Here is a 237,385-nt window from a genome sequence, read left to right on the forward strand (position 1 = left end):
ACAGCTCACGAGGAGGGTACATGGTGACTTTGATCAAACCAAAGTACTGTCCGATTTCGAGAAAGTCACGATAAACAATGGTTGGATGCCCCACCGGGTACATTTTGGTCTTGTTGACATAAGGGTACAGACTGGTGAAATCATAGTAATCTACTCTCTCACCCTCCTTTACCTCATAATGTAAACAGAGGGCGTTGGTACGACCCCCAAATAACGCATCCCTGGGCTCTAGACGTTCAGGAAAGTCCAAGGTTTCCATAAACCGTTGTACCCCCACATCCTGTTGCTTCAGGGTCGTCCACGCGTGTTCCCAAATCACCAGTACATTCAAACCATAGGTGTTTTTTAAAGTTTCAATTCGTTCCTGGAAATCATAGTACATATCACCGCAGAGTTTTTGTGTTACGGGGTTAAAGGTGTTTGGGTCGAAGCACTGAGGACAGCCATGGTAAATACAACCAGCAAACTCATAAGCGGTACGCCGCCCGGACACGTCGCTAAAACCGTCTAAGTAGTAAGGACCCATTTTGACTTCCCCTTGATTTAAAGCATGTCTGATGAAGATGTTATCCCGGGCACTCAGATATTCCAGCCACTGTATGGAGACAGTCGAAAAGTTCTTTTGTCTAGCACGATAGTTGTCAGAAGTGGTGTCCGCTATAGTGTTTTTCTGCAAGAAATTGGATCGATACATTTTCATGCAGAGAGACGCTATGGTCACACTTTGCAAAGGGTCGAGACCCGACGTGTTGATAACCTCGGTGCGGAAACGCAAACAGGCTTCTATAAGGATCACCACATCATTTTTACAATAAGCGGCCATCTCTTCTCGGAAATCAAAAACACCCCCCTTAACCGTATTGTACCATTTAAAGAATTCCTCCCTCTCATGAGACATCATAGTATCAACCCCATAATAAGAGGCGGGCGGGTAGGACCCTCGATAATTTTGAGTGTCCTTAGTATTAAAAAAATGGCAGAACCAACCTTTCTTCTGAGCCTCAAAACCCAGAGCTTTAGGCAAAGCGCTCAATTTCATGGGGAGGAAATTTAACAAGTCTATGTAACGTTGGTTGAAAGCCTCGTCGGTGAAACACATGATCTTGCTACCCTGAGCTATTATTTTTGGGGTCACCCCATTTTCCACCAGATACTTCATCAATATGTAAGAATCATAACCCTTAGCATTGTGGGCAATAAATGTGTAATTGAGGTATTTTGGACCGCGATACCGCGTAAAGAAATCCCTGACACAACTCTCACCGCTAGCTGACCACTCACAATCCAACATGTCAATACAGTGTATATAATTAGCAACATGGACCCCGTTTTCTTGCCGGCATTCAAAATCAAAAAAGACATACCGGTTGTGCGGCGGCTCCTTTTTAACCGGCTGAATAAAGCACTGGTGTTCAGACCCCGGGGTTAAATCCGCATTACAGATCCTACATCTCGGTTCCAGACATTTGTGTGGTTTTACCTCATGAAAACGGTACTGGAGGCAACACTGCGGGCAATATTTAGTTTGATCACAATAACTCCGTTTTTTAACCCCCTCAGCAGCGGCCCTCTGCACCTTATGTTCGGAAAAACAGAACGCGGAGAGACAAATCCTTAAGCAATCTTTACATCGGATGGTAGGGGCCAAACCCTTACGACATTGCGGATTGAAACAGACGTTACAGTAACCGTCACAGCGGTGCTTAAGCTTATCATTGAAGGCCTTATAACACCAATGACAAACATACGAACAACCCAAAAAAGCCGTCAAACTCTTTATTCCAAAGTAATGACTATCACTTAGGAAGAGAAACAGTGTCTGTGTATGGGTTTCAGGATGTGTCTGAAATTTCACAAATACTTCCTTTACCTCACAACGGTACCACACAACAATTTTTAAAGACAACAACTCCTCAAACATGGCAATGTCTGAAAAGGCAACCATCTGTTGAGAGTTTAAGCCGGCCCTCTGATGAAGCATTAAAGCCTCTTGCATAGCTTGGGGTTCAGGCATGTCGGGGGTGAGTAGTTTTATTAAACTGTAAGCAAAACAGAGCTTATTGTCCCCATTGGAACTCACCACTAATTGCCTGAGCTTGTTCCTAATTATGTCGTTCTTCAAGCATTTCGACAGTCTTCTAAGCGCCCCACCCTCAGGGTTAGGAACCACATTCATTACCAGAGACAGACTTTCATCAGCTAAGATGGATGCGTTACTTTGCAATAACGCTTCGATTTTAGCCAGAAATTCATCAACATCTAAATTATCTCCACTCAGCATTACAGATAGGTTGCTAAACAAATCATCCCCTCTGAGTTCTAACTGTACAACATCTCGAGGTCTGACCCTTTCAGCAACCTGTTCAAGCATGTTTTGCAAGGCCTCGTGTATGTTGACAAATATTTCTGCATAATTGTCACAATTTAAAAGTTCTGCAAAATTAAAACGCTGAATCATTTCAAAATTGTTATAGGCCGGTCTATCTATAATCACGGGATCACTGGTACTTTTGGACACATCATCATTTTGAACAAAGCCTTCAACCCCTACATTCTCACAGAGCATGTCATCCACAGCCTTATCAGTCTCAGAACCCTCCACATTCCGAACACCCCCACCGCTGACATCTACAAAACCCCCTTTTTGAGGAGGCTCATTTAAAGCCTGTAAAAGTCCTTCAAAGATATCCACCCGGTTAATGTCAAGACCCTCCTCTATAGTGACGGCTGCTTCTGCCGCCGTACTGTGTTCTAATTGTCTCAAATCATTTATAATAGGGGCAGAATTTGGTCGGGGTAGCGTCTCCAAAGCCTCCACCATTTCAAACAAATCGGGGTGAACTAGGGGTTGAACCTCTATAAGCGCTACCGTTGGGAGGTGGTTATTTAGATCATTGACCATCTGTAACAGGTCGGGGTTCACGGTAAGTCTGGTAATTCACATTCTATCGGTGGTGATTGGGGGTTATTTAAATCATTTATCATTTGTAATAGTTCCTGGTTCATTGGGACATCAGAGGAGTTCACAACAGGGCCGAGGGTGTTCTCTCGGGAAGGTCTTTTTGGGGCCCTAACTTGTTCATAATCCTTTAGTTTGTGAGTTCTTTTACCAAGTCCGGACATTTTTTTTATTTTTTATTTTTCCAACAACCCACAATAGTAAGGCGTTTTGTATCTATTAAAACATTAAATACGGTACAATTCGTTAGTAAGGGTATTAATAAGGGTGTTTTGGCTCTCTATCACAAGGTTTTGCCCCACTAACACAAGTCTTTGATTTAGTAACAAGGTATGTAGCAACTCATGCCGACCTTCAGGAAGTAGCTCCGGGGGATGGTGTCCTGGCTCAGCTGCAAAGGATGGTCGCTCCGGTAAATCTCGGTCGAAGGAGGCAGGGAGCGAGCGTATACTCACGGACGGAGACCAAGAAGGCCTTTGCGGTGACACCCTGGCCAATCGCGGTGTACTGTTCAGCGTTTCTGTAGCCAAGAAACGGGGCTGGGGGGACGATGTTGAAACCAGTCCGTCGTTGGGTGGTGTGTCAACCCTGACTGACGGCGACCCCTGAGGTTGTTGGTTGCCTGTATTTGTTCCGCCCGACAATGCGGCGGGCTGAATCTGGATTGTTGAATTACCCCCAGAAGGCTGTGGCCTGAGTAGATGTTGGGGGATCTCCAAGACCACCGTGGGGGATCCTCTCGGTGATCTCTCCGGGGAAGATGTTTGATCCCACTTAGACGGGGTAATTGTCCTCAATAGCTCATCCACAGAATGACTATCCCAAGAGTCTTGGGAAGAATAAAAATATACATTACATTTACATCTTTAAACGGCGACAGAAATCAAACTTAAAACAACATGTCCAGGACCTTCAAAACCTTTAGCTTTTTTAGACCTTTGAAAATAGGCTTAGACATTCACTACAACGCCTTATTATTTACAGACAATATATTTATTAGGACTTGATAATAAATGTAAAACAGAGAAGCCTCTGTAAATAAACTGTTTCTTAAATGTAATATTGTTAATAAAACACTTTTTATACACACACACACCACATTTCATTTTTAAACGAACCTTCCAAGTGTAAACGCTTCCTGATCCCGGGACTTCCTGTTTCACAAACGTTTTCACGATCTGTTTAAATATTAAATACAATGAACACCTTCAAGCCTTTTCCTACAGCCACTTTAAAACAGAAGTATAATTGCGGGAGATAAGCCAAACAACTTACTAAAACCTTTCGGACAGCTTTACTTCCTAACCAGACGGTCGGGCAATCGGTCATTTCTAAACACATGCCCCAGAAACAAGCCTAGACCTGTCCGGACTTCTAAAGATCTTTCCCAGAACCCCCAAGACCTACAGGAAATGGGCACCCCTCGCTTAAATATTAGCCCTCAACGGGCAAACAAAACCCTTTTAAAAACATTAAAGTTTGAAAGATCTTACTTACCTCCAAAGAATAATCGTTTCTTATGTTTTTCAGCTGGTTTAGCTTTTTGCACTTCTGTGAAGGTAAGAGACATGTTTAACCTTTAACCACCCCGCTTTATAAAAAGCTTTAACCTCTTACAAGCGGCAGATATATACTCACCGCTATCAGATACAGGGGCTGACGGCCTTTCAGATTCTTGAAAGGTTACGGTTCTCGAAGGTAAAACTAAACAAGCCCTCGCTGTGGAAGGCCTTTCGTTGTCTCGAACCACGTTTCTTAATACTGTTAGAAAGGATATTTTTTTAAATTAACAAGACGGGCCTCAAACATCTTACAGAAACGTTATACAAACAAACAGGGGTTTAGTTCTTACCCGGTCGGCAGACAGCCTGTCTAGGGACAACCACTTCTCTTGGTTGATCCTCGGAGACATTAATCACAGGCCTTTCGATAGTTTCTGTGTAATTAAAGAGACCGCCATTAATATATATTAAAACGTTTTCATAACTCTAATGAGCCGCTTCAAAACACAACCACACACCCATACATAAGAACCCTTGAGCGCAAACACAAAAATCTTACCGTCGTTGTTCCAGATGATCTCCTCAGCGTTGGGAATTAACTCCTGTTGACTGGCTGAAAAATAATTTTACAGAACTTAAAACAGATGTTATAACCTTATTTACAATACATGCCCACAACCCGCTCTGAGTTAATGAAAATAATCTGAAGACTTACCTAAAAACTCGTTTAAATCGAAGTCGTTGATGTTGTTTCCGGACATTGTTGATCTTTAGGCTTAAATCGAAAGGTCAGTATGAGTCTGTCGAGCTGAAGACCAGACCTTCATACTTATACTGATGGCCGGATGCCGGATCTGCTTGTAAGGCATTGTTCTGGGCTGGCCTTTGTGCCGTCCTGTTACCAATTAACATATCAAAACCAACCAATAAAATGACCCTGCATCAATTTCAAATAGAAACCAAGATGGCGACGATCTCTCTCCTCTCTACTCTAAACTTTTATTAGAACCTTTTGGTCTCTCAAAAAAACATTTTTAAGCATCAAGACCTATAGTCAATAAACACTAAGAATATTTCAGGCCTTTATACGCGCTAAAAAACAACCTGAGCCAAGAAAATAACTATAAAGATCTAAAATAAGTAGCGCTTTTACAGTGATTTTTTTTTTTTTTTAATAGCGATGCTTTGTTTGGTATTAAACAAGTCACAAACTACTCAGAACAGCGTTTATCCCCACAAAAGAGATATTTGGGTTTATTTTACAAAGCTTATAAATTATATAGTTTAAAAGTATTCTGAATGTTTTGAGACCACACGCCATGCCTACGTTTGTCTGAGCCCACCCCCGTCCCCCGTGGTGTGAGTGATTTAGCCTTGAGTGTTGTGATCTATTTAGCATTGAGTGATCAGTTGTTTTTATTTTTTAAATGATTCCTTATCATCAGGGATTGAGCCTGCTAAAATACCTTAAAAACATATCCTTATCTTAAGTCTAACTCTTATGAGCTTTAAGACCCTAGAATGTATTTAAGTAAAACGAATGAACACATTATGTGTGAGATAAAATATAACCACAGCTTTTTTTTTTTTTTTTTTTTTTTTACAAAAACAATTAACCTATACCGACAAACACCCACACACACACACACTCTCTTTTTTTAAATTTTATTTTTAATTAAATTTGAGGGGAGAGACAGAGCCATATACATTGGGGTTAACATAAGTACCCTATGCAAAACAGGAATTGTTAGGACCTGTGACCATTACAGACAACAGAACTTGTTGATCTTATAAAATGATTGGGCGAGAGAGAGAGATATAGAGACAGACAGAGACAGAGCCAGTGTGAATATGATAAACGCACTATTCAAAATGGCATTGTTAAGACCTGGGACCATTACAGACAACAGAACTTGTTGATCTTATAAAATGCTTGGGCGAGAGAGACAGAGAGAGAGAGACAGACAGAGACAGAGACAGAGATAGTGTGAATATGATAAACGCACTATTCAAAATGGCATTGTTAAGACCTGGGCCCCTTACATGTATATTTAAAAAAGACCCCCAACCACTACAGGAAGAGCCGACCCATTCACACTCTACAGTTGACCAACAAGAACAACAAGAACAACCGGTTATGGGTGGCCTTGTTGATCAGGGTTTTAGGGGTGTACACTTTCTGACGGATATGACGTAGGAATAATTAAGGAAATAACTCTAAAATCACGCCCCCCAATTATGACGTAGGAATATTAATAAGCTTAGGGCATACGTCATAACAAAATAGGCCGCGCCCAAAAAACCCTACTATCTACTCCTGTGTGGTGCATTTTCTCTCTCTCTATCTGTGATTAAATCCTTACTTATATACATATGTCCATGAACGTTTCTGGAGCTCATGTGAATCACATCACATGACGGGCCGTGATCTTTTCGGTCACTTTGAAAGTTTTGCTCATGACAATCCTTTTCTATTGCGGCACGATGGCTGCCACCGAGGAAGGAAAGTCGTCCGCAGTTGGCTGCAAGCTTGCCTGAAGCGCAGGAAAGGACTTACTCGCGACGTGCCACTTAAAGACTGAAGAAGTGGGGGTCGGCCTCACTGAGAGCCCTGAGGATTAGCTCACGTGGTAGAGCGCTCGCTTAGCATTGTAGCATTATGTTGGGTGTATTTGGATAAGAGCATTTGGGCTCTGAGCTGAAGCACTGATCTAAAGAAAACCTCTCCCCCCCAAAGTTATCAGATTCCCTTAGCTCATCAGCTTGGAACTGGTTTGCATCAAAGTGACAGTTTTGGGGAGGATGGCACCAAGAAGAGGCCAAATAGTTTGGAATTCTGCTATGAGATGTCTGGAGAAAGGGGCCTGTAGGTGATAAAAACTCTTTGAAGTGGACAAGAGCCGAAATCCCGACATAGAGCTACGAACCCAGGCCAACCGGCATTTCCAAAAGATGGCATGGATTGACATCAGTCATAAATCAAGCCCCCCTCCAATAGGACACTGGGGGCTGAAACCGAAATCCAATCTCAAAAACTCAAGAACCAATCACCTCTTGATCTGACAGACTATAAGGAACAGCGGACAGTCTTTCTCGCTCTCTCTCACCTGAACCAGTAACTCGCTGCCACAGCTCAACCTGTAGCTCTGTTGCCAGAACCGGAACCAGAAACTAACTAAGTCTTTGCCGGCAACAGAAGAGTTAAACTGGGAGAAGGAGATTGAGCCGTACGAAGAATTCTTTTAAAGGACTTTATTAAATAAAGAACTTTACAGACTGCGCTGCCCGCCTGTGCCCACCTGATCAGTGGAGTTTTACAGCTGGACAATTGACTAAGTCGACTGTATACGAAAGTGTCAGTCATTTAAATAGCTATTTGAGTCTTAAGAAACTTGACCCTTGGAACAAACACGGCCCTGCTTTCCTCAAAGACTTTGTCTTCAAATAAGTACGGTGAGAGACCCTGCTTGCCAAGAAGATTTTGTGCACAACCTTGGAGCCTTCAAACCAGTGGAAAATCTGTTTGGAAACGACTCTACTTTCGCGAAACCCCAACTTCCAGGTGTATCGACTGAGTGGAAGTTCTTGGACAAAGCCGAACCGGACTGCCTTTGTTCCAAACCACACGGACCTCGTGCCGTGTGCTGTTATCTGAGCCCGAAGCCAGAGAGGCCTCTCTGCGACGAAGTTCCGATAAGTTTAACCGTTTGGAGTTCATGATTCATGACATTTGAGAAATCAATTAGAAATGTTAATCTGTGATTCATAACTCTAGAATGTGTAATATCATTTAGTTTTCTTAAATATAAATGTGTGTTGCATTAAACTGTTTTGCTGATAATTTTAGAAATAAAATCTGTCAACGCCGAGAAATATCTTCTCATTCCTGTTTAACTGTTTAGTCTGAAATTGACACAAGTTAATAGACATTAGATTATTGGTGGCCCTGCCTATCCTTAATCATTGAATAATAATCAGTTAAGGGAAATTGTGGTAACAAGTAATGATAGGATCTTTCTCGGCACCTAAACGTGAATGAGACTGATATATATATAACGAGAAGTTACCTGACATAAATACTAACCTGCGTAGTTATTTAATGTCTGACTAATAATACTAACGAGAGACTCACCTTCGTCTTACTAACCGGTATTGTAGTCAATGTGTTTATAACCTTTTTTGTTTAACGATTTGTGTTATCATATGAGATCCCATGGTCTTTGTTTTGGTCACGGAAGTGATTTGTCTTCGATTTGTTGATCTAGAGTTGAATTGTAATTAGTTTTTCCCTTTTGTATAATTAGTGTAGTGCTACATTTAGTCTTTGTTTTGAATACATTTGACAATTTATATCTTTGGAATTGGTGTCTGCGTCCAATTATTACAGAAATTGAGTTCTGGGAAGACAGACCGCAATCGGACTCGGGCTTGCACCTTTTGATTGGATGAACGGCCGCAAACATTCTATGTCATTTTCTTTTAAAGCTTCACTCGTGCTTGTAAAAAACCGAGGTCTCACTGAAAGAATGCCCTGACGTGGTTGCTTCCAAGCTAGCTGGTTTACAAAGTTCCTTTTCGCTTTAACGATGATTTCCAAGAAGGGAAATAATCTATCTGTAATCTGTCAACACAGGCACCTTCTTCTCCGTTAAGCCATGCGGTCACCACCAGGAAGATGAACGCACCAGGCCGACCCGGAGTTTTCGCCAATTCGTCTCCAAGCCTCCCAAGAGGGAACATAAACAGGCCTTATTCGCAGACACAGGCCCTCACGCAGGGAGACCACCGCTTCACCGCCGCTGCCCCTGCCAAGGGCCCCAGGTCCCACCGAGACTTGAACTCGGATCGCTGGATTCAGAGTCCAGAGTGCTAACCATTACACCATGGAACCAAGCCGGCTGCCCACCGCTTGCCCGTGACGAAGGTTTCTGCTCTACGCACACGTCTCGCTCTGTCGCACGGCCAAGTCCAGAGTGAGCCAAGTTGCGCCCAGAGTGCTGCGTGTGGCGGGTCACTTCCGGAGCCGTCCCTGGTGGTCTAGTGGTCAGGATTCGGCGCTCTCACCGCCGCGGCCAGGGTTCGATTCCCGGTCAGGGAAGGTGGATCTGTTGCTCTTCCCCTGGGACCTGTGAGTAGATAATAGGGTTTTTTGGGCGCGGCCTATTTTGTTATGACGTATGCCCTAAGCTTATTAATATTCCTACGTCATAATTGGGGGGCGTGATTTTAGAGTTATTTCCTTAATTATTCCTACGTCATATTCATCAGAAAGTGTACACCCCTAAAACCCTGAACAACAAGGCCACCCATAAAGACCCCCCCCCCCCCCTGAAGGCAACGCCCCGAAACTCTCCTCTCTATTTAAGACCCCGCGCTGCTTTTAGGCAATACCTCTTTAATTCTCAGCATCTGAAACATCCCGCTTCTTCAACATGTCCAGCGACATCAACATGAAACCCCGCAAGAAACAATCCCGGGCAAGGGTTCCTGTACTCACCAATTTGAAGATTGAACGCTCCTGGGTGTTGTTCTGGGGGGGTCGACGGGGTTACCGCTTTAAAAGGGATCCCAGCTATGTTGGAGTGGAGCTTTTTGCTTTGGGAGAGAAGGAGGGTACGTTGGAACCTTTTGAGACGGTGATTGAATACTCTTTTGTGGACTGGTTGAAGGTGATGGCATGGAGAGACCTGGGGCTTGTGGATAAGACTCTAGAAGGCTTGCAAGAGGGTCCAAGAGAAGGCGAAACGGAGTCTCCGACTCAGAGTTTTGAAAGGTGTGAATGGGAAAGCTTGCAGAACTACGGTACAGTGGTGAAGAGTCTATCTCTAACTACTGATCGTAAGGTTTTGTTTAGCAGTACCCTGATTACAAACCCTATTGAAGGGGTTGTGGAGGATCCAGAAAAACAGGTTACTGAAATTATGTTTGACGCCGTGGACTGGCCGTTCTTGAAGGAGGTCATAAACTGTATAAATGATGGTTTTGACATCTTGACCAAATGTTCACAACTGGATTCTGTTAGAAGGAGAATATGCTGGATTATGGATTATATATCCCCCTTGAATGACGACGACGATGATAAAACAGACGACCTGTGGGGGGTTGGAGGGGGGTCTGACGGCTCAGGGTCTACTCTCTTCTAAGAGGGCGGTGTGTCGTGACGTAGTGAAGAGATAGGATAAAAGGCGCAACAATTCATTCATGGTTTAAAATTAAAGAGAATGTCTTACCCGAAAGCTGCGGACATCGACAGGCTCTACAGGCCTCTTCAAACCCGGGATCACCCCTGGTTCTATTCCCCAGATTTTGTATACACTCCGGAACCCTCTGACTGCGGTTACCCTCCAAGACCTCAGACCCCGGTCCCTCAGGACGAAACAACATGCGGAGCGATGGATGTCCAAATGAGTCTCGGGGATCCCCAGCCTCTGGAGCTCATGGAGGGCCTCGATTTTGCCGAACTGTCTACCGTCTGTGCGTCTCAGGAGGGGGTCAGTCCAATGGATGTAGAAACACCCCACAAACCACCAGGCGACCCAATGAGCATCGGACGGTCTCGGGGGCGTGATGAAGACGCAGGATTTATGCCCGGGGTAGGTGTCCAAGTAAGCAGAGTGGTTAAAAGCACCCTGGTGTATATTCTGAGTGCTCTCATCGACCGAGCTCTGAAAGAAGTCTGTCGGGGGTGTGAAGTGAATCACCCCAGTCAGTTGAGACACAGTTGTTTGTTTGAACCAGACCGTTACTATTTCCTGTTCTATTTCAACGTGTTTTACAGAAGACTGAACAAACCGTGGCTGAAACTGGCACTAATCAAGGCTCTGTCTTACTCCCACATACATGTCACTGCTGGACAAGTCCAGAAAATCATAGATGAGATTTTGCTGGAGCTGAAAAAGGAGCCGTTTATAATAGAGAAACTTGGGCAGCTGCTCAATGACCTGGATGAGCCAAGTAGAAAAACCGCTGGCAAGCTAAAAGCTTATTTCTTCCGTAAAGAAGTTAAAGCTGGGGGCAGCGACGAAGAATTCGACATCTACGCCACTGATTCAGACTCTGACCTGAACTAAGGGACTTTGAACATGGGGAATGTTCTGGACTGCTGCTGCAACTGGTTCTGTCATCAACACTCTGCAGCTAACCTGAGAGCGCTATTACACCATGTGCTTGACAGAAAAGTAGCCAACGCGAGCCTTTTCTCTACAGATTTAACCATCGATGAGGATCAACTTTCAAACCTGGAAAAGTTAATGGTTGCTGTAACAAAGACCGGGGGGTACGAACACTGGGATGAAGCGCTCAAGGGGGCCAAGAATGATATTAGGCCATTTCATCAACATCTGTATGACCTTTTACTGAGCATGTTTAATACCCCTCTGTTTACTTTTAAAATAGGTCATATTGTTGTTTTATTTACATATGTAACTGAGGTGTGTGCCTACAAGATAAAGAAACAGGTATTTGTTGATATAGATCAAGTAACCAATCATCTGATTTCTTTTTGTCTGGACCGTAGAAAAAATTGTTGTGTATGTTATACTTTTCTCAAATGTCTAAAAAGGGGTATCTGCTCTCCTGAAGTTGAATAAAAAACCTTGTATAAAAACTTTGCGCATAGTGTGGGTCTGTGTGTTTATTTGGCAGAATGACTCGGCAAGCTCCCCAAATGCATGAACTATACTACAACCCAGCCAAGATTGGGGGTTTGGCGGGTAAGAAGGGTTTTCAAAGAGGACTCGCTGAGGCCGGCGTGAAGGTTAATGATGTGGTTGTTTCAGAATGGTTACGGGAACAAGACGCCTATACCTTACATAAACCTCTCAGGATTAACTTTAAAAGAAACCGTGTATATGCAACTGACATAGACTCACAATGGCAAATGGATCTAGTCGATATGTCAAATTTATCAAAACATAACAATGGTCACAAATTTATGTTGATGTGTATCGATGTGTTATCAAAATATGCCTGGGCTCGCATTCTACATAATAAAACAGGTCGGTATGATAAAGGAAGACTGATAAAGGAAAAGAGTTTCTCAACAGAGAATTTCAGAATCTACTGAAGAGACACAAAATACATCATTTCACCACCGGTAATGAGCTTAAGGCATCGGTGGTGGAGAGGTTTAACCGCACCATAAAGACCAAAATGTGGAGATATTTTACAGCGGTCAACACGTTCAAGTATTTTGATAAAGTTCAGGATTTTATCGATGCTTACAACCAAGGGTATCACGCCAGTATTAAAATGAAGCCTATAGATGTTGATCAAAGTAATTCTTTTAAGGTCTATAAAAAATTATACGGCCCATTTATTAAGAAGGGGAAAACTACTTATAAGTTCAACATCGGTGATGTGGTTCGCGTTTCAAAGCTAAGGAGTACTTTTGCCAAAGGTTATGAACAAACATTTTCTGACGAATATTTTACAGTTACCGAACAGGTGGCTAGAGACCCCCCCGTGTACCGGTTAAAAGACTATGACGGGGAGGATATAGAAGGAACGTTTTACGAAGCCGAGTTACAAAAAATTATTGTGGGTAAAGACATTGTATACAGAGTTGAAAAGATATTAGCTGAGAAAACCCAGAACCGGAAAAAATATGTGTCGGTGAAATGGCTTGGATGGCCTGAAAAGTTCAATAGTTGGGTCCTGGAACAACAGGTTTGTGATATTCAAGCCTTATAACAACATGCCCGCTGGTGTGATGGGGTCATTACTTTCGATACTCAAGATGGAATCAGGAGGCTTCTACGTGACTCTAACCAGTAACGCCTCTCTCGATATATACCCTAAAAATGAAATATCCAGTTACACGGTACAATTTGGAAAATCTATAGATCTAAGGGGGTCGTGGGAAGTGGGGTTGGCGGAAATACAGTATCCTTACACTTGGGCTGTTTTACAAGATAAGGATGCCACCTTCGCCATTTTTGACGATGTTAAAAAGAGTCAATGGACATTCACGATGCAAGGAGGTTATTATGACAATGTGGATACAATATTAGATGAGATGCATAAACAGTTCTCAGAAGGCACCCCCAACATCAAGCTATATTACAACCCTATTAAAAACAGAGTGTACAAGGTGTCAAAACCTGGTATTAGCATTCAAACCAAAGGACAACTGGGGCGTATATTAGGGTTCTATTCTGACACAGAGAGCAGGTTCTCAGAAGTGGTGGCACCCTTCCCGGCTGACATCAGTGGCGGCTTTTACACTCTTTATGTGTATACGGATATCATAACACACCAGAGGGTCGGGGATAGCTATGTCCCCCTTTTGAGAAATGTACTTATTAAAGGTAAAAGCAATGACATGGTCACAATTACTTATGACAAGCCACACTACGTACCAGTCTCAAAGACCCACTTTGACCATGTTTTCACAGGTGGATGTGACCCTGGGAGATCGGCTCATTAGTCAAAGCAGCAATACTTACCCCTATAGGGCCATGATGGAGTGTATCCTTAATTATAGTGAGGAGACCCTAAGCAAACAGTTCAGCCCCGGCCTTTTCTTCAAAGACACCCCGGAAGCTATGGACGACCAGGATCCAGAGGGACTCAATAAGGGTTTGCAAAAAAGAACGGCCTTTTCAACAGAAGGGAGGACCTTTGAGCTAATGGGACATATTCATGCAGACATATTTTTCCAAGAAAAACTCATGCTCAACCGGGTAGACATTAAAATTAAAATGATCCGTAGTAAAAGTGCTTTTTGTCTGATGACCCCTGATACTGAAAAATATAAACTGACCATATTATCGGCCTCGCTGTTTGTGAAAAAAGTATCCGTCTCCCCGGCGGTTAAACTAGGACATGCGCAGGCTTTAATGACGGCAAACGCCAAGTACCCGATCGAAAGAGTCTATATGAAAGTCCACAGTATCCCCGCAGGGACACGGGTGATGAACCAGGAAAATCTGTTTCTAGGCCAGCTCCCAAAACAGGTTATTATAGGTCTCGTGGATAATGATGCATTTACCGGGGTTTACAACAAGAACCCCTTTAACTTTAAACATTATAACGCGGAATTTATAGCACTGTACGTCGATGGTGTGCAGGTTCCATCCAGACCTTTTCAACCTGACTTTGAAAACGGCAACGCGGTTCGTGAATATTACAGTCTAGTACTGGCTACGGGTCGCCATCTCAAGGATCAACCTCTGCTGATCGATCGCCGGGAATACTGCAGCGGTTACACCCTGTACGGTTTCAACCTGACCCCTGACGAAGAGTGTGGACAACATTTTTCACTGATGAAGACGGGCAATATGCGTTTGGAGATGCGTTTCAAGCAGCCTCTACCACGCACTGTAAATATGGTCGTGTATGCTGTGTTTGACAACATTATTGAGGTGAATCAGAGGAGAAACGTTCTGTATGATTATTATTAAAATGAACACTAGAGAGCTCAACCACATCATGAATGCCCTGGACGGCTCACGGAAAGTGTTTCAAGGAGTCTACGCCTGCGACCAGCTGCCTAAATTTAAGATCAAGAATTTACCTGCAATGTACATAATCAACACACACCCTAAAAATATGCCCGGAGAACATTGGCTGGCTATTTATCTAAGGGAGGACCGCCGTGGGGAATTTTTTGATTCCTATGGAAACCCCCCGGATTTCAGACCTTTCCCTCGGAAGATCAATAACTTTCTGCTCAACAACTGTCAAGAAACCATTTACAGCGGTCGTCAAGTACAAAGTCTTCAGACCTTCACTTGTGGTCAACACTGTGTGTTTTTCTTATATCATAGATCTAAAGGAAGGTCATACCCCGATATTATGTCCTTGTACAGTGAGGATTTAGGCCAAAATGATAAAAATGTGGCAGAGTTTGTCAGGACACTGTGGACCCCCCCTTATAACACAATTACTTACGACCCTAGCCAGCCATGTATACAGATGGGGTGTTCTTGTGAGGATTTTAAAAGATATCATGCGTGTTAAAGTGAAAAAATAATGAAAACAGCCTTTGAATCATTAGTTTTGTTTTTATTCAACACAAATCTTATACAAAGCAGGGTTATGTTATAAATAAATGTACAACATTTGAAAATAAAAATAAAAAATAAAAAAATTGTTTGTCGGTTCCTTATTTACAGGGGAGACAAATAAAAACATGAGATTAATAAGCTTCCCAACGATGGATAGATCCTGAGGAGGGTTGCTCAACACGGTCAGAGTAATGAGATATCGGCGTCAGATCAGTCACCACCTCTTTACACAGACGGATTTTTTGTCGCATTTCCTGGTTAGGGACTGTTGATTGGGGCATGTTCAGACAGGCCATCGCCTGTAGGAAAGCATTCCAGCCTACAGGTCGGCGACTATCGGGTACCTTATTAGTGCTAGTGACACTCTTCAACAAATCAAACATGTGTGAACCTTTGATCAGTTGTCCTTTAAAAACAAATTCACCCTGTTCATTCCAAGTCGTTACCCGCGGTTTCTGAACCATTTTGTGCAGAATATATTCTGCATGTCTTTTGCTTCTGGCCGGCATGTTTCTCAAAACATCCGTTACAACATCTCCCTCTGAACTCTCAACAGGTTCGGGCACCGCAACATCTTTATCAACCGTACCCCCCGCATCAGTCCCAGAACCATTTTCTTGAGAGGCCATGGTTAAAGTTAAAATGTTTTGATCTTTTTCACCCTGTCTAACCAGACGGAGGTAGCGCTGTAACGTGTTGCTATACATCTGGGCTTTGGAATACTGATTTAAATCGGCCCTGGCCAGTATAGCTTTCATTTCAGAGTCCAGGTTGTTTTCGGCCATTTGTCTAATGGGCTCTGGCCCGACAACATTTTTTCTCAGTTTCTCAAGCTGCTCCTGAGGGATCAAAAACATTTTCTGAGCATATTCCATTATTAACCCACTCTGGAAGCTAGAAGACTGGTTAGGAAAGGCACGGCTATGCTCAACAGCGGTCCTATAAAACCTCCGGTTTGATTAATCTTCTTTCTTTTTCTTTTAATAGAATACTTCTTATTAGCGATGATCTTGATAACCGCTTTTTGTTTTTTGAGTTTAGAATGTTGAGAAGGGGTTAGGGGTATATTACCGCGTAAGATGTTAAAAGCTATTTCACACAGGGTCTCGATCAAATCCGAGGGGGCCCCTGCCAGCACAGCTTTCCTATGGCGCGGGCTCCCCTCAAATAACATTTGCAAAAGCGGCAGATTTCTTTTAATCCGAACAGACATTCTTATTTATTTCCTTTTCTTTAGCACATACACTGCCGGCCAATCGGGCGGGCACAAACCTGTTCTGAGGCGAAAGTCTTCTGGGGTTTGTGCTTTTAAGTCCACAATCAAGTACCCGTAGGGTTTTTTGGTGGCATCCTCAAATGCCTCCAAAAAGAATTTGGTCTGGTTAGGGTACATTTGACGAGCCAAGACGGTGACCTGTAGTTTATCTCTGGGGTTTTTAAAAAGAATTATATAATTGGCATTTAAATTAATAGTGCGGCTTTTTTTACCTTGAAAAAATAGATTTTGAACTAAATAAATAATACTTAAATTCCTATGATGAGTGTACTTTGTGAAAGCTTTTTCCACTTCACTGTTGTCACCGGCCTGCTCCATCAGGTCATCAAGGATCACTAGATTAGTTTGTCCGGGCGGGAACAGGTCATCGTCACACAACGAGGCGGGGAGACCTTGCACAAATTTCAGATTATTTTTTTTTGATGCCAAATCATCGTAGAGAGGTTGCCAGCAAGAGTAACACCACACTATGTTGTCAAGAGCTTGGGACACGGTTGCGTCCACATCTTCTATGATGTTCTTTATAAGATAGCTCTTACTCGAATTGGAGGGACCGGCTATAATACAGGAGAAAGGGTGTTGAAGTCTGTTATCAAAACCACTGCTAATATCCATAAGGCAGAGTGGTATAATCAGTCTTCAACACTCTTTTATTGTACACCACCCTGAACCGTTTGTTTAGTGATCTATTTTCCAATGTGTACCCCTTTTTATTGTGATAGATCTGATTTCCGGCTGTAATAATCTCGCGAGGAGGCGCGTCTTTCTCGGTTACAAAACTTTGTACCAGGGTCGTCAGAGACTTGATGTTAATGAGCTTGTTGTTACAATGGTTCAGAGTGAAACCCTTAACTTTCATACAGGTCTTACCCGCAGCCGTTCTGTATGCGTAAGTCTTAGGACCCCCTGAAACAAACTCCACTATGTGGTCCTGAGGATCTAGCTCGCTCGTTAACTCCCCAAGGTAGTCCCCGAGGGGAGGGACCCAATCCCCTGGCCTGGTGACAAAGATTACAGAGTCAGTATCATGATAGAGCGTGCGTTCCTGCAGCTGATCCATTAAGTTGTACAGATCAAGCCGGGCGTAAGCCGTGGTAAAAACCGCTATGAAAACATTAACGTTTCCCTGTTTGGTGGGGAAATCTTTAGGGGCCCTCCACTGGACCTGTGCCACGTGGTCATTTAAGAATTGAAAGTGTGATACTGCATGTTGTTTGGAAAAGATAAATTCTATAAACTGTTCAGGGGTTTTAATAAAGGTTGTGTTTAGACTGTTATTTCTTTCCCCAAACTTACCCCACAGACTGTTTAAAATCAGTTTGGACATTTGTCTCTTGGCGGGGTTTACAGTTATGTTCCCCGGCTCTAGACGGATCCCTTCCTTTTCAAAATATTGCTGAACGTACCGCTCTTTGGCAGCGGAGTCAACACACCATGAGGGATAGCCCGATGCCTCCTGTTTCCCTTTCAGATGGGTCATAATGTACTCAGCAAAAAGAGTATCAGATTTTTCAGAAAAATGCCAAACCTCATACACCTTACCGACTCTGTAACCTTTCTCCACCGCCTTGTCAAGCTCAATGCTACACCAGACACCCGTCAGCGCTCTCTCGTCATCACTGTGCAGACAAGAGGTATTTTGATTTTCAGTTTCCACACACGTTCTACACAGAGGGAACATCAATTTTCCCGAACACCTGTAAGGCAACACGGGTAGGAACAGCTCACGAGGAGGGTACATGGTGACTTTGATCAAACCAAAGTACTGTCCGATTTCGAGAAAGTCACGATAAACAATTGTTGGATGCCCCACCGGGTACATTTTGGTCTTGTTGACATAAGGGTACAGACTGGTGAAATCATAGTAATCTACTCTCTCACCCTCCTTTACCTCATAATGTAAACAGAGGGCGTTGGTACGACCCCCAAATAACGCATCCCTGGGCTCTAGACGTTCAGGAAAGTCCAAGGTTTCCATAAGCCGTTGTACCCCCACATCCTGTTGCTTCAGGGTCGTCCACGCGTGTTCCCAAATCACCAGTACATTCAAACCATAGGTGTTTTTTAAAGTTTCAATTCGTTCCTGGAAATCATAGTACATATCACCGCAGAGTTTTTGTGTTACGGGGTTAAAGGTGTTTGGGTCGAAGCACTGAGGACAGCCATGGTAAATACAACCAGCAAACTCATAAGCGGTACGCCGCCCGGACACGTCGCTAAAACCGTCTAAGTAGTAAGGACCCATTTTGACTTCCCCTTGATTTAAAGCATGTCTGATGAAGATGTTATCCCGGGCACTCAGATATTCCAGCCACTGTATGGAGACAGTCGAAAAGTTCTTTTGTCTAGCACGATAGTTGTCAGAAGTGGTGTCCGCTATAGTGTTTTTCTGCAAGAAATTGGATCGATACATTTTCATGCAGAGAGACGCTATGGTCACACTTTGCAAAGGGTCGAGACCCGACGTGTTGATAACCTCGGTGCGGAAACGCAAACAGGCTTCTATAAGGATCACCACATCATTTTTACAATAAGCGGCCATCTCTTCTCGGAAATCAAAAACACCCCCCTTAACCGTATTGTACCATTTAAAGAATTCCTCCCTCTCATGAGACATCATAGTATCAACCCCATAATAAGAGGCGGGCGGGTAGGACCCTCGATAATTTTGAGTGTCCTTAGTATTAAAAAAATGGCAGAACCAACCTTTCTTCTGAGCCTCAAAACCCAGAGCTTTAGGCAAAGCGCTCAATTTCATGGGGAGGAAATTTAACGAGTCTATGTAACGTTGGTTGAAAGCCTCGTCGGTGAAACACATGATCTTGCTACCCTGAGCTATTATTTTTGGGGTCACCCCATTTTCCACCAGATACTTCATCAATATGTAAGAATCATAACCCTTAGCATTGTGGGCAATAAATGTGTAATTGAGGTATTTTGGACCGCGATACCGCGTAAAGAAATCCCTGACACAACTCTCACCGCTAGCTGACCACTCACAATCCAACATGTCAATACAGTGTATATAATTAGCAACATGGACCCCGTTTTCTTGCCGGCATTCAAAATCAAAAAAGACATACCGGTTGTGCGGCGGCTCCTTTTTAACCGGCTGAATAAAGCACTGGTGTTCAGACCCCGGGGTTAAATCCGCATTACAGATCCTACATCTCGGTTCCAGACATTTGTGTGGTTTTACCTCATGAAAACAGTACTGGAGGCAACACTGCGGGCAATATTTAGTTTGATCACAATAACTCCGTTTTTTAACCCCCTCAGCAGCGGCCCTCTGCACCTTATGTTCGGAAAAACAGAACGCGGAGAGACAAATCCTTAAGCAATCTTTACATCGGATGGTAGGGGCCAAACCCTTACGACATTGCGGATTGAAACAGACGTTACAGTAACCGTCACAGCGGTGCTTAAGCTTATCATTGAAGGCCTTATAACACCAATGACAAACATACGAACAACCCAAAAAAGCCGTCAAACTCTTTATTCCAAAGTAATGACTATCACTTAGGAAGAGAAACAGTGTCTGTGTATGGGTTTCAGGATGTGTCTGAAATTTCACAAATACTTCCTTTACCTCACAACGGTACCACACAACAATTTTTAAAGACAACAACTCCTCAAACATGGCAATGTCTGAAAAGGCAACCATCTGTTGAGAGTTTAAGCCGGCCCTCTGATGAAGCATTAAAGCCTCTTGCATAGCTTGGGGTTCAGGCATGTCGGGGGTGAGTAGTTTTATTAAACTGTAAGCAAAACAGAGCTTATTGTCCCCATTGGAACTCACCACTAATTGCCTGAGCTTGTTCCTAATTATGTCGTTCTTCAAGCATTTCGACAGTCTTCTAAGCGCCCCACCCTCAGGGTTAGGAACCACATTCATTACCAGAGACAGACTTTCATCAGCTAAGATGGATGCGTTACTTTGCAATAACGCTTCGATTTTAGCCAGAAATTCATCAACATCTAAATTATCTCCACTCAGCATTACAGATAGGTTGCTAAACAAATCATCCCCTCTGAGTTCTAACTGTACAACATCTCGAGGTCTGACCCTTTCAGCAACCTGTTCAAGCATGTTTTGCAAGGCCTCGTGTATGTTGACAAATATTTCTGCATAATTGTCACAATTTAAAAGTTCTGCAAAATTAAAACGCTGAATCATTTCAAAATTGTTATAGGCCGGTCTATCTATAATCACGGGATCACTGGTACTTTTGGACACATCATCATTTTGAACAAAGCCTTCAACCCCTACATTCTCACAGAGCATGTCATCCACAGCCTTATCAGTCTCAGAACCCTCCACATTCCGAACACCCCCACCGCTGACATCTACAAAACCCCCTTTTTGAGGAGGCTCATTTAAAGCCTGTAAAAGTCCTTCAAAGACATCCACCCGGTTAATGTCAAGACCCTCCTCTATAGTGACGGCTGCTTCTGCCGCCGTACTGTGTTCTAATTGTCTCAAATCATTTATAATAGGGGCAGAATTTGGTCGGGGTAGCGTCTCCAAAGCCTCCACCATTTCAAACAAATCGGGGTGAACTAGGGGTTGAACCTCTATAAGCGCTACCGTTGGGAGGTGGTTATTTAGATCATTGACCATCTGTAACAGGTCGGGGTTCACGGTAAGTCTGGTAATTCACATTCTATCGGTGGTGATTGGGGGTTATTTAAATCATTTATCATTTGTAATAGTTCCTGGTTCATTGGGACATCAGAGGAGTTCACAACAGGGCCGAGGGTGTTCTCTCGGGAAGGTCTTTTTGGGGCCCTAACTTGTTCATAATCTTTTAGTTTGTGAGTTCTTTTACCAAGTCCGGACATTTTTTTTATTTTTTATTTTTCCAACAACCCACAATAGTAAGGCGTTTTGTATCTATTAAAACATTAAATACGGTACAATTCGTTAGTAAGGGTATTAATAAGGGTGTTTTGGCTCTCTATCACAAGGTTTTGCCCCACTAACACAAGTCTTTGATTTAGTAACAAGGTATGTAGCAACTCATGCCGACCTTCAGGAAGTAGCTCCGGGGGATGGTGTCCTGGCTCAGCTGCAAAGGATGGTCGCTCCGGTAAATCTCGGTCGAAGGAGGCAGGGAGCGAGCGTATACTCACGGACGGAGACCAAGAAGGCCTTTGCGGTGACACCCTGGCCAATCGCGGTGTACTGTTCAGCGTTTCTGTAGCCAAGAAACGGGGCTGGGGGGACGATGTTGAAACCAGTCCGTCGTTGGGTGGTGTGTCAACCCTGACTGATGGCGACCCCTGAGGTTGTTGGTTGCCTGTATTTGTTCCGCCCGACAATGCGGCGGGCTGAATCTGGATTGTTGAATTACCCCCAGAAGGCTGTGGCCTGAGTAGATGTTGGGGGGTCTCCAAGACCACCGTGGGGGATCCTCTCGGTGATCTCTCCGGGGAAGATGTTTGATCCCACTTAGACGGGGTAATTGTCCTCAATAGCTCATCCACAGAATGACTATCCCAAGAGTCTTGGGAAGAATAAAAATATACATTACATTTACATCTTTAAACGGCGACAGAAATCAAACTTAAAACAACATGCCCAGGACCTTCAAAACCTTTAGCTTTTTTAGACCTTTGAAAATAGGCTTAGACATTCACTACAACGCCTTATTATTTACAGACAATATATTTATTAGGACTTGATAATAAATGTAAAACAGAGAAGCCTCTGTAAATAAACTGTTTCTTAAATGTAATATTGTTAATAAAACACTTTTTATACACACACACACCACATTTCATTTTTAAACGAACCTTCCAAGTGTAAACGCTTCCTGATCCCGGGACTTCCTGTTTCACAAACGTTTTCACGATCTGTTTAAATATTAAATACAATGAACACCTTCAAGCCTTTTCCTACAGCCACTTTAAAACAGAAGTATAATTGCGGGAGATAAGCCAAACAACTTACTAAAACCTTTCGGACAGCTTTACTTCCTAACCAGACGGTCGGGCAATCGGTCATTTCTAAACACATGCCCCAGAAACAAGCCTAGACCTGTCCGGACTTCTAAAGATCTTTCCCAGAACCCCCAAGACCTACAGGAAATGGGCACCCCTCGCTTAAATATTAGCCCTCAACGGGCAAACAAAACCCTTTTAAAAACATTAAAGTTTGAAAGATCTTACTTACCTCCAAAGAATAATCGTTTCTTATGTTTTTCAGCTGGTTTAGCTTTTTGCACTTCTGTGAAGGTAAGAGACATGTTTAACCTTTAACCACCCCGCTTTATAAAAAGCTTTAACCTCTTACAAGCGGCAGATATATACTCACCGCTATCAGATACAGGGGCTGACGGCCTTTCAGATTCTTGAAAGGTTACGGTTCTCGAAGGTAAAACTAAACAAGCCCTCGATGTGGAAGGCCTTTCGTTGTCTCGAACCACGTTTCTTAATACTGTTAGAAAGGATATTTTTTAAAATTAACAAAACGGGCCTCAAACATCTTACAGAAACGTTATACAAACAAACAGGGGTTTAGTTCTTACCCGGTCGGCAGACAGCCTGTCTAGGGACAACCACTTCTCTTGGTTGATCCTCGGAGACATTAATCACAGGCCTTTCGATAGTTTCTGTGTAATTAAAGAGACCGCCATTAATATATATTAAAACGTTTTCATAACTCTAATGAGCCGCTTCAAAACACAACCACACACCCATACATAAGAACCCTTGAGCGCAAACACAAAAATCTTACCGTCGTTGTTCCAGATGATCTCCTCAGCGTTGGGAATTAACTCCTGTTGACTGGCTGAAAAATAATTTTACAGAACTTAAAACAGATGTTATAACCTTATTTACAATACATGCCCACAACCCGCTCTGAGTCAATGAAAATAATCTGAAGACTTACCTAAAAACTCGTTTAAATCGAAGTCGTTGATGTTGTTTCCGGACATTGTTGATCTTTAGGCTTAAATCGAAAGGTCAGTATGAGTCTGTCGAGCTGAAGACCAGACCTTCATACTTATACTGATGGCCGGATGCCGGATCTGCTTGTAAGGCATTGTTCTGGGCTGGCCTTTGTGCCGTCCTGTTACCAATTAACATATCAAAACCAACCAATAAAATGACCCTGCATCAATTTCAAATAGAAACCAAGATGGCGACGATCTCTCTCCTCTCTACTCTAAACTTTTATTAGAACCTTTTGGTCTCTCAAAAAAACATTTTTAAGCATCAAGACCTATAGTCAATAAACACTAAGAATATTTCAGGCCTTTATACGCGCTAAAAAACAACCTGAGCCAAGAAAATAACTATAAAGATCTAAAATAAGTAGCGCTTTTACAGTGATTTTTTTTTTTTTTTTAATAGCGATGCTTTCTTTGGTATTAAACAAGTCACAAACTACTCAGAACAGCGTTTATCCCCACAAAAGAGATATTTGGGTTTATTTTACAAAGCTTATAAATTATATAGTTTAAAAGTATTCTGAATGTTTTGAGACCACACGCCATGCCTACGTTTGTCTGAGCCCACCCCCGTCCCCCGTGGTGTGAGTGATTTAGCCTTGAGTGTTGTGATCTATTTAGCATTGAGTGATCAGTTGTTTTTATTTTTTAAATGATTCCTTATCATCAGGGATTGAGCCTGCTAAAATACCTTAAAAACATATCCTTATCTTAAGTCTAACTCTTATGAGCTTTAAGACCCTAGAATGTATTTAAGTAAAACGAATGAACACATTATGTGTGAGATAAAATATAACCACAGCTTTTTTTTTTTTTTTTTTTTTTTACAAAAACAATTAACCTATACCGACAAACACCCACACACACACACACCCTCTTTTTTTAAATTTTATTTTTAATTAAATTTGAGGGGAGAGACAGAGCCATATACATTGGGGTTAACATAAGTACCCTATGCAAAACAGGAATTGTTAGGACCTGTGACCATTACAGACAACAGAACTTGTTGATCTTATAAAATGATTGGGCGAGAGAGAGAGAGATATAGAGACAGACAGAGACAGAGCCAGTGTGAATATGATAAACGCACTATTCAAAATGGCATTGTTAAGACCTGGGACCATTACAGACAACAGAACTTGTTGATCTTATAAAATGCTTGGGCGAGAGAGACAGAGAGAGAGAGACAGACAGAGACAGAGACAGAGACAGTGTGAATATGATAAACGCACTATTTAAAATGGCATTGTTAAGACCTGGGCCCCTTACATGTATATTTAAAAAAGACCCCCAACCACTACAGGAAGAGCCGACCCATTCACACTCTACAGTTGACCAACAAGAACAACAAGAACAACCGGTTATGGGTGGCCTTGTTGTTCAGGGTTTTAGGGGTGTACACTTTCTGACGGATATGACGTAGGAATAATTAAGGAAATAACTCTAAAATCACGCCCCCCAATTATGACGTAGGAATATTAATAAGCTTAGGGCATACGTCATAACAAAATAGGCCGCGCCCAAAAAACCCTACTATCTACTCCTGTGTGGTGCATTTTCTCTCTCTCTATCTGTGATTAAATCCTTACTTATATACATATGTCCAAGAACGTTTCTAAAGCTCATGTAAATCACATCACACGACGGGCCATCATCTTTTCGGTCACTTTGAAAGTTTTGCTCATGACAATCCTTTTCTATTGCGGCACGATGGCTGCCACCGAGGAAGGAAAGTCGTCCGCAGTTGGCTGCAAGCTTGCCTGAAGCGCAGGAAAGGACTTACTCGCGACGTGCCACTTAAAGACTGAAGAAGTGGGGGTCGGCCTCACCGAGAGCCCTGAGGATTATCTCACGTGGTAGAGCGCTCGCTTAGCATTGTAGTGTTATGTTGGGTGTATATGGATAAGAGCATTTGGGCTCTGAGCTGATGCACTGATCTAAAGAAAACCTCTCCCCCCCAAAGTTATCAGATTCCCTTAGCTCATCAGCTTGGAACTGGTTTGCATCAAAGTGACAGTTTTGGGGAGGATGGCACCAAGAAGAGGCCACATAGTTTGGAATTCTGCTATGAGATGTCTGGAGAAAGGGGCCTGTAGGTGATAAAAACTCTTTGAAGTGGACGAGAGCCAAAATCCCGACATAGAGCTATGAACCCAGGCCAACCGGCATTTCCAAAAGATGGCATGGATTGACATCAGTCATAAATCAAGCCCCCCTCCAATAGGACACTGGGGGCTGAAACCGAAATCCAATCTCAAAAACTCAAGAACCAATCACCTCTTGATCTGACAGACTATAAGGAACAGCGGGCAGTCTTTCTCGCTCTCTCTCACCTGAACCAGTAACTCGCTGCCACAGCTCAACCTGTAGCTCTGTTGCCAGAACCGGAACCAGAAACCAACTAAGTCTTTGCCGGCAACAGAAGAGTTAAACTGGGAGAAGGAGATTGAGCCGTACGAAGAATTGTTTTAAAGGACTTTATTAAATAAAGAACTTTACAGACTGCGCTGCCCGCCTGTGCCCACCTGATCAGTGGAGTTTTACAGCTGGACAATTGACTAAGTCGACTGTATACGAAAGTGTCAGTCATTTAAATAGCTATTTGAGTCTTAAGAAACTTGACCCTTGGAACAAACACGGCCCTGCTTTCCTCAAAGACTTTGTCTTCAAATAAGTACGGTGAGAGACCCTGCTTGCCAAGAAGATTTTGTGCACAACCTTGGAGCCTTCAAACCAGTGGAAAATCTGTTTGGAAACGACTCTACTTTCGCGAAACCCCAACTTCCAGGTGTATCGACTGAGTGGAAGTTCTTGGACAAAGCCGAACCGGACTGCCTTTGTTCCAAACCACACGGACCTCGTGCCGTGTGCTGTTATCTGAGCCCGAAGCCAGAGAGGCCTCTCTGCGACGAAGTTCAGATAAGTTTAACAGTTTGGAGTTCATGATTCATGACATTTGAGAAATCAATTAGAAATGTTAATCTGTGATTCATAACTCTAGAATGTGTAATATCATTTAGTTTTCTTAAATATAAATGTGTGTTGCATTAAACTGTTTTGTTGATCATTTTAGAAATAAAATCTGTCAACGCCGAGAAATATCTTCTCATTCCTGTTTAACTGTTTAGTCTGAAATTGACACAAGTTAATAGACATTAGATTATTGGTGGCCCTGCCTATCCTTTATCATTGAATAATAATCAGTTAAGGGAAATTGTGGTAACAAGTAATGATAGGATCTTTCTCGGCACCTAAACGTGAATGAGACTGATATATATATATAACGTGAAGTTACCTGACATAAATACTAACCTGCGTAGTTATTTAATGTCTGACTAATAATACTAACGAGAGACTCACCTTCGTCTTACTAACCGGTATTGTAGTCAATGTGTTTATAACCTTTTTTGTTTAACGATTTGTGTTATCATATGTGATCCCATGGTCTTTGATTTTGTCACGGAAGTGATTTGTCTTCGATTTGTTGATCTAGAGTTGAATTGTAATTAGTTTTTCCCTTTTGTATAATTAGTGTAGTGCTACATTTAGTCTTTGTTTTGAATACATTTGACAATTTATATCTTTGGAATTGGTGTCTGCGTCCAATTATTACAGAAATTGAGTTCTACAAGATTCCAGGATTCGTGATAAGGTGATACTATGAATTCACTTCTTTAATTGAAATGTATAAGTGTACCTTACGCTACAGCATGCGAGAGGCAGCGGGATCGATGCCCGCATTCTCCAAGGCCTCAGGCGCTCGTGCCCCGGTATCGGGGGAGAGTCGCTCACTTTTCTTGCCGCAGACACAGGCGCAAGGCATTGCCTGTTTGCCGTAAGGTTATCAGACACAACGCGCCGGCGACGGCTGCAGCATTAGCACGCCGGCTGGCCCTTCCGAAGTTCCCCAAAAACGACCGAGATGCCGCTTCGACGTCGTAACCCCAGGAACGACCGCAAAGGCACTCCAACCCTCAATCTTCCGATCCGAAGTCAGACCGAAGAGACTGTATGATGTTTTAGATTAAAGATAGTATGCAGACCGAGCAAGTTAGATTTATCGAGCTAGCAAACAGCAATTGAGGCACCTGTTCGGGACGTACCCTGTTGAAATTCCTGTCAACGATAAAAGGATCAAACGGTGGAGAAAAAGCCCGCAGGATGTTTGTCAAAACTCTGTTTGTGGACTGAATGGCTTTCCCAGATTGGCAGGGACTGTTTTTGGTATTGACTGAGGGACAGTTGTAAAAGACAACCTCTCACCAGACCTCAGGCATACACCAAAGAAAGCCACCTCACCTCTCCCCCGGATCTCACAAAACACAATCCCCCCCGCCCCCAGGGAAGACAGACCGCAATCGGACTCGGGCTTGATTGGATGAACGGCCGCAAACATTCTATGTCATTTTCTTTTAAAGCTTCACTCGTGCTTGTAAAAAACCGAGGTCTCACTGAAAGAATGCCCTGACGTGGTTGCTTCCAAGCTAGCTGGTTTACAAAGTTCCTTTTCGCTTTAACGATGATTTCCAAGAAGGGAAATAATCTATCTGTAATCTGTCAACACAGGCACCTTCTTCTCCGTTAAGCCACGCGGTCACCACCAGGAAGGTTAACGCACCAGGCCGACCCGGAGTTTTCGCCAATTCGTCTCCAAGCCTCCCAAGAGGGAACATAAACAGGCCTTATTCGCAGACACAGGCCCTCACGCAGGGAGACCACCGCTTCACCGCCTCTGCCCCTGCCAAGGGCCCCAGGTCCCACCGAGACTTGAACTCGGATCGCTGGATTCAGAGTCCAGAGTGCTAACCATTACACCATGGAACCAAGCCCGCTGCCCACCTCTTGCCCGTGACAAAAGTTTCTGCTCTACGCACACGTCTCGCTCTGTCGCACGGCCAAGTCCAGAGTGAGCCAAGTTGCACCCAGAGTGCTGCGTGTGGCGGGTCACTTCCGGAGCCGTCCCTGGTGGTCTAGTGGTCAGGATTCGGCGCTCTCACCGCCGCGGCCCGGGTTCGATTCCCGGTCAGGGAAGGTGGATTTGTTGCTCTTCCCCTAGGACCTGTGTGGTGCATTTTCTCTCTCTCCATCTGTGATTAAATCCTTACTTATATACATATGTCCATGAACGTTTCTGGAGCTCATTGTACATCACATCACACGACGGGCCGTGATCTTTTCGGTCACTTTGAAAGTTTTGCTCATGACAATCCTTTTCTATTGCGGCACGATGTTGCCACCGAGGAAGGAAAGTCGTCCGCAGTTGCCTGCAAGCTTGCCTGAAGCGCAGGAAAGGACTTACTCGCGACGTGCCACTTAAAGACTGAAGAAGTGGGGGTCGGCCTCACCGAGAGCCCTGAGGATTAGCTCACGTGGTAGAGCGCTCGCTTAGCATTATAGCGTTATGTTGGGTGTATTTGGATAAGAGCATTTGGGCTCTGAGCTGAAGCACTGATCTAAAGAAAACCTCTCCCCCCCAAAGTTATCAGATTCCCTTAGCTCATCAGCTTGGAAGTGGTTTGCATCAAAGTGACAGTTTTGGGGAGGATGGCACCAAGAAGAGGCCAAATAGTTTGGAATTCTGCTATGAGATGTCTGGAGAAAGGGGCCTGTAGGTGATAAAAACTCTTTGAAGTGGACGAGAGCCGAAATCCCGACATAGAGCTACGAACCCAGGCCAACCGGCATTTCCAAAAGATGGCATGGATTGACATCAGTCATAAATCAAACCCCCTCCAATAGGACACTGGGGGCTGAAACCGAAATCCAATCTCAAAAACTCAAGAACCAATCACCTCTTGATCTGACAGACTATAAGGAACAGCGGACAGTCTTTCTCGCTCTCTCTCACCTGAACCAGTAACTCGCTGCCACAGTTCAACCTGTAGGTCTGTTGCCAGAACCGGAACCAGAAACCAACTAAGTCTTTGCCGGCAACAGAAGAGTTAAACTGGGAGAAGGAGATTGAGCTGTACGAAGAATTGTTTTAAAGGACTTTATTAAATAAAGAACTTTACAGACTGCGCTGCCCGCCTGTGCCCACCTGATCAGTGGAGTTTTACAGCTGGACAATTGACTAAGTCGACTGTATACAAAAATGTCAGTCATTTAAATAGCTATTTGAGTCTTAAGAAACTTGACCCTTGGAACAAACACGGCCCTGCTTTCCTCAAAGACTTTGTCTTCAAATAAGTACGGTGAGAGACCCTGCTTGCCAAGAAGTTTTTGTGCACAACCTTGGAGCCTTCAAACCAGTGGAAAATCTGTTTGGAAACGACTCTACTTTCGCGAAACCCCAACTTCCAGGTGTATCGACTGAGTGGAAGTTCTTGGACAAAGCCGAACCGGACTGCCTTTGTTCCAAACCACACGGACCTCATGCCGTGTGCTGTTATCTGAGCCCGAAGCCACAGAGGCCTCTCTGCGACGAAGTTCAGATAAGTTTAACAGTTTGGAGTTCATGATTCATGACATTTGAGAAATCAATTAGAAATGTTAATCTGTGATTCATAACTCTAGAATGTGTAATATCATTTAGTTTTCTTAAATATAAATGTGTGTTGCATTAAACTGTTTTGTTGATAATTTTAGAAATAAAATCTGTCAACGCCGAGAAATATCTTCTCATTCCTGTTTAACTGTTTAGTCTGAAATTGACACAAGTTAATAGACATTAGATTATTGGTGGCCCTGCCTATCCTTAATCATTGAATAATAATCAGTTAAGGGAAATTGTGGTAACAAGTAATGATAGGATCTTTCTCGGCACCTAAACGTGAATGAGACTGATATATATATAACGAGAAGTTACCTGACATAAATACTAACTTGCGTAGTTATTTAATGTCTGACTAATAATACTAACGAGAGACTCACCTTCGTCTTACTAACCGGTATTGTAGTCAATGTGTTTATAACCTTTTTTGTTTAACGATTTGTGTTATCATATGTGATCCCATGCTCTTTGATTTGGTCACGGAAGTGATTTGTCTTCGATTTGTTGATCTAGATTTGAATTGTAATTAGTTTTTCCCTTTTGTATAATTAGTGTAGTGCTACATTTAGTCTTTGTTTTGAATACATTTGACAATTTATATCTTTGGAATTGGTGTCTGCGTCCAATTATTACAGAAATTGAGTTCTACAAGATTCCAGGATTCGTGATAAGGTGATACTCTAAATTCACTTCTTTAATTGAAATGTATAAGTGTACCTTACGCTACAGCATGCGAGAGGCAGCGGGATCGATGCCCGCATTCTCCAAGGCCTCAGGCGCTCGTGCCCCGGTTTCGGGGGAGAGTCGCTCACTTTTCTTGCCGCAGACACAGGCGCAATGCATTGCCTGTTTGCCGTAAGGTTATCAGACACAACGCGCCGGCGACGGCTGCAGCATTAGCACGCCGGCTGGCCCTTCCGAAGTTCCCCAAAAACGACCGAGATGCCGCTTCGACGTCGTAACCCCAGGAACGACCGCAAAGACACTCCAACCCTCAATCTTCCGATCCGAAGTCAGACCGAAGAGACTGTATGATGTTTTAGATTAAAGATAGTATGCAGACCGAGCAAGATTCCCTTAGCTCATCATCTTGGAAGTGGTTTGCATCAAAGTGACAGTTTTGGGGAGGATGGAACCAAGAAGAGGCCAAATAGTTTGGAATTCTGCTATGAGATGTCTGGAGAAAGGGGCCTGTAGGTGATAAAAACTCTTTGAAGTGGACGAGAGCCGAAATCCCGACATAGAGCTACGAACCCAGGCCAACCGGCATTTCCAAAAGATGGCATGGATTGACATCAGTCATAAATCAAGCCCCCCTCCAATAGGACACTGGGGGCTGAAACCGAAATCCAATCTCAAAAACTCAAGAACCAATCACCTCTTGATCTGACAGACTATAAGGAACAGCGGACAGTCTTTCTCGCTCTCTCTCACCTGAACCAGTAACTCGCTGCCACAGCTCAACCTGTAGCTCTGTTGCCAGAACCGGAACCAGAAACCAACTAAGTCTTTGCCGGCAACAGAAGAGTTAAACTGGGAGAAGGAGATTGAGCCGTACGAAGAATTCTTTTAAAGGACTTTATTAAATAAAGAACTTTACAGACTGCGCTGCCCGCCTGTGCCCACCTGATCAGTGGAGTTTTACAGCTGGACAATTGACTAAGTCGACTGTATACAAAAATGTCAGTCATTTAAATAGCTATTTGAGTCTTAAGAAACTTGACCCTTGGAACAAACACGGCCCTGCTTTCCTCAAAGACTTTGTCTCCAAATAAGTACGGTGAGAGACCCTGCTTGCCAAGAAGATTTTGTGCACAACCTTGGAGCCTTCAAACCAGTGGAAAATCTGTTTGGAAACGACTCTACTTTCGCGAAACCCCAACTTCCAGGTGTATCGACTGAGTGGAAGTTCTTGGACAAAGCCGAACCGGACTGCCTTTGTTCCAAACCACACGGACCTCGTGCCGTGTGCTGTTATCTGAGCCCGAAGCCACAGAGGCCTCTCTGCGACGAAGTTCAGATAAGTTTAACAGTTTGGAGTTCATGATTCATGACATTTGAGAAATCAATTAGAAATGTTAATCTGTGATTCATAACTCTAGAATGTGTAATATCATTTAGTTTTCTTAAATATAAATGTGTGTTGCATTAAACTGTTTTGTTGATAATTTTAGAAATAAAATCTGTCAACGCCGAGAAATATCTTCTCATTCCTGTTTAACTGTTTAGTCTGAAATTGACACAAGTTAATAGACATTAGATTATTGGTGGCCCTGCCTATCCTTAATCATTGAATAATAATCAGTTAAGGGAAATTGTGGTAACAAGTAATGATAGGATCTTTCTCGGCACCTAAACGTGAATGAGACTGATATATATATATAACGAGAAGTTACCTGACATAAATACTAACCTGCGTAGTTATTTAATGTCTGACTAATAATACTAACGAGAGACTCACCTTCGTCTTACTAACCGGTATTGTAGTCAATGTGTTTATAACCTTTTTTGTTTAACGATTTGTGTTATCATATGTGATCCCAAGGTCTTTGATTTGGTCACGGAAGTGATTTGTCATCGATTTGTTGATCTAGAGTTGAATTGTAATTAGTTTTTCCCTTTTGTATAATTAGTGTAGTGCTACATTTAGTCTTTGTTTTGAATACATTTGACAATTTATATCTTTGGAATTGGTGTCTGCGTCCAATTATTACAGAAATTGAGTTCTACAAGATTCCAGGATTCGTGATAAGGTGATACTATGAATTCACTTCTTTAATTGAAATGTATAAGTGTACCTTACGCTACAGCATGCGAGAGGCAGCGGGATCGATGCCCGCATTCTCCAAGGCCTCAGGCGCTCGTGCCCCGGTTTCGGGGGAGAGTCGCTCACTTTTCTTGCCGCAGACACAGGCGCAAGGCATTGCCTGTTTGCCGTAAGGTTATCAGACACAACGCGCCGGCGACGGCTGCAGCATTAGCACGCCGGCTGGCCCTTCCGAAGTTCCCCAAAAACAACCGAGATGCCGCTTCGACGTCGTAACCCCAGGAACGACCGCAAAGGCACTCCAACCCTCAATCTTCCGATCCGAAGTCAGACCGAAGAGACTGTATGATGTTTTAGATTAAAGATAGTATGCAGACCGAGCAAGTTAGATTTATCGAGCTAGCAAACAGCCATTGAGGCACCTGTTCGGGACGTACCCTGTAGAAATTCCTGTCAACGATAAAAGGATCAAACGGTGGAGAAAAAGCCCGCAGGATGTTTGTCAAAACTCTGTTTGTGGACTGAATGGCTTTCCCAGATTGGCAGGGACTGTTTTTGGTATTGACTGAGGGACAGTTGTAAAAGACAACCTCTCACCGGACCTCTGGCATACACCAAAGAAAGCCACCTCACCTCTCCCCCGGATCTCACAAAACACAATCCCCCCCGCCCCCAAGGAAGACAGACCGCAATCGGACTCGGGCTTGCACCTTTTGATTGGATGAACGGCCGCAAACATTCTATGTCATTTTCTTTAAAAGCTTCACTCGTGCTTGTAAGAAACCGAGGTCTCACTGAAAGAATGCCCTGACGTGGTTGCTTCCAAGCTAGCTGGTTTACAAAGTCCCTTCACGCTTTAAGGGAAATAGGGGAATAATCTATCTGTAATCTGTCAACACAGGCACCTTCTTCTCCGTTAAGCCACGCGGTCACCACCAGGAAGGTGAACGCACCAGGCCGACCCGGAGTTTTCGCCAATTCGTCTCCAAGCCTCCCAAGAGGGAACATAAACAGGCCTTATTCGCAGACACAGGCCCTCACGCAGGGAGACCACCGCTTCACTGCTGCTGCCCCTGCCAAGGGCCCCAGGTCCCACCGAGACTTAAACTCGGATCGCTGGATTCAGAGTCCAGAGTGCTAACCATTACACCATGGAACCAAGCCCGCAGCCCTACTCTTGCCCGTGACGAAGGTTTCTTCTCTACGCACACGTCTCGCTCTGTCGCACGGCCAATTCCAGAGTGAGCCAAGTTGTGCCCAGAGTGCTGCGTGTGGCGGGTCACTTCCGGAGCCGTCCCTGGTGGTCTAGTGGTCAGGATTCGGCGCTCTCACCGCCGCGGCCTGGGTTCGATTCCCGGTCAGGGAAAGTGGATGTGTTGCTCTTCCCCTAGGACCTGTATGGTGCATTTTTTCTCTCTCTCTATCTGTGATTAAATCCTTACTTATATACATATGTCCATGAACGTTTCTGGAGCTCATGTAAATCACATCACACGACGGGCCGTGATCTTTTCGGTCACTTTGAAAGTTTTGCTCATGACATTCCTTTTCTATTGTGGCACGATGGCTGCCACCGAGGAAGGAAAGTCGTCCGCAGTTGGCTGCAAGCTTGCCTGAAGCGCAGGAAAGGACTTACTCGCGACGTGCCACTTAAAGACTGAAGAAGTGGGGGTCGGCCTCACCGAGAGCCCTGAGGATTAGCTCACGTGGTAGAGCGCTCGCTTAGCATTGTAGCGTTATGTTTGGTGTATTTGGATAAGAGCATTTGGGCTCTGAGCTGAAGCACTGATCTAAAGAAAACCTCTCCCCCCCAAAGTTATCAGATTCCCTTAGCTCATCAGCTTCGAACTGGTTTGCATCAAAGTGACAGTTTTGGTGAGGATGGCACCAAGAAGAGGCCAAATAGTTTGGAATTCTGCTATGAGATGTCTGGAGAAAGGGGCCTGTAGGTGATAAAAACTCTTTGAAGTGGACGAGAGCCAAAATCCCGACATAGAGCTATGAACCCAGGCCAACCGGCATTTCCAAAAGATGGCATGGATTGACATCAGTCATAAATCAAGCCCCCCTCCAATAGGACACTGGGGGCTGAAACCGAAATCCAATCTCAAAAACTCAAGAACCAATCACCTCTTGATCTGACAGACTATAAGGAACAGCGGACAGTCTTTCTCGCTCTCTCTCACCTGAACCAGTAACTCGCTGCCACAGCTCAACCTGTAGCTCTGTTGCCAGAACCGGAACCAGAAACCAACTAAGTCTTTGCCGGCAACAGAAGAGTTAAACTGGGAGAAGGAGATTGAGCCGTACGAAGAATTCTTTTAAAGGACTTTATTAAATAAAGAACTTTACAGACTGCGCTGCCCGCCTGTGCCCACCTGATCAGTGGAGTTTTACAGCTGGACAAATGACTAAGTCGACTGTATACAAAAGTGTCAGTCATTTAAATAGCTATTTGAGTCTTAAGAAACTTGACCCTTGGAACAAACACGGCCCTGCTTTCCTCAAAGACGTCTTCAAATAAGTACGGTGAGAGACCCTGCTTGCCAAGAAGTTTTTGTGCACAACCTTGGAGCCTTCAAACCAGTGGAAAATCTGTTTGGAAACGACTCTACTTTCGCGAAACCCCAACTTCCAGGTGTATCGACTGAGTGGAAGTTCTTTGACAAAGCCGAACCAGACTGCCTTTGTTCCAAACCACACGGACCTCGTGCCGTGTGCTGTTATCTGAGCCCGAAGCCAGAGAGGCCTCTCTGCGACGAAGTTCAGATAAGTTTAACAGTTAGGAGTTCATGATTCATGACATTTGAGAAATCAATTAGAAATGTTAATCTGTGATTCATAACTCTAGAATGTGTAATATCATTTAGTTTTCTTAAATATAAATGTGTGTTGCATTAAACTGTTTTGTTGATAATTTTAGAAATAAAATCTGTCAACGCCGAGAAATATCTTCTTATTCCTGTTTAACTGTTTAGTCTGAAATTGACACAAGTTAATAGACATTAGATTATTGGTGGCCCTGCCTATCCTTAATCATTGAATAATAATCAGTTAAGGGAAATTGTGGTAACAAGTAATGATAGGATCTTTCTCGGCACCTAAACGTGAATGAGACTGATATATATATAACGAGAAGTTACCTGACATAAATACTAACCTGCGTAGTTATTTAATGTCTGACTAATAATACTAACGAGAGACTCACCTTCGTCTTACTAACCGGTATTGTAGTCAATGTGTTTATAACCTTTTTTGTTTAACGATTTGTGTTATCATATGTGATCCCATGGTCTTTGATTTGGTCACGGAAGTGATTTGTCTTCGATTTGTTGATCTAGAGTTGAATTGTAATTAGTTTTTCCCTTTTGTATAATTAGTGTAGTGCTACATTTAGTTTTTGTTTTGAATACATTTGACAATTTATATCTTTGGAATTGGTGTCTGCGTCCAATTATTACAGAAATTGAGTTCTACAAGATTCCAGGATTCGTGATAAGGTGATACTATAAATTCACTTCTTTAATTGAAATGTATAAGTGTACCTTACGCTACAGCATGCGAGAGGCAGCGGGATCGATGCCCGCATTCTCCAAGGCCTCAGGCGCTCGTGCCCCGGTTTCGGGGGAGAGTCGCTCACTTTTCTTGCCGCAGACACAGGCGCAAGGCATTGCCTGTTTGCCGTAAGGTTATCAGACACAACGCGCCGGCGACGGCTGCAGCATTAGCACGCCGGCTGGCCCTTCCGAAGTTCCCCAAAAACGACCGAGATGCCGCTTCGACGTCGTAACCCCAGGAACGACCGCAAAGGCACTCCAACCCTCAATCTTCCGATCCGAAGTCAGACCGAATAGACTGTATGATGTTTTAGATTAAAGATAGTATGCAGACCGAGCAAGTTAGATTTATCGAGCTAGCAAACAGCAATTGAGGCACCTGTTCGGGACGTACCCTGTAGAAATTCCTGTCAACGATAAAAGGATCAAACGGTGGAGAAAAAGCCCGCAGGATGTTTGTCAAAACTCTGTTTGTGGACTGAATGGCTTTCCCAGATTGGCAGGGACTGTTTTTGGTATTGACTGAGGGACAGTTGTAAAAGACAACCTCTCACCGGACCTCTGGCATACACCAAAGAAAGCCACCTCACCTCTCCCCCGGATCTCACAAAACACAATCCCCCCCGCCCCCAGGGAAGACAGACCGCAATCGGACTCGGGCTTGCACCTTTTGATTGGATGAACAGCCGCAAACATTCTATGTCATTTTCTTTTAAAGCTTCACTCGTGCTTGTAAAAAACCGAGGTCTCACTGAAAGAATGCCCTGACGTGGTTGCTTCCAAGCTAGCTGGTTTACAAAGTTCCTTTTCGCTTTAACGATGATTTCCAAGAAGGGAAATAATCTATCTGTAATCTGTCAACACAGGCACCTTCTTCTCCGTTAAGCCACGCGGTCACCACCAGGAAGGTGAACGCACCAGGCCGACCCGGAGTTTTCGCCAATTCGTCTCCAAGCCTCCCAAGAGGGAACATAAACAGGCCTTATTCGCAGACACAGGCCCTCACGCAGGGAGACCACCGCTTCAACGCCGCTGCCCCTGCCAAAGACCCCAGGTCCCACCGAGACTTGAACTCAGATCGCTGGATTCAGAGTCCAGAGTGCTAACCATTACACCATGGAACCAAGCCCCCTACTCTCCTCTTGCCCGTGACGAAGGTTTCTGCTCTACGCACACGTCTCGCTCTGTCGCACGGCCAAGTCCAGAGTGAGCCAAGTTGCGCCCAGAGTGCTGCGTGTGGCGGGTCACTTCCGGAGCCGTCCCTGGTGGTCTAGTGGTCAGGATTCGGCGCTCTCACCGCCGCAGCCCGGGTTCGATTCCCGGTCAGGGAAAGTGGATCTGTTGCTCTTCCCATAGGATCTGTGTGGTGCATTTTCTCTCTCTCTATCTGTGATTAAATCCTTACTTAAATACATATGTCCATGAACGTTTCTGAAGCTCATGTAAATCACATCACACGACGGGCCGTGATCTTTTCGGTCACTTTGAAAGTTTTGCTCATGACAATCCTTTTCTATTGCGGCACGATGGCTGCCACCGAGGAAGGAAAGTCGTCCGCAGTTGGCTGCAAGCTTGCCTGAAGCGCAGGAAAGGACTTACTCGCGACGTGCCACTTAAAGACTGAAGAAGTGGGGGTCGGCCTCACCGAGAGCCCTGAGGATTAGCTCACGTGGTAGAGCGCTCGCTTAGCATTGTAGCGTTATGTTGGGTGTATTTGGATAAGAGCATTTGGGCTCTGAGCTGAGGCACTGATCTGAAGAAAACCTCAACCCCCCAAAGTTATCAGATTCCCTTAGCTCATCAGCTTGGAACAGGTTTGCATCAAAGTGACAGTTTTGGGGAGGATGGCACCAAGAAGAGGCCAAATGGTTTGGAATTCTGCTATGAGATGTCTGGAGAAAGGGGCCTGTAGGTGATAAAAACTCTTTGAAGTGGACGAGAGCCGAAATCCCGACATAGAGCTACGAACCCAGGCCAACCGGCATTTCCAAAAGATGGCATGGATTGACATCAGTCATAAATCAAGCCCCCCTCCAATAGGACACTGGGGGCTGAAACCGAAATCCAATCTCAAAAACTCAAGAACCAATCACCTCTTGATCTGACAGACTATAAGGAACAGCGGACAGTCTTTCTCGCTCTCTCTCACCTGAACCAGTAACTCGCTGCCACAGCTCAACCTGTAGCTCTGTTGCCAGAACCGGAACCAGAAACCAACTAAGTCTTTGCCGGCAACAGAAGAGTTAAACTGGGAGAAGGAGATTGAGCCGTACGAAGAATTCTTTTAAAGGACTTTATTAAATAAAGAACTTTACAGACTGCGCTGCCCGCCTGTGCCCACCTGATCAGTGGAGTTTTACAGCTGGACAATTGACTAAGTCGACTGTATACGAAAGTGTCAGTCATTTAAATAGCTATTTGAGTCTTAAGAAACTTGACCCTTGGAACAAACACGGCCCTGCTTTCCTCAAAGACTTTGTCTTCAAACAAGTACGGTGAGAGACCCTGCTTGCCAAGAAGATTTTGTGCACAACCTTGGAGCCTTCAAACCAGTGGATAATCTGTTTGGAAACGACTCTACTTTCGCGAAACCCCAACTTCCAGGTGTATCGACAGAGTGGAAGTTCTTGGACAAAGCCGAACCGGACTAACTTTGTTCCAAACCACACGGACCTCGTGCCGTGTGCTGTTATCTGAGCCCGAAGCCAGAGAGGCCTCTCTGTGACGAAGTTCAGATAAGTTTAACAGTTTGGAGTTCATGATTCATGACATTTGAGAAATCAATTAGAAATGTTAATCTGTGATTCATAACTCTAGAATGTGTAATATCATTTAGTTTTCTTAAATATAAATGTGTGTTGCATTAAACTGTTTTGTTGATAATTTTAGAAATAAAATCTGTCAACGCCGAGAAATATCTTCTCATTCCTGTTTAACTGTTTAGTCTGAAATTGACACAAGTTAATAGACATTAGATTATTGGTGGCCCTGCCTATCCTTAATCATTGAATAATAATCAGTTAAGGGAAATTGTGGTAACAAGTAATGATAGGATCTTTCTCGGCACCTAAACGTGAATGAGACTGATATATATATAACGAGAAGTTACCTGACATAAATACTAACCTGCGTAGTTATTTAATGTCTGACTAATAATACTAACGAGAGACTCACCTTCGTCTTACTAACCGGTATTGTAGTCAATGTGTTTATAACCTTTTTTGTTTAACGATTTGTGTTATCATATGTGATCCCATGGTCTTTGATTTGGTCACGGAAGTGATTTGTCTTCGATTTGTTGATCTAGAGTTGAATTGTAATTAGTTTTTCCCTTTTGTATAATTAGTGTAGTGCTACATTTAGTTTTTGTTTTGAATACATTTGACAATTTATATCTTTGGAATTGGTGTCTGCGTCCAATTATTACAGAAATTGAGTTCTACAAGATTCCAGGATTCGTGATAAGGTGATACTATAAATTCACTTCTTTAATTGAAATGTATAAGTGTACCTTACGCTACAGCATGCGAGAGGCAGCGGGATCGATGCCCGCATTCTCCAAGGCCTCAGGCGCTCGTGCCCCGGTTTCGGGGGAGAGTCGCTCACTTTTCTTGCCGCAGACACAGGCGCAAGGCATTGCCTGTTTGCCGTAAGGTTATCAGACACAACGCGCCGGCGACGGCTGCAGCATTAGCACGCCGGCTGGCCCTTCCGAAGTTCCCCAAAAACGACCGAGATGCCGCTTCGACGTCGTAACCCCAGGAACGACCGCAAAGGCACTCCAACCCTCAATCTTCCGATCCGAAGTCAGACCGAATAGACTGTATGATGTTTTAGATTAAAGATAGTATGCAGACCGAGCAAGTTAGATTTATCGAGCTAGCAAACAGCAATTGAGGCACCTGTTCGGGACGTACCCTGTAGAAATTCCTGTCAACGATAAAAGGATCAAACGGTGGAGAAAAAGCCCGCAGGATGTTTGTCAAAACTCTGTTTGTGGACTGAATGGCTTTCCCAGATTGGCAGGGACTGTTTTTGGTATTGACTGAGGGACAGTTGTAAAAGACAACCTCTCACCGGACCTCTGGCATACACCAAAGAAAGCCACCTCACCTCTCCCCCGGATCTCACAAAACACAATCCCCCCCGCCCCCAGGGAAGACAGACCGCAATCGGACTCGGGCTTGCACCTTTTGATTGGATGAACAGCCGCAAACATTCTATGTCATTTTCTTTTAAAGCTTCACTCGTGCTTGTAAAAAACCGAGGTCTCACTGAAAGAATGCCCTGACGTGGTTGCTTCCAAGCTAGCTGGTTTACAAAGTTCCTTTTCGCTTTAACGATGATTTCCAAGAAGGGAAATAATCTATCTGTAATCTGTCAACACAGGCACCTTCTTCTCCGTTAAGCCACGCGGTCACCACCAGGAAGATGAACACATCAGGCCGACCCGGAGTTTTCGCCAATTCGTCTCCAAGCCTCCCAAGAGGGAACATAAACAGGCCTTATTCGCAGACACAGGCCCTCACGCAGGGAGACCACCGGGTCACCACTGCTGCCCCTGCCAAGGGCCCCAGGTCCCACCGAGACTTGAACTCGGATCGCTGGATTCAGAGTCCAGAGTGCTAACCATTACACCTTGGAACCAAGCCCGCTGCCCACCTCTTGCCCGTGACGAAGGTTTCTGCTCTACGCACACGTCTCGCTCTGTCGCACGGCCAAGTCCAGAGTGAGCCAAGTTGCGCCCAGAGTGCTGCGTGTGGCGGGTCACTTCGGGAGCCGTCCCTGGTGGTCTAGTGGTCAGGATTCGGTGCTCTCACCGCTGCGGCCCGGGTTCGATTCCCGGTCAGGGAAGGTGGATCTGTTGCTCTTCCCCTAGGACCTGTGAGTAGATAGTAGGGTTTTTTGGGGCGCGGCCTATTTTGTTATGACGTATGCCCTAAGCTTATTAATATTCCTACGTCATAATTGGGGGGCGTGATTTTAGAGTTATTTCCTTAATTATTCCTACGTCATATTCGTCAGAAAGTGTACACCCCTAAAACCCTGAACAACAAGGCCACCCATAAAGACCCCCCCCCCCCCTGAAGGCAACGCCCCGAAACTCTCCTCTCTATTTAAGACCCCGCGCTGCTTTTAGGCAATACCTCTTTAATTCTCAGCATCTGAAACATCCCGCTTCTTCAACATGTCCAGCGACATCAACATGAAACCCCGCAAGAAACAATCCCGGGCAAGGGTTCCTGTACTCACCAATTTGAAGATTGAACGCTCCTGGGTGTTGTTCTGGGGGGGTCGACGGGGTTACCGCTTTAAAAGGGATCCCAGCTATGTTGGAGTGGAGCTTTTTGCTTTGGGAGAGAAGGAGGGTACGTTGGAACCTTTTGAGACGGTGATTGAATACTCTTTTGAGGACTGGTTGAAGGTGATGGCATGGAGAGACCTGGGGCTTGTGGATAAGACTCTAGAAGGCTTGCAAGAGGGTCCAAGAGAAGGCGAAACGGAGTCTCCGACTCAGAGTTTTGAAAGGTGTGAATGGGAAAGCTTGCAGAACTACGGTACAGTGGTGAAGAGTCTATCTCTAACTACTGATCGTAAGGTTTTGTTTAGCAGTACCCTGATTACAAACCCTATTGAAGGGGTTGTGGAGGATCCAGAAAAACAGGTTACTGAAATTATGTTTGACGCCGTGGACTGGCCGTTCTTGAAGGAGGTCATAAACTGTATAAATGATGGTTTTGACATCTTGACCAAATGTTCACAACTGGATTCTGTTAGAAGGAGAATATGCTGGATTATGGATTATATATCCCCCTTGAATGACGACGACGATGATAAAACAGATGACCTGTGGGGGGTTGGAGGGGGGTCTGACGGCTCAGGGTCTACTCTCTTCTAAGAGGGCGGTGTGTCGTGACGTAGTGAAGAGATAGGATAAAAGGCGCAACAATTCATTCATGGTTTAAAATTAAAGAGAATGTCTTACCCGAAAGCTGCGGACGTCGACAGGCTCTACAGGCCTCTTCAAACCCGGGATCACCCCTGGTTCTATTCCCCAGATTTTGTATACACTCCGGAACCCTCTGACTGCGGTTACCCTCCAAGACCTCAGACCCCGGTCCCTCAGGACGAAACAACATGCGGAGCGATGGATGTCCAAATGAGTCTCGGGGATCCCCAGCCTCTGGAGCTCATGGAGGGCCTCGATTTTGCCGAACTGTCTACCGTCTGTGCGTCTCAGGAGGGGGTCAGTCCAATGGATGTAGAAACACCCCACAAACCACCAGGCGACCCAATGAGCATCGGACGGTCTCGGGGGCGTGATGAAGACGCAGGATTTATGCCCGGGGTAGGTGTCCAAGTAAGCAGAGTGGTTAAAAGCACCCTGGTGTATATTCTGAGTGCTCTCATCGACCGAGCTCTGAAAGAAGTCTGTCGGGGGTGTGAAGTGAATCACCCCAGTCAGTTGAGACACAGTTGTTTGTTTGAACCAGACCGTTACTATTTCCTGTTCTATTTCAACGTGTTTTACAGAAGACTGAACAAACCGTGGCTGAAACCGGCACTAATCAAGGCTCTGTCTTACTCCCACATACATGTCACTGCTGGACAAGTCCAGAAAATCATAGATGAGATTTTGCTGGAGCTGAAAAAGGAGCCGTTTATAATAGAGAAACTTGGGCAGCTGCTCAATGACCTGGATGAGCCAAGTAGAAAAACCGCTGGCAAGCTAAAAGCTTATTTCTTCCGTAAAGAAGTTAAAGCTGGGGGCAGCGACGAAGAATTCGACATCTACGCCACTGATTCAGACTCTGACCTGAACTAAGGGACTTTGAACATGGGGAATGTTCTGGACTGCTGCTGCAACTGGTTCTGTCATCAACACTCTGCAGCTAACCTGAGAGCGCTATTACACCATGTGCTTGACAGAAAAGTAGCCAACGCGAGCCTTTTCTCTACAGATTTAACCATCGATGAGGATCAACTTTCAAACCTGGAAAAGTTAATGGTTGCTGTAACAAAGACCGGGGGGTACGAACACTGGGATGAAGCGCTCAAGGGGGCCAAGAATGATATTAGGCCATTTCATCAACATCTGTATGACCTTTTACTGAGCATGTTTAATACCCCTCTGTTTACTTTTAAAATAGGTCATATTGTTGTTTTATTTACATATGTAACTGAGGTGTGTGCCTACAAGATAAAGAAACAGGTATTTGTTGATATAGATCAAGTAACCAATCATCTGATTTCTTTTTGTCTGGACCGTAGAAAAAATTGTTGTGTATGTTATACTTTTCTCAAATGTCTAAAAAGGGGTATCTGCTCTCCTGAAGTTGAATAAAAAACCTTGTATAAAAACTTTGCGCATAGTGTGGGTCTGTGTGTTTATTTGGCAGAATGACTCGGCAAGCTCCCCAAATGCATGAACTATACTACAACCCAGCCAAGATTGGGGGTTTGGCGGGTAAGAAGGGTTTTCAAAGAGGACTCGCTGAGGCCGGCGTGAAGGTTAATGATGTGGTTGTTTCAGAATGGTTACGGGAACAAGACGCCTATACCTTACATAAACCTCTCAGGATTAACTTTAAAAGAAACCGTGTATATGCAACTGACATAGACTCACAATGGCAAATGGATCTAGTCGATATGTCAAATTTATCAAAACATAACAATGGTCACAAATTTATGTTGATGTGTATCGATGTGTTATCAAAATATGCCTGGGCTCGCATTCTACATAATAAAACAGGTCGGGCGGTGACAAGGGCCTTTGAGGATATATTGTCCCAGGGACGATGTCCTAAAAAACTGCAGACTGATAAAGGAAAAGAGTTTCTCAACAGAGAATTTCAGAATCTACTGAAGAGACACAAAATACATCATTTCACCACCGGTAATGAGCTTAAGGCATCGGTGGTGGAGAGGTTTAACCGCACCATAAAGACCAAAATGTGGAGATATTTTACAGCGGTCAACACGTTCAAGTATTTTGATAAAGTTCAGGATTTTATCGATGCTTACAACCAAGGGTATCACGCCAGTATTAAAATGAAGCCTATAGATGTTGATCAAAGTAATTCTTTTAAGGTCTATAAAAAATTATACGGCCCATTTATTAAGAAGGGGAAAACTACTTATAAGTTCAACATCGGTGATGTGGTTCGCGTTTCAAAGCTAAGGAGTACTTTTGCCAAAGGTTATGAACAAACATTTTCTGACGAATATTTTACAGTTACCGAACAGGTGGCTAGAGACCCCCCCGTGTACCGGTTAAAAGACTATGACGGGGAGGATATAGAAGGAACGTTTTACGAAGCCGAGATACAAAAAATTATTGTGGGTAAAGACATTGTATACAGAGTTGAAAAGATATTAGCTGAGAAAACCCAGAACCGGAAAAAATATGTGTTGGTGAAATGGCTTGGATGGCCTGAAAAGTTCAATAGTTGGGTCCCGGAACAACAGGTTTGTGATATTCAAGCCTTATAACAACATGCCCGCTGGTGTGATGGGGTCATTACTTTCGATACTCAAGATGGAATCAGGAGGCTTCTACGTGACTCTACCCAGTAACGCCTCTCTCGATATATACCCTAAAAATGAAATATCCAGTTACACGGTACAATTTGGAAAATCTATAGATCTAAGGGGGTCGTGGGAAGTGGGGTTGGCGGAAATACAGTATCCTTACACTTGGGCTGTTTTACAAGATAAGGATGCCACCTTCGCCATTTTTGACGATGTTAAAAAGAGTCAATGGACATTCACGATGCAAGGAGGTTATTATGACAATGTGGATACAATATTAGATGAGATGCATAAACAGTTCTCAGAAGGCACCCCCAACATCAAGCTATATTACAACCCTATTAAAAACAGAGTGTACAAGGTGTCAAAACCTGGTATTAGCATTCAAACCAAAGGACAACTGGGGCGTATATTAGGGTTCTATTCTGACACAGAGAGCAGGTTCTCAGAAGTGGTGGCACCCTTCCCGGCTGACATCAGTGGCGGCATTTACACTCTTTATGTGTATACGGATATCATAACACACCAGAGGGTCGGGGATAGCTATGTCCCCCTTTTGAGAAATGTACTTATTAAAGGTAAAAGCAATGACATGGTCACAATTACTTATGACAAGCCACACTACGTACCAGTCTCAAAGACCCACTTTGACAACATCACGATCGAAGTAAAATCGGATCAGAATATCAACGTACCCTTCCGCTTCGGTAAAGTTATTGTCAAACTACATTTTCGACCCCTGAAACAGTGTGTACATTATTAAAATGGCTACCTCGAGGGGTTATGTAGATCCTAGCGCCTATGTGGATTATTACAAGATGCAAGCCGTGAACGGCTTGCCCGGTTTTGTAGGAGCCCCCACAATGTATGGAGCCGGTCTAGGAGGACTCTTTCGTGGTCTCTTTAGAATGGCCGTACCCCTGCTTAAGAGAGGCTCTGCTATAGCCAGACCCCACTTGAAATCAGCGGCTAAAAATATTGTTAGTGACGTGTTCACCAATGTTATGAACCGGGCAGCTAGCCATGAGCAGCAGGAGGGTTCGGGTCTCATGGTAATGGCGAGGAGGGGGGGTAAAAGAAGAAACAGTATGTGTCCACCAGGGCGACGAAGATCCGTGGCTAACAAAAAACGAAGAAGCTCTCATTCTCCAACATATCGTGGAAACACTCGGAGAAGGAAGCAGCACAAGAAAAAACCTGCAAAAAGAAAGTCTCAAAGAAAGACAAATAGAGCCTCAGGATACATCTTTTAAAAATGTCTTTTGTCCACAGTCTATCGGAAGAATGCGTCAAATCAGAACTGGATCTGTTTACAGTTCCATACACTCAAACGAGTATAGATAAGAGCATATATGTAGAGATACCCCCTCTTTCCGCAATTTCAGATACGGCCCCTCTGGAGTTTTTTATTGCTGGCAATGGCGAGGATTATATTGATTTGAATAACACATTTATTTTAATGAACTGTAAAGTGACTGATGAGGATGGCGATGCAATTGAGAAGACGGCCAACGCTGGGGTCATCAATTACCCGGTGGCCACCATGTTTTCACAGGTGGATGTGACCCTGGGAGATCGGCTCATTAGTCAAAGCAGCAATACTTACCCCTATAGGGCCATGATGGAGTGTATCCTTAATTATAGTGAGGAGACCCTAAGCAAACAGTTCAGCCCCAGCCTTTTCTTCAAAGACACCCCGGAAGCTATGGACGACCAGGATCCAGAGGGACTCAATAAGGGTTTGCAAAAAAGAACGGCCTTTTCAACAGAAGGGAGGACCTTTGAGCTAATGGGACATATTCATGCAGACATATTTTTCCAAGAAAAACTCATGCTCAACCGGGTAGACATTAAAATTAAAATGATCCGTAGTAAAAGTGCTTTTTGTCTGATGACCCCTGATACTGAAAAATATAAACTGACCATATTATCGGCCTCGCTGTTTGTGAAAAAAGTATCCGTCTCCCCGGCGGTTAAACTAGGACATGCGCAGGCTTTAATGACGGCAAACGCCAAGTACCCGATCGAAAGAGTCTATATGAAAGTCCACAGTATCCCCGCAGGGACACGGGTGATGAACCAGGAAAATCTGTTTCTAGGCCAGCTCCCAAAACAGGTTATTATAGGTCTCGTGGATAATGATGCATTTACCGGGGTTTACAACAAGAACCCCTTTAACTTTAAACATTATAACGCGGAATTTATAGCACTGTACGTCGATGGTGTGCAGGTTCCATCCAGACCTTTTCAACCTGACTTTGAAAACGGCAACGCGGTTCGTGAATATTACAGTCTAGTACTGGCTACGGGTCGCCATCTCAAGGATCAACCTCTGCTGATCGATCGCCGGGAATACTGCAGCGGTTACACCCTGTACGGTTTCAACCTGACCCCTGACGAAGAGTGTGGACAACATTTTTCACTGATGAAGACGGGCAATATGCGTTTGGAGATGCGTTTCAAGCAGCCTCTACCACGCACTGTAAATATGGTCGTGTATGCTGTGTTTGACAACATTATTGAGGTGAATCAGAGGAGAAACGTTCTGTATGATTATTATTAAAATGAACACCAGAGAGCTCAACCACATCATGAATGCCCTGGACGGCTCACGGAAAGTGTTTCAAGGAGTCTATGCCTGCGACCAGCTGCCTAAATTTAAGATCAAGAATTTACCTGCAATGTACATAATCAACACACACCCTAAAAATATGCCCGGAGAACATTGGCTGGCTATTTATCTAAGGGAGGACCGCCGTGGGGAATTTTTTGATTCCTATGGAAACCCCCCGGATTTCAGACCTTTCCCTCGGAAGATCAATAACTTTCTGCTCAACAACTGTCAAGAAACCATTTACAGCGGTCATCAAGTACAAAGTCTTCAGACCTTCACTTGTGGTCAACACTGTGTGTTTTTCTTATATCATAGATCTAAAGGAAGGTCATACCCCGATATTATGTCCTTGTACAGTGAGGATTTAGGCCAAAATGATAAAAAAGTGGCAGAGTTTGTCAGGACACTGTGGACCCCCCCTTATAACACAATTACTTACGACCCTAGCCAGCCATGTATACAGATGGGGTGTTCTTGTGAGGATTTTAAAAGATGTCATGCGTGTTAAAGTGAAAAAATAATGAAAACAGCCTTTGAATCATTAGTTTTGTTTTTATTCAACACAAATCTTATACAAAGCAGGGTTATGTTATAAATAAATGTACAACATTTGAAAATAAAAATAAAAAATAAAAAAATTGTTTGTCGGTTCCTTATTTACAGGGGAGACAAATAAAAACATGAGATTAATAAGCTTCCCAACGATGGATAGATCCTGAGGAGGGTTGCTCAACACGGTCAGAGTAATGAGATATCGGCGTCAGATCAGTCACCACCTCTTTACACAGACGGATTTTTTGTCGCGTTTCCTGGTTAGGGACTGTTGATTGGGGCATGTTCAGACAGGCCATCGCCTGTAGGAAAGCATTCCAGCCTACAGGTCGGCGACTATCGGGTACCTTATTAGTGCTAGTGACACTCTTCAACAAATCAAACATGTGTGAACCTTTGATCAGTTGTCCTTTAAAAACAAATTCACCCTGTTCATTCCAAGTCGTTACCCGCGGTTTCTGAACCATTTTGTGCAGAATATATTCTGCATGTCTTTTGCTTCTGGCCGGCATGTTTCTCAAAACATCCGTTACAACATCTCCCTCTGAACTCTCAACAGGTTCGGGCACCGCAACATCTTTATCAACCGTACCCCCCGCATCAGTCCCAGAACCATTTTCTTGAGAGGCCATGGTTAAAGTTAAAATGTTTTGATCTTTTTCACCCTGTCTAACCAGACGGAGGTAGCGCTGTAACGTGTTGCTATACATCTGGGCTTTGGAATACTGATTTAAATCGGCCCTGGCCAGTATAGCTTTCATTTCAGAGTCCAGGTTGTTTTCGGCCGTTTGTCTAATGGGCTCTGGCCCGACAACATTTTTTCTCAGTTTCTCAAGCTGCTCCTGAGGGATCAAAAACATTTTCTGAGCATATTCCATTATTAACCCACTCTGGAAGCTAGAAGACTGGTTAGGAAAGGCACGGCTATGCTCAACAGCGGTCCTATAAAACCTCCGGTTTGATTAATCTTCTTTCTTTTTCTTTTAATAGAATACTTCTTATTAGCGATGATCTTGATAACCGCTTTTTGTTTTTTGAGTTTAGAATGTTGAGAAGGGGTTAGGGGTATATTACCGCGTAAGATGTTAAAAGCTATTTCACACAGGGTCTCGATCAAATCCGAGGGGGCCCCTGCCAGCACAGCTTTCCTATGGCGCGGGCTCCCCTCAAATAACATTTGCAAAAGCGGCAGATTTCTTTTAATCCGAACAGACATTCTTATTTATTTCCTTTTCTTTAGCACATACACTGCCGGCCAATCGGGCGGGCACAAACCTGTTCTGAGGCGAAAGTCTTCTGGGGTTTGTGCTTTTAAGTCCACAATCAAGTACCCGTAGGGTTTTTTGGTGGCATCCTCAAATGCCTCCAAAAAGAATTTGGTCTGGTTAGGGTACATTTGACGAGCCAAGACGGTGACCTGTAGTTTATCTCTGGGGTTTTTAAAAAGAATTATATAATTGGCATTTAAATTAATAGTGCGGCTTTTTTTACCTTGAAAAAATAGATTTTGAACTAAATAAATAATACTTAAATTCCTATGATGAGTGTACTTTGTGAAAGCTTTTTCCACTTCACTGATGTCACCGGCCTGCTCCATCAGGTCATCAAGGATCACTAGATTAGTTTGTCCGGGCGGGAACAGGTCATCGTCACACAACGAGGCGGGGAGACCTTGCACAAATTTCAGATTATTTTTTTTTGATGCCAAATCATCGTAGAGAGGTTGCCAGCAAGAGTAACACCACACTATGTTGTCAAGAGCTTGGGACACGGTTGCGTCCACATCTTCTATGATGTTCTTTATAAGATAGCTCTTACCCGAATTGGAGGGACCGGCTATAATACAGGAGAAAGGGTGTTGAAGTCTGTTATCAAAACCACTGCTAATATCCATAAGGCAGAGTGGTATAATCAGTCTTCAAAACTCTTTTATTGTACACCACCCTGAACCGTTTGTTTAGTGATCTATTTTCCAATGTGTACCCCTTTTTATTGTGATAGATCTGATTTCCGGCTGTAATAATCTCGCGAGGAGGCGCGTCTTTCTCGGTTACAAAACTTTGTACCAGGGTCGTCAGAGACTTGATGTTAATGAGCTTGTTGTTACAATGGTTCAGAGTGAAACCCTTAACTTTCATACAGGTCTTACCCGCAGCCGTTCTGTATGCGTAAGTCTTAGGACCCCCTGAAACAAACTCCACTATGTGGTCCTGAGGATCTAGCTCGCTCGTTAACTCCCCAAGGTAGTCCCCGAGGGGAGGGACCCAATCCCCTGGCCTGGTGACAAAGATTACAGAGTCAGTATCATGATAGAGCGTGCGTTCCTGCAGCTGATCCATTAAGTTGTACAGTTCAAGCCGGGCGTAAGCCGTGGTAAAAACCGCTATGAAAACATTAACGTTTCCCTGTTTGGTGGGGAAATCTTTAGGGGCCCTCCACTGGACCTGTGCCACGTGGTCATTTAAGAATTGAAAGTGTGATACTGCATGTTGTTTGGAAAAGATAAATTCTATAAACTGTTCAGGGGTTTTAATCAAGGTTGTGTTTAGACGGTTATTTCTTTCCCCAAACTTACCCCACAGACTGTTTAAAATCAGTTTGGACATTTGTCTCTTGGCGGGGTTTACAGTTATGTTCCCCGGCTCTAGACGGATCCCTTCCTTTTCAAAATATTGCTGAACGTACCGCTCTTTGGCAGCGGAGTCAACACACCATGAGGGATAGCCCGATGCCTCCTGTTTCCCTTTCAGATGGGTCATAATGTACTCAGCAAAAAGAGTATCAGATTTTTCAGAAAAATGCCAAACCTCATACACCTTACCGACTCTGTAACCTTTCTCCACCGCCTTGTCAAGCTCAATGCTACACCAGACACCCGTCAGCGCTCTCTCGTCATCACTGTGCAGACAAGAGGTATTTTGATTTTCAGTTTCCACACACGTTCTACACAGAGGGAACATCAATTTTCCCGAACACCTGTAAGGCAACACGGGTAGGAACAGCTCACGAGGAGGGTACATGGTGACTTTGATCAAACCAAAGTACTGTCCGATTTCGAGAAAGTCACGATAAACAATGGTTGGATGCCCCACCGGGTACATTTTGGTCTTGTTGACATAAGGGTACAGACTGGTGAAATCATAGTAATCTACTCTCTCACCCTCCTTTACCTCATAATGTAAACAGAGGGCGTTGGTACGACCCCCAAATAACGCATCCCTGGGCTCTAGACGTTCAGGAAAGTCCAAGGTTTCCATAAACCGTTGTACCTCCACATCCTGTTGCTTCAGGGTCGTCCACGCGTGTTCCCAAATCACCAGTACATTCAAACCATAGGTGTTTTTTAAAGTTTCAATTCGTTCCTGGAAATCATAGTACATATCACCGCAGAGTTTTTGTGTTACGGGGTTAAAGGTGTTTGGGTCGAAGCACTGAGGACAGCCATGGTAAATACAACCAGCAAACTCATAAGCGGTACGCCGCCCGGACACGTCGCTAAAACCGTCTAAGTAGTAAGGACCCATTTTGACTTCCCCTTGATTTAAAGCATGTCTGATGAAGATGTTATCCCGGGCACTCAGATATTCCAGCCACTGTATGGAGACAGTCGAAAAGTTCTTTTGTCTAGCACGATAGTTGTCAGAAGTGGTGTCCGCTATAGTGTTTTTCTGCAAGAAATTGGATCGATACATTTTCATGCAGAGAGACGCTATGGTCACACTTTGCAAAGGGTCGAGACCCGACGTGTTGATAACCTCGGTGCGGAAACGCAAACAGGCTTCTTTAAGGATCTCCACATCATTTTTACAATAAGCGGCCATCTCTTCTCGGAAATCAAAAACACCCCCCTTAACCGTATTGTACCATTTAAAGAATTCCTCCCTCTCATCAGACATCATAGTATCAACCCCATAATAAGAGGCGGGCGGGTAGGACCCTCGATAATTTTGAGTGTCCTTAGTATTAAAAAAATGGCAGAACCAACCTTTCTTCTGAGCCTCAAAACCCAGAGCTTTAGGCAAAGCGCTCAATTTCATGGGGAGGAAATTTAACGAGTCTATGTAACGTTGGTTGAAAGCCTCGTCGGTGAAACACATGATCTTGCTACCCTGAGCTATTATTTTTGGGGTCACCCCATTTTCCACCAGATACTTCATCAATATGTAAGAATCATAACCCTTAGCATTGTGGGCAATAAATGTGTAATTGAGGTATTTTGGACCGCGATACCGCGTAAAGAAATCCCTGACACAACTCTCACCGCTAGCTGACCACTCACAATCCAACATGTCAATACAGTGTATATAATTAGCAACATGGACCCCGTTTTCTTGCCGGCATTCAAAATCAAAAAAGACATACCGGTTGTGCGGCGGCTCCTTTTTAACCGGCTGAATAAAGCACTGGTGTTCAGACCCCGGGGTTAAATCCGCATTACAGATCCTACATCTCGGTTCCAGACATTTGTGTGGTTTTACCTCATGAAAACGGTACTGGAGGCAACACTGCGGGCAATATTTAGTTTGATCACAATAACTCCGTTTTTTAACCCCCTCAGCAGCGGCCCTCTGCACCTTATGTTCGGAAAAACAGAACGCGGAGAGACAAATCCTTAAGCAATCTTTACATCGGATGGTAGGGGCCAAACCCTTACGACATTGCGGATTGAAACAGACGTTACAGTAACCGTCACAGCGGTGCTTAAGCTTATCATTGAAGGCCTTATAACACCAATGACAAACATACGAACAACCCAAAAAAGCCGTCAAACTCTTTATTCCAAAGTAATGACTATCACTTAGGAAGAGAAACAGTGTCTGTGTATGGGTTTCAGGATGTGTCTGAAATTTCACAAATACTTCCTTTACCTCACAACGGTACCACACAACAATTTTTAAAGACAACAACTCCTCAAACATGGCAATGTCTGAAAAGGCAACCATCTGTTGAGAGTTTAAGCCGGCCCTCTGATGAAGCATTAAAGCCTCTTGCATAGCTTGGGGTTCAGGCATGTCGGGGGTGAGTAGTTTTATTAAACTGTAAGCAAAACAGAGCTTATTGTCCCCATTGGAACTCACCACTAATTGCCTGAGCTTGTTCCTAATTATGTCGTTCTTCAAGCATTTCGACAGTCTTCTAAGCGCCCCACCCTCAGGGTTAGGAACCACATTCATTACCAGAGACAGACTTTCATCAGCTAAGATGGATGCGTTACTTTGCAATAACGCTTCGATTTTAGCCAGAAATTCATCAACATCTAAATTATCTCCACTCAGCATTACAGATAGGTTGCTAAACAAATCATCCCCTCTGAGTTCTAACTGTACAACATCTCGAGGTCTGACCCTTTCAGCAACCTGTTCAAGCATGTTTTGCAAGGCCTCGTGTATGTTGACAAATATTTCTGCATAATTGTCACAATTTAAAAGTTCTGCAAAATTAAAACGCTGAATCATTTCAAAATTGTTATAGGCCGGTCTATCTATAATCACGGGATCACTGGTACTTTTGGACACATCATCATTTTGAACAAAGCCTTCAACCCCTACATTCTCACAGAGCATGTCATCCACAGCCTTATCAGTCTCAGAACCCTCCACATTCCGAACACCCCCACCGCTGACATCTACAAAACCCCCTTTTTGAGGAGGCTCATTTAAAGCCTGTAAAAGTCCTTCAAAGATATCCACCCGGTTAATGTCAAGACCCTCCTCTATAGTGACGGCTGCTTCTGCCGCCGTACTGTGTTCTAATTGTCTCAAATCATTTATAATAGGGGCAGAATTTGGTCGGGGTAGCGTCTCCAAAGCCTCCACCATTTCAAACAAATCGGGGTGAACTAGGGGTTGAACCTCTATAAGCGCTACCGTTGGGAGGTGGTTATTTAGATCATTGACCATCTGTAACAGGTCGGGGTTCACGGTAAGTCTGGTAATTCACATTCTATCGGTGGTGATTGGGGGTTATTTAAATCATTTATCATTTGTAATAGTTCCTGGTTCATTGGGACATCAGAGGAGTTCACAACAGGGCCGAGGGTGTTCTCTCGGGAAGGTCTTTTTGGGGCCCTAACTTGTTCATAATCCTTTAGTTTGTGAGTTCTTTTACCAAGTCCGGACATTTTTTTTATTTTTTATTTTTCCAACAACCCACAATAGTAAGGCGTTTTGTATCTATTAAAACATTAAATACGGTACAATTCGTTAGTAAGGGTATTAATAAGGGTGTTTTGGCTCTCTATCACAAGGTTTTGCCCCACTAACACAAGTCTTTGATTTAGTAACAAGGTATGTAGCAACTCATGCCGACCTTCAGGAAGTAGCTCCGGGGGATGGTGTCCTGGCTCAGCTGCAAAGGATGGTCGCTCCGGTAAATCTCGGTCGAAGGAGGCAGGGAGCGAGCGTATACTCACGGACGGAGACCAAGAAGGCCTTTGCGGTGACACCCTGGCCAATCGCGGTGTACTGTTCAGCGTTTCTGTAGCCAAGAAACGGGGCTGGGGGGACGATGTTGAAACCAGTCCGTCGTTGGGTGGTGTGTCAACCCTGACTGATGGCGACCCCTGAGGTTGTTGGTTGCCTGTATTTGTTCCGCCCGACAATGCGGCGGGCTGAATCTGGATTGTTGAATTACCCCCAGAAGGCTGTGGCCTGAGTAGATGTTGGGGGATCTCCAAGACCACCGTGGGGGATCCTCTCGGTGATCTCTCCGGGGAAGATGTTTGATCCCACTTAGACGGGGTAATTGTCCTCAATAGCTCATCCACAGAATGACTATCCCAAGAGTCTTGGGAAGAATAAAAATATACATTACATTTACATCTTTAAACGGCGACAGAAATCAAACTTAAAACAACATGTCCAGGACCTTCAAAACCTTTAGCTTTTTTAGACCTTTGAAAATAGGCTTAGACATTCACTACAACGCCTTATTATTTACAGACAATATATTTATTAGGACTTGATAATAAATGTAAAACAGAGAAGCCTCTGTAAATAAACTGTTTCTTAAATGTAATATTGTTAATAAAACACTTTTTATACACACACACACCACATTTCATTTTTAAACGAACCTTCCAAGTGTAAACGCTTCCTGATCCCGGGACTTCCTGTTTCACAAACGTTTTCACGATCTGTTTAAATATTAAATACAATGAACACCTTCAAGCCTTTTCCTACAGCCACTTTAAAACAGAAGTATAATTGCGGGAGATAAGCCAAACAACTTACTAAAACCTTTCGGACAGCTTTACTTCCTAACCAGACGGTCGGGCAATCGGTCATTTCTAAACACATGCCCCAGAAACAAGCCTAGACCTGTCCGGACTTCTAAAGATCTTTCCCAGAACCCCCAAGACCTACAGGAAATGGGCACCCCTCGCTTAAATATTAGCCCTCAACGGGCAAACAAAACCCTTTTAAAAACATTAAAGTTTGAAAGATCTTACTTACCTCCAAAGAATAATCGTTTCTTATGTTTTTCAGCTGGTTTAGCTTTTTGCACTTCTGTGAAGGTAAGAGACATGTTTAACCTTTAACCACCCCGCTTTATAAAAAGCTTTAACCTCTTACAAGCGGCAGATATATACTCACCGCTATCAGATACAGGGGCTGACGGCCTTTCAGATTCTTGAAAGGTTACGGTTCTCGAAGGTAAAACTAAACAAGCCCTCGCTGTGGAAGGCCTTTCGTTGTCTCGAACCACGTTTCTTAATACTGTTAGAAAGGATATTTTTTTAAATTAACAAGACGGGCCTCAAACATCTTACAGAAACGTTATACAAACAAACAGGGGTTTAGTTCTTACCCGGTCGGCAGACAGCCTGTCTAGGGACAACCACTTCTCTTGGTTGATCCTCGGAGACATTAATCACAGGCCTTTCGATAGTTTCTGTGTAATTAAAGAGACCGCCATTAATATATATTAAAACGTTTTCATAACTCTAATGAGCCGCTTCAAAACACAACCACACACCCATACATAAGAACCCTTGAGCGCAAACACAAAAATCTTACCGTCGTTGTTCCAGATGATCTCCTCAGCGTTGGGAATTAACTCCTGTTGACTGGCTGAAAAATAATTTTACAGAACTTAAAACAGATGTTATAACCTTATTTACAATACATGCCCACAACCCGCTCTGAGTTAATGAAAATAATCTGAAGACTTACCTAAAAACTCGTTTAAATCGAAGTCGTTGATGTTGTTTCCGGACATTGTTGATCTTTAGGCTTAAATCGAAAGGTCAGTATGAGTCTGTCGAGCTGAAGACCAGACCTTCATACTTATACTGATGGCCGGATGCCGGATCTGCTTGTAAGGCATTGTTCTGGGCTGGCCTTTGTGCCGTCCTGTTACCAATTAACATATCAAAACCAACCAATAAAATGACCCTGCATCAATTTCAAATAGAAACCAAGATGGCGACGATCTCTCTCCTCTCTACTCTAAACTTTTATTAGAACCTTTTGGTCTCTCAAAAAAACATTTTTAAGCATCAAGACCTATAGTCAATAAACACTAAGAATATTTCAGGCCTTTATACGCGCTAAAAAACAACCTGAGCCAAGAAAATAACTATAAAGATCTAAAATAAGTAGCGCTTTTACAGTGATTTTTTTTTTTTTTTAATAGCGATGCTTTGTTTGGTATTAAACAAGTCACAAACTACTCAGAACAGCGTTTATCCCCACAAAAGAGATATTTGGGTTTATTTTACAAAGCTTATAAATTATATAGTTTAAAAGTATTCTGAATGTTTTGAGACCACACGCCATGCCTACGTTTGTCTGAGCCCACCCCCGTCCCCCGTGGTGTGAGTGATTTAGCCTTGAGTGTTGTGATCTATTTAGCATTGAGTGATCAGTTGTTTTTATTTTTTAAATGATTCCTTATCATCAGGGATTGAGCCTGCTAAAATACCTTAAAAACATATCCTTATCTTAAGTCTAACTCTTATGAGCTTTAAGACCCTAGAATGTATTTAAGTAAAACGAATGAACACATTATGTGTGAGATAAAATATAACCACAGCTTTTTTTTTTTTTTTTTTTTTTTTACAAAAACAATTAACCTATACCGACAAACACCCACACACACACACACTCTCTTTTTTTAAATTTTATTTTTAATTAAATTTGAGGGGAGAGACAGAGCCATATACATTGGGGTTAACATAAGTACCCTATGCAAAACAGGAATTGTTAGGACCTGTGACCATTACAGACAACAGAACTTGTTGATCTTATAAAATGATTGGGCGAGAGAGAGAGATATAGAGACAGACAGAGACAGAGCCAGTGTGAATATGATAAACGCACTATTCAAAATGGCATTGTTAAGACCTGGGACCATTACAGACAACAGAACTTGTTGATCTTATAAAATGCTTGGGCGAGAGAGACAGAGAGAGAGAGACAGACAGAGACAGAGACAGAGACAGTGTGAATATGATAAACGCACTATTCAAAATGGCATTGTTAAGACCTGGGCCCCTTACATGTATATTTAAAAAAGACCCCCAACCACTACAGGAAGACCCGACCCATTCACACTCTACAGTTGACCAACAAGAACAACAAGAACAACCGATTATGGGTGGCCTTGTTGTTCAGGGTTTTAGGGGTGTACACTTTCTGACGGATATGACGTAGGAATAATTAAGGAAATAACTCTAAAATCACGCCCCCCAATAATGACGTAGGAATATTAATAAGCTTAGGGCATACGTCATAACAAAATAGGCCGCGCCCAAAAAACCCTACTATCTACTCCTGTGTGGTGCATTTTCTCTCTCTCTATCTGTGATTAAATCCTTACTTATATACATATGTCCATGAACGTTTCTGGAGCTCATGTACATCACATCACACGACGGGCCGTGATCTTTTCGGTCACTTTGAAAGTTTTGCTCATGACAATCCTTTTCTATTGCGGCACGATGGCTGCCACCGAGGAAGGAAAGTCGTCCGCAGTTGGCTGCAAGCTTGCCTGAAGCGCAGGAAAGGACTTACTCGCGACGTGCCACTTAAAGACTGAAGAAGTGGGGGTCGGCCTCACCGAGAGCCCTGAGGATTAGCTCACGTGGTAGAGCGCTCGCTTAGCATTGTAGCGTTATGTTGGGTGTATTTGGATAAGAGCATTTGGGCTCTGAGCTGAAGCACTGATCTAAAGAAAACCTCTCCCCCCCAAAGTTATCAGATTCCCTTAGCTCATCAGCTTGGAACTGGTTTGCATCAAAGTGACAGTTTTGGGGAGGATGGCACCAAGAAGAGGCCAAATAGTTTGGAATTCTGCTATGAGATGTCTGGACAAAGGGGCCTGTAGGTGATAAAAACTCTTTGAAGTGGACGAGAGCCGAAATCCCGACATAGAGCTACGAACCCAGGCCAACCGGCATTTCCAAAAGATGGCATGGATTGACATCAGTCATAAATCAAGCCCCCCTCCAATAGGACACTGGGGGCTGAAACCGAAATCCAATCTCAAAAACTCAAGAACCAATCACCTCTTGATCTGACAGACTATAAGGAACAGCGGACAGTCTTTATCGCTCTCTCTCACCTGAACCAGTAACTCGCTGCCACAGCTCAACCTGTAGCTCTGTTGCCAGAACCGGAACCAGAAACCAACTAAGTCTTTGCCGGCAACAGAAGAGTTAAACTGGGAGAAGGAGATTGAGCCGTACGAAGAATTCTTTTAAAGGACTTTATTAAATAAAGAACTTTACAGACTGCGCTGCCCGCCTGTGCCCACCTGATCAGTGGAGTTTTACAGCTGGACAATTGACTAAGTCGACTGTATACGAAAGTGTCAGTCATTTAAATAGCTATTTGAGTCTTAAGAAACTTGACCCTTGGAACAAACACAGCCCTGCTTTCCTCAAAGACTTTGTCTTCAAATAAGTACGGTGAGAGACCCTGCTTGCCAAGAAGATTTTGTGCACAACCTTGGAGCCTTCAAACCAGTGGAAAATCTGTTTGGAAACGACTCTACTTTCGCGAAACCCCAACTTCCAGGTGTATCGACTGAGTGGAAGTTCTTGGACAACGCCGAACCGGACTGCCTTTGTTCCAAACCACACGGACCTCGTGCCGTGTGCTGTTATCTGAGCCCGAAGCCAGAGAGGCCTCTCTGCGACGAAGTTCAGATAAGTTTAACAGTTTGGAGTTCATGATTCATGACATTTGAGAAATCAATTAGAAATGTTAATCTGTGATTCATAACTGTAGAATGTGTAATATCATTTAGTTTTCTTAAATATAAATGTGTGTTGCATTAAACTGTTTTGTTGATAATTTTAGAAATAAAATCTGTCAACGCCGAGAAATATCTTCTCATTCCTGTTTAACTGTTTAGTCTGAAATTGACACAAGTTAATAGACATTAGATTATTGGTGGCCCTGCCTATCCTTAATCATTGAATAATAATCAGTTAAGGGAAATTGTGGTAACAAGTAATGATAGGATCTTTCTCGGCACCTAAACGTGAATGAGACTGATATATATATAACGAGAAGTTACCTGACATAAATACTAACCTGCGTAGTTATTTAATGTCTGACTAATAATACTAACGAGAGACTCACCTTCGTCTTACTAACCGGTATTGTAGTCAATGTGTTTATAACCTTTTTTATTTAACGATTTGTGTTATCATATGTGATCCCATGGTCTTTGATTTGGTCACGGAAGTGATTTGTCTTCGATTTGTTGATCTAGAGTTGAATTGTAATTAGTTTTTCCCTTTTGTATAATTAGTGTAGTGCTACATTTAGTCTTTGTTTTGAATACATTTGACAATTTATATCTTTGGAATTGGTGTCTGCGTCCAATTATTACAGAAATTGAGTTCTACAAGATTCCAGGATTCGTGATAAGGTGATACTATAAATTCACTTCTTTAATTGAAATGTATAAGTGTACCTTACGCTACAGCATGCGAGAGGCAGCGGGATCGATGCCCGCATTCTCCAAGGCCTCAGGCGCTCGTGCCCCGGTTTCGGGGGAGAGTCGCTCACTTTTCTTGCCGCAGACACAGGCGCAAGGCATTGCCTGTTTGCCGTAAGGTTATCAGACACAACGCGCCGGCGACGGCTGCAGCATTAGCACGCCGGCTGGCCCTTCCGAAGTTCCCCAAAAACGACCGAGATGCCGCTTCGACGTCGTAACCCCAGGAACGACCGCAAAGGCACTCCAACCCTCAATCTTCCGATCCGAAGTCAGACCGAAGAGACTGTATGATGTTTTAGATTAAAGATAGTATGCAGACCGAGCAAGTTAGATTTATCGAGCTAGCAAACCGCCATTGAGGCACCTGTTCGGGACGTACCCTGTAGACATTCCTGTCAACGATAAAAGGATCAAACGGTGGAGAAAAAGCCCGCAGGATGTTTGTCAAAACTCTGTTTGTGGACTGAATGGCTTTCCCAGATTGGCAGGGACTGTTTTTGGTATTGACTGAGGGACAGTTGTAAAAGACAACCTCTCACCGGACCTCTGGCATACACCAAAGAAAGCCACCCCACCTCTCCCCCGGATCTCACAAAACACAATCCCCCCCGCCCCCAGGGAAGACAGACCGCAATCGGACTCGGGCTTGCACCTTTTGATTGGATGAACGGCCGCAAACATTCTATGTCATTTTCTTTTAAAGCTTCACTCGTGCTTGTAAAAAACCGAGGTCTCACTGAAAGAATGCCCTGACGTGGTTGCTTCCAAGCTAGCTGGTTTACAAAGTTCCTTTTCGCTTTAACGATGATTTCCAAGAAGGGAAATAATCTATCTGTAATCTGTCAACACAGGCACCTTCTTCTCCGTTAAGCCACGCGGTCACCACCAGGAAGATGAACGTACCAGGCCGACCCGGAGTTTTCGCCAATTCGTCTCCAAGCCTCCCAAGAGGGAACATAAACAGGCCTTATTCGCAGACACAGGCCCTCAGGCAGGGAGACCACCGCTTCACCGCCGCTGCCCCTGCCAAGGGCCCCAGGTCCCACCGAGACTTGAACTCGGATCGCTGGATTCAGAGTCCAGAGTGCTAACCATTACACCATGGAACCAAGCCCACTGCCCACCTCTTGCCCGTGATGAAGGTTTGTGTTGTACGCACACGTCTCGCTCTGTCGCACGGCCAAGTCCAGAGTGAGCCAAGTTGCGCCCAGAGTGCTGCGTGTGGCGGGTCACTTCCGGAGCTGTCCCTGGTGGTCTAGTGGTCAGGATTCGACGCTCTCACCGCCGCGGCCCGGGTTCGATTCCCGGTCAGGGAAGGTGGATCTGTTGCTCTTCCCCTAGGACCTGTATGGTGCATTTTCTCTCTCTCTATCTGTGATTAAATCCTTACCTATATACATATGTCCATGAACGTTTCTGGTAACTCATGTAAATCACATCACACGACGGGCAGTCATCTTTTCGGTCACTTTGAAAGTTTTGCTCATGACAATCCTTTTCTATTGCGGCACGATGGCTGCCACCGATGAAGGAAAGTCGTCCGCAGTTGGCTGCAAGCTTGCCTGAAGCGCAGGAAAGGACTTACTCGCGACGTGCCACTTAAAGACTGAAGAAGTGGGGGTCGGCCTCACCGAGAGCCCTGAGGATTAGCTCACGTGGTAGAGCGCTCGCTTAGCATTGTAGCGTTATGTTGGGTGTATTTGGATAAGAATATCTGGGCTCTGAGCTGAAGCACTGATCTAAAGAAAACCTCTCCCCCCGAAAGTTATCAGATTCCCTTAGCTCATCAGCTTGGAACTGGTTTGCATCAAAGTGACAGTTTTGGGGAGGATGGCACCAAGAAGAGGCCAAATAGTTTGGAATTCTGCTATGAGATGTCTGGAGAAAGGGGCCTGTAGGTGATAAAAACTCATTGAAGTGGACGAGAGCTGAAATCCCGACATAGAGCTACGAACCCAGGCCAACCGGCATTTCCAAAAGATGGCATGGATTGACATCAGTCATAAATCAAGCCCCCCTCCAATAGGACACTGGGGGCTGAAACCGAAATCCAATCTCAAAAACTCAAGAACCAATCACCTCTTGATCTGACAGACTATAAGGAACAGCGGGCAGTCTTTCTCGCTCTCTCTCACCTGAACCAGTAACTCGCTGCCACAGCTCAACCTGTAGCTCTGTTGCCAGAACCGGAACCAGAAACCAACTAAGTCTTTTCCGGCAACAGAAGAGTTAAACTTGGAGAAGGAGATTGAGCCGTACGAAGAATTCTTTTAAAGGACTTTATTAAATAAAGAACTTTACAGACTGCGCTGCCCGCCTGTGCCCACCTGATCAGTGGAGTTTTACAGCTGGACAATTGACTAAGTCGACTGTATACGAAAGTGTCAGTCATTTAAATAGCTATTTGAGTCTTAAGAAACTTGACCCTTGGAACAAACATGGCCCTGCTTTCCTCAAAGACTTTGTCTTCAAATAAGTACGGTGAGAGACCCTGCTTGCCAAGAAGATTTTGTGCACAACCTTGGAGCCTTCAAACCAGTGGAAAATCTGTTTGGAAACGACTCTACTTTCGCGAAACCCCAACTTCCAGGTGTATCGACTGAGTGGAAGTTCTTGGACAAAGCCGAACCAGACTGCCTTTGTTCCAAACCACACGGACCTCGTGCCGTGTGCTGTTATCTGAGCCCGAAGCCAGAGAGGCCTCTCTGCGACGAAGTTCAGATAAGTTTAACAGTTTGGAGTTCATGATTCATGACATTTGAGAAATCAATTAGAAATGTTAATCTGTGATTCATAACTCTAGAATGTGTAATATCATTTAGTTTTCTTAAATATAAATGTGTGTTGCATTAAACTGTTTTGTTGATCATTTTAGAAATAAAATCTGTCAACGCCGAGAAATATCTTCTCATTCCTGTTTAACTGTTTAGTCTGAAATTGACACAAGTTAATAGACATTAGATTATTGGTGGCCCTGCCTATCCTTAATCATTGAATAATAATCAGTTAAGGGAAATTGTGGTAACAAGTAATGATAGGATCTTTCTCGGCACCTAAACGTGAATGAGACTGATATATATATAACGATAAGTTACCTGACATAAATACTAACCTGCGTAGTTATTTAATGTCTGACTAATAATACTAACGAGAGACTCACCTTCGTCTTACTAACCGGTATTGTAGTCAATGTGTTTATAACCTTTTTTGTTTAACGATTTGTGTTATCATATGTGATCCCATGGTCTTTGATTTGGTCACGGAAGTGATTTGTCTTCGATTTGTTGATCTAGAGTTGAATTGTAATTAGTTTTTCCCTTTTGTATAATTAGTGTAGTGCTACATTTAGTCTTTGTTTTGAATACATTTGACAATTTATATCTTTGGAATTGGTGTCTGCGTCCAATTATTACAGAAATTGAGTTCTACAAGATTCCAGGATTCGTGATAAGGTGATACTATAAATTCACTTCTTTAATTGAAATGTATAAGTGTACCTTACGCTACAGCATGCGAGAGGCAGCGGGATCGATGCCCGCATTCTCCAAGGCCTCAGGCGCTCGTGCCCCGGTTTCGGGGGAGAGTCGCTCACTTTTCTTGCCGCAGACACAGGCGCAAGGCATTGCCTGTTTGCCGTAAGGTTATCAGACACAACGCGCCGGCGACGGCTGCAGCATTAGCACGCCGGCTGGCCCTTCCGAAGTTCCCCAAAAACGACCGAGATGCCGCTTCGACGTCGTAACCCCTGGAACGACCGCAATGGCACTCCAACCCTCAATCTTCCGATCCGAAGTCAGACCGAAGAGACTGTATGATGTTTTAGATTAAAGATAGTATGCAGACCGAGCAAGTTAGATTTATCGAGCTAGCAAACAGCCATTGAGGCACCTTTCCCAGATTGGCAGGGACTGTTTTTGGTATTGACTGAGGGACAGTTGTAAAAGACAACCTCTCACCGGACCTCTGGCATACACCAAAGAAAGCCACCTCACCTCTCCCCCGGATCTCACAAAACACAATCCCCCCCGCCCCCAGGGAAGACAGACCGCAATCGGACTCGGGCTTGCACCTTTTGATTGGATGAACGGCCGCAAACATTCTATGTCATTTTCTTTTAAAGCTTCACTCGTGCTTGTAAAAAACCGAGGTCTCACTGAAAGAATGCCCTGACGTGGTTGCTTCCAAGCTAGCTGGTTTACAAAGTTCCTTTAACAATGATTTCCAAGAAGGGAAATAATCTATCTGTAATCTGTCAACACAGGCACCTTCTTCTCCATTAAGCCACGCGGTCACCACCAGGAAGATGAACGCACCAGGCCGACCCGGAGTTTTCGCCAATTCGTCTCCAAGCCTCCCAAGAGGGAACATAAACAGGCCTTATTCGCAGACACAGGCCCTCACACAGGGAGACCACCGCTTCACCGCCGCTGCCCCTGCCAAGGGCCCCAGGTCCCACCGAGACTTGAACTCGGATCGCTGGATTCAGAGTCCAGAGTGCTAACCATTACACCATGGAACCAAGCCCGCTGCCCACCTCTTGCCCGTGACGAAGGTTTCTGCTCTACGCACACGTCTCGCTCTGTCGCACGGCCAAGTCCAGAGTGAGCCAAGTTGCGCCCAGAGTGCTGCGTGTGGCGCATCACTTCCGGAGCCGTCCCTGGTGGTCTAGTGGTCAGGATTCGGCGCTCTCACCGCCGCGGCCCGGGTTCGATTCCCGGTCAGGGAAAGTGGATCTGTTGCTCTTCCCCTAGGACCTGTGTGGTGCATTTTCTCTCTCTCTATCTGTGATTAAAACCTTACTCATATACATATGTCCATGAACGTTTCTGGTGCTCATGTAAATCACATCACACGACGGGCCGTGATCTTTTCGGTCACTTTGAAAGTTTTGCTCATGACAATCCTTTTCTATTGCGGCACGATGGCTGCCACCGAGGAAGGAAAGTCGTCCGCAGTTGGCTGCAAGCTTGCCTGAAGCGCAGGAAAGGACTTACTCGCGACGTGCCACTTAAAGACTGAAGAAGTGGGGGTCGGCCTCACCGAGAGCCCTGAGGATTAGCTCACGTGGTAGAGCGCTCGCTTAGCATTGTAGCGTTATGTTGGGTGTATTTGGATAAGAGCATTTGGGCTCTGAGCTGAAGCACTGATCTAAAGAAAACCTCTCCCCCCGAAAGTTATCAGATTCCCTTAGCTCATCAGCTTGGAACTGGTTTGCATCAAAGTGACAGTTTTGGGGAGGATGGCACCAAGAAGAGGCCAAATAGTTTGGAATTCTGCTATGAGATGTCTGGAGAAAGGGGCCTGTAGGTGATAAAAACTCTTTGAAGTGGACGAGAGCCGAAATCCCGACATAGAGCTACGAACCCAGGCCAACCGGCATTTCCAAAAGATGGCATGGATTGACATCAGTCATAAATCAAGCCCCCCTCCAATAGGACACTGGGGGCTGAAACCGAAATCCAATCTCAAAAACTCAAGAACCAATCACCTCTTGATCTGACAGACTATAAGGAACAGCGGACAGTGTTTCTCGCTCTCTCTCACCTGAACCAGTAACTCGCTGCCACAGCTCAACCTGTAGCTCTGTTGCCAGAACCGGAACCAGAAACCAACTAAGTCTTTGCCGGCAACAGAAGAGTTAAACTGGGAGAAGGAGATTGAGCCGTACGAAGAATTCTTTTAAAGGACTTTATTAAATAAAGAACTTTACAGACTGCGCTGCCCGCCTGTGCCCACCTGATCAGTGGAGTTTAACAGCTGGACAATTGACTAAGTCGACTGTATACGAAAGTGTCAGTCATTTAAATAGCTATTTGAGTCTTAAGAAACTTGACCCTTGGAACAAACACGGCCCTGCTTTCCTCAAAGACTTTGTCTTCAAATAAGTACGGTGAGAGACCCTGCTTGCCAAGAAGATTTTGTGCACAACCTTGGAGCCTTCAAACCAGTGGAAAATCTGTTTGGAAACGACTCTACTTTCGCGAAACCCCAACTTCCAGGTGTATCGACTGAGTGGAAGTTCTTGGACAAAGCCGAACCGGACTGCCTTTGTTCCAAACCACACGGACCTCGTGCCGTGTGCTGTTATCTGAGCCCGAAGCCAGAGAGGCCTCTCTGCGACGAAGTTCAGATAAGTTTAACAGTTTGGAGTTCATGATTCATGACATTTGAGAAATCAATTAGAAATGTTAATCTGTGATTCATAACTCTAGAATGTGTAATATCATTTAGTTTTCTTAAATATAAATGTGTGTTGCATTAAACTGTTTTGTTGATAATTTTAGAAATAAAATCTGTCAACGCCGAGAAATATCTTCTCATTCCTGTTTAACTGTTTAGTCTGAAATTGACACAAGTTAATAGACATAAGATTATTGGTGGCCCTGCCTATCCTTAATCATTGAATAATAATCAGTTAAGGGAAATTGTGGTAACAAGTAATGATAGGATCTTTCTCGGCACCAAAACGTGAATGAGACTGATATATATATAACGAGAAGTTACCTGACATAAATACTAACCTGCGTAGTTATTTAATGTCTGACTAATAATACTAACGAGAGACTCACCTTCGTCTTACTAACCGGTATTGTAGTCAATGTGTTTATAACCTTTTTTGTTTAACGATTTGTGTTATCATATGTGATCCCATGGTCTTTGATTTGGTCACGGAAGTGATTTGTCTTCGATTTGTTGATCTAGAGTTGAATTGTAATTAGTTTTTCCCTTTTGTATAATTAGTGTAGTGCTACATTTAGTCTTTGTTTTGAATACATTTGACAATTTATATCTTTGGAATTGGTGTCTGCGTCCAATTATTACAGAAATTGAGTTCTACAAGATTCCAGGATTCGTGATAAGGTGATACTATAAATTCACTTCTTTAATTGAAATGTATAAATGTACCTTACGCTACAGCATGCGAGAGGCGGCGGGATCGATGCCCGCATTCTCCAAGGCCTCAGGCGCTCGTGCCCCGGTTTCGGGGGAGAGTCGCTCACTTTTCTTGCCGCAGACACAGGCGCAAGGCATTGCCTGTTTGCCGTAAGGTTATCAGACACAACGCGCCGGCGACGGCTGCAGCATTAGCACGCCGGCTGGCCCTTCCGAAGTTCCCCAAAAACGACCGAGATGCCGCTTCGACGTCGTAACCCCAGGAACGACCGCAAAGGCACTCCAACCCTCAATCTTCCGATCCGAAGTCAGACCGAAGAGACTGTATGATGTTTTAGATTAAAGATAGTATGCAGACCGAGCAAGTTAGATTTATCGAGCTAGCAAACATCCATTGAGGCACCTGTTCGGGACGTACCCTGTAGAAATTCCTGTCAACGATAAAAGGATCAAACGGTGGAGAAAAAGCCCGCAGGATGTTTGTCAAAACTCTGTTTGTGGACTGAATGGCTTTCCCAGATTGGCAGGGACTGTTTTTGGTATTGACTGAGGGACAGTTGTAAAAGACAACCTCTCACCGGACCTCTGGCATACACCAAAGAAAGCCACCTCACCTCTCCCCCGGATCTCACAAAACACAATCCCCCCCGCCCCCAGGGAAGACAGACCGCAATCGGACTCGGGCTTGCACCTTTTGATTGGATGAACGGCCGCAAACATTCTATGTCATTTTCTTTTAAAGCTTCACTCGTGCTTGTAAAAAACCGAGGTCTCACTGAAAGAATGCCCTGACGTGGTTGCTTCCAAGCTAGCTGGTTTACAAAGTTCCTTTTCGCTTTAACGATGATTTCCAAGAAGGATCTGTAATCTGTCAACACAGGCACCTTCTTCTACGTTAAGCCACGCGGTCACCACCAGGAAGATGAACGCACCAGGCCGACCCGGAGTTCTCGCCAATTCGTCTCCAAGCCTCCCAAGAGGGAACATAAATAGGCCTTATTCGCAGACACAGGCCCTCACGCAGGGAGACCACCGCTTCACCGCCGCTGCCCCTGCCAAGGGCCCCAGGTCCCACCGAGACTTGAACTCGGATCGCTGGATTCAGAGTCCAGAGTGCTAACCATTACTCCATGGGACCAAGCCCGCTGCCCTCCTTTTGCCCGTGACGAAGGTTTCTGCTCTACGCACACGTCTCATCTGTTGCACGGCCAAGTCCATATTGAGCCAAGTTGCGCCCAGAGTGCTGCGTGTGGCGGGTCACTTCCGGAGCTGTCCCTGGTGGTCTAGTGGTCAGGATTCGGCGCTCTCACTGCCGCGGCCCGGGTTCGATTCCCGGCCAGGGAAGGTGCATCTGTTGCTCTTCCCATAGGACCTGTGTGGTGCATTTTCTCTCTCTCTATCTGTGATTAAATCCTTACTTATATACATATGTCCATGAACGTTTCTGGAGCTCATGTAAATCACATCACACGACGGGCCGTGATCTTTTCGGTCACTTTGAAAGTTTTGCTCATGACAATCCTTTTCTATTGCGGCACGATGGCTGCCACCGAGGAAGGAAAGTCGTCCGCAGTTGGCTGCAAGCTTGCCTGAAGCGCAGGAAAGGACTTACTCGCGACGTGCCACTTAAAGACTGAAGAAGTGGGGGTCGGCCTCACCGAGAGCCCTGAGGATCAGCTCACGTGGTAGAGTGCTCGCTTAGCATTGTAGCGTTATGTTGGGTGTATTTGGATAAGAGCATTTGGGCTCTGAGCTGAAGCACTGATCTAAAGAAAACCTCTCCCCCCCAAAGTTATCAGATTCCCTTAGCTCATCCGCTTGGAACTGGTTTGCATCAAAGTGACAGTTTTGGGGAGCATGGCACCAAGAAGAGGCCAAATAGTTTGGAATTCTGCTATGAGATGTCTGGAGAAAGGGGCCTGTAGGTGATAAAAACTCTTTGAAGTGGACGAGAGCCGAAATCCCGACATAGAGCTACGAACCCAGGCCAACCGGCATTTCCAAAAGATGGCATGGATTGACATCAGTCATAAATCAAGCCCCCCCCAATAGGACACTGGGGGCTGAAACCGAAATCCAATCTCAAAAACTCAAGAACCAATCACCTCTTGATCTGACAGACTATAAGGAACAGCGGACAGTCTTTCTCGCTCTCTCTCACCTGAACCAGTAACTCGCTGCCACAGCTCAACCTGTAGCTCTGTTGCCAGAACCGGAACCAGAAACCAACTAAGTCTTTGCCGGCAACAGAAGAGTTAAACTGGGAGAAGGAGATTGAGCCGTACGAAGAATTCTTTTAAAGGACTTTATTAAATAAAGAACTTTACAGACTGCGCTGCCCGCCTGTGCCCACCTGATCAGTGGAGTTTTACAGCTGGACAATTGACTAAGTCGACTGTATACGAAAGTGTCAGTCATTTAAATAGCTATTTGAGTCTTAAGAAACTTGACCCTTGGAACAAACACGGCCCTGCTTTCCCCAAAGACTTTGTCTTCAAATAAGTACGGTGAGAGACCCTGCTTGCCAAGAAGATTTTGTGCACAACCTTGGAGCCTTCAAACCAGTGGAAAATCTGTTTGGAAACGACTCTACTTTCGCGAAACCCCAACTTCCAGGTGTATCGACTGAGTGGAAGTTCTTTGACAAAGCCGAACCAGACTGCCTTTGTTCCAAACCACACGTACCTCGTGCCGTGTGCTGTTATCTGAGCCCGAAGCCAGAGAGGCCTCTCTGCGACGAAGTTCAGATAAGTTTAACAGTTTGGAGTTCATGATTCATGACATTTGAGAAATCAATTAGAAATGTTAATCTGTGATTCATAACTCTAGAATGTGTAATATCATTTAGTTTTCTTAAATATAAATGTGTGTTGCATTAAACTGTTTTGTTGATAATTTTAGAAATAAAATCTGTCAACGCCGAGAAATATCTTCTCATTCCTGTTTAACTGTTTAGTCTGAAATTGACACAAAATAATAGACATTAGATTATTGGTGGCCCTGCCTATCCTTAATCATTGAATAATAATCAGTTAAGGGAAATTGTGGTAACAAGTAATGATAGGATCTTTCTCGGCACCTAAACGTGAATGAGACTGATATATATATAACGAGAAGTTACCTGACATAAATACTAACCTGCGTAGTTATTTAATGTCTGACTAATAATACTAACGAGAGACTCACCTTCGTCTTACTAACCGGTATTGTAGTCAATGTGTTGATAACCTTTTTTGTTTAACGATTTGTGTTATCATATGTGATCCCATGGTCTTTGATTTGGTCACGGAAGTGATTTGTCTTCGATTTGTTGATCTAGAGTTGAATTGTAATTCGTTTTTCCCTTTTGTATAATTAGTGTAGTGCTACATTTAGTCTTTGTTTTGAATACACTTGACAATTTATATCTTTGGAATTGGTGTCTGCGTCCAATTATTACAGAAATTGAGTTCTACAAGATTCCAGGATTCGTGATAAGGTGATACTATAAATTCACTTCTTTAATTGAAATGTGTAAGTGTACCTTACGCTACAGCATGCGAGAGGCAGCGGGATCGATGCCCGCATTCTCCAAGGCCTCAGGCGCTCGTGCCCCGGTTTCGGGGGAGAGTCGCTCACTTTTCTTGCCGCAGACACAGGCGCAAGGCATTGCCTGTTTGCCGTAAGGTTATCAGACACAACGCGCCGGCGACGGCTGCAGCATTAGCACGCCGGCTGGCCCTTCCGAAGTTTCCCAAAAACGACCGAGATGCCGCTTCGACGTCGTAACCCCAGGAACGACCGCAAATGCACTCCAACCCTCAATCTTCCGATCCGAAGTCAGACCGAAGAGACTGTATGATGTTTTAGATTAAAGATAGTATGCAGACCGAGCAAGTTAGATTTATCGAGCTAGCAAACAGCCATTGAGGCACCTGTTCGGGACGTACCCTGTAGAAATTCCTGTCAACGATAAAAGGATCAAACAGTGGAGAAAAAGCCCGCAGGATGTTTGTCAAAACTCTGTTTGTGGACTGAATGGCTTTCCCAGATTGGCAGGGACTGTTTTTGGTATTGACTGAGGGACAGTTGTAAAAGACAACCTCTCACCGGACCTCTGGCATACACCAAAGAAAGCCACCTCACCTCTCCCCCGGATCTCACAAAACACAATCCCCCCCGCCCCCAGGGAAGACAGACCGCAATCGGACTCGGGCTTGCACCTTTTGATTGGATGAACGGCCGCAAACATTCTATGTCATTTTCTTTTAAAGCTTCACTCGTGCTTGTAAAAAACCGAGGTCTCACTGAAAGAATGCCCTGACGTGGTTGCTTCCAAGCTAGCTGGTTTATAAAGTTCCTTTTCGCTTTAACGATGATTTCCAAGAAGGGAAATAATCTATCTGTAATCTGTCAACACAGGAACCTTCTTCTCCGTTAAGCCACGCGGTCACCACCAGGAATATGAACGCACCAGGCCGACCCGGAGTTTTCGCCAATTCGTCTCCAAGCCTCCCAAGAGGGAACATAAACAGGCCTTATTCGCAGACACAGGCCCTCACGCAGGGAGACCACCGCTTCACCGCCGCTGCCCCTGCCAAGGGCCCCAGGTCCCACCGAGACTTGAACTCGGATCGCTGGATTCAGAGTCCAGAGTGCTAACCATTAAACCATGGAACCAAGCCGGCTGCCCACCTCTTGCCCGTGATGAAGGTTTCTGCTCTACGCACACGTCTCGCTCTGTCGCACGGCCAAGTCCAGAGTGAGCCAAGTTGCGCCCAGAGTGCAGCGTGTGGCGGGTCACTTCCGGAGCCGTCCCTGGTGGTCTAGTGGTCAGGATTCGGCGCTCTCACCGCCGCGGCCCGGGTTCGATTCCCGGTCAGGAAAGGTGGATCTGTTGCTCTTCCCCTAGGACCTGTGAGTAGATAGTAGGGTTTTTTGGGCGCGGCCAATTTTGTTATGACGTATGCCCTAAGCTTATTAATATTCCTACGTCATAATTGGGGGGCGTGATTTTAGAGTTATTTCCTTAATTATTCCTACGTCATATCCGTCAGAAAGTGTACACCCCTAAAACCCTGAACAACAAGGCCACCCATAAAGACCCCCCCCCCCCCCCTGAAGGCAACGCCCCAAAACTCTCCTCTCTATTTAAGACCCCGCGCTGCTTTTAGGCAATACCTCTTTAATTCTCAGCATCTGAAACATCCCGCTTCTTCAACATGTCCAGCGACATCAACATGAAGCCCCGCAAGAAACAATCCCGGGCAAGGGTTCCTGTACTCACCAATTTGAAGATTGAACGCTCCTGGGTGTTGTTCTGGGGGGGTCGACGGGGTTACCGCTTTAAAAGGGATCCCAGCTATGTTGGAGTGGAGCTTTTTGCTTTGGGAGAGAAGGAGGGTACGTTGGAACCTTTTGAGACGGTGATTGAATACTCTTTTGAGGACTGGTTGAAGGTGATGGCATGGAGAGACCTGGGGCTTGTGGATAAGACTCTAGAAGGCTTGCAAGAGGGTCCAAGAGAAGGCGAAACGGAGTCTCCGACTCAGAGTTTTGAAAGGTGTGAATGGGAAAGCTTGCAGAACTACGGTACAGTGGTGAAGAGTCTATCTCTAACTACTGATCGTAAGGTTTTGTTTAGCAGTACCCTGATTACAAACCCTATTGAAGGGGTTGTGGAGGATCCAGAAAAACAGGTTACTGAAATTATGTTTGACGCCGTGGACTGGCCGTTCTTGAAAGAGGTCATAAACTGTATAAATGATGGTTTTGACATCTTGACCAAATGTTCACAACTGGATTCTGTTAGAAGGAGAATATGCTGGATTATGGATTATATATCCCCCTTGAATGACGACGACGATGATAAAACAGACGACCTGTGGGGGGTTGGAGGGGGGTCTGACGGCTCAGGGTCTACTCTCTTCTAAGAGGGCGGTGTGTCGTGACGTAGTGAAGAGATAGGATAAAAGGCGCAACAATTCATTCATGGTTTAAAATTAAAGAGAATGTCTTACCCGAAAGCTGCGGACGTCGACAGGCTCTACAGGCCTCTTCAAACCCGGGATCACCCCTGGTTCTATTCCCCAGATTTTGTATACACTCCGGAACCCTCTGACTGCGGTTACCCTCCAAGACCTCAGACCCCGGTCCCTCAGGACGAAACAACATGCGGAGCGATGGATGTCCAAATGAGTCTCGGGGATCCCCAGCCTCTGGAGCTCATGGAGGGCCTCGATTTTGCCGAACTGTCTACCGTCTGTGCGTCTCAGGAGGGGGTCAGTCCAATGGATGTAGAAACACCCCACAAACCACCAGGCGACCCAATGAGCATCGGACGGTCTCGGGGGCGTGATGAAGACGCAGGATTTATGCCCGGGGTAGGTGTCCAAGTAAGCAGAGTGGTTAAAAGCACCCTGGTGTATATTCTGAGTGCTCTCATCGACCGAGCTCTGAAAGAAGTCTGTCGGGGGTGTGAAGTGAATCACCCCAGTCAGTTGAGATACAGTTGTTTGTTTGAACCAGACCGTTACTATTTCCTGTTCTATTTCAACGTGTTTTACAGAAGACTGAACAAACCGTGGCTGAAACCGGCACTAATCAAGGCTCTGTCTTACTCCCACATACATGTCATTGCTGGACAAGTCCAGAAAATCATAGATGAGATTTTGCTGGAGCTGAAAAAGGAGCCGTTTATAATAGAGAAACTTGGGCAGCTGCTCAATGACCTGGATGAGCCAAGTAGAAAAACCGCTGGCAAGCTAAAAGCTTATTTCTTCCGTAAAGAAGTTAAAGCTGGGGGCAGCGACGAAGAATTCGACATCTACGCCACTGATTCAGACTCTGACCTGAACTAAGGGACTTTGAACATGGGGAATGTTCTGGACTGCTGCTGCAACTGGTTCTGTCATCAACACTCTGCAGCTAACCTGAGAGCGCTATTACACCATGTGCTTGACAGAAAAGTAGCCAACGCGAGCCTTTTCTCTACAGATTTAACCATCGATGAGGATCAACTTTCAAACCTGGAAAAGTTAATGGTTGCTGTAACAAAGACCGGGGGGTACGAACACTGGGATGAAGCGCTCAAGGGGGCCAAGAATGATATTAGGCCATTTCATCAACATCTGTATGACCTTTTACTGAGCATGTTTAATACCCCTCTGTTTACTTTTAAAATAGGTCATATTGTTGTTTTATTTACATATGTAACTGAGGTGTGTGCCTACAAGATAAAGAAACAGGTATTTGTTGATATAGATCAAGTAACCAATCATCTGATTTCTTTTTGTCTGGACCGTAGAAAAAATTGTTGTGTATGTTATACTTTTCTCAAATGTCTAAAAAGGGGTATCTGCTCTCCTGAAGTTGAATAAAAAACCTTGTATAAAAACTTTGCGCATAGTGTGGGTCTGTGTGTTTATTTGGCAGAATGACTCGGCAAGCTCCCCAAATGCATGAACTATACTACAACCCAGCCAAGATTGGGGGTTTGGCGGGTAAGAAGGGTTTTCAAAGAGGACTCGCTGAGGCCGGCGTGAAGGTTAATGATGTGGTTGTTTCAGAATGGTTACGGGAACAAGACGCCTATACCTTACATAAACCTCTCAGGATTAACTTTAAAAGAAACCGTGTATATGCAACTGACATAGACTCACAATGGCAAATGGATCTAGTCGATATGTCAAATTTATCAAAACATAACAATGGTCACAAATTTATGTTGATGTGTATCGATGTGTTATCAAAATATGCCTGGGCTCGCATTCTACATAACAAAACAGGTCGGGCGGTGACAAGGGCCTTTGAGGATATATTGTCCCAGGGACGATGTCCTAAAAAACTGCAGACTGATAAAGGAAAAGAGTTTCTCAACAGAGAATTTCAGAATCTACTGAAGAGACACAAAATACATCATTTCACCACCGGTAATGAGCTTAAGGCATCGGTGGTGGAGAGGTTTAACCGCACCATAAAGACCAAAATGTGGAGATATTTTACAGCGGTCAACACGTTCAAGTATTTTGATAAAGTTCAGGATTTTATCGATGCTTACAACCAAGGGTATCACGCCAGTATTAAAATGAAGCCTATAGATGTTGATCAAAGTAATTCTTTTAAGGTCTATAAAAAATTATACGGCCCATTTATTAAGAAGGGGAAAACTACTTATAAGTTCAACATCGGTGATGTGGTTCGCGTTTCAAAGCTAAGGAGTACTTTTGCCAAAGGTTATGAACAAACATTTTCTGACGAATATTTTACAGTTACCGAACAGGTGGCTAGAGACCCCCCCGTGTACCGGTTAAAAGACTATGACGGGGAGGATATAGAAGGAACGTTTTACGAAGCCGAGTTACAAAAAATTATTGTGGGTAAAGACATTGTATACAGAGTTGAAAAGATATTAGCTGAGAAAACCCAGAACCGGAAAAAATATGTGTTGGTGAAATGGCTTGGATGGCCTGAAAAGTTCAATAGTTGGGTCCCGGAACAACAGGTTTGTGATATTCAAGCCTTATAACAACATGCCCGCTGGTGTGATGGGGTCATTACTTTCGATACTCAAGATGGAATCAGGAGGCTTCTACGTGACTCTACCCAGTAACGCCTCTCTCGATATATACCCTTAAAATGAAATATCCAGTTACACGGTACAATTTGGAAAATCTATAGATCTAAGGGGGTCGTGGGAAGTGGGGTTGGCGGAAATACAGTATCCTTACACTTGGGCTGTTTTACAAGATAAGGATGCCACCTTCGCCATTTTTGACGATGTTAAAAAGAGTCAATGGACATTCACGATGCAAGGAGGTTATTATGACAATGTGGATACAATATTAGATGAGATGCATAAACAGTTCTCAGAAGGCACCCCCAACATCAAGCTATATTACAACCCTATTAAAAACAGAGTGTACAAGGTGTCAAAACCTGGTATTAGCATTCAAACCAAAGGACAACTGGGGCGTATATTAGGGTTCTATTCTGACACAGAGAGCAGGTTCTCAGAAGTGGTGGCACCCTTCCCGGCTGACATCAGTGGCGGCTTTTACACTCTTTATGTGTATACGGATATCATAACACACCAGAGGGTCGGGGATAGCTATGTCCCCCTTTTGAGAAATGTACTTATTAAAGGTAAAAGCAATGACATGGTCACAATTACTTATGACAAGCCACACTACGTACCAGTCTCAAAGACCCACTTTGACAACATCACGATCGAAGTAAAATCGGATCAGAATATCAACGTACCCTTCCGCTTCGGTAAAGTTATTGTCAAACTACATTTTCGACCCCTGAAACAGTGTGTACATTATTAAAATGGCTACCTCGAGGGGTTATGTAGATCCTAGCGCCTATGTGGATTATTACAAGATGCAAGCCGTGAACGGCTTGCCCGGTTTTGTAGGAGCCCCCACAATGTATGGAGCCGGTCTAGGAGGACTCTTTCGTGGTCTCTTTAGAATGGCCGTACCCCTGCTTAAGAGAGGCTCTGCTATAGCCAGACCCCACTTGAAAACAGCGGCTAAAAATATTGTTAGTGACGTGTTCACCAATGTTATGAACCGGGCAGCTAGCCATGAGCAGCAGGAGGGTTCGGGTCTCATGGTAATGGCGAGGAGGGGGGGTAAAAGAAGAAACAGTATGTGTCCACCAGGGCGACGAAGATCCGTGGCTAACAAAAAACGAAGAAGCTCTCATTCTCCAACATATCGTGGAAACACTCGGAGAAGGAAGCAGCACAAGAAAAAACCTGCAAAAAGAAAGTCTCAAAGAAAGACAAATAGAGCCTCAGGATACATCTTTTAAAAATGTCTTTTGTCCACAGTCTATCGGAAGAATGCGTCAAATCAGAACTGGATCTGTTTACAGTTCCATACACTCAAACGAGTATAGATAAGAGCATATATGTAGAGATACCCCCTCTTTCCGCAATTTCAGATACGGCCCCTCTGGAGTTTTTTATTGCTGGCAATGGCGAGGATTATATTGATTTGAATAACACATTTATTTTAATGAACTGTAAAGTGACTGATGAGGATGACGATGCAATCGAGAAGACGGCCAACGCTGGGGTCATCAATTACCCGGTGGCCACCATGTTTTCACAGGTGGATGTGACCCTGGGAGATCGGCTCATTAGTCAAAGCAGCAATACTTACCCCTATAGGGCCATGATGGAGTGTATCCTTAATTATAGTGAGGAGACCCTAAGCAAACAGTTCAGCCCCGGCCTTTTCTTCAAAGACACCCCGGAAGCTATGGACGACCAGGATCCAGAGGGACTCAATAAGGGTTTGCAAAAAAGAACGGCCTTTTCAACAGAAGGGAGGACCTTTGAGCTAATGGGACATATTCATGCAGACATATTTTTCCAAGAAAAACTCATGCTCAACGGGGTAGACATTAAAATTAAAATGATCCGTAGTAAAAGTGCTTTTTGTCTGATGACCCCTGATACTGAAAAATATAAACTGACCATATTATCGGCCTCGCTGTTTGTGAAAAAAGTATCCGTCTCCCCGGCGGTTAAACTAGGACATGCGCAGGCTTTAATGACGGCAAACGCCAAGTACCCGATCGAAAGAGTCTATATGAAAGTCCACAGTATCCCCGCAGGGACACGGGTGATGAACCAGGAAAATCTGTTTCTAGGCCAGCTCCCAAAACAGGTTATTATAGGTCTCGTGGATAATGATGCATTTACCGGGGTTTACAACAAGAACCCCTTTAACTTTAAACATTATAACGCGGAATTTATAGCACTGTACGTCGATGGTGTGCAGGTTCCATCCAGACCTTTTCAACCTGACTTTGAAAACGGCAACGCGGTTCGTGAATATTACAGTCTAGTACTGGCTACGGGTCGCCATCTCAAGGATCAACCTCTGCTGATCGATCGCCGGGAATACTGCAGCGGTTACACCCTGTACGGTTTCAACCTGACCCCTGACGAAGAGTGTGGACAACATTTTTCACTGATGAAGACGGGCAATATGCGTTTGGAGATGCGTTTCAAGCAGCCTCTACCACGCACTGTAAATATGGTCGTGTATGCTGTGTTTGACAACATTATTGAGGTGAATCAGAGGAGAAACGTTCTGTATGATTATTATTAAAATGAACACCAGAGAGCTCAACCACATCATGAATGCCCTGGACGGCTCACGGAAAGTGTTTCAAGGAGTCTACGCCTGCGACCAGCTGCCTAAATTTAAGATCAAGAATTTACCTGCAATGTACATAATCAACACACACCCTAAAAATATGCCCGGAGAACATTGGCTGGCTATTTATCTAAGGGAGGACCGCCGTGGGGAATTTTTTGATTCCTATGGAAACCCCCCGGATTTCAGACCTTTCCCTCGGAAGATCAATAACTTTCTGCTCAACAACTGTCAAGAAACCATTTACAGCGGTCGTCAAGTACAAAGTCTTCAGACCTTCACTTGTGGTCAACACTGTGTGTTTTTCTTATATCATAGATCTAAAGGAAGGTCATACCCCGATATTATGTCCTTGTACAGTGAGGATTTAGGCCAAAATGATAAAAAAGTGGCAGAGTTTGTCAGGACACTGTGGACCCCCCCTTATAACACAATTACTTACGACCCTAGCCAGCCATGTATACAGATGGGGTGTTCTTGTGAGGATTTTAAAAGATGTCATGCGTGTTAAAGTGAAAAAATAATGAAAACAGCCTTTGAATCATTAGTTTTGTTTTTATTCAACACAAATCTTATACAAAGCAGGGTTATGTTATAAATAAATGTACAACATTTGAAAATAAAAATAAAAAATAAAAAAATTGTTTGTCGGTTCCTTATTTACAGGGGAGACAAATAAAAACATGAGATTAATAAGCTTCCCAACGATGGATAGATCCTGAGGAGGGTTGCTCAACACGGTCAGAGTAATGAGATATCGGCGTCAGATCAGTCACCACCTCTTTACACAGACGGATTTTTTGTCGCGTTTCCTGGTTAGGGACTGTTGATTGGGGCATGTTCAGACAGGCCATCGCCTGTAGGAAAGCATTCCAGCCTACAGGTCGGCGACTATCGGGTACCTTATTAGTCGTTACCCGCGGTTTCTGAACCATTTTGTGCAGAATATATTCTGCATGTCTTTTGCTTCTGGCCGGCATGTTTCTCAAAACATCCGTTACAACATCTCCCTCTGAACTCTCAACAGGTTCGGGCACCGCAACATCTTTATCAACCGTACCCCCCGCATCAGTCCCAGAACCATTTTCTTGAGAGGCCATGGTTAAAGTTAAAATGTTTTGATCTTTTTCACCCTGTCTAACCAGACGGAGGTAGCGCTGTAACGTGTTGCTATACATCTGGGCTTTGGAATACTGATTTAAATCGGCCCTGGCCAGTATAGCTTTCATTTCAGAGTCCAGGTTGTTTTCGGCCGTTTGTCTAATGGGCTCTGGCCCGACAACATTTTTTCTCAGTTTCTCAAGCTGCTCCTGAGGGATCAAAAACATTTTCTGAGCATATTCCATTATTAACCCACTCTGGAAGCTAGAAGACTGGTTAGGAAAGGCACGGCTATGCTCAACAGCGGTCCTATAAAACCTCCGGTTTGATTAATCTTCTTTCTTTTTCTTTTAATAGAATACTTCTTATTAGCGATGATCTTGATAACCGCTTTTTGTTTTTTGAGTTTAGAATGTTGAGAAGGGGTTAGGGGTATATTACCGCGTAAGATGTTAAAAGCTATTTCACACAGGGTCTCGATCAAATCCGAGGGGGCCCCTGCCAGCACAGCTTTCCTATGGCGCGGGCTCCCCTCAAATAACATTTGCAAAAGCGGCAGATTTCTTTTAATCCGAACAGACATTCTTATTTATTTCCTTTTCTTTAGCACATACACTGCCGGCCAATCGGGCGGGCACAAACCTGTTCTGAGGCGAAAGTCTTCTGGGGTTTGTGCTTTTAAGTCCACAATCAAGTACCCGTAGGGTTTTTTGGTGGCATCCTCAAATGCCTCCAAAAAGAATTTGGTCTGGTTAGGGTACATTTGACGAGCCAAGACGGTGACCTGTAGTTTATCTCTGGGGTTTTTAAAAAGAATTATATAATTGGCATTTAAATTAATAGTGCGGCTTTTTTTACCTTGAAAAAATAGATTTTGAACTAAATAAATAATACTTAAATTCCTATGATGAGTGTACTTTGTGAAAGCTTTTTCCACTTCACTGTTGTCACCGGCCTGCTCCATCAGGTCATCAAGGATCACTAGATTAGTTTGTCCGGGCGGGAACAGGTCATCGTCACACAACGAGGCGGGGAGACCTTGCACAAATTTCAGATTATTTTTTTTTGATGCCAAATCATCGTAGAGAGGTTGCCAGCAAGAGTAACACCACACTATGTTGTCAAGAGCTTGGGACACGGTTGCGTCCACATCTTCTATGATGTTCTTTATAAGATAGCTCTTACCCGAATTGGAGGGACCGGCTATAATACAGGAGAAAGGGTGTTGAAGTCTGTTATCAAAACCACTGCTAATATCCATAAGGCAGAGTGGTATAATCAGTCTTCAACACTCTTTTATTGTACACCACCCTTAACCGTTTGTTTAGTGATCTATTTTCCAATGTGTACCCCTTTTTATTGTGATAGATCTGATTTCCGGCTGTAATAATCTCGCGAGGAGGCGCGTCTTTCTCGGTTACAAAACTTTGTACCAGGGTCGTCAGAGACTTGATGTTAATGAGCTTGTTGTTACAATGGTTCAGAGTGAAACCCTTAACTTTCATACAGGTCTTACCCGCAGCCGTTCTGTATGCGTAAGTCTTAGGACCCCCTGAAACAAACTCCACTATGTGGTCCTGAGGATCTAGCTCGCTCGTTAACTCCCCAAGGTAGTCCCCGAGGGGAGGGACCCAATCCCCTGGCCTGGTGACAAAGATTACAGAGTCAGTATCATGATAGAGCGTGCGTTCCTGCAGCTGATCCATTAAGTTGTACAGTTCAAGCCGGGCGTAAGCCGTGGTAAAAACCGCTATGAAAACATTAACGTTTCCCTGTTTGGTGGGGAAATCTTTAGGGGCCCTCCACTGGACCTGTGCCACGTGGTCATTTAAGAATTGAAAGTGTGATACTGCATGTTGTTTGGAAAAGATAAATTCTATAAACTGTTCAGGGGTTTTAATCAAGGTTGTGTTTAGACGGTTATTTCTTTCCCCAAACTTACCCCACAGACTGTTTAAAATCAGTTTGGACATTTGTCTCTTGGCGGGGTTTACAGTTATGTTCCCCGGCTCTAGACGGATCCCTTCCTTTTCAAAATATTGCTGAACGTACCGCTCTTTGGCAGCGGAGTCAACACACCATGAGGGATAGCCTGATGCCTCCTGTTTCCCTTTCAGATGGGTCATAATGTACTCAGCAAAAAGAGTATCAGATTTTTCAGAAAAATGCCAAACCTCATACACCTTACCGACTCTGTAACCTTTCTCCACCGCCTTGTCAAGCTCAATGCTACACCAGACACCCGTCAGCGCTCTCTCGTCATCACTGTGCAGACAAGAGGTATTTTGATTTTCAGTTTCCACACACGTTCTACACAGAGGGAACATCAATTTTCCCGAACACCTGTAAGGCAACACGGGTAGGAACAGCTCACGAGGAGGGTACATGGTGACTTTGATCAAACCAAAGTACTGTCCGATTTCGAGAAAGTCACGATAAACAATGGTTGGATGCCCCACCGGGTACATTTTGGTCTTGTTGACATAAGGGTACAGACTGGTGAAATCATAGTAATCTACTCTCTCACCCTCCTTTACCTCATAATGTAAACAGAGGGCGTTGGTACGACCCCCAAATAACGCATCCCTGGGCTCTAGACGTTCAGGAAAGTCCAAGGTTTCCATAAACCGTTGTACCTCCACATCCTGTTGCTTCAGGGTCGTCCACGCGTGTTCCCAAATCACCAGTACATTCAAACCATAGGTGTTTTTTAAAGTTTCAATTCGTTCCTGGAAATCATAGTACATATCACCGCAGAGTTTTTGTGTTACGGGGTTAAAGGTGTTTGGGTCGAAGCACTGAGGACAGCCATGGTAAATACAACCAGCAAACTCATAAGCGGTACGCCGCCCGGACACGTCGCTAAAACCGTCTAAGTAGTAAGGACCCATTTTGACTTCCCCTTGATTTAAAGCATGTCTGATGAAGATGTTATCCCGGGCACTCAGATATTCCAGCCACTGTATGGAGACAGTCGAAAAGTTCTTTTGTCTAGCACGATAGTTGTCAGAAGTGGTGTCCGCTATAGTGTTTTTCTGCAAGAAATTGGATCGATACATTTTCATGCAGAGAGACGCTATGGTCACACTTTGCAAAGGGTCGAGACCCGACGTGTTGATAACCTCGGTGCGGAAACGCAAACAGGCTTCTTTAAGGATCTCCACATCATTTTTACAATAAGCGGCCATCTCTTCTCGGAAATCAAAAACACCCCCCTTAACCGTATTGTACCATTTAAAGAATTCCTCCCTCTCATGAGACATCATAGTATCAACCCCATAATAAGAGGCGGGCGGGTAGGACCCTCGATAATTTTGAGTGTCCTTAGTATTAAAAAAATGGCAGAACCAACCTTTCTTCTGAGCCTCAAAACCCAGAGCTTTAGGCAAAGCGCTCAATTTCATGGGGAGGAAATTTAACGAGTCTATGTAACGTTGGTTGAAAGCCTCGTTGGTGAAACACATGATCTTGCTACCCTGAGCTATTATTTTTGGGGTCACCCCATTTTCCACCAGATACTTCATCAATATGTAAGAATCATAACCCTTAGCATTGTGGGCAATAAATGTGTAATTGAGGTATTTTGGACCGCGATACCGCGTAAAGAAATCCCTGACACAACTCTCACCGCTAGCTGACCACTCACAATCCAACATGTCAATACAGTGTATATAATTAGCAACATGGACCCCGTTTTCTTGCCGGCATTCAAAATCAAAAAAGACATACCGGTTGTGCGGCGGCTCCTTTTTAACCGGCTGAATAAAGCACTGGTGTTCAGACCCCGGGGTTAAATCCGCATTACAGATCCTACATCTCGGTTCCAGACATTTGTGTGGTTTAACCTCATGAAAACGGTACTGGAGGCAACACTGCGGGCAATATTTAGTTTGATCACAATAACTCCGTTTTTTAACCCCCTCAGCAGCGGCCCTCTGCACCTTATGTTCGGAAAAACAGAACGCGGAGAGACAAATCCTTAAGCAATCTTTACATCGGATGGTAGGGGCCAAACCCTTACGACATTGCGGATTGAAACAGACGTTACAGTAACCGTCACAGCGGTGCTTAAGCTTATCATTGAAGGCCTTATAACACCAATGACAAACATACGAACAACCCAAAAAAGCCGTCAAACTCTTTATTCCAAAGTAATGACTATCACTTAGGAAGAGAAACAGTGTCTGTGTATGGGTTTCAGGATGTGTCTGAAATTTCACAAATACTTCCTTTACCTCACAACGGTACCACACAACAATTTTTAAAGACAACAACTCCTCAAACATGGCAATGTCTGAAAAGGCAACCATCTGTTGAGAGTTTAAGCCGGCCCTCTGATGAAGCATTAAAGCCTCTTGCATAGCTTGGGGTTCAGGCATGTCGGGGGTGAGTAGTTTTATTAAACTGTAAGCAAAACAGAGCTTATTGTCCCCATTGGAACTCACCACTAATTGCCTGAGCTTGTTCCTAATTATGTCGTTCTTCAAGCATTTCGACAGTCTTCTAAGCGCCCCACCCTCAGGGTTAGGAACCACATTCATTACCAGAGACAGACTTTCATCAGCTAAGATGGATGCGTTACTTTGCAATAACGCTTCGATTTTAGCCAGAAATTCATCAACATCTAAATTATCTCCACTCAGCATTACAGATAGGTTGCTAAACAAATCATCCCCTCTGAGTTCTAACTGTACAACATCTCGAGGTCTGACCCTTTCAGCAACCTGTTCAAGCATGTTTTGCAAGGCCTCGTGTATGTTGACAAATATTTCTGCATAATTGTCACAATTTAAAAGTTCTGCAAAATTAAAACGCTGAATCATTTCAAAATTGTTATAGGCCGGTCTATCTATAATCACGGGATCACTGGTACTTTTGGACACATCATCATTTTGAACAAAGCCTTCAACCCCTACATTCTCACAGAGCATGTCATCCACAGCCTTATCAGTCTCAGAACCCTCCACATTCCGAACACCCCCACCGCTGACATCTACAAAACCCCCTTTTTGAGGAGGCTCATTTAAAGCCTGTAAAAGTCCTTCAAAGATATCCACCCGGTTAATGTCAAGACCCTCCTCTATAGTGACGGCTGCTTCTGCCGCCGTACTGTGTTCTAATTGTCTCAAATCATTTATAATAGGGGCAGAATTTGGTCGGGGTAGCGTCTCCAAAGCCTCCACCATTTCAAACAAATCGGGGTGAACTAGGGGTTGAACCTCTATAAGCGCTACCGTTGGGAGGTGGTTATTTAGATCATTGACCATCTGTAACAGGTCGGGGTTCACGGTAAGTCTGGTAATTCACATTCTATCGGTGGTGATTGGGGGTTATTTAAATCATTTATCATTTGTAATAGTTCCTGGTTCATTGGGACATCAGAGGAGTTCACAACAGGGCCGAGGGTGTTCTCTCGGGAAGGTCTTTTTGGGGCCCTAACTTGTTCATAATCCTTTAGTTTGTGAGTTCTTTTACCAAGTCCGGACATTTTTTTTATTTTTTATTTTTCCAACAACCCACAATAGTAAGGCGTTTTGTATCTATTAAAACATTAAATACGGTACAATTCGTTAGTAAGGGTATTAATAAGGGTGTTTTGGCTCTCTATCACAAGGTTTTGCCCCACTAACACAAGTCTTTGATTTAGTAACAAGGTATGTAGCAACTCATGCCGACCTTCAGGAAGTAGCTCCGGGGGATGGTGTCCTGGCTCAGCTGCAAAGGATGGTCGCTCCGGTAAATCTCGGTCGAAGGAGGCAGGGAGCGAGCGTATACTCACGGACGGAGACCAAGAAGGCCTTTGCGGTGACACCCTGGCCAATCGCGGTGTACTGTTCAGCGTTTCTGTAGCCAAGAAACGGGGCTGGGGGGACGATGTTGAAACCAGTCCGTCGTTGGGTGGTGTGTCAACCCTGACTGACGGCGACCCCTGAGGTTGTTGGTTGCCTGTATTTGTTCCGCCCGACAATGCGGCGGGCTGAATCTGGATTGTTGAATTACCCCCAGAAGGCTGTGGCCTGAGTAGATGTTGGGGGGTCTCCAAGACCACCGTGGGGGATCCTCTCGGTGATCTCTCCGGGGAAGATGTTTGATCCCACTTAGACGGGGTAATTGTCCTCAATAGCTCATCCACAGAATGACTATCCCAAGAGTCTTGGGAAGAATAAAAATATACATTACATTTACATCTTTAAACGGCGACAGAAATCAAACTTAAAACAACATGTCCAGGACCTTCAAAACCTTTAGCTTTTTTAGACCTTTGAAAATAGGCTTAGACATTCACTACAACGCCTTATTATTTACAGACAATATATTTATTAGGACTTGATAATAAATGTAAAACAGAGAAGCCTCTGTAAATAAACTGTTTCTTAAATGTAATATTGTTAATAAAACACTTTTTATACACACACACACACCACATTTCATTTTTAAACGAACCTTCCAAGTGTAAACGCTTCCTGATCCCGGGACTTCCTGTTTCACAAACGTTTTCACGATCTGTTTAAATATTAAATACAATGAACACCTTCAAGCCTTTTCCTACAGCCACTTTAAAACAGAAGTATAATTGCGGGAGATAAGCCAAACAACTTACTAAAACCTTTCGGACAGCTTTACTTCCTAACCAGACGGTCGGGCAATCGGTCATTTCTAAACACATGCCCCAGAAACAAGCCTAGACCTGTCCGGACTTCTAAAGATCTTTCCCAGAACCCCCAAGACCTACAGGAAATGGGCACCCCTCGCTTAAATATTAGCCCTCAACGGGCAAACAAAACCCTTTTAAAAACATTAAAGTTTGAAAGATCTTACTTACCTCCAAAGAATAATCGTTTCTTATGTTTTTCAGCTGGTTTAGCTTTTTGCACTTCTGTGAAGGTAAGAGACATGTTTAACCTTTAACCACCCCGCTTTATAAAAAGCTTTAACCTCTTACAAGCGGCAGATATATACTCACCGCTATCAGATACAGGGGCTGACGGCCTTTCAGATTCTTGAAAGGTTACGGTTCTCGAAGGTAAAACTAAACAAGCCCTCGCTGTGGAAGGCCTTTCGTTGTCTCGAACCACGTTTCTTAATACTGTTAGAAAGGATATTTTTTTAAATTAACAAGACGGGCCTCAAACATCTTACAGAAACGTTATACAAACAAACAGGGGTTTAGTTCTTACCCGGTCGGCAGACAGCCTGTCTAGGGACAACCACTTCTCTTGGTTGATCCTCGGAGACATTAATCACAGGCCTTTCGATAGTTTCTGTGTAATTAAAGAGACCGCCATTAATATATATTAAAACGTTTTCATAACTCTAATGAGCCGCTTCAAAACACAACCACACACCCATACATAAGAACCCTTGAGCGCAAACACAAAAATCTTACCGTCGTTGTTCCAGATGATCTCCTCAGCGTTGGGAATTAACTCCTGTTGACTGGCTGAAAAATAATTTTACAGAACTTAAAACAGATGTTATAACCTTATTTACAATACATGCCCACAACCCGCTCTGAGTCAATGAAAATAATCTGAAGACTTACCTAAAAACTCGTTTAAATCGAAGTCGTTGATGTTGTTTCCGGACATTGTTGATCTTTAGGCTTAAATCGAAAGGTCAGTATGAGTCTGTCGAGCTGAAGACCAGACCTTCATACTTATACTGATGGCCGGATGCCGGATCTGCTTGTAAGGCATTGTTCTGGGCTGGCCTTTGTGCCGTCCTGTTACCAATTAACATATCAAAACCAACCAATAAAATGACCCTGCATCAATTTCAAATAGAAACCAAGATGGCGACGATCTCTCTCCTCTCTACTCTAAACTTTTATTAGAACCTTTTGGTCTCTCAAAAAAACATTTTTAAGCATCAAGACCTATAGTCAATAAACACTAAGAATATTTCAGGCCTTTATACGCGCTAAAAAACAACCTGAGCCAAGAAAATAACTATAAAGATCTAAAATAAGTAGCGCTTTTCCAGTGATTTTTTTTTTTTTTTAATAGCGATGCTTTGTTTGGTATTAAACAAGTCACAAACTACTCAGAACAGCGTTTATCCCCACAAAAGAGATATTTGGGTTTATTTTACAAAGCTTATAAATTATATAGTTTAAAAGTATTCTGAATGTTTTGAGACCACACGCCATGCCTACGTTTGTCTGAGCCCACCCCCGTCCCCCGTGGTGTGAGTGATTTAGCCTTGAGTGTTGTGATCTATTTAGCATTGAGTGATCAGTTGTTTTTATTTTTTAAATGATTCCTTATCATCAGGGATTGAGCCTGCTAAAATACCTTAAAAACATATCCTTATCTTAAGTCTAACTCTTATGAGCTTTAAGACCCTAGAATGTATTTAAGTAAAACGAATGAACACATTATGTGTGAGATAAAATATAACCACAGCTTTTTTTTTTTTTTTTTTTTTTTTACAAAAACAATTAACCTATACCGACAAACACCCACACACACACACACTCTCTTTTTTTAAATTTTATTTTTAATTAAATTTGAGGGGAGAGACAGAGCCATATACATTGGGGTTAACATAAGTACCCTATGCAAAACAGGAATTGTTAGGACCTGTGACCATTACAGACAACAGAACTTGTTGATCTTATAAAATGATTGGGCGAGAGAGAGAGATATAGAGACAGACAGAGACAGAGCCAGTGTGAATATGATAAACGCACTATTCAAAATGGCATTGTTAAGACCTGGGACCATTACAGACAACAGAACTTGTTGATCTTATAAAATGCTTGGGCGAGAGAGACAGAGAGAGAGAGACAGACAGAGACAGAGACAGAGACAGTGTGAATATGATAAACGCACTATTCAAAATGGCATTGTTAAGACCTGGGCCCCTTACATGTATATTTAAAAAAGACCCCCAACCACTACAGGAAGAGCCGACCCATTCACACTCTACAGTTGACCAACAAGAACAACAAGAACAACCGGTTATGGGTGGCCTTGTTGTTCAGGGTTTTAGGGGTGTACACTTTCTGACGGATATGACGTAGGAATAATTAAGGAAATAACTCTAAAATCACGCCCCCCAATTATGACGTAGGAATATTAATAAGCTTAGGGCATACGTCATAACAAAATAGGCCGCGCCCAAAAAACCCTACTATCTACTCCTGTATGGTGCATTTTCTCTCTCTCTATCTGTGATTAAATCCTTACTTATATACATATGTCCATGAACGTTTCTGGTAACTCATGTAAATCACATCACACGACGGGCAGTGATCTTTTCGGTCACTTTGAAAGTTTTGCTCATGACAATCCTTTTCTATTGCGGCACGATGGCTGCCACCGATGAAGGAAAGTCGTCCGCAGTTGGCTGCAAGCTTGCCTGAAGCGCAGGAAAGGACTTACTCGCGACGTGCCACTTAAAGACTGAAGAAGTGGGGGTCGGCCTCACCGAGAGCCCTGAGGATTAGCTCACGTGGTAGAGCGCTCGCTTAGCATTGTAGCGTTATGTTGGGTGTATTTGGATAAGAGTATTTGGGCTCTGAGCTGAAGCACTGATCTAAAGAAAACCTCTCCCCCCGAAAGTTATCAGATTCCCTTAGCTCATCAGCTTGGAAGTGGTTTGCATCAAAGTGACAGTTTTGGGGAGGATGGCACCAAGAAGAGGCCAAATAGTTTGGAATTCTGCTATGAGATGTCTGGAGAAAGGGGCCTGTAGGTGATAAAAACTCTTTGAAGTGGACGAGAGCCGAAATCCCGACATAGAGCTACGAACCCAGGCCAACCGGCATTTCCAAAAGATGGCATGGATTGACATCAGTCATAAATCAAGCCCCCCTCCAATAGGACACTGGGGGCTGAAACCGAAATCCAATCTCAAAAACTCAAGAACCAATCACCTCTTGATCTGACAGACTATAAGGAACAGCGGACAGTCTTTCTCGCTCTCTCTCACCTGAACCAGTAACTCGCTGCCACAGCTCAACCTGTAGCTCTGTTGCCAGAACCGGAACCAGAAACCAACTAAGTCTTTGCCGGCAACAGAAGAGTTAAACTGGGAGAAGGAGATTGAGCCGTACGAAGAATTCTTTTAAAGGACTTTATTAAATAAAGAACTTTACAGACTGCGCTGCCCACCTGTGCCCACCTGATCAGTGGAGTTTTACAGCTGGACAATTGACTAAGTCGACTGTATACGAAAGTGTCAGTCATTTAAATAGCTATTTGAGTCTTAAGAAACTTGACCCTTGGAACAAACACGGCCCTGCTTTCCTCAAAGACTTTGTCTTCAAATAAGTACGGTGAGAGACCCTGCTTGCCAAGAAGATTTTGTGCACAACCTTGGAGCCTTCAAACCAGTGGAAAATCTGTTTGGAAACGACTCTACTTTCGCGAAACCCCAACTTCCAGGTGTATTGACTGAGTGGAAGTTCTTGGACAAAGCCGAACCAGACTGCCTTTGTTCCAAACCACACGGACCTCATGCCGTGTGCTGTTATCTGAGCCCGAAGCCAGAGAGGCCTCTCTGCGACGAAGTTCAGATAAGTTTAACAGTTTGGAGTTCATGATTCATGACATTTGAGAAATCAATTAGAAATGTTAATCTGTGATTCATAACTCTAGAATGTGTAATATCATTTAGTTTTCTGAAATATAAATGTGTGTTGCATTAAACTGTTTTGTTGATAATTTTAGAAATAAAATCTGTCAACGCCGAGAAATATCTTCTCATTCCTGTTTAACTGTTTAGTCTGAAATTGACACAAGTTAATAGACATTAGATTATTGGTGGCCCTGCATATCCTTAACCATTGAATAATAATCAGTTAAGGGAAATTGTGGTAACAAGTAATGATAGGATCTTTCTCGGCACCTAAACGTGAATGAGACTGATATATATATAACGAGAAGTTACCTGACATAAATACTAACCTGCGTAGTTATTTAATGTCTGACTAATAATACTAACGAGAGACTCACCTTCGTCTTACTAACCGGTATTGTAGTCAATGTGTTTATAACCTTTTTTGTTTAACGATTTGTGTTATCATATGTGATCCCACGGTCTTTGATTTGGTCACGGAAGTGATTTGTCTTCGATTTGGTCACGGAAGTGATTTGTCTTCGATTTGTTGATCTAGAGTTGAATTGTAATTAGTTTTTCCCTTTTGTATAATTAGTGTAGTGCTACATTTAGTCTTTGTTTTGAATACATTTGACAATTTATATCTTTGGAATTGGTGTCTGCGTCCAATTATTACAGAAATTGAGTTCTACAAGATTCCAGGATTCGTGATAAGGTGATACTTTAAATTCACTTCTTTAATTGAAATGTATAAGTGTACCTTACGCTACAGCATGCGAGAGGCAGCGGGATCGATGCCCGCATTCTCCAAGGCCTCAGGCGCTCGTGCCCCGGTTTCGGGGGAGAGTCGCTCACTTTTCTTGCCGCAGACACAGGCGCAAGGCATTGCCTGTTTGCCGTAAGGTTATCAGACACAACGCGCCGGCGATGGCTGCAGCATTAGCACGCCGGCTGGCCCTTCCGAAGTTCCCCAAAAACGACCGAGATGCCGCTTCGACGTCGTAACCCCAGGAACGACCGCAAAGGCACTCCAACCCTCAATCTTCCGATCCGAAGTCAGACCGAAGAGACTGTATGATGTTTTAGATTAAAGATAGTATGCAGACTGAGCAAGTTAGATTTATCGAGCTAGCAAACAGCCATTGAGGCACCTGTTCGGGACGTACCCTGTAGAAATTCCTGTCAACGATAAAAGGATCAAACGGTGGAGAAAAAGCCCGCAGGATGTTTGTCAAAACTCTGTTTGTGGACTGAATGGCTTTCCCAGATTGGCAGGGACTGTTTTTGGTATTGACTGAGGGACAGTTGTAAAAGACAACCTCTCACCGGACCTCTGGCATACACCAAAGAAAGCCACCTCACCTCTCCCCCGGATCTCACAAAACACAATCCCCCCCGCCCCCAGGGAAGACAGACCGCAATCGGACTCGGGCTTGCACCTTTTGATTGGATGAACGGCCGCAAACATTCTATGTCATTTTCTTTTAAAGCTTCACTCGTGCTTGTAAAAAACCGAGGTCTCACTGAAAGAATGCCCTGACGTGGTTGCTTCCAAGCTAGCTGGTTTACAAAGTTCCTTTAACGATGATTTCCAAGAAGGGAAATAATCTATCTGTAATCTGTCAACACAGGCACCTTCTTCTCCATTAAGCCACACGGTCACCACCAGGAAGGTGAACGCACCAGGCCGACCCGGAGTTTTCGCCAATTCGTCTCCAAGCCTCCCAAGAGGGAACATAAACAGGCCTTATTCGCAGACACAAGCCCTCACGCAGGGAGACCACCGCTTCACCGCCGCTGCCCCTGCCAAGGGCCCCAGGTCCCACCGAGACTTGAACTCAGATCGCTGGATTCAGAGTCCAGAGTGCTAACCATTACACCATGGAACCAAGCCGGCTGCCCACCTCTTGCCCGTGACGAAGGTTTCTGCTCTACGCACACGTCTCGCTCTGTCGCACGGCCAAGTCCAGAGTGAGCCAAGTTGCGCCCAGAGTGCTGCGTGTGGCGGGTCACTTCCGGAGCCTTCCCTGGTGGTCTAGTGGTCAGGATTCGGCGCTCTCACCGCCGCGGCCCGGGTTCGATTCCCGGTCAGGGAAGGTGGATCTGATGCTCTTCCCCTAGGACCTGTGTGGTGCATTTTCTCTCTCTCTATCTGTGATTAAATCCTTACTTATATACATATGTCCATGAACGTTTCTGGAGCTCATGTAAATCACATCACACGACGGGCCGTGATCTTTTCGGTCACTTTGAAAGTCTTGCTCATGACAATCCTTTTCTATTGCGGCACGATGGCTGCCACCGAGGATGGAATGTCGTCCGCAGTTGGCTGCAAGCTTGCCTGAAGCGCAGGAAAGGACTTACTTGCGACGTGCCACTTAAAGAATGAAGAAGTGGGGGTCGGCCTCACCGAGAGCCCTGAGGATTAGCTCACGTGGTAGAGCGCTCGCTTAGCATTGTAGCGTTATGTTGGGTGTATTTGGATAAGAGCATTTGGGCTCTGAGCTGAAGCACTGATCTAAAGAAAACCACTCCCCCCCAAAGTTATCAGATTCCCTTAGCTCATCAGCTTGGAACTGGTTTGCATCAAAGTGACAGTTTTGGGGAGGATGGCACCAAGAAGAGGCCAAAAAGTTTGGAATTCTGCTATGAGATGTCTGGAGAAAGGGGCCTGTAGGTGATAAAAACTCTTTGAAGTGGACGAGAGCCGAAATCCCGACATAGAGCTACGAACCCAGGCCAACCGGCATTTCCAAAAGATGGCATGGATTGACATCAGTCATAAATCAAGCCCCCCTCCAATAGGACACTGGGGGCTGAAACCGAAATCCAATCTCAAAAACTCAAGAACCAATCACCTCTTGATCTGACAGACTATAAGGAACAGCGGACAGTCTTTCTCGCTCTCTCTCACCTGAACCAGTAACTCGCTGCCACAGCTCAACCTGTAGCTCTGTTGCCAGAACCGGAACCAGAAACCAACTAAGTCTTTGCCGGCAACAGAAGAGTTAAACTGGGAGAAGGAGATTGAGCCGTACGAAGAATTCTTTTAAAGGACTTTATTAAATAAAGAACTTTACAGACTGCGCTGCCCGCCTGTGCCCACCTGATCAGTGGAGTTTTACAGCTGGACAAATGACTAAGTCGACTGTATACAAAAGTGTCAGTCATTTAAATAGCTATTTGAGTCTTAAGAAACTTGACCCTTGGAACAAACACGGCCCTGCTTTCCTCAAAGACGTCTTCAAATAAGTACGGTGAGAGACCCTGCTTGCCAAGAAGTTTTTGTGCACAACCTTGGAGCCTTCAAACCAGTGGAAAATCTGTTTGGAAACGACTCTACTTTCGCGAAACCCCAACTTCCAGGTGTATCGACTGAGTGGAAGTTCTTTGACAAAGCCGAACCAGACTGCCTTTGTTCCAAACCACACGGACCTCGTGCCGTGTGCTGTTATCTGAGCCCGAAGCCAGAGAGGCCTCTCTGCGACGAAGTTCAGATAAGTTTAACAGTTAGGAGTTCATGATTCATGACATTTGAGAAATCAATTAGAAATGTTAATCTGTGATTCATAACTCTAGAATGTGTAATATCATTTAGTTTTCTTAAATATAAATGTGTGTTGCATTAAACTGTTTTGTTGATAATTTTAGAAATAAAATCTGTCAACGCCGAGAAATATCTTCTTATTCCTGTTTAACTGTTTAGTCTGAAATTGACACAAGTTAATAGACATTAGATTATTGGTGGCCCTGCCTATCCTTAATCATTGAATAATAATCAGTTAAGGGAAATTGTGGTAACAAGTAATGATAGGATCTTTCTCGGCACCTAAACGTGAATGAGACTGATATATATATAACGAGAAGTTACCTGACATAAATACTAACCTGCGTAGTTATTTAATGTCTGACTAATAATACTAACGAGAGACTCACCTTCGTCTTACTAACCGGTATTGTAGTCAATGTGTTTATAACCTTTTTTGTTTAACGATTTGTGTTATCATATGTGATCCCATGGTCTTTGATTTGGTCACGGAAGTGATTTGTCTTCGATTTGTTGATCTAGAGTTGAATTGTAATTAGTTTTTCCCTTTTGTATAATTAGTGTAGTGCTACATTTAGTTTTTGTTTTGAATACATTTGACAATTTATATCTTTGGAATTGGTGTCTGCGTCCAATTATTACAGAAATTGAGTTCTACAAGATTCCAGGATTCGTGATAAGGTGATACTATAAATTCACTTCTTTAATTGAAATGTATAAGTGTACCTTACGCTACAGCATGCGAGAGGCAGCGGGATCGATGCCCGCATTCTCCAAGGCCTCAGGCGCTCGTGCCCCGGTTTCGGGGGAGAGTCGCTCACTTTTCTTGCCGCAGACACAGGCGCAAGGCATTGCCTGTTTGCCGTAAGGTTATCAGACACAACGCGCCGGCGACGGCTGCAGCATTAGCACGCCGGCTGGCCCTTCCGAAGTTCCCCAAAAACGACCGAGATGCCGCTTCGACGTCGTAACCCCAGGAACGACCGCAAAGGCACTCCAACCCTCAATCTTCCGATCCGAAGTCAGACCGAATAGACTGTATGATGTTTTAGATTAAAGATAGTATGCAGACCGAGCAAGTTAGATTTATCGAGCTAGCAAACAGCAATTGAGGCACCTGTTCGGGACGTACCCTGTAGAAATTCCTGTCAACGATAAAAGGATCAAACGGTGGAGAAAAAGCCCGCAGGATGTTTGTCAAAACTCTGTTTGTGGACTGAATGGCTTTCCCAGATTGGCAGGGACTGTTTTTGGTATTGACTGAGGGACAGTTGTAAAAGACAACCTCTCACCGGACCTCTGGCATACACCAAAGAAAGCCACCTCACCTCTCCCCCGGATCTCACAAAACACAATCCCCCCCGCCCCCAGGGAAGACAGACCGCAATTGGACTCGGGCTTGCACCTTTTGATTGGATGAACGGCCGCAAGCATTCTATGTCATTTTCTTTTAAAGCTTCACTCGTGCTTGTAAAAAACCGAGGTCTCACTGAAAGAATGCCCTGACGTGGTTGCTTCCAAGCTAGCTGGTTTACAAAGTTCCTTTTCGCTTTAACGATGATTTCCAAGAAGGGAAATAATCTATCTGTAATCTGTCAACACAGGCACCTTCTTCTCCGTTAAGCCACGCGGTCACCACCAGGAAGGTGAACGCACCAGGCCGACCCGGAGTTCTCGCCAATTCGTCTCCAAGCCTCCCAAGAGGGAACATAAACAGGCCTTATTCGCAGACACAGGCCCTCACGCAGGGAGACCACCGCTCCACCGCCGCTGCCCCTGCCAAGGGCCCCAGGTCCCACCAAGACTTGAACTCGGATCGCTGGATTCAGAGTCCAGAGTGCTAACCATTACACCATGGAACCAAGCCGGCTGCCCACCTCTTGCCCGTGACGAAGGTTTCTGCTCTACGCACACGTCTCGCTCTGTCGCACGGCCAAGTCCAGAGTGAGCCAAGTTGCGCCCAGAGTGCTGCGTGTGGCGGGTCACTTCCGGAGCCTTCCCTGGTGGTCTAGTGGTCAGGATTCGGCGCTCTCACCGCCGCGGCCCGGGTTCAATTCCCGGTCAGGGAAGGTGGATCTGATGCTCTTCCCCTAGGACCTGTGTGGTGAATTTTCTCTCTCTCTATCTGTGATTAAATCCTTACTTATATACATATGTCCATGAACGTTTCTGGAGCTCATGTAAATCACATCACACGACGGGCCGTGATCTTTTCGGTCACTTTGAAAGTTTTGCTCATGACAATCCTTTTCTATTGCGGCACGATGGCTGCCACCGAGGAAGGAAAGTCGTCCGCAGTTGGCTGCAAGCTTGCCTGAAGCGCAGGAAAGGACTTACTCGCGACGTGCCACTTAAAGACTGAAGAAGTGGGGGTCGGCCTCACCGAGAGCCCAGAGGATTAGCTCACGTGGTAGAGCGCTCGCTTAGCATTGTAGCGTTATGTTGGGTGTATTTGGATAAGAGCATTTGGGCTCTGAGCTGAAGCACTGATCTAAAGAAAACCTCTCCCCCCCAAAGTTATCAGATTCCCTTAGCTCATCAGCTTGGAACTGGTTTGCATCAAAGTGACAGTTTTGGGGAGGATGGCACCAAGAAGAGGCCACATAGTTTGGAATTCTGCTATGAGATGTCTGGAGAAAGGGGCCTGTAGGTGATAAAAACTCTTTGAAGTGGACGAGAGCCGAAATCCCGACATAGAGCTACGAACCCAGGCCAACCGGCATTTCCAAAAGATGGCATGGATTGACATCAGTCATAAATCAAGCCCCCCTCCAATAGGACACTGGGGGCTGAAACCGAAATCCAATCTCAAAAACTCAAGAACCAATCACCTCTTGATCTGACAGACTATAAGGAACAGCGGGCAGTCTTTCTCGCTCTCTCTCACCTGAACCAGTAACTCGCTGCCACAGCTCAACCTGTAGCTCTGTTGCCAGAACCGGAACCAGAAACCAACTAAGTCTTTGCCGGCAACAGAAGAGTTAAACTGGGAGAAGGAGATTGAGCCGTACGAAGAATTCTTTTAAAGGACTTTATTAAATAAAGAACTTTACAGACTGCGCTGCCCGCCTGTGCCCACCTGATCAGTGGAGTTTTACAGCTGGACAATTGACTAAGTCGACTGTATACGAAAGTGTCAGTCATTTAAATAGCTATTTGAGTCTTAAGAAACTTGACCCTTGGAACAAACACGGCCCTGCTTTCCTCAAAGACTTTGTCTCCAAATAAGTACGGTGAGAGACCCTGCTTGCCAAGAAGATTTTGTGCACAACCTTGGAGCCTTCAAACCAGTGGAAAATCTGTTTGGAAACGACTCTACTTTCGCGAAACCCCAACTTCCAGGTGTATCGACTGAGTGGAAGTTCTTGGACAAAGCCGAACCGGACTGCCTTTGTTCCAAACCACACGGACCTCGTGCCGTGTGCTGTTATCTGAGCCCGAAGCCAGAGAGGCCTCTCTGCGACGAAGTTCAGATAAGTTTAACAGTTTGGAGTTCATGATTCATGACATTTGAGAAATCAATTAGAAATGTTAATCTGTGATTCATAACTCTAGAATGTGTAATATCATTTAGTTTTCTTAAATATAAATGTGTGTTGCATTAAACTGTTTTGTTGATCATTTTAGAAATAAAATCTGTCAACGCCGAGAAATATCTTCTCATTCCTGTTTAACTGTTTAGTCTGAAATTGACACAAGTTAATAGACATTAGATTATTGGTGGCCCTGCCTATCCTTAATCATTGAATAATAATCAGTTAAGGGAAATTGTGGTAACAAGTAATGATAGGATCTTTCTCGGCACCTAAACGTGAATGAGACTGATATATATATATAACGAGAAGTTACCTGACATAAATACTAACCTGCGTAGTTATTTAATGTCTGACTAATAATACTAACGAGAGACTCACCTTCGTCTTACTAACCGGTATTGTAGTCAATGTGTTTATAACCTTTTTTGTTTAACGATTTGTGTTATCATATGTGATCCCATGGTCTTTGATTTGGTCACGGAAGTGATTTGTCTTCGATTTGTTGATCTAGAGTTGAATTGTAATTAGTTTTTCCCTTTTGTATAATTAGTGTAGTGCTACATTTAGTCTTTGTTTTGAATTCATTTGACAATTTATATCTTTGGAATTGGTGTCTTCGTCCAATTATTACAGAAATTGAGTTCTACAAGATTCCAGGATTCGTGATAAGGTGATACTATAAATTCACTTCTTTAATTGAAATGTATAAGTGTACCTTACGCTACAGCATGCGAGAGGCAGCAGGATCGATGCCCGCATTCTCCAAGGCCTCAGGCGCTCGTGCCCCGGTTTCGGGGGAGAGTCGCTCACTTTTCTTGCCGCAGACACAGGCGCAAGGCATTTACTGTTTGCCGTAAGGTTATCAGACACAACGCGCCGGCGACGGCTGCAGCATTAGCACGCCGGCTGGCCCTTCCGAAGTTCCCCAAAAACGACCGAGATGCCGCTTCGACGTCGTAACCCCAGGAACGACCGCAAAGGCACTCCAACCCTCAATCTTCCGATCCGAAGTCAGACCGAAGAGACTGTATGATGTTTTAGATTAAAGATAGTATGCAGACCGAGCAAGTTAGATTTATCGAGCTAGCAAACAGCCATTGAGGCACCTGTTCGGGACGTACCCTGTAGAAATTCCTGTCAACGATAAAAGGATCAAACGGTGGAGAAAAAGCCCGCAGGATGTTTGTCAAAACTCTGTTTGTGGACTGAATGGCTTTCCCAGATTGGCAGGGACTGTTTTTGGTATTGACTGAGGGACAGTTGTAAAAGACAACCTCTCACCGGACCTCTGGCATACACCAAAGAAAGCCACCTCACCTCTCCCCCGGATCTCACAAAACACAATCCCCCCCGCCCCCAGGGAAGACAGACCGCAATCGGACTCGGGCTTGCACCTTTTGATTGGATGAACGGCCGCAAGCATTCTATGTCATTTTCTTTTAAAGCTTCACTCGTGCTTGTAAAAAACCGAGGTCTCACTGAAAGAATGCCCTGACGTGGTTGCTTCCAAGCTAGCTGGTTTACAAAGTTCCTTTTCGCTTTAACGATGATTTCCAAGAAGGGAAATAATCTATCTGTAATCTGTCAACACAGGCACCTTCTTCTCCGTTAAGCCACGCGGTCACCACCAGGAAGGTGAACGCACCAGGCCGACCCGGAGTTCTCGCCAATTCGTCTCCAAGCCTCCCAAGAGGGAACATAAACAGGCCTTATTCGCAGACACAGGCCCTCACGCAGGGGGACCACCGCTCCACCGCCGCTGTCCCTGACAAGGGCCCCAGGTCCCACCAAGACTTGAACTCGGATCGCTGGATTCAGAGTCCAGAGTGCTAACCATTACACCATGGAACCAAGCCGGCTGCCCACCTCTTGCCCGTGACGAAGGTTTCTGCTCTACGCACACGTCTCGCTCTGTCGCACGGCCAAGTCCAGAGTGAGCCAAGTTGCGCCCAGAGTGCTGCGTGTGGCGGGTCACTTCCGGAGCCTTCCCTGGTGGTCTAGTGGTCAGGATTCGGCGCTCTCACCACCGCGGCCCGGGTTCAATTCCCGGTCAGGGAAGGTGGATCTGATGCTCTTCCCCTAGGACCTGTGTGGTGAATTTTCTCTCTCTCTATCTGTGATTAAATCCTTACTTATATACATATGTCCATGAACGTTTCTGGAGCTCATGTAAATCACATCACACGACGGGCCGTGATCTTTTCGGTCACTTTGAAAGTTTTGCTCATGACAATCCTTTTCTATTGCGGCACGATGGCTGCCACCGAGGAAGGAAAGTCGTCCGCAGTTGGCTGCAAGCTTGCCTGAAGCGCAGGAAAGGACTTACTCGCGACGTGCCACTTAAAGACTGAAGAAGTGGGGGTCGGCCTCACCGAGAGCCCAGAGGATTAGCTCACGTGGTAGAGCGCTCGCTTAGCATTGTAGCGTTATGTTGGGTGTATTTGGATAAGAGCATTTGGGCTCTGAGCTGAAGCACTGATCTAAAGAAAACCTCTCCCCCCCAAAGTTATCAGATTCCCTTAGCTCATCAGCTTGGAACTGGTTTGCATCAAAGTGACAGTTTTGGGGAGGATGGCACCAAGAAGAGGCCACATAGTTTGGAATTCTGCTATGAGATGTCTGGAGAAAGGGGCCTGTAGGTGATAAAAACTCTTTGAAGTGGACGAGAGCCGAAATCCCGACATAGAGCTACGAACCCAGGCCAACCGGCATTTCCAAAAGATGGCATGGATTGACATCAGTCATAAATCAAGCCCCCCTCCAATAGGACACTGGGGGCTGAAACCGAAATCCAATCTCAAAAACTCAAGAACCAATCACCTCTTGATCTGACAGACTATAAGGAACAGCGGGCAGTCTTTCTCGCTCTCTCTCACCTGAACCAGTAACTCGCTGCCACAGCTCAACCTGTAGCTCTGTTGCCAGAACCGGAACCAGAAACCAACTAAGTCTTTGCCGGCAACAGAAGAGTTAAACTGGGAGAAGGAGATTGAGCCGTACGAAGAATTCTTTTAAAGGACTTTATTAAATAAAGAACTTTACAGACTGCGCTGCCCGCCTGTGCCCACCTGATCAGTGGAGTTTTACAGCTGGACAATTGACTAAGTCGACTGTATACGAAAGTGTCAGTCATTTAAATAGCTATTTGAGTCTTAAGAAACTTGACCCTTGGAACAAACACGGCCCTGCTTTCCTCAAAGACTTTGTCTCCAAATAAGTACGGTGAGAGACCCTGCTTGCCAAGAAGATTTTGTGCACAACCTTGGAGCCTTCAAACCAGTGGAAAATCTGTTTGGAAACGACTCTACTTTCGCGAAACCCCAACTTCCAGGTGTATCGACTGAGTGGAAGTTCTTGGACAAAGCCGAACCGGACTGCCTTTGTTCCAAACCACACGGACCTCGTGCCGTGTGCTGTTATCTGAGCCCGAAGCCAGAGAGGCCTCTCTGCGACGAAGTTCAGATAAGTTTAACAGTTTGGAGTTCATGATTCATGACATTTGAGAAATCAATTAGAAATGTTAATCTGTGATTCATAACTCTAGAATGTGTAATATCATTTAGTTTTCTTAAATATAAATGTGTGTTGCATTAAACTGTTTTGTTGATCATTTTAGAAATAAAATCTGTCAACGCCGAGAAATATCTTCTCATTCCTGTTTAACTGTTTAGTCTGAAATTGACACAAGTTAATAGACATTAGATTATTGGTGGCCCTGCCTATCCTTAATCATTGAATAATAATCAGTTAAGGGAAATTGTGGTAACAAGTAATGATAGGATCTTTCTCGGCACCTAAACGTGAATGAGACTGATATATATATATAACGAGAAGTTACCTGACATAAATACTAACCTGCGTAGTTATTTAATGTCTGACTAATAATACTAACGAGAGACTCACCTTCATCTTACTAACCGGTATTGTAGTCAATGTGTTTATAACCTTTTTTGTTTAACGATTTGTGTTATCATATGTGATCCCACGGTCTTTGATTTTGTCACGGAAGTGATTTGTCTTCGATTTGTTGATCTAGAGTTTAATTGTAATTAGTTTTTCCCTTTTGTATAATTAGTGTAGTGCTACATTTAGTCTTTGTTTTGAATACATTTGACAATTTATATCTTTGGAATTGGTGTCTGCGTCCAATTATTACAGAAATTGAGTTCTACAAGATTCCAGGATTCGTGATAAGGTGATACTATAAATTCACTTCTTTAATTGAAATGTATAAGTGTATCTTACGCTACAGCATGCGAGAGGCGGCGGGATCGATGCCCGCATTCTGCAAGGCCTCAGGCGCTCGTGCCCCGGTTTCGGGGGAGAGTCGCTCACTTTTCTTGCCGCAGACACAGGCGCAAGGCATTGCCTGTTTGCCGTAAGGTTATCAGACACAACGCGCCGGCGACGGCTGCAGCATTAGCACGCCGGCTGGCCCTTCCGAAGTTCCCCAAAAACGACCGAGATGCCGCTTCGACGTCGTAACCCCAGGAACGACCGCAAAGGCACTCCAACCCTCAATCTTCCGATCCGAAGTCAGACCGAGACTGTATGATGTTTTAGATTAAAGATAGTATGCAGACCGAGCAAGTTAGATTTATCGAGCTAGCAAACAGCCATTGAGGCACCTGTTCGGGACGTACCCTGTAGAAATTCCTGTCAACGATAAAAGGATCAAACGGTGGAGAAAAAGCCCGCAGGATGTTTGTCAAAACTCTGTTTGTGGACTGAATGGCTTTCCCAGATTGGCAGGGACTGTTTTTGGTATTGACTGAGGGACAGTTGTAAAAGACAACCTCTCACCGGACCTCTGGCATACACCAAAGAAAGCCACCTCACCTCTCCCCCGGATCTCACAAAACACAATCCCCCCCGCCCCCAGGGAAGACAGACCGCAATCGGACTCGGGCATGCACCTTTTGATTGGATGAACGGCCGCAAACATTCTATGTCATTTTCTTTTAAAGCTTCACTCGTGCTTGTAAAAAACCGAGGTCTCACTGAAAGAATGCCCTGACGTGGTTGCTTCCAAGCTAGCTGGTTTACAAAGTTCCTTTTCGCTTTAACGATGATTTCCAAGAAGGGAAATAATCTATCTGTAATCTGTCAACACAGGCACCTTCTTCTCCGTTAAGCCACGCGGTCACCACCAGGAAGGTGAACGCACCAGGCCGACCCGGAGTTTTCGCCAATTCGTCTCCAAGCCTCCCAAGAGGGAACATAAACAGGCCTTATTCGCAGACACAGGCCCTCACGCAGGGAGACCACCGCTTCACCGCCACTGCCCCTGCCAAGGGCCCCAGGTCCCACCGAGACTTGAACTCGGATCGCTGGATTCAGAGTCCAGAGTGCTAACCATTACACCATGGAACCAAGCCAGCTGCCCACCTCTTGCCCGTGATGAAGTTTTCTGCTCTACGCACACGTCTCGCTCTGTCGCACGGCCAAGTCCAGAGTGAGCCAAGTTGCGCCCAGAGTGCTGCGTGTGGCGGGTCACTTCCGGAGCCGTCCCTGGTGGTCTAGTGGTCAGGATTCGGCGCTCTCACCGCCGCGGCCCGGGTTCGATTCCCGTTCAGGGAAGGTGGATCTGTTGCTCTTCCCCTAGGACCTGTGAGTAGATAGTAGGGTTTTTTGGGCGCGGCCTATTTTGTTATGACGTATGCCCTAAGCTTATTAATATTCCTACGTCATAATTGGGGGGCGTGATTTTAGAGTTATTTCCTTAATTATTCCTACGTCATATCCGTCAGAAAGTGTACACCCCTAAAACCCTGAACAACAAGGCCACCCATAAAGACCCCCCCCCCCCCCCTGAAGGCAACGCCCCGAAACTCTCCTCTCTATTTAAGACCCCGCGCTGCTTTTAGGCAATACCTCTTTAATTCTCAGCATCTGAAACATCCCGCTTCTTCAACATGTCTAGCGACATCAACATGAAACCCCGCAAGAAACAATCCCGGGCAAGGGTTCCTGTACTCACCAATTTGAAGATTGAACGCTCCTGGGTGTTGTTCTGGGGGGGTCGACGGGGTTACCGCTTTAAAAGGGATCCCAGCTATGTTGGAGTGGAGCTTTTTGCTTTGGGAGAGAAGGAGGGTACGTTGGAACCTTTTGAGACGGTGATTGAATACTCTTTTGAGGACTGGTTGAAGGTGATGGCATGGAGAGACCTGGGGCTTGTGGATAAGACTCTAGAAGGCTTGCAAGAGGGTCCAAGAGAAGGCGAAACGGAGTCTCCGACTCAGAGTTTTGAAAGGTGTGAATGGGAAAGCTTGCAGAACTACGGTACAGTGGTGAAGAGTCTATCTCTAACTACTGATCGTAAGGTTTTGTTTAGCAGTACCCTGATTACAAATCCTATTGAAGGGGTTGTGGAGGATCCAGAAAAACAGGTTACTGAAATTATGTTTGACGCCGTGGACTGGCCGTTCTTGAAAGAGGTCATAAACTGTATAAATGATGGTTTTGACATCTTGACCAAATGTTCACAACTGGATTCTGTTAGAAGGAGAATATGCTGGATTATGGATTATATATCCCCCTTGAATGACGACGACGATGATAAAACAGACGACCTGTGGGGGGTTGGAGGGGGGTCTGACGGCTCAGGGTCTACTCTCTTCTAAGAGGGCGGTGTGTCGTGACGTAGTGAAGAGATAGGATAAAAGGCGCAACAATTCATTCATGGTTTAAAATTAAAGAGAATGTCTTACCCGAAAGCTGCGGACGTCGACAGGCTCTACAGGCCTCTTCAAACCCGGGATCACCCCTGGTTCTATTCCCCAGATTTTGTATACACTCTGGAACCCTCTGACTGCGGTTACCCTCCAAGACCTCAGACCCCGGTCCCTCAGGACGAAACAACATGCGGAGCGATGGATGTCCAAATGAGTCTCGGGGATCCCCAGCCTCTGGTGCTCATGGAGGGCCTCGATTTTGCCGAACTGTCTACCGTCTGTGCGTCTCAGGAGGGGGTCAGTCCAATGGATGTAGAAACACCCCACAAACCACCAGGCGACCCAATGAGCATCGGACGGTCTCGGGGGCGTGATGAAGACGCAGGATTTATGCCCGGGGTAGGTGTCCAAGTAAGCAGAGTGGTTAAAAGCACCCTGGTGTATATTCTGAGTGCTCTCATCGACCGAGCTCTGAAAGAAGTCTGTCGGGGGTGTGAAGTGAATCACCCCAGTCAGTTGAGACACAGTTGTTTGTTTGAACCAGACCGTTACTATTTCCTGTTCTATTTCAACGTGTTTTACAGAAGACTGAACAAACCGTGGCTGAAACCGGCACTAATCAAGGCTCTGTCTTACTCCCACATACATGTCACTGCTGGACAAGTCCAGAAAATCATAGATGAGATTTTGCTGGAGCTGAAAAAGGAGCCGTTTATAATAGAGAAACTTGGGCAGCTGCTCAATGACCTGGATGAGCCAAGTAGAAAAACCGCTGGCAAGCTAAAAGCTTATTTCTTCCGTAAAGAAGTTAAAGCTGGGGGCAGCGACGAAGAATTCGACATCTACGCCACTGATTCAGACTCTGACCTGAACTAAGGGACTTTGAACATGGGGAATGTTCTGGACTGCTGCTGCAACTGGTTCTGTCATCAACACTCTGCAGCTAACCTGAGAGCGCTATTACACCATGTGCTTGACAGAAAAGTAGCCAACGCGAGCCTTTTCTCTACAGATTTAACCATCGATGAGGATCAACTTTCAAACCTGGAAAAGTTAATGGTTGCTGTAACAAAGACCGGGGGGTACGAACACTGGGATGAAGCGCTCAAGGGGGCCAAGAATGATATTAGGCCATTTCATCAACATCTGTATGACCTTTTACTGAGCATGTTTAATACCCCTCTGTTTACTTTTAAAATAGGTCATATTGTTGTTTTATTTACATATGTAACTGAGGTGTGTGCCTACAAGATAAAGAAACAGGTATTTGTTGATATAGATCAAGTAACCAATCATCTGATTTCTTTTTGTCTGGACCGTAGAAAAAATTGTTGTGTATGTTATACTTTTCTCAAATGTCTAAAAAGGGGTATCTGCTCTCCTGAAGTTGAATAAAAAACCTTGTATAAAAACTTTGCGCATAGTGTGGGTCTGTGTGTTTATTTGGCAGAATGACTCGGCAAGCTCCCCAAATGCATGAACTATACTACAACCCAGCCAAGATTGGGGGTTTGGCGGGTAAGAAGGGTTTTCAAAGAGGACTCGCTGAGGCCGGCGTGAAGGTTAATGATGTGGTTGTTTCAGAATGGTTACGGGAACAAGACGCCTATACCTTACATAAACCTCTCAGGATTAACTTTAAAAGAAACCGTGTATATGCAACTGACATAGACTCACAATGGCAAATGGATCTAGTCGATATGTCAAATTTATCAAAACATAACAATGGTCACAAATTTATGTTGATGTGTATCGATGTGTTATCAAAATATGCCTGGGCTCGCATTCTACATAATAAAACAGGTCGGGCGGTGACAAGGGCCTTTGAGGATATATTGTCCCAGGGACGATGTCCTAAAAAACTGCAGACTGATAAAGGAAAAGAGTTTCTCAACAGAGAATTTCAGAATCTACTGAAGAGACACAAAATACATCATTTCACCACCGGTAATGAGCTTAAGGCATCGGTGGTGGAGAGGTTTAACCGCACCATAAAGACCAAAATGTGGAGATATTTTACAGCGGTCAACACGTTCAAGTATTTTGATAAAGTTCAGGATTTTATCGATGCTTACAACCAAGGGTATCACGCCAGTATTAAAATGAAGCCTATAGATGTTGATCAAAGTAATTCTTTTAAGGTCTATAAAAAATTATACGGCCCATTTATTAAGAAGGGGAAAACTACTTATAAGTTCAACATCGGTGATGTGGTTCGCGTTTCAAAGCTAAGGAGTACTTTTGCCAAAGGTTATGAACAAACATTTTCTGACGAATATTTTACAGTTACCGAACAGGTGGCTAGAGACCCCCCCGTGTACCGGTTAAAAGACTATGACGGGGAGGATATAGAAGGAACGTTTTACGAAGCCGAGTTACAAAAAATTATTGTGGGTAAAGACATTGTATACAGAGTTGAAAAGATATTAGCTGAGAAAACCCAGAACCGGAAAAAATATGTGTCGGTGAAATGGCTTGGATGGCCTGAAAAGTTCAATAGTTGGGTCCCGGAACAACAGGTTTGTGATATTCAAGCCTTATAACAACATGCCCGCTGGTGTGATGGGGTCATTACTTTCGATACTCAAGATGGAATCAGGAGGCTTCTACGTGACTCTACCCAGTAACGCCTCTCTCGATATATACCCTAAAAATGAAATATCCAGTTACACGGTACAATTTGGAAAATCTATAGATCTAAGGGGGTCGTGGGAAGTGGGGTTGGCGGAAATACAGTATCCTTACACTTGGGCTGTTTTACAAGATAAGGATGCCACCTTCGCCATTTTTGACGATGTTAAAAAGAGTCAATGGACATTCACGATGCAAGGAGGTTATTATGACAATGTGGATACAATATTAGATGAGATGCATAAACAGTTCTCAGAAGGCACCCCCAACATCAAGCTATATTACAACCCTATTAAAAACAGAGTGTACAAGGTGTCAAAACCTGGTATTAGCATTCAAACCAAAGGACAACTGGGGCGTATATTAGGGTTCTATTCTGACACAGAGAGCAGGTTCTCAGAAGTGGTGGCACCCTTCCCGGCTGACATCAGTGGCGGCTTTTACACTCTTTATGTGTATACGGATATCATAACACACCAGAGGGTCGGGGATAGCTATGTCCCCCTTTTGAGAAATGTACTTATTAAAGGTAAAAGCAATGACATGGTCACAATTACTTATGACAAGCCACACTACGTACCAGTCTCAAAGACCCACTTTGACCATGTTTTCACAGGTGGATGTGACCCTGGGAGATCGGCTCATTAGTCAAAGCAGCAATACTTACCCCTATAGGGCCATGATGGAGTGTATCCTTAATTATAGTGAGGAGACCCTAAGCAAACAGTTCAGCCCCGGCCTTTTCTTCAAAGACACCCCGGAAGCTATGGACGACCAGGATCCAGAGGGACTCAATAAGGGTTTGCAAAAAAGAACGGCCTTTTCAACAGAAGGGAGGACCTTTGAGCTAATGGGACATATTCATGCAGACATATTTTTCCAAGAAAAACTCATGCTCAACGGGGTAGACATTAAAATTAAAATGATCCGTAGTAAAAGTGCTTTTTGTCTGATGACCCCTGATACTGAAAAATATAAACTGACCATATTATCGGCCTCGCTGTTTGTGAAAAAAGTATCCGTCTCCCCGGCGGTTAAACTAGGACATGCGCAGGCTTTAATGACGGCAAACGCCAAGTACCCGATCGAAAGAGTCTATATGAAAGTCCACAGTATCCCCGCAGGGACACGGGTGATGAACCAGGAAAATCTGTTTCTAGGCCAGCTCCCAAAACAGGTTATTATAGGTCTCGTGGATAATGATGCATTTACCGGGGTTTACAACAAGAACCCCTTTAACTTTAAACATTATAACGCGGAATTTATAGCACTGTACGTCGATGGTGTGCAGGTTCCATCCAGACCTTTTCAACCTGACTTTGAAAACGGCAACGCGGTTCGTGAATATTACAGTCTAGTACTGGCTACAGGTCGCCATCTCAAGGATCAACCTCTGCTGATCGATCGCCGGGAATACTGCAGCGGTTACACCCTGTACGGTTTCAACCTGACCCCTGACGAAGAGTGTGGACAACATTTTTCACTGATGAAGACGGGCAATATGCGTTTGGAGATGCGTTTCAAGCAGCCTCTACCACGCACTGTAAATATGGTCGTGTATGCTGTGTTTGACAACATTATTGAGGTGAATCAGAGGAGAAACGTTCTGTATGATTATTATTAAAATGAACACCAGAGAGCTCAACCACATCATGAATGCCCTGGACGGCTCACGGAAAGTGTTTCAAGGAGTCTACGCCTGCGACCAGCTGCCTAAATTTAAGATCAAGAATTTACCTGCAATGTACATAATCAACACACACCCTAAAAATATGCCCGGAGAACATTGGCTGGCTATTTATCTAAGGGAGGACCGCCGTGGGGAATTTTTTGATTCCTATGGAAACCCCCCGGATTTCAGACCTTTCCCTCGGAAGATCAATAACTTTCTGCTCAACAACTGTCAAGAAACCATTTACAGCGGTTGTCAAGTACAAAGTCTTCAGACCTTCACTTGTGGTCAACACTGTGTGTTTTTCTTATATCATAGATCTAAAGGAAGGTCATACCCCGATATTATGTCCTTGTACAGTGAGGATTTAGGCCAAAATGATAAAAAAGTGGCAGAGTTTGTCAGGACACTGTGGACCCCCCCTTATAACACAATTACTTACGACCCTAGCCAGCCATGTATACAGATGGGGTGTTCTTGTGAGGATTTTAAAAGATGTCATGCGTGTTAAAGTGAAAAAATAATGAAAACAGCCTTTGAATCATTAGTTTTGTTTTTATTCAACACAAATCTTATACAAAGCAGGGTTATGTTATAAATAAATGTACAACATTTGAAAATAAAAAAAAATAATAAAAAAATTGTTTGTCGGTTCCTTATTTACAGGGGAGACAAATAAAAACATGAGATTAATAAGCTTCCCAACGATGGATAGATCCTGAGGAGGGTTGCTCAACACGGTCAGAGTAATGAGATATCGGCGTCAGATCAGTCACCACCTCTTTACACAGACGGATTTTTTGTCGCGTTTCCTGGTTAGGGACTGTTGATTGGGGCATGTTCAGACAGGCCATCGCCTGTAGGAAAGCATTCCAGCCTACAGGTCGGCGACTATCGGGTACCTTATTAGTGCTAGTGACACTCTTCAACAAATCAAACATGTGTGAACCTTTGATCAGTTGTCCTTTAAAAACAAATTCACCCTGTTCATTCCAAGTCGTTACCCGCGGTTTCTGAACCATTTTGTGCAGAATATATTCTGCATGTCTTTTGCTTCTGGCCGGCATGTTTCTCAAAACAAGACGTGTTGATAACCTCGGTGCGGAAACGCAAACAGGCTTCTTTAAGGATCACCACATCATTTTTACAATAAGCGGCCATCTCTTCTCGGAAATCAAAAACACCCCCCTTAACCGTATTGTACCATTTAAAGAATTCCTCCCTCTCATGAGACATCATAGTATCAACCCCATAATAAGAGGCGGGCGGGTAGGACCCTCGATAATTTTGAGTGTCCTTAGTATTAAAAAAATGGCAGAACCAACCTTTCTTCTGAGCCTCAAAACCCAGAGCTTTAGGCAAAGCGCTCAATTTCATGGGGAGGAAATTTAACGAGTCTATGTAACGTTGGTTGAAAGCCTCGTCGGTGAAACACATGATCTTGCTACCCTGAGCTATTATTTTTGGGGTCACCCCATTTTCCACCAGATACTTCATCAATATGTAAGAATCATAACCTTTAGCATTGTGGGCAATAAATGTGTAATTGAGGTATTTTGGACCGCGATACCGCGTAAAGAAATCCCTGACACAACTCTCACCGCTAGCTGACCACTCACAATCCAACATGTCAATACAGTGTATATAATTAGCAACATGGACCCCGTTTTCTTGCCGGCATTCAAAATCGAAAAAGACATACCGGTTGTGCGGCGGCTCCTTTTTAACCGGCTGAATAAAGCACTGGTGTTCAGACCCCGGGGTTAAATCCGCATTACAGATCCTACATCTCGGTTCCAGACATTTGTGTGGTTTAACCTCATGAAAACGGTACTGGAGGCAACACTGCGGGCAATATTTAGTTTGATCACAATAACTCAGTTTTTTAACCCCCTCAGCAGCGGCCCTCTGCACCTTATGTTCGGAAAAACAGAACGCGGAGAGACAAATCCTTAAGCAATCTTTACATCGGATGGTAGGGGCCAAACCCTTACGACATTGCGGATTGAAACAGACGTTACAGTAACCGTCACAGCGGTGCTTAAGCTTATCATTGAAGGCCTTATAACACCAATGACAAACATACGAACAACCCAAAAAAGCCGTCAAACTCTTTATTCCAAAGTAATGACTATCACTTAGGAAGAGAAACAGTGTCTGTGTATGGGTTTCAGGATGTGTCTGAAATTTCACAAATACTTCCTTTACCTCACAACGGTACCACACAACAATTTTTAAAGACAACAACTCCTCAAACATGGCAATGTCTGAAAAGGCAACCATCTGTTGAGAGTTTAAGCCGGCCCTCTGATGAAGCATTAAAGCCTCTTGCATAGCTTGGGGTTCAGGCATGTCGGGGGTGAGTAGTTTTATTAAACTGTAAGCAAAACAGAGCTTATTGTCCCCATTGGAACTCACCACTAATTGCCTGAGCTTGTTCCTAATTATGTCGTTCTTCAAGCATTTCGACAGTCTTCTAAGCGCCCCACCCTCAGGGTTAGGAACCACATTCATTACCAGAGACAGACTTTCATCAGCTAAGATGGATGCGTTACTTTGCAATAACGCTTCGATTTTAGCCAGAAATTCATCAACATCTAAATTATCTCCACTCAGCATTACAGATAGGTTGCTAAACAAATCATCCCCTCTGAGTTCTAACTGTACAACATCTCGAGGTCTGACCCTTTCAGCAACCTGTTCAAGCATGTTTTGCAAGGCCTCGTGTATGTTGACAAATATTTCTGCATAATTGTCACAATTTAAAAGTTCTGCAAAATTAAAACGCTGAATCATTTCAAAATTGTTATAGGCCGGTCTATCTATAATCACGGGATCACTGGTACTTTTGGACACATCATCATTTTGAACAAAGCCTTCAACCCCTACATTCTCACAGAGCATGTCATCCACAGCCTTATCAGTCTCAGAACCCTCCACATTCCGAACACCCCCACCGCTGACATCTACAAAACCCCCTTTTTGAGGAGGCTCATTTAAAGCCTGTAAAAGTCCTTCAAAGATATCCACCCGGTTAATGTCAAGACCCTCCTCTATAGTGACGGCTGCTTCTGCCGCCGTACTGTGTTCTAATTGTCTCAAATCATTTATAATAGGGGCAGAATTTGGTCGGGGTAGCGTCTCCAAAGCCTCCACCATTTCAAACAAATCGGGGTGAACTAGGGGTTGAACCTCTATAAGCGCTACCATTGGGAGGTGGTTATTTAGATCATTGACCATCTGTAACAGGTCGGGGTTCACGGTAAGTCTGGTAATTCACATTCTATCGGTGGTGATTGGGGGTTATTTAAATCATTTATCATTTGTAATAGTTCCTGGTTCATTGGGACATCAGAGGAGTTCACAACAGGGCCGAGGGTGTTCTCTCGGGAAGGTCTTTTTGGGGCCCTAACTTGTTCATAATCCTTTAGTTTGTGAGTTCTTTTACCAAGTCCGGACATTTTTTTTATTTTTTATTTTTCCAACAACCCACAATAGTAAGGCGTTTTGTATCTATTAAAACATTAAATACGGTACAATTCGTTAGTAAGGGTATTAATAAGGGTGTTTTGGCTCTCTATCACAAGGTTTTGCCCCACTAACACAAGTCTTTGATTTAGTAACAAGGTATGTAGCAACTCATGCCGACCTTCAGGAAGTAGCTCCGGGGGATGGTGTCCTGGCTCAGCTGCAAAGGATGGTCGCTCCGGTAAATCTCGGTCGAAGGAGGCAGGGAGCGAGCGTATACTCACGGACGGAGACCAAGAAGGCCTTTGCGGTGACACCCTGGCCAATCGCGGTGTACTGTTCAGCGTTTCTGTAGCCAAGAAACGGGGCTGGGGGGACGATGTTGAAACCAGTCCGTCGTTGGGTGGTGTGTCAACCCTGACTGACGGCGACCCCTGAGGTTGTTGGTTGCCTGTATTTGTTCCGCCCGACAATGCGGCGGGCTGAATCTGGATTGTTGAATTACCCCCAGAAGGCTGTGGCCTGAGTAGATGTTGGGGGGTCTCCAAGACCACCGTGGGGGATCCTCTCGGTGATCTCTCCGGGGAAGATGTTTGATCCCACTTAGACGGGGTAATTGTCCTCAATAGCTCATCCACAGAATGACTATCCCAAGAGTCTTGGGAAGAATAAAAATATACATTACATTTACATCTTTAAACGGCGACAGAAATCAAACTTAAAACAACATGTCCAGGACCTTCAAAACCTTTAGCTTTTTTAGACCTTTGAAAATAGGCTTAGACATTCACTACAACGCCTTATTATTTACAGACAATATATTTATTAGGACTTGATAATAAATGTAAAACAGAGAAGCCTCTGTAAATAAACTGTTTCTTAAATGTAATATTGTTAATAAAACACTTTTTATACACACACACACACCACATTTCATTTTTAAACGAACCTTCCAAGTGTAAACGCTTCCTGATCCCGGGACTTCCTGTTTCACAAACGTTTTCACGATCTGTTTAAATATTAAATACAATGAACACCTTCAAGCCTTTTCCTACAGCCACTTTAAAACAGAAGTATAATTGCGGGAGATAAGCCAAACAACTTACTAAAACCTTTCGGACAGCTTTACTTCCTAACCAGACGGTCGGGCAATCGGTCATTTCTAAACACATGCCCCAGAAACAAGCCTAGACCTGTCCGGACTTCTAAAGATCTTTCCCAGAACCCCCAAGACCTACAGGAAATGGGCACCCCTCGCTTAAATATTAGCCCTCAACGGGCAAACAAAACCCTTTTAAAAACATTAAAGTTTGAAAGATCTTACTTACCTCCAAAGAATAATCGTTTCTTATGTTTTTCAGCTGGTTTAGCTTTTTGCACTTCTGTGAAGGTAAGAGACATGTTTAACCTTTAACCACCCCGCTTTATAAAAAGCTTTAACCTCTTACAAGCGGCAGATATATACTCACCGCTATCAGATACAGGGGCTGACGGCCTTTCAGATTCTTGAAAGGTTACGGTTCTCGAAGGTAAAACTAAACAAGCCCTCGATGTGGAAGGCCTTTCGTTGTCTCGAACCACGTTTCTTAATACTGTTAGAAAGGATATTTTTTAAAATTAACAAAACGGGCCTCAAACATCTTACAGAAACGTTATACAAACAAACAGGGGTTTAGTTCTTACCCGGTCAGCAGACAGCCTGTCTAGGGACAACCACTTCTCTTGGTTGATCCTCGGAGACATTAATCACAGGCCTTTCGATAGTTTCTGTGTAATTAAAGAGACCGCCATTAATATATATTAAAACGTTTTCATAACTCTAATGAGCCGCTTCAAAACACAACCACACACCCATACATAAGAACCCTTGAGCGCAAACACAAAAATCTTACCGTCGTTGTTCCAGATGATCTCCTCAGCGTTGGGAATTAACTCCTGTTGACTGGCTGAAAAATAATTTTACAGAACTTAAAACAGATGTTATAACCTTATTTACAATACATGCCCACAACCCGCTCTGAGTCAATGAAAATAATCTGAAGACTTACCTAAAAACTCGTTTAAATCGAAGTCGTTGATGTTGTTTCCGGACATTGTTGACCTTTAGGCTTAAATCGAAAGGTCAGTATGAGTCTGTCGAGCTGAAGACCAGACCTTCATACTTATACTGATGGCCGGATGCCGGATCTGCTTGTAAGGCATTGTTCTGGGCTGGCCTTTGTGCCGTCCTGTTACCAATTAACATATCAAAACCAACCAATAAAATGACCCTGCATCAATTTCAAATAGAAACCAGATGGCGACGATCTCTCTCCTCTCTACTCTAAACTTTTATTAGAACCTTTTGGTCTCTCAAAAAAACATTTTTAAGCATCAAGACCTATAGTCAATAAACACTAAGAATATTTCAGGCCTTTATACGCGCTAAAAAACAACCTGAGCCAAGAAAATAACTATAAAGATCTAAAATAAGTAGCGCTTTTACAGTGATTTTTTTTTTTTTTTTAATAGCGATGCTTTCTTTGGTATTAAACAAGTCACAAACTACTCAGAACAGCGTTTATCCCCACAAAAGAGATATTTGGGTTTATTTTACAAAGCTTATAAATTATATAGTTTAAAAGTATTCTGAATGTTTTGAGACCACACGCCATGCCTACGTTTGTCTGAGCCCACCCCCGTCCCCCGTGGTGTGAGTGATTTAGCCTTGAGTGTTGTGATCTATTTAGCATTGAGTGATCAGTTGTTTTTATTTTTTAAATGATTCCTTATCATCAGGGATTGAGCCTGCTAAAATACCTTAAAAACATATCCTTATCTTAAGTCTAACTCTTATGAGCTTTAAGACCCTAGAATGTATTTAAGTAAAACGAATGAACACATTATGTGTGAGATAAAATATAACCACAGCTTTTTTTTTTTTTTTTTTTTTTTACAAAAACAATTAACCTATACCGACAAACACCCACACACACACACACCCTCTTTTTTTAAATTTTATTTTTAATTAAATTTGAGGGGAGAGACAGAGCCATATACATTGGGGTTAACATAAGTACCCTATGCAAAACAGGAATTGTTAGGACCTGTGACCATTACAGACAACAGAACTTGTTGATCTTATAAAATGATTGGGCGAGAGAGAGAGATATAGAGACAGACAGAGACAGAGCCAGTGTGAATATGATAAACGCACTATTCAAAATGGCATTGTTAAGACCTGGGACCATTACAGACAACAGAACTTGTTGATCTTATAAAATGCTTGGGCGAGAGAGACAGAGAGAGAGAGACAGACAGAGACAGAGACAGAGACAGTGTGAATATGATAAACGCACTATTCAAAATGGCATTGTTAAGACCTGGGCCCCTTACATGTATATTTAAAAAAGACCCCCAACCACTACAGGAAGAGCCGACCCATTCACACTCTACAGTTGACCAACAAGAACAACAAGAACAACCGGTTATGGGTGGCCTTGTTGTTCAGGGTTTTAGGGGTGTACACTTTCTGACGGATATGACGTAGGAATAATTAAGGAAATAACTCTAAAATCACGCCCCCCAATTATGACGTAGGAATATTAATAAGCTTAGGGCATACGTCATAACAAAATAGGCCGCGCCCAAAAAACCCTACTATCTACTCCTGTGTGGTGCATTTTCTCTCTCTCTATCTGTGATTAAATCCTTACTTATATACATATGTCCATGAACGTTTCTGGAGCTCATGTACATCACATCACACGACGGGCCGTGTTCTTTTCGGTCACTTTGAAAGTTTTGCTCATGACAATCCTTTTCTATTGCGGCACGATGGCTGCCACCGAGGAAGGAAAGTCGTCCGCAGTTGGCTGCAAGCTTGCCTGAAGCGCAGGAAAGGACTTACTCGCGACGTGCCACTTAAAGACTGAAGAAGTCGGGGTCGGCCTCACCGAGAGCCCTGAGGATTAGCTCACGTGGTAGAGCGCTCGCTTAGCATTGTAGCGTTATGTTGGGTGTATTTGGATAAGAGCATTTGGGCTCTGAGCTGAAGCACTGATCTAAAGAAAACCTCTCCCCCCCAAAGTTATCAGATTCCCTTAGCTCATCAGCTTGGAACTGGTTTGCATCAAAGTGACAGTTTTGGGGAGGATGGCACCAAGAAGAGGCCAAATAGTTTGGAATTCTGCTATGAGATGTCTGGAGAAAGGGGCCTGTAGGTGATAAAAACTCTTTGAAGTGGACGAGAGCCGAAATCCCGACATAGAGCTACGAACCCAGGCCAACCGGCATTTCCAAAAGATGGCATGGATTGACATCAGTCATAAATCAAGCCCCCCTCCAATAGGACACTGGGGGCTGAAACCGAAATCCAATCTCAAAAACTCAAGAACCAATCACCTCTTGATCTGACAGACTATAAGGAACAGCGGACAGTCTTTCTCGCTCTCTCTCACCTGAACCAGTAACTCGCTGCCACAGCTCAACCTGTAGCTCTGTTGCCAGGACCGGAACCAGAAACCAACTAAGTCTTTGCCGGCAACAGAAGAGTTAAACTGGGAGAAGGAGATTGAGCCGTACGAAGAATTCTTTTAAAGGACTTTATTAAATAAAGAACTTTACAGACTGCGCTGCCCGCCTGTGCCCACCTGATCAGTGGAGTTTTACAGCTGGACAATTGACTAAGTCGACTGTATACGAAAGTGTCAGTCATTTAAATAGCTATTTGAGTCTTAAGAAACTTGACCCTTGGAACAAACACGGCCCTGCTTTCCTCAAAGACTTTGTCTTCAAATAAGTACGGTGAGAGACCCTGCTTGCCAAGAAGATTTTGTGCACAACCTTGGAGCCTTCAAACCAGTGGAAAATCTGTTTGGAAACGACTCTACTTTCGCGAAACCCCAACTTCCAGGTGTATCGACTGAGTGGAAGTTCTTGGACAAAGCCGAACCGGACTGCCTTTGTTCCAAACCACACGGACCTCGTGCCGTGTGCTGTTATCTGAGCCCGAAGCCAGAGAGGCCTCTCTGCGACGAAGTTCAGATAAGTTTAACAGTTTGGAGTTCATGATTCATGACATTTGAGAAATCAATTAGAAATGTTAATCTGTGATTCATAACTCTAGAATGTGTAATATCATTTAGTTTTCTTAAATATAAATGTGTGTTGCATTAAACTGTTTTGTTGATCATTTTAGAAATAAAATCTGTCAACGCCGAAAAATATCTTCTCATTCCTCTTTAACTGTTTAGTCTGAAATTGACACAAGTTAATAGACATTAGATTATTGGTGGCCCTGCCTATCCTTAATCATTGAATAATAATCAGTTAAGGGAAATTGTGGTAACAAGTAATGATAGGATCTTTCTCGGCACCTAAACGTGAATGAGACTGATATATATGTAACGAGAAGTTACCTGACATAAATACTAACCTGCGTAGTTATTTAATGTCTGACTAATAATACTAACGAGAGACTCACCTTCGTCTTACTAACCGGTATTGTAGTCAATGTGTTTATAACCTTTTTTGTTTAACGATTTGTGTTATCATATGTGATCCCATGCTCTTTGATTTGGTCACGGAAGTGATTTGTCTTCGATTTGTTGATCTAGAGTTGAATTGTAATTAGTTTTTCCCTTTTGTATAATTAGTGTAGTGCTACATTTAGTCTTTGTTTTGAATACATTTGACAATTTATATCTTTGGAATTGGTGTCTGCGTCCAATTATTACAGAAATTGAGTTCTACAAGATTCCAGGATTCGTGATAAGGTGATACTCTAAATTCACTTCTTTAATTGAAATGTATAAGTGTACCTTACGCTACAGCATGCGAGAGGCAGCGGGATCGATGCCCGCATTCTCCAAGGCCTCAGGCGCTCGTGCCCCGGTTTCGGGGGAGAGTCGCTCACTTTTCTTGCCGCAGACACAGGCGCAAGGCATTGCCTGTTTGCCGTAAGGTTATCAGACACAACGCGCCGGCGACGGCTGCAGCATTAGCACGCCGGCTGGCCCTTCCGAAGTTCCCCAAAAACGACCGAGATGCCGCTTCGACGTCGTAACCCCAGGAACGACCGCAAAGACACTCCAACCCTCAATCTTCCGATCCGAAGTCAGACCGAAGAGACTGTATGATGTTTTAGATTAAAGATATTATGCAGACCGAGCAAGTTAGATTTATCGAGCTAGCAAACAGCCATTGAGGCACCTGTTCGGGACGTACCCTGTAGAAATTCCTGTCAACGATAAAAGGATCAAACGGTGGAGAAAAAGCCCGCAGGATGTTTGTCAAAACTCTGTTTGTGGACTGAATGGCTTTCCCAGATTGGCAGGGACTGTTTTTGGTATTGACTGAGGGACAGTTGTAAAAGACAACCTCTCACCGGACCTCTGGCATACACCAAAGAAAGCCACCTCACCTCTCCCCCGAATCTCACAAAACACAATCCCCCCCGCCCCCAGGGAAGACAGACCGCAATCGGACTCGGGCTTGCACCTTTTGATTGGATGAACGGCCGCAAACATTCTATGTCATTTTCTTTTAAAGCTTCACTCGTGCTTGTAAAAAACCGAGGTCTCACTGAAAGAATGCCCTGACGTGGTTGCTTCCAAGCTAGCTGGTTTACAAAGTTCCTTTTCGCTTTAACGATGATTTCCAAGAAGGGAAATAATCTATCTGTAATCTGTCAACACAGGAACCTTCTTCTCCGTTAAGCCACGCGGTCACCACCAGGAAGATGAACGCACCAGGCCGACCCGGAGTTTTCGCCAATTCGTCTCCAAGCCTCCCAAGAGGGAACATAAACAGGCCTTATTCGCAGACACAGGCCCTCACGCAGGGAGACCACCGCTGCACCGCCGCTGCACCGCCGCTGCCCCTGCCAAGGGCCCCAGGTCCCACTTGACTTGAACTCGGATCACTGGATTCAGGGTCCAGAGTGCTAACCATTACACCATGGAACCAAGCCCGCTGCCCACCTCTTGCCCGTGATGAAGGTTTGTGTTCTACGCACACGTCTCGCTCTGTCGCACGGCCAAGTCCAGAGTGAGCCAAGTTGCGCCCAGAGTGCTGCGTGTGGCGGGTCACTTCCGGAGCCGTCCCTGGTGGTCTAGTGGTCAGGATTCGACGCTCTCACCGCCGCGGCCCGGGTTCGATTCCCGGTCAGGGAAGGTGGATCTGTTGCTCTTCCCCTAGGACCTGTGTGGTGCATTTTCTCTCTCTCTATCTGTGATTAAATCCTTACTTATATACATATGTCCATGAACGTTTCTGGAGCTCATGTACATCACATCAAACGACGGGCCGTGATCTTTTCGGTCACTTTGAAAGTTTTGCTCATGACAATCCTTTTCTATTGCGGCACGATGGCTGCCACCGAGGAAGGAAAGTCGTCCGCAGTTGGCTGCAAGCTTGCCTGAAGCGCAGGAAAGGACTTACTCGCGACGTGCCACTTAAAGACTGAAGAAGTGGGGGTCGGCCTCACCGAGAGCCCTGAGGATTAGCTCACGTGGTAGAGCGCTCGCTTAGCATTGTAGCATTATGTTGGGTGTATTTGGATAAGAGCATTTGGGCTCTGAGCTGAAGCACTGATCTAAAGAAAACCTCTCCCCCCCAAAGTTATCAGATTCCCTTAGCTCATCAGCTTGGAACTGGTTTGCATCAAAGTGACAGTTTTGGGGAGGATGGCACCAAGAAGAGGCCAAATAGTTTGGAATTCTGCTATGAGATGTCTGGAGAAAGGGGCCTGTAGGTGATAAAAACTCTTTGAAGTGGACAAGAGCCGAAATCCCGACATAGAGCTACGAACCCAGGCCAACCGGCATTTCCAAAAGATGGCATGGATTGACATCAGTCATAAATCAAGCCCCCCTCCAATAGGACACTGGGGGCTGAAACCGAAATCCAATCTCAAAAACTCAAGAACCAATCACCTCTTGATCTGACAGACTATAAGGAACAGCGGACAGTCTTTCTCGCTCTCTCTCACCTGAACCAGTAACTCGCTGCCACAGCTCAACCTGTAGCTCTGTTGCCAGAACCGGAACCAGAAACCAACTAAGTCTTTGCCGGCAACAGAAGAGTTAAACTGGGAGAAGGAGATTGAGCCGTACGAAGAATTCTTTTAAAGGACTTTATTAAATAAAGAACTTTACAGACTGCGCTGCCCGCCTGTGCCCACCTGATCAGTGGAGTTTTACAGCTGGACAATTGACTAAGTCGACTGTATACGAAAGTGTCAGTCATTTAAATAGCTATTTGAGTCTTAAGAAACTTGACCCTTGGAACAAACACGGCCCTGCTTTCCTCAAAGACTTTGTCTTCAAATAAGTACGGTGAGAGACCCTGCTTGCCAAGAAGATTTTGTGCACAACCTTGGAGCCTTCAAACCAGTGGAAAATCTGTTTGGAAACGACTCTACTTTCGCGAAACCCCAACTTCCAGGTGTATCGACTGAGTGGAAGTTCTTGGACAAAGCCGAACCGGACTGCCTTTGTTCCAAACCACACGGACCTCGTGCCGTGTGCTGTTATCTGAGCCCGAAGCCAGAGAGGCCTCTCTGCGACGAAGTTCCGATAAGTTTAACCGTTTGGAGTTCATGATTCATGACATTTGAGAAATCAATTAGAAATGTTAATCTGTGATTCATAACTCTAGAATGTGTAATATCATTTAGTTTTCTTAAATATAAATGTGTGTTGCATTAAACTGTTTTGCTGATAATTTTAGAAATAAAATCTGTCAACGCCGAGAAATATCTTCTCATTCCTGTTTAACTGTTTAGTCTGAAATTGACACAAGTTAATAGACATTAGATTATTGGTGGCCCTGCCTATCCTTAATCATTGAATAATAATCAGTTAAGGGAAATTGTGGTAACAAGTAATGATAGGATCTTTCTCGGCACCTAAACGTGAATGAGACTGATATATATATAACGAGAAGTTACCTGACATAAATACTAACCTGCGTAGTTATTTAATGTCTGACTAATAATACTAACGAGAGACTCACCTTCGTCTTACTAACCGGTATTGTAGTCAATGTGTTTATAACCTTTTTTGTTTAACGATTTGTGTTATCATATGAGATCCCATGGTCTTTGTTTTGGTCACGGAAGTGATTTGTCTTCGATTTGTTGATCTAGAGTTGAATTGTAATTAGTTTTTCCCTTTTGTATAATTAGTGTAGTGCTACATTTAGTCTTTGTTTTGAATACATTTGACAATTTATATCTTTGGAATTGGTGTCTGCGTCCAATTATTACAGAAATTGAGTTCTACAAGATTCCAGGATTCGTGATAAGGTGATACTATAAATTCACTTCTTTAATTGAAATGTATAAGTGTACCTTACGCTACAGCATGCGAGAGGCAGCGGGATCGATGCCCGCATTCTCCAAGGCCTCAGGCGCTCGTGCCCCGGTTTCGGGGGAGAGTCGCTCACTTTTCTTGCCGCAGACACAGGCGCAAGGCATTGCCTGTTTGCCGTAAGGTTATCAGACACAACGCGCCGGCGACGGCTGCAGCATTAGCACGCCGGCTGGCCCTTCCGAAGTTCCCCAAAAACGACCGAGATGCCGCTTCGACGTCGTAACCCCAGGAACGACCGCAAAGGCACTCCAACCCTCAATCTTCCGATCCGAAGTCAGACCGAAGAGACTGTATGATGTTTTAGATTAAAGATAGTATGCAGACCGAGCAAGTTAGATTTATCGGGCTAGCAAACAGCCATTGAGGCACCTGTTCGGGACGTACCCTGTAGAAATTCCTGTCAACGATAAAAGGATCAAACGGTGGAGAAAAAGCCCGCAGGATGTTTGTCAAAACTCTGTTTGTGGACTGAATGGCTTTCCCAGATTGGCAGGGACTGTTTTTGGTATTGACTGAGGGACAGTTGTAAAAGACAACCTCTCACCGGACCTCTGGCATACACCAAAGAAAGCCACCTCACCTCTCCCCCGGATCTCACAAAACACAATCCCCCCCGCCCCCAGGGAAGACAGACCGCAATCGGACTCGGGCTTGCACCTTTTGATTGGATGAACGGCCGCAAACATTCTATGTCATTTTCTTTTAAAGCTTCACTCGTGCTTGTAAAAAACCGAGGTCTCACTGAAAGAATGCCCTGACGTGGTTGCTTCCAAGCTAGCTGGTTTACAAAGTTCCTTTTCGCTTTAACGATGATTTCCAAGAAGGGAAATAATCTATCTGTAATCTGTCAACACAGGCACCTTCTTCTCTATTAAGCCACGCGGTCACCACCAGGAAGATGAACACACCAGGCCGACCCGGAGTTTTCGCCAATTCGTCTCCAAGCCTCCCAAGAGGGAACATAAACAGGCCTTATTCGCAGACACAGGCCCTCACACAGGGAGACCACCGCTTCACCGCCGCTGCCTCTGCCAAGGGCCCAAGGTCCCACCGAGACTTGAACTTGGATCGCTGGATTCAGAGTCCAGAGTGCTAACCATTACACCATGGAACCAAGCCCGCTGCCCACCTCTTGCCCGTGATGAAGGTTTCTGCTCTACGCACACGTCTCGCTCTGTCGCACGGCCAAGTCCAGAGTGAGCCAAGTTGCGCCCAGAGTGCTGCGTGTGGCGGGTCACTTCCGGAGCCGTCCCTGGTGGTCTAGTGGTCAGGATTCGGCGCTCTCACCGCTGCGGCCCGGCTTCGATTCCCGGTCAGGGAAGGTGGATCTGTTGCTCTTCCCCTAGGACCTGTATGGTGTGTTTTCTCTCTCTCTGTCTGTGATTTAATCCTTACTTATATACATATGTCCATGAACGTTTCTGGAGCTCATGTAAATCACATCACACGACGGGCCGTGATCTTTTCGGTCACTTTGAAAGTTTTGCTCATGACAATCCTTTTCTATTGCGGCACGATGGCTGCCACCGAGGATGGAATGTCGTCCGCAGTTGGCTGCAAGCTTGCCTGAAGCGCAGGAAAGGACTTACTCGCGACGTGCCACTTAAAGACTGAAGAAGTGGGGGTCGGCCTCACCGAGAGCCCTGAGGATTAGCTCACGTGGTAGAGCGCTCGCTTAGCATTGTAGCGTTATGTTGGGTGTATTTGGATAAGAGCATTTGGGCTCTGAGCTGAAGCACTGATCTAAAGAAAACCTCTCCCCCCCAAAGTTATCAGATTCCCTTAGCTCATCAGCTTGGAAGTGGTTTGCATCAAAGTGACAGTTTTGGGGAGGATGGCACCAAGAAGAGGCCAAAAAGTTTGGAATTCTGCTATGAGATGTCTGGAGAAAGGGGCCTGTAGGTGATAAAAACTCTTTGAAGTGGACGAGAGCCGAAATCCCGACATAGAGCTACGAACCCAGGCCAACCGGCATTTCCAAAAGATGGCATGGATTGACATCAGTCATAAATCAAGCCCCCCTCCAATAGGACACTGGGGGCTGAAACCGAAATCCAATCTCAAAAACTCAAGAACCAATCACCTCTTGATCTGACAGACTATAAGGAACAGCGGACAGTCTTTCTCGCTCTCTCTCACCTGAACCAGTAACTCGCTGCCACAGCTCAACCTGTAGCTCTGTTGCCAGAACCGGAACCAGAAACCAACTAAGTCTTTGCCGGCAACAGAAGAGTTGAACTGGGAGAAGGAGATTGAGCCGTACGAAGAATTCTTTTAAAGGACTTTATTAAATAAAGAACTTTACAGACTGCGCTGCCCGCCTGTGCCCACCTGATCAGTGGAGTTTTACAGCTGGACAAATGACTAAGTCGACTGTATACAAAAGTGTCAGTCATTTAAATAGCTATTTGAGTCTTAAGAAACTTGACCCTTGGAACAAACACGGCCCTGCTTTCCTCAAAGACGTTGTCTTCAAATAAGTACGGTGAGAGACCCTGCTTGCCAAGAAGTTTTTGTGCACAACCTTGGAGCCTTCGAACCAGTGGAAAATCTGTTTGGAAACGACTCTACTTTCGCGAAACCCCAACTTCCAGGTGTATCGACTGAGTGGAAGTTCTTTGACAAAGCCGAACCAGACTGCCTTTGTTCCAAACCACACGGACCTCGTGCCGTGTGCTGTTATCTGAGCCCGAAGCCAGAGAGGCCTCTCTGCGACGAAGTTCAGATAAGTTTAACAGTTTGGAGTTCATGATTCATGACATTTGAGAAATCAATTAGAAATGTTAATCTGTGATTCATAACTCTAGAATGTGTAATATCATTTAGTTTTCTTAAATATAAATGTGTGTTGCATTAAACTGTTTTGTTGATAATTTTAGAAATAAAATCTGTCAACGCCGAGAAATTTCTTCTCATTCCTGTTTAACTGTTTAGTCTGAAATTGACACAAGTTAATAGACATTAGATTATTGGTGGCTCTGCCTATCCTTAATCATTGAATAATAATCAGTTAAGGGAAATTGTGGTAACAAGTAATGATAGGATCTTTCTCGGCACCTAAACGTGAATGAGACTGATATATATATAACGAGAAGTTACCTGACATAAATTCTAACCTGCGTAGTTATTTAATGTCTGACTAATAATACTAACGAGAGACTCACCTTCGTCTTACTAACCGGTATTGTAGTCAATGTGTTTATAACCTTTTCTGTTTAATGATTTGTGTTATCATATGTGATCCCATGGTCTTTGATTTGGTCACGGAAGTGATTTGTCTTCGATTTGTTGATCTAGAGTTGAATTGTAATTAGTTTTTCCCTTTTGTATAATTAGTGTAGTGCTACATTTAGTCTTTGTTTTGAATACATTTGACAATTTATATCTTTGGAATTGGTGTCTGCGTCCAATTATTACAGAAATTGAGTTCTACAAGATTCCAGGATTCGTGATAAGGTGATACTATAAATTCACTTCTTTAATTGAAATGTATAAGTGTACCTTACGCTACAGCATGCGAGAGGCAGCGGGATCGATGCCCGCATTCTCCAAGGCCTCAGGCGCTCGTGCCCCTGTTTCGGGGGAGAGTCGCTCACTTATCTTGCCGCAGACACAGGCGCAAGGCATTGCCTGTTTGCCGTAAGGTTATCAGACACAACGCGCCGGCGACGGCTGCAGCATTAGCACGCCGGCTGGCCCTTCCGAAGTTCCCCAAAAACGACCGAGATGCCGCTTCGACGTCGTAACCCCAGGAACGACCGCAAAGGCACTCCAACCCTCAATCTTCCGATCCGAAGTCAGACCGAAGAGACTGTATGATGTTTTAGATTAAAGATAGTATGCAGACCGAGCAAGTTAGATTTATCGAGCTAGCAAACAGCCATTGAGGCACCTGTTCGGGACGTACCCTGTAGAAATTCCTGTCAACGATAAAAGGATCAAACGGTGGAGAAAAAGCCCGCAGGATGTTTGTCAAAACTCTGTTTGTGGACTGAATGGCTTTCCCAGATTGGCAGGGACTGTTTTTGGTATTGACTGAGGGACAGTTGTAAAAGACAACCTCTCACCGGACCTCTGGCATACACCAAAGAAAGCCACCTCACCTCTCCCCCGGATCTCACAAAACACAATCCCCCCCGCCCCCAGGGAAGACAGACCGCAATCGGACTCGGGCTTGCACCTTTTGATTGGATGAACGGCCGCAAACATTCTATGTCATTTTCTTTTAAAGCTTCACTCGTGCTTGTAAAAAACCGAGGTCTCACTGAAAGGAATGCCCTGACGTGGTTGCTTCCAAGCTAGCTGGTTTACAAAGTTCCTTTTCGCTTTAACGATGATTTCCAAGAAGGGAAATAATCTATCTGTAATCTGTCAACACAGGCACCTTCTTCTCCATTAAGCCACGCGGTCACCACCAGGAAGGTGAACGCACCAGGCCGACCCGGAGTTTTCGCCAATTCGTCTCCAAGCCTCCCAAGAGGGAACATAAACAGGCCTTATTCGCAGACACAGGCCCTCACGCAGGGAGACCACCGCTTCACCGCCGCTGCCCCTGCCAAGGGCCCCAGGTCCCACCGAGACTTGAACTCGGATCGCTGGATTCAGAGTCCAGAGTGCTAACCATTACACCATGGAACCAAGCCGGCTGCCCACCTCTTGCCCGTGACGAAGGTTTCTGCTCTACGCACACGTCTCGCTCTGTCGCACGGCCAAGTCCAGAGTGAGCCAAGTTGCGCCCAGAGTGCTGCGTGTGGCGGGTCACTTCCGGAGCCGTCCCTGGTGGTCTAGTGGTCAGGATTCTGCGCTCTCACCGCCGCGGCCCGGGTTCGATTCCCGTTCAGGGAAGGTGGATCTGTTGCTCTTCCCCTAAGACCTGTGTGGTGCATTTTCTCTCTCTCTATCTGTGATTAAATCCTTACTTATATACATATGTCCATGAACGTTTCTGGAGCTCATGTACATCACATCACACGACGGGCCGTGATCGTTTCGGTCACTTTGAAAGTTTTGCTCATGACAATCCTTTTCTATTGCGGCACGATGGCTGCCACCGAGGAAGGAAAGTCGTCCGCAGTTGGCTGCAAGCTTGCCTGAAGCGCAGGAAAGGACTTACTCGCGACGTGCCACTTAAAGACTGAAGAAGTGGGGGTCGGCCTCACCGAGAGCCCTGAGGATTAGCTCACGTGGTAGAGCGCTCGCTTAGCATTGTAGCGTTATGTTGGGTGTATTTGGATAAGAGCATTTGGGCTCTGAGCTGAAGCACTGATCTAAAGAAAACCTCTCCCCCCCAAAGTTATCAGATTCCCTTAGCTCATCAGCTTGGAAGTGGTTTGCATCAAAGTGACAGTTTTGGGGAGGATGGCACCAAGAAGAGGCCAAATAGTTTGGAATTCTGCTATGAGATGTCTGGAGAAAGGGGCCTGTAGGTGATAAAAACTCTTTGAAGTGGACGAGAGCCGAAATCCCGACATAGAGCTACGAACCCAGGCCAACCGGCATTTCCAAAAGATGGCATGGATTGACATCAGTCATAAATCAAGCCCCCCTCCAATAGGACACTGGGGGCTGAAACCGAAATCCAATCTCAAAAACTCAAGAACCAATCACCTCTTGATCTGACAGACTATAAGGAACAGCGGACAGTCTTTCTCGCTCTCTCTCACCTGAACCAGTAACTCGCTGCCACAGCTCAACCTGTAGCTCTGTTGCCAGAACCGGAACCAGAAACCAACTAAGTCTTTGCCGGCAACAGAAGAGTTAAACTGGGAGAAGGAGATTGAGCTGTACGAAGAATTCTTTTAAAGGACTTTATTAAATAAAGAACTTTACAGACTGCGCTGCCCGCCTGTGCCCACCTGATCAGTGGAGTTTTACAGCTGGACAATTGACTAAGTCGACTGTATACGAAAGTGTCAGTCATTTAAATAGCTATTTGAGTCTTAAGAAACTTGACCCTTGGAACAAACACGGCCCTGCTTTCCTCAAAGACTTTGTCTTCAAATAAGTACGGTGAGAGACCCTGCTTGCCAAGAAGTTTCTGTGCACAACCTTGGAGCCTTCAAACCAGTGGAAAATCTGTTTGGAAACGACTCTACTTTCGCGAAACCCCAACTTCCAGGTGTATCGACTGAGTGGAAGTTCTTGGACAAAGCCGAACCGGACTGCCTTTGTTCCAAACCACACGGACCTCGTGCCGTGTGCTGTTATCTGAGCCCGAAGCCAGAGAGGCCTCTCTGCGACGAAGTTCAGATAAGTTTAACAGTTTGGAGTTCATGATTCATGACATTTGAGAAATCAATTAGAAATGTTAATCTGTGATTTATAACTCTAGAATGTGTAATATCATTTAGTTTTCTTAAATATAAATGTGTGTTGCATTAAACTGTTTTGTTGATAATTTTAGAAATAAAATCTGTCAACGCCGAGAAATATCTTCTCATTCCTGTTTAACTGTTTAGTCTGAAATTGACACAAGTTAATAGACATTAGATTATTGGTGGCCCTGCCTATCCTTAATCATTGAATAATAATCAGTTAAGGGAAATTGTGGTAACAAGTAATGATAGGATCTTTCTCGGCACCTAAACGTGAATGAGACTGATATATATATAACGAGAAGTTACCTGACATAAATACTAACCTGCGTAGTTATTTAATGTCTGACTAATAATACTAACGAGAGACTCACCTTCGTCTTACTAACCGGTATTGTAGTCAATGTGTTTATAACCTTTTTTGTTTAACGATTTGTGTTATCATATGTGATCCCATGGTCTTTGATTTGGTCACGGAAGTGATTTGTCTTCGATTTGTTGATCTAGAGTTGAATTGTAATTCGTTTTTCCCTTTTGTATAATTAGTGTAGTGCTACATTTAGTCTTTGTTTTGAATACATTTGACAATTTATATCTTTGGAATTGGTGTCTGCGTCCAATTATTACAGAAATTGAGTTCTGGGAAGACAGACCGCAATCGGACGCGGGCTTGCACCTTTTGATTGGATGAACGGCCGCAAACATTCTATGTCATTTTCTTTTAAAGCTTCACTCGTGCTTGTAAAAAACCGAGGTCTCACTGAAAGAATGCCCTGACGTGGTTGCTTCCAAGCTAGCTGGTTTACAAAGTTCCTTTTCGCTTTAACGATGATTTCCAAGAAGGGAAATAATCTATCTGTAATCTGTCAACACAGGCACCTTCTTCTCCGTTAAGCCATGCGGTCACCACCAGGAAGATGAACGCACCAGGCCGACCCGGAGTTTTCGCCAATTCGTCTCCAAGCCTCCCAAGAGGGAACACAAACAGGCCTTATTCGCAGACACAGGCCCTCACGCAGGGAGACCACCGCTTCACCGCCGCTGCCCCTGCCAAGGGCCCCAGGTCCCACCGAGACTTGAACTCGGATCGCTGGATTCAGAGTCCAGAGTGCTAACCATTACACCATGGAACCAAGCCTGCTGCCCTCCTCTTGCCCGTGACGAAGGTTTCTGCTCTACGCACACGTCTCGCTCTGTCGCACGGCCAAGTCCAGAGTGAGCCAAGTTGCGCCCAGAGTGCTGCGTGTGGCGGGTCACTTCCGGAGCCGTCCCTGGTGGTCTAGTGGTCAGGATTCGGCGCTCTCACCGCCGCGGCCAGGGTTCGATTCCCGGTCAGGGAAGGTGGATCTGTTGCTCTTCCCCTGGGACCTGTGAGTAGATAGTAGGGTTTTTTGGGCGCGGCCTATTTTGTTATGACGTATGCCCTAAGCTTATTAATATTCCTACGTCATAATTGGGGGGCGTGATTTTAGAGTTATTTCCTTAATTATTCCTACGTCATATTCGTCAGAAAGTGTACACCCCTAAAACCCTGAACAACAACGCCACCCATAAAGACCCCCCCCCCCCCCGAAGGCAACGCCCCGAAACTCTCCTCTCTATTTAAGACCCCGCGCTGCTTTTAGGCAATACCTCTTTAATTCTCAGCATCTGAAACATCCCGCTTCTTCAACATGTCCAGCGACATCAACATGAAACCCCGCAAGAAACAATCCCGGGCAAGGGTTCCTGTACTCACCAATTTGAAGATTGAACGCTCCTGGGTGTTGTTCTGGGGTGGTCGACGGGGTTACCGCTTTAAAAGGGATCCCAGCTATGTTGGAGTGGAGCTTTTTGCTTTGGGAGAGAAGGAGGGTACGTTGGAACCTTTTGAGACGGTGATTGAATACTCTTTTGAGGACTGGTTGAAGGTGATGGCATGGAGAGACCTGGGGCTTGTGGATAAGACTCTAGAAGGCTTGCAAGAGGGTCCAAGAGAAGGCGAAACGGAGTCTCCGACTCAGAGTTTTGAAAGGTGTGAATGGGAAAGCTTGCAGAACTACGGTACAGTGGTGAAGAGTCTATCTCTAACTACTGATCGTAAGGTTTTGTTTAGCAGTACCCTGATTACAAACCCTATTGAAGGGGTTGTGGAGGATCCAGAAAAACAGGTTACTGAAATTATGTTTGACGCCGTGGACTGGCCGTTCTTGAAGGAGGTCATAAACTGTATAAATGATGGTTTTGACATCTTGACCAAATGTTCACAACTGGATTCTGTTAGAAGGAGAATATGCTGGATTATGGATTATATATCCCCCTTGAATGACGACGACGATGATAAAACAGACGACCTGTGGGGGGTTGGAGGGGGGTCTGACGGCTCAGGGTCTACTCTCTTCTAAGAGGGCGGTGTGTCGTGACGTAGTGAAGAGATAGGATAAAAGGCGCAACAATTCATTCATGGTTTAAAATTAAAGAGAATGTCTTACCCGAAAGCTGCGGACGTCGACAGGCTCTACAGGCCTCTTCAAACCCGGGATCACCCCTGGTTCTATTCCCCAGATTTTGTATACACTCCGGAACCCTCTGACTGCGGTTACCCTCCAAGACCTCAGACCCCGGTCCCTCAGGACGAAACAACATGCGGAGCGATGGATGTCCAAATGAGTCTCGGGGATCCCCAGCCTCTGGAGCTCATGGAGGGCCTCGATTTTGCCGAACTGTCTACCGTCTGTGCGTCTCAGGAGGGGGTCAGTCCAATGGATGTAGAAACACCCCACAAACCACCAGGCGACCCAATGAGCATCGGACGGTCTCGGGGGCGTGATGAAGACGCAGGATTTATGCCCGGGGTAGGTGTCCAAGTAAGCAGAGTGGTTAAAAGCACCCTGGTGTATATTCTGAGTGCTCTCATCGACCGAGCTCTGAAAGAAGTCTGTCGAGGGTGTGAAGTGAATCACCCCAGTCAGTTGAGACACAGTTGTTTGTTTGAACCAGACCATTACTATTTCCTGTTCTATTTCAACGTGTTTTACAGAAGACTGAACAAACCGTGGCTGAAACCGGCACTAATCAAGGCTCTGTCTTACTCCCACATACATGTCACTGCTGGACAAGTCCAGAAAATCATAGATGAGATTTTGCTGGAGCTGAAAAAGGAGCCGTTTATAATAGAGAAACTTGGGCAGCTGCTCAATGACCTGGATGAGCCAAGTAGAAAAACCGCTGGCAAGCTAAAAGCTTATTTCTTCCGTAAAGAAGTTAAAGCTGGGGGCAGCGACGAAGAATTCGACATCTACGCCACTGATTCAGACTCTGACCTGAACTAAGGGACTTTGAACATGGGGAATGTTCTGGACTGCTGCTGCAACTGGTTCTGTCATCAACACTCTGCAGCTAACCTGAGAGCGCTATTACACCATGTGCTTGACAGAAAAGTAGCCAACGCGAGCCTTTTCTCTACAGATTTAACCATCGATGAGGATCAACTTTCAAACCTGGAAAAGTTAATGGTTGCTGTAACAAAGACCGGGGGGTACGAACACTGGGATGAAGCGCTCAAGGGGGCCAAGAATGATATTAGGCCATTTCATCAACATCTGTATGACCTTTTACTGAGCATGTTTAATACCCCTCTGTTTACTTTTAAAATAGGTCATATTGTTGTTTTATTTACATATGTAACTGAGGTGTGTGCCTACAAGATAAAGAAACAGGTATTTGTTGATATAGATCAAGTAACCAATCATCTGATTTCTTTTTGTCTGGACCGTAGAAAAAATTGTTGTGTATGTTATACTTTTCTCAAATGTCTAAAAAGGGGTATCTGCTCTCCTGAAGTTGAATAAAAAACCTTGTATAAAAACTTTGCGCATAGTGTGGGTCTGTGTGTTTATTTGGCAGAATGACTCGGCAAGCTCCCCAAATGCATGAACTATACTACAACCCAGCCAAGATTGGGGGTTTGGCGGGTAAGAAGGGTTTTCAAAGAGGACTCGCTGAGGCCGGCGTGAAGGTTAATGATGTGGTTGTTTCAGAATGGTTACGGGAACAAGACGCCTATACCTTACATAAACCTCTCAGGATTAACTTTAAAAGAAACCGTGTATATGCAACTGACATAGACTCACAATGGCAAATGGATCTAGTCGATATGTCAAATTTATCAAAACATAACAATGGTCACAAATTTATGTTGATGTGTATCGATGTGTTATCAAAATATGCCTGGGCTCGCATTCTACATAATAAAACAGGTCGGGCGGTGACAAGGGCCTTTGAGGATATATTGTCCCAGGGACGATGTCCTAAAAAACTGCAGACTGATAAAGGAAAAGAGTTTCTCAACAGAGAATTTCAGAATCTACTGAAGAGACACAAAATACATCATTTCACCACCGGTAATGAGCTTAAGGCATCGGTGGTGGAGAGGTTTAACCGCACCATAAAGACCAAAATGTGGAGATATTTTACAGCGGTCAACACGTTCAAGTATTTTGATAAAGTTCAGGATTTTATCGATGCTTACAACCAAGGGTATCACGCCAGTATTAAAATGAAGCCTATAGATGTTGATCAAAGTAATTCTTTTAAGGTCTATAAAAAATTATACGGCCCATTTATTAAGAAGGGGAAAACTACTTATAAGTTCAACATCGGTGATGTGGTTCGCGTTTCAAAGCTAAGGAGTACTTTTGCCAAAGGTTATGAACAAACATTTTCTGACGAATATTTTACAGTTACCGAACAGGTGGCTAGAGACCCCCCCGTGTACCGGTTAAAAGACTATGACGGGGAGGATATAGAAGGAACGTTTTACGAAGCCGAGTTACAAAAAATTATTGTGGGTAAAGACATTGTATACAGAGTTGAAAAGATATTAGCTGAGAAAACCCAGAACCGGAAAAAATATGTGTCGGTGAAATGGCTTGGATGGCCTGAAAAGTTCAATAGTTGGGTCCCGGAACAACAGGTTTGTGATATTCAAGCCTTATAACAACATGCCCGCTGGTGTGATGGGGTCATTACTTTCGATACTCAAGATGGAATCAGGAGGCTTCTACGTGACTCTACCCAGTAACGCCTCTCTCGATAAATACCCTAAAAATGAAATATCCAGTTACACGGTACAATTTGGAAAATCTATAGATCTAAGGGGGTCGTGGGAAGTGGGGTTGGCGGAAATACAGTATCCTTACACTTGGGCTGTTTTACAAGATAAGGATGCCACCTTCGCCATTCTTGACGATGTTAAAAAGAGTCAATGGACATTCACGATGCAAGGAGGTTATTATGACAATGTGGATACAATATTAGATGAGATGCATAAACAGTTCTCAGAAGGCACCCCCAACATCAAGCTATATTACAACCCTATTAAAAACAGAGTGTACAAGGTGTCAAAACCTGGTATTAGCATTCAAACCAAAGGACAACTGGGGCGTATATTAGGGTTCTATTCTGACACAGAGAGCAGGTTCTCAGAAGTGGTGGCACCCTTCCCGGCTGACATCAGTGGCGGCTTTTACACTGTTTATGTGTATACGGATATCATAACACACCAGAGGGTCGGGGATAGCTATGTCCCCCTTTTGAGAAATGTACTTATTAAAGGTAAAAGCAATGACATGGTCACAATTACTTATGACAAGCCACACTACGTACCAGTCTCAAAGACCCACTTTGACCATGTTTTCACAGGTGGATGTGACCCTGGGAGATCGGCTCATTAGTCAAAGCAGCAATACTTACCCCTATAGGGCCATGATGGAGTGTATCCTTAATTATAGTGAGGAGACCCTAAGCAAACAGTTCAGCCCCGGCCTTTTCTTCAAAGACACCCCGGAAGCTATGGACGACCAGGATCCAGAGGGACTCAATAAGGGTTTGCAAAAAAGAACGGCCTTTTCAACAGAAGGGAGGACCTTTGAGCTAATGGGACATATTCATGCAGACATATTTTTCCAAGAAAAACTCATGCTCAACGGGGTAGACATTAAAATTAAAATGATCCGTAGTAAAAGTGCTTTTTGTCTGATGACCCCTGATACTGAAAAATATAAACTGACCATATTATCGGCCTCGCTGTTTGTGAAAAAAGTATCCGTCTCCCCGGCGGTTAAACTAGGACATGCGCAGGCTTTAATGACGGCAAACGCCAAGTACCCGATCGAAAGAGTCTATATGAAAGTCCACAGTATCCCCGCAGGGACACGGGTGATGAACCAGGAAAATCTGTTTCTAGGCCAGCTCCCAAAACAGGTTATTATAGGTCTCGTGGATAATGATGCATTTACCGGGGTTTACAACAAGAACCCCTTTAACTTTAAACATTATAACGCGGAATTTATAGCACTGTACGTCGATGGTGTGCAGGTTCCATCCAGACCTTTTCAACCTGACTTTGAAAACGGCAACGCGGTTCGTGAATATTACAGTCTAGTACTGGCTACGGGTCGCCATCTCAAGGATCAACCTCTGCTGATCGATCGCCGGGAATACTGCAGCGGTTACACCCTGTACGGTTTCAACCTGACCCCTGACGAAGAGTGTGGACAACATTTTTCACTGATGAAGACGGGCAATATGCGTTTGGAGATGCGTTTCAAGCAGCCTCTACCACGCACTGTAAATATGGTCGTGTATGCTGTGTTTGACAACATTATTGAGGTGAATCAGAGGAGAAACGTTCTGTATGATTATTATTAAAATGAACACCAGAGAGCTCAACCACATCATGAATGCCCTGGACGGCTCACGGAAAGTGTTTCAAGGAGTCTACGCCTGCGACCAGCTGCCTAAATTTAAGATCAAGAATTTACCTGCAATGTACATAATCAACACACACCCTAAAAATATGCCCGGAGAACATTGGCTGGCTATTTATCTAAGGGAGGACCACCGTCGTGAATTTTTTGATTCCTATGGAAACCCCCCGGATTTCAGACCTTTCCCTCGGAAGATCAATAACTTTCTTCTCAACAACTGTCAAGAAACCATTTACAGCGGTTGTCAAGTAAAAAGTCTACAGACCTTCACTTGTGGTCAACACTGTGTGTTTTTCTTATATCATAGATCTTAAAGAAGGCCATACCCCGATATTATGGCCTTGTACAGTGAGGATTTAGGCCAAAATGATAAAAAAGTGGCAGAGTTTGTCAGGACACTGTGGACCCCCCCTTATAACACAATTACTTACGACCCTAGCCAGCCATGTATACAGATGGGGTGTTCTTGTGAGGATTTTAAAAGATGTCATGCGTGTTAAAGTGAAAAAATAATGAAAACAGCCTTTGAATCATTAGTTTTGTTTTTATTCAACACAAATCTTATACAAAGCAGGGTTATGTTATAAATAAATGTACAACATTTGAAAATAAAAATAAAAAATAAAAAAATTGTTTGTCGGTTCCTTATTTACAGGGGAGACAAATAAAAACATGAGATTAATAAGCTTCCCAACGATGGATAGATCCTGAGGAGGGTTGCTCAACACGGTCAGAGTAATGAGATATCGGCGTCAGATCAGTCACCACCTCTTTACACAGACGGATTTTTTGTCGCGTTTCCTGGTTAGGGACTGTTGATTGGGGCATGTTCAGACAGGCCATCGCCTGTAGGAAAGCATTCCAGCCTACAGGTCGGCGACTATCGGGTACCTTATTAGTGCTAGTGACACTCTTCAACAAATCAAACATGTGTGAACCTTTGATCAGTTGTCCTTTAAAAACAAATTCACCCTGTTCATTCCAAGTCGTTACCCGCGGTTTCTGAACCATTTTGTGCAGAATATATTCTGCATGTCTTTTGCTTCTGGCCGGCATGTTTCTCAAAACATCCGTTACAACATCTCCCTCTGAACTCTCAACAGGTTCGGGCACCGCAACATCTTTATCAACCGTACCCCCCGCATCAGTCCCAGAACCATTTTCTTGAGAGGCCATGGTTAAAGTTAAAATGTTTTGATCTTTTTCACCCTGTCTAACCAGACGGAGGTAGCGCTGTAACGTGTTGCTATACATCTGGGCTTTGGAATACTGATTTAAATCGGCCCTGGCCAGTATAGCTTTCATTTCAGAGTCCAGGTTGTTTTCGGCCATTTGTCTAATGGGCTCTGGCCCGACAACATTTTTTCTCAGTTTCTCAAGCTGCTCCTGAGGGATCAAAAACATTTTCTGAGCATATTCCATTATTAACCCACTCTGGAAGCTAGAAGACTGGTTAGGAAAGGCACGGCTATGCTCAACAGCGGTCCTATAAAACCTCCGGTTTGATTAATCTTCTTTCTTTTTCTTTTAATAGAATACTTCTTATTAGCGATGATCTTGATAACCGCTTTTTGTTTTTTGAGTTTAGAATGTTGAGAAGGGGTTAGGGGTATATTACCGCGTAAGATGTTAAAAGCTATTTCACACAGGGTCTCGATCAAATCCGAGGGGGCCCCTGCCAGCACAGCTTTCCTATGGCGCGGGCTCCCCTCAAATAACATTTGCAAAAGCGGCAGATTTCTTTTAATCCGAACAGACATTCTTATTTATTTCCTTTTCTTTAGCACATACACTGCCGGCCAATCGGGCGGGCACAAACCTGTTCTGAGGCGAAAGTCTTCTGGGGTTTGTGCTTTTAAGTCCACAATCAAGTACCCGTAGGGTTTTTTGGTGGCATCCTCAAATGCCTCCAAAAAGAATTTGGTCTGGTTAGGGTACATTTGACGAGCCAAGACGGTGACCTGTAGTTTATCTCTGGGGTTTTTAAAAAGAATTATATAATTGGCATTTAAATTAATAGTGCGGCTTTTTTTACCTTGAAAAAATAGATTTTGAACTAAATAAATAATACTTAAATTCCTATGATGAGTGTACTTTGTGAAAGCTTTTTCCACTTCACTGTTGTCACCGGCCTGCTCCATCAGGTCATCAAGGATCACTAGATTAGTTTGTCCGGGCGGGAACAGGTCATCGTCACACAACGAGGGGAGACCTTGCACAAATTTCAGATTATTTTTTTTTGATGCCAAATCATCGTAGAGAGGTTGCCAGCAAGAGTAACACCACACTATGTTGTCAAGAGCTTGGGACACGGTTGCGTCCACATCTTCTATGATGTTCTTTATAAGATAGCTCTTACTCGAATTGGAGGGACCGGCTATAATACAGGAGAAAGGGTGTTGAAGTCTGTTATCAAAACCACTGCTAATATCCATAAGGCAGAGTGGTATAATCAGTCTTCAACACTCTTTTATTGTACACCACCCTGAACCGTTTGTTTAGTGATCTATTTTCCAATGTGTACCCCTTTTTATTGTGATAGATCTGATTTCCGGCTGTAATAATCTCGCGAGGAGGCGCGTCTTTCTCGGTTACAAAACTTTGTACCAGGGTCGTCAGAGACTTGATGTTAATGAGCTTGTTGTTACAATGGTTCAGAGTGAAACCCTTAACTTTCATACAGGTCTTACCCGCAGCCGTTCTGTATGCGTAAGTCTTAGGACCCCCTGAAACAAACTCCACTATGTGGTCCTGAGGATCTAGCTCGCTCGTTAACTCCCCAAGGTAGTCCCCGAGGGGAGGGACCCAATCCCCTGGCCTGGTGACAAAGATTACAGAGTCAGTATCATGATAGAGCGTGCGTTCCTGCAGCTGATCCATTAAGTTGTACAGATCAAGCCGGGCGTAAGCCGTGGTAAAAACCGCTATGAAAACATTAACGTTTCCCTGTTTGGTGGGGAAATCTTTAGGGGCCCTCCACTGGACCTGTGCCACGTGGTCATTTAAGAATTGAAAGTGTGATACTGCATGTTGTTTGGAAAAGATAAATTCTATAAACTGTTCAGGGGTTTTAATCAAGGTTGTGTTTAGACTGTTATTTCTTTCCCCAAACTTACCCCACAGACTGTTTAAAATCAGTTTGGACATTTGTCTCTTGGCGGGGTTTACAGTTATGTTCCCCGGCTCTAGACGGATCCCTTCCTTTTCAAAATATTGCTGAACGTACCGCTCTTTGGCAGCGGAGTCAACACACCATGAGGGATAGCCCGATGCCTCCTGTTTCCCTTTCAGATGGGTCATAATGTACTCAGCAAAAAGAGTATCAGATTTTTCAGAAAAATGCCAAACCTCATACACCTTACCGACTCTGTAACCTTTCTCCACCGCCTTGTCAAGCTCAATGCTACACCAGACACCCGTCAGCGCTCTCTCGTCATCACTGTGCAGACAAGAGGTATTTTGATTTTCAGTTTCCACACACGTTCTACACAGAGGGAACATCAATTTTCCCGAACACCTGTAAGGCAACACGGGTAGGAACAGCTCACGAGGAGGGTACATGGTGACTTTGATCAAACCAAAGTACTGTCCGATTTCGAGAAAGTCACGATAAACAATGGTTGGATGCCCCACCGGGTACATTTTGGTCTTGTTGACATAAGGGTACAGACTGGTGAAATCATAGTAATCTACTCTCTCACCCTCCTTTACCTCATAATGTAAACAGAGGGCGTTGGTACGACCCCCAAATAACGCATCCCTGGGCTCTAGACGTTCAGGAAAGTCCAAGGTTTCCATAAGCCGTTGTACCCCCACATCCTGTTGCTTCAGGGTCGTCCACGCGTGTTCCCAAATCACCAGTACATTCAAACCATAGGTGTTTTTTAAAGTTTCAATTCGTTCCTGGAAATCATAGTACATATCACCGCAGAGTTTTTGTGTTACGGGGTTAAAGGTGTTTGGGTCGAAGCACTGAGGACAGCCATGGTAAATACAACCAGCAAACTCATAAGCGGTACGCCGCCCGGACACGTCGCTAAAACCGTCTAAGTAGTAAGGACCCATTTTGACTTCCCCTTGATTTAAAGCATGTCTGATGAAGATGTTATCCCGGGCACTCAGATATTCCAGCCACTGTATGGAGACAGTCGAAAAGTTCTTTTGTCTAGCACGATAGTTGTCAGAAGTGGTGTCCGCTATAGTGTTTTTCTGCAAGAAATTGGATCGATACATTTTCATGCAGAGAGACGCTATGGTCACACTTTGCAAAGGGTCGAGACCCGACGTGTTGATAACCTCGGTGCGGAAACGCAAACAGGCTTCTATAAGGATCACCACATCATTTTTACAATAAGCGGCCATCTCTTCTCGGAAATCAAAAACACCCCCCTTAACCGTATTGTACCATTTAAAGAATTCCTCCCTCTCATGAGACATCATAGTATCAACCCCATAATAAGAGGCGGGCGGGTAGGACCCTCGATAATTTTGAGTGTCCTTAGTATTAAAAAAATGGCAGAACCAACCTTTCTTCTGAGCCTCAAAACCCAGAGCTTTAGGCAAAGCGCTCAATTTCATGGGGAGGAAATTTAACAAGTCTATGTAACGTTGGTTGAAAGCCTCGTCGGTGAAACACATGATCTTGCTACCCTGAGCTATTATTTTTGGGGTCACCCCATTTTCCACCAGATACTTCATCAATATGTAAGAATCATAACCCTTAGCATTGTGGGCAATAAATGTGTAATTGAGGTATTTTGGACCGCGATACCGCGTAAAGAAATCCCTGACACAACTCTCACCGCTAGCTGACCACTCACAATCCAACATGTCAATACAGTGTATATAATTAGCAACATGGACCCCGTTTTCTTGCCGGCATTCAAAATCAAAAAAGACATACCGGTTGTGCGGCGGCTCCTTTTTAACCGGCTGAATAAAGCACTGGTGTTCAGACCCCGGGGTTAAATCCGCATTACAGATCCTACATCTCGGTTCCAGACATTTGTGTGGTTTTACCTCATGAAAACGGTACTGGAGGCAACACTGCGGGCAATATTTAGTTTGATCACAATAACTCCGTTTTTTAACCCCCTCAGCAGCGGCCCTCTGCACCTTATGTTCGGAAAAACAGAACGCGGAGAGACAAATCCTTAAGCAATCTTTACATCGGATGGTAGGGGCCAAACCCTTACGACATTGCGGATTGAAACAGACGTTACAGTAACCGTCACAGCGGTGCTTAAGCTTATCATTGAAGGCCTTATAACACCAATGACAAACATACGAACAACCCAAAAAAGCCGTCAAACTCTTTATTCCAAAGTAATGACTATCACTTAGGAAGAGAAACAGTGTCTGTGTATGGGTTTCAGGATGTGTCTGAAATTTCACAAATACTTCCTTTACCTCACAACGGTACCACACAACAATTTTTAAAGACAACAACTCCTCAAACATGGCAATGTCTGAAAAGGCAACCATCTGTTGAGAGTTTAAGCCGGCCCTCTGATGAAGCATTAAAGCCTCTTGCATAGCTTGGGGTTCAGGCATGTCGGGGGTGAGTAGTTTTATTAAACTGTAAGCAAAACAGAGCTTATTGTCCCCATTGGAACTCACCACTAATTGCCTGAGCTTGTTCCTAATTATGTCGTTCTTCAAGCATTTCGACAGTCTTCTAAGCGCCCCACCCTCAGGGTTAGGAACCACATTCATTACCAGAGACAGACTTTCATCAGCTAAGATGGATGCGTTACTTTGCAATAACGCTTCGATTTTAGCCAGAAATTCATCAACATCTAAATTATCTCCACTCAGCATTACAGATAGGTTGCTAAACAAATCATCCCCTCTGAGTTCTAACTGTACAACATCTCGAGGTCTGACCCTTTCAGCAACCTGTTCAAGCATGTTTTGCAAGGCCTCGTGTATGTTGACAAATATTTCTGCATAATTGTCACAATTTAAAAGTTCTGCAAAATTAAAACGCTGAATCATTTCAAAATTGTTATAGGCCGGTCTATCTATAATCACGGGATCACTGGTACTTTTGGACACATCATCATTTTGAACAAAGCCTTCAACCCCTACATTCTCACAGAGCATGTCATCCACAGCCTTATCAGTCTCAGAACCCTCCACATTCCGAACACCCCCACCGCTGACATCTACAAAACCCCCTTTTTGAGGAGGCTCATTTAAAGCCTGTAAAAGTCCTTCAAAGATATCCACCCGGTTAATGTCAAGACCCTCCTCTATAGTGACGGCTGCTTCTGCCGCCGTACTGTGTTCTAATTGTCTCAAATCATTTATAATAGGGGCAGAATTTGGTCGGGGTAGCGTCTCCAAAGCCTCCACCATTTCAAACAAATCGGGGTGAACTAGGGGTTGAACCTCTATAAGCGCTACCGTTGGGAGGTGGTTATTTAGATCATTGACCATCTGTAACAGGTCGGGGTTCACGGTAAGTCTGGTAATTCACATTCTATCGGTGGTGATTGGGGGTTATTTAAATCATTTATCATTTGTAATAGTTCCTGGTTCATTGGGACATCAGAGGAGTTCACAACAGGGCCGAGGGTGTTCTCTCGGGAAGGTCTTTTTGGGGCCCTAACTTGTTCATAATCCTTTAGTTTGTGAGTTCTTTTACCAAGTCCGGACATTTTTTTTATTTTTTATTTTTCCAACAACCCACAATAGTAAGGCGTTTTGTATCTATTAAAACATTAAATACGGTACAATTCGTTAGTAAGGGTATTAATAAGGGTGTTTTGGCTCTCTATCACAAGGTTTTGCCCCACTAACACAAGTCTTTGATTTAGTAACAAGGTATGTAGCAACTCATGCCGACCTTCAGGAAGTAGCTCCGGGGGATGGTGTCCTGGCTCAGCTGCAAAGGATGGTCGCTCCGGTAAATCTCGGTCGAAGGAGGCAGGGAGCGAGCGTATACTCACGGACGGAGACCAAGAAGGCCTTTGCGGTGACACCCTGGCCAATCGCGGTGTACTGTTCAGCGTTTCTGTAGCCAAGAAACGGGGCTGGGGGGACGATGTTGAAACCAGTCCGTCGTTGGGTGGTGTGTCAACCCTGACTGACGGCGACCCCTGAGGTTGTTGGTTGCCTGTATTTGTTCCGCCCGACAATGCGGCGGGCTGAATCTGGATTGTTGAATTACCCCCAGAAGGCTGTGGCCTGAGTAGATGTTGGGGGGTCTCCAAGACCACCGTGGGGGATCCTCTCGGTGATCTCTCCGGGGAAGATGTTTGATCCCACTTAGACGGGGTAATTGTCCTCAATAGCTCATCCACAGAATGACTATCCCAAGAGTCTTGGGAAGAATAAAAATATACATTACATTTACATCTTTAAACGGCGACAGAAATCAAACTTAAAACAACATGTCCAGGACCTTCAAAACCTTTAGCTTTTTTAGACCTTTGAAAATAGGCTTAGACATTCACTACAACGCCTTATTATTTACAGACAATATATTTATTAGGACTTGATAATAAATGTAAAACAGAGAAGCCTCTGTAAATAAACTGTTTCTTAAATGTAATATTGTTAATAAAACACTTTTTATACACACACACACACCACATTTCATTTTTAAACGAACCTTCCAAGTGTAAACGCTTCCTGATCCCGGGACTTCCTGTTTCACAAACGTTTTCACGATCTGTTTAAATATTAAATACAATGAACACCTTCAAGCCTTTTCCTACAGCCACTTTAAAACAGAAGTATAATTGCGGGAGATAAGCCAAACAACTTACTAAAACCTTTCGGACAGCTTTACTTCCTAACCAGACGGTCGGGCAATCGGTCATTTCTAAACACATGCCCCAGAAACAAGCCTAGACCTGTCCGGACTTCTAAAGATCTTTCCCAGAACCCCCAAGACCTACAGGAAATGGGCACCCCTCGCTTAAATATTAGCCCTCAACGGGCAAACAAAACCCTTTTAAAAACATTAAAGTTTGAAAGATCTTACTTACCTCCAAAGAATAATCGTTTCTTATGTTTTTCAGCTGGTTTAGCTTTTTGCACTTCTGTGAAGGTAAGAGACATGTTTAACCTTTAACCACCCCGCTTTATAAAAAGCTTTAACCTCTTACAAGCGGCAGATATATACTCACCGCTATCAGATACAGGGGCTGACGGCCTTTCAGATTCTTGAAAGGTTACGGTTCTCGAAGGTAAAACTAAACAAGCCCTCGATGTGGAAGGCCTTTCGTTGTCTCGAACCACGTTTCTTAATACTGTTAGAAAGGATATTTTTTTAAATTAACAAAACGGGCCTCAAACATCTTACAGAAACGTTATACAAACAAACAGGGGTTTAGTTCTTACCCGGTCGGCAGACAGCCTGTCTAGGGACAACCACTTCTCTTGGTTGATCCTCGGAGACATTAATCACAGGCCTTTCGATAGTTTCTGTGTAATTAAAGAGACCGCCATTAATATATATTAAAACGTTTTCATAACTCTAATGAGCCGCTTCAAAACACAACCACACACCCATACATAAGAACCCTTGAGCGCAAACACAAAAATCTTACCGTCGTTGTTCCAGATGATCTCCTCAGCGTTGGGAATTAACTCCTGTTGACTGGCTGAAAAATAATTTTACAGAACTTAAAACAGATGTTATAACCTTATTTACAATACATGCCCACAACCCGCTCTGAGTCAATGAAAATAATCTGAAGACTTACCTAAAAACTCGTTTAAATCGAAGTCGTTGATGTTGTTTCCGGACATTGTTGATCTTTAGGCTTAAATCGAAAGGTCAGTATGAGTCTGTCGAGCTGAAGACCAGACCTTCATACTTATACTGATGGCCGGATGCCGGATCTGCTTGTAAGGCATTGTTCTGGGCTGGCCTTTGTGCCGTCCTGTTACCAATTAACATATCAAAACCAACCAATAAAATGACCCTGCATCAATTTCAAATAGAAACCAAGATGGCGACGATCTCTCTCCTCTCTACTCTAAACTTTTATTAGAACCTTTTGGTCTCTCAAAAAAACATTTTTAAGCATCAAGACCTATAGTCAATAAACACTAAGAATATTTCAGGCCTTTATACGCGCTAAAAAACATCCTGAGCCAAGAAAATAACTATAAAGATCTAAAATAAGTAGCGCTTTTACAGTGATTTTTTTTTTTTTTTTAATAGCGATGCTTTCTTTGGTATTAAACAAGTCACAAACTACTCAGAACAGCGTTTATCCCCACAAAAGAGATATTTGGGTTTATTTTACAAAGCTTATAAATTATATAGTTTAAAAGTATTCTGAATGTTTTGAGACCACACGCCATGCCTACGTTTGTCTGAGCCCACCCCCGTCCCCCGTGGTGTGAGTGATTTAGCCTTGAGTGTTGTGATCTATTTAGCATTGAGTGATCAGTTGTTTTTATTTTTTAAATGATTCCTTATCATCAGGGATTGAGCCTGCTAAAATACCTTAAAAACATATCCTTATCTTAAGTCTAACTCTTATGAGCTTTAAGACCCTAGAATGTATTTAAGTAAAACGAATGAACACATTATGTGTGAGATAAAATATAACCACAGCTTTTTTTTTTTTTTTTTTTTTTTACAAAAACAATTAACCTATACCGACAAACACCCACACACACACACACCCTCTTTTTTTAAATTTTATTTTTAATTAAATTTGAGGGGAGAGACAGAGCCATATACATTGGGGTTAACATAAGTACCCTATGCAAAACAGGAATTGTTAGGACCTGTGACCATTACAGACAACAGAACTTGTTGATCTTATAAAATGATTGGGCGAGAGAGAGAGAGATATAGAGACAGACAGAGACAGAGCCAGTGTGAATATGATAAACGCACTATTCAAAATGGCATTGTTAAGACCTGGGACCATTACAGACAACAGAACTTGTTGATCTTATAAAATGCTTGGGCGAGAGAGACAGAGAGAGAGAGACAGACAGAGACAGAGACAGAGACAGTGTGAATATGATAAACGCACTATTCAAAATGGCATTGTTAAGACCTGGGCCCCTTACATGTATATTTAAAAAAGACCCCCAACCACTACAGGAAGAGCCGACCCATTCACACTCTACAGTTGACCAACAAGAACAACAAGAACAACCGGTTATGGGTGGCCTTGTTGTTCAGGGTTTTAGGGGTGTACACTTTCTGACGGATATGACGTAGGAATAATTAAGGAAATAACTCTAAAATCACGCCCCCCAATTATGACGTAGGAATATTAATAAGCTTAGGGCATACGTCATAACAAAATAGGCCGCGCCCAAAAAACCCTACTATCTACTCCTGTGTGGTGCATTTTCTCTCTCTCTATCTGTGATTAAATCCTTACTTATATACATATGTCCAAGAACGTTTCTAAAGCTCATGTAAATCACATCACACGACGGGCCATCATCTTTTCGGTCACTTTGAAAGTTTTGCTCATGACAATCCTTTTCTATTGCGGCACGATGGCTGCCACCGAGGAAGGAAAGTCGTCCGCAGTTGGCTGCAAGCTTGCCTGAAGCGCAGGAAAGGACTTACTCGCGACGTGCCACTTAAAGACTGAAGAAGTGGGGGTCGGCCTCACCGAGAGCCCTGAGGATTATCTCACGTGGTAGAGCGCTCGCTTAGCATTGTAGTGTTATGTTGGGTGTATATGGATAAGAGCATTTGGGCTCTGAGCTGATGCACTGATCTAAAGAAAACCTCTCCCCCCCAAAGTTATCAGATTCCCTTAGCTCATCAGCTTGGAACTGGTTTGCATCAAAGTGACAGTTTTGGGGAGGATGGCACCAAGAAGAGGCCACATAGTTTGGAATTCTGCTATGAGATGTCTGGAGAAAGGGGCCTGTAGGTGATAAAAACTCTTTGAAGTGGACGAGAGCCAAAATCCCGACATAGAGCTATGAACCCAGGCCAACCGGCATTTCCAAAAGATGGCATGGATTGACATCAGTCATAAATCAAGCCCCCCTCCAATAGGACACTGGGGGCTGAAACCGAAATCCAATCTCAAAAACTCAAGAACCAATCACCTCTTGATCTGACAGACTATAAGGAACAGCGGGCAGTCTTTCTCGCTCTCTCTCACCTGAACCAGTAACTCGCTGCCACAGCTCAACCTGTAGCTCTGTTGCCAGAACCGGAACCAGAAACCAACTAAGTCTTTGCCGGCAACAGAAGAGTTAAACTGGGAGAAGGAGATTGAGCCGTACGAAGAATTCTTTTAAAGGACTTTATTAAATAAAGAACTTTACAGACTGCGCTGCCCGCCTGTGCCCACCTGATCAGTGGAGTTTTACAGCTGGACAATTGACTAAGTCGATTGTTGATAATTTTAGAAATAAAATCTGTCAACGCCGAGAAATATCTTCTCATTCCTGTTTAACTGTTTAGTCTGAAATTGACACAAGTTAATAGACATTAGATTATTGGTGGCTAATGATAGTAATGATAGGATCTTTCTCGGCACCTAAACGTGAATGAGACTGATATATATATATAACGTGAAGTTACCTGACATAAATACTAACCTGCGTAGTTATTTAATGTCTGACTAATAATACTAACGAGAGACTCACCTTCGTCTTACTAACCGGTATTGTAGTCAATGTGTTTATAACCTTTTTTGTTTAACGATTTGTGTTATCATATGTGATCCCATGGTCTTTGATTTTGTCACGGAAGTGATTTGTCTTCGATTTGTTGATCTAGAGTTGAATTGTAATTAGTTTTTCCCTTTTGTATAATTAGTGTAGTGCTACATTTAGTCTTTGTTTTGAATACATTTGACAATTTATATCTTTGGAATTGGTGTCTGCGTCCAATTATTACAGAAATTGAGTTCTACAAGATTCCAGGATTCGTGATAAGGTGATACTATGAATTCACTTCTTTAATTGAAATGTATAAGTGTACCTTACGTTACAGCATGCGAGAGGCAGCGGGATCGATGCCCGCATTCTCCAAGGCCTCAGGCGCTCGTGCCCCGGTATCGGGGGAGAGTCGCTCACTTTTCTTGCCGCAGACACAGGCGCAAGGCATTGCCTGTTTGCCGTAAGGTTATCAGACACAACGCGCCGGCGACGGCTGCAGCATTAGCACGCCGGCTGGCCCTTCCGAAGTTCCCCAAAAACGACCGAGATGCCGCTTCGACGTCGTAACCCCAGGAACGACCGCAAAGGCACTCCAACCCTCAATCTTCCGATCCGAAGTCAGACCGAAGAGACTGTATGATGTTTTAGATTAAAGATAGTATGCAGACCGAGCAAGTTAGATTTATCGAGCTAGCAAACAGCAATTGAGGCACCTGTTCGGGACGTACCCTGTTGAAATTCCTGTCAACGATAAAAGGATCAAACGGTGGAGAAAAAGCCCGCAGGATGTTTGTCAAAACTCTGTTTGTGGACTGAATGGCTTTCCCAGATTGGCAGGGACTGTTTTTGGTATTGACTGAGGGACAGTTGTAAAAGACAACCTCTCACCAGACCTCTGGCATACACCAAAGAAAGCCACCTCACCTCTCCCCCGGATCTCACAAAACACAATCCCCCCCGCCCCCAGGGAAGACAGACCGCAATCGGACTCGGGCTTGATTGGATGAACGGCCACAAACATTCTGTCATTTTCTTTTAAAGCTTCACTCGTGCTTGTAAAAAACCGAGGTCTCACTGAAAGAATGCCCTGACGTGGTTGCTTCCAAGCTAGCTGGTTTACAAAGTTCCTTTTCGCTTTAACGATGATTTCCAAGAAGGGAAATAATCTATCTGTAATCTGTCAACACAGGCACCTTCTTCTCCGTTAAGCCACGCGGTCACCACCAGGAAGATGAACGCACCAGGCCGACCCGGAGTTTTCGCCAATTCGTCTCCAAGCCTCCCAAGAGGGAACATAAACAGGCCTTATTCGCAGACACAGGCCCTCACGCAGGGAGACCACCGCTTCACCGCCACTGCCCCTGCCAAGGGCCCCAGGTCCCACCGAGACTTGAACTCGGATCGCTGGATTCAGAGTCCAGAGTGCTAACCATTACACCATGGAACCAAGCCCGCTGCCCACCTCTTGCCCGTGACAAAAGTTTCTGCTCTACGCACACGTCTCGCTCTGTCGCACGGCCAAGTCCAGAGTGAGCCAAGTTGCACCCAGAGTGCTGCGTGTGGCGGGTCACTTCTGGAGCCGTCCCTGGTGGTCTAGTGGTCAGGATTCGGTGCTCTCACCGCCGCGGCCCGGGTTCGATTCCCGGTCAGGGAAGGTGTATTTGTTGCTCTTCCCCTAGGACCTGTGTGGTGCATTTTCTCTCTCTCCATCTGTGATTAAATCCTTACTTATATACATATGTCCATGAACGTTTCTGGAGCTCATTGTACATCACATCACACGACGGGCCGTGATCTTTTCGGTCACTTTGAAAGTTTTGCTCATGACAATCCTTTTCTATTGCGGCACGATGGCTGCCACCGAGGAAGGAAAGTCGTCCGCAGTTGCCTGCAAGCTTGCCTGAAGCGCAGGAAAGGACTTACTCGCGACGTGCCACTTAAAGACTGAAGAAGTGGGGGTCGGCCTCACCGAGAGCCCTGAGGATTAGCTCACGTGGTAGAGCGCTCGCTTAGCATTGTAGCGTTATGTTGGGTGTATTTGGATAAGAGCATTTGGGCTCTGAGCTGAAGCACTGATCTAAAGAAAACCTCTCCCCCCCAAAGTTATCAGATTCCCTTAGCTCATCAGCTTGGAAGTGGTTTGCATCAAAGTGACAGTTTTGGGGAGGATGGCACCAAGAAGAGGCCAAATAGTTTGGAATTCTGCTATGAGATGTCTGGAGAAAGGGGCCTGTAGGTGATAAAAACTCTTTGAAGTGGACGAGAGCCGAAATCCCGACATAGAGCTACGAACCCAGGCCAACCGGCATTTCCAAAAGATGGCATGGATTGACATCAGTCATAAATCAAGCCCCCCTCCAATAGGACACTGGGGGCTGAAACCGAAATCCAATCTCAAAAACTCAAGAACCAATCACCTCTTGATCTGACAGACTATAAGGAACAGCGGACAGTCTTTCTCGCTCTCTCTCACCTGAACCAGTAACTCGCTGCCACAGCTCAACCTGTAGCTCTGTTGCCAGAACCGGAACCAGAAACCAACTAAGTCTTTGCCGGCAACAGAAGAGTTAAACTGGGAGAAGGAGATTGAGCCGTACGAAGAATTCTTTTAAAGGACTTTATTAAATAAAGAACTTTACAGACTGCGCTGCCCGCCTGTGCCCACCTGATCAGTGGAGTTTTACAGCTGGACAATTGACTAAGTCGACTGTATACGAAAGTGTCAGTCATTTAAATAGCTATTTGAGTCTTAAGAAACTTGACCCTTGGAACAAACACGGCCCTGCTTTCCTCAAAGACTTTGTCTCCAAATAAGTATGGTGAGAGACCCTGCTTGCCAAGAAGATTTTGTGCACAACCTTGGAGCCTTCAAACCAGTGGAAAATCTGTTTGGAAACGACTCTACTTTCGCGAAACCCCAACTTCCAGGTGTATCGACTGAGTGGAAGTTCTTGGACAAAGCCGAACCGGACTGCCTTTGTTCCAAACCACACGGACCTCGTGCCGTGTGCTGTTATCTGAGCCCGAAGCCAGAGAGGCCTCTCTGCGACGAAGTTCAGATAAGTTTAACAGTTTGGAGTTCATGATTCATGACATTTGAGAAATCAATTAGAAATGTTAATCTGTGATTCATAACTCTAGAATGTGTAATATCATTTAGTTTTCTTAAATATAAATGTGTGTTGCATTAAACTGTTTTGTTGATAATTTTAGAAATAAAATCTGTCAACGCCGAGAAATATCTTCTCATTCCTGTTTAACTGTTTAGTCTGAAATTGACACAAGTTAATAGACATTAGATTATTGGTGGCTCTGCCTATCCTTAATCATTGAATAATAATCAGTTAAGAGAAATTGTGGTAACAAGTAATGATAGGATCTTTCTCGGCACCTAAACGTGAATGAGACTGATATATATATAACGAGAAGTTACCTGACATAAATACTAACCTGCGTAGTTATTTAATGTCTGACTAATAATACTAACGAGAGACTCACCTTCGTCTTACTAACCGGTATTGTAGTCAATGTGTTTATAACCTTTTTTGTTTAACGATTTGTGTTATCATATGTGATCCCATGGTCTTTGATTTGGTCACGGAAGTGATTTGTCTTCGATTTGTTGATCTAGAGTTGAATTGTAATTAGTTTTTCCCTTTTGTATAATTAGTGTAGTGCTACATTTAGTCTTTGTTTTGAATACATTTGACAATTTATATCATTGGAATTGGTGTCTGCGTCCAATTATTACAGAAATTGAGTTCTACAAGATTCCAGGATTCGTGATAAGGTGATACTATAAATTCACTTCTTTAATTGAAATGTATAAGTGTACCTTACGCTACAGCATGCGAGAGGCAGCGAGATCGATGCCCGCATTCTCCAAGGCCTCAGGCGCTCGTGCCCCAGTTTCGGGGGAGAGTCGCTCACTTTTCTTGCCGCAGACACATGCGCAAGGCATTGCCTGTTTGCCGTAAGGTTATCAGACACAACGCGCCGGCGACGGCTGCAGCATTAGCACGCCGGCTGGCACTTCCGAAGTTCACTGCTGCCCCTGCCAAGGGCCCCAGGTCCCACCGAGACTTGAACTCAGATCGCTGGATTCAGAGTCCAGAGTGCTAACCATTACACCATGGAACCAAGCCCACTGCCCACATCTTGCCCGTGACGAAGGTTTCTGCTCTACGCACACGTCTCGCTCTGTCGCACGGCGAAGTCCAGAGTGAGCCAAGTTGCGCCCAGAGTGCTGCGTGTGGCGGGTCACTATCGGAGCCGTCCCTGGTGGTCTAGTGGTCAGGATTCGGCGCTCTCACCGCCGCGGCCCGGGTTCGATTCCCGGTCAGGGAAAGTGGATCTGTTGCTCTTCCCCTAGGACCTGTGTGGTGCATTTTCTCTCTCTCTCTATCTGTGATTAAATCCTTACTTATATACATATGTCCATGAACGTTTCTGGAGCTCATGTAAATCACATCACACGACGGGCCGTGGTCTTTTCGGTCACATTGAATGTTTTGCTCATGACAATCCTTTTCTATTGCGGCACGATGGCTGCCACCGAGGAAGGAAAGTCGTCCGCAGTTGGCTGCAAGCTTGCCTGAAGCGCAGGAAAGGACTTACTCGCGACGTGCCACTTAAAGACTGAAGAAGTGGGGGTCGGCCTCACCGAGAGCCCTGAGGATTAGCTCACGTGGTAGAGCGCTCGCTAAGCATTGTAGCGTTATGTTGGGTGTATTTGGATAAGAGCATTTGGGCTCTGAGCTGAAGCACTGATCTAAAGAAAACCTCTCCCCCCCAAAGTTATCAGATTCCCTTAGCTCATCAGCTTGGAAGTGGTTTGCATCAAAGTGACAGTTTTGGGGAGGATGGCACCAAGAAGAGGCCAAATAGTTTGGAATTCTGCTATGAGATGTCTGGAGAAAGGGGCCTGTAGGTGATAAAAACTCTTTGAAGTGGACGAGAGCCGAAATCCCGACATAGAGCTACGAACCCAGGCCAACTGGCATTTCCAAAAGATGGCATGGATTGACATCAGTCATAAATCAAGCCCCCCTCCAATAGGACACTGGGGGCTGAAACCGAAATCCAATCTCAAAAACTCAAGAACCAATCACCTCTTGATCTGACAGACTATAAGGAACAGCGGACAGTCTTTCTCGCTCTCTCTCACCTGAACCAGTAACTCGCTGCCACAGCTCAACCTGTAGCTCTGTTGCCAGAACCGGAACCAGAAACCAACTAAGTCTTTGCCGGCAACAGAAGAGTTAAACTGGGAGAAGGAGATTGAGCCGTACGAAGAATTCTTTTAAAGGACTTTATTAAATAAAGAACTTTACAGACTGCGCTGCCCGCCTGTGCCCACCTGATCAGTGGAGTTTTACAGCTGGACAATTGACTAAGTCGACTGTATACGAAAGTGTCAGTCATTTAAATAGCTATTTGAGTCTTAAGAAACTTGACCCTTGGAACAAACACGGCCCTGCTTTCCTCAAAGACTTTGTCTTCAAATAAGTACGGTGAGAGACCCTGCTTGCCAAGAAGATTTTGTGCACAACCTTGGAGCCTTCAAACCAGTGGAAAATCTGTTTGGAAACGACTCTACTTTCGCGAAACCCCAACTTCCAGGTGTATCGACTGAGTGGAAGTTCTTGGACAAAGCCGAACCGGACTGCCTTTGTTCCAAACCACACGGACCTCGTGCCGTGTGCTGTTATCTGAGCCCGAAGCCAGAGAGGCCTCTCTGCGACGAAGTTCAGATAAGTTTATCAGTTTGGAGTTCATGATTCATGACATTTGAGAAATCAATTAGAAATGTTAATCTGTGATTCATAACTCTAGAATGTGTAATATCATTTAGTTTTCTTAAATATAAATGTGTGTTGCATTAAACTGTTTTGTTGATAATTTTAGAAATAAAATCTGTCAACGCCGAGAAATATCTTCTCATTCCTGTTTAACTGTTTAGTCTGAAATTGACACAAGTTAATAGACATTAGATTATTGGTGGCCCTGCCTATCCTTAATCATTGAATAATAATCAGTTAAGGGAAATTGTGGTAACAAGTAATGATAGGATCTTTCTCGGCACCTAAACGTGAATGAGACTGATATATATATAACGAGAAGTTTCCTGACATAAATACTAACCTGCGTAGTTATTTAATGTCTGACTAATAATACTAACGAGAGACTCACCTTCATCTTAGTAACCGGTATTGTAGTCAATGTGTTTATAACCTTTTTTGTTTAACGATTTGTGTTATCATATGTGATCCCATGGTCTTTGATTTGGTCACGGAAGTGATTTGTCTTCGATTTGTTGATCTAGAGTTAAATTGTAATTAGTTTTTCCCTTTTGTATAATTAGTGTAGTGCTACATTTAGTCTTTGTTTTGAATACATTTGACAATTTATATCTTTGGAATTGGTGTCTGCGTCCAATTATTACAGAAATTGAGTTCTACAAGATTCCAGGATTCGTGATAAGGTGATACTATAAATTCACTTCTTTAATTGAAATGTGTAAGTGTACCTTACGCTACAGCATGCGAGAGGCAGCGGGATCGATGCCCGCATTCTCCAAGGCCTCAGGCGCTCGTGCCCCGGTTTCGGGGGAGAGTCGCTCACTTTTCTTGCCGAAGACACAGGCGCAAGGCATTGCCTGTTTGCCGTAAGGTTATCAGACACAACGCGCCGGCGACGGCTGCAGCATTAGCACGCCGGCTGGCCCTTCCGAAGTTCCCCAAAAACGACCGAGATGCTGCTTCGACGTCGTAACCCCAGGAACGACCGCAAAGGCACTCCAACCCTCAATCTTCCGATCCGAAGTCAGACCGAAGAGACTGTATGATGTTTTAGATTAAAGATAGTATGCAGACCGAGCAAGTTAGATTTATCGAGCTAGCAAACAGCCATTGAGGCACCTGTTCGGGACGTACCCTGTAGAAATTCCTGTCAACGATAAAAGGATCAAACGGTGGAGAAAAAGCCCGCAGGATGTTTGTCAAAACTCTGTTTGTGGACTGAATGGCTTTCCCAGATTGGCAGGGACTGTTTTTGGTATTGACTGAGGGACAGTTGTAAAAGACAACCTCTCACCGGACCTCTGGCATACACCAAAGAAAGCCACCTCACCTCTCCCCCGGATCTCACAAAACACAATCCCCCCCGCCCCCAGGGAAGACAGACCGCAATCGGACTCGGGCTTGCACCTTTTGATTGGATGAACGGCCGCAAACATTCTATGTCATTTTCTTTTAAAGCTTCACTCGTGCTTGTAAAAAACCGAGGTCTCACTGAAAGAATGCCCTGACGTGGTTGCTTCCAAGCTAGCTGGTTTACAAAGTTCCTTTTCGCTTTAACGATGATTTCCAAGAAGGGAAATAATCTATCTGTAATCTGTCAACACAGGCACCTTCTTCTCCGTTAAGCCACGCGGTCACCACCAGGAAGATGAACGCACCAGGCCGACCCGGAGTTTTCGCCAATTCGTCTCCAAGCCTCCCAAGAGGGAACATAAACAGGCCTTATTCGCAGACACAGGCCCTCACGCAGGGAGACCACCGCTTCACCGCCACTGCCCCTGCCAAGGGCCCCAGGTCCCACCGGGACTTGAACTCGGATCGCTGGATTCAGAGTCCAGAGTGCTAACCATTACACCATGGAACCAAGCTCGCTGCCCACCTCTTGCACGTGACGAAGGTTTCTGCTCTACGCACACGTCTCATCTGTTGCACGGCCAAGTCCAGATTGAGCCAAGTTGCGCCCAGAGTGCTGCGTGTGGCGGGTCACTTCCGGAGCTGTCCCTGGTGGTCTAGTGGTCAGGATTCGGCGCTCTCACCGCCGCGGCCCGGGTTCGATTCCCGGCCAGGGAAAGTGGATCTGTTGCTCTTCCCCTAGGACCTGTGTGGTGCATTTTCTCTCTCTCTATCTGTGATTAAATCCTTACTTATATACATATGTCCATGAACGTTTCGGGAGCTCATGTAAATCACATCACACGACGGGCCGTCATCTTTTCGGTCACTTTGAAAGTTTTGCTCATGACAATCCTTTTCTATTGCGGCACGATGGCTGCCACCGAGGAAGGAAAGTCGTCCGCAGTTGGCTGCAAGCTTGCCTGAAGCGCAGGAAAGGACTTACTCGCGACGTGCCACTTAAAGAGTGAAGAAGTGGGGGTCGGCCTCACCGAGAGCCCTGAGGATTAGCTCACGTGCTAGAGCGCTCGCTTAGCATTGTAGCGTTATGTTGGGTGTATTTGGATAAGAGCATTTGGGCTCTGAGCTGAAGCACTGATCTAAAGAAAACCTCTCCCCCCCAAAGTTATCAGATTCCCTTAGCTCATCAGCTTGGAACTGGTTTGCATCAAAGTGACAGTTTTGGGGAGGATGGCACCAAGAAGAGGCCAAATAGTTTGGAATTCTGCTATGAGATGTCTGGACAAAGGGGCCTGTAGGTGATAAAAACTCTTTGAAGTGGACGAGAGCCGAAATCCCGACATAGAGCTACGAACCCAGGCCAACCGGCATTTCCAAAAGATGGCATGGATTGACATCAGTCATAAATCAAGCCCCCCTCCAATAGGACACTGGGGGCTGAAACCGAAATCCAATCTCAAAAACTCAAGAACCAATCACCTCTTGATCTGACAGACTATAAGGAACAGCGGACAGTCTTTATCGCTCTCTCTCACCTGAACCAGTAACTCGCTGCCACAGCTCAACCTGTAGCTCTGTTGCCAGAACCGGAACCAGAAACCAACTAAGTCTTTGCCGGCAACAGAAGAGTTAAACTGGGAGAAGGAGATTGAGCCGTACGAAGAATTCTTTTAAAGGACTTTATTAAATAAAGAACTTTACAGACTGCGCTGCCCGCCTGTGCCCACCTGATCAGTGGAGTTTTACAGCTGGACAATTGACTAAGTCGACTGTATACGAAAGTGTCAGTCATTTAAATAGCTATTTGAGTCTTAAGAAACTTGACCCTTGGAACAAACACGGCCCTGCTTTCCTCAAAGACTTTGTCTTCAAATAAGTACGGTGAGAGACCCTGCTTGCCAAGAAGATTTTGTGCACAACCTTGGAGCCTTCAAACCAGTGGAAAATCTGTTTGGAAACGACTCTACTTTCGCGAAACCCCAACTTCCAGGTGTATCGACTGAGTGGAAGTTCTTGGACAAAGCCGAACCGGACTGCCTTTGTTCCAAACCACACGGACCTCGTGCCGTGTGCTGTTATCTGAGCCCGAAGCCAGAGAGGCCTCTCTGCGACGAAGTTCAGATAAGTTTAACAGTTTGGAGTTCATGATTCATGACATTTGAGAAATCAATTAGAAATGTTAATCTGTGATTCATAACTCTAGAATGTGTAATATCATTTAGTTTTCTTAAATATAAATGTGTGTTGCATTAAACTGTTTTGTTGATAATTTTAGAAATAAAATCTGTCAACGCCGAGAAATATCTTCTCATTCCTGTTTAACTGTTTAGTCTGAAATTGACACAAGTTAATAGACATTAGATTATTGGTGGCCCTGCCTATCCTTAATCATTGAATAATAATCAGTTAAGGGAAATTGTGGTAACAAGTAATGATAGGATCTTTCTCGGCACCTAAACGTGAATGAGACTGATATATATATAACGAGAAGTTACCTGACATAAATACTAACCTGCGTAGTTATTTAATGTCTGACTAATAATACTAACGAGAGACTCACCTTCGTCTTACTAACCGGTATTGTAGTCAATGTGTTTATAACCTTTTTTATTTAACGATTTGTGTTATCATATGTGATCCCATGGTCTTTGATTTGGTCACGGAAGTGATTTGTCTTCGATTTGTTGATCTAGAGTTGAATTGTAATTAGTTTTTCCCTTTTGTATAATTAGTGTAGTGCTACATTTAGTCTTTGTTTTGAATACATTTGACAATTTATATCTTTGGAATTGGTGTCTGCGTCCAATTATTACAGAAATTGAGTTCTACAAGATTCCAGGATTCGTGATAAGGTGATACTATAAATTCACTTCTTTAATTGAAATGTATAAGTGTACCTTACGCTACAGCATGCGAGAGGCAGCGGGATCGATGCCCGCATTCTCCAAGGCCTCAGGCGCTCGTGCCCCGGTTTCGGGGGAGAGTCGCTCACTTTTCTTGCCGCAGACACAGGCGCAAGGCATTGCCTGTTTGCCGTAAGGTTATCAGACACAACGCGCTGGCGACGGCTGCAGCATTAGCACGCCGGCTGGCCCTTCCGAAGTTCCCCAAAAACGACCGAGATGCCGCTTCGACGTCGTAACCCCAGGAACGACCGCAAAGGCACTCCAACCCTCAATCTTCCGATCCGAAGTCAGACCGAAGAGACTGTATGATGTTTTAGATTAAAGATAGTATGCAGACCGAGCAAGTTAGATTTATCGAGCTAGCAAACAGCCATTGAGGCACCTGTTCGGGACGTACCCTGTAGAAATTCCTGTCAACGATAAAAGGATCAAACGGTGGAGAAAAAGCCCGCAGGATGTTTGTCAAAACTCTGTTTGTGGACTGAATGGCTTTCCCAGATTGGCAGGGACTGTTTTTGGTATTGACTGAGGGACAGTTGTAAAAGACAACCTCTCACCGGACCTCTGGCATACACCAAAGAAAGCCACCCCACCTCTCCCCCGGATCTCACAAAACACAATCCCCCCCGCCCCCAGGGAAGACAGACCGCAATCGGACTCGGGCTTGCACCTTTTGATTGGATGAACGGCCGCAAACATTCTATGTCATTTTCTTTTAAAGCTTCACTCGTGCTTGTAAAAAACCGAGGTCTCACTGAAAGAATGCCCTGACGTGGTTGCTTCCAAGCTAGCTGGTTTACAAAGTTCCTTTTCGCTTTAACGACGATTTCCAAGAAGGGAAATAATCTATCTGTAATCTGTCAACACAGGCACCTTCTTCTCCGTTAAGCCACGCGGTCACCACCAGGAAGATGAACGCACCAGGCCGACCCGGAGTTTTCACCAATTCGTCTCCAAGCCTCCCAAGAGGGAACATAAACAGGCCTTATTCGCAGACACAGGCCCTCAGGCAGGGAGACCACCGGGTCACCGCTGCTGCCCCTGCCAAGGGCCCCAGGTCCCACCGAGACTTGAACTCGGATCGCTGGATTCAGAGTCCAGAGTGCTAACCATTACACCATGGAACCATGCCCGCTGCCCACCTCTTGCCCGTGATGAAGGTTTCTGCTCTACGCACACGTCTCGCTCTGTCGCACGGCCAAGTCCAGAGTGAGCCAAGTTGCGCCCTTAGTGCTGCGTGTGGCGGGTCACTTCCGGAGCCGTCCCTGGTGGTCTAGTGGTCAGGATTCGGCGCTCTCACCGCTGCGGCCCGGGTTCGATTCCTGGTCAGGGAAAGTGGATCTGTTGCTCTTCCCCTAGGACCTGTGTGGTGCATTTTCTCTCTCTCTATCTGTGATTAAATCCTTACTTATATACATATGTCCATGAACGTTTCTGGAGCTCATGTAAATCACATCACACGACAGGCGGTGTTCTTTTCGGTCACTTTGAAAGTTTTGCTCATGACAATCCTTTTCTATTGCGGCACGATGGCTGCCACCGAGGAAGGAAAGTCGTCCGCAGTTGGCTGCAAGCTTGCCTGAAGCGCAGGAAAGGACTTACTCGCGACGTGCCACTTAAAGACTGAAGAAGTGGGGGTCGGCCTCACCGAGAGCCCTGAGGATTAGCTCACGTGGTAGTGTGCTCGCTTAGCATTGTAGCGTTATGTTGGGTGTATTTGGATAAGAGCATTTGGGCTCTGAGCTGAAGCACTGATCTAAAGAAAACCTCTCCCCCCGAAAGTTATCAGATTCCCTTAGCTCATCAGCTTGGAACTGGTTTGCATCAAAGTGACAGTTTTGGGGAGGATGGCACCAAGAAGAGGCCAAATAGTTTGGAATTCTGCTATGAGATGTCTGGAGAAAGGGGCCTGTAGGTGATAAAAACTCTTTGAAGTGGACGAGAGCCGAAATCCCGACATAGAGCTACGAACCCAGGCCAACCGGCATTTCCAAAACATGGCATGGATTGACATCAGTCATAAATCAAGCCCCCCTCCAATAGGACACTGGGGGCTGAAACCGAAATCCAATCTCAAAAACTCAAGAACCAATCACCTCTTGATCTGACAGACTATAAGGAACAGCGGACAGTCTTTCTCGCTCTCTCTCACCTGAACCAGTAACTCGCTGCCACAGCTCAACCTGTAGCTCTGTTGCCAGAACCGGAACCAGAAACCAACTAAGTCTTTGCCGGCAACAGAAGAGTTAAACTGGGAGAAGGAGATTGAGTCGTACGAAGAATTCTTTTAAAGGACTTTATTAAATAAAGAACTGTACAGACTGCGCTGCCCGCCTGTGCCCACCTGATCAGTGGAGTTTTACAGCTGGACAATTGACTAAGTCGACTGTATACGAAAGTGTCAGTCATTTAAATAGCTATTTGAGTCTTAAGAAACTTGACCCTTGGAACAAACACGGCCCTGCTTTCCTCAAAGACTTTGTCTCCAAATAAGTACGGTGAGAGACCCTGTTTGCCAAGAAGATTTTGTGCACAACCTTGGAGCCTTCAAACCAGTGTAAAATCTGTTTGGAAATGACTCTACTTTCGCGAAACCCCAACTTCCAGGTGTATCGACTGAGTGGAAGTTCTTGGACAAAGCCGAACCGGACTGCCTTTGTTCCAAACCACACGGACCTCGTGCCGTGTGCTGTTATCTGAGCCCGAAGCCAGAGAGGCCTCTCTGCGACGAAGTTCAGATAAGTTTAACAGTTTGGAGTTCATGATTCATGACATTTGAGAAATCAATTAGAAATGTTAATCTGTGATTCATAACTCTAGAATGTGTAATATCATTTAGTTTTCTTAAATATAAATGTGTGTTGCATTAAACTGTTTTGTTGATAATTTTAGAAATAAAATCTGTCAACGCCGAGAAATATCTTCTCATTCCTGTTTAACTGTTTAGTCTGAAATTGACACAAGTTAATAGACATTAGATTATTGGTGGCCCTGCCAATCCTTAATCATTGAATAATAATCAGTTAAGGGAAATTGTGGTAACAAGTAATGATAGGATCTTTCTCGGCACCTAAACGTGAATGAGACTGATATATATGTAACGAGAAGTTACCTGACATAAATACTAACCTGCGTAGTTATTTAATGTCTGACTAATAATACTAACGAGAGACTCACCTTCGTCTTACTAACCGGTATTGTAGTCAATGTGTTTATAACCTTTTTTGTTTAACGATTTGTGTTATCATATGTGATCCCATGGTCTTTGATTTGGTCACGGAAGTGATTTGTCTTCGATTTGTTGATCTAGAGTTGAATTGTAATTAGTTTTTCCATTTTGTATTATTAGTGTAGTGCTACATTTAGTCTTTGTTTTGAATACATTTGACAATTTATATCTTTGGAATTGGTGTCTGCGTCCAATTATTACAGAAATTGAGTTCTACAAGATTCCAGGATTCGTGATAAGGTGATACTATAAATTCACTTCTTTAATTGAAATGTATAAGTGTACCTTACGCTACAGCATGCGAGAGGCAGCGGGATCGATGCCCGCATTCTCCAAGGCCTCAGGCGCTCGTGCCCCGGTTTCGGGGGAGAGTCGCTCACTTTTCTTGCCGCAGACACAGGCGCAAGGCATTGCCTGTTTGCCGTAAGGTTATCAGACACAACGCGCCGGCGACGGCTGCAGCATTAGCACGCCGGCTGGCCCTTCCGAAGTTCCCCAAAAACGACCGAGATGCCGCTTCGACGTCGTAACCCCAGGAACGACCGCAATGGCACTCCAACCCTCAATCTTCCGATCCGAAGTCAGACCGAAGAGACTGTATGATGTTTTAGATTAAAGATAGTATGCAGACCGAGCAAGTTAGATTTATCGAGCTAGCAAACAGCCATTGAGGCACCTGTTCGGGACGTACCCTGTAGAAATTCCTGTCAACGATAAAAGGATCAAACGGTGGAGAAAAAGCCCGCAGGATGTTTGTCAAAACTCTGTTTGTGGACTGAATGGCTTTCCCAGATTGGCAGGGACTGTTTTTGGTATTGACTGAGGGACAGTTGTAAAAGACAACCTCTCACCGGACCTCTGGCATACACCAAAGAAAGCCACCTCACCTCTCCCCCGGATCTCACAAAACACAATCCCCCCCGCCCCCAGGGAAGACAGACCGCAATCGGACTCGGGCTTGCACCTTTTGATTGGATGAACGGCCGCAAACATTCTATGTCATTTTCTTTTAAAGCTTCACTCGTGCTTGTAAAAAACCGAGGTCTCACTGAAAGAATGCCCTGACGTGGTTGCTTCCAAGCTAGCTGGTTTACAAAGTTCCTTTAACAATGATTTCCAAGAAGGGAAATAATCTATCTGTAATCTGTCAACACAGGCACCTTCTTCTCCGTTAAGCCACGCGGTCACCACCAGGAAGGTGAACGCACCAGGCCGACCCGGAGTTTTCACCAATTCGTCTCCAAGCCTCCCAAGAGGGAACATAAACAGGCCTTATTCGCAGACACAGGCCCTCACGCAGGGAGTCCACCGCTTCACCGCCACTGCCCCTGCCAAGGGCCCAAGGTCCCACCGAGAATTGAACTCGGATCGCTGGATTCAGAGTCCAGAGTGCTAACCATTACACCATGGAACCAAGCCCGCTACCCACCTCTTGCCCGTGACGAAGGTTTCTGCTCTACGCACACGTCTCGCTCTGTCGCACGGCCAAGTCCAGAGTGAGCCAAGTTGCGCCCAGAGTGCTGCGTGTGACGCGTCACTTCCGGAGCCGTCCCTGGTGGTCTAGTGGTCAGGATTCGGCGCTCTCACCGCCGCGGCCCGGGTTCGATTCCCGGTCAGGGAAAGTGGATCTGTTGCTCTTCCCCTAGGACCTGTGTGGTGCATTTTCTCTCTCTCTATCTGTGATTAAATCCTTACTCATATACATATGTCCATGAACGTTTCTGGTGCTCATGTAAATCACATCACACGACGGGCCGTGATCTTTTCGGTCACTTTGAAAGTTTTGCTCATGACAATCCTTTTCTATTGCGGCACGATGGCTGCCACCGAGGAAGGAAAGTCGTCCGCAGTTGGCTGCAAGCTTGCCTGAAGCGCAGGAAAGGACTTACTCGCGACGTGCCACTTAAAGACTGAAGAAGTGGGGGTCGGCCTCACCGAGAGCCCTGAGGATTAGCTCACGTGGTAGAGCGCTCGCTTAGCATTGTAGCGTTATGTTGGGTGTATTTGGATAAGAGCATTTGGGCTCTGAGCTGAAGCACTGATCTAAAGAAAACCTCTCCCCCCCAAAGTTATCAGATTCCCTTAGCTCATCAGCTTGGAACTGGTTTGCATCAAAGTGACAGTTTTGGGGAGGATGGCACCAAGAAGAGGCCAAATAGTTTGGAATTCTGCTATGAGATGTCTGGAGAAAGGGGCCTGTAGGTGATAAAAACTCTTTGAAGTGGACGAGAGCCGAAATCCCGACATAGAGCTACGAACCCAGGCCAACCGGCATTTCCAAAAGATGGCATGGATTGACATCAGTCATAAATCAAGCCCCCCTCCAATAGGACACTGGGGGCTGAAACCGAAATCCAATCTCAAAAACTCAAGAACCAATCACCTCTTGATCTGACAGACTATAAGGAACAGCGGACAGTGTTTCTCGCTCTCTCTCACCTGAACCAGTAACTCGCTGCCACAGCTCAACCTGTAGCTCTGTTGCCAGAACCGGAACCAGAAACCAACTAAGTCTTTGCCGGCAACAGAAGAGTTAAACTGGGAGAAGGAGATTGAGCCGTACGAAGAATTCTTTTAAAGGACTTTATTAAATAAAGAACTTTACAGACTGCGCTGCCCGCCTGTGCCCACCTGATCAGTGGAGTTTAACAGCTGGACAATTGACTAAGTCGACTGTATACGAAAGTGTCAGTCATTTAAATAGCTATTTGAGTCTTAAGAAACTTGACCCTTGGAACAAACACGGCCCTGCTTTCCTCAAAGACTTTGTCTTCAAATAAGTACGGTGAGAGACCCTGCTTGCCAAGAAGATTTTGTGCACAACCTTGGAGCCTTCAAACCAGTGGAAAATCTGTTTGGAAACGACTCTACTTTCGCGAAACCCCAACTTCCAGGTGTATCGACTGAGTGGAAGTTCTTGGACAAAGACGAACCAGACTGCCTTTGTTCCAAACCACACGGACCTCGTGCCGTGTGCTGTTATCTGAGCCCGAAGCCAGAGAGGCCTCTCTGCGACGAAGTTCAGATAAGTTTAACAGTTTGGAGTTCATGATTCATGACATTTGAGAAATCAATTAGAAATGTTAATCTGTGATTCATAACTCTAGAATGTGTAATATCATTTAGTTTTCTTAAATATAAATGTGTGTTGCATTAAACTGTTTTGTTGATAATTTTAGAAATAAAATCTGTCAACGCCGAGAAATATCTTCTCATTCCTGTTTAACTGTTTAGTCTGAAATTGACACAAGTTAATAGACATTAGATTATTGGTGGCCCTGCCTATCCTTAATCATTGAATAATAATCAGTTAAGGGAAATTGTGGTAACAAGTAATGATAGGATCTTTCTCGGCACCAAAACGTGAATGAGACTGATATATATATAACGAGAAGTTACCTGACATAAATACTAACCTGCGTAGTTATTTAATGTCTGACTAATAATACTAACGAGAGACTCACCTTCGTCTTACTAACCGGTATTGTAGTCAATGTGTTTATAACCTTTTTTGTTTAACGATTTGTGTTATCATATGTGATCCCATGGTCTTTGATTTGGTCACGGAAGTGATTTGTCTTCGATTTGTTGATCTAGAGTTGAATTGTAATTAGTTTTTCCCTTTTGTATAATTAGTGTAGTGCTACATTTAGTCTTTGTTTTGAATACATTTGACAATTTATATCTTTGGAATTGGTGTCTGCGTCCAATTATTACAGAAATTGAGTTCTACAAGATTCCAGGATTCGTGATAAGGTGATACTATAAATTCACTTCTTTAATTGAAATGTATAAGTGTACCTTACGCTACAGCATGCGAGAGGCGGCGGGATCGATGCCCGCATTCTCCAAGGCCTCAGGCGCTCGTGCCCCGGTTTCGGGGGAGAGTCGCTCACTTTTCTTGCCGCAGACACAGGCGCAAGGCATTGCCTGTTTGCCGTAAGGTTATCAGACACAACGCGCCGGCGACGGCTGCAGCATTAGCACGCCGGCTGGCCCTTCCGAAGTTCCCCAAAAACGACCGAGATGCCGCTTCGACGTCGTAACCCCAGGAACGACCGCAAAGGCACTCCAACCCTCAATCTTCCGATCCGAAGTCAGACCGAAGAGACTGTATGATGTTTTAGATTAAAGATAGTATGCAGACCGAGCAAGTTAGATTTATCGAGCTAGCAAACAGCCATTGAGGCACCTGTTCGGGACGTACCCTGTAGAAATTCCTGTCAACGATAAAAGGATCAAACGGTGGAGAAAAAGCCCGCAGGATGTTTGTCAAAACTCTGTTTGTGGACTGAATGGCTTTCCCAGATTGGCAGGGACTGTTTTTGGTATTGACTGAGGGACAGTTGTAAAAGACAACCTCTCACCGGACCTCTGGCATACACCAAAGAAAGCCACCTCACCTCTCCCCCGGATCTCACAAAACACAATCCCCCCCGCCCCCAGGGAAGACAGACCGCAATCGGACTCGGGCTTGCACCTTTTGATTGGATGAACGGCCGCAAACATTCTATGTCATTTTCTTTTAAAGCTTCACTCGTGCTTGTAAAAAACCGAGGTCTCACTGAAAGAATGCCCTGACGTGGTTGCTTCCAAGCTAGCTGGTTTACAAAGTTCCTTTTCGCTTTAACGATGATTTCCAAGAAGGGAAATAATCTATCTGTAATCTGTCAACACAGGCACCTTCTTCTCCGTTAAGCCACGCGGTCACCACCAGGAAGATGAACGCACCAGGCCGACCCGGAGTTTTCGCCAATTCGTCTCCAAGCCTCCCAAGAGGGAACATAAACAGGCCTTATTCGCAGACACAGGCCCTCACTCAGGGAGACCACCGCTTCACCGCCGCTGCCCCTGCCAAGGGCCCCAGGTCCCATCGAGACTTGAACTCGGATCGCTGGATTCAGAGTCCAGAGTGCTAACCATTACTCCATGGGACCAAGCCCGCTGCCCTCCTCTTGCCCGTGACGAAGGTTTCTGCTCTACGCACACGTCTCATCTGTCGCACGGCCAAGTCCAGATTGAGCCAAGTTGCGCCCAGAGTGCTGCGTGTGGCGGGTCACTTCCGGAGCTGTCCCTGGTGGTCTAATGGTCAGGATTCGGCGCTCTCACCGCCGCGGCCCGGGTTCGATTCCCGGCCAGGGAAGGTGGATCTGTTGCTCTTCCCATAGGACCTGTGTGGTGCATTTTCTCTCTCTCTATCTGTGATTAAATCCTTACTTATATACATATGTCCATGAACGTTTCTGGAACTCATGTAAATCACATCACACGACGGGCCGTGATCTTTTCGGTCACTTTGAAAGTTTTGCTCATGACAATCCTTTTCTATTGCGGCACGATGGCTGCCACCGAGGAAGGAAAGTCGTCCGCAGTTGGCTGCAAGCTTGCCTGAAGCGCAGGAAAGGACTTACTCGCGACGTGCCACTTAAAGACTGAAGAAGTGGGGGTCGGCCTCACCGAGAGCCCTGAGGATCAGCTCACGTGGTAGAGTGCTCGCTTAGCATTGTAGCATTATGTTGGGTGTATTTGGATAAGAGCATTTGGGCTCTGAGCTGAAGCACTGATCTAAAGAAAACCTCTCCCCCCCAAAGTTATCAGATTCCCTTAGCTCATCAGCTTGGAACTGGTTTGCATCAAAGTGACAGTTTTGGGGAGGATGGCACCAAGAAGAGGCCAAATAGTTTGGAATTCTGCTATGAGATGTCTGGAGAAAGGGGCCTGTAGGTGATAAAAACTCTTTGAAGTGGACGAGAGCCGAAATCCCGACATAGAGCTACGAACCCAGGCCAACCGGCATTTCCAAAAGATGGCATGGATTGACATCAGTCATAAATCAAGCCCCCCTCCAATAGGACACTGGGGGCTGAAACCGAAATCCAATCTCAAAAACTCAAGAACCAATCACCTCTTGATCTGACAGACTATAAGGAACAGCGGACAGTCTTTCTCGCTATCTCTCACCTGAACCAGTAACTCGCTGCCACAGCTCAACCTGTAGCTCTGTTGCCAGAACCGGAACCAGAAACCAACTAAGTCTTTGCCGGCAACAGAAGAGTTAAACTGGGAGAAGGAGATTGAGCCGTACGAAGAATTCTTTTAAAGGACTTTATTAAATAAAGAACTTTACAGACTGCGCTGCCCGCCTGTGCCCACCTGATCAGTGGAGTTTTACAGCTGGACAATTGACTAAGTCGACTGTATACGAAAGTGTCAGTCATTTAAATAGCTATTTGAGTCTTAAGAAACTTGACCCTTGGAACAAACACGGCCCTGCTTTCCCCAAAGACTTTGTCTTCAAATAAGTACGGTGAGAGACCCTGCTTGCCAAGAAGATTTTGTGCACAACCTTGGAGCCTTCAAACCAGTGGAAAATCTGTTTGGAAACGACTCTACTTTCGCGAAACCCCAACTTCCAGGTGTATCGACTGAGTGGAAGTTCCTTGACAAAGCCGAACCAGACTGCCTTTGTTCCAAACCACACGGACCTCGTGCCGTGTGCTGTTATCTGAGCCCGAAGCCAGAGAGGCCTCTCTGCGACGAAGTTCAGATAAGTTTAACAGTTAGGAGTTCATGATTCATGACATTTGAGAAATCAATTAGAAATGTTAATCTGTGATTCATAACTCTAGAATGTGTAATATCATTTAGTTTTCTTAAATATAAATGTGTGTTGTATTAAACTGTTTTGTTGATAATTTTAGAAATAAAATCTGTCAACGCCGAGAAATATCTTCTCATTCCTGTTTAACTGTTTAGTCTGAAATTGACACAAGTTAATAGACATTAGATTATTGGTGGCCTTGCCTATCCTTAATCATTGAATAATAATCAGTTAAGGGAAATTGTGGTAACAAGTAATGATAGGATCTTTCTCGGCACCTAAACGTGAATGAGACTGATATATATATATAACGAGAAGTTACCTGACATAAATACTAACCTGCGTAGTTATTTAATGTCTGACTAATAATACTAACGAGAGACTCACCTTCGTCTTACTAACCGGTATTGTAGTCAATGTGTTTATAACCTTTTTTGTTTAACGATTTGTGTTATCATATGTGATCCCATGGTCTTTGATTTGGTCACGGAAGTGATTTGTCTTCGATTTGTTGATCTAGAGTTGAATTGTAATTAGTTTTTCCCTTTTGTATAATTAGTGTAGTGCTACATTTAGTTTTTGTTTTGAATACATTTGACAATTTATATCTTTGGAATTGGTGTCTGCGTCCAATTATTACAGAAATTGAGTTCTACAAGATTCCAGGATTCGTGATAAGGTGATACTATAAATTCACTTCTTTAATTGAAATGTATAAGTGTACCTTACGCTACAGCATGCGAGAGGCAGCGGGATCGATGCCCGCATTCTCCAAGGCCTCAGGCGCTCGTGCCCCGGTTTCGGGGGAGAGTCGCTCACTTTTCTTGCCGCAGACACAGGCGCAAGGCATTGCCTGTTTGCCGTAAGGTTATCAGACACAACGCGCCGGCGACGGCTGCAGCATTAGCACGCCGGCTGGCCCTTCCGAAGTTCCCCAAAAACGACCGAGATGCCGCTTCGACGTCGTAACCCCAGGAACGACCGCAAAGGCACTCCAACCCTCAATCTTCCGATCCGAAGTCAGACCGAAGAGACTGTATGATGTTTTAGATTAAAGATAGTATGCAGACCGAGCAAGTTAGATTTATCGAGCTAGCAAACAGCCATTGAGGCACCTGTTCGGGACGTACCCTGTAGAAATTCCTGTCAACGATAAAAGGATCAAACGGTGGAGAAAAAGCCCGCAGGATGTTTGTCAAAACTCTGTTTGTGGACTGAATGGCTTTCCCAGATTGGCAGGGACTGTTTTTGGTATTGACTGAGGGACAGTTGTAAAAGACAACCTCTCACCGGACCTCTGGCATACACCAAAGAAAGCCACCTCACCTCTCCCCCGGATCTCACAAAACACAATCCCCCCCGCCCCCAGGGAAGACAGACCGCAATCGGACTCGGGCTTGCACCTTTTGATTGGATGAACGGCCGCAAACATTCTATGTCATTTTCTTTTAAAGCTTCACTCGTGCTTGTAAAAAACCGAGGTCTCACTGAAAGAATGCCCTGACGTGGTTGCTTCCAAGCTAGCTGGTTTACAAAGTTCCTTTTCGCTTTAACGATGATTTCCAAGAAGGGAAATAATCTATCTGTAATCTGTCAACACAGGCACCTTCTTCTACGTTAAGCCACGCGGTCACCACCAGGAAGATGAACGCACCAGGCCGACCCGGAGTTCTCGCCAATTCGTCTCCAAGCCTCCCAAGAGGGAACATAAATAGGCCTTATTCGCAGACACAGGCCCTCACGCAGGGAGACCACCGCTTCACCGCCGCTGCCCCTGCCAAGGGCCCCAGGTCCCACCGAGACTTGAACTCGGATCGCTGGATTCAGAGTCCAGAGTGCTAACCATTACTCCATGGGACCAAACCCGCTGCCCTCCTCTTGCCCGTGACGAAGGTTTCTGCTCTACGCACACGTCTCATCTGTTGCACGGCCAAGTCCAGATTGAGCCAAGTTGCGCCCAGAGTGCTGCGTGTGGCGGGTCACTTCCGGAGCTGTCCCTGGTGGTCTAGTGGTCAGGATTCGGCGCTCTCACCGCCGCGGCCCGGGTTCGATTCCCGGCCAGGGAAGGTGGATCTGTTGCTCTTCCCATAGGACCTGTGTGGTGCATTTTCTCTCTCTCTATCTGTGATTAAATCCTTACTTATATACATATGTCCATGAACGTTTCTGGAGCTCATGTAAATCACATCACACGACGGGCCGTGATCTTTTCGGTCACTTTGAAAGTTTTGCTCATGACAATCCTTTTCTATTGCGGCACGATGGCTGCCACCGAGGAAGGAAAGTCGTCCGCAGTTGGCTGCAAGCTTGCCTGAAGCGCAGGAAAGGACTTACTCGCGACGTGCCACTTAAAGACTGAAGAAGTGGGGGTCGGCCTCACCGAGAGCCCTGAGGATCAGCTCACGTGGTAGAGTGCTCGCTTAGCATTGTAGCGTTATGTTGGGTGTATTTGGATAAGAGCATTTGGGCTCTGAGCTGAAGCACTGATCTAAAGAAAACCTCTCCCCCCCAAAGTTATCAGATTCCCTTAGCTCATCAGCTTGGAACTGGTTTGCATCAAAGTGACAGTTTTGGGGAGCATGGCACCAAGAAGAGGCCAAATAGTTTGGAATTCTGCTATGAGATGTCTGGAGAAAGGGGCCTGTAGGTGATAAAAACTCTTTGAAGTGGACGAGAGCCGAAATCCCGACATAGAGCTACGAACCCAGGCCAACCGGCATTTCCAAAAGATGGCATGGATTGACATCAGTCATAAATCAAGCCCCCCCCAATAGGACACTGGGGGCTGAAACCGAAATCCAATCTCAAAAACTCAAGAACCAATCACCTCTTGATCTGACAGACTATAAGGAACAGCGGACAGTCTTTCTCGCTCTCTCTCACCTGAACCAGTAACTCGCTGCCACAGCTCAACCTGTAGCTCTGTTGCCAGAACCGGAACCAGAAACCAACTAAGTCTTTGCCGGCAACAGAAGAGTTAAACTGGGAGAAGGAGATTGAGCCGTACGAAGAATTCTTTTAAAGGACTTTATTAAATAAAGAACTTTACAGACTGCGCTGCCCGCCTGTGCCCACCTGATCAGTGGAGTTTTACAGCTGGACAATTGACTAAGTCGACTGTATACGAAAGTGTCAGTCATTTAAATAGCTATTTGAGTCTTAAGAAACTTGACCCTTGGAACAAACACGGCCCTGCTTTCCCCAAAGACTTTGTCTTCAAATAAGTACGGTGAGAGACCCTGCTTGCCAAGAAGATTTTGTGCACAACCTTGGAGCCTTCAAACCAGTGGAAAATCTGTTTGGAAACGACTCTACTTTCGCGAAACCCCAACTTCCAGGTGTATCGACTGAGTGGAAGTTCTTTGACAAAGCCGAACCAGACTGCCTTTGTTCCAAACCACACGGACCTCGTGCCGTGTGCTGTTATCTGAGCCCGAAGCCAGAGAGGCCTCTCTGCGACGAAGTTCAGATAAGTTTAACAGTTTGGAGTTCATGATTCATGACATTTGAGAAATCAATTAGAAATGTTAATCTGTGATTCATAACTCTAGAATGTGTAATATCATTTAGTTTTCTTAAATATAAATGTGTGTTGTATTAAACTGTTTTGTTGATAATTTTAGAAATAAAATCTGTCAACGCCGAGAAATATCTTCTCATTCCTGTTTAACTGTTTAGTCTGAAATTGACACAAGTTAATAGACATTAGATTATTGGTGGCCTTGCCTATCCTTAATCATTGAATAATAATCAGTTAAGGGAAATTGTGGTAACAAGTAATGATAGGATCTTTCTCGGCACCTAAACGTGAATGAGACTGATATATATATATAACGAGAAGTTACCTGACATAAATACTAACCTGCGTAGTTATTTAATGTCTGACTAATAATACTAACGAGAGACTCACCTTCGTCTTACTAACCGGTATTGTAGTCAATGTGTTTATAACCTTTTTTGTTTAACGATTTGTGTTATCATATGTGATCCCATGGTCTTTGATTTGGTCACGGAAGTGATTTGTCTTCGATTTGTTGATCTAGAGTTGAATTGTAATTAGTTTTTCCCTTTTGTATAATTAGTGTAGTGCTACATTTAGTTTTTGTTTTGAATACATTTGACAATTTATATCTTTGGAATTGGTGTCTGCGTCCAATTATTACAGAAATTGAGTTCTACAAGATTCCAGGATTCGTGATAAGGTGATACTATAAATTCACTTCTTTAATTGAAATGTATAAGTGTACCTTACGCTACAGCATGCGAGAGGCAGCGGGATCGATGCCCGCATTCTCCAAGGCCTCAGGCGCTCATGCCCCGGTTTCGGGGGAGAGTCGCTCACTTTTCTTGCCGCAGACACAGGCGCAAGGCATTGCCTGTTTGCCGTAAGGTTATCAGACACAACGCGCCGGCGACGGCTGCAGCATTAGCACGCCGGCTGGCCCTTCCGAAGTTCCCCAAAAACGACCGAGATGCCGCTTCGACGTCGTAACCCCAGGAACGACCGCAAAGGTACTCCAACCCTCAATCTTCCGATCCGAAGTCAGACCGAAGAGACTGTATGATGTTTTAGATTAAAGATAGTATGCAGACCGAGCAAGTTAGATTTATCGAGCTAGCAAACAGCCATTGAGGCACCTGTTCGGGACGTACCCTGTAGAAATTCCTGTCAACGATAAAAGGATCAAACGGTGGAGAAAAAGCCCGCAGGATGTTTGTCAAAACTCTGTTTGTGGACTGAATGGCTTTCCCAGATTGGCAGGGACTGTTTTTGGTATTGACTGAGGGACAGTTGTAAAAGACAACCTCTCACCGGACCTCTGGCATACACCAAAGAAAGCCACCTCACCTCTCCCCCGGATCTCACAAAACACAATCCCCCCCGCCCCCAGGGAAGACAGACCGCAATCGGACTCGGGCTTGCACCTTTTGATTGGATGAACGGCCGCAAACATTCTATGTCATTTTCTTTTAAAGCTTCACTCGTGCTTGTAAAAAACCGAGGTCTCACTGAAAGAATGCCCTGACGTGGTTGCTTCCAAGCTAGCTGGTTTACAAAGTTCCTTTTCGCTTTAACGATGATTTCCAAGAAGGGAAATAATCTATCTGTAATCTGTCAACACAGGCACCTTCTTCTCCGTTAAGCCACGCGGTCACCACCAGGAAGATGAACGCACCAGGCCGACCCGGAGTTTTCGCCAATTCGTCTCCAAGTCTCCCAAGAGGGAACATAAACAGGCCTTATTCGCAGACACAGGCCCTCACGCAGGGAGACCACCGCTTCACCACCGCTGCCCCTGCCAAGGGCCCCAGGTCCCATCGAGACTTGAACTCGGATCGCTGGATTCAGAGTCCAGAGTGCTAACCATTACACCATGGAACCAAGCCGGCTACCCACCTCTTGCCCGTGATGAAGGTTTCTGCTCTACGCACACGTCTCGCTCTGTCGCACGGCCAAGTCCAGAGTGAGCCAAGTTGCGCCCAGAGTGCAGCGTGTGGCGGGTCACTTCCGGAGCCGTCCCTGGTGGTCTAGTGGTCAGGATTCGGCGCTCTCACCGCCGCGGCCCGGGTTCGATTCCCGGTCAGGGAAGGTGGATCTGTTGCTCTTCCCCTAGGACCTGTGAGTAGATAGTAGGGTTTTTTGGGCGCGGCCTATTTTGTTATGACGTATGCCCTAAGCTTATTAATATTCCTACGTCATAATTGGGGGGCGTGATTTTAGAGTTATTTCCTTAATTATTCCTACGTCATATCCGTCAGAAAGTGTACACCCCTAAAACCCTGAACAACAAGGCCACCCATAAAGACCCCCCCCCCCCCCTGAAGGCAACGCCCCGAAACTCTCCTCTCTATTTAAGACCCCGCGCTGCTTTTAGGCAATACCTCTTTAATTCTCAGCATCTGAAACATCCCGCTTCTTCAACATGTCCAGCGACATCAACATGAAGCCCCGCAAGAAACAATCCCGGGCAAGGGTTCCTGTACTCACCAATTTGAAGATTGAACGCTCCTGGGTGTTGTTCTGGGGGGGTCGACGGGGTTACCGCTTTAAAAGGGATCCCAGCTATGTTGGAGTGGAGCTTTTTGCTTTGGGAGAGAAGGAGGGTACGTTGGAACCTTTTGAGACGGTGATTGAATACTCTTTTGAGGACTGGTTGAAGGTGATGGCATGGAGAGACCTGGGGCTTGTGGATAAGACTCTAGAAGGCTTGCAAGAGGGTCCAAGAGAAGGCGAAACGGAGTCTCCGACTCAGAGTTTTGAAAGGTGTGAATGGGAAAGCTTGCAGAACTACGGTACAGTGGTGAAGAGTCTATCTCTAACTACTGATCGTAAGGTTTTGTTTAGCAGTACCCTGATTACAAACCCTATTGAAGGGGTTGTGGAGGATCCAGAAAAACAGGTTACTGAAATTATGTTTGACGCCGTGGACTGGCCGTTCTTGAAAGAGATCATAAACTGTATAAATGATGGTTTTGACATCTTGACCAAATGTTCACAACTGGATTCTGTTAGAAGGAGAATATGCTGGATTATGGATTATATATCCCCCTTGAATGACGACGACGATGATAAAACAGACGACCTGTGGGGGGTTGGAGGGGGGTCTGACGGCTCAGGGTCTACTCTCTTCTAAGAGGGCGGTGTGTCATGACGTAGTGAAGAGATAGGATAAAAGGCGCAACAATTCATTCATGGTTTAAAATTAAAGAGAATGTCTTACCCGAAAGCTGCGGACGTCGACAGGCTCTACAGGCCTCTTCAAACCCGGGATCACCCCTGGTTCTATTCCCCAGATTTTGTATACACTCCGGAACCCTCTGACTGCGGTTACCCTCCAAGACCTCAGACCCCGGTCCCTCAGGACGAAACAACATGCGGAGCGATGGATGTCCAAATGAGTCTCGGGGATCCCCAGCCTCTGGAGCTCATGGAGGGCCTCGATTTTGCCGAACTGTCTACCGTCTGTGCGTCTCAGGAGGGGGTCAGTCCAATGGATGTAGAAACACCCCACAAACCACCAGGCGACCCAATGAGCATCGGACGGTCTCGGGGGCGTGATGAAGACGCAGGATTTATGCCCGGGGTAGGTGTCCAAGTAAGCAGAGTGGTTAAAAGCACCCTGGTGTATATTCTGAGTGCTCTCATCGACCGAGCTCTGAAAGAAGTCTGTCGGGGGTGTGAAGTGAATCACCCCAGTCAGTTGAGATACAGTTGTTTGTTTGAACCAGACCGTTACTATTTCCTGTTCTATTTCAACGTGTTTTACAGAAGACTGAACAAACCGTGGCTGAAACCGGCACTAATCAAGGCTCTGTCTTACTCCCACATACATGTCACTGCTGGACAAGTCCAGAAAATCATAGATGAGATTTTGCTGGAGCTGAAAAAGGAGCCGTTTATAATAGAGAAACTTGGGCAGCTGCTCAATGACCTGGATGAGCCAAGTAGAAAAACCGCTGGCAAGCTAAAAGCTTATTTCTTCCGTAAAGAAGTTAAAGCTGGGGGCAGCGACGAAGAATTCGACATCTACGCCACTGATTCAGACTCTGACCTGAACTAAGGGACTTTGAACATGGGGAATGTTCTGGACTGCTGCTGCAACTGGTTCTGTCATCAACACTCTGCAGCTAACCTGAGAGCGCTATTACACCATGTGCTTGACAGAAAAGTAGCCAACGCGAGCCTTTTCTCTACAGATTTAACCATCGATGAGGATCAACTTTCAAACCTGGAAAAGTTAATGGTTGCTGTAACAAAGACCGGGGGGTACGAACACTGGGATGAAGCGCTCAAGGGGGCCAAGAATGATATTAGGCCATTTCATCAACATCTGTATGACCTTTTACTGAGCATGTTTAATACCCCTCTGTTTACTTTTAAAATAGGTCATATTGTTGTTTTATTTACATATGTAACTGAGGTGTGTGCCTACAAGATAAAGAAACAGGTATTTGTTGATATAGATCAAGTAACCAATCATCTGATTTCTTTTTGTCTGGACCGTAGAAAAAATTGTTGTGTATGTTATACTTTTCTCAAATGTCTAAAAAGGGGTATCTGCTCTCCTGAAGTTGAATAAAAAACCTTGTATAAAAACTTTGCGCATAGTGTGGGTCTGTGTGTTTATTTGGCAGAATGACTCGGCAAGCTCCCCAAATGCATGAACTATACTACAACCCAGCCAAGATTGGGGGTTTGGCGGGTAAGAAGGGTTTTCAAAGAGGACTCGCTGAGGCCGGCGTGAAGGTTAATGATGTGGTTGTTTCAGAATGGTTACGGGAACAAGACGCCTATACCTTACATAAACCTCTCAGGATTAACTTTAAAAGAAACCGTGTATATGCAACTGACATAGACTCACAATGGCAAATGGATCTAGTCGATATGTCAAATTTATCAAAACATAACAATGGTCACAAATTTATGTTGATGTGTATCGATGTGTTATCAAAATATGCCTGGGCTCGCATTCTACATAACAAAACAGGTCGGGCGGTGACAAGGGCCTTTGAGGATATATTGTCCCAGGGACGATGTCCTAAAAAACTGCAGACTGATAAAGGAAAAGAGTTTCTCAACAGAGAATTTCAGAATCTACTGAAGAGACACAAAATACATCATTTCACCACCGGTAATGAGCTTAAGGCATCGGTGGTGGAGAGGTTTAACCGCACCATAAAGACCAAAATGTGGAGATATTTTACAGCGGTCAACACGTTCAAGTATTTTGATAAAGTTCAGGATTTTATCGATGCTTACAACCAAGGGTATCACGCCAGTATTAAAATGAAGCCTATAGATGTTGATCAAAGTAATTCTTTTAAGGTCTATAAAAAATTATACGGCCCATTTATTAAGAAGGGGAAAACTACTTATAAGTTCAACATCGGTGATGTGGTTTGCGTTTCAAAGCTAAGGAGTACTTTTGCCAAAGGTTATGAACAAACATTTTCTGACGAATATTTTACAGTTACCGAACAGGTGGCTAGAGACCCCCCCGTGTACCGGTTAAAAGACTATGACGGGGAGGATATAGAAGGAACGTTTTACGAAGCCGAGTTACAAAAAATTATTGTGGGTAAAGACATTGTATACAGAGTTGAAAAGATATTAGCTGAGAAAACCCAGAACCGGAAAAAATATGTGTTGGTGAAATGGCTTGGATGGCCTGAAAAGTTCAATAGTTGGGTCCCGGAACAACAGGTTTGTGATATTCAAGCCTTATAACAACATGCCCGCTGGTGTGATGGGGTCATTACTTTCGATACTCAAGATGGAATCAGGAGGCTTCTACGTGACTCTACCCAGTAACGCCTCTCTCGATATATACCCTAAAAATGAAATATCCAGTTACACGGTACAATTTGGAAAATCTATAGATCTAAGGGGGTCGTGGGAAGTGGGGTTGGCGGAAATACAGTATCCTTACACTTGGGCTGTTTTACAAGATAAGGATGCCACCTTCGCCATTTTTGACGATGTTAAAAAGAGTCAATGGACATTCACGATGCAAGGAGGTTATTATGACAATGTGGATACAATATTAGATGAGATGCATAAACAGTTCTCAGAAGGCACCCCCAACATCAAGCTATATTACAACCCTATTAAAAACAGAGTGTACAAGGTGTCAAAACCTGGTATTAGCATTCAAACCAAAGGACAACTGGGGCGTATATTAGGGTTCTATTCTGACACAGAGAGCAGGTTCTCAGAAGTGGTGGCACCCTTCCCGGCTGACATCAGTGGCGGCTTTTACACTCTTTATGTGTATACGGATATCATAACACACCAGAGGGTCGGGGATAGCTATGTCCCCCTTTTGAGAAATGTACTTATTAAAGGTAAAAGCAATGACATGGTCACAATTACTTATGACAAGCCACACTACGTACCAGTCTCAAAGACCCACTTTGACAACATCACGATCGAAGTAAAATCAGATCAGAATATCAACGTACCCTTCCGCTTCGGTAAAGTTATTGTCAAACTACATTTTCGACCCCTGAAACAGTGTGTACATTATTAAAATGGCTACCTCGAGGGGTTATGTAGATCCTAGCGCCTATGTGGATTATTACAAGATGCAAGCCGTGAACGGCTTGCCCGGTTTTGTTGGAGCCCCCACAATGTATGGAGCCGGTCTAGGAGGACTCTTTCGTGGTCTCTTTAGAATGGCCGTACCCCTGCTTAAGAGAGGCTCTGCTATAGCCAGACCCCACTTGAAAACAGCGGCTAAAAATATTGTTAGTGACGTGTTCACCAATGTTATGAACCGGGCAGCTAGCCATGAGCAGCAGGAGGGTTCGGGTCTCATGGTAATGGCGAGGAGGGGGGGTAAAAGAAGAAACAGTATGTGTCCACCAGGGCGACGAAGATCCGTGGCTAACAAAAAACGAAGAAGCTCTCATTCTCCAACATATCGTGGAAACACTCGGAGAAGGAAGCAGCACAAGAAAAAACCTGCAAAAAGAAAGTCTCAAAGAAAGACAAATAGAGCCTCAGGATACATCTTTTAAAAATGTCTTTTGTCCACAGTCTATCGGAAGAATGCGTCAAATCAGAACTGGATCTGTTTACAGTTCCATACACTCAAACGAGTATAGATAAGAGCATATATGTAGAGATACCCCCTCTTTCCGCAATTTCAGATACGGCCCCTCTGGAGTTTTTTATTGCTGGCAATGGCGAGGATTATATTGATTTGAATAACACATTTATTTTAATGAACTGTAAAGTGACTGATGAGGATGACGATGCAATCGAGAAGACGGCCAACGCTGGGGTCATCAATTACCCGGTGGCCACCATGTTTTCACAGGTGGATGTGACCCTGGGAGATCGGCTCATTAGTCAAAGCAGCAATACTTACCCCTATAGGGCCATGATGGAGTGTATCCTTAATTATAGTGAGGAGACCCTAAGCAAACAGTTCAGCCCCGGCCTTTTCTTCAAAGACACCCCGGAAGCTATGGACGACCAGGATCCAGAGGGACTCAATAAGGGTTTGCAAAAAAGAACGGCCTTTTCAACAGAAGGGAGGACCTTTGAGCTAATGGGACATATTCATGCAGACATATTTTTCCAAGAAAAACTCATGCTCAACGGGGTAGACATTAAAATTAAAATGATCCGTAGTAAAAGTGCTTTTTGTCTGATGACCCCTGATACTGAAAAATATAAACTGACCATATTATCGGCCTCGCTGTTTGTGAAAAAAGTATCCGTCTCCCCGGCGGTTAAACTAGGACATGCGCAGGCTTTAATGACGGCAAACGCCAAGTACCCGATCGAAAGAGTCTATATGAAAGTCCACAGTATCCCCGCAGGGACACGGGTGATGAACCAGGAAAATCTGTTTCTAGGCCAGCTCCCAAAACAGGTTATTATAGGTCTCGTGGATAATGATGCATTTACCGGGGTTTACAACAAGAACCCCTTTAACTTTAAACATTATAACGCGGAATTTATAGCACTGTACGTCGATGGTGTGCAGGTTCCATCCAGACCTTTTCAACCTGACTTTGAAAACGGCAACGCGGTTCGTGAATATTACAGTCTAGTACTGGCTACGGGTCGCCATCTCAAGGATCAACCTCTGCTGATCGATCGCCGGGAATACTGCAGCGGTTACACCCTGTACGGTTTCAACCTGACCCCTGACGAAGAGTGTGGACAACATTTTTCACTGATGAAGACGGGCAATATGCGTTTGGAGATGCGTTTCAAGCAGCCTCTACCACGCACTGTAAATATGGTCGTGTATGCTGTGTTTGACAACATTATTGAGGTGAATCAGAGGAGAAACGTTCTGTATGATTATTATTAAAATGAACACCAGAGAGCTCAACCACATCATGAATGCCCTGGACGGCTCACGGAAAGTGTTTCAAGGAGTCTACGCCTGCGACCAGCTGCCTAAATTTAAGATCAAGAATTTACCTGCAATGTACATAATCAACACACACCCTAAAAATATGCCCGGAGAACATTGGCTGGCTATTTATCTAAGGGAGGACCGCCGTGGGGAATTTTTTGATTCCTATGGAAACCCCCCGGATTTCAGACCTTTCCCTCGGAAGATCAATAACTTTCTGCTCAACAACTGTCAAGAAACCATTTACAGCGGTCGTCAAGTACAAAGTCTTCAGACCTTCACTTGTGGTCAACACTGTGTGTTTTTCTTATATCATAGATCTAAAGGAAGGTCATACCCCGATATTATGTCCTTGTACAGTGAGGATTTAGGCCAAAATGATACAAAAGTGGCAGAGTTTGTCAGGACACTGTGGACCCCCCCTTATAACACAATTACTTACGACCCTAGCCAGCCATGTATACAGATGGGGTGTTCTTGTGAGGATTTTAAAAGATGTCATGCGTGTTAAAGTGAAAAAATAATGAAAACAGCCTTTGAATCATTAGTTTTGTTTTTATTCAACACAAATCTTATACAAAGCAGGGTTATGTTATAAATAAATGTACAACATTTGAAAATAAAAATAAAAAATAAAAAAATTGTTTGTCGGTTCCTTATTTACAGGGGAGACAAATAAAAACATGAGATTAATAAGCTTCCCAACGATGGATAGATCCTGAGGAGGGTTGCTCAACACGGTCAGAGTAATGAGATATCGGCGTCAGATCAGTCACCACCTCTTTACACAGACGGATTTTTTGTCGCGTTTCCTGGTTAGGGACTGTTGATTGGGGCATGTTCAGACAGGCCATCGCCTGTAGGAAAGCATTCCAGCCTACAGGTCGGCGACTATCGGGTACCTTATTAGTCGTTACCCGCGGTTTCTGAACCATTTTGTGCAGAATATATTCTGCATGTCTTTTGCTTCTGGCCGGCATGTTTCTCAAAACATCCGTTACAACATCTCCCTCTGAACTCTCAACAGGTTCGGGCACCGCAACATCTTTATCAACCGTACCCCCCGCATCAGTCCCAGAACCATTTTCTTGAGAGGCCATGGTTAAAGTTAAAATGTTTTGATCTTTTTCACCCTGTCTAACCAGACGGAGGTAGCGCTGTAACGTGTTGCTATACATCTGGGCTTTGGAATACTGATTTAAATCGGCCCTGGCCAGTATAGCTTTCATTTCAGAGTCCAGGTTGTTTTCGGCCGTTTGTCTAATGGGCTCTGGCCCGACAACATTTTTTCTCAGTTTCTCAAGCTGCTCCTGAGGGATCAAAAACATTTTCTGAGCATATTCCATTATTAACCTGGAAGCTAGAAGACTGGTTAGGAAAGGCACGGCTATGCTCAACAGCGGTCCTATAAAACCTCCGGTTTGATTAATCTTCTTTCTTTTTCTTTTAATAGAATACTTCTTATTAGCGATGATCTTGATAACCGCTTTTTGTTTTTTGAGTTTAGAATGTTGAGAAGGGGTTAGGGGTATATTACCGCGTAAGATGTTAAAAGCTATTTCACACAGGGTCTCGATCAAATCCGAGGGGGCCCCTGCCAGCACAGCTTTCCTATGGCGCGGGCTCCCCTCAAATAACATTTGCAAAAGCGGCAGATTTCTTTTAATCCGAACAGACATTCTTATTTATTTCCTTTTCTTTAGCACATACACTGCCGGCCAATCGGGCGGGCACAAACCTGTTCTGAGGCGAAAGTCTTCTGGGGTTTGTGCTTTTAAGTCCACAATCAAGTACCCGTAGGGTTTTTTGGTGGCATCCTCAAATGCCTCCAAAAAGAATTTGGTCTGGTTAGGGTACATTTGACGAGCCAAGACGGTGACCTGTAGTTTATCTCTGGGGTTTTTAAAAAGAATTATATAATTGGCATTTAAATTAATAGTGCGGCTTTTTTTACCTTGAAAAAATAGATTTTGAACTAAATAAATAATACTTAAATTCCTATGATGAGTGTACTTTGTGAAAGCTTTTTCCACTTCACTGTTGTCACCGGCCTGCTCCATCAGGTCATCAAGGATCACTAGATTAGTTTGTCCGGGCGGGAACAGGTCATCGTCACACAACGAGGCGGGGAGACCTTGCACAAATTTCAGATTATTTTTTTTTGATGCCAAATCATCGTAGAGAGGTTGCCAGCAAGAGTAACACCACACTATGTTGTCAAGAGCTTGGGACACGGTTGCGTCCACATCTTCTATGATGTTCTTTATAAGATAGCTCTTACCCGAATTGGAGGGACCGGCTATAATACAGGAGAAAGGGTGTTGAAGTCTGTTATCAAAACCACTGCTAATATCCATAAGGCAGAGTGGTATAATCAGTCTTCAACACTCTTTTATTGTACACCACCCTTAACCGTTTGTTTAGTGATCTATTTTCCAATGTGTACCCCTTTTTATTGTGATAGATCTGATTTCCGGCTGTAATAATCTCGCGAGGAGGCGCGTCTTTCTCGGTTACAAAACTTTGTACCAGGGTCGTCAGAGACTTGATGTTAATGAGCTTGTTGTTACAATGGTTCAGAGTGAAACCCTTAACTTTCATACAGGTCTTACCCGCAGCCGTTCTGTATGCGTAAGTCTTAGGACCCCCTGAAACAAACTCCACTATGTGGTCCTGAGGATCTAGCTCGCTCGTTAACTCCCCAAGGTAGTCCCCGAGGGGAGGGACCCAATCCCCTGGCCTGGTGACAAAGATTACAGAGTCAGTATCATGATAGAGCGTGCGTTCCTGCAGCTGATCCATTAAGTTGTACAGTTCAAGCCGGGCGTAAGCCGTGGTAAAAACCGCTATGAAAACATTAACGTTTCCCTGTTTGGTGGGGAAATCTTTAGGGGCCCTCCACTGGACCTGTGCCACGTGGTCATTTAAGAATTGAAAGTGTGATACTGCATGTTGTTTGGAAAAGATAAATTCTATAAACTGTTCAGGGGTTTTAATCAAGGTTGTGTTTAGACGGTTATTTCTTTCCCCAAACTTACCCCACAGACTGTTTAAAATCAGTTTGGACATTTGTCTCTTGGCGGGGTTTACAGTTATGTTCCCCGGCTCTAGACGGATCCCTTCCTTTTCAAAATATTGCTGAACGTACCGCTCTTTGGCAGCGGAGTCAACACACCATGAGGGATAGCCCGATGCCTCCTGTTTCCCTTTCAGATGGGTCATAATGTACTCAGCAAAAAGAGTATCAGATTTTTCAGAAAAATGCCAAACCTCATACACCTTACCGACTCTGTAACCTTTCTCCACCGCCTTGTCAAGCTCAATGCTACACCAGACACCCGTCAGCGCTCTCTCGTCATCACTGTGCAGACAAGAGGTATTTTGATTTTCAGTTTCCACACACGTTCTACACAGAGGGAACATCAATTTTCCCGAACACCTGTAAGGCAACACGGGTAGGAACAGCTCACGAGGAGGGTACATGGTGACTTTGATCAAACCAAAGTACTGTCCGATTTCGAGAAAGTCACGATAAACAATGGTTGGATGCCCCACCGGGTACATTTTGGTCTTGTTGACATAAGGGTACAGACTGGTGAAATCATAGTAATCTACTCTCTCACCCTCCTTTACCTCATAATGTAAACAGAGGGCGTTGGTACGACCCCCAAATAACGCATCCCTGGGCTCTAGACGTTCAGGAAAGTCCAAGGTTTCCATAAACCGTTGTACCTCCACATCCTGTTGCTTCAGGGTCGTCCACGCGTGTTCCCAAATCACCAGTACATTCAAACCATAGGTGTTTTTTAAAGTTTCAATTCGTTCCTGGAAATCATAGTACATATCACCGCAGAGTTTTTGTGTTACGGGGTTAAAGGTGTTTGGGTCGAAGCACTGAGGACAGCCATGGTAAATACAACCAGCAAACTCATAAGCGGTACGCCGCCCGGACACGTCGCTAAAACCGTCTAAGTAGTAAGGACCCATTTTGACTTCCCCTTGATTTAAAGCATGTCTGATGAAGATGTTATCCCGGGCACTCAGATATTCCAGCCACTGTATGGAGACAGTCGAAAAGTTCTTTTGTCTAGCACGATAGTTGTCAGAAGTGGTGTCCGCTATAGTGTTTTTCTGCAAGAAATTGGATCGATACATTTTCATGCAGAGAGACGCTATGGTCACACTTTGCAAAGGGTCGAGACCCGACGTGTTGATAACCTCGGTGCGGAAACGCAAACAGGCTTCTTTAAGGATCACCACATCATTTTTACAATAAGCGGCCATCTCTTCTCGGAAATCAAAAACACCCCCCTTAACCGTATTGTACCATTTAAAGAATTCCTCCCTCTCATGAGACATCATAGTATCAACCCCATAATAAGAGGCGGGCGGGTAGGACCCTCGATAATTTTGAGTGTCCTTAGTATTAAAAAAATGGCAGAACCAACCTTTCTTCTGAGCCTCAAAACCCAGAGCTTTAGGCAAAGCGCTCAATTTCATGGGGAGGAAATTTAACGAGTCTATGTAACGTTGGTTGAAAGCCTCGTTGGTGAAACACATGATCTTGCTACCCTGAGCTATTATTTTTGGGGTCACCCCATTTTCCACCAGATACTTCATCAATATGTAAGAATCATAACCCTTAGCATTGTGGGCAATAAATGTGTAATTGAGGTATTTTGGACCGCGATACCGCGTAAAGAAATCCCTGACACAACTCTCACCGCTAGCTGACCACTCACAATCCAACATGTCAATACAGTGTATATAATTAGCAACATGGACCCCGTTTTCTTGCCGGCATTCAAAATCAAAAAAGACATACCGGTTGTGCGGCGGCTCCTTTTTAACCGGCTGAATAAAGCACTGGTGTTCAGACCCCGGGGTTAAATCCGCATTACAGATCCTACATCTCGGTTCCAGACATTTGTGTGGTTTAACCTCATGAAAACGGTACTGGAGGCAACACTGCGGGCAATATTTAGTTTGATCACAATAACTCAGTTTTTTAACCCCCTCAGCAGCGGCCCTCTGCACCTTATGTTCGGAAAAACAGAACGCGGAGAGACAAATCCTTAAGCAATCTTTACATCGGATGGTAGGGGCCAAACCCTTACGACATTGCGGATTGAAACAGACGTTACAGTAACCGTCACAGCGGTGCTTAAGCTTATCATTGAAGGCCTTATAACACCAATGACAAACATACGAACAACCCAAAAAAGCCGTCAAACTCTTTATTCCAAAGTAATGACTATCACTTAGGAAGAGAAACAGTGTCTGTGTATGGGTTTCAGGATGTGTCTGAAATTTCACAAATACTTCCTTTACCTCACAACGGTACCACACAACAATTTTTAAAGACAACAACTCCTCAAACATGGCAATGTCTGAAAAGGCAACCATCTGTTGAGAGTTTAAGCCGGCCCTCTGATGAAGCATTAAAGCCTCTTGCATAGCTTGGGGTTCAGGCATGTCGGGGGTGAGTAGTTTTATTAAACTGTAAGCAAAACAGAGCTTATTGTCCCCATTGGAACTCACCACTAATTGCCTGAGCTTGTTCCTAATTATGTCGTTCTTCAAGCATTTCGACAGTCTTCTAAGCGCCCCACCCTCAGGGTTAGGAACCACATTCATTACCAGAGACAGACTTTCATCAGCTAAGATGGATGCGTTACTTTGCAATAACGCTTCGATTTTAGCCAGAAATTCATCAACATCTAAATTATCTCCACTCAGCATTACAGATAGGTTGCTAAACAAATCATCCCCTCTGAGTTCTAACTGTACAACATCTCGAGGTCTGACCCTTTCAGCAACCTGTTCAAGCATGTTTTGCAAGGCCTCGTGTATGTTGACAAATATTTCTGCATAATTGTCACAATTTAAAAGTTCTGCAAAATTAAAACGCTGAATCATTTCAAAATTGTTATAGGCCGGTCTATCTATAATCACGGGATCACTGGTACTTTTGGACACATCATCATTTTGAACAAAGCCTTCAACCCCTACATTCTCACAGAGCATGTCATCCACAGCCTTATCAGTCTCAGAACCCTCCACATTCCGAACACCCCCACCGCTGACATCTACAAAACCCCCTTTTTGAGGAGGCTCATTTAAAGCCTGTAAAAGTCCTTCAAAGATATCCACCCGGTTAATGTCAAGACCCTCCTCTATAGTGACGGCTGCTTCTGCCGCCGTACTGTGTTCTAATTGTCTCAAATCATTTATAATAGGGGCAGAATTTGGTCGGGGTAGCGTCTCCAAAGCCTCCACCATTTCAAACAAATCGGGGTGAACTAGGGGTTGAACCTCTATAAGCGCTACCGTTGGGAGGTGGTTATTTAGATCATTGACCATCTGTAACAGGTCGGGGTTCACGGTAAGTCTGGTAATTCACATTCTATCGGTGGTGATTGGGGGTTATTTAAATCATTTATCATTTGTAATAGTTCCTGGTTCATTGGGACATCAGAGGAGTTCACAACAGGGCCGAGGGTGTTCTCTCGGGAAGGTCTTTTTGGGGCCCTAACTTGTTCATAATCCTTTAGTTTGTGAGTTCTTTTACCAAGTCCGGACATTTTTTTTATTTTTTATTTTTCCAACAACCCACAATAGTAAGGCGTTTTGTATCTATTAAAACATTAAATACGGTACAATTTGTTAGTAAGGGTATTAATAAGGGTGTTTTGGCTCTCTATCACAAGGTTTTGCCCCACTAACACAAGTCTTTGATTTAGTAACAAGGTATGTAGCAACTCATGCCGACCTTCAGGAAGTAGCTCCGGGGGATGGTGTCCTGGCTCAGCTGCAAAGGATGGTCGCTCCGGTAAATCTCGGTCGAAGGAGGCAGGGAGCGAGCGTATACTCACGGACGGAGACCAAGAAGGCCTTTGCGGTGACACCCTGGCCAATCGCGGTGTACTGTTCAGCGTTTCTGTAGCCAAGAAACGGGGCTGGGGGGACGATGTTGAAACCAGTCCGTCGTTGGGTGGTGTGTCAACCCTGACTGACGGCGACCCCTGAGGTTGTTGGTTGCCTGTATTTGTTCCGCCCGACAATGCGGCGGGCTGAATCTGGATTGTTGAATTACCCCCAGAAGGCTGTGGCCTGAGTAGATGTTGGGGGGTCTCCAAGACCACCGTGGGGGATCCTCTCGGTGATCTCTCCGGGGAAGATGTTTGATCCCACTTAGACGGGGTAATTGTCCTCAATAGCTCATCCACAGAATGACTATCCCAAGAGTCTTGGGAAGAATAAAAATATACATTACATTTACATCTTTAAACGGCGACAGAAATCAAACTTAAAACAACATATCCAGGACCTTCAAAACCTTTAGCTTTTTTAGACCTTTGAAAATAGGCTTAGACATTCACTACAACGCCTTATTATTTACAGACAATATATTTATTAGGACTTGATAATAAATGTAAAACAGAGAAGCCTCTGTAAATAAACTGTTTCTTAAATGTAATATTGTTAATAAAACACTTTTTATACACACACACACCACATTTCATTTTTAAACGAACCTTCCAAGTGTAAACGCTTCCTGATCCCGGGACTTCCTGTTTCACAAACGTTTTCACGATCTGTTTAAATATTAAATACAATGAACACCTTCAAGCCTTTTCCTACAGCCACTTTAAAACAGAAGTATAATTGCGGGAGATAAGCCAAACAACTTACTAAAACCTTTCGGACAGCTTTACTTCCTAACCAGACGGTCGGGCAATCGGTCATTTCTAAACACATGCCCCAGAAACAAGCCTAGACCTGTCCGGACTTCTAAAGATCTTTCCCAGAACCCCCAAGACCTACAGGAAATGGGCACCCCTCGCTTAAATATTAGCCCTCAACGGGCAAACAAAACCCTTTTAAAAACATTAAAGTTTGAAAGATCTTACTTACCTCCAAAGAATAATCGTTTCTTATGTTTTTCAGCTGGTTTAGCTTTTTGCACTTCTGTGAAGGTAAGAGACATGTTTAACCTTTAACCACCCCGCTTTATAAAAAGCTTTAACCTCTTACAAGCGGCAGATATATACTCACCGCTATCAGATACAGGGGCTGACGGCCTTTCAGATTCTTGAAAGGTTACGGTTCTCGAAGGTAAAACTAAACAAGCCCTCGCTGTGGAAGGCCTTTCGTTGTCTCGAACCACGTTTCTTAATACTGTTAGAAAGGATATTTTTTTAAATTAACAAGACGGGCCTCAAACATCTTACAGAAACGTTATACAAACAAACAGGGGTTTAGTTCTTACCCGGTCGGCAGACAGCCTGTCTAGGGACAACCACTTCTCTTGGTTGATCCTCGGAGACATTAATCACAGGCCTTTCGATAGTTTCTGTGTAATTAAAGAGACCGCCATTAATATATATTAAAACGTTTTCATAACTCTAATGAGCCGCTTCAAAACACAACCACACACCCATACTTAAGAACCCTTGAGCGCAAACACAAAAATCGTACCGTCGTTGTTCCAGATGATCTCCTCAGCGTTGGGAATTAACTCCTGTTGACTGGCTGAAAAATAATTTTACAGAACTTAAAACAGATGTTATAACCTTATTTACAATACATGCCCACAACCCGCTCTGAGTCAATGAAAATAATCTGAAGACTTACCTAAAAACTCGTTTAAATCGAAGTCGTTGATGTTGTCCGTTGGACAAATCACGCCCACCAATTATGACGTAGGAATATTAATAAGCTTAGGGCATACGTCATAACAAAATAGGCCGCGCCCAAAAAACCCTACTATCTACTCCTGTATGGTGCATTTTCTCTCTCTCTATCTGTGATTAAATCCTTACTTATATACATATGTCCATGAACGTTTCTGGTAACTCATGTAAATCACATCACACGACGGGCAGTGATCTTTTCGGTCACTTTGAAAGTTTTGCTCATGACAATCCTTTTCTATTGCGGCACGATGGCTGCCACCGATGAAGGAAAGTCGTCCGCAGTTGGCTGCAAGCTTGCCTGAAGCGCAGGAAAGGACTTACTCGCGACGTGCCACTTAAAGACTGAAGAAGTGGGGGTCGGCCTCACCGAGAGCCCTGAGGATTAGCTCACGTGGTAGAGCGCTCGCTTAGCATTGTAGCGTTATGTTGGGTGTATTTGGATAAGAGTATTTGGGCTCTGAGCTGAAGCACTGATCTAAAGAAAACCTCTCCCCCCGAAAGTTATCAGATTCCCTTAGCTCATCAGCTTGGAAGTGGTTTGCATCAAAGTGACAGTTTTGGGGAGGATGGCACCAAGAAGAGGCCAAATAGTTTGGAATTCTGCTATGAGATGTCTGGAGAAAGGGGCCTGTAGGTGATAAAAACTCTTTGAAGTGGACGAGAGCCGAAATCCCGACATAGAGCTACGAACCCAGGCCAACCGGCATTTCCAAAAGATGGCATGGATTGACATCAGTCATAAATCAAGCCCCCCTCCAATAGGACACTGGGGGCTGAAACCGAAATCCAATCTCAAAAACTCAAGAACCAATCACCTCTTGATCTGACAGACTATAAGGAACAGCGGACAGTCTTTCTCGCTCTCTCTCACCTGAACCAGTAACTCGCTGCCACAGCTCAACCTGTAGCTCTGTTGCCAGAACCGGAACCAGAAACCAACTAAGTCTTTGCCGGCAACAGAAGAGTTAAACTGGGAGAAGGAGATTGAGCCGTACGAAGAATTCTTTTAAAGGACTTTATTAAATAAAGAACTTTACAGACTGCGCTGCCCACCTGTGCCCACCTGATCAGTGGAGTTTTACAGCTGGACAATTGACTAAGTCGACTGTATACGAAAGTGTCAGTCATTTAAATAGCTATTTGAGTCTTAAGAAACTTGACCCTTGGAACAAACACGGCCCTGCTTTCCTCAAAGACTTTGTCTTCAAATAAGTACGGTGAGAGACCCTGCTTGCCAAGAAGATTTTGTGCACAACCTTGGAGCCTTCAAACCAGTGGAAAATCTGTTTGGAAACGACTCTACTTTCGCGAAACCCCAACTTCCAGGTGTATCGACTGAGTGGAAGTTCTTGGACAAAGCCGAACCGGACTGCCTTTGTTCCAAACCACACGGACCTCATGCCGTGTGCTGTTATCTGAGCCCGAAGCCAGAGAGGCCTCTCTGCGACGAAGTTCAGATAAGTTTAACAGTTTGGAGTTCATGATTCATGACATTTGAGAAATCAATTAGAAATGTTAATCTGTGATTCATAACTCTAGAATGTGTAATATCATTTAGTTTTCTGAAATATAAATGTGTGTTGCATTAAACTGTTTTGTTGATAATTTTAGAAATAAAATCTGTCAACGCCGAGAAATATCTTCTCATTCCTGTTTAACTGTTTAGTCTGAAATTGACACAAGTTAATAGACATTAGATTATTGGTGGCCCTGCCTATCCTTAACCATTGAATAATAATCAGTTAAGGGAAATTGTGGTAACAAGTAATGATAGGATCTTTCTCGGCACCTAAACGTGAATGAGACTGATATATATATAACGAGAAGTTACCTGACATAAATACTAACCTGCGTAGTTATTTAATGTCTGACTAATAATACTAACGAGAGACTCACCTTCGTCTTACTAACCGGTATTGTAGTCAATGTGTTTATAACCTTTTTTGTTTAACGATTTGTGTTATCATATGTGATCCCACGGTCTTTGATTTGGTCACGGAAGTGATTTGTCTTCGATTTGGTCACGGAAGTGATTTGTCTTCGATTTGTTGATCTAGAGTTTAATTGTAATTAGTTTTTCCCTTTTGTATAATTAGTGTAGTGCTACATTTAGTCTTTGTTTTGAATACATTTGACAATTTATATCTTTGGAATTGGTGTCTGCGTCCAATTATTACAGAAATTGAGTTCTACAAGATTCCAGGATTCGTGATAAGGTGATACTATAAATTCACTTCTTTAATTGAAATGTATAAGTGTACCTTACGCTACAGCATGCGAGAGGCGGCGGGATCGATGCCCGCATTCTCCAAGGCCTCAGGTGCTCGTGCCCCGGTTTCGGGGGAGAGTCGCTCACTTTTCTTGCCGCAGACACAGGCGCAAGGCATTGCCTGTTTGCCGTAAGGTTATCAGACACAACGCGCCGGCGACGGCTGCAGCATTAGCACGCCGGCTGGCCCTTCCGAAGTTCCCCAAAAACGACCGAGATGCCGCTTCGACGTCGTAACCCCAGGAACGACCGCAAAGGCACTCCAACCCTCAATCTTCCGATCCGAAGTCAGACCGAAGAGACTGTATGATGTTTTAGATTAAAGATAGTATGCAGACCGAGCAAGTTAGATTTATCGAGCTAGCAAACAGCCATTGAGGCACCTGTTCGGGACGTACCCTGTAGAAATTCCTGTCAACGATAAAAGGATCAAACGGTGGAGAAAAAGCCCGCAGGATGTTTGTCAAAACTCTGTTTGTGGACTGAATGGCTTTCCCAGATTGGCAGGGACTGTTTTTGGTATTGACTGAGGGACAGTTGTAAAAGACAACCTCTCACCGGACCTCTGGCATACACCAAAGAAAGCCACCTCACCTCTCCCCCGGATCTCACAAAACACAATCCCCCCCGCCCCCAGGGAAGACAGACCGCAATCGGACTCGGGCTTGATTGGATGAACGGCCGCAAACATTCCATGTCATTTTCTTTTAAAGCTTCACTCGTGCTTGTAAAAAACCCAGGTCTCACTGAAAGAATGCCCTGACGTGGTTGCTTCCAAGCTAGCTGGTTTACAAAGTTCCTTTTCGCTTTAACGATGATTTCCAAGAAGGGAAATAATCTATCTGTAATCTGTCAACACAGGCACCTTCTTCTCCGTTAAGCCACGCGGTCACCACCAGGAAGGTGAACGCACCAGGCCGACCCGGAGTTTTCGCCAATTCGTCTCCAAGCCTCCCAAGAGGGAACATAAATAGGCCTTATTCGCAGACACAGGCCCTCACGCAGGGAGACCACCGCTTCACCGCCGCTGCCCCTGCCAAGGGCCCCAGGTCCCACCGAGACTTGAACTCAGATCGCTGGATTCAGAGTCCAGAGTGCTAACCATTACTCCATGGAACCAAGCCCGCTGCACACCTCTTGCCCGTGATGAAGGTTTCTGCTCTACGCACACGTCTCGCTCTGTCGCACGGCCAAGTCCAGAGTGAGCCAAGTTACGCCCAGAGTGCTGCATGTGGCGGGTCACTTCCGGAGCCGTCCCTGGTGGTCTAGTGTTCAGGATTCGGCGCTCTCACAGCCGTGGCCCGGGTTCGATTCCCGGCCAGGGAAGGTGGATCTGTTGCTCTTCCCATAGGACCTGTGTGGTGCATTTTCTCTCTCTCTATCTGTGATTAAATCCTTACTTATATACATATGTCCATGAACGTTTCTGGAGCTCATGTAAATCACATCACACGACGGGCCGTGATCTTTTCGGTCACTTTGAAAGTTTTGCTCATGACAATCCTTTTCTATTGCGGCACGATGGCTGCCACCGAGGAAGGAAAGTCGTCCGCAGTTGGCTGCAAGCTTGCCTGAAGCGCAGGAAAGGACTTACTCGCGACGTGCCACTTAAAGACTGAAGAAGTGGGGGTCGGCCTCACCGAGAGCCCTGAGGATCAGCTCACGTGGTAGAGTGCTCGCTTAGCATTGTAGCGTTATGTTGGGTGTATTTGGATAAGAGCATTTGGGCTCTGAGCTGAAGCACTGATCTAAAGAAAACCTCTCCCCCCCAAAGTTATCAGATTCCCTTAGCTCATCAGCTTGGAACTGGTTTGCATCAAAGTGACAGTTTTGGGGAGGATGGCACCAAGAAGAGGCCAAATAGTTTGGAATTCTGCTATGAGATGTCTGGAGAAAGGGGCCTGTAGGTGATAAAAACTCTTTGAAGTGGACGAGAGCCGAAATCCCGACATAGAGCTACGAACCCAGGCCAACCGGCATTTCCAAAAGATGGCATGGATTGACATCAGTCATAAATCAAGCCCCCCTCCAATAGGACACTGGGGGCTGAAACCGAAATCCAATCTCAAAAACTCAAGAACCAATCACCTCTTGATCTGACAGACTATAAGGAACAGCGGACAGTCTTTCTCGCTCTCTCTCACCTGAACCAGTAACTCGCTGCCACAGCTCAACCTGTAGCTCTGTTGCCAGAACCGGAACCAGAAACCAACTAAGTCTTTGCCGGCAACAGAAGAGTTAAACTGGGAGAAGGAGATTGAGCCGTACGAAGAATTCTTTTAAAGGACTTTATTAAATAAAGAACTTTACAGACTGCGCTGCCCGCCTGTGCCCACCTGATCAGTGGAGTTTTACAGCTGGACAATTGACTAAGTCGACTGTATACGAAAGTGTCAGTCATTTAAATAGCTATTTGAGTCTTAAGAAACTTGACCCTTGGAACAAACACGGCCCTGCTTTCCCCAAAGACTTTGTCTTCAAATAAGTACGTTGAGAGACCCTGCTTGCCAAGAAGATTTTGTGCACAACCTTGGAGCCTTCAAACCAGTGGAAAATCTGTTTGGAAACGACTCTACTTTCGCGAAACCCCAACTTCCAGGTGTATCGACTGAGTGGAAGTTCTTGGACAAAGCCGAACCGGACTGCCTTTGTTCCAAACCACACGGACCTCGTGCCGTGTGCTGTTATCTGAGCCCGAAGCCAGAGAGGCCTCTCTGCGACGAAGTTCAGATAAGTTTAACAGTTTGGAGTTCATGATTCATGACATTTGAGAAATCAATTAGAAATGTTAATCTGTGATTCATAACTCTAGAATGTGTAATATCATTTAGTTTTCTTAAATATAAATGTGTGTTGCATTAAACTGTTTTGTTGATAATTTTAGAAATAAAATCTGTCAACGCCGAGAAATATCTTCTCATTCCTGTTTAACTGTTTAGTCTGAAATTGACACAAGTTAATAGACATTAGATTATTGGTGGCCCTGCCTATCCTTAATCATTGAATAATAATCAGTGAAGGGAAATTGTGGTAACAAGTAATGATAGGATCTTTCTCGGCACCTAAACGTGAATGAGACTGATATATATATATATAACGAGAAGTTACCTGACATAAATACTAACCTGCGTAGTTATTTAATGTCTGACTAATAATACTAACGAGAGACTCACCTTCGTCTTACTAACCGGTATTGTAGTCAATGTGTTTATAACCTTTTTAGTTTAACGATTTGTGTTATCATATGTGATCCCATGGTCTTTGATTTGGTCACGGAAGTGATTTGTCTTCGATTTGTTGATCTAGAGTTGAATTGTAATTAGTTTTTCCCTTTTGTATAATTAGTGTAGTGCTACATTTAGTCTTTGTTTTGAATACATTTGACAATTTATATCTTTGGAATTGGTGTCTTCGTCCAATTATTACAGAAATTGAGTTCTACAAGATTCCAGGATTCGTGATAAGGTGATACTATAAATTCACTTCTTTAATTGAAATGTATAAGTGTACCTTACGCTACAGCATGCGAGAGGCAGCGGGATCGATGCCCGCATTCTCCAAGGTCTCAGGCGCTCGTGCCCCGGTTTCGGGGGAGAGTCGCTCACTTTTCTTGCCGCAGACACAGGCGCAAGGCATTGCCTGTTTGCCGTAAGGTTATCAGACACAACGCGCCGGCGACGGCTGCAGCATTAGCACGCCGGCTGGCCCTTCCGAAGTTCCCCAAAAACGACCGAGATGCCGCTTCGACGTCGTAACCCCAGGAACGACCGCAAAGGCACTCCAACCCTCAATCTTCCGATCCGAAGTCAGACCGAAGAGACTGTATGATGTTTTAGATTAAAGATAGTATGCAGACCGAGCAAGTTAGATTTATCGAGCTAGCAAACAGCCATTGAGGCACCTGTTCGGGACGTACCCTGTAGAAATTCCTGTCAACGATAAAAGGATCAAACGGTGGAGAAAAAGCCCGCAGGATGTTTGTCAAAACTCTGTTTGTGGACTGAATGGCTTTCCCAGATTGGCAGGGACTGTTTTTGGTATTGACTGAGGGACAGTTGTAAAAGACAACCTCTCACCGGACCTCTGGCATACACCAAAGAAAGCCACCTCACCTCTCCCCCGGATCTCACAAAACACAATCCCCCCCGCCCCCAGGGAAGACAGACCGCAATCGGACTCGGGCTTGCACCTTTTGATTGGATGAACGGCCGCAAACATTCTATGTCATTTTCTTTTAAAGCTTCACTCGTGCTTGTAAAAAACCGAGGTCTCACTGAAAGAATGCCCTGACGTGGTTGCTTCCAAGCTAGCTGGTTTACAAAGTTCCTTTTCGCTTTAACGATGATTTCCAAGAAGGGAAATAATCTATCTGTAATCTGTCAACACAGGCACCTTCTTCTCCGTTAAGCCACGCGGTCACCACCAGGAAGATGAACGCACCAGGCCGACCCGGAGTTTTCGCCAATTCGTCTCCAAGCCTCCCAAGAGGGAACATAAACAGGCCTTATTCGCAGACACAGGCCCTCACGCAGGGAGACCACCGCTTCACCGCCGCTGCCCCTGCCAAGGGCCCCAGGTCCCATCGAGACTTGAACTCGGATCGCTGGATTAAGAGTCCAGAGTGCTAACCATTACTCCATGGGACCAAGCCCCCTGCCCTCCTCTTGCCCGTGACGAAGGTTTCTGCTCTACGCACACGTCTCATCTGTCGCACGGCCAAGTCCAGAGTGAGCCAAGTTGCGCCCAGAGTGCTGCATGTGGCGGGTCACTTCCGGAGCCTTCCCTGGTGGTCTAGTGGTCAGGATTCGGCGCTCTCACCGCCGCGGCCCGGGTTCGATTCCCGGTCAGGGAAGGTGGATCTGATGCTCTTCCCCTAGGACCTGTGTGGTGCATTTTCTCTCTCTCTATCTGTGATTAAATCCTTACTTATATACATATGTCCATGAACGTTTCTGGAGCTCATGTAAATCACATCACACGACGGGCCGTGATCTTTTCGGTCACTTTGAAAGTTTTGCTCATGACAATCCTTTTCTATTGCGGCACGATGGCTGCCACCGAGGATGGAATGTCGTCCGCAGTTGGCTGCAAGCTTGCCTGAAGCGCAGGAAAGGACTTACTCGCGACGTGCCACTTAAAGACTGAAGAAGTGGGGGTCGGCCTCACCGAGAGCCCTGAGGATTAGCTCACGTGGTAGAGCGCTCGCTTAGCATTGTAGCGTTATGTTGGGTGTATTTGGATAAGAGCATTTGGGCTCTGAGCTGAAGCACTGATCTAAAGAAAACCTCAACCCCCCAAAGTTATCAGATTCCCTTAGCTCATCAGCTTGGAACTGGTTTGCATCAAAGTGACAGTTTTGGGGAGGATGGCACCAAGAAGAGGCCAAATAGTTTGGAATTCTGCTATGAGATGTCTGGACAAAGGGGCCTGTAGGTGATAAAAACTCTTTGAAGTGGACGAGAGCCGAAATCCCGACATAGAGCTACGAACCCAGGCCAACCGGCATTTCCAAAAGATGGCATGGATTGACATCAGTCATAAATCAAGCCCCCCTCCAATAGGACACTGGGGGCTGAAACCGAAATCCAATCTCAAAAACTCAAGAACCAATCACCTCTTGATCTGACAGACTATAAGGAACAGCGGACAGTCTTTCTCGCTCTCTCTCACCTGAACCAGTAACTCGCTGCCACAGCTCAACCTGTAGCTCTGTTGCCAGAACCGGAACCAGAAACCAACTAAGTCTTTGCCGGCAACAGAAGAGTTAAACTGGGAGAAGGAGATTGAGCCGTACGAAGAATTCTTTTAAAGGACTTTATTAAATAAAGAACTTTACAGACTGCGCTGCCCGCCTGTGCCCACCTGATCAGTGGAGTTTTACAGCTGGACAATTGACTAAGTCGACTGTATACGAAAGTGTCAGTCATTTAAATAGCTATTTGAGTCTTAAGAAACTTGACCCTTGGAACAAACACGGCCCTGCTTTCCTCAAATACTTTGTATTCAAATAAGTACGGTGAGAGACCCTGCTTGCCAAGAAGATTGTGTGCACAACCTTGGAGCCTTCAAACCAGTGGAAAATCTGTTTGGAAACGACTCTACTTTCGCGAAACCCCAACTTCCAGGTGTATCGACTGAGTGGAAGTTCTTGGACAAAGCCGAACCGGACTGCCTTTGTTCCAAACCACACGGACCTCGTGCCGTGTGCTGTTATCTGAGCCCGAAGCCAGAGAGGCCTCTCTGCGACGAAGTTCAGATAAGTTTAACAGTTTGGAGTTCATGATTCATGACATTTGAGAAATCAATTAGAAATGTTAATCTGTGATTCATAACTCTAGAATGTGTAATATCATTTAGTTTTCTTAAATATAAATGTGTGTTGCATTAAACTGTTTTGTTGATAATTTTAGAAATAAAATCTGTCAACGCCGAGAAATATCTTCTCATTCCTGTTTAACTGTTTAGTCTGAAATTGACACAAGTTAATAGACATTAGATTATTGGTGGCCCTGCCTATCCTTAATCATTGAATAATAATCAGTTAAGGGAAATTGTGGTAACAAGTAATGATAGGATCTTTCTCGGCACCTAAACGTGAATGAGACTGATATATATATATATAACGAGAAGTTACCTGACATAAATACTAACCTGCGTAGTTATTTAATGTCTGACTAATAATACTAACGAGAGACTCACCTTCGTCTTACTAACCGGTATTGTAGTCAATGTGTTTATAACCTTTTTTGTTTAACGATTTGTGTTATCATATGTGATCCCATGGTCTTTGATTTGGTCACGGAAGTGATTTGTCTTCGATCTGTTGATCTAGAGTTGAATTGTAATTAGTTTTTCCCTTTTGTATAATTAGTGTAGTGCTACATTTAGTCTTTGTTTTGAATACATTTGACAATTTATATCTTTGGAATTGGTGTCTGCGTCCAATTATTACAGAAATTGAGTTCTACAAGATTCCAGGATTCGTGATAAGGTGATACTTTAAATTCACTTCTTTAATTGAAATGTATAAGTGTACCTTACGCTACAGCATGCGAGAGGCAGCGGGATCGATGCCCGCATTCTCCAAGGCCTCAGGCGCTCGTGCCCCGGTTTCGGGGGAGAGTCGCTCACTTTTCTTGCCGCAGACACAGGCACAAGGCATTGCCTGTTTGCCGTAAGGTTATCAGACACAACGCGCCGGCGACGGCTGCAGCATTAGCACGCCGGCTGGCCCTTCCGAAGTTCCCCAAAAACGACCGAGATGCCGCTTCGACGTCGTAACCCCAGGAACGACCGCAAAGGCACTCCAACCCTCAATCTTCCGATCCGAAGTCAGACCGAAGAGACTGTATGATGTTTTAGATTAAAGATAGTATGCAGACCGAGCAAGTTAGATTTATCGAGCTAGCAAACAGCCATTGAGGCACCTGTTCGGGACGTACCCTGTAGAAATTCCTGTCAACGATAAAAGGATCAAACGGTGGAGAAAAAGCCCGCAGGATGTTTGTCAAAACTCTGTTTGTGGACTGAATGGCTTTCCCAGATTGGCAGGGACTGTTTTTGGTATTGACTGAGGGACAGTTGTAAAAGACAACCTCTCACCGGACCTCTGGCATACACCAAAGAAAGCCACCTCACCTCTCCCCCGGATCTCACAAAACACAATCCCCCCCGCCCCCAGGGAAGACAGAACGCAATCGGACTCGGGCTTGCACCTTTTGATTGGATGAACGGCCGCAAACATTCTATGTCATTTTCTTTTAAAGCTTCACTCGTGCTTGTAAAAAACCGAGGTCTCACTGAAAGAATGCCCTGACGTGGTTGCTTCCAAGCTAGCTGGTTTACAAAGTTCCTTTAACGATGATTTCCAAGAAGGGAAATAATCTATCTGTAATCTGTCAACACAGGCACCTTCTTCTCCATTAAGCCACACGGTCACCACCAGGAAGGTGAACGCACCAGGCCGACCCGGAGTTTTCGCCAATTCGTCTCCAAGCCTCCCAAGAGGGAACATAAACAGGCCTTATTAGCAGACACAAGCCCTCACGCAGGGAGACCACCGCTTCACCGCCGCTGCCCCTGCCAAGGGCCCCAGGTCCCACCGAGACTTGAACTCAGATCGCTGGATTCAGAGTCCAGAGTGCTAACCATTACACCATGGAACCAAGCCGGCTGCCCACCTCCTGCCCGTGACGAAGGTTTCTGCTCTACGCACACGTCTCGCTCTGTCGCACGGCCAAGTACAGAGTGAGCCAAGTTGCGCCCAGAGTGCTGCGTGTGGCAGGTCACTTCCGGAGCCTTCCCTGGTGGTCTAGTGGTCAGGATTCGGCGCTCTCACCGCCGCGGCCCGGGTTCGATTCCCGGTCAGGGAAGGTGGATCTGTTGCTCTTCCCCTAGGACCTGTGAGTAGATAGTAGGGTTTCTTGGGCACGGCCTATTTTGTTATGACGTATGCCCTAAGCTTATTAATATTCCTACGTCATAATTGGGGGGCGTGATTTTAGAGTTATTTCCTTAATTATTCCTACGTCATATCCGTCAGAAAGTGTACACCCCTAAAACCCTGAACAACAAGGCCACCCATAAAGACCCCCCCCCCCCCCCCTGAAGGCAACGCCCCGAAACTCTCCTCTCTCTTTAAGACCCCGCGCTGCTTTTAGGCAATACCTCTTTAATTCTCAGCATCTGAAACATCCCGCTTCTTCAACATGTCCAGCGACATCAACATGAAACCCCGCAAGAAACAATCCCGGGCAAGGGTTCCTGTACTCACCAATTTGAAGATTGAACGCTCCTGGGTGTTGTTCTGGGGGGGTCGACAGGGTTACCGCTTTAAAAGGGATCCCAGCTATGTTGGAGTGGAGCTTTTTGCTTTGGGAGAGAAGGAGGGTACGTTGGAACCTTTTGAGACGGTGATTGAATACTCTTTTGAGGACTGGTTGAAGGTGATGGCATGGAGAGACCTGGGGCTTGTGGATAAGACTCTAGAAGGCTTGCAAGAGGGTCCAAGAGAAGGCGAAACGGAGTCTCCGACTCAGAGTTTTGAAAGGTGTGAATGGGAAAGCTTGCAGAACTACGGTACAGTGGTGAAGAGTCTATCTCTAACTACTGATCGTAAGGTTTTGTTTAGCAGTACCCTGATTACAAACCCTATTGAAGGGGTTGTGGAGGATCCAGAAAAACAGGTTACTGAAATTATGTTTGACGCCGTGGACTGGCCGTTCTTGAAAGAGGTCATAAACTGTATAAATGATGGTTTTGACATCTTGACCAAATGTTCACAACTGGATTCTGTTAGAAGGAGAATATGCTGGATTATGGATTATATATCGCCCTTGAATGACGACGACGATGATAAAACAGACGACCTGTGGGGGGTTGGAGGGGGGTCTGACGGCTCAGGGTCTACTCTCTTCTAAGAGGGCGGTGTGTCGTGACGTAGTGAAGAGATAGGATAAAAGGCGCAACAATTCATTCATGGTTTAAAATTAAAGAGAATGTCTTACCCGAAAGCTGCGGACGTCGACAGGCTCTACAGGCCTCTTCAAACCCGGGATCACCCCTGGTTCTATTCCCCAGATTTTGTATACACTCCGGAACCCTCTGACTGCGGTTACCCTCCAAGACCTCAGACCCCGGTCCCTCAGGACGAAACAACATGCGGAGCGATGGATGTCCAAATGAGTCTCGGGGATCCCCAGCCTCTGGAGCTCATGGAGGGCCTCGATTTTGCCGAACTGTCTACCGTCTGTGCGTCTCAGGAGGGGGTCAGTCCAATGGATGTAGAAACACCCCACAAACCACCAGGCGACCCAATGAGCATCGGACGGTCTCGGGGGCGTGATGAAGACGCAGGATTTATGCCCGGGGTAGGTGTCCAAGTAAGCAGAGTGGTTAAAAGCACCCTGGTGTATATTCTGAGTGCTCTCATCGACCGAGCTCTGAAAGAAGTCTGTCGGGGGTGTGAAGTGAATCACCCCAGTCAGTTGAGACACAGTTGTTTGTTTGAACCAGACCGTTACTATTTCCTGTTCTATTTCAACGTGTTTTACAGAAGACTGAACAAACCGTGGCTGAAACCGGCACTAATCAAGGCTCTGTCTTACTCCCACATACATGTCACTGCTGGACAAGTCCAGAAAATCATAGATGAGATTTTGCTGGAGCTGAAAAAGGAGCCGTTTATAATAGAGAAACTTGGGCAGCTGCTCAATGACCTGGATGAGCCAAGTAGAAAAACCGCTGGCAAGCTAAAAGCTTATTTCTTCCGTAAAGAAGTTAAAGCTGGGGGCAGCGACGAAGAATTCGACATCTACGCCACTGATTCAGACTCTGACCTGAACTAAGGGACTTTGAACATGGGGAATGTTCTGGACTGCTGCTGCAACTGGTTCTGTCATCAACACTCTGCAGCTAACCTGAGAGCGCTATTACACCATGTGCTTGACAGAAAAGTAGCCAACGCGAGCCTTTTCTCTACAGATTTAACCATCGATGAGGATCAACTTTCAAACCTGGAAAAGTTAATGGTTGCTGTAACAAAGACCGGGGGGTACGAACACTGGGATGAAGCGCTCAAGGGGGCCAAGAATGATATTAGGCCATTTCATCAACATCTGTATGACCTTTTACTGAGCATGTTTAATACCCCTCTGTTTACTTTTAAAATAGGTCATATTGTTGTTTTATTTACATATGTAACTGAGGTGTGTGCCTACAAGATAAAGAAACAGGTATTTGTTGATATAGATCAAGTAACCAATCATCTGATTTCTTTTTGTCTGGACCGTAGAAAAAATTGTTGTGTATGTTATACTTTTCTCAAATGTCTAAAAAGGGGTATCTGCTCTCCTGAAGTTGAATAAAAAACCTTGTATAAAAACTTTGCGCATAGTGTGGGTCTGTGTGTTTATTTGGCAGAATGACTCGGCAAGCTCCCCAAATGCATGAACTATACTACAACCCAGCCAAGATTGGGGGTTTGGCGGGTAAGAAGGGTTTTCAAATAGGACTCGCTGAGGCCGGCGTGAAGGTTAATGATGTGGTTGTTTCAGAATGGTTACGGGAACAAGACGCCTATACCTTACATAAACCTCTCAGGATTAACTTTAAAAGAAACCGTGTATATGCAACTGACATAGACTCACAATGGCAAATGGATCTAGTCGATATGTCAAATTTATCAAAACATAACAATGGTCACAAATTTATGTTGATGTGTATCGATGTGTTATCAAAATATGCCTGGGCTCGCATTCTACATAATAAAACAGGTCGGGCGGTGACAAGGGCCTTTGAGGATATATTGTCCCAGGGACGATGTCCTAAAAAACTGCAGACTGATAAAGGAAAAGAGTTTCTCAACAGAGAATTTCAGAATCTACTGAAGAGACACAAAATACATCATTTCACCACCGGTAATGAGCTTAAGGCATCGGTGGTGGAGAGGTTTAACCGCACCATAAAGACCAAAATGTGGAGATATTTTACAGCGGTCAACACGTTCAAGTATTTTGATAAAGTTCAGGATTTTATCGATGCTTACAACCAAGGGTATCACGCCAGTATTAAAATGAAGCCTATAGATGTTGATCAAAGTAATTCTTTTAAGGTCTATAAAAAATTATACGGCCCATTTATTAAGAAGGGGAAAACTACTTATAAGTTCAACATCGGTGATGTGGTTCGCGTTTCAAAGCTAAGGAGTACTTTTGCCAAAGGTTATGAACAAACATTTTCTGACGAATATTTTACAGTTACCGAACAGGTGGCTAGAGACCCCCCCGTGTACCGGTTAAAAGACTATGACGGGGAGGATATAGAAGGAACGTTTTACGAAGCCGAGTTACAAAAAATTATTGTGGGTAAAGACATTGTATACAGAGTTGAAAAGATATTAGCTGAGAAAACCCAGAACCGGAAAAAATATGTGTCGGTGAAATGGCTTGGATGGCCTGAAAAGTTCAATAGTTGGGTCCCGGAACAACAGGTTTGTGATATTCAAGCCTTATAACAACATGCCCGCTGGTGTGATGGGGTCATTACTTTCGATACTCAAGATGGAATCAGGAGGCTTCTACGTGACTCTACCCAGTAACGCCTCTCTCGATATATACCCTAAAAATGAAATATCCAGTTACACGGTACAATTTGGAAAATCTATAGATCTAAGGGGGTCGTGGGAAGTGGGGTTGGCGGAAATACAGTATCCTTACACTTGGGCTGTTTTACAAGATAAGGATGCCACCTTCGCCATTTTTGACGATGTTAAAAAGAGTCAATGGACATTCACGATGCAAGGAGGTTATTATGACAATGTGGATACAATATTAGATGAGATGCATAAACAGTTCTCAGAAGGCACCCCCAACATCAAGCTATATTACAACCCTATTAAAAACAGAGTGTACAAGGTGTCAAAACCTGGTATTAGCATTCAAACCAAAGGACAACTGGGGCGTATATTAGGGTTCTATTCTGACACAGAGAGCAGGTTCTCAGAAGTGGTGGCACCCTTCCCGGCTGACATCAGTGGCGGCTTTTACACTCTTTATGTGTATACGGATATCATAACACACCAGAGGGTCGGGGATAGCTATGTCCCCCTTTTGAGAAATGTACTTATTAAAGGTAAAAGCAATGACATGGTCACAATTACTTATGACAAGCCACACTACGTACCAGTCTCAAAGACCCACTTTGACCATGTTTTCACAGGTGGATGTGACCCTGGGAGATCGGCTCATTAGTCAAAGCAGCAATACTTACCCCTATAGGGCCATGATGGAGTGTATCCTTAATTATAGTGAGGAGACCCTAAGCAAACAGTTCAGCCCCGGCCTTTTCTTCAAAGACACCCCGGAAGCTATGGACGACCAGGATCCAGAGGGACTCAATAAGGGTTTGCAAAAAAGAACGGCCTTTTCAACAGAAGGGAGGACCTTTGAGCTAATGGGACATATTCATGCAGACATATTTTTCCAAGAAAAACTCATGCTCAACGGGGTAGACATTAAAATTAAAATGATCCTTAGTAAAAGTGCTTTTTGTCTGATGACCCCTGATACTGAAAAATATAAACTGACCATATTATCGGCCTCGCTGTTTGTGAAAAAAGTATCCGTCTCCCCGGCGGTTAAACTAGGACATGCGCAGGCTTTAATGACGGCAAACGCCAAGTACCCGATCGAAAGAGTCTATATGAAAGTCCACAGTATCCCCGCAGGGACACGGGTGATGAACCAGGAAAATCTGTTTCTAGGCCAGCTCCCAAAACAGGTTATTATAGGTCTCGTGGATAATGATGCATTTACCGGGGTTTACAACAAGAACCCCTTTAACTTTAAACATTATAACGCGGAATTTATAGCACTGTACGTCGATGGTGTGCAGGTTCCATCCAGACCTTTTCAACCTGACTTTGAAAACGGCAACGCGGTTCGTGAATATTACAGTCTAGTACTGGCTACGGGTCGCCATCTCAAGGATCAACCTCTGCTGATCGATCGCCGGGAATACTGCAGCGGTTACACCCTGTACGGTTTCAACCTGACCCCTGACGAAGAGTGTGGACAACATTTTTCACTGATGAAGACGGGCAATATGCGTTTGGAGATGCGTTTCAAGCAGCCTCTACCACGCACTGTAAATATGGTCGTGTATGCTGTGTTTGACAACATTATTGAGGTGAATCAGAGGAGAAACGTTCTGTATGATTATTATTAAAATGAACACCAGAGAGCTCAACCACATCATGAATGCCCTGGACGGCTCACGGAAAGTGTTTCAAGGAGTCTACGCCTGCGACCAGCTGCCTAAATTTAAGATCAAGAATTTACCTGCAATGTACATAATCAACACACACCCTAAAAATATGCCCGGAGAACATTGGCTGGCTATTTATCTAAGGGAGGACCGCCGTGGGGAATTTTTTGATTCCTATGGAAACCCCCCGGATTTCAGACCTTTCCCTCGGAAGATCAATAACTTTCTGCTCAACAACTGTCAAGAAACCATTTACAGCGGTCGTCAAGTACAAAGTCTTCAGACCTTCACTTGTGGTCAACACTGTGTGTTTTTCTTATATCATAGATCTAAAGGAAGGTCATACCCCGATATTATGTCCTTGTACAGTGAGGATTTAGGCCAAAATGATAAAAAAGTGGCAGAGTTTGTCAGGACACTGTGGACCCCCCCTTATAACACAATTACTTACGACCCTAGCCAGCCATGTATACAGATGGGGTGTTCTTGTGAGGATTTTAAAAGATGTCATGCGTGTTAAAGTGAAAAAATAATGAAAACAGCCTTTGAATCATTAGTTTTGTTTTTATTCAACACAAATCTTATACAAAGCAGGGTTATGTTATAAATAAATGTACAACATTTGAAAATAAAAATAAAAAATAAAAAAATTGTTTGTCGGTTCCTTATTTACAGGGGAGACAAATAAAAACATGAGATTAATAAGCTTCCCAACGATGGATAGATCCTGAGGAGGGTTGCTCAACACGGTCAGAGTAATGAGATATCGGCGTCAGATCAGTCACCACCTCTTTACACAGACGGATTTTTTGTCGCGTTTCCTGGTTAGGGACTGTTGATTGGGGCATGTTCAGACAGGCCATCGCCTGTAGGAAAGCATTCCAGCCTACAGGTCGGCGACTATCGGGTACCTTATTAGTGCTAGTGACACTCTTCAACAAATCAAACATGTGTGAACCTTTGATCAGTTGTCCTTTAAAAACAAATTCACCCTGTTCATTCCAAGTCGTTACCCGCGGTTTCTGAACCATTTTGTGCAGAATATATTCTGCATGTCTTTTGCTTCTGGCCGGCATGTTTCTGAAAACATCCGTTACAACATCTCCCTCTGAACTCTCAACAGGTTAGGGCACCGCAACATCTTTATCAACCGTACCCCCCGCATCAGTCCCAGAACCATTTTCTTGAGAGGCCATGGTTAAAGTTAAAATGTTTTGATCTTTTTCACCCTGTCTAACCAGACGGAGGTAGCGCTGTAACGTGTTGCTATACATCTGGGCTTTGGAATACTGATTTAAATCGGCCCTGGCCAGTATAGCTTTCATTTCAGAGTCCAGGTTGTTTTCGGCCATTTGTCTAATGGGCTCTGGCCCGACAACATTTTTTCTCAGTTTCTCAAGCTGCTCCTGAGGGATCAAAAACATTTTCTGAGCATATTCCATTATTAACCCACTCTGGAAGCTAGAAGACTGGTTAGGAAAGGCACGGCTATGCTCAACAGCGGTCCTATAAAACCTCCGGTTTGATTAATCTTCTTTCTTTTTCTTTTAATAGAATACTTCTTATTAGCGATGATCTTGATAACCGCTTTTTGTTTTTTGAGTTTAGAATGTTGAGAAGGGGTTAGGGGTATATTACCGCGTAAGATGTTAAAAGCTATTTCACACAGGGTCTCGATCAAATCCGAGGGGGCCCTGCCAGCACAGCTTTCCTATGGCGCGGGCTCCCCTCAAATAACATTTGCAAAAGCGGCAGATTTCTTTTAATCCGAACAGACATTCTTATTTATTTCCTTTTCTTTAGCACATACACTGCCGGCCAATCGGGCGGGCACAAACCTGTTCTGAGGCGAAAGTCTTCTGGGGTTTGTGCTTTTAAGTCCACAATCAAGTACCCGTAGGGTTTTTTGGTGGCATCCTCAAATGCCTCCAAAAAGAATTTGGTCTGGTTAGGGTACATTTGACGAGCCAAGACGGTGACCTGTAGTTTATCTCTGGGGTTTTTAAAAAGAATTATATAATTGGCATTTAAATTAATAGTGCGGCTTTTTTTACCTTGAAAAAATAGATTTTGAACTAAATAAATAATACTTAAATTCCTATGATGAGTGTACTTTGTGAAAGCTTTTTCCACTTCACTGTTGTCACCGGCCTGCTCCATCAGGTCATCAAGGATCACTAGATTAGTTTGTCCGGGCGGGAACAGGTCATCGTCACACAACGAGGCGGGGAGACCTTGCACAAATTTCAGATTATTTTTTTTTGATGCCAAATCATCGTAGAGAGGTTGCCAGCAAGAGTAACACCACACTATGTTGTCAAGAGCTTGGGACACGGTTGCGTCCACATCTTCTATGATGTTCTTTATAAGATAGCTCTTACTCGAATTGGAGGGACCGGCTATAATACAGGAGAAAGGGTGTTGAAGTCTGTTATCAAAACCACTGCTAATATCCATAAGGCAGAGTGGTATAATCAGTCTTCAACACTCTTTATTGTACACCACCCTGAACCGTTTGTTTAGTGATCTATTTTCCAATGTGTACCCCTTTTTATTGTGATAGATCTGATTTCCGGCTGTAATAATCTCGCGAGGAGGCGCGTCTTTCTCGGTTACAAAACTTTGTACCAGGGTCGTCAGAGACTTGATGTTAATGAGCTTGTTGTTACAATGGTTCAGAGTGAAACCCTTAACTTTCATACAGGTCTTACCCGCAGCCGTTCTGTATGCGTAAGTCTTAGGACCCCCTGAAACAAACTCCACTATGTGGTCCTGAGGATCTAGCTCGCTCGTTAACTCCCCAAGGTAGTCCCCGAGGGGAGGGACCCAATCCCCTGGCCTGGTGACAAAGATTACAGAGTCAGTATCATGATAGAGCGTGCGTTCCTGCAGCTGATCCATTAAGTTGTACAGATCAAGCCGGGCGTAAGCCGTGGTAAAAACCGCTATGAAAACATTAACGTTTCCCTGTTTGGTGGGGAAATCTTTAGGGGCCCTCCACTGGACCTGTGCCACGTGGTCATTTAAGAATTGAAAGTGTGATACTGCATGTTGTTTGGAAAAGATAAATTCTATAAACTGTTCAGGGGTTTTAATCAAGGTTGTGTTTAGACGGTTATTTCTTTCCCCAAACTTACCCCACAGACTGTTTAAAATCAGTTTGGACATTTGTCTCTTGGCGGGGTTTACAGTTATGTTCCCCGGCTCTAGACGGATCCCTTCCTTTTCAAAATATTGCTGAACGTACCGCTCTTTGGCAGCGGAGTCAACACACCATGAGGGATAGCCCGATGCCTCCTGTTTCCCTTTCAGATGGGTCATAATGTACTCAGCAAAAAGAGTATCAGATTTTTCAGAAAAATGCCAAACCTCATACACCTTACCGACTCTGTAACCTTTCTCCACCGCCTTGTCAAGCTCAATGCTACACCAGACACCCGTCAGCGCTCTCTCGTCATCACTGTGCAGACAAGAGGTATTTTGATTTTCAGTTTCCACACACGTTCTACACAGAGGGAACATCAATTTTCCCAAACACCTGTAAGGCAACACGGGTAGGAACAGCTCACGAGGAGGGTACATGGTGACTTTGATCAAACCAAAGTACTGTCCGATTTCGAGAAAGTCACGATAAACAATGGTTGGATGCCCCACCGGGTACATTTTGGTCTTGTTGACATAAGGGTACAGACTGGTGAAATCATAGTAATCTACTCTCTCACCCTCCTTTACCTCATAATGTAAACAGAGGGCGTTGGTACGACCCCCAAATAACGCATCCCTGGGCTCTAGACGTTCAGGAAAGTCCAAGGTTTCCATAAGCCGTTGTACCCCCACATCCTGTTGCTTCAGGGTCGTCCACGCGTGTTCCCAAATCACCAGTACATTCAAACCATAGGTGTTTTTTAAAGTTTCAATTCGTTCCTGGAAATCATAGTACATATCACCGCAGAGTTTTTGTGTTACGGGGTTAAAGGTGTTTGGGTCGAAGCACTGAGGACAGCCATGGTAAATACAACCAGCAAACTCATAAGCGGTACGCCGCCCGGACACGTCGCTAAAACCGTCTAAGTAGTAAGGACCCATTTTGACTTCCTCTTGATTTAAAGCATGTCTGATGAAGATGTTATCCCGGGCACTCAGATATTCCAGCCACTGTATGGAGACAGTCGAAAAGTTCTTTTGTCTAGCACGATAGTTGTCAGAAGTGGTGTCCGCTATAGTGTTTTTCTGCAAGAAATTGGATCGATACATTTTCATGCAGAGAGACGCTATGGTCACACTTTGCAAAGGGTCGAGACCCGACGTGTTGATAACCTCGGTGCGGAAACGCAAACAGGCTTCTATAAGGATCACCACATCATTTTTACAATAAGCGGCCATCTCTTCTCGGAAATCAAAAACACCCCCCTTAACCGTATTGTACCATTTAAAGAATTCCTCCCTCTCATGAGACATCATAGTATCAACCCCATAATAAGAGGCGGGCGGGTAGGACCCTCGATAATTTTGAGTGTCCTTAGTATTAAAAAAATGGCAGAACCAACCTTTCTTCTGAGCCTCAAAACCCAGAGCTTTAGGCAAAGCGCTCAATTTCATGGGGAGGAAATTTAACGAGTCTATGTAACGTTGGTTGAAAGCCTCGTCGGTGAAACACATGATCTTGCTACCCTGAGCTATTATTTTTGGGGTCACCCCATTTTCCACCAGATACTTCATCAATATGTAAGAATCATAACCCTTAGCATTGTGGGCAATAAATGTGTAATTGAGGTATTTTGGACCGCGATACCGCGTAAAGAAATCCCTGACACAACTCTCACCGCTAGCTGACCACTCACAATCCAACATGTCAATACAGTGTATATAATTAGCAACATGGACCCCGTTTTCTTGCCGGCATTCAAAATCAAAAAAGACATACCGGTTGTGCGGCGGCTCCTTTTTAACCGGCTGAATAAAGCACTGGTGTTCAGACCCCGGGGTTAAATCCGCATTACAGATCCTACATCTCGGTTCCAGACATTTGTGTGGGTTAACCTCATGAAAACGGTACTGGAGGCAACACTGCGGGCAATATTTAGTTTGATCACAATAACTCAGTTTTTTAACCCCCTCAGCAGCGGCCCTCTGCACCTTATGTTCGGAAAAACAGAATGCGGAGAGACAAATCCTTAAGCAATCTTTACATCGGATGGTAGGGGCCAAACCCTTACGACATTGCGGATTGAAACAGACGTTACAGTAACCGTCACAGCGGTGCTTAAGCTTATCATTGAAGGCCTTATAACACCAATGACAAACATACGAACAACCCAAAAAAGCCGTCAAACTCTTTATTCCAAAGTAATGACTATCACTTAGGAAGAGAAACAGTGTCTGTGTATGGGTTTCAGGATGTGTCTGAAATTTCACAAATACTTCCTTTACCTCACAACGGTACCACACAACAATTTTTAAAGACAACAACTCCTCAAACATGGCAATGTCTGAAAAGGCAACCATCTGTTGAGAGTTTAAGCCGGCCCTCTGATGAAGCATTAAAGCCTCTTGCATAGCTTGGGGTTCAGGCATGTCGGGGGTGAGTAGTTTTATTAAACTGTAAGCAAAACAGAGCTTATTGTCCCCATTGGAACTCACCACTAATTGCCTGAGCTTGTTCCTAATTATGTCGTTCTTCAAGCATTTCGACAGTCTTCTAAGCGCCCTACCCTCAGGGTTAGGAACCACATTCATTACCAGAGACAGACTTTCATCAGCTAAGATGGATGCGTTACTTTGCAATAACGCTTCGATTTTAGCCAGAAATTCATCAACATCTAAATTATCTCCACTCAGCATTACAGATAGGTTGCTAAACAAATCATCCCCTCTGAGTTCTAACTGTACAACATCTCGAGGTCTGACCCTTTCAGCAACCTGTTCAAGCATGTTTTGCAAGGCCTCGTGTATGTTGACAAATATTTCTGCATAATTGTCACAATTTAAAAGTTCTGCAAAATTAAAACGCTGAATCATTTCAAAATTGTTATAGGCTGGTCTATCTATAATCACGGGATCACTGGTACTTTTGGACACATCATCATTTTGAACAAAGCCTTCAACCCCTACATTCTCACAGAGCATGTCATCCACAGCCTTATCAGTCTCAGAACCCTCCACATTCCGAACACCCCCACCGCTGACATCTACAAAACCCCCTTTTTGAGGAGGCTCATTTAAAGCCTGTAAAAGTCCTTCAAAGATATCCACCCGGTTAATGTCAAGACCCTCCTCTATAGTGACGGCTGCTTCTGCCGCCGTACTGTGTTCTAATTGTCTCAAATCATTTATAATAGGGGCAGAATTTGGTCGGGGTAGCGTCTCCAAAGCCTCCACCATTTCAAACAAATCGGGGTGAACTAGGGGTTGAACCTCTATAAGCGCTACCGTTGGGAGGTGGTTATTTAGATCATTGACCATCTGTAACAGGTCGGGGTTCACGGTAAGTCTGGTAATTCACATTCTATCGGTGGTGATTGGGGGTTATTTAAATCATTTATCATTTGTAATAGTTCCTGGTTCATTGGGACATCAGAGGAGTTCACAACAGGGCCGAGGGTGTTCTCTCGGGAAGGTCTTTTTGGGGCCCTAACTTGTTCATAATCCTTTAGTTTGTGAGTTCTTTTACCAAGTCCGGACATTTTTTTTATTTTTTATTTTTCCAACAACCCACAATAGTAAGGCGTTTTGTATCTATTAAAACATTAAATACGGTACAATTCGTTAGTAAGGGTATTAATAAGGGTGTTTTGGCTCTCTATCACAAGGTTTTGCCCCACTAACACAAGTCTTTGATTTAGTAACAAGGTATGTAGCAACTCATGCCGACCTTCAGGAAGTAGCTCCGGGGGATGGTGTCCTGGCTCAGCTGCAAAGGATGGTCGCTCCGGTAAATCTCGGTCGAAGGAGGCAGGGAGCGAGCGTATACTCACGGACGGAGACCAAGAAGGCCTTTGCGGTGACACCCTGGCCAATCGCGGTGTACTGTTCAGCGTTTCTGTAGCCAAGAAACGGGGCTGGGGGGACGATGTTGAAACCAGTCCGTCGTTGGGTGGTGTGTCAACCCTGACTGACGGCGACCCCTGAGGTTGTTGGTTGCCTGTATTTGTTCCGCCCGACAATGCGGCGGGCTGAATCTGGATTGTTGAATTACCCCCAGAAGGCTGTGGCCTGAGTAGATGTTGGGGGGTCTCCAAGACCACCGTGGGGGATCCTCTCGGTGATCTCTCCGGGGAAGATGTTTGATCCCACTTAGACGGGGTAATTGTCCTCAATAGCTCATCCACAGAATGACTATCCCAAGAGTCTTGGGAAGAATAAAAATATACATTACATTTACATCTTTAAACGGCGACAGAAATCAAACTTAAAACAACATGTCCAGGACCTTCAAAACCTTTAGCTTTTTTAGACCTTTGAAAATAGGCTTAGACATTCACTACAACGCCTTATTATTTACAGACAATATATTTATTAGGACTTGATAATAAATGTAAAACAGAGAAGCCTCTGTAAATAAACTGTTTCTTAAATGTAATATTGTTAATAAAACACTTTTTATACACACACACACCACATTTCATTTTTAAACGAACCTTCCAAGTGTAAACGCTTCCTGATCCCGGGACTTCCTGTTTCACAAACGTTTTCACGATCTGTTTAAATATTAAATACAATGAACACCTTCAAGCCTTTTCCTACAGCCACTTTAAAACAGAAGTATAATTGCGGGAGATAAGCCAAACAACTTACTAAAACCTTTCGGACAGCTTTACTTCCTAACCAGACGGTCGGGCAATCGGTCATTTCTAAACACATGCCCCAGAAACAAGCCTAGACCTGTCCGGACTTCTAAAGATCTTTCCCAGAACCCCCAAGACCTACAGGAAATGGGCACCCCTCGCTTAAATATTAGCCCTCAACGGGCAAACAAAACCCTTTTAAAAACATTAAAGTTTGAAAGATCTTACTTACCTCCAAAGAATAATCGTTTCTTATGTTTTTCAGCTGGTTTAGCTTTTTGCACTTCTGTGAAGGTAAGAGACATGTTTAACCTTTAACCACCCCGCTTTATAAAAAGCTTTAACCTCTTACAAGCGGCAGATATATACTCACCGCTATCAGATACAGGGGCTGACGGCCTTTCAGATTCTTGAAAGGTTACGGTTCTCGAAGGTAAAACTAAACAAGCCCTCGATGTGGAAGGCCTTTCGTTGTCTCGAACCACGTTTCTTAATACTGTTAGAAAGGATATTTTTTTAAATTAACAAAACGGGCCTCAAACATCTTACAGAAACGTTATACAAACAAACAGGGGTTTAGTTCTTACCCGGTCGGCAGACAGCCTGTCTAGGGACAACCACTTCTCTTGGTTGATCCTCGGAGACATTAATCACAGGCCTTTCGATAGTTTCTGTGTAATTAAAGAGACCGCCATTAATATATATTAAAACGTTTTCATAACTCTAATGAGCCGCTTCAAAACACAACCACACACCCATACATAAGAACCCTTGAGCGCAAACACAAAAATCTTACCGTCGTTGTTCCAGATGATCTCCTCAGCGTTGGGAATTAACTCCTGTTGACTGGCTGAAAAATAATTTTACAGAACTTAAAACAGATGTTATAACCTTATTTACAATACATGCCCACAACCCGCTCTGAGTCAATGAAAATAATCTGAAGACTTACCTAAAAACTCGTTTAAATCGAAGTCGTTGATGTTGTTTCCGGACATTGTTGATCTTTAGGCTTAAATCGAAAGGTCAGTATGAGTCTGTCGAGCTGAAGACCAGACCTTCATACTTATACTGATGGCCGGATGCCGGATCTGCTTGTAAGGCATTGTTCTGGGCTGGCCTTTGTGCCGTCCTGTTACCAATTAACATATCAAAACCAACCAATAAAATGACCCTGCATCAATTTCAAATAGAAACCAAGATGGCGACGATCTCTCTCCTCTCTACTCTAAACTTTTATTAGAACCTTTTGGTCTCTCAAAAAAACATTTTTAAGCATCAAGACCTATAGTCAATAAACACTAAGAATATTTCAGGCCTTTATACGCGCTAAAAAACAACCTGAGCCAAGAAAATAACTATAAAGATCTAAAATAAGTAGCGCTTTTACAGTGATTTTTTTTTTTTTTTTAATAGCGATGCTTTGTTTGGTATTAAACAAGTCACAAACTACTCAGAACAGCGTTTATCCCCACAAAAGAGATATTTGGGTTTATTTTACAAAGCTTATAAATTATATAGTATAAAAGTATTCTGAATGTTTTGAGACCACACGCCATGCCTACGTTTGTCTGAGCCCACCCCCGTCCCCCATGGTGTGAGTGATTTAGCCTTGAGTGTTGTGATCTATTTAGCATTGAGTGATCAGTTGTTTTTATTTTTTAAATGATTCCTTATCATCAGGGATTGAGCCTGCTAAAATACCTTAAAAACATATCCTTATCTTAAGTCTAACTCTTATGAGCTTTAAGACCCTAGAATGTATTTAAGTAAAACGAATGAACACATTATGTGTGAGATAAAATATAACCACAGCTTTTTTTTTTTTTTTTTTTTTTTTACAAAAACAATTAACCTATACCCACAAACACCCACACACACACACACCCTCTTTTTTTAAATTTTATTTTTAATTAAATTTGAGGGGAGAGACAGAGCCATATACATTGGGGTTAACATAAGTACCCTATGCAAAACAGGAATTGTTAGGACCTGTGACCATTACAGACAACAGAACTTGTTGATCTTATAAAATGATTGGGCGAGAGAGAGAGATATAGAGACAGACAGAGACAGAGCCAGTGTGAATATGATAAACGCACTATTCAAAATGGCATTGTTAAGACCTGGGACCATTACAGACAACAGAACTTGTTGATCTTATAAAATGCTTGGGCGAGAGAGACAGAGAGAGAGAGACAGACAGAGACAGAGACAGAGACAGTGTGAATATGATAAACGCACTATTCAAAATGGCATTGTTAAGACCTGGGCCCCTTACATGTATATTTAAAAAAGACCCCCAACCACTACAGGAAGAGCCGACCCATTCACACTCTACAGTTGACCAACAAGAACAACAAGAACAACCGGTTATGGGTGGCCTTGTTGTTCAGGGTTTTAGGGGTGTACACTTTCTGACGGATATGACGTAGGAATATTTAAGGAAATAACTCTAAAATCACGCCCCCCAATTATGACGTAGGAATATTAATAAGCTTAGGGCATACGTCATAACAAAATAGGCCGCGCCCAAAAAACCCTACTATCTACTCCTGTGTGGTGCATTTTCTCTCTCTCTATCTGTGATTAAATCCTTACTTATATACATATGTCCATGAACGTTTCTGGAGCTCATGTAAATCACATCACACGACGGGCCGTGTTCTTTTCGGTCACTTTGAAAGTTTTGCTCATGACAATCCTTTTCTATTGCGGCACGATGGCTGCCACCGAGGAAGGAAAGTCGTCCGCAGTTGGCTGCAAGCTTGCCTGAAGCGCAGGAAAGGACTTACTCGCGACGTGCCACTTAAAGACTGAAGAAGTGGGGGTCGGCCTCACCGAGAGCCCTGAGGATTAGCTCACGTGGTAGAGCGCTCGCTTAGCATTGTAGCGTTATGTTGGGTGTATTTGGATAAGAGCATTTGGGCTCTGAGCTGAAGCACTGATCTAAAGAAAACCTCTCCCCCCCAAAGTTATCAGATTCCCTTAGCTCATCAGCTTGGAACTGGTTTGCATCAAAGTGACAGTTTTGGGGAGGATGGCACCAAGAAGAGGCCAAATAGTTTGGAATTCTGCTATGAGATGTCTGGAGAAAGGGGCCTGTAGGTGATAAAAACTCTTTGAAGTGGACGAGAGCCGAAATCCCGACATAGAGCTACGAACCCAGGCCAACCGGCATTTCCAAAAGATGGCATGGATTGACATCAGTCATAAATCAAGCCCCCCTCCAATAGGACACTGGGGGCTGAAACCGAAATCCAATCTCAAAAACTCAAGAACCAATCACCTCTTGATCTGACAGACTGTAAGGAACAGCGGACAGTCTTTCTCGCTCTCTCTCACCTGAACCAGTAACTCGCTGCCACAGCTCAACCTGTAGCTCTGTTGCCAGAACCGGAACCAGAAACCAACTAAGTCTTTGCCGGCAACAGAAGAGTTAAACTGGGAGAAGGAGATTGAGCCGTACGAAGAATTCTTTTAAAGGACTTTATTAAATAAAGAACTTTACAGACTGCGCTGCCCGCCTGTGCCCACCTGATCAGTGGAGTTTTACAGCTGGACAATTGACTAAGTCGACTGTATACGAAAGTGTCAGTCATTTAAATAGCTATTTGAGTCTTAAGAAACTTGACCCTTGGAACAAACACGGCCCTGCTTTCCTCAAAGACTTTGTCTTCAAATAAGTACGGTGAGAGACCCTGCTTGCCAAGAAGATTTTGTGCACAACCTTGGAGCCTTCAAACCAGTGGAAAATCTGTTTGGAAACGACTCTACTTTCGCGAAACCCCAACTTCCAGGTGTATCGACTGAGTGGAAGTTCTTGGACAAAGCCGAACCGGACTGCCTTTGTTCCAAACCACACGGACCTCGTGCCGTGTGCTGTTATCTGAGCCCGAAGCCAGAGAGGCCTCTCTGCGACGAAGTTCAGATAAGTTTAACAGTTTGGAGTTCATGATTCATGACATTTGAGAAATCAATTAGAAATGTTAATCTGTTATTCATAACTCTAGAATGTGTAATATCATTTAGTTTTCTTAAATATAAATGTGTGTTGCATTAAACTGTTTTGTTGATAATTTTAGAAATAAAATCTGTCAATGCCGAGAAATATCTTCTCATTCCTGTTTAACTGTTTAGTCTGAAATTGACACAAGTTAATAGACATTAGATTATTGGTGGCTCTGCCTATCCTTAATCATTGAATAATAATCAGTTAAGGGAAATTGTGGTAACAAGTAATGATAGGATCTTTCTCGGCACCTAAACGTGAATGAGACTGATATATATATATAACGTGAAGTTACCTGACATAAATACTAACCTGCGTAGTTATTTAATGTCTGACTAATAATACTAACGAGAGACTCACCTTCGTCTTACTAACCGGTATTGTAGTCAATGTGTTTATAACCTTTTTTGTTTAACGATTTGTGTTATCATATGTGATCCCATGGTCTTTGATTTGGTCACGGAAGTGATTTGTCTTCGATTTGTTGATCTAGAGTTGAATTGTAATTAGTTTTTCCCTTTTGTATAATTAGTGTAGTGCTACATTTAGTCTTTGTTTTGAATACATTTGACAATTTATATCTTTGGAATTGGTGTCTGCGTCCAATTATTACAGAAATTGAGTTCTACAAGATTCCAGGATTCGTGATAAGGTGATACTCTAAATTCACTTCTTTAATTGAAATGTATAAGTGTACCTTACGCTACAGCATGCGAGAGGCAGCGGGATCGATGCCCGCATTCTCCAAGGCCTCAGGCGCTCGTGCCCCGGTTTCGGGGGAGAGTCGCTCACTTTTCTTGCCGCAGACACAGGCGCAAGGCATTGCCTGTTTGCCGTAAGGTTATCAGACACAACGCGCCGGCGACGGCTGCAGCATTAGCACGCCGGCTGGCCCTTCCGAAGTTCCCCAAAAACGACCGAGATGCCGCTTCGACGTCGTAACCCCAGGAACGACCGCAAAGGCACTCCAACCCTCAATCTTCCGATCCGAAGTCAGACCGAAGAGACTGTATGATGTTTTAGATTAAAGATAGTATGCAGACCGAGCAAGTTAGATTTATCGAGCTAGCAAACAGCCATTGAGGCACCTGTTCGGGACGTACCCTGTAGAAATTCCTGTCAACGATAAAAGGATCAAACGGTGGAGACAAAGCCCGCAGGATGTTTGTCAAAACTCTGTTTGTGGACTGAATGGCTTTCCCAGATTGGCAGGGACTGTTTTTGGTATTGACTGAGGGACAGTTGTAAAAGACAACCTCTCACCGGACCTCTGGCATACACCAAAGAAAGCCACCTCACCTCTCCCCCGGATCTCACAAAACACAATCCCCCCCGCCCCGAGGGAAGACAGACCGCAATCGGACTCGGGCTTGCACCTTTTGATTGGATGAACGGCCGCAAACATTCTATGTCATTTTCTTTTAAAGCTTCACTCGTGCTTGTAAAAAACCGAGGTCTCACTGAAAGAATGCCCTGACGTGGTTGCTTCCAAGCTAGCTGGTTTACAAAGTTCCTTTTCGCTTTAACGATGATTTCCAAGAAGGGAAATAATCTATCTGTAATCTGTCAACACAGGCACCTTCTTCTCCGTTAAGCCACGCGGTCACCACCAGGAAGATGAACGCACCAGGCTGACCCGGAGTTTTCGCCAATTCGTCTCCAAGCCTCCCAAGAGGGAACATAAACAGGCCTTATTCGCAGACACAGGCCCTCACGCAGGTAGACCACCGCTTCACCGCCGCTGCCCCTGCCAAGGGCCCCAGGTCCCACCGAGACTTGAACTCGGATCGCTGGATTCAGAGTCCAGAGTGCTAACCATTACACCATGGAACCAAGCCCGCTGCCCACCTCTTGCCCGTGACGAAAGTTTCTGCTCTACGCACACGTCTCGCTCTGTCGCACGGCCAAGTCCAGAGTGAGCCAAGTTGCGCCCAGAGTGCTGCGTGTGGCGGGTCACTTCCGGAGCCGTCTCTGGTGGTCTAGTGGTCAGGATTCGGCGCTCTCACTGCCGCGGCCCGGGTTCGATTCCCGGTCAGGGAAGGTGGATTTGTTGCTCTTCCACTAGGACCTGTGTGGTGCATTTTCTCTCTCTCTATCTGTGATTAAATCCTTACTTATATACATATGTCCATGAACGTTTCTGGAGCTCATTGTACATCACATCACACGACGGGCCGTGATCTTTTCGGTCACTTTGAAAGTTTTGCTCATGACAATCCTTTTCTATTGCGGCACGATGGCTGCCACCGAGGAAGGAAAGTCGTCCGCAGTTGCCTGCAAGCTTGCCTGAAGCGCAGGAAAGGACTTACTCGCGACGTGCCACTTAAAGACTGAAGAAGTGGGGGTCGGCCTCACCGAGAGCCCTGAGGATTAGCTCACGTGGTAGAGCGCTCGCTTAGCATTATAGCGTTATGTTGGGTGTATTTGGATAAGAGCATTTGGGCTCTGAGCTGAAGCACTGATCTAAAGAAAACCTCTCCCCCCCAAAGTTATCAGATTCCCTTAGCTCATCAGCTTGGAAGTGGTTTGCATCAAAGTGACAGTTTTGGGGAGGATGGCACCAAGAAGAGGCCAAATAGTTTGGAATTCTGCTATGAGATGTCTGGAGAAAGGGGCCTGTAGGTGATAAAAACTCTTTGAAGTGGACGAGAGCCGAAATCCCGACATAGAGCTACGAACCCAGGCCAACCGGCATTTCCAAAAGATGGCATGGATTGACATCAGTCATAAATCAAGCCCCCCTCCAATAGGACACTGGGGGCTGAAACCGAAATCCAATCTCAAAAACTCAAGAACAAATCACCTCTTGATCTGACAGACTATAAGGAACAGCGGACAGTCTTTCTCGCTCTCTCTCACCTGAACCAGTAACTCGCTGCCACAGCTCAACCTGTAGCTCTGTTGCCAGAACCGGAACCAGAAACCAACTAAGTCTTTGCCGGCAACAGAAGAGTTAAACTGGGAGAAGGAGATTGAGCCGTACGAAGAATTCTTTTAAAGGACTTTATTAAATAAAGAACTTTACAGACTGCGCTGCCCGCCTGTGCCCACCTGATCAGTGGAGTTTTACAGCTGGACAATTGACTAAGTCGACTGTATACGAAAGTGTCAGTCATTTAAATAGCTATTTGAGTCTTAAGAAACTTGACCCTTGGAACAAACACGGCCCTGCTTTCCTCAAAGACTTTGTCTCCAAATAAGTATGGTGAGAGACCCTGCTTGCCAAGAAGATTTTGTGCACAACCTTGGAGCCTTCAAACCAGTGGAAAATCTGTTTGGAAACGACTCTACTTTCGCGAAACCCCAACTTCCAGGTGTATCGACTGAGTGGAAGTTCTTGGACAAAGCCGAACCGGACTGCCTTTGTTCCAAACCACACGGACCTCGTGCCGTGTGCTGTTATCTGAGCCCGAAGCCAGAGAGGCCTCTCTGCGACGAAGTTCAGATAAGTTTAACAGTTTGGAGTTCATGATTCATGACATTTGAGAAATCAATTAGAAATGTTAATCTGTGATTCATAACTCTAGAATGTGTAATATCATTTAGTTTTCTTAAATATAAATGTGTGTTGCAATAAACTGTTTTGTTGATAATTTTAGAAATAAAATCTGTCAACGCCGAGAAATATCTTCTCATTCCTGTTTAACTGTTTAGTCTGAAATTGACACAAGTTAATAGACATTAGATTATTGGTGGCTCTGCCTATCCTTAATCATTGAATAATAATCAGTTAAGAGAAATTGTGGTAACAAGTAATGATAGGATCTTTCTCGGCACCTAAACGTGAATGAGACTGATATATATATAACGAGAAGTTACCTGACATAAATACTAACCTGCGTAGTTATTTAATGTATGACTAATAATACTAACGAGAGACTCACCTTCGTCTTACTAACCGGTATTGTAGTCAATGTGTTTATAACCTTTTTTGTTTAACGATTTGTGTTATCATATGTGATCCCATGGTCTTTGATTTGGTCACGGAAGTGATTTGTCTTCGATTTGTTGATCTAGAGTTGAATTGTAATTCGTTTTTCCCTTTTGTATAATTAGTGTAGTGCTACATTTAGTCTTTGTTTTGAATACATTTGACAATTTATATCTTTGGAATTGGTGTCTGCGTCCAATTATTACAGAAATTGAGTTCTACAAGATTCCAGGATTCGTGATAAGGTGATACTATAAATTCACTTCTTTAATTGAAATGTATAAGTGTACCTTACGCTACAGCATGCGAGAGGCAGCGGGATCGATGCCTGCATTCTCCAAGGCCTCAGGCGCTCGTGCCCCGGTTTCGGGGGAGAGTCGCTCACTTTTCTTGCCGCAGACACAGGCGCAAGGCATTGCCTGTTTGCCGTAAGGTTATCAGACACAACGCGCCGGCGACGGCTGCAGCATTAGCACGCCGGCTGGCCCTTCCGAAGTTCCCCAAAAACGACCGAGATGCCGCTTCGACGTCGTAACCCCAGGAACGACCGCAAAGGCACTCCAACCCTCAATCTTCCGATCCGAAGTCAGACCGAAGAGACTGTATGATGTTTTAGATTAAAGATAGTATGCAGACCGAGCAAGTTAGATTTATCGAGCTAGCAAACAGCCATTGAGGCACCTGTTCGGGACGTACCCTGTAGAAATTCCTGTCAACGATAAAAGGATCAAACGGTGGAGAAAAAGCCCGCAGGATGTTTGTCAAAACTCTGTTTGTGGACTGAATGGCTTTCCCAGATTGGCAGGGACTGTTTTTGGTATTGACTGAGGGACAGTTGTAAAAGACAACCTCTCACCGGACCTCTGGCATACACCAAAGAAAGCCACCTCACCTCTCCCCCGGATCTCACGAAACACAATCCCCCCCGCCCCCAGGGAAGACAGACCGCAATCGGACTCGGGCTTGCACCTTTTGATTGGATGAACGGCCGCAAACATTCTATGTCATTTTCTTTTAAAGCTTCACTCGTGCTTGTAAAAAACCGAGGTCTCACTGAAAGAATGCCCTGACGTGGTTGCTTCCAAGCTAGCTGGTTTACAAAGTTCCTTTTCGCTTTAACGATGATTTCCAAGAAGGGAAATAATCTATCTGTAATCTGTCAACAGAGGCACCTTCTTCTCCGTTAAGCCACGCGGTCACCACCAGGAAGATGAACGCACCAGGCCGACCCGGAGTTTTCGCCAATTCGTCTCCAAGCCTCCCAAGAGGGAACATAAACAGGCCTTATTCGCAGACACAGGCCCTCACGCAGGGAGACCACCGCTGCACCGCCGCTGCACCGCCGCTGCCCCTGCCAAGGGCCCCAGGTTCCACTTGACTTGAACTCGGATCGCTGGATTCAGGGTCCAGAGTGCTAACCATTACACCATGGAACCAAGCCCGCTGCCCAACTCTTGCCCGTGATGAAGGTTTGTGTTCTACGCACACGTCTCGCTCTGTCGCACGGCCAAGTCCAGAGTGAGCCAAGTTGCGCCCAGAGTGCTGCGTGTGGCGGGTCACTTCCGGAGCCGTCCCTGGTGGACTAGTGGTCAGGATTCGACGCTCTCACCGCCGCGGCCCGGGTTCGATTCCCGGTCAGGGAAGGTGGATCTGTTGCTCTTCCCCTAGGACCTGTGTGGTGCATTTTCTCTCTCTCTATCTGTGATTAAATCCTTACTTATATACATATGTCCATGAACGTTTCTGGAGCTCATGTACATCACATCAAACGACGGGCCGTGATCTTTTCGGTCACTTTGAAAGTTTTGCTCATGACAATCCTTTTCTATTGCGGCACGATGGCTGCCACCGAGGAAGGAAAGTCGTCCGCAGTTGGCTGCAAGCTTGCCTGAAGCGCAGGAAAGGACTTACTCGCGACGTGCCACTTAAAGACTGAAGAAGTGGGGGTCGGCCTCACCGAGAGCCCTGAGGATTAGCTCACGTGGTAGAGCGCTCACTTAGCATTGTAGCGTTATGTTGGGTGTATTTGGATAAGAGCATTTGGGCTCTGAGCTGAAGCACTGATCTAAAGAAAACCTCTCCCCCCGAAAGTTATCAGATTCCCTTAGCTCATCAGCTTGGAAGTGGTTTGCATCAAAGTGACAGTTTTGGGGAGGATGGCACCAAGAAGAGGCCAAATAGTTTGGAATTCTGCTATGAGATGTCTGGAGAAAGGGGCCTGTAGGTGATAAAAACTCTTTGAAGTGGACGAGAGCCGAAATCCCGACATAGAGCTACGAACCCAGGCCAACCGGCATTTCCAAAAGATGGCATGGATTGACATCAGTCATAAATCAAGCCCCCCTCCAATAGGACACTGGGGGCTGAAACCGAAATCCAATCTCAAAAACTCAAGAACCAATCACCTCTTGATCTGACAGACTATAAGGAACAGCGGACAGTCTTTCTCACTCTCTCTCACCTGAACCAGTAACTCACTGCCACAGCTCAACCTGTAGCTCTGTTGCCAGAACCGGAACCAGAAACCAACTAAGTCTTTGCCGGCAACAGAAGAGTTAAACTGGGAGAAGGAGATTGAGCCGTACGAAGAATTCTTTTAAAGGACTTTATTAAATAAAGAACTTTACAGACTGCGCTGCCCGCCTGTGCCCACCTGATCAGTGGAGTTTTACAGCTGGACAATTGACTAAGTCGACTGTATACGAAAGTGTCAGTCATTTAAATAGCTATTTGAGTCTTAAGAAACTTGACCCTTGGAACAAACACGGCCCTGCTTTCCTCAAAGACTTTGTCTTCAAATAAGTACGGTGAGAGACCCTGCTTGCCAAGAAGATTTTGTGCACAACCTTGGAGCCTTCAAACCAGTGGATAATCTGTTTGGAAACGACTCTACTTTCGCGAAACCCCAACTTCCAGGTGTATCGACAGAGTGGAAGTTCTTGGACAAAGCCGAACCGGACTAACTTTGTTCCAAACCACACGGACCTCGTGCCGTGTGCTGTTATCTGAGCCCGAAGCCAGAGAGGCCTCTCTGTGACGAAGTTCAGATAAGTTTAACAGTTTGGAGTTCATGATTCATGACATTTGAGAAATCAATTAGAAATGTTAATCTGTGATTCATAACTCTAGAATGTGTAATATCATTTAGTTTTCTTAAATATAAATGTGTGTTGCATTAAACTGTTTTGTTGATAATTTTAGAAATAAAATCTGTCAACGCCGAGAAATATCTTCTCATTCCTGTTTAACTGTTTAGTCTGAAATTGACACAAGTTAATAGACATTAGATTATTGGTGGCCCTGCCTATCCTTAATCATTGAATAATAATCAGTTAAGGGAAATTGTGGTAACAAGTAATGATAGGATCTTTCTCGGCACCTAAACGTGAATGAGACTGATATATATATATAACGAGAAGTTACCTGACATAAATACTAACCTGCGTAGTTATTTAATGTCTGACTAATAATACTAACGAGAGACTCACCTTCGTCTTACTAACCGGTATTGTAGTCAATGTGTTTATAACCTTTTTTGTTTAACGATTTGTGTTATCATATGTGATCCCAAGGTCTTTGATTTGGTCACGGAAGTGATTTGTCATCGATTTGTTGATCTAGAGTTGAATTGTAATTCGTTTTTCCCTTTTGTATAATTAGTGTAGTGCTACATTTAGTCTTTGTTTTGAATACATTTGACAATTTATATCTTTGGAATTGGTGTCTGCGTCCAATTATTACAGAAATTGAGTTCTACAAGATTCCAGGATTCGTGATAAGGTGATACTATAAATTCACTTCTTTAATTGAAATGTATAAGTGTACCTTACGCTACAGCATGCGAGAGGCAGCGGGATCGATGCCCGCATTCTCCAAGGCCTCAGGCGCTCGTGCCCCGGATTCGGGGGAGAGTCGCTCACTTTTCTTGCCGCAGACACAGGCGCAAGGCATTGCCTGTTTGCCGTAAGCTTCTCAGACACAACGCGCCCGCGACGGCTGCAGCATTAGCACGCCGGCTGGCCCTTCCGAAGTTCCCCAAAAACGACCGAGATGCTGCTTCGATGTCGTAACCCCAGGAACGACCGCAAAGGCACTCCAACCCTCAATCTTTCGATCCGAAGTCAGACCGAAGAGACTGTATGATGTTTTAGATTAAAGATAGTATGCAGACCGAGCAAGTTAGATTTATCGAGCTAGCAAACAGCCATTGAGGCACCTGTTCGGGACGTACCCTGTAGAAATTCCTGTCAACGATAAAAGGATCAAACGGTGGAGAAAAAGCCCGCAGGATGTTTGTCAAAACTCTGTTTGTGGACTGAATGGCTTTCCCAGATTGGCAGGGACTGTTTTTGGTATTGACTGAGGGACAGTTGTAAAAGACAACCTCTCACCAGACCTCTGGCATACACCAAAGAAAGCCACCTCACCTCTCCCCCGGATCTCACAAAACACAATCCCCCCCGCCCCCAGGGAAGACAGACCGCAATCGGACTCGGGCTTGCACCTTTTGATTGGATGAACGGCCGCAAACATTCTATGTCATTTTCTTTTAAAGCTTCACTCGTGCTTGTAAAAAACCGAGGTCTCACTGAAAGAATGCCCTGACGTGGTTGCTTCCAAGCTAGCTGGTTTACAAAGTTCCTTTTCGCTTTAACGATGATTTCTAAGAAGGGAAATAATCTATCTGTAATCTGTCAACACAGGCACCTTCTTCTCCGTTAAGCCACGCGGTCACCACCAGGAAGATGAACGCACCAGGCCGACCCGGAGTTTTCGCCAATTCGTCTCCAAGCCTCCCAAGAGGGAACATAAACAGGCCTTATTTGCAGACACAGGCCCTCACGCAGGGAGACCACCGCTCCACCGCCGCTGCCCCTGCCAAGGGCCCCAGGTCCCACCAAGACTTGAACTCGGATCGCTGGATTCAGAGTCCAGAGTGCTAACCATTACACCATGGAACCAAGCCAGCTGCCCACCTCTTGCCCGTGACGAAGGTTTCTGCTCTACGCACACGTCTCGCTCTGTCGCACGGCCAAGTCCAGAGTGAGCCAAGTTGCGCCCAGAGTGCAGCGTGTGGCGGGTCACTTCCGGAGCCGTCCCTGGTGGTCTAGTGGTCAGGATTCGGCGCTCTCACCGCCGCGGCCCGGGTTCGATTCCCGGTCAGGGAAGGTGGATCTGTTGCTCTTCCACTAGGAACTGTGTGGTGCATTTTCTCTCTCTCTATCTGTGATTAAATCCTTACTTATGTACATATGTCCATGAACGTTTCTGGAGCTCATGTAAATCAAATCACACGACGGGCCGTGATCTTTTCGGTCACTTTGAAAGTTTTGCTCATGACAATCCTTTTCTATTGCGGCACGATGGCTGCCACCGAGGAAGGAAAGTCGTCCGCAGTTGGCTGCAAGCTTGCCTGAAGCGCAGGAAAGGACTTACTCGCGACGTGCCACTTAAAGGCTGAAGAAGTGGGGGTCAGCCTCACTGAGAGCCCTGAGGATTAGCTCACGTGGTAGAGCGCTCGCTTAGCATTGTAGCGTTATGTTGGGTGTATTTGGATAAGAGCATTTGGGCTCTGAGCTGAAGCACTGATCTAAAGAAAACCTCTCCCCCCCAAAGTTATCAGATTCCCTTAGCTCATCAGCTTGGAACTGGTTTGCATCAAAGTGACAGTTTTGGGGAGGATGGCACCAAGAAGAGGCCAAATAGTTTGGAATTCTGCTATGAGATGTCTGGAGAAAGGGGCCTGTAGGTGATAAAAACTCTTTGAAGTGGACGAGAGCCGAAATCCCGACATAGAGCTACGAACCCAGGCCAACCGGCATTTCCAAAAGATGGCATGGATTGACATCAGTCATAAATCAAGCCCCCCTCCAATAGGACAATGGGGGCTGAAACCGAAATCCAATCTCAAAAATTCAAGAACCAATCACCTCTTGATCTGACAGACTATAAGGAATAGCGGACAGTCTTTCTCGCTCTCTCTCACCTGAACCAGTAACTCGCTGCCACAGCTCAACCTGTAGCTCTGTTGCCAGAACCGGAACCTGAAACCAACTAAGTCTTTGCCGGCAACAGAAGAGTTAAACTGGGAGAAGGAGATTGAGCCGTACGAAGAATTCTTTTAAAGGACTTTATTAAATATAGAACTTTACAGACTGCGCTGCCCGCCTGTGCCCACCTGATCAGTGGAGTTTTACAGCTGGACAATTGACTAAGTCGACTGTATACGAAAGTGTCAGTCATTTAAATAGCTATTTGAGACTTAAGAAACTTGACCCTTGGAACAAACACGGCCCTGCTTTCCTCAAAGACTTTGTCTTCAAATAAGTACGGTGAGAGACCCTGCTTGCCAAGAAGATTTTGTGCACAACCTTGGAGCCTTCAAACCAGTGGAAAATCTGTTTGGAAACGACTCTACTTTCGCGAAACCCCAACTTCCAGGTGTATCGACTGAGTGGAAGTTCTTGGACAAAGCCGAACGGACTGCCTTTTTTTCCAAACCACACGGACCTCGTGCCGTGTGCTGTTATCTGAGCCCGAAGCCAGAGAGGCCTCTCTGCGACGAAGTTCAGATAAGTTTAACAGTTTGGAGTTCATGATTCATGACATTTGAGAAATCAATTAGAAATGTTAATCTGTGATTCATAACTCTAGAATGTGTAATATCATTTAGTTTTCTTAAATATAAATGTGTGTTGCATTAAACTGTTTTGTTGATAATTTTAGAAATAAAATCTGTCAACGCCGAGAAATATCTTCTCATTCCTGTTTAACTGTTTAGTCTGAAATTGACACAAGTTAATAGACATTAGATTATTGGTGGCCCTGCCTATCCTTAATCATTGAATAATAATCAGTTAAGGGAAATGTGGTAACAAGTAATGATAGGATCTTTCTCGGCACCTAAACGTGAATGAGACTGATATATATATTTTACGAGAAGTTACCTGACATAAATACTAACCTGCGTAGTTATTTAATGTCTGACTAATAATACTAACGAGAGACTCACCTTCGTCTTACTAACCGGTATTGTAGTCAATGTGTTTATAACCTTTCTTGTTTAACGATTTGTGTTATCATATGTGATCCCATGGTCTTTGATTTGGTCACGGAAGTGATTTTTCTTCGATTTGTCGATCTAGAGTTGAATTGTAATTAGTTTTTCCCTTTTGTATAATTAGTGTAGTGCTACATTTAGTCTTTGTTTTGAATACATTTGACAATTTATATCTTTGGAATTGGTGTCTGCGTCCAATTATTACAGAAATTGAGTTCTACAAGATTCCAGGATTCGTGATAAGGTGATACTATAAATTCACTTCTTTAATTGAAATGTATAAGTGTACCTTACGCTACAGCATGCGAGAGGCAGCGGGATCGATGCCCGCATTCTCCAAGGCCTCAGGCGCTCGTGCCCCGGTTTCGGGGGAGAGTCGCTCACTTTTCTTGCCGCAGACACAGGCGCAAGGCATTGCCTGTTTGCCGTAAGGTTATCAGACACAACGCGCCGGCGACGGCTGCAGCATTAGCACGCCGGCTGGCCCTTCCGAAGTTCCCCAAAAACGACCGAGATGCCGCTTCGACGTCGTAACCCCAGGAACGACCGCAAAGGCACTCCAACCCTCAATCTTCCGATCCGAAGTCAGACCGAAGAGACTGTATGATGTTTTAGATTAAAGATAGTATGCAGACCGAGCAAGTTAGATTTATCGAGCTAGCAAACAGCCATTGAGGCACCTGTTCGGGACGTACCCTGTAGAAATTCCTGTCAACGATAAAAGGATCAAACGGTGGAGAAAAAGCCCGCAGGATGTTTGTCAAAACTCTGTTTGTGGACTGAATGGCTTTCCCAGATTGGCAGGGACTGTCTTTGGTATTGACTGAGGGACAGTTGTAAAAGACAACCTCTCACCGGACCTCTGGCATACACCAAAGAAAGCCACCTCACCTCTCCCCCGGATCTCACAAAACAGAATCCCCCCCGCCCCCAGGGAAGACAGACCGCAATCGGACTCGGGCTTGATTGGATGAACGGCCGCAAACATTCTATGTCATTTTCTTTTAAAGCTTCACTCGTGCTTGTAAAAAACCGAGGTCTCACTGAAAGAATGCCCTGACGTGGTTGCTTCCAAGCTAGCTGGTTTACAAAGTTCCTTTTCGCTTTAACGATGATTTCCAAGAAGGGAAATAATCTATCTGTAATCTGTCAACACAGGCACCTTCTTCTCCGTTAAGCCACGCGGTCACCACCAGGAAGATGAACGCACCAGGCCGACCCGGAGTTTTCGCCAATTCGTCTCCAAGCCTCCCAAGAGGGAACATAAACAGGCCTTATTCGCAGACACAGGCCCTCACGCAGGGAGACCACCGCTGCACCGCCGCTGCACCGCCGCTGCCCCTGCCAAGGGCCCCAGGTTCCACTTGACTTGAACTCGGATCGCTGGATTCAGAGTCCAGAGTGCTAACCATTACACCTTGGAACCAAGCCCGCTGCCCACCTCTTGCCCGTGACGAAGGTTTCTGCTCTACGCACACGTCTCGCTCTGTCGCACGGCCAAGTCCAGAGTGAGCCAAGTTGCGCCCAGAGTGCTGCGTGTGGTGGGTCACTTCGGGAGCCGTCCCTGGTGGTCTAGTGGTCAGGATTCGGTGCTCTCACCGCTGCGGCCCGGGTTCGATTCCCGGTCAGGGAAGGTGGATCTGTCGCTTTTCCTCTAGGACCTGTGAGTAGATAGTAGGGTTTTTTGGGGCGCGGCCTATTTTGTTATGACGTATGCCCTAAGCTTACGTCATAATTGGGGGGCGTGATTTTAGAGTTATTTCCTTAATTATTCCTACGTCATATCCGTCAGAAAGTGTACACCCCTAAAACCCTGAACAACAAGGCCACCCATAAAGACCCCCCCCCCCCCCCTGAAGCCAACGCCCCGAAACTCTCCTCTCTATTTAAGACCCCGCGCTGCTTTTAGGCAATACCTCTTTAATTCTCAGCATCTGAAACATCCCGCTTCTTCAACATGTCCAGCGACATCAACATGAAACCCCGCAAGAAACAATCCCGGGCAAGGGTTCCTGTACTCACCAATTTGAAGATTGAACGCTCCTGGGTGTTGTTCTGGGGGGGTCGACGGGGTTACCGCTTTAAAAGGGATCCCAGCTATGTTGGAGTGGAGCTTTTTGCTTTGGGAGAGAAGGAGGATACGTTGGAACCTTTTGAGACGGTGATTGAATACTCTTTTGAGGACTGGTTGAAGGTGATGGCATGGAGAGACCTGGGGCTTGTGGATAAGACTCTAGAAGGCTTGCAAGAGGGTCCAAGAGAAGGCGAAACGGAGTCTCCGACTCAGAGTTTTGAAAGGTGTGAATGGGAAAGCTTGCAGAACTACGGTACAGTGGTGAAGAGTCTATCTCTAACTACTGATCGTAAGGTTTTGTTTAGCAGTACCCTGATTACAAACCCTATTGAAGGGGTTGTGGAGGATCCAGAAAAACAGGTTACTGAAATTATGTTTGACGCCGTGGACTGGCCGTTCTTGAAAGAGGTCATAAACTGTATAAATGATGGTTTTGACATCTTGACCAAATGTTCACAACTGGATTCTGTTAGAAGGAGAATATGCTGGATTATGGATTATATATCCCCCTTGAATGACGACGACGATGATAAAACAGACGACCTGTGGGGGGTTGGAGGGGGGTCTGACGGCTCAGGGTCTACTCTCTTCTAAGAGGGCGGTGTGTCGTGACGTAGTGAAGAGATAGGATAAAAGGCGCAACAATTCATTCATGGTTTAAAATTAAAGAGAATGTCTTACCCGAAAGCTGCGGACGTCGACAGGCTCTACAGGCCTCTTCAAACCCGGGATCACCCCTGGTTCTATTCCCCAGATTTTGTATACACTCCGGAACCCTCTGACTGCGGTTACCCTCCAAGACCTCAGACCCCGGTCCCTCAGGACGAAACAACATGCGGAGCGATGGATGTCCAAATGAGTCTCGGGGATCCCCAGCCTCTGGAGCTCATGGAGGGCCTCGATTTTGCCGAACTGTCTACCGTCTGTGCGTCTCAGGAGGGGGTCAGTCCAATGGATGTAGAAACACCCCACAAACCACCAGGCGACCCAATGAGCATCGGACGGTCTCGGGGGCGTGATGAAGACGCAGGATTTATGCCCGGGGTAGGTGTCCAAGTAAGCAGAGTGGTTAAAAGCACCCTGGTGTATATTCTGAGTGCTCTCATCGACCGAGCTCTGAAAGAAGTCTGTCGGGGGTGTGAAGTGAATCACCCCAGTCAGTTGAGACACAGTTGTTTGTTTGAACCAGACCGTTACTATTTCCTGTTCTATTTCAACGTGTTTTACAGAAGACTGAACAAACCGTGGCTGAAACCGGCACTAATCAAGGCTCTGTCTTACTCCCACATACATGTCACTGCTGGACAAGTCCAGAAAATCATAGATGAGATTTTGCTGGAGCTGAAAAAGGAGCCGTTTATAATAGAGAAACTTGGGCAGCTGCTCAATGACCTGGATGAGCCAAGTAGAAAAACCGCTGGCAAGCTAAAAGCTTATTTCTTCCGTAAAGAAGTTAAAGCTGGGGGCAGCGACGAAGAATTCGACATCTACGCCACTGATTCAGACTCTGACCTGAACTAAGGGACTTTGAACATGGGGAATGTTCTGGACTGCTGCTGCAACTGGTTCTGTCATCAACACTCTGCAGCTAACCTGAGAGCGCTATTACACCATGTGCTTGACAGAAAAGTAGCCAACGCGAGCCTTTTCTCTACAGATTTAACCATCGATGAGGATCAACTTTCAAACCTGGAAAAGTTAATGGTTGCTGTAACAAAGACCGGGGGGTACGAACACTGGGATGAAGCGCTCAAGGGGGCCAAGAATGATATTAGGCCATTTCATCAACATCTGTATGACCTTTTACTGAGCATGTTTAATACCCCTCTGTTTACTTTTAAAATAGGTCATATTGTTGTTTTATTTACATATGTAACTGAGGTGTGTGCCTACAAGATAAAGAAACAGGTATTTGTTGATATAGATCAAGTAACCAATCATCTGATTTCTTTTTGTCTGGACCGTAGAAAAAATTGTTGTGTATGTTATACTTTTCTCAAATGTCTAAAAAGGGGTATCTGCTCTCCTGAAGTTGAATAAAAAACCTTGTATAAAAACTTTGCGCATAGTGTGGGTCTGTGTGTTTATTTGGCAGAATGACTCGGCAAGCTCCCCAAATGCATGAACTATACTACAACCCAGCCAAGATTGGGGGTTTGGCGGGTAAGAAGGGTTTTCAAAGAGGACTCGCTGAGGCCGGCGTGAAGGTTAATGATGTGGTTGTTTCAGAATGGTTACGGGAACAAGACGCCTATACCTTACATAAACCTCTCAGGATTAACTTTAAAAGAAACCGTGTATATGCAACTGACATAGACTCACAATGGCAAATGGATCTAGTCGATATGTCAAATTTATCAAAACATAACAATGGTCACAAATTTATGTTGATGTGTATCGATGTGTTATCAAAATATGCCTGGGCTCGCATTCTACATAATAAAACAGGTCGGGCGGTGACAAGGGCCTTTGAGGATATATTGTCCCAGGGACGATGTCCTAAAAAACTGCAGACTGATAAAGGAAAAGAGTTTCTCAACAGAGAATTTCAGAATCTACTGAAGAGACACAAAATACATCATTTCACCACCGGTAATGAGCTTAAGGCATCGGTGGTGGAGAGGTTTAACCGCACCATAAAGACCAAAATGTGGAGATATTTTACAGCGGTCAACACGTTCAAGTATTTTGATAAAGTTCAGGATTTTATCGATGCTTACAACCAAGGGTATCACGCCAGTATTAAAATGAAGCCTATAGATGTTGATCAAAGTAATTCTTTTAAGGTCTATAAAAAATTATACGGCCCATTTATTAAGAAGGGGAAAACTACTTATAAGTTCAACATCGGTGATGTGGTTCGCGTTTCAAAGCTAAGGAGTACTTTTGCCAAAGGTTATGAACAAACATTTTCTGACGAATATTTTACAGTTACCGAACAGGTGGCTAGAGACCCCCCCGTGTACCGGTTAAAAGACTATGACGGGGAGGATATAGAAGGAACGTTTTACGAAGCCGAGTTACAAAAAATTATTGTGGGTAAAGACATTGTATACAGAGTTGAAAAGATATTAGCTGAGAAAACCCAGAACCGGAAAAAATATGTGTTGGTGAAATGGCTTGGATGGCCTGAAAAGTTCAATAGTTGGGTCCCGGAACAACAGGTTTGTGATATTCAAGCCTTATAACAACATGCCCGCTGGTGTGATGGGGTCATTACTTTCGATACTCAAGATGGAATCAGGAGGCTTCTACGTGACTCTACCCAGTAACGCCTCTCTCGATATATACCCTAAAAATGAAATATCCAGTTACACGGTACAATTTGGAAAATCTATAGATCTAAGGGGGTCGTGGGAAGTGGGGTTGGCGGAAATACAGTATCCTTACACTTGGGCTGTTTTACAAGATAAGGATGCCACCTTCGCCATTTTTGACGATGTTAAAAAGAGTCAATGGACATTCACGATGCAAGGAGGTTATTATGACAATGTGGATACAATATTAGATGAGATGCATAAACAGTTCTCAGAAGGCACCCCCAACATCAAGCTATATTACAACCCTATTAAAAACAGAGTGTACAAGGTGTCAAAACCTGGTATTAGCATTCAAACCAAAGGACAACTGGGGCGTATATTAGGGTTCTATTCTGACACAGAGAGCAGGTTCTCAGAAGTGGTGGCACCCTTCCCGGCTGACATCAGTGGCGGCTTTTACACTCTTTATGTGTATACGGATATCATAACACACCAGAGGGTCGGGGATAGCTATGTCCCCCTTTTGAGAAATGTACTTATTAAAGGTAAAAGCAATGACATGGTCACAATTACTTATGACAAGCCACACTACGTACCAGTCTCAAAGACCCACTTTGACAACATCACGATCGAAGTAAAATCGGATCAGAATATCAACGTACCCTTCCGCTTCGGTAAAGTTATTGTCAAACTACATTTTCGACCCCTGAAACAGTGTGTACATTATTAAAATGGCTACCTCGAGGGGTTATGTAGATCCTAGCGCCTATGTGGATTATTACAAGATGCAAGCCGTGAACGGCTTGCCCGGTTTTGTAGGAGCCCCCACAATGTATGGAGCCGGTCTAGGAGGACTCTTTCGTGGTCTCTTTAGAATGGCCGTACCCCTGCTTAAGAGAGGCTCTGCTATAGCCAGACCCCACTTGAAATCAGCGGCTAAAAATATTGTTAGTGACGTGTTCACCAATGTTATGAACCGGGCAGCTAGCCATGAGCAGCAGGAGGGTTCGGGTCTCATTGGTAATGGCGAGGAGGGGGGGTAAAAGAAGAAACAGTATGTGTCCACCAGGGCGACGAAGATCCGTGGCTAACAAAAAACGAAGAAGCTCTCATTCTCCAACATATCGTGGAAACACTCGGAGAAGGAAGCAGCACAAGAAAAAACCTGCAAAAAGAAAGTCTCAAAGAAAGACAAATAGAGCCTCAGGATACATCTTTTAAAAATGTCTTTTGTCCACAGTCTATCGGAAGAATGCGTCAAATCAGAACTGGATCTGTTTACAGTTCCATACACTCAAACGAGTATAGATAAGAGCATATATGTAGAGATACCCCCTCTTTCCGCAATTTCAGATACGGCCCCTCTGGAGTTTTTTATTGCTGGCAATGGCGAGGATTATATTGATTTGAATAACACATTTATTTTAATGAACTGTAAAGTGACTGATGAGGATGGCGATGCAATCGAGAAGACGGCCAACGCTGGGGTCATCAATTACCCGGTGGCCACCATGTTTTCACAGGTGGATGTGACCCTGGGAGATCGGCTCATTAGTCAAAGCAGCAATACTTACCCCTATAGGGCCATGATGGAGTGTATCCTTAATTATAGTGAGGAGACCCTAAGCAAACAGTTCAGCCCCGGCCTTTTCTTCAAAGACACCCCAGAAGCTATGGACGACCAGGATCCAGAGGGACTCAATAAGGGTTTGCAAAAAAGAACGGCCTTTTCAACAGAAGGGAGGACCTTTGAGCTAATGGGACATATTCATGCAGACATATTTTTCCAAGAAAAACTCATGCTCAACGGGGTAGACATTAAAATTAAAATGATCCGTAGTAAAAGTGCTTTTTGTCTGATGACCCCTGATACTGAAAAATATAAACTGACCATATTATCGGCCTCGCTGTTTGTGAAAAAAGTATCCGTCTCCCCGGCGGTTAAACTAGGACATGCGCAGGCTTTAATGACGGCAAACGCCAAGTACCCGATCGAAAGAGTCTATATGAAAGTCCACAGTATCCCCGCAGGGACACGGGTGATGAACCAGGAAAATCTGTTTCTAGGCCAGCTCCCAAAACAGGTTATTATAGGTCTCGTGGATAATGATGCATTTACCGGGGTTTACAACAAGAACCCCTTTAACTTTAAACATTATAACGCGGAATTTATAGCACTGTACGTCGATGGTGTGCAGGTTCCATCCAGACCTTTTCAACCTGACTTTGAAAACGGCAACGCGGTTCGTGAATATTACAGTCTAGTACTGGCTACGGGTCGCCATCTCAAGGATCAACCTCTGCTGATCGATCGCCGGGAATACTGCAGCGGTTACACCCTGTACGGTTTCAACCTGACCCCTGACGAAGAGTGTGGACAACATTTTTCACTGATGAAGACGGGCAATATGCGTTTGGAGGTGCGTTTCAAGCAGCCTCTACCACGCACTGTAAATATGGTCGTGTATGCTGTGTTTGACAACATTATTGAGGTGAATCAGAGGAGAAACGTTCTGTATGATTATTATTAAAATGAACACCAGAGAGCTCAACCACATCATGAATGCCCTGGACGGCTCACGGAAAGTGTTTCAAGGAGTCTACGCCTGCGACCAGCTGCCTAAATTTAAGATCAAGAATTTACCTGCAATGTACATAATCAACACACACCCTAAAAATATGCCCGGAGAACATTGGCTGGCTATTTATCTAAGGGAGGACCGCCGTGGGGAATTTTTTGATTCCTATGGAAACCCCCCGGATTTCAGACCTTTCCCTCGGAAGATCAATAACTTTCTGCTCAACAACTGTCAAGAAACCATTTACAGCGGTCATCAAGTACAAAGTCTTCAGACCTTCACTTGTGGTCAACACTGTGTGTTTTTCTTATATCATAGATCTAAAGGAAGGTCATACCCCGATATTATGTCCTTGTACAGTGAGGATTTAGGCCAAAATGATAAAAAAGTGGCAGAGTTTGTCAGGACACTGTGGACCCCCCCTTATAACACAATTACTTACGACCCTAGCCAGCCATGTATACAGATGGGGTGTTCTTGTGAGGATTTTAAAAGATGTCATGCGTGTTAAAGTGAAAAAATAATGAAAACAGCCTTTGAATCATTAGTTTTGTTTTTATTCAACACAAATCTTATACAAAGCAGGGTTATGTTATAAATAAATGTACAACATTTGAAAATAAAAATAAAAAATAAAAAAATTGTTTGTCGGTTCCTTATTTACAGGGGAGACAAATAAAAACATGAGATTAATAAGCTTCCCAACGATGGATAGATCCTGAGGAGGGTTGCTCAACACGGTCAGAGTAATGAGATATCGGCGTCAGATCAGTCACCACCTCTTTACACAGACGGATTTTTTGTCGCGTTTCCTGGTTAGGGACTGTTGATTGGGGCATGTTCAGACAGGCCATCGCCTGTAGGAAAGCATTCCAGCCTACAGGTCGGCGACTATCGGGTACCTTATTAGTGCTAGTGACACTCTTCAACAAATCAAACATGTGTGAACCTTTGATCAGTTGTCCTTTAAAAACAAATTCACCCTGTTCATTCCAAGTCGTTACCCGCGGTTTCTGAACCATTTTGTGCAGAATATATTCTGCATGTCTTTTGCTTCTGGCCGGCATGTTTCTCAAAACATCCGTTACAACATCTCCCTCTGAACTCTCAACAGGTTCGGGCACCGCAACATCTTTATCAACCGTACCCCCCGCATCAGTCCCAGAACCATTTTCTTGAGAGGCCATGGTTAAAGTTAAAATGTTTTGATCTTTTTCACCCTGTCTAACCAGACGGAGGTAGCGCTGTAACGTGTTGCTATACATCTGGGCTTTGGAATACTGATTTAAATCGGCCCTGGCCAGTATAGCTTTCATTTCAGAGTCCAGGTTGTTTTCGGCCGTTTGTCTAATGGGCTCTGGCCCGACAACATTTTTTCTCAGTTTCTCAAGCTGCTCCTGAGGGATCAAAAACATTTTCTGAGCATATTCCATTATTAACCCACTCTGGAAGCTAGAAGACTGGTTAGGAAAGGCACGGCTATGCTCAACAGCGGTCCTATAAAACCTCCGGTTTGATTAATCTTCTTTCTTTTTCTTTTAATAGAATACTTCTTATTAGCGATGATCTTGATAACCGCTTTTTGTTTTTTGAGTTTAGAATGTTGAGAAGGGGTTAGGGGTATATTACCGCGTAAGATGTTAAAAGCTATTTCACACAGGGTCTCGATCAAATCCGAGGGGGCCCCTGCCAGCACAGCTTTCCTATGGCGCGGGCTCCCCTCAAATAACATTTGCAAAAGCGGCAGATTTCTTTTAATCCGAACAGACATTCTTATTTATTTCCTTTTCTTTAGCACATACACTGCCGGCCAATCGGGCGGGCACAAACCTGTTCTGAGGCGAAAGTCTTCTGGGGTTTGTGCTTTTAAGTCCACAATCAAGTACCCGTAGGGTTTTTTGGTGGCATCCTCAAATGCCTCCAAAAAGAATTTGGTCTGGTTAGGGTACATTTGACGAGCCAAGACGGTGACCTGTAGTTTATCTCTGGGGTTTTTAAAAATAATTATATAATTGGCATTTAAATTAATAGTGCGGCTTTTTTTACCTTGAAAAAATAGATTTTGAACTAAATAAATAATACTTAAATTCCTATGATGAGTGTACTTTGTGAAAGCTTTTTCCACTTCACTGATGTCACCGGCCTGCTCCATCAGGTCATCAAGGATCACTAGATTAGTTTGTCCGGGCGGGAACAGGTCATCGTCACACAACGAGGCGGGGAGACCTTGCACAAATTTCAGATTATTTTTTTTTGATGCCAAATCATCGTAGAGAGGTTGCCAGCAAGAGTAACACCACACTATGTTGTCAAGAGCTTGGGACACGGTTGCGTCCACATCTTCTATGATGTTCTTTATAAGATAGCTCTTACCCGAATTGGAGGGACCGGCTATAATACAGGAGAAAGGGTGTTGAAGTCTGTTATCAAAACCACTGCTAATATCCATAAGGCAGAGTGGTATAATCAGTCTTCAACACTCTTTTATTGTACACCACCCTGAACCGTTTGTTTAGTGATCTATTTTCCAATGTGTACCCCTTTTTATTGTGATAGATCTGATTTCCGGCTGTAATAATCTCGCGAGGAGGCGCGTCTTTCTCGGTTACAAAACTTTGTACCAGGGTCGTCAGAGACTTGATGTTAATGAGCTTGTTGTTACAATGGTTCAGAGTGAAACCCTTAACTTTCATACAGGTCTTACCCGCAGCCGTTCTGTATGCGTAAGTCTTAGGACCCCCTGAAACAAACTCCACTATGTGGTCCTGAGGATCTAGCTCGCTCGTTAACTCCCCAAGGTAGTCCCCGAGGGGAGGGACCCAATCCCCTGGCCTGGTGACAAAGATTACAGAGTCAGTATCATGATAGAGCGTGCGTTCCTGCAGCTGATCCATTAAGTTGTACAGTTCAAGCCGGGCGTAAGCCGTGGTAAAAACCGCTATGAAAACATTAACGTTTCCCTGTTTGGTGGGGAAATCTTTAGGGGCCCTCCACTGGACCTGTGCCACGTGGTCATTTAAGAATTGAAAGTGTGATACTGCATGTTGTTTGGAAAAGATAAATTCTATAAACTGTTCAGGGGTTTTAATCAAGGTTGTGTTTAGACGGTTATTTCTTTCCCCAAACTTACCCCACAGACTGTTTAAAATCAGTTTGGACATTTGTCTCTTGGCGGGGTTTACAGTTATGTTCCCCGGCTCTAGACGGATCCCTTCCTTTTCAAAATATTGCTGAACGTACCGCTCTTTGGCAGCGGAGTCAACACACCATGAGGGATAGCCCGATGCCTCCTGTTTCCCTTTCAGATGGGTCATAATGTACTCAGCAAAAAGAGTATCAGATTTTTCAGAAAAATGCCAAACCTCATACACCTTACCGACTCTGTAACCTTTCTCCACCGCCTTGTCAAGCTCAATGCTACACCAGACACCCGTCAGCGCTCTCTCGTCATCACTGTGCAGACAAGAGGTATTTTGATTTTCAGTTTCCACACACGTTCTACACAGAGGGAACATCAATTTTCCCGAACACCTGTAAGGCAACACGGGTAGGAACAGCTCACGAGGAGGGTACATGGTGACTTTGATCAAACCAAAGTACTGTCCGATTTCGAGAAAGTCACGATAAACAATGGTTGGATGCCCCACCGGGTACATTTTGGTCTTGTTGACATAAGGGTACAGACTGGTGAAATCATAGTAATCTACTCTCTCACCCTCCTTTACCTCATAATGTAAACAGAGGGCGTTGGTACGACCCCCAAATAACGCATCCCTGGGCTCTAGACGTTCAGGAAAGTCCAAGGTTTCCATAAACCGTTGTACCTCCACATCCTGTTGCTTCAGGGTCGTCCACGCGTGTTCCCAAATCACCAGTACATTCAAACCATAGGTGTTTTTTAAAGTTTCAATTCGTTCCTGGAAATCATAGTACATATCACCGCAGAGTTTTTGTGTTACGGGGTTAAAGGTGTTTGGGTCGAAGCACTGAGGACAGCCATGGTAAATACAACCAGCAAACTCATAAGCGGTACGCCGCCCGGACACGTCGCTAAAACCGTCTAAGTAGTAAGGACCCATTTTGACTTCCCCTTGATTTAAAGCATGTCTGATGAAGATGTTATCCCGGGCACTCAGATATTCCAGCCACTGTATGGAGACAGTCGAAAAGTTCTTTTGTCTAGCACGATAGTTGTCAGAAGTGGTGTCCGCTATAGTGTTTTTCTGCAAGAAATTGGATCGATACATTTTCATGCAGAGAGACGCTATGGTCACACTTTGCAAAGGGTCGAGACCCGACGTGTTGATAACCTCGGTGCGGAAACGCAAACAGGCTTCTTTAAGGATCTCCACATCATTTTTACAATAAGCGGCCATCTCTTCTCGGAAATCAAAAACACCCCCCTTAACCGTATTGTACCATTTAAAGAATTCCTCCCTCTCATGAGACATCATAGTATCAACCCCATAATAAGAGGCGGGCGGGTAGGACCCTCGATAATTTTGAGTGTCCTTAGTATTAAAAAAATGGCAGAACCAACCTTTCTTCTGAGCCTCAAAACCCAGAGCTTTAGGCAAAGCGCTCAATTTCATGGGGAGGAAATTTAACGAGTCTATGTAACGTTGGTTGAAAGCCTCGTCGGTGAAACACATGATCTTGCTACCCTGAGCTATTATTTTTGGGGTCACCCCATTTTCCACCAGATACTTCATCAATATGTAAGAATCAT

At 44.6% G+C, this 237,385-nt stretch overlaps 58 non-coding genes across 58 annotated transcripts; 31 read left to right on the forward strand and 27 right to left on the reverse strand.

Moving 5' to 3' along the window:
- Positions 1-9,280: 9,280 nt before the first annotated feature.
- trnaq-cug (transfer RNA glutamine (anticodon CUG)) lies at positions 9,281-9,352 on the reverse strand. The gene has a single exon. It is a non-coding gene; the product is annotated as a tRNA-Gln (tRNA).
- A 135-nt stretch (positions 9,353-9,487) lies between these two features.
- On the forward strand, positions 9,488-9,559 carry trnae-cuc (transfer RNA glutamic acid (anticodon CUC)). The gene has a single exon. It is a non-coding gene; the product is annotated as a tRNA-Glu (tRNA).
- An 18,895-nt stretch (positions 9,560-28,454) lies between these two features.
- trnaq-cug (transfer RNA glutamine (anticodon CUG)) lies at positions 28,455-28,526 on the reverse strand. The gene has a single exon. It is a non-coding gene; the product is annotated as a tRNA-Gln (tRNA).
- Positions 28,527-28,661: 135 nt separating this feature from the next.
- On the forward strand, positions 28,662-28,733 carry trnae-cuc (transfer RNA glutamic acid (anticodon CUC)). Its single transcript has one exon. It is a non-coding gene; the product is annotated as a tRNA-Glu (tRNA).
- Positions 28,734-34,049: 5,316 nt separating this feature from the next.
- trnaq-cug (transfer RNA glutamine (anticodon CUG)) lies at positions 34,050-34,121 on the reverse strand. Its single transcript has one exon. It is a non-coding gene; the product is annotated as a tRNA-Gln (tRNA).
- Positions 34,122-34,256: 135 nt separating this feature from the next.
- Positions 34,257-34,328, forward strand: trnae-cuc (transfer RNA glutamic acid (anticodon CUC)). The gene has a single exon. It is a non-coding gene; the product is annotated as a tRNA-Glu (tRNA).
- A 3,243-nt stretch (positions 34,329-37,571) lies between these two features.
- On the reverse strand, positions 37,572-37,643 carry trnaq-cug (transfer RNA glutamine (anticodon CUG)). Its single transcript has one exon. It is a non-coding gene; the product is annotated as a tRNA-Gln (tRNA).
- A 135-nt stretch (positions 37,644-37,778) lies between these two features.
- On the forward strand, positions 37,779-37,850 carry trnae-cuc (transfer RNA glutamic acid (anticodon CUC)). Its single transcript has one exon. It is a non-coding gene; the product is annotated as a tRNA-Glu (tRNA).
- A 3,244-nt stretch (positions 37,851-41,094) lies between these two features.
- trnaq-cug (transfer RNA glutamine (anticodon CUG)) lies at positions 41,095-41,166 on the reverse strand. Its single transcript has one exon. It is a non-coding gene; the product is annotated as a tRNA-Gln (tRNA).
- A 135-nt stretch (positions 41,167-41,301) lies between these two features.
- Positions 41,302-41,373, forward strand: trnae-cuc (transfer RNA glutamic acid (anticodon CUC)). The gene has a single exon. It is a non-coding gene; the product is annotated as a tRNA-Glu (tRNA).
- Positions 41,374-61,209: 19,836 nt separating this feature from the next.
- Positions 61,210-61,281, reverse strand: trnaq-cug (transfer RNA glutamine (anticodon CUG)). Its single transcript has one exon. It is a non-coding gene; the product is annotated as a tRNA-Gln (tRNA).
- A 135-nt stretch (positions 61,282-61,416) lies between these two features.
- Positions 61,417-61,488, forward strand: trnae-cuc (transfer RNA glutamic acid (anticodon CUC)). The gene has a single exon. It is a non-coding gene; the product is annotated as a tRNA-Glu (tRNA).
- Positions 61,489-64,619: 3,131 nt separating this feature from the next.
- Positions 64,620-64,691, reverse strand: trnaq-cug (transfer RNA glutamine (anticodon CUG)). Its single transcript has one exon. It is a non-coding gene; the product is annotated as a tRNA-Gln (tRNA).
- Positions 64,692-64,826: 135 nt separating this feature from the next.
- On the forward strand, positions 64,827-64,898 carry trnae-cuc (transfer RNA glutamic acid (anticodon CUC)). The gene has a single exon. It is a non-coding gene; the product is annotated as a tRNA-Glu (tRNA).
- A 3,234-nt stretch (positions 64,899-68,132) lies between these two features.
- trnaq-cug (transfer RNA glutamine (anticodon CUG)) lies at positions 68,133-68,204 on the reverse strand. Its single transcript has one exon. It is a non-coding gene; the product is annotated as a tRNA-Gln (tRNA).
- A 134-nt stretch (positions 68,205-68,338) lies between these two features.
- trnae-cuc (transfer RNA glutamic acid (anticodon CUC)) lies at positions 68,339-68,410 on the forward strand. Its single transcript has one exon. It is a non-coding gene; the product is annotated as a tRNA-Glu (tRNA).
- A 3,243-nt stretch (positions 68,411-71,653) lies between these two features.
- On the reverse strand, positions 71,654-71,725 carry trnaq-cug (transfer RNA glutamine (anticodon CUG)). Its single transcript has one exon. It is a non-coding gene; the product is annotated as a tRNA-Gln (tRNA).
- Positions 71,726-71,860: 135 nt separating this feature from the next.
- trnae-cuc (transfer RNA glutamic acid (anticodon CUC)) lies at positions 71,861-71,932 on the forward strand. The gene has a single exon. It is a non-coding gene; the product is annotated as a tRNA-Glu (tRNA).
- Positions 71,933-91,706: 19,774 nt separating this feature from the next.
- trnaq-cug (transfer RNA glutamine (anticodon CUG)) lies at positions 91,707-91,778 on the reverse strand. Its single transcript has one exon. It is a non-coding gene; the product is annotated as a tRNA-Gln (tRNA).
- A 135-nt stretch (positions 91,779-91,913) lies between these two features.
- Positions 91,914-91,985, forward strand: trnae-cuc (transfer RNA glutamic acid (anticodon CUC)). The gene has a single exon. It is a non-coding gene; the product is annotated as a tRNA-Glu (tRNA).
- Positions 91,986-95,226: 3,241 nt separating this feature from the next.
- Positions 95,227-95,298, reverse strand: trnaq-cug (transfer RNA glutamine (anticodon CUG)). Its single transcript has one exon. It is a non-coding gene; the product is annotated as a tRNA-Gln (tRNA).
- A 135-nt stretch (positions 95,299-95,433) lies between these two features.
- Positions 95,434-95,505, forward strand: trnae-cuc (transfer RNA glutamic acid (anticodon CUC)). Its single transcript has one exon. It is a non-coding gene; the product is annotated as a tRNA-Glu (tRNA).
- Positions 95,506-98,751: 3,246 nt separating this feature from the next.
- On the reverse strand, positions 98,752-98,823 carry trnaq-cug (transfer RNA glutamine (anticodon CUG)). The gene has a single exon. It is a non-coding gene; the product is annotated as a tRNA-Gln (tRNA).
- Positions 98,824-98,958: 135 nt separating this feature from the next.
- Positions 98,959-99,030, forward strand: trnae-cuc (transfer RNA glutamic acid (anticodon CUC)). The gene has a single exon. It is a non-coding gene; the product is annotated as a tRNA-Glu (tRNA).
- A 3,243-nt stretch (positions 99,031-102,273) lies between these two features.
- On the reverse strand, positions 102,274-102,345 carry trnaq-cug (transfer RNA glutamine (anticodon CUG)). Its single transcript has one exon. It is a non-coding gene; the product is annotated as a tRNA-Gln (tRNA).
- A 135-nt stretch (positions 102,346-102,480) lies between these two features.
- On the forward strand, positions 102,481-102,552 carry trnae-cuc (transfer RNA glutamic acid (anticodon CUC)). The gene has a single exon. It is a non-coding gene; the product is annotated as a tRNA-Glu (tRNA).
- A 15,950-nt stretch (positions 102,553-118,502) lies between these two features.
- Positions 118,503-118,574, forward strand: trnae-cuc (transfer RNA glutamic acid (anticodon CUC)). Its single transcript has one exon. It is a non-coding gene; the product is annotated as a tRNA-Glu (tRNA).
- A 3,244-nt stretch (positions 118,575-121,818) lies between these two features.
- trnaq-cug (transfer RNA glutamine (anticodon CUG)) lies at positions 121,819-121,890 on the reverse strand. Its single transcript has one exon. It is a non-coding gene; the product is annotated as a tRNA-Gln (tRNA).
- A 135-nt stretch (positions 121,891-122,025) lies between these two features.
- Positions 122,026-122,097, forward strand: trnae-cuc (transfer RNA glutamic acid (anticodon CUC)). Its single transcript has one exon. It is a non-coding gene; the product is annotated as a tRNA-Glu (tRNA).
- A 3,245-nt stretch (positions 122,098-125,342) lies between these two features.
- On the reverse strand, positions 125,343-125,414 carry trnaq-cug (transfer RNA glutamine (anticodon CUG)). The gene has a single exon. It is a non-coding gene; the product is annotated as a tRNA-Gln (tRNA).
- Positions 125,415-125,549: 135 nt separating this feature from the next.
- On the forward strand, positions 125,550-125,621 carry trnae-cuc (transfer RNA glutamic acid (anticodon CUC)). Its single transcript has one exon. It is a non-coding gene; the product is annotated as a tRNA-Glu (tRNA).
- Positions 125,622-128,151: 2,530 nt separating this feature from the next.
- trnaq-cug (transfer RNA glutamine (anticodon CUG)) lies at positions 128,152-128,223 on the reverse strand. Its single transcript has one exon. It is a non-coding gene; the product is annotated as a tRNA-Gln (tRNA).
- Positions 128,224-128,358: 135 nt separating this feature from the next.
- Positions 128,359-128,430, forward strand: trnae-cuc (transfer RNA glutamic acid (anticodon CUC)). Its single transcript has one exon. It is a non-coding gene; the product is annotated as a tRNA-Glu (tRNA).
- An 18,400-nt stretch (positions 128,431-146,830) lies between these two features.
- Positions 146,831-146,902, reverse strand: trnaq-cug (transfer RNA glutamine (anticodon CUG)). Its single transcript has one exon. It is a non-coding gene; the product is annotated as a tRNA-Gln (tRNA).
- A 135-nt stretch (positions 146,903-147,037) lies between these two features.
- trnae-cuc (transfer RNA glutamic acid (anticodon CUC)) lies at positions 147,038-147,109 on the forward strand. Its single transcript has one exon. It is a non-coding gene; the product is annotated as a tRNA-Glu (tRNA).
- Positions 147,110-149,523: 2,414 nt separating this feature from the next.
- Positions 149,524-149,595, reverse strand: trnaq-cug (transfer RNA glutamine (anticodon CUG)). Its single transcript has one exon. It is a non-coding gene; the product is annotated as a tRNA-Gln (tRNA).
- Positions 149,596-149,730: 135 nt separating this feature from the next.
- trnae-cuc (transfer RNA glutamic acid (anticodon CUC)) lies at positions 149,731-149,802 on the forward strand. Its single transcript has one exon. It is a non-coding gene; the product is annotated as a tRNA-Glu (tRNA).
- Positions 149,803-153,048: 3,246 nt separating this feature from the next.
- Positions 153,049-153,120, reverse strand: trnaq-cug (transfer RNA glutamine (anticodon CUG)). The gene has a single exon. It is a non-coding gene; the product is annotated as a tRNA-Gln (tRNA).
- A 134-nt stretch (positions 153,121-153,254) lies between these two features.
- trnae-cuc (transfer RNA glutamic acid (anticodon CUC)) lies at positions 153,255-153,326 on the forward strand. Its single transcript has one exon. It is a non-coding gene; the product is annotated as a tRNA-Glu (tRNA).
- Positions 153,327-156,570: 3,244 nt separating this feature from the next.
- trnaq-cug (transfer RNA glutamine (anticodon CUG)) lies at positions 156,571-156,642 on the reverse strand. The gene has a single exon. It is a non-coding gene; the product is annotated as a tRNA-Gln (tRNA).
- A 135-nt stretch (positions 156,643-156,777) lies between these two features.
- Positions 156,778-156,849, forward strand: trnae-cuc (transfer RNA glutamic acid (anticodon CUC)). The gene has a single exon. It is a non-coding gene; the product is annotated as a tRNA-Glu (tRNA).
- Positions 156,850-160,086: 3,237 nt separating this feature from the next.
- Positions 160,087-160,158, reverse strand: trnaq-cug (transfer RNA glutamine (anticodon CUG)). The gene has a single exon. It is a non-coding gene; the product is annotated as a tRNA-Gln (tRNA).
- A 135-nt stretch (positions 160,159-160,293) lies between these two features.
- trnae-cuc (transfer RNA glutamic acid (anticodon CUC)) lies at positions 160,294-160,365 on the forward strand. The gene has a single exon. It is a non-coding gene; the product is annotated as a tRNA-Glu (tRNA).
- A 3,450-nt stretch (positions 160,366-163,815) lies between these two features.
- On the forward strand, positions 163,816-163,887 carry trnae-cuc (transfer RNA glutamic acid (anticodon CUC)). Its single transcript has one exon. It is a non-coding gene; the product is annotated as a tRNA-Glu (tRNA).
- A 3,246-nt stretch (positions 163,888-167,133) lies between these two features.
- On the reverse strand, positions 167,134-167,205 carry trnaq-cug (transfer RNA glutamine (anticodon CUG)). The gene has a single exon. It is a non-coding gene; the product is annotated as a tRNA-Gln (tRNA).
- Positions 167,206-167,339: 134 nt separating this feature from the next.
- trnae-cuc (transfer RNA glutamic acid (anticodon CUC)) lies at positions 167,340-167,411 on the forward strand. Its single transcript has one exon. It is a non-coding gene; the product is annotated as a tRNA-Glu (tRNA).
- Positions 167,412-170,656: 3,245 nt separating this feature from the next.
- On the reverse strand, positions 170,657-170,728 carry trnaq-cug (transfer RNA glutamine (anticodon CUG)). The gene has a single exon. It is a non-coding gene; the product is annotated as a tRNA-Gln (tRNA).
- A 135-nt stretch (positions 170,729-170,863) lies between these two features.
- Positions 170,864-170,935, forward strand: trnae-cuc (transfer RNA glutamic acid (anticodon CUC)). The gene has a single exon. It is a non-coding gene; the product is annotated as a tRNA-Glu (tRNA).
- An 18,304-nt stretch (positions 170,936-189,239) lies between these two features.
- Positions 189,240-189,311, reverse strand: trnaq-cug (transfer RNA glutamine (anticodon CUG)). Its single transcript has one exon. It is a non-coding gene; the product is annotated as a tRNA-Gln (tRNA).
- Positions 189,312-189,446: 135 nt separating this feature from the next.
- Positions 189,447-189,518, forward strand: trnae-cuc (transfer RNA glutamic acid (anticodon CUC)). The gene has a single exon. It is a non-coding gene; the product is annotated as a tRNA-Glu (tRNA).
- Positions 189,519-192,972: 3,454 nt separating this feature from the next.
- Positions 192,973-193,044, forward strand: trnae-cuc (transfer RNA glutamic acid (anticodon CUC)). The gene has a single exon. It is a non-coding gene; the product is annotated as a tRNA-Glu (tRNA).
- A 3,241-nt stretch (positions 193,045-196,285) lies between these two features.
- trnaq-cug (transfer RNA glutamine (anticodon CUG)) lies at positions 196,286-196,357 on the reverse strand. The gene has a single exon. It is a non-coding gene; the product is annotated as a tRNA-Gln (tRNA).
- Positions 196,358-196,492: 135 nt separating this feature from the next.
- On the forward strand, positions 196,493-196,564 carry trnae-cuc (transfer RNA glutamic acid (anticodon CUC)). Its single transcript has one exon. It is a non-coding gene; the product is annotated as a tRNA-Glu (tRNA).
- An 18,949-nt stretch (positions 196,565-215,513) lies between these two features.
- trnaq-cug (transfer RNA glutamine (anticodon CUG)) lies at positions 215,514-215,585 on the reverse strand. Its single transcript has one exon. It is a non-coding gene; the product is annotated as a tRNA-Gln (tRNA).
- Positions 215,586-215,720: 135 nt separating this feature from the next.
- trnae-cuc (transfer RNA glutamic acid (anticodon CUC)) lies at positions 215,721-215,792 on the forward strand. Its single transcript has one exon. It is a non-coding gene; the product is annotated as a tRNA-Glu (tRNA).
- Positions 215,793-222,572: 6,780 nt separating this feature from the next.
- Positions 222,573-222,644, reverse strand: trnaq-cug (transfer RNA glutamine (anticodon CUG)). Its single transcript has one exon. It is a non-coding gene; the product is annotated as a tRNA-Gln (tRNA).
- A 135-nt stretch (positions 222,645-222,779) lies between these two features.
- trnae-cuc (transfer RNA glutamic acid (anticodon CUC)) lies at positions 222,780-222,851 on the forward strand. The gene has a single exon. It is a non-coding gene; the product is annotated as a tRNA-Glu (tRNA).
- A 3,453-nt stretch (positions 222,852-226,304) lies between these two features.
- Positions 226,305-226,376, forward strand: trnae-cuc (transfer RNA glutamic acid (anticodon CUC)). Its single transcript has one exon. It is a non-coding gene; the product is annotated as a tRNA-Glu (tRNA).
- Positions 226,377-237,385: the final 11,009 nt, after the last annotated feature.

Source organism: Amia ocellicauda, chromosome 6, assembly GCF_036373705.1.
Source record: "Amia ocellicauda isolate fAmiCal2 chromosome 6, fAmiCal2.hap1, whole genome shotgun sequence".
NCBI lineage: Eukaryota > Metazoa > Chordata > Actinopteri > Amiiformes > Amiidae > Amia > Amia ocellicauda.